A 266834-nucleotide genomic window follows, 5' to 3' on the forward strand; every position below is an offset into this window, starting at 1 on the left:
TTGTTTTGATTTGCATTTCCCTGATAGCTAAGGATGTGGAGCACTTTCTTAAGTGTCTTTCAGCCTTTTTGATTTCCTCTTTTGAGACTTCTTTCTTCAGTTCTGTACCCCATTTTTTAATAGGGTTATTTGGTGTTTATTGACTAGTTTCTTGAATTCTTTGTATATTTTGGAGATCAGCCCTTTGTCGGATGTAGGATTGGTGAAAATCTTTTCCCAGACTGTGGGCTGCCGTTTGGTCTTGTCCACTGTGTACGGAAGCTTCTAAGTTTGAAGACATCCCATTTATTAATTGTTCTCTCAGTGTCTGTGCCCCTGGAGTTTTATTCAGGAAGCGGTCTCCTATACCAATTTGTTCAAGGGTACCTCCTACTTTCTCTTCTAAGAGGTTCAATGTGGCTGGATTGATGTTGAGGTCTTTCAGGCAAGTGGATGGCACTTGAAGAAACCATCCTGAATGAGGTAACCCAGTCACATAAAGAGGACCATAGTATGTACTCACTCATATATGGATTTTAGACCTAGAGCAAAGGATCACCAGCCTATAATTCACACCACCTGAGGAAGTAGGATACAAGGTGTATTCTAAGAGATTCATATAAAGTCCTTCACAGAAATGGGAAGGGACAAGTCCCCCAGAGTACAGGGGAAAGGGGGGCAGTGAATGGAGAGAGAAGTAGGAAAAAGAGAAGGGGAGGAGAGGAAAGCACGTGCAACTAGGAAGATTGAGTCCGGTTAGAAATAGAAGACAGAAGAGAGAGAGTGAGGAAGAGAGAGAGAGAGAGAGAGAGAGAGAGAGAGAGAGAGAGGGAATATAAAAGAGGGAGCCAATATTGGTTTGAAGAGAAAATTGAAACTAAAGAAAGGTCTAGAGAACTACAAGACTGCCGCCAACTAACAATTTGAGCATCCGTGGAAAGGCTACCATAAATGCCCTTCCCGGATAGTAAGATCAACAACTAACTTATCCATGGAGCCCTCATCTAATACCTGTTGCAAACAGGAGCAAACACCCATTCATAAACACTGAGTCGAACTAGAACCCAGATGCAGATGGAGAGGGATCGACATGTAAAATAATAAATTAAAGAAAAAAAAAAAAAGAATTGGAAACACTGAGAAAAAAAGAATGAAATTCATTATTTTTAAGTTGTGGTTAAATATTCATAGCATGCAACTCTTCTTTTTGTTCTATGAATTTGACTCCTCTGGATACCCCATGTAACCCCATGTAAATGATTAATGAAATATTGGTCTTTTCTGGTTTTTTTTTTCTTTTTTGAACAGGCTTATGCCTTTTAGCATAAATGTAAGTTTTCACCCATATTACACGTTCTGCCATTGTTCCCATTCTTTTTAAGGATGAACAACATTTTTTTTTTTTGTAGACCATATGTTTTTTGGTTTGTGTATTCATCAGTGATAACATGAGTCGTAGGAAAGTTTTTAAATTATCTTACTGTTGGTGGACTTGCAAATGAGGTTTTCTGCTATATAGTGAAAATACCTAGAAGCTTTTAAAACTGTGAAGTCCTACAATTAAACTCAGAGCTACTCAGTAGGAAATCATATAGCAGACAGAGTCAACCATCTGCATTTTCAGAAAACCAGTGTGGCATGTCTTTGCATGGTTTCCAGGCAATTGAACCTGTCCAGGATGGTGAAGGAATGAAGAAAGGACAGATCCAGACAAAAATGTGGCACCGGATAATGTGGGATTTCTGCTGGAGAGACCATAGCAGCCTAGAAGCTCAGCATATAATAAGCCCTATATAATAAGAGTTGAACAAGGAAGAGGAGTCATTACATACAACTGAACCATGGGGCAAGGCCATTACATACAGCAAAGGAGACAGTCTAGCTAATCTCAGTAAAATTAGTTTCTGTAGGCAGTGGTCTTCAAGTCATAAACATCCAGGTAAGAAAGCTCTGGTGGACACTTTCTGCACACACTATCAACATCCATATATGGGCCAGAAGAGAAGGCTTTGCCAATTTCTCCATAGGTCTGAGGCTCTGGGTTCCTTGCCATGGGCTTGCCCATGCCAATAGCACACATTTATTCAGGACTTCACTTAGCCTGAGCTTCTTCTGATCCCTTCATCAGTGGTTCAAGTCCATGCCTAACAAGCAACTGTATTGCTGTCATTTTCCTTAACAAGGGTACTATTAGAGAGATGACCTAAGCACTAGTCACTGAAACATCAACATGTGGTTGGCCATGTCTTAGTTAGGGTTTCTATTGCTGTGAAGAGACACTAGACTATGGCACTATGGATACACCCTGGTTCTACTGCCAGAGGCCCCACAGACTGTCCAGGCCTCTTAGCTAATACTCACATTCAGGGGACCTGGTTTGGTCCTATGTTGGTTCTCCAGCTATCAGACTGGTGTCCGTGAGCTCCCACTTGTTCAGGCCGGCAGTTTCTGTGGGTTTCCTCAGCATAGTCTTGACCCCTTTGTTTGTCACTCCTACCTCTCTACAAATGGATTCCAGAAGTCTGGCTCAGTGCTTAGCTGTGGATCGTCTACTACTAGACTAAGGCTCTAGGATGGCATTTAAGGTAGTCATAATTCTCCTTGTAAGGGAAGGGCACTTAGGAATATGACAACCCCTACAAAAAAAATAATAATTGTGATGGCTCGCTTAGAGTTTCAGAGGTTCAATCCATCATCATCATGACATGGAGCATGGTAGCATGCAGGCAGACATGGTGCTGGAAAAGTAGCTGACAGTCCTCTATCTTGCAGGAAACAGGAAGTCAATTGAGACCTTGGGCTGTATCCTGAGCATAGGAAACTTCAAAGCCTGCCCTCACAGTAACACACTTCCTCCAACAAAAAGCCAGACCTCCTACTACATCATGGGAAATTGCATCATAAACAATGAAAAAGGGCACAAAATAGGAGCACGTGTGAAGAAAATACTCACTGGCTGAAGCATTGTAGCTGACATGGTAATAAGGAAAGCCCAGTGGCACAGATGTTAGAACACCAGAGTTTTACAGCACTTTATATGTTTGTTACTAAAGACCCAAGTAATGCCAGAAGGTGAAAATTGCTCCTTAATATCTCTGGTAAAATTTTGGACATAAAATAAGAATAGAATTAGCACAGCCAACCAAAAACAACCACAAAGATCGTGTGTCAGCAATTTCTCTGGTGAATAATGTTGTTTTCTACAAAGATAAATGGAGACAGTTTCCCATAGAATGTCACACAATACAAGGGGAACTGCTGGTCATAGCGAATAATAAAATGGTACTCAGGGAAAATTAGAGAAAACTGACCACCTCAAAAGGATGTCAAAGACATAGATTTTATAATCAGAAGACCGAATGCATAATAAACAGACCATGAGTGTTAATTATAGTACTACTCCATGACAAATTATCCCAACACATTTTAGGGAATCAAGAAAGTGGATTATTTCTCTGGCCTGTGACTGTAAAACAGAAGTTTCTAATTAACAAACATTTCTCCTTCACCAGGTCATTCAGGGAACCATAACTCCCTACTGTCACCTCACAGCTTCAATAGCATGAGAAGCATATTTTATGGCCAGGTCTGGAGATGACTTGGATTGATTCTTTGAATATTCCATTGGCAAATGTTGATTGTATTGAAATACCCAACTTTGAAGAGGATTGTCTCCTTGGTCTAAGAAAAAAGTAAAACAGATTAGAAAACAAGTAGTCAGTGCCTAGGCGACTGAGTTAGAAGACAGAAAAATAAAAATATAATAACTCAGAGACAATGTGTGAGATAAGAAAGGATGGAATGACTAGAAGAGTCACAAAGAGTGAAGATAAAGGAATAGGATGTACTTGGGATACCTCATATTTCCCACAACACTGAAGAAAGGCCAAGGGGCCAGAAAGCAATGAAAAAAAAATGGGGATCGTGAACTGAGGAATGGTAATGCATGGGAATGGAAAGGCAGTATAGGATTTGTGAGCATTTTTGGGTATGAGGTATATATATTGTGGTGTGTGTGTGTGTGTGTGTGTGTGTGTGTGTGTGTGTGTAGGTATCTATGCATGCAATGTACGCTTGTGTGTGTGTGCTATAGGGGTTTGTGAGAGTTTACAGAGATGGTGTGTGGGGGTGTATTTGTGGTATGGGTGTGGGTTAGTGTATGGGTATGATTTGTGTATGGTGTATATATGTGTGCATGGTGTGTGTGTGTGTGTGTGTGTGTGTGTGTAGGTATCTATGCATGCAATGTATGCTTGTGTGTGTGTGCTATAGGGGTTTGTGAGAGTTTACAGAGATGGTGTGTGGGGGTGTATTGGTGGTATGGGTGTGGGTTAGTGTATGGGTATGATTTGTGTATGGTGTATATATGTGTGCATGGTGTGTGTGTGTGTGTGTGTGTGGTATAGTGTGGTAGGAGTATGGTGTGATGTGCTGTGTATGGACAAGTTTATGCAGATGTGGGAGCCCATGTATGCCTGAGGAAGCTGGGAAAGGATGTTGGGTGTCCTGCTCTACAATGCTTCAGCGCTTTAACTTGAAACAGGGTCTCATTGAACCTGAAGCTATGCAGATGGCCAGCAAGTCCAGTGATCTTTGAGAAATGATATTTTTATCTGTTTCTTCAAATTTTTCAAAAGTGGAAATAAAAGCAAATATGGAAAATAACAATGCTTAACTAAATTAAAGCAAAAGATATAAGTAGGCAATCACAACCAAAAGCCAAAATGCAATAAAAAGATACCTGTGCCTAATATGTCATAGAATTATTTTGGAATTTGAAGGAAAATTATAAATAAGGTCTTCAAGATTGAACACAAGCAGGCAAATAAACAATAGAGTTTAAACAAAGCAAAGATATCATTCTAACAAATATTTCTTCCTCTACAGGCAATGTGGAAACATTTTACAAGAAGAATCAACTGTGGGTCTGGAGAGATAGGCTCAGCAGATAAGAAAACTTTCTGCTCTTCCAGAGGGCCCAGAAGAACAGGTCCAGCTCAGTTCCTAGATTCCACATTATGGTTCACAAACACCTGTAACTTCAGTTCCAGGGCATCTGATGCTCCATCTGGTCTCTTTAGGTATCTGCATACATGTGGTATACATATGTACACACAGGCACATATATGTAAGCATAAAAATAAAACTTGAATGATTTAAGACAGAAACAACTTATCACTGAGATGAATCAAAAGAATAAAACCCTCAGATATGCCAGAATTCAGAAACATTTGACTCAAGTAGACTCTCACAAAAGGAAATAAAGATAAAAAATAAAATTTCTCTTTGTATTATATAGCTTAATGATTTGCTATGTCAGAGCTTGCCAAAATGTAATCACAGCTAACTAGCCATGGTATTCATCATCACCATCATCATCCCATAATTATCACCACCATTATCACCATCACCATCATCATAACCACCAGCATCATCATCACCACCATCATCACCATCATCACCAGCACCATTATTATCATCACAACTACTATCATCATCATCATCATCATCATCATCATCATCATCATCATCATAAGGAACCAGAGGAATTTTTAGATGTAATTAATATTGCAGTAATACATTTGGAAATAAGTACTTACATCTAAATTTACCATATTACATACAGGAAAAGTGTACAGATTTTGTGTGCTAGTCATATGTTAATGCCATGATGACTTTGAAAAAAAAAGAAACCTCCAAAATTTCTCACTTCACAGCATATTCTACACAAAAGGAGATAAATCAATATTCTCGAGGGTAGGAGTCTTGTGAATAAAAATGGTGCTTTAAAATAAACATTGACACATGAATCACAAAGAGTTTTAATATGAATGTTTATAATATTGAATGCAAATGTCAAAAATAATAATTAACTTATAGTAGAAGAGAATAATCACAGAGATAAGAAACAAGTTGGGATACAAGTAAGTGTGCTTGGACTTGACATTAGGAAAACATCTGAGAATTACAGGCTGAGAAGTCTTTATTAAATTAGCATTTTTATGATTGAAACATTTGTAACCTTATGAAACACAATGTCTTCTCCTGACTCATCTGTACATTAGGCAATGATCAATCCATCTGACACCTTGGATCTTGTTGTTTTCCTTACAGTAGTTCTGTTCACAATCCTGTCTTCTACAAGATTCTCACTTCATTAGTATTAATTATATTCACCCTATTGTGCTATACACCAGACTTTATTCAGCCTAACTAATGCAACGTAGTATCCATTAACCAACTCCTCCTAGCTCTCCTCTATCCAATTTACTACAGTGTCTGGTTGAAGTTTAAAGTTAACCACAAGAATATTTACTAATGGGACATGAATTTGGGCTCTAAGGGAATCCAGATGGCAATCCCCCATCATCTTAGCTCAGCTTCTCACTAACAGCTGCAGAAGAAAAATGAAAATTCTCAATAAAATAGAAAAGAAGGGACGGCATCAATAATGTAAAAATAATTGGCACTAGCTAAAGGCAGTTTGTAGAGCTGTAGTTTCTGGCATGCTAACTTTGCTCCATGCAAAAGAATTGCTAACAATTAGTAAGGAAAAATAAACAAACAAACAAATTGATACAAGCCAGGAAACACAATTATCTGTCTCTTCAATAGCAATTTCTAAATTTCAGTGTCCCTTGTCTAACTCCAAGTACTGCACACTCCTGAGAAACAACCAGGCACAAATCAAAAGTTAATTGCTGGACACAGCACATCTTTAAGGGCAGATAGAATCCCTATGTGAAGTATTTGGTAGGGAAGAACAAAGGAACCATAAGTCAGTATCTACTACTTTTAAGTTCACATGAACAAGAAATGAATTACTATGACAAAGAGGAAGAAAACCTAGAAGAGAATAAAACACAACTAATATGGAGCAATAGTTTACTGGGGGCTAGCCTCCCCCAAAACAATGACAAGACAGTGGGGTAATTTTGTGACTTAATTGGCTTCACCAAGTTGCACAATGTAAGAGAAAGAATATTCTAAGACAAAACACCTGCTGATGTTTGCCATTTCAGGGAGGTAGGTGCTTTTTGTCTAACATTTTTAACTCATAAAAGTCACTGACAAGGTAGCTACTGCCATCAAATTCAAAGTGTATTACTGAATTGATAGTATAGGAATCAACTTTAATTATGGAATGGCACATGCATACACAAAAGAAGGTTCATTAAGGAACAAAAATATGACATGTATGTTATGAAAACAATAGCATAAAATATGGGAGAATATGATGTAAAATTCTAGAGTTTTTTTTAAATCTGCAAACAAAATTAAATTATCAACTTAAAGTAGGATTTTATAGCTATGAAATGTTTTATGTAAAACTCATGGAAGCCACTGAATGAGACCAAAAAAATAAAGAAAAGGAACTCAAAGCATACCACTACAAAAAAAGGAAGAAACAAAGAATGGGGGGGGGGGAGAAAAATTAAAAACAGGAACTAAAAATTGGCATTTTTATCAGTAACTACTTTAAATATAAGGGGGTCAAGGCCTCAAGGAAACATTATTTTACAATTCAATTTTTAATGTCTTTTAATTGAAATAGAATTATATTCCTTTCCCTCTACTTTTTCCTCTCTCATTTCCCTCTATGACCCTCTTTTAAATTGATAGTCTCTTTTTATTTATAATTGCTATATACATACATATGTATGCATACATCCATGCATATAAATACAACCTGCTGAGTCCAGTTTTTTGTCTGTGTGAGTATGATTTCAAGGCTGACCTCTTTGCACTGAACAACCAGTAATGGAGTTCATCCCAGGGAGAGGCTATTTGTCCTTCTCCCAGAAGTCAAAAGTTGCCTGCAGATCTATGTCTGGCTGGGATCCCATGAAATTTTTCCCATTCCATATTAACACTGCAATTGTTATTTCCACATTCCCATATTCCACACTGATATTGCAATTGTTCCTTTCTAGTTTATGAAGCCATTTCTAGGAGAAATTGTTTCACAGCAGACTTTTTGGTCTTCTGTCTTCTTCAGTCTTTCTCCTATGATGTTCCCTGAGCCAATAAACAATAGAAGTGAACAAACTGAGTTTATCTTTTTAAAAGATAAGTAAAAGTAGAAAGCAAGCCTTCATCTAACTAAACAGAAAAGAATTGACTTATTTGTAAATCGAATGGTTAAGACATTATGACAGATTCCACAAAGACAGAGGCATCGTGAGACTATTGTGAACAACTTTATCACAATAAATTGAATTACCTAGAAGAATGAATTTTTTGAAGCATACATGATATGACTGAAGATATAGAAAAGTGAATGGACCACCAACAAATAACTGATTGAATCACTATGAAAAGAAATCACCCACCAGAGGAAGACCTATGACCTGATGATGTCACTGCTAAATTCCAACAGTATTTGAAGAATTGATGCCAACACTCCCCCACACTCTTCTTAAAATAATTAAGAGGAGCAACCCTCTTTAAATACCTAACAGCAGGCCAGCATTACTGTGATACCACAGTCAGATGATGACTTTATAAGACATGGAAATTAAAGGCCAATACTACGAATGAACACAAATTTAAGTATTCCCAAGAAAACATGAATAAGCCAAATCCAGCGATGTATTTATAAGATCATACACCATAAGAAAGCATGATTTATCCATCAGAATGGCTAAATATAAACATGAATTAATCCTGAGGGATGGGGCATAGTGCAGTAATTGAGTACTTACCTGTCACATACAAGGCTCTAAATCTAACCTCCAGGAGTATTATATACCATAAATCAATAAACACGGCAGACAATATTAACAGGAGGGAAAACAACTACCATACTGTTATCTTGAACAAAGTATACAAGGAATATGAAAAAATCCAATATCCCTTCAGGGCAAAAAATTAAGAACTGACAGAAGAGATTACACTCACAAAATGATTTTAGCCATATGTAAGGCACCCGCAGCTCACATTGTGATGGGAATGGTTGAAAGTCTTCCCTCCAGGACCATGTAGACAGTGATGCCTGCTGTCAACACCATACCAGAGGGTCCAGCCAAAGCACTTGGCCCCCCCAAAAAAATGAAATTAAAAGTTTTGGAAAGGAAAAAATAAAATAAAATGGTCTCTTTGCTGATAGCATCATCTTAAATACAGAAACCTCTAAAGACTACAAAAACAAAACAAAACAAAAAAATCGGTGGCCAGATTGGTGCTTGGCCCAATTGTCGTCAGAGGTACCATGTGGCAAGTGATGGGAGCAGACGCAGATACCCACAGCCAAACATTAGAAGGAGTTTGGGAATCTAAGGAATAAGAGAAGAAGAAAGAAGTGTAGAAGCCTGACAGGTCAAGGACACCATGGGAAGGTTCATACAATCATGTAACCTGTGCAGAGTCTGACCCAACAACCAGGGAGTCTGACCTAGGCATTTTGCATATATGTTACAGTTGTATAGCTTGGTCCTCTTATGAGACTCCTAACAGTGGAAGCAGGGGTTGCTTCCAACTCTTCTGTATTTTGAGATTCTACTAGGTTGCCTTGCCCGGCCTTAATATATGAGGATGTGCTTAGTCTTGCTGCAACTTCTTATGCCATGTTTTACTGATACTCATGGAAATCCTGCCCTTTTCTGGATGGAGACTGAAAAGGAAAGGATTGGAGAGTAGGAGTGGAAGGAGGGAATGGGGGAGGGGGAAAGACTGTGGCCAGGGTATAGAATAAATACATGAATAAAAATAAATAAATAATTTTAAATATCTGGTAGAGCTAAGGATAGAGGTAAATTGCAGGGTATAAAATCAACTGACAAAAAGTTTAATTTCCATACTGTACCACTAACTAATATGACAAAGAAGTTAGGGCTGACAACATGGCACAGTGGGTAAGGTATGTATCATAGGCCTGACTAGCTTTACTTGCCAAACCCAAGCGGAAGGAAAGACCAGTGTGGTCTTCTGACCTTCACATATGCACTATGGCATGTGCACACATGCACACTCCTGCTGCTGCTCTAAGAAAATACCTACAAAAATATGGATTACTTCTTCCTCTCCAGATTCTCCGCTGAATCTCATTTTCATGTGCTTTGCCTCTTAAGACATGACCATTTCTGGGATTGCTCTGCAGACGTATCCCATATGCTACAATTTACCCATTATACATACAGCTTTTGTTAGCTTAGGAAAACAATCCAAAGAATGAAAAACTTACTTCTAGATGTTAAATTGATAACTCATGATTGAAAAAACTAAATATATAAAAGTATTGGTTAAAATTTTGGCAGATAAAATATTTTCTAAATATTTTTTAAAATACATTCTTATTCAACTAAATGCAGAATAATAATTTCTTAGTATAAGATGTTGAAAAAAAAAACAAAACAAAACTATCCTGCACTGACATCAGCTTACAAAGGCTACTTATTGGGTGGGGCATTTAGAATGAGGAGATGAGCTATGTCCCCTGTGAGGTAGCTTTGCCCAGGACTAGCCCCCTTTATGGTATGTGCTAAAAGGCACAGGAGGGGAAATGCCAGAATTTTCCACCTTTTGATTTTTGAAGTGTGCTATGAATATACAAACTGGTCAAAATCATTAGATTATTTTTCAAAAGAAAGACTATAAGAGAAACATTCCGGGGGCGGCTTATATCTGTAGAAAATGTCATAAACAAAAGGTTGAAATGTACTAAATCTATAAGCATAAAAGCTTAAGCTAGGGAACATTAAAGAATGGCTGATGAGCTGATGAGCTTCATTATGCACAATAGCATCTGTACCATAGGCATGTGGAGAATCCTTGAAACATTTATGTAATCACTATTTATGTAATGGCTTCTAGAAAAGCTTCAATTCCAATCCAAAAAAGCAGGAACATCTCCTGATATCACTTAATGTGTCTTACATCTGGACTTTCCATAATGTGAATGCTCCAGTAATTGAAACAGCATGATACTGGCATACAAAGGAAGACAGCAGATCAGTGTAACACATGAGAGAGCTTAGAAATAAGCCACCAATGTCATACAGTCAACTGATTTTCAACAAATATGCAAAGAACACAATGGAAAGAAGGAAGTGACTTCTGAGTAAACAGTGCTGTGAAAGTGGATATCTTCATTCAGAAGAGTGAAACAAGGTCCTTAACTCTCTGCAGATAATCAACTCTAAACAGACTACAATAATCAACTCTAAATAGACTAAAGCTCAAAGGTAAAACTTGAACCTATAAAACTCTTGGAAGAAAGCATATGGAAAATGCTTTAGAACATAGAAATTGACAAGGACAGAAAATTAAGGCAAACAAAAGCAGCAGCATGTGTTAAACCATAAAGGAAACAAGAGTCAAAGCAAAGAGATGACCAAGAGAATGTAAGAAAATATTTGCCAACTATTTACATGACAAACAGTTAAAATCTAGAGCTGACAAGTTGAGAGCAGTAAATAAATAAATAAAATGACCTCTTCTAAAAATGAGCAATGGGGCTCAACTTCCCCCAACAGAAGGCATGCCAATGCTAACAGGTATTTAACAGGTATTTGTGTAATATGCTCAATATCATGCAACATCAGGGAAATAGCAGGTCAAAACCACAGTAAGATATCATTTTCAATCAGTAAGATTTTTTTTTTATATCAAGTACTAGTGAGGTTGTGGATCAAAAGGAACCATAGCACACTGTTGGTGGGTATATAAATTAAGGCAGTCATGTCATTATGTAAAATATCACTCATGGTCCTCATAGCATGTAAAACAGAACTATCATGTAACCTTACAATCCAACTACTGGTATATAACAGAAATGAAATCAACGTATGAATAAGACATCTGTACTACCATGTTTACTGAACCAATATCCACAATTTTCAAGAAACAGGGATAGCTAAAGTGTTCATTAACCTGTAAGTAGATAAAGAAATGTAGTCTACAAAATGGAATACTGTACAGCCACAAAAGAAGTGAAATCCTGGGATTGGCATTATGGCTCAGCCATTAAGAATACTTAATGTTCTTACAGAGGACCCAGGTTCAATTTCCAGCATCTACTTTGAGCAGCTCACAACCACTCGAAACTCCAGTGTAAGCCTCCTCAGGCACCTGCACACACATGGTACATGTAAGTTCCTTATGACATGCAGATGTACACATAAACTGAATAGTAAATCCTTTTACTTTGCTGATTTCTGTGGTAACTCTGCTTTATCTTCTCACATCTGAAGATTTGGAGCTAGGAACTGTAGATGAGAGAGTTACCTCACTTAACATAATCTTTTATAGGTTCACCCATTTACCTTTCCATAATCAAAGCAAAAGAAGCTATTGATTTGAAAGGAGGTGTGGGATGAGTAGAAGAGAGGGGACATGGAAGGGGCTAGAGCATTAAAATAGTGAGATTATAGGGAAAAAATCCCACAGAATGGAAAATATAGTTTAAACATTGTAAAACACTGAGACAAAAGCTAAGTAAGGAACAAAGCAGTGGAAAATTCCCATGTACATGGACCTCTAGACTTAACTTTTTAAAATGTAACACTCCTCAAATTTAGATATAGTCCACATCAACATCACAGCTAATTGCTTGGTGAAAATGACAAGCTTATCCTAAAATCTGATTGTATTGCAAGAAGCTCAAAGTAACTTTGAAATTTTTTACATTTATTTTAGTATGGGAGGAGACACATGCATTATGGTGATGTTGAGGCCAGGGGACAATTTACAGAAGTTGGCTTTCTCCTTCTACCATGGATCTCTTTTTCTACCATATGGTTCCTGGAATTGAACAGTGGTAGCAGCCACCTCTAGAGAAGAACAAAGTGGGAACTTTAAACATTCTAATTTCAGAACTGAATACAAAGCAAAGCAATCAAAACTTATGACATTAACATAGGATTTGATATAGAGCAGGGTACCAGACAGAATCTAGAAGCATGTCCATGCCTCCAGGGACAATAGTATATCACATTCATGCTTCCAGAGTGAGTTGATGTTTGGCAAGTGTGCCCAGGCCAATCAGTGGTAAAAGACACAGTGGTGGTCCCTCAAGAGCTACTCACAGCAGAGGGCAGTCTCATTCCACAGCCTCACATACTGCATAAAACTCAACTCAAAGTGCATTCAAGATAGATGTGCTCTGGGGGACTTGCCCCTTCACCCTTCTGTGAGGGACCTTACATGAGGCTCTTAGAATACACCTTGTATCCTAGTTCCTCTGGCAGTGTGAATTATAGGCTGGTGATCCTTTGCTCTTGGTCTAAGATCTATATATGAGTGAGTAGATACCATGTCTCTCTTTTTGTGACTTGATTACCTCACTCAGGATGGTTTCTTCAAGTTCCATCTACTTGACTGCACATGGGAAGTGGGGGTGGGGGACAGAGGAAACTAGGAGAAAGAGAAGGGAAGGAGAGGAAAGCACATGCAACTAGGACGATTGAGTCAGGGTAGGAATAGAAGACGAGAGAGAGAGAGAGAGAGAGAGAGAGAGAGAGAGAGAGAGAGAGAGAGAGAGAGAGAGAGCATAAAAGAGGGAGCCAATATTGGTTTGAAGAGAAAACTGCACCTAAAGAAAGGTCTAGAGACCTACAAGACTGACTCCAACTAACAATTTGAGCAACCGTGGAAAGACTACCATAAAAGCCCTTCCCTAATAATGAGATAAACAACTAACTTATCCACCATCATGGAGGCCTCATCTAGTACCTGTTGGAAAAGAAGCAAACACCCATAACTAAACACTGAGTCGAACTAGATGCAGAGAGAGAGGACAAGACCAGGTGCAGAAACACATAGACACAGCTTACCTGAACAAGGAGGAGCTAACGGGCCCCAGACTGATAGCTGGGAATCCAGCATGGGACTGACTCAGACCTACTGAACATGGGTCTCAACTAGAAGGACTGAGCAGTCTAAGGGACTTCAAACAGTGGAACCAGGATGTATTCCTGATGCACAAAGGGACCTTGTGGACACATCCCCCATGAAGGGATACTCCCTTAACCTAGAAACAGGAGAGAAGTCCTAGTCCCTACTTCAAATGACTTGACAGATTTACATGACCCCATCTGGATGGCATAGCCCTACATGTGGAGTTGGGGGGGAGGAGATGGGAGGGGAGGGTAGTCAGGGTGCATATGAGGGGGGAGAGAGGATAAGAGGGAGGGAGGAAGAAGGAACTGGGATCAACATGTAAAATAAAAAAAATAAATTAAAAAAGTAGTTAGAATCTCTATTGTTGTGATAAACCACATGACCAAAAAAAAAAAAAAAAAAAAAAAAAAAAAAGATGGAGATGTAAGCGCTTAATTAAAACTTTCAGAAAAAAAAAAAAAAAGAGAGAGAGAGAAATAGTGTATGACTCCATTTTGGCAAAGGATTCTTATGCCATCAAAAACATAAGTAACAAAACAAAAACATAAAAATTAAACTTCTAAAAAAATTTATATTTCAGATAATGCCATAAGATTGGGCCTATCAACAGCCAGACATGGATGGAGAAGGGGCTTAGGTAGCCACACAATAGTTACTTACTACTGATAGATTCAGGAAGAGGGGGTATCATTGCGTTTCAATTTTGTTTCCACTGGTGACTCACCAGCTATGATGGAGATGGCACTGCTTATAGTAAATGGATCATAAAACCAAACCAAAAGTCATGAATCTGGGAAAGGGACTGATGGATACAGCAAAGGAGTTAACAGGATTAGGAGGGAGGACAGAGACCATGTGGAGGGAAGAGTGATCAGGAAACATTGTACATATGCATGGAATTGTCAAAGGATAAGACAAATTAATTAAAATGCTAAAATGTATATTGTTCAATGTTGGAAAACAAATGCACAGTTAAAACACAGAAGGCAAAACATGTTTCTCCTATCCCTTCAGCATCTCATTCCATTTCAGAAGTAATTTCTTAAAGACAAGCTACTCTTCAAAGCTTGTAAGCCCCTCGTAACTAAGTATGCCCCAAGTCTTCATTGCTCTTCATAAGTCTCGTCTTTGCAATTGGCATGTGCTTTCAAAGCTGAAGAAATGTGAAATTATGCACAGAACCATCAATACCTGAAGCTTCTTGCATATTTTATCTTGCAAAGGCCCTCAGAATAAATGTAATCCTCACCACGTTCCCAAAAAGAAAACCAGTTCAAGTCCCTCCTGCCTTTCACTGTCTCCCTGTCGCTGTCCCTGTCCCTCCCCACCCCCCCCCCCTCACACACACACTCACTCTCTTTCCCTACACAGGGCTCTAGTTTTTTCCTTCTCTAATTGCTCTTTGGCAAAGCTACATATTATGCTGTTTCTTCCTTTAATTACTCATATGCATTATTCTCTTGTTACCTCAAAACAATATCTATTGAAGGTAGGAATTGCTCATTTTACTTCTGCTTTAAACTCACAGTGTCAAGGGCATCAAAGAAACCAAAGTAATTTTTGACTGATCAAAATACATGTTGGGCTTTGATGTTGTCCAATGTAATGTCGCTGAAGTGAAGGAGATCACTTTTAAATTACGTTATTACTATCATTATCGCTTTCTTAAAGTGTAGAACGGTCTGGAATCGAGTTTTATTTAAAATAGTACTTTTGTTTCTATGAGAGAGCAATTAAATGGAGAAGTTCATGGTGGATTCTAAGCTGTATTTCATTTCTTGGATATAATGCTTTCTGAGACACTCGGGCAGGGTATGCTATTTTAGTATGTCTTTGGATTTATATTACAAACAGTTCACTGTTTTTGGTGCCTGGACCATCTGAATAAGGAAAATTCTTCTTTGGTGTTGCAGGCAGTTAGTGACTGGATAAGCCTAGCCAGCCAAGAAAGTAGTATTGGTGTTTCCATAATGCCAAGCCTAAAACAAAGATTTGAGAACCTGACCTGGAAGGTGATTCCCCAAAGAATGATCAACTTGAACCTCACTTGAATGTAATCCAAATAGCACCCTGAGGAGTACAATTCCCTAAGCCGCTATATTTCTTTAAAAACTGTTTGTCTTATTTGTATCACTTTTGTTTTTAATACCATTTGGGTTTTCCAAGTTCCTAGTTTAAATTTTAAGTGCCAGAAAAATGCCACAAATACTGCCACCATACTTATGGTTTAGCTAGAAGTAGAAATATCAAGACACCATAATTAAAGTCTGTCAACTTACAATCCCTGCAAGATACAAACAAGGCAGTATCTAGCATGGCCTTGACATGGACTGAGTGTAAGGGTCTTGGTGCAGGTTTCGGGGAAAGTACATATACATATGGACAGAGAAGAGGACGGAAGGAGGGAGGGAAAAAAAGAAGAAATACAACTGCATATTTGAAAGGAATCCATTAGCTACTGATATCAGTGATTTTCCTTTCAAACATTTTGGTTAGTGTTGGGTAGAAGTGGAGTTCAATTTCACTTTCATTCCCTGCCTCTGTCCAGCATCTTAAAGATTATAATTGAACAATAATTTCACGACATATGGTCAAGGCCTGAAGAGATGACTCAATGGAAGCACATGCTCTTCAAGAGGACCCAAGTTTGGTTGCCAGCATACACAACTGCCTATCCAGCTCCAGGGTATCTGGTGCCCTCTACTGCCCTCCCCAGGCACCTGTACTCATGCAGATAACCCTACACTGTTATCTCTCTCTGTCTCTCTCAAAAACAATAACAACAACAAAAAAATCTATTCTTAAAAGTGATGGTCAATGAGATTGGGTATGGGAAATTTACAAGTAAGATGAATTCTGGGTTAATTAAGTGTGAATCCTAGAAATGTGTGACTCCAGGCAGATTTTCAGTATGATCGATAAACAAGTGCTCACCAAGCAATCAACACCCTGTTGTCTCTGACCCCAGTGACAGAGAATTTTGGTTCCAGGAAGAACAGATTTAGGGGGGAAATGGCAATTTCCAATTCCAACCTGGTATGTATTAAAATGTGTTCAACATGCAAAAAGATTGTCTGAGCCTGGGGAAACCCTGGGAGCAAGATGGGTGTTAATTTACTCTATAAAGGTAAGCGAAATCCAGGAGGGAAAGATGTCGATTGAGGTACACATGACAGTTGTTAGGTGGTGAAACTAAGCAGCCACGGTGAGTGAATCCAGAGTCAGCTCCATGAGTGTGTGCACTGCTGTCTTGAAAGGCTCTGTGCAACGACGGTTCTGCTGTTCTGCTATATTTTCAATGTCCCCCAACAGTATGCATGTTAAAGATTTGGTCCCTGTGGTGGTGGCATTGGGAGGTGAGAGTGGAACCAATAAGGGGACCTTAGTACAGTGGGACCACCTTCTTAAATGGTTAAATAGGATTATGGGACACACACATATTTTTTTTTTTCCTTTTTGTTTTCTGGCTGGTAACGGGAGTGTCTTTTTCCCATTTCCATATGTTGCTGATACAGGGGCCAAAAGTCTGAGCTTGACTGCACAGACCGGAAGCTGTGGAATCATGAGCTGAAGTGAGCTTTTCTTTTTGCAAGATTATTATTTGTAAGTATTTTGTTATAGTAATGGTAAACTAACTAATATACAAAGCAGATAGCACATACTGGGATATTGCTCTAACTATGACCCGTGTTGATATAGAGAAGTCTTTAGTTGACATTACGAGGTTGTAAGGAAAAACTAGAAAAAGCCTAAAATGTAGTGAGTTGTGATTAATGGGTGACTCTGTTTGGGCCACAGGAGATTATAATGCTATTAAGGATATGGGTAGGAAAGACTGTATGTACTCACACTGTTTAAAACTAAATGAGGCATCTACTAGAAATTAGACTATAATGTCACCCTGGTTACACCATAGCAATGTTTGGCAACCTCTTGTTAATTTGTTCATGGCTAGTTTATCAGACAGCAAAAAAATTTCAAGGCAGGAAAACATCCTGCTGTTGCATAAATATTACTGAGTGCTTTGACCAAATTTACTTGTGACAACTGGGAACAGTGAACAGAGAAGAAAATTTTGAAATTTTGCAGAATTGCTGGATCTTATAAAGTTGCAGAGTGACAGTGGAACCAGGATGGATCCCTGGTGCACAAAAGTACTTTGGGAGCACATTCCCCATGGAAGGAAACTCCCTTAGCCTAGAGACAGGAAGGAGGGCCTAGTCCCTACTTAAAATGACTCAACAGATTTTGCTGATCCCTCCTGGAAGGCATCACCCTCCCTGTGGAGTGGGAGGGGGAATGGGATGGGAGGGTGGGGGGCATAGGAGGAAAGAAGGAGGGAGGGAGGGGAACTGGGATCCATATGTAAAATAAGAAAAAATAAAATAAAAAAAAAGAAAGATCCTGAAAAAAAAAATCTCAATGCACTGAATACTTACTATAAAATAACATTTCAATGGAGTAAAGTTTCAGAATTAACATTGCCCCCAATAAATAAATAAATAAAATAAAATAAAGTAGCAGTTGTTAGTACCAAGTAACAGAAGCCAAGTGCTTCAGATAAAAAACATTAGGAAAGATACCTGGAGGCCATCTTAGAAGTTTTCGCAGGTTTCCTAGTACAGAAATGCAAACCTGCACCATAGAATTTACAGGGTAGAACTGTTTGGGGGAAAAAATCCCAATGTGCCCCAGATGCCCAAGACTGTCTGTTGCTCTAAGGCCTATGTTTCCCATGTTGAATAGGCAAGGCAATTAGAGCCCATTGAGGCATCATTTGAGAAGGCCCAGCTACAAGTGGCATCTCATGGCACTGTCCAGGTCATGAAGGTTTGCAGTCATGAAAAACACAAGATGAGGGGGTTCTTGGAAGCTTTCAGAGGAACATATGGATGTCAGGGAATGTGCTGTCATATCAGCATCCCTGAAAACTGCTGACGATGCAGCGGAGACCCTGGGAAGGAAAAGGTGCCAGAAACACATCATGCTCACAAAGGAAAGTATACGCAACAGACAAATCGGTCTCAAGCCAGTGACATGTTCTGTGTCTCTAGGTCGGTAAAGCAGAACTCCCCCAAGGTTCTGGGAGCCCCCATCTGCCACAGTGTGCCCAGATGATGGACATAGAGCTGTAGAATCCCAAGCCTCTGGGAGCCCACTTAGGCCACAATATGCCCGGATGCTGGACACGGAGCTGTAGAACCACATGCTCACGTTGGCCACAGTGCATCCAGACGCTGGATGTGGAGCTGTGGAATGCAACCTGCCTTGCTGCTTCGGTCTTGCCCTGAGCTAATTCTATTCTTCCTCTTGGCACTGTGCTGTCACTGACTTTTATATGCATCCAACTTGCTTCTGTATCTTCACAAGGGCCCTCAACTGAATCCCTTCGAATCTCAAACAGAGCAGATGGACTGTTGAGAGACAGTGGAGCAGTCAGTAGTTGGGTAACTCTTGGAGATGGGATGAGTGCACTTTGCATTGTAATGTGGACTTGAACCTCCGGGGCCAGGGGTGGCATACTATGATGAGAGGCCCCCAATTTTTATGTTAAAGGCTTGGTGCTCAAGTGATGCCACTAGGGCAAAGAAGAACATCTGAGAAGTAAGACCTCTCTAGTAGGTCCCTATTCATTGCAGGTGTACTTTCACAGGGCATTGTGGTTCTCTAGAACTTTTTCATGCTGCACTTTGCTTCCTAGTTGATGACGTAAGCAGTGTTTACTTGGCCACCACTCCCTCTAAGAGTTGCTGCCTTGAAACAGGATAAAAGCAGAGCCTCTTGAACCTTCAGATCTATGATTCCAAATAATCTTCTTTTTTATCAATTAAGCATCTTCTGCATTTTGTACGGTATCATGATGGTTCTGAATCTAGAAACTCCGAATAAATTTACCTTTGAGTTCTGTAAGTAAAGTTGCATGATGCAATGGGGTGGGTGTGTGAAAAAAAGAATCACCTGTATGCACATCCACTGTTCTTACCTTCCTATTCAGGTGCTACATACATTCATAATGTTTCAACCTTAAACGTCCAGTGAATTCACTGTATGGAAAGGTAGCAATGATACAATACAATACAAATGCTTTCTATTTTAAACTAAGGGAAGAGAAAGGAAAAGGCTGACAGCCTTGAAAGACTGTATTATTGTTCACTCTGTACATGTTAGTTAGAACAAAATCATTTCTAAGAGAATAACAAGAAAACCAAAGACTCTTTCTTAATTGAGTTACTTTTCTGTATTAGAAAAACACTTAGAAAGAGATGGGGATGGAAGGGAGAGTAGGGAAGCCCCAGATTCTTTTCCTCCTAAGGTTACACAGTTATCAATAAGCTAGCTACAATGTTGGTTGTGTGTGGGTATCAACTCACACATGCGTAATATATACAGATGAACAGCACATCAGGACGTGTGTTTGCAGTGGTTCCAGTGTTCTTGCAGGAATAGAGTATGCAGACTTTGAGAGCTACATAGTAACAGCTTTCTGAGTTAAATACTTTAGCATTTGAATTTGAAGTTGGCATTGTAATATAACAATATAATCCCAACCCCATACTAATAATTTGCAATTTTAATTGTTTTCTTACTTAGATGGATATTAAATAGCAAACAAAAAGTCGTCAAGACAAGTTGAGAAAGCAAGAAGGAAGAGGCCTTATATGTGCATTATTTTTAGTGGTCACTTAACATATTTTGAGCAAAAGTACTTGCGTTTTTAATTTACTCATCTGGGCTCCCAATCACGGAGCCAGTCCAGGGAGGGTTATTAGCACAGATTGTGCAAATACCGTTCTGCTTCTAAGGTGGAGGGCAGGACTTTCCATGTTTGCCCTCTCAACTGGCAGAGGACCAGGACTCCAAGGGTCATCGCTTACTTCCCAAGTCTGGCCTTCTTGATGTCTGTCCGAAGACTGAGGATTGAAGACAGATGTTGAATGTGGAGGTTGAGTGGGCACAGGATATTTTGAAGAAAGTAGTATGTGAAGAGTCTCTAGTGGGAAGCCAGATTTCAGAAGGCCAGGGAATGAGCAAATCTGATGGGAGGATTCATGAGCCCATAGAGGTGGCATGTGTTTTCTACGCTGTCTACAGGATGAAATAGGAAATGGGGAGATTGTTAGAATAGAGAACTCAGGATGAAGGAATATAATTCAGTGGTAGGAGCACTCGCCTAGCATGTACAAGGCCATGGCTTTAAGTTCCATTACCACAAAACAAAAAGACACATGAAAATACAAACAAAATCTTGTGCAAAGCAGTCTGTGAAGAACAAAATATCCCTTTTCAGTTGGATAGTCCAATTGAGCAGAAGCTTTTGCATTGTTTCCTTTTTTTTTTTTTTTTTTTTTTTTTTTTTTTTTTGATTTTTGTTTAGAATATTCTTTGTCATCAAGGAAAAACGCTTCCAAATATGTCAGTGAACACCATAGCAAGCTATTCTTGGCACTATGGCACTTTGGTATTTTTTCCAAGTGTAGTTGAAGGCTGCAATACACTAAACACCCTCAGCCTTTCCTCCAGATCATATTGTATCCCATGATAGATATCGGCCTGTTGCTGCCTAGAAACAGGAATTTCACCTGTGACTTGAGAAATTTTCTCTACAGGAGGCCAAGTGGCCCAGAGGGGACACAGCTCTACAACCATTGCTTCATTAGCAGCTAAAGAGTAAAAGCTCAGGGCCAGAGAAAAGGGAAATTCCTGCCTTTGTGATCCGAGGTTCAAGGTTAAAGCATTAGTCTGCAGAATAAAATTGGCCTGCAGAATACCAAAACACACTTTGCACTAATAAAAACACAAACTGCACATACCATGAGACATCTTTGAGTGATTATACCTACAAACTAATGCCATTTGTATGGAGCTCATTAGATTTTCAAGTGTTTTCCAGAGTGTCATATTATAGCCTCTATTCAGAACTAATTCCTGGATAAGACTTTGCCTTTCAGCAGGTTTACTGATCGGACATGCAAAGCCAGAGCGGGAGCAAATTTGTTTCTGTGAATTGCCAGCACTGGCTGCCACCATCAGGAGGTTGTTTCTACAGTGTGAACAAGTTGGAATTTCATCTCAGACGTAAGCCACAGAATTTGACACTCTTGACAAATAAATCAACTTATTCACTCTGGTATAAGTCTTGGAGCCAAAAGATTTGAAGAAAAAAATAGTGAGGGAAAGATTGTTATTTATCTCCGAGTAAACTGGGAAACTCATTAGACATGCACAATAATACTTGGCTCACAATTACTTGAAAAATCAGAGCATCAGGCAAGGTTGCTCACACCTGTAATACCAGAACTTAGAATGTAGAGGCAGGGGGATCAGAAGTTGAAGGTCATCTTTGGCTACATAGAAAGTTTGAGAGCAGCTTGAACTACTAGACTATGTGTGAACAAGTACATGTAAACTGTTGCTGATGTTTATGTGACCACCTGTGTCTTGCTATTCATGGAATAAAGAATATCAGTAGCCAGGCATAGCAGCACATGCCTTTAATCACAACACTCAGAGGCAGAGGCAAAGGCAGATGAATCTCTGTGAGTTTGAGGCCAGCCTGGTCCACATGGACAATTCCAGGCCAGCCAGGGTCATCTCAGAAGAACAGCAGTGAGATTGTCTTTAGGAGCAGTATCAAACCACAAAATCTCTAGCATGCTTGGGGTTGTGCAAGTGTGCCATTCATGAGCCACTATACAATTTTCTATATTAATATAGAACTTATACTGCTAATCAATTAATACTTTTAGTGAGGACCTCCTCAGATGTAAGAGAATCAAGACCACTTTAGAGAACATGTTAAGATTTCACTATACTTTCATCTCACTGGACTGTGCCTTGGGATGTGTAAACTTGGACCTTGTCTATATCTCTGTAATCTTATTGGTCCCTGACCCAGCACCATGCTTATATTGGTAAATTCCATACAGTGCTCATAGAATGGGCTCAGATTTTCTGACTTCACAGATCTTAGCGTATGAATGGTTTCTACACAGAAAGCTGGAACAATTCAAAATTTTGTATGTATGAGAGAATAGGAACGAGAAGAAACAAAAGACGCATGACTTTAGTGTTTGATATTCTGATATATATATATATATGTATATATATATATACATGCAACATTCTTGAAAACACTGCTGCTTATAGTAGGAAATATTAACTTTCAGGGTGGGGTGCCAAGTGCAGCCTTCCATAGATGCTCTCGTCAAGACTTTCACAATCAAATTCTTGCCAAAGGATAGACAGAATAGAAAGGGCAAAACAGACAGAAAAAGCAGTGACCTTTGCAAAGCCAACACCGTTTGTGCTCAGATTGAGAACATTCCCTGTTTTCTTTGCTAATTTTTTTTCAAGTGCCATCAAACTGAGAACTGGGGGTATCTTGTTTAGTTCGGGATAGAGAGTAATTACCATCTGTACCCCGCAAATGTGAGTTAGCCTGCACAGAAATGAGCCACTGGAGTCCATGACGAACGTCAAAATTGTAGACATAAAGAGCAGAGCAGAAAATTGCAGCGTGACAAAATAGTTACATTTAATTATGTGAAATTATATAGAATTTTCATCTTCTGGAGAGGTATTCTATTTAAACTTTCATCTAAAGGCACGTCTTTTGGGTAATGCAACTTTCATTGGAAGTGAGGAAGTTGATGGGATAGAGCAGGACTCGTTGACTTCTACAACCTACATTACGGTTTGCAATGCTTAGCCCTGTTTGAAAGTCACCTCTGCTCTTTGTGAGGAAATGTTTAAAACTACAAGCCACCTGGTAGCATTCTCTTATATCCAGTGCTGCAGGTTTCCCAGCCTGTAGAGGTCTTTCTGTTCTTTTCTGCAGAATAAATGTTGATCTTGGGTTCCAACATCTACTCAAAACTTTCACTTCTGGGGAACATCCTAAGAGAAGGTGTCCCTCACTATGAGGCAGTGCGAGCTCCTGAAACTTTCCTTGGCAGCCCCGAAAGCTGGGTCATCCCAGACAATGCCAGTACTATTCTTATCAGGACAGCTGTTCTCTGTAGCTGTATGGCTGCAGAATGGAAACATCAATGACATCAACTGCACAGCTCAGTGAGCATCACCATGTTATCAGTTCCCGTGGTCCCTTGCAGAGGAAAGCATCAGTATACTTTCAGTGACAGTCTTCTGCCAATAGGACATTGATTGAACCAGGGACTGGGGTCTTAGGGACACTGAGTGAAAATATGATTTGGTTCTCTTCTCTAGGGTTAAAAGTAAAATAGTAAATAACTAAAGAAACACAAAAAGAAGACCAAGTTAGGCATCAGAGAGAAGAAACTGAGAGTTGCTGCTTTCTCAGTATTGTATCCAAACAAGCTTCCATGGAGGCCATACCTGGTTTTACAATCACCCATCATTTCTCCCTGATTCAGAGTCACATTTCAAAGCAACTCAGAAAAGGCTTAGCCTACATATGATAGCTAAATAAACTGACCATAAGTTAACGAGGAATTGCTTTAATTGTGAACCACCTAAAACCCTGCTATACTCTGTGGGTTTCTTCTTTGAGGCCACTCTAGCCCCAAACAAGCAAGGTGCTTGATATTGTCTACAAGTCGGACCCCCTCTTTTCTTCCCATTTGTATCCATGATGTATCATCTGTGTGCAAGAAGAGAAAAATCACAGAGACATGAAGTCACCTAGTTCGGCCCACCTTCAGTTTCCAAGCTTCAGTGTAACAGGGGCTCCATTGTCCAGGCTGGCCTTGTAATGGCTTTGTTAGCTGGCTGTTTCTTAATGATCATTTAAGAAGTTTACTGAAGCAAAGAATAAGCAGTATCTGGTGGCTATAAATGCCCTGTTTGATGACAGAAAAGGTAGTGCCAAAGGAACAGAAAGGAACTGCTATTGGCAGCACCAACTGTTTTCCTTCTACTTAGAGTCTTCTCTAAGAGCCGCACTTCACCTTGACCTTCATTGCTATGTCTAGATAAAAAGAAACAATTTCCTCTTCCAGAGAAAGTGACTTAACAAGCATACAGTGTGGAGATGCCATCTTTCCCCATCTTCCATATGCAATAAACCTGCACCTATTTCTGGTTCCAGCCGTGATCCAGAACAAGAAGCCTGACCTAAGCCGGGCCCATTCTTCTCCCTCTGGGAAACTTGGAATTAGATAGACAAATACTGAGTTTATTTGTGATGTGAACTGAAGAAAGCCATTCTTCAGAGAGCAGAGTGCAAGGCGATTAGTGATCTGAGAAGCAATCAGCAGAGGGACAGGAATGAAGTTGGCTTGCAATGCAGAGAAGACATGGAGGGCCCAAGAGCTTGGGGGAAGGCCAGAAAGGGAGAGAACAGAAAGCTTACATGATGACTTTCTCCTTTATGGGGCTTAAAGTTCTTCATAAGATTGGATTTTTTTTAGAACAAATTCCATCTTCCTTAAACCAACACGAATGGATTTGTCACAGTGAAAAGTTCATGGACTCACCAATTTCTTCGAATAAAATTGAGATGACTAAACAGCAAGGTGTAAACAGCAGGGAGTTAGCTTTAGTCACAGCTGACCCTCAGCTCTAAGATTGATTTACCAACTTGTTTTATTTAATTCAAATAATAATCACTGTCACAGCAAGTTCCCATATTGCACACTTTGCCTATGGTGATGAGTGTATCAAGATTTCCTGCTGCTGGGAATGGATGACAGATGATGACAGTATCATGTGAGAAATTTGTAGAGGCACAGGCTCTTTAAGAGAGTTTCCAGGAGACAAGGTGTTACTTAATTTTCACTTAATCAAAGAGAATTATAATTCCCATGTAATTTATGTAATTTGGAACTAAAGGCTGAGGGCATAAAGATTGTTCATTTGATACATAATCAGGGCTTAGTAACACTGAGACGCCCTCTCAGAGACCCATTATCTACTACCTCCTTTCCTTCCTCCCTTACCAGTTAAAAACAAGGTTCGTAGAAAGACTGGGCAGTTTATCAATCTGACTGAGAACACAGGAGGGCGAGACCTGCCCTTTGGGGAATACTCTTCCCCTCTGAGGTAAACTTTCCAGTGACAAGAATTTTTTAAGCAATTATATTGTAACTATGGAGCCACACTGGCTCCCTGTCCTGAGAAGACTTGATGACGAAAATGGAGAAAAGGGTTGCTTTTATGATAAATCCCAATGACAAAACAGCAGAACACACAAGTGCATGTATCAGAAGTTAACAAATGAAAACTTTTTTAGGGGGGCAGAGTCCCAATCTGATAGAAAGGGAGGTGGGGGAAACAGGGAGAGGGCCTGGGAGCAGGTGTGATTCGTTCTGTCAAACCTGTGAGGCCCATTGAATCATTGAGGGAATGGATGAGGGGCAAAGCAAGGTGTCTACCAGCCCCGTGGGATTCTGTGCTAGCCCACCAGAGGAGTCGAGCCACTGAGTTAGGAAAGCCAAGTTCAGACAAACAAAGAAGCCCAAACCATGCCAGGCTCCAGAGCTGTGCAGGGCTTAATGACTTAGCCTACTACCCTGCTGAGGAAGACTAGGTAGGATATTTTCTTCTGCAACAGCCTCAGAGGGAGTCCTCTCTTTGCAAACATTGGAGCTATCTTAGAGGACAAGGTTGGCTGCAAGATATTTGTGAGAACAATAAAGAGACTGAGACAAATGAAGGGTGTGATGAGAGAAGAAAAGCCCCAAGAACGCTGAGACAACTAACTAACTAACTAACCAACTAACTAACCAACTAACTAACCAACTAACTAACTAACTAAGCAAATAAAAACTAAGTAAATAAATAAGTGAGTAAATAAATAAACAAACAAACAAAAACACATGGGTCTCTTAGCCAGAGCATTGCCCAAGGACTACAGTCAGGTCTTTCTGACACAAACAATCTCTGGGGACACTGGAAGGAATCTAGTGTGCTCCAGCATAGGCACACATAAGTGAAGGCACAGTGAGCAGCCACATGCTCTAGCCAGAGCTGCTGAGTCCCACAGTGATGGCACAGCCAGGTACATTATTTTTTCATTAAGAATGGGAACTGAGAACCAATGTATAAAGGGCTACAGAAGACACTGCCGGCAACTTCCTCCAGCAGAACAGACCTGCTGGACAAAATCAAGAAGGATGCACAGGCTACTGAAATGATTCTTCTGATAAAGCCTGATAGCCTGAGTTCAATTCCTGAACCCCACTTAATGGAAGGAAAGAAGCAACTGCCATAAGATGTCCATTGTTCACTACAGGTGCACTGTGGCAATGACCCCTTCAATTTAAATACAATTAAAAACTTTAAATGACCCATGGTATCCAGCAGTCTTTGCCTGTGGTTGACCAGGTACTGACATCTGCCACCTTTCCATTCCAGTCCTTTAACCTATTTATTATATGTTTCTCAAAGGCCTTTATTAAGCTCCATTCAGTTAAAAACTATGAGTGTGACCTTTTCTGTGTGCAGTAATCTCAAATAAAGAGTAAACATATGCATCCGAATAAAATTAAACTTACAAAGCCCCTAGTTTAGCATTTGTAGAAGGTGAACTCTTTTCTTGGGTCTTCCTTTCTGAGTCTATCTAGCAGAGCTCTTGTGGGCACACATATGCATATGAGAGAGTAAGGAGACTGCTGTGTTTTATTTAGTTCCTGTTTTTGAAGTAATCACATGGAAAACAAAAAGATTCCCTAGTGCTGATGATCAACTGACAGTTCCTTTGAAGAACAGCAAAGCCATGCAACGGTAACCTTCTGCAATACTGGATAAAGTATACAGTGGGAGGTACTTCACTCTATGAGTAACATACATGCTAACAATTGCATTACGTCTTAGTGTGGAATTGCTCTGATATGTACCCTAGCACAGCTGCTGTGCTCTGCTGATTCCTTTACAAGGAAAATCATAATAATCACTATAATCACAAGAAATAGTACACATACAATAATACACATATAATTTTGAACCCTGATTTTTCCACTTAAAGATACATAATGACCATGGTTTCCATGTTTCCACATAATTTTCATAATCAGTACTTGCAAATTCTGCATTGTATCTAACCATGAGACTACACCATGAATCAGACCACCACCGTTCCATTTTTCTCCTGTGCAGTTTTAACATAATCTCTATGAAATTTTTTACTGTGCACAAAACATGAAATAAACTGAATAGGCCTGAGTTCTTTCCTTATGGGAGTATGCTAAGTTGAGTATTAGTTTGCTGTAGATCCAAGCTGGCCTCTAGGATGATGGAGTCCCATAGAGAAGCCACTTCTCAGAGGAAAGGAAACTGGGACCCATGCTCAGCCTGGTAACAGTACCTGTGCCCCAGAAAGACACAAAAGTTCTGACATAATAATTGACAAGCTACTTTAATGGCCATGATATACAACTCTGGGTGAATACAGGTGAGATTTGAGGGGAATATAGTTCACTATTTGGGATCCATTTGTCTCCATGGGAATAGAACAGATTCATCTGTTCCAGAGAGACCCACAAACCCAGTGAGAACTAGTGTCAATCAAGCTCACCCTGTAAGCAGTTTGGAGGGCTGCTTCGGGGAATAACTACAGTGCTCTTTGTGCAGGAGTGACGTGAGGTGTCTGTCCCTATGGCTGCAGACTGTCTATTTCTGCAGGAAGTCGGAACCCAAGGGAAGCATGAACTCTGTGCGTGTTCTCAGGCGCCAGGCTTTGAAATTCCCCCAAATAACTGTGGAAAAACCCTTGAGGAATTAGCCAGCTTTGGGGCAGATCTCACAGGGACAACCTTGTGAAACTAGCTAGCTGTTAGGACAGATTTTTTTTAACTACTACTTACTACTAACAATGGGGTCTTAACTTCTCTCTGGGTAAAGGAAGGCTGGGACGATAAGTTGGGCAGTATAATTTTTAGACTAGGTGCTCAGGACACAGAAACTTCATTGTTCTCTAACTTTTTTTTTTAAATCTTCATGTAAAAAATAAAGAAACTGGGGTGAGAATAAACATTCCATTCTGAAGGAGGAGGGTGAATTGGAGTTTACACAAAGTTTATTAGAAATATCATACTGAACTGGCAACATCCACATTCCTTGTAAAACAAAATTTCCTAGGCTTGTATTTCAATTCTCTGGTTAAGGTTAGCAACAGTGCTAAGATCTCATGATTGCAATAAGGGACGCTATGGTAACAAGTCACCAATCAACAAGGTCTCCAGAGAACAGCAGCTGTGGAGTTGATCACTGCCCTGGGGGGAGATGACAGTATGCAGTATTCAAGCTCAGTCTGAATTCACTTATTTTATGTCTAAGACTCTCAATATTAACACAGTATCTCAGTATCTGCACCTAATTTGTGTGTCATAGATGCAAAAAGAAAATTTAAGCACAAGACCAAACTAACCCTAACGGTGGAGGATTCCCTCAAATGTACATTATTGAAAACACATGGGCTTCCCTCTTCGGTTTCAATGTGTGCTGAATTACCGGGATGTCTGAATCAGGATGCTCTCCATTGCAAGCTACAGAAGCCCAACTTGAATGAAGGCAATGATGACTTATTACAAAGACCTTGAAGTGGCCACTCAGAGAATGTAAGTGTGGAACTCTGGAGGGTGAGCCTGGCAGAAAGAAGCTACCCCTTCGCCTTGTCATTGGAGTGACAGTCGCCCCCTTGACCTGACCCTCTTTCTCACTACAGCACAGGTTTCACCCCAAGGCAACTCACAGAAGAAGGCATTTATTTGGCTTATAGTTCAAGGGTCAGGAAGTGAAGACATGGTGGCAGAAGTGGGAAGCTGAGGGTTCTTATATCGAACCACAAGCAGGAAACAGAGAGTGCAAACTAGAAATGGTTTCATCTTTAAACTCTCAAATCTGCGACTTTCTCCAAAAAGCCACACCTTCTAAGCCTCCACAAACAGAATTACCAACTGAAAACCAAGTGCTCAAATGCCTAAGGCAGTGGGGGACACATTATTCAAACCCCCAGAACAGTTTCTAAGGAGCACTATGTTCTTATTTTCTCCACATACATATGCACTTTTAACACACAGTGTTGTCTCAGAGCCCTTTAACGAATACAGTTCTAAATCTATCTGACAAAACAGACCTGAAACATAAACAGTGCCCACCTCCTGGGGATTTCCAATGCAGCATCTCTGTGGGACTGAAGGAGGCTGTGGTTTAGCAGCTGATGGAGTCTGGAGCCTCACTGATGAGTTAGCCTAAACACGTGCTGTTCACCGTGTTAGTGGCACATCGTATCTCTATCATTTCTGTTCCAATAACAAGTTATGGTTCAATAATTCATGAATTTAGAGTCAGCAAGGACGAAGCCATGTGGGCATGGGCTGTCTGGGTGACTAGGGTCCAAGTGCTTTTTCCTTTTTGAGAGCTCAGTGGACACATTTTTTATTCACTAGACCACTAAAAATACTGTGTAAATTAGGCTTCGGGTATGAGGTGCACACAAAATGTAAATGTACATTGTGTTTCAACTTGTATTCCCTGACTGAAGATATCTCCTATTTGTGTAAATTTTCAAATCTCCAAAACTTTTGAAATATAAACACTTGCTTAGAGTCTCAGCCTTCCAAATGAGGAACTAAGAGCCTCGTTATTCTGATGGAACTAGCAGCAGGTGCTATGGCAAAAGACATCATGTTAAAATATCATCGTGAACTCGCACATTAGGCACAGTGAGGGAAGTGCTACTTGGGAGTAGGCTTGTATTTCCACACCCACTCTGCCAGGAACATACTGACAAACCTGGCATGGTTCTAGGCTATTCTAGGCTCTGTGGAACCACCAGCAGCAAGGTCAAACTGCAGGCCCTGCCCTTCGAGAACCCTAGCTTGGGAGATAGCTCATAAAAGCTAGAAACTTGGCACACACAATGCACCTGCAGGCGTCTTAACAAATTAGACTGACTTTTTTTCTTAGAAATTCCGTTGGCTTGAGCTTCTTTCCAGGATTGAATTTCTTCTAGGCAGCTCTAATAGTCTGAGAGTATTTCTCAATAGTCCTTACTATTTATATATGCTTGGGCAGGGAGGCGCCAAATGAATACAGCCAGTTTCAGGTACTCCTGAAGCCTTTGGGTTATGTATGTCTTGACCTTAATAGACCTCCCTACAGGGTGGAATATCCTTTGCCTTGACAAGCTTCCCTCCAACATGAACAGTTCAATTCCAAGGAAACTGCTGCCCAACACTGACCAGTTCACATATCCATTATGAATTTATGGAAAAATTAATAAAGGAGAAAGTACACAATGATGTGGAAAACACATATACTAGTTTCAATTCTATTTGTGATTATTTTAATTTTATTGAAAATGGATTTTTTTTCACACAGTATATTCTAATTATGGTGTCCCCTCCTGCAGCTCCTCCTAGTTCCTCCCTACCTCCCCAGATCCACTCCCTTTAGGCCTCTCATTAGAAAACAAGTAGGCATCTCAGTGACAATAATAAAATATAAAACAAAATCCAGTTGGAATAGGACAAAACAGAAGGAAAGGGGCCAAAGAATAAGCATAAGAAACACAAGAGACACACACATGTACATATATATAGGAACACCATAAAAACACAAAACCAGAAGCCATAATACATATGTAAAGGGCCTGTAATGTTTAAAAAAGAAAAAAGTTCTGGCACAACAATGTAAGGCAAAGAACCTCCAAAGGTGTTGAGTTAGTTTTCAGTTGGCATCTACTGCTAGGCAAGGGGCCTACCCTTAAGAGTAGCTTGTTTCCCTACTGGGACTCCCATATAGAATACTAATTGTTTCATTTACAAGTGGCTGTCAATTGGAAATAGCTTCTGGGTTAGGGTTGGGGGCTCATGTCCAGTTCTTTTGGCTCAAGGACACCATCTGTCACAGACGCATGTTGACCCTGTGCATGCTGCCACAGTCTCTGTGAGTTCATATGTGCACTGATCCTGTTGTATATAGAAGGCCTTGTTTTCCTTGTACCCTCCATCCATGCTGGATCTTACATTCTTTCAGCCACCTCTTCCACAGGGTTCCCTGAGCCCCGAGGAGAGGGATTTGATAGAAACATCCTGTTTAGGACCAAGAATTCCAAGGTCTCTCACTGTCTGCCTAATATCTGCTGTCAGTCTCTGTATTCATTCCTATCTGCTGCAGGAGGAAGCATCTCTGATGAAGACTGGGCAAAGCAATGATTTATGAATATAGCAGAATGTCATTAGGAGTGATTCTATTGGTATGGTCCTTTAGTAGAACAGTAGTATTTGGTTTTCCCCTAGGTCTCTGGCCTATTGTACACAGGTTATCTATCCATTTTGTAAAGCATTTATAACATATACATCCAACTTTTAGAGATTATAATATAATTACACCACTTGCCCCACTTTTCTCCCTCTAACCCCTCTTATATACTCCTCCTTAATCTCTTTCAAATTCATGGCCTCTCTTTTCCTTAATTGTTGTTACACGTGTGTATGTGCATGCAAGCACATGTTTGTAAGTTGGAACTGGGCTCCCTATCCACAACTCTACATTTTTATTGTAAGTAATGTTATATTAATCTTAATCTGATGAGGGGTAATGATAACACTTATCTCTGGGTAATTGAACAAATATTCAGAATCTTTAGAATGTAGTAAGAGTATGTTTGTTTAGTAAAGTGGCAGCTGTAGGCTCTCCAAGATCCATGACCTCACTAGCCCTGGATAGCTGGCTAGGTTTCCAGTACCCAGCATGATTTCCCTCTTGTTGAGCAGATCTTACATCCAATTGGTGAGCTGTTGGTTACTGTCAAGGTATGTGGACCACTATTGCATTCTTGGCGTTATTGTTTCATGATGGTTGTTGTGGATCATAGGATAAGACTCTTGGTTGCTTTTCTTCTTTAGAAGCTTACATGGTACCTTCTAGTTCCATACAAACTAGTCCTCAGGCAAGAGGCTTTCATGTCAGTTCTAGCTGAGAGGCCTCTGGGCCCATTGTGTGAAATGAATGATGTCTTCAGCAATAGGGTATTATATTTTAAAGAGACTAGAGCAATTAGAAACTATTGGGAGTTAAATTAGCATATATATCCATGCTGTCACAGGGAGAAGACTTATGCAAAGATCAGTCTACCACAGTAGGAGATTAGATTGGCATTTATTTGACACTAGATGTGCATTATGATACCATTTTCCATATTTGTACAACATACAACATTTGTTTTATGAAAAAAAGAATTTGCAGTTACATAAACATGTTTGTTTTGAGCTTCATATTGAATATTATCCATAGACTGTCTTGGGAAGGGGTTATTTATTGCTAGGGCCTTCAGGGCCAATTAGAACAGAGAAGGTGTTCTCAGATGCCATACTCAGTGCACAAATTGTCCCCAAACTCATCCTGTACTTTCCGTTTATAAAAGAAAGTTAAAGAAATTAAGTCTTAAGTAGCTAAAGGAAAATTCTCAAGCTATCAATGAGTAGAAAAATTAGTATTAATAGACACAGTAGCACAGTGACTAATAAAGAGGTTCACATAATCCTAAATAATATCAACTGAAGAGACAAGTTCAACTAGAGACATCATGTTCTCGTAGGATGTCCTTGGGCAACATGTGGCTGGCTGTGGCACGGATCTTGTTCTGCTGGATCAGGCCAGTAAATGAGGCCTTCTCTTGAGCCTGCAGGAGAATAATGAGCAAAGCCAAGGTCTAACATAGTTTTGGCATCTTAAACCCAGAATGTCCTGTTCAGCAAGCCAACTAGACTTGTTCTTTTCCAAACTGTGGCCAACAACCTGCATCTTTTCCCATCTTATCTACACAGGGCTTTCTATTATTTGACCCAAAGACTGGGCTCTATTTTTACCCTTAACAAACCACCAGCCCATTGCACAGGACCTGTGGTACAGCACCTTCACTCTGCTTCCAAGTTAGTGACACTCTACCAGTTACTTTCTATAGTCTTCTCCAATTACTGGTAAAAAATAATTAGGATGCAGCCTTTACAATTACAGTTCTAAAGAAAAATACATATGTGTGATTATAGGAAAATGTCTAGTGTTCTAAGTGTTTATGGGCAAAGGGAAACAGAAGAATACAGTTTCACTGCTTTTGCAAGGACCTTTCAGCCAGAACCTGAATGGAGAAGTCATTCAGGGACCACGGGAGGGGAGGAGAATCAAACTGCTCAATTTCCAAGAGCAGGCCTGGGCGTTGGCTCTGTGGGAAATTCCTAAGGCTGTTTTTAAATCTTCTAGAACTATGATGAGGGGCAGAGAAGGCAAAATATGGCCTTCCAGTAACCCCAGGAAAGGCTCTACTTAGCAGAAGCCATTGCTGCTTGCTAATATTTTATCTTATCTACACAGGAATAATTATAGAAATATAATCTGTTTTGCAAAGTCTTAGGGGAAAAACACCTACAATTGCAGCTAGAACTTCACAATTTTATAGTAAACAGGATCATACTGCCCACCTCCCCGAGGAAGAAAGGACAGTAACAGGAATGATTCAAATCCCACTAGGCTAGAGGAACCAGGTCCACTAGCAATGAGGGAGGAATGGAGAAGAAAGATTCTAAGAGTTTGCCAACCCAAAAACCATCTTGACCATAAAGAATTAAACCAAATACAGTAAAGTGGAAAAGTCAGCATTTCTAGAATAAATATTTTGCTATAACTCAAATTCAGTTAGCAAGTTAACAACCCATTATTCTACAGTAAAACTCTTTTTTACCAACTGAAGAAGACACACACAATGTGAAGGTCATGTGATTTTGCTTTATTGAATACATTACCACCCAATATTTATAGTTATGAAGCAATTATAAGGCCACCACCCACGGTGCACTTTAAACTCAGCCCCCAATCCACTTATATTAATGCAATAAGTAATTCGCAGCTCATCAGCCAATATCCATGATACTTCATTTCATAAAATTATGTTAGAAGAAAGAAGTGTAAGGAAATATAAAAAAAATTCAGAAAAAATATTTCCATATCTACTCATAATCTTCCAGGTTTTCTGTAAAAGAAACCAGTAACAATGATAAGCATTCTTAGTTCTGTGCACTTACTTTCCTTAATAACCTATTTAACTTTCTACACAGAAAAGCTATTTTTTTTTATCACATAGCATAGGCTAACATACTTTGCTTACATTTAAAATCAAATGCACAAGCAAATTTAAAGCCAACAAAAATTACTTTAAAGTTTTTTAAAACTAGCAGTAAGCCATGCTGCCACATGTGACCCTCCCGCACAGAGCCTATGGAGAGACCCCTTCAGAAAGTGGGAAGATCTCCAAACAGCCTAAGGGCCACTGGCCACAGGAAGCCACTACCTTCCACAGGCATTAAGGGGCTTCGGAAATACAGTCTTTGTACCTTAAGGGCAATACCCCCAACTGACACCTGTAACAATAGTTTCAAAACACTGGAAACTGTGGAGATTGTGGGATTATAGTGTCAAAAGGGGACATTATTTACATAAACACTTTCTCTGATCTTCTACAAGCTAGCTCTGCAACCTACTTACAGAATTTAAGAAGTGCATCATTCTGTATTTATAACAGGAAAAGGCTGTTGCCACTACGCCAATTTTATTTTCCTTTTATCTTATGAAAAATCCTGGTTCCTCAAAAGTATTATTACTTTTTGGACAGCTAAGATATTAAAATATAAAGCCTCTAATCTCATCTCTTCATTTTGGAACACACTAAAAGCAGGGTGTCAGTGCTGGCAACTTCTACATTAAAAGCTTGAAAACCAAATAATTTAACAATATCCTTCTTTTTTCCCCCTAGAACAGCACTGCTGACAGGCTTGATAAGTCCAACTTAGAAAACACTATGAATAAATATAATCTCTCATCCAATATTTCTAAGACATTCACAAGCTGGGTGTGGTGGCACACGCCTGTGAATCCGGCACTTGGGAGGGAGAGGCAGGTTGACAGTAGACTTAAGGCCAGCCTGAGCTAGAATGAGAGCGAGTTTCAAAACCAAACCAAACAAAACATTCACTTGTCAAAAAAGGTCCTGGAAATTGCAGCAATGCTGGGGTTTTGGTCTTTTGCTTTGTTTACTCCTTAGTAAAAATGTGTCTATATTAAATAGGTTTTCCCTTAAAAGAATGTTTCCTGGATAACATGAAGATAAATGTCTGAATGCTGTTTAGCATATTCTAAACAACTAGAGCCTGATTCAGGGACCTTGAGAGGTCCCTTTCAATGAGCAACAGAAATTGTGCTTCTACATGGCAATTTTAAAAAGCGGAAACAATACTATCTGTATGAAAGGAAAAGCTGGGACAAGAGTAAGAGAGAGTGTATTTGATTATTTAATACCAGCACACTGGGTACCATCTATAAATCTCAACACATTTCTATTGGGTGTAAATATGCTAGCATTTTGGGCATTTTTATGAAGTAAAAACTTAGTTCTGAATGTTACTGTTTACCAGAGTACAAGACGCAGGTGGTAGCTGACCCTGGGTAACAGGATACAAATGCCATTTGCACACATCAACAGGTGGGTACCACCTACCTCTGTGGTCAATAGTTGATCATCTTCCGAAGGGCATCATAGCACTTCCATTTGTCAGGGATATAAAATGGTTCAAAAATGTGAGGAAATGGGGTGTCATATCCACATACTCTAGATATCGGAGCCTCTAAGTTCAAAAAACATTCTTCCTACAGAGAAAGATTAAAAAATGGATGACTTTAACATGTTTCCATTCACAGAAATAAAACATTTCCATCAAAATAAATCAACTGTGTAAAACACAACTACAGGTATGGATATCAAAGTGTCTAGCTATATTGTTATTTGAAAGCAGATATGAGTAGCATGTTAGCGTGATCCAACTTTTCTTGAAATGCTTTTGCATATGCATGTGCCACCACAGCCATAAATCTATCACCGGCACCAAGGCAGGGTCCTATCCATCATACCCCAGTGGATATAAGTGTAAGCAAGACAGTACAGCAAATTCCCATGGCACTTAACTCCATTACTTGCAATTAGTGCTGATGTATGCTTTCTCATGTTTCCTTTATTTTTGTTTAAATTTACAAAATGACTGTATATTGCTTTCATGAGTTCATGTCTGGGATTCTGCTGTGTACCACCTGTCTACCAAGGTACTTGACTGTCCTCATGACTCTTATAACCAGGCCTCTGAAGGTGCTGCTGGCCCATGACTACTCATAGCCCAAGTTCACTGAAGGACTGGTATGTGCTGACCTCTCAGGTGTTACCTTTGAGATTCCTCATAGGGCACCCTTCTTCGACTATATTTTCTCAACTGTGCACACATGTGACAGAGGGACTTCTGTCCTGAACTCCCAAGGTGATGACCTAAGCATGGCCCACGGCAGTAGCCAGCTTCTTTGTCTTGGATAGACCATAAGCTCCATAAGGGCAGACATCTAGTTCAAAAACATAAAATCTAAATTTCAGTAGAACAAACAACATCTGTTGTTTCTTAGGGGAAACTATTATAAAAGTTTTTTAAATCAAATTTAAATAAATCTATAAAGGTAAATGGTAGAAGATGTAACAAAACTACTCTGAAGAAAATATCATTAATTTTACTAATAGCCATTATCTGATATAAACTCCTTGATTTAAATTAAAAGTATTCACACAGTCTTGCTTCCCATAGGATCAATTGAAGTCTAAATATTCTTACATGTGATAGTGTTTCTAAATTATTATTTGAACAAATTATTTTATATGAAGATACCACAATACGCATTTAATCTGTATCCTTCCCATTGTGGAAAGAAACTATTATCATCAGTACAAGTATAATGGAGACAGAAAAGACATGACATGCAAATCAGAGAGAGCCAGATGGACAAGTACAGATCTCCCCTTGGTCCCATTAGCCACAACGACTTCCAGTATCAAATGCCAAACCAGAGCTACATTTCCCAGCAACAGGAATCTCCATGAGCAACTGAAAAATTTCACCACATAAGCTTACAGAGCCATTTAAGAGGTCCCCTGATAACAACAAACCAGAACAAACAGCGGTGGATGGTCCTCCACTGTCTTCAATATAGCAAGGAATTCTTTAAGAGGTTTAGAGAGTCAATTTGGGATGAACTCAGTTTTATTTAGAGGATTCTGGCTGTTTTCCCATCTTCCTTGAATACTGCCTTCTTTGTAAACAACTTAGCTTCAGACACAGCATGGTACAGGAAATGGAAGACAAACCATGTCACTAAGTGCCTTTGATTTTGTCCCTATTGTAACCAGTGACTTGGAAAGTCAACCTCCCTCAAAGTCACCTTTCAGTGAAATTATCATCACTCCCTCCCACATGCTGGTGTATGGACAATAGCAAACTTTACTGGTGTCAAACAGCACTGCTCCTGACTCAAGAATGTGAGCTTGGCTTTTTCAAGGAAGTTATCTACATGTTTGCACTAGCACAGAAAAAAAAAAAAAAAAAAAAATCCACCACCTAGTCATGCTTGAACTATAAACAGTGTTACCCTCTAAGGCTGGGAACACCAAGGAGGGAAAAGATTCCATTTTGTATTTTATAAGATCTATTTCAGGCTTTATGAGACAATGCTGAGTCTGTCATCAAGCAACAATGAAAAAAAAAAAAAGAGTAAAGAATTGATTTCTGTCTGAATAAAAGTCTCCATTTCAGATTTCAGAAATGTGTGATTTTATGCATAGCTTTTCCTCACCTCAGAAGCTATGACTGTAAATTAAATAAGATGGAATTAGATGATTATACACATAAAAGTGTCAGTCTACGAATCATGGATGAGAGTCCAAGGATGTTGAACTGAAGACTTTCCGTGTAATTAGCATGTGCCCTAGAGAGGTGATCCAGTTTGAAATTCTAATATTTTGCTAAATGAAAGACATTAACCAAGAGCCTTTAGTTATTTCTTCCACAGACTTCAACTGGAACGTATTGTAAAGCAATTGCAAATAAGTTGTCTGGATCAGTCAAGCATCTGTACTGGTACCAAATCAACTGGTTAATATGCAAATTACTTATACCACTACCCTCCTTTAAAGTTCATCCAAACATGCTTGCTTGTTACCAGGCTTTTCATAAAGCTATAAACACATACCAACAGAGACACACACACACACACACACACATGCACATGTGCATACACACACAGATACTCTCTCTCTCTCTCTCTCTCTCTCTCTCTCAGGAAAAGAAATGCCTGAATCTCATTATCAGATGTACAGGCTAACATATGCAACCGTTCAAAACATCTCCCTCCACTGTAAACACACAGATACCACCGTGTGTGCTAAACTTTCAAGACAATCTAAGTTAATTACATTTATCTATCCATTGGCTACTTAAGTACAATAGTTTGTTTTTGTTTTATTTTATTCTATTTTGGTTTTTGTTTTTATGAGTCAGGGTCTTGCTGGGAAGCCCAGGCTGACCTTGAACTCACTATATGGGCTAGGCTAACCTTGAACTCTTGACAATTGTACTGTGTCAGTCCCAAAGGCTGAGATTACAGGTATGAGATGCATGTCCAGTTCAAGTACATACATATTTAAAAATTGTATTTGCTCACATTTAATTCAGAAAAAGTAAGTGCACAGCATGAGGAATTAAGTAATGGTCTAGCCCCCAGAGCTGTAAAGAAGGTTATTTGCAATGTCTACGGCAAGACAAGAGCTGTCCTTGGTCAGTATTTTGTCTTTCTCCCCAGAGAGAGCAGCATGCATGGATATTGTTCCAACATGGTGACCATGTAACCAGGGTCAATAAAGAATCCACACAGGAGCCACAAGAGGCTTCCCACAGACCATCTGGGGTCTGGTGAGAAAGATGAGTATCAACCCTAATGTCACAGAAGGACAGCTGCTACTCTTTGCTCATGGTGAGTCCTTCCAGAAGACCTGTATGAAACTCAGAAATGGCATGTGAATTTGCTTCTGAATGTGCTTTTGCAACTGTGAGGGTTTTTCCTCCACTACAATGTGTTAATAGTAACAGTGACAGTGTTCACAATATGCCGAGCTCTTGCTCAATGAGTTTTGTGTTTTATCTCTTTTTTATTCCATTTCCTCAAGGAAGAGACTGAAGGAACTGTCCAAGGCTAAATACTAACTCACACAGGCATGGAAAATCAAAGCGAACTGCAAAGCCTGAGGTCTCAGTATCTCCTCTTCAAACTCACATTTATTACTTTTCATTTTTTATTAAAAGGTTATGTTGGGGGTTCTCATGCCATGGAGTGCATGTGCAGTTCTGAGAACAACTTTTGGGAACCATTTTTCTCCTCCCACTGTGGGTTCTGGAAACTGACCTCTGGTCATCTGGATGACACAGCAAGTGCCTTTATCCACTGAGCCATCTCACCAGCTCTAGATGTATTAATTTTGAGAAAAGCAACGAGAGAAAAAGGGAATTAGGAATGCTTTTGAAAAAATTAAAATGGAAGGTAGGTTGGGTTAACTGCAGTTTTATAAAAGAGTACTAAATGGTACAGGGTGTTAAGGACAGCTGTGGGAATCTCTAACCCATCACAAGACAGGTGAAGACCATGTACCACGTGAAGAAAATGAAAGCACAAGTGTGCATAAAGATAAAGCACAAGGCAAGAAACATATGTCCTGGGACTGGGAACCACAGAGCTATACTAAGACATATGAATTTCCAGTTGTTTACACAGTAGACATCTGGATTGCTCTGCACACCACAGCCAGGAAAGCATGCAAGCATGATAGAATAATTTCAAATCACTAAAATCATGAACACAGGCAAAATACATCTTCATTTGCCCAGTTCCTATAGTGTAAATGACACATTTATTTTATTTTGCTTTTGAAAAACAAACAACATGAGATCAGAAGTGACAGGGATTTTTCAAATTTTTAAGCAGGTAAAAGAAAATATAAGTTCATAGAATTTGGTCTACTATATTTTAAGATAAAGAAAATATTACTGAGGTTTCAGCTATCATGCAGTTATGTCTGTTTTGCTAGATGTGACTGCAATTACTTGTCTGTGTCCCCTAAAAGGTCACATGTTGGAATCTTCCTTAGGTCCTATGTAAATGATATTTGAACATGGAGGCTGGAAGCAGAATAGTGTTAGACAAGAATATAAAGATAACACCATCATGGCCCCTATGAGAGCAGCAGTAATTTTAGGAAAAGAAGAGATTGAACTGAATGTAGGACTCTTGCTTGGTCTAGCCAAGTTATCTTCTAAGATGCTGCATCACAGTACGACCTTCAGCAGATGCCAAAATAATGCAATCAGACTTCCAGCCTCCAGAAACAAGAGCCACTTCATCTATTCCTATAAATTCATCAGTCTCAGGTATTTTGTTACAGCAACAGAAAACAGATTGAAGCAGTAAAAAATATTGAGATACACACACACACACACACACACACACACACACACACACACACACACACACTTGCATAAATGTGTGTTACTGCTTTCGTGGAATCCCTGGAAACCTCACAATATATAACATCATTTTCCCCATTAATAAGTTCATCAGCCACTAATTTTCCTGTCTCACTGAAAAGACTATGTGGGCATTTCAGAACACTGTGGCTACTTCAGTAGCCCTCAGCAAATCTGTATGTTGTTTTTATGGTAGAGTTGCATAATATAATTGGCACAGCATGGAATCTAGAATTGTATCTGAGGAGAATCTTTCTTCTATTGTGATGTAATCTTTCCAAGTCTCCACAAGCAACAGCAAATTAAAATATTTTAATTTTGCATTATTGTAGTTTTATACTATTCCATAACTCTTGTCTCTTTACCTCTTTAGATGTGTAGTGACATATCAAAAGTTACTTGTTTTCATGCCTGACACATGAGAATGTTCAATAATCACTGGGTTTGTGTTTTCCTCTTAAGATTTTCCATGTTAAAGAAGTCTCTTATCTGTAGTAAAGCAGGGATTTGAAACAGCATTAAAGAAAGAGTCTGCTGCGCAAAAAGTCAAACCTGAATTACGGCATCCATATTAGCACATGGCCCAGCAGCTCCTTGTAAGGCTTTAAAACGTATAAGAAACCACCAAATGCATTGAGTGCTCCATGAAGGAAGGTGGAGCTGGCTATGCAGGGCCACTAAAGAGGCTGCACTCAGCCCACAAGGCAAGTCAGAGTCTACTGTTGCCACCTGGTGGGGAGCACAGATCCTGGTCACTAACTGCTAGGCCATGGAGCTAGTGACAAATGAAAATGTAGTGACATTGGTAAATCAAGTCCTTGAGAAGTGGTTAAAATATCCTACATACCAAAAGAACTTCGTTTCCACATAGTGAGACAATGGAAACGTGATGTGTCACCACACAGAATATTATGAGTGGAGTCCAATATGTTAGAGAATGTCATGTAAGCTGCACACACGGAAAACTAGTCAAGAAGACCATGCAATACTATTCCGTGCATCTTTAACATACCCATTTGGGTTTTTGTTTTTTTTTTTTTTTATATTTTCATTTCAAGAGGAATTCTGAAATAATGTATACTCAGGCCTTCTAGTGACAGAAAGTTGGATGCAGCCCATTGTGCAAGATGCCCAAGAGCTAGAAAGCTGTAAGGTCAAGTTCAAAGAGAGTAGAAACTACAGGTCTTTTCTTTGTGCTCTGCTTTCTCATAGCTGGTATGCTGGTACAGCCTGGATTCTGTGGCATGTGGTGTGTGTGTGTGTGTGTGTGTGTGTGTGTGTGTGTGTGTGTGTGTGTGTGTGTATTACTGGAATTTGAGGAGAACAGAAACAGTAGAGAGAAACACCTGGTTAAGTCAAACGGACAAGTGTCACTTACAGGGTCTAATAAATCAGGCTTCTCTGTTCTAACACATTACTCTACAACCTAATTCCAAGGGAAAAGACAGAAGGTTTCATTTTAATTGGCTTTGTTAACAAGCAAGTCCAGGATTGATGGCCCTTTGATGGTACCCACATCATTGTAACAATTTGAACTGTAGACTTTATCTCATTTGAGGGTGGGAGGACTTAGGTTGCTGCTGTCGGGAGCACCGTATAAGGCAGACAGATTAAAGGACTATGATCCATTTCTAGGAAAGAGTATTTTGAAACATCTTGAACTGATTTGTGTGTGTAGTGGCATTCACACTTACATCCTAATCTTATTTAGTCCGTGTTAATTTACTAGTAAGTAAAACAACAGATTTCCTTCTAAATACAGCTATTTGTCCAGAGCTCATGACTAGAAGCACAAGTGTTAAATACTAAAAATACAAGAAAGGCTACACTAGTTTTCCAAAATTACATGCAGTGGATAGATAGACTGAAAGTCTATGAACCTTATATTGATCCCACTTATGTAAGGTTAGACATCACCCAGCTTCCAAATATTATCACAGAATATTTGTTTTAAATCTGCCATGAAGATTTGCCCACAGTCAAAACATGAGTCAAATGAGAAAGAAAGGCTAATGTCCTAAATCACATTTCCTCAGCACATGAGTCACAGAGACCTGCAAGGGGCCATGTGCCAGCAACTCCAAATTACTGAATAAATAAATAAATACAACTTTACCAATGAATGGTGTTATGTTCAGTTAAGCTAATGCTTTAAACACTATGCATAATGATTTAAAAACAGAGTTTAAACAACATATATATTATTATGTGACTAGAATCATAAGTCATTCTTCAGTAGTCAGGGGTCCCACCCTTACCCAGGTCTATAGGATACCCTCGAGAGCTAGAGGTATATTTCATTGTCCCAGTATTATGCATAGGCGATGCAGCCCATTAGCACCAACACGAGACAGTATATGAATGATATCCTTTTACCGAGATTTATAAAATGCCGAAAAATATTCCCATTAAGCCAAACTATTTGGGCAAGGCTTCTAAGTGTAAAGTCATAGTCTTAACTAAATTCCAACCTGAGGTCTCTGTTACATAACTAACTTCACCGGCACATTTTTAATATCTGCCATTAAGATGCCCTTTCTTCATCTTTAATGCAAATCACTAGCAATTTGATATGAAAATTTACATTTCCTTCAGCTACTTAAAGAATGAATTGAATCCCAAATTAGTGTTTTTAATTTATATTTTATATATATATATGTATATATATATTAAATTCCAATTTTATTTTTGAAATGGGAGCGTGTTTTTTTTTTTTTTTTCCTGAAACTGGAAACAAATACTATTTCAGACACCACTGTGGTTCCCTGCACACAGCCACGCCTCCTAATGCCCAGGTGGAAATGACATTAAATAAGCAAAGAAATGCTTCATGATACAGAGTCACAAGATGCCACAATATTATCATCTTAATATGAAAATCTCAGCGACTCTGGAAAGTAGCACAAATTTTACAACCACAATTTATATCAAATCAATACCTCATATACTAACCTAAAAAGTGTTGTGTTAATAGATATTAGAGTCCCATTCTTCTACGTGAGTTTTTAAATTTTGCTATTTTAAAAGGAGAGCTGAGTGAAAACAAGGCCATGATAATCCAGTCTTTCACTTATACTATATCTAAAAGTACTTTTTTAAAAACACAACACCATACTCTTATGCTCTAGGGATCCAGACATTATTTTAAAGCATTAGCTCGTTTTAATTTTCATGAATTCTAAACTAGGCAAAACAGACATACAACCTAGCACCTCATCCAAACCACTTTGGTTTCCTAGGTAAAACCTGCAAAGGTTTCGTCCGACTTCGGAGTTCTCCCTGTAGTCCTGAACTATGACCGGGGATACTCACAATTTTCAGTAAATGGCAGAGTAAAAAACAATGATTTAAAATTAATTTCCTCGTCAAATCTTCCTGCAACACATTTTCAGCATCTGAGGGTGAATTAGGGTTTCACAATTTCGCAGCCCGAGATTGAGACTCCTTTGAGATAAACTGTGTGCAGTTTGACATGTAGCACATTCTGGGACGCAATGCTCTTTGCTAAAATACGGTATGTGCAGGAAAGGGGGTGGGGGAAAGCGAAGCTCTCAAATTTCCACAGACGCCGAAGCTTCTCAAATTTTATAGTTCCTATAGAAAAGCACATGGAGCAGGCAGCAGCCGGCATGAGAAGGCAGAATTTTCTTAGGATGCGGACACACATTGATAAGCATAAACAAGCAGCCTTGCATCTCGGGGGAGCAAACAGCTCTGTTCTCCACAAGGTAGGATTTCTGGTGTGCTTGGCACCTGGAAATTAAAATCCCCCTGAAAAGTGACTTTGGGCGATCTCAAAAAGTCATGCTTCTGCATGTGTTTTCCATAAACTCCTTGGTGTCGCAGTTTACCAACACCAGATGTTCAAAGGCAGGCATCACCCAAGCATCAGACATCATCCCAGCCAAAGTGACCTTTGTCTGATGGGGAGATGCATTATTCAGGGTTTGAGCTGCTGAGGAATTTAGGAGTTGCCACTCTTGCACTTCTGCAACCTGTTCTGAAGTTTCAAGTCTAACCATAAAGTGAAACTAAAAAGAAAGAAAGATTCCTCGCCAGCTGTCCCCGTCCTGAAAAGCAAACCCGAGAAACTGTTTTTGTTTTTTTGGGGTTGTTTTGTTTTGTTTTTGTTTTTGTTTGTTTGTTTTTTAAAGGTGGCTAAAATGTTTGTTACTTCAGAATTTAGTCTTGATAAAACAAAGTTTTCAAAAACTATTTTCCTACTCTTTAAATATGTTTAATTTCTACATTGTTTGAGTTTAAATGTGTGAAAATAACTTGCTAAACACACACACATACACACACAAAGGAACCAGCTAGGGGCAGAGTAACCACGTAGCATACATATATAGAGGATGCCAATAAGACAATGTCAATGCTTTATGAAACACTTCTCTTAGAGATTAATTATGGGCACCATAGCAACATAGCCTTTCAAGTTTGATTTTGCTCAAAATATTAGGCCAGGTTATTCCTTCAGCACTTTGACTCTGGCCACTGGATAGATTATTTCAGTTTTAACAATAAAGCATAGCAGAAATAAATGTTACATGTTGTCATCAATCATTTGGAAGATATTTGCTTAGAAATGTAATGCCCTTCTTGTCTGCTGATACTCGTAAAGTTACCTTTGTCCTCATGACATTTAGCCCTTGAACAACTAACAAATTAAACTGGTGAAAGAGACATGTGACAAAAGCAAAAAACAAAACAAAACAAAAAAAGGCATGTGGAAACCCTCATTATTAAGATGCATGTGACTTCGGTATTAAGGTTAGTTTAGCCTGTTCATGAAAACAAATCAAGTCATTACAATGATTGCTAACCTCTAATTCAAATAAAATGCAGAATCCAAAGTTAATTTTTCTCTCCACTGATGTTTCTGCATTTACATTTGGTTATTTCTTACAAAACTACTTTTCAGGTTGAATGTCTATGAATTTCAAAAGCATTTGCCATCAAAAGATGGCTTACACACCCATGGCTCAGTCTGTACTCCCCTAATTTGGAAAATTGGGCACTGATAAGATGATTTTGGCTCTGCACACAGCCTTACAGAGGCTGTACTTACTGCATGCTTCATGCAGATAAACTTCCAACGAAGAGGGGGAAAAAAAAATCACAGATTTAACAGAGGGGTGGGCCTGGCAACTGACATCTGACTCGTTTAACACTTTTATACTGAAGTGTTGAAACATCTGATAAGAGGCATTGTTAGCAAGGGGGTTGAGGTGAACTAAGTCAGCAGCTATGTAAAAGGTAACAGCCACATGTTTTATTTAGATGGGTCAGAACATTTACTTACTGCCATTTTATTCTTTTAAATCTACTTGTTTACTTGGAACTGAGTTCCAAAAATTAAACCAGGTCTTCTTATAAAGAATCTGTGGCTAAGGTAGAAAGTATTGACCTGACCCGACCCCAAAGGCCATAGGGGTTCTCATGTAGGTCATATGTCATAGCTAATGACATATCTAAGACTAAAAAAAAAATCTGGCCTATAAATGACATATGCAAGGCGCAGCCAGAAAACCAACATGGAAAAATACAGAGCGAAGGAGTGGAAAATGATAAAGGAAATTGCCTATGAGTTCAAGGAAGGAACATGCATGTATACAGAGAAGCTGGGCTGGTACGAACTAACCCAAACTAAACAGTGACTAAACGGATACTCCTATCTGATAACAAGCTAGCAATAACTAGTATTAGCAGTCTGACTTAATCCTTTTAGCATCTGTGTGCTGACAAGTAAGGAAGCAAGTCTGGGTGAGGAGGGATGAAGGGCAACCTCACACAGGTACACACACACTGCTGGCAACCTTAAACAGTGGTGCTCACCCGTCACAAGTGCATCAAGAAAACCTCTAGAATGTCAAGTATTTAGAAACTCTTGCATTGGCCCAAAGTAATTCTATAGTTACTGCCTCTCCTGCACTTGTGACCAGGATGCATTGTTTCTTTCAAGTCGATTGAGACTTTTTTCTTTTCTTTCCTTTTCTTTTTTTAACATTTGTAAGAAGCAGAACAGCTGGAGACGGTCGTGTGGAAGAGGGCTCAGATGGTGGGAACCAGACGGCACTCTAAATCAGAATTACATGAACCCAAGTGAAGCTTGGGTTTGCAGGTTAGGAAACTTTAAGAGGCTGTCTGAGAAGATGTGCACGGGAGGAATGAGTTTGTAGTTAATCCTGAGCAGCTCGCGTTAGAACAAAGTATGTGAACGTGAGATCTCACCTTGATTTCAGTTTGTGTCCATCCACAAAAGTGGTGTCTATAGTGAGCTTCAAATCAATAAAGTACCTCATAGGCAAATGAAACCTTATCCTGTTCATTTATTTCCTCATTTACAGGGTAGTCTAGATGAGTTCATGTGACCAAGGACCTTCATTAAACTATGACAACCTTTGGATAGGCTGGTGAACTACTTTAAATGATCACAGTTTGCAAGTCTTATCTTGGCTTTACCTTAAATTGGGGAATAAAAATTAATTTCCTCACAGTAAATATTTTACACTTTTATTCCATGATTAAACTTGCTTTTTTAGGACTGTACCACTAGAGAATCAAATGCCTAAAGTATTTAAATAAATGTCTTTTAAGAATAAAATTAAATTAAATACTACACTTTTTTTTTTTCTCTATCAAAACACCCGGTGACAGAGCAAACCCTGAAATGACAATAGTCCTAAACTCAATGTAAACATGGCTGCTGCACAGTGTCCCTGTCTCAGAATGCATATGCCAGCCACAGTCCGTGCTTATTGGTACAGCCTCCACCACTGAACTGGGTGCTTACTGGGGAGCCATGGGCTCCCATTGACAGTGGAAAGTTAGCTGATTGCATATGTAAGTTCCATCGAGTGAACACTGCCGTGTGCAGATGAAGCCATCCTTAGCACAAAAGCTGTGTGTGTGTGTGTGTGTGTGTGTGTGTGTGTGTATGTGTGTGTGTGTGTATCAGAGTTTCCGATGCATTCAAGTCACATCACTTTAATTCCCAGTCCCCAAAATGAGCATGCTTACATTTGATAAAACAAATCACCACCCCACGAGGATTTTCCCTAGGTTTCCTCCAAGACTAATTACGTAGCAAATCTAATTAAGTTCATATGATTCATCTCAGCAGCAGGTACTTTAATTACTTCGGACTGCCAAAAGGGGTCTGAAGTGTGTGTTCTCCCTCCAAAATAATCACACTGCCCGCCAAACTGATAACCGTTAAACACAGCTGCAGAGCAAATGTGCGGTCTCGGTCCTGTAAATACAGTGTTCACACATCAATCTGCACTTTGAGCAACTGCTGGTTCAGAACTACTGACTGTAGCTGATTCCATACTACAGCACTGCTACAGAGTGCTCTGTGCATAAGTATCTGTACTTTGTTTCACAGGTGGCTTTGTATAGACAGAAGGGTTCCCTGCTCTTATGAGCACACTGAAAGTCTGAAGACCTCAAACACTGCAATGCGTTGGATCAACACCATGTTGGACTGCTTTGCTTAAGTTTGACAGATTGAATGAATAAGAACATAGAGTTTAATGCATGTTTGATAATCCATCCATGGACGTGTAAGCATGGAATATAGTTAACTTTTTCTTGAAAAAAAATAGTGAAAATTCATTAACACAAATTAATTGTTTCTTTGTTAACGTTCTTAAAAGTACAAACCAAAGCTATGACAAATTCTCGCTGCAAAAATGAAACTTAGCATTTCAGTAACACGAATAATTTCCATGGAAGGAAATCCACTGCAGGGGGGTGCTCCAAACTCAGTGGGTTGCGGGTTGTTTAAGGCCATGATCACATTCCCTCCAGAGACTGTAAGATCACCATGGCAACTACCCTTCCCCAAGATAGGCAAGAACCAGTGTTCTGAAAACATGCTTGCCCTTTGGCGGTGATAACAATATGACCTAGTTTTAAGAACAAACTCTACCTACTTTTGTGCGGAGCAAACCATGTTTGCTAACTGGATCAGCTTTATTAATGAATGTAAAAATAGTGAAATCAGCCATCATGTGCCAGTTTCTAAACAAAGCAGAATGTGTGACTTAAGTAACTTGGGATGTTACAGCTGGAGTAGCTGCTACGTATGTAGGCCCACGCAGAAGAATGGCCTTTGGAGAGCAAAGGGCTTATCAGGAGCAAAGCCAGAAGAAGAAACACCATATGCTTCACCACAGCTCTTGGAGTTTCTCAAAGAAGGCACACATTTCAATAGTTGTATTAACTATCTGTGTTGTTTCTAGCAATCTTCATTCTTGATGTGCAGGGTAATACAGAGTTTAAGTATTTCTATTTTTGTTTGTTTGTTTGTTTGTCTTTAATGGCTCAGGTATCAGTTGCTAATTGTCTGAGTGTGCAAAATGAACAGGCCAGAGTCATACTCTGCCTCACAAGCCTTTGTATTAGTGGTGGCAGCTTAAAGAGCTTAGTTACAGCTCATGCACAGACAGGCAGACAATTTAAAAAGGAACCTGGGGAAATGTTCATTCCTTAGCAATGCTTAAACACCCTCTCCTTTGTCAATAGATGCTACACTGTTGTCCCCGTGATCACACCCCCTGAATGAGCTTCCTAGATCCAGAAGATTATTCTTGCCACATTGCTCCCCAAGCCCAGAACACATAGATATAAATGTGTCAAGAAAAGGAAAGGGGAAAGGGGAAAGGGGAGAGGACGGGGGGGGGGGGGGGGGGATGGGAAGGGAAGAGGAGAGGAGAGGAGGAAAGGAGAAAGGAACAAATCATTGCCTTCAATAAAGCTTCTTTTATCTAAAATCGTCTCTTACTTTCCTGTTTCCTGCTATGGTCACATAGTCCAACTTCCCAATTTAGCTTAAACACCCTTCTCGAAGAAGCCATTGGGAACTGGATATTGAATTCTTTTATGAATGTGTTCATTTTTTCTCAGTTACTATTCATTAAACGTGAGACCATACTGAATTCCTCCCTGCATGCACAGGAAACACATTTGAGGGGTGCTGAAAAGGAAGGGGGGCAAAAGGGGGTGCAGGAGGAAGAAGGGGACAGCCAGATGGCCACCAGACCAGCCATGACAGGAAGACAGCTACAGGTGTTTTTGATTTCTCACATCAACATTTCACAGAATATATACATATAGCTATGGGGCTGCACATTGTCCCTTCTTCACAGGGAATCGAAAGGATCATCAGAGATGAATCATGGCACTGCTGATAATTCAAACTGCAACAGTGATGACAGAAGCAAGTGAAGGGACACGGTGGAAATGAGCAGATCATATGCCTTTGTAATTGGAGGGCAAATACCTCATTCTGTTAAAAATATAAGGATGAAAACGAAAATGTCCACTTGAGAAAGTTGAGAAAACAAAATTGAGGATCTTAGAATTAAAAAAAAAATATTTCCCTATGGTTTGTGGCTAAGTGGCTGTCTTGGCTAACATCCAAATATCTTTTCTCTGACAGTAATCTAATATATTTATTGTTGTATCCAGTGTCCTAACGCTAATATTACTCCCCCATTTACTCAAACAACTGCTTTCCTCTCTCTAGTTTTTCTTCCTCAGTGCTGAGTTTTTAATGATTATCTATTGTAAAGGAAAAGACTCAAACCAAGTAACCTAGCAACGCACACAGAGACTGTACATTTAATGCCGCCCGCTGTTCTTCTGGCAGAAATGTATTTCTGTCATGCATTCGCTGATAGTCATGTGCTTTGCTGAGTGGCACCAGAGAAAACCCATTCTCTCTCACACCCTCCCTCCATGCTTTCAGCTGCCAAGGCTGATTACGATGGAGCAGACTGTGAGCGGAGCCCATCAGAATTTTGTTACCTAAAAAAGCTTAAGGGAATCATGAAGTAATCCAACAAATGAAGGCCGGAGAGAAGCAGAGAGTTTTCTATGGGCCCAATTACACAAAGTCTACAAGGACATGCTTGTTTTCCCTAAGCATTTAAAAATCCTGATTTATAAAAAGTCTGGCTATTTGAAAATTCTATTATTTGGTCTCTGGGTATGCACCTATTTCTTAGACCATTTAAGTAAGTTACAACTAGCTTGCAATTTGTGCTCTGAAAACACACGCCTCTGGGCCAAACAACAGCAGGCATCTCATCATCTTTGACTGTAGGGCTAACACAGTACCCAGAAGCAAAAACCTGAGCCCTTGTTCTCACTCTGCTGTCAACTAGGTGAGTGGCAGCATGGCTCTCTCTCCCTTTCCCACTCAGTTGGGCATACTGTGGATTCACTAAGAGAAACAGGATGGCAAAGAAAGCCACATTTCAGGGATGGGAAAAGTGAATGCCCTAGCAGTACCACACACATACTAGTGTGGGGTCCCATTAGCCAAAGGCACACTAGCCCCAAAGACTGGCAGCCAGGGGGCATGCAGCAATAAATAAGGCTCCCTGAAAACTGAATTTTCACTTATCTTTTCATCTCCTGGGCTGAGAGAACAACAGAGGCTTAAGAGCCTTTAGCCCATTAATAAGGGTAACAATAGCCAGCAAGATTGGAACAAAAAGAATCCTGGCCGGCCTTGAATTCCTGGCAAGATTCTGGAGAGTCTCAACATTTTAACACTAAAATGGCAGGGGTAAGAGGGTGAGGAGGGGAGGGAAAATATGATGGCTACAGAATTTAGTCTGCAGTGTACCCAGATCACAATGCAAATAAAAATTGGGAAAATGATCTTAGCATCATAACTAAATGGGAGGGGAAGGGTACACCCACAGGAAAACTATGGAGAAACGGCAGAGATGGTAGAGAAGGCACTGTCTCTTTTTATGAAAAAAAAAAAAACACACACACACACACACACATAAAGTTTAGCAAAAAAAAAAAAAAAAATGAAAGGGAGGAAAAAATATAATGTCTGGAGGCTAAAGCTGGGTTCACTTTTTGTGGGTAGATGAGAATCTCTGGGAAATTTTAAGATGTCACATATTTAGTAAAAAGAAAGCACAGAACACACTAGAAGCAAGCATTTATAAGCCACAAATCTGACAAGATTCTTACATTATAAAATGTATAAATAGTACTCAGGACTTAACCGTAAAACAAACAAACAAACACAAAAACAAAATACAGAAAAAATAATTAGAGAGTGGAGGAAAAAATTAAAGGAACAGACATTTATCCAAAGAGGAAAATATAGATGGCCATCAGTTGTCCCACACAGTAAGACATTAGTTTGTATGAGTGTGTGAGTGCGTGCGTGCGTGCGGGCGTGCGGGCGGGCGGAAAATGAAATGGAAATGTGCTCTAGCAAACATTTTGGCAGTTTCGGCAATTTCTTATACAACTAAATATGAATTTCTCATGACTCTGCAGTCAAACTCTTGGGCAATTATCCCAGAGAAATGAAAAGTTATGTCCACACAAAAACATGCACACATATTGAGGACAGCCTTTTCATAACAGCGAAAAAAGAAAAAAAAAAATAACTGGAAGTGACCCAAATGTCCTTCAAAGGGGTGAATGGCGAAAGGACTATGGTGCAGTCACACCATTAAAAACTAATCAGCAACAAAGAAATCTATTACGACCTGGGTGAGACCACAGCCATAGCTTACTGGGAAACGTCTCAATAATGGGCCTTATGGTTCCATCTATATACACAACTTAAACCAGCAACACTGTAGACATGGAGAAAAGACGTGTAGCTACTAATAGACTGGGGGACTGGGTACAAATACAAATATTTAGAGTAAGGCAGTTTCATGTACTGAAATAGTTCCAGATCTCGTGGCAGGAAAGGCTACTTAAACCTCCATGTGGGATAAAACTTTCACACAGGACATACAGAACATACAGTTAGACACAGAACATAGTTACAGACATGTACATTCAACAAATGGTGAAAACTGAGTAAGGCCTAGGGTCTAGTTCATACTTTTATATCCATGTCAAATTTCAGTTCCAACATTTTGATAAGGTTCTAGCATTACATAAAATAAAACGACTGAGAAAAGTTAGAGGGTAGGTACTGAGGTCTATATGTACCATACTTTTGTAACTTCCTGAGTGCCTATAATTATCTCAAAAACTTTTTACAGATTTAATATATATATATATATTTATATTTATATTTATATTTATATTTATATAATCCCTGTTGATTTGTGACTTCTAGAGCAAAGAAAGCAGGTGCATCCTTGGGTCTCTCATGCAGTTTTTCAATAGCATCTAAAGAAACATACACAATACTTACTCTTCCAATCTCTTTTGTAGTAACAGTAAGCCTATCCCACAGGCTTCTAAAACTTGGGTGTATTGATTTCAATGCAGCCCAGTACACAACTGGTATAAGGTTGATGCTGAAAATACATGTTTTATTATTTAAGTACCCTACCCTGTAGTGAAGCAGATGGACAGACAAATGAACAGCAGATCACAAACCCACAGTTAAGGTATAAAATGCCAAATCTAAAGAATGATCTGTTCTCCCTTTCCAAAGGAAATCCCAAAAAATTCAGAACTTCTTGCCTTAATAACATTAGGATTCTGCTACAATAGCTTTCCAGAAAAATAACCATTTGTCTTAAGATGGTTTAAAATATACAGCATAATTATAACAGCCCACAGAATGCCTAGAAACAACAGGTTTTACTATCAGTGTCTAACAGTGCCATATCTCTGTTACAATGGATGGGCCAAAACTGATATTTCACCATTGACTAAAGCCCAACCTGTATCCATCTTGTTCTAGTGCCTTCTTCCATTCCAAGGGGAATCCAAGAAGTACATGTGTCCCTTGTTCACTTCTTTAGGATGCCCTGGGCTATAATCATGCCTCAGACTTCCCTTGTTTGGATGATTTTGACAGACAGTTTTGAGGTACATTAGCCACTCTGTATAATGTCACTCAGTGGGATTTTTTTTTTTTTTTAATGTTTCTTTCATAGTAGGACTGGGGTTATAAGTTACCACTGAAATAGTTAATCCGAAAGAAGTTTAACAATGTAAACTTCCAGAAATCAGGCTCACAGTGCCCTTAAGAAACCACATCAAACTACTGCTTCCAGCACAGTCCTTTATCATTAAACAGAGGAATTCTTAAAGTGTATCAATCACTATGTAGTCACAAGCGGAGAAACATGGGTTTTGTCTCAAGCAGCTGTCACTAACTACCTTGTTTTATTTCAACTGCTAATGCCACTTGACAGGCAGCCTTGGAGTCCTTTCAAACTCATTATGGCCTTTGTTTCTCTATTGAAAGATTGTGCTTGGGGACTCCATCTAGGGGCTGGAGAAATAGCTCAGTGGTTAAAACCATTGGTTGCTCTACCAGAGATGTTGGTTCAATTCCCAGTATCTACATGTTGACTCACAACTGTCTCTAACACCAAGTCTAGGGGATCTGATATCCAGTTCTGGCCTACATGGGGCACCAGGCATGCAAGTGCTACACAAACATACATTCAGGAAAAACATCCACACACAATAAGATAACAAAAAAAAAAAAAAACTTTCCTATCTTGGAAACACATCTTCCACCTATAAGCTGGCAGCAGAAAATAGACAGCTACATATGTGTCTGCCAGCTAAAGTGCCAGATACTGTAGCAATGGCACCTTCTTTGGGCAATGAGTTTCCCAATATAGATTGTTAAGACCTGGTACCCAATGCTATCTCTAACACAGTAAATTCAAATTTGGCATGCATGTTAGATTCGGAAACCCCACAGAAAGATGGTTCTTCCTCAAATGTTTGGCATCTCTGAGTAACAGGAACCATACATTCTTTCCTGTATGTTCTATAATCCTTCCCAATTTGTTTTAAAAAAAAAAGTGCCAATACCTCATTATATTGAATGTTCATGATCTGTAAGCATGAGCTGGCTACTCATAGAAAAATTGGAACCATCACCCATGAATTCTAAAGCTAACTGAAACCTCCCCCCCCAGCACAGAGATGGGCCTCTGGTGACTTAGTAAAGTAGCATTTTCACCTCTTTACACTGGCTGACAAAATATGGCCTTCATGATCTAACCAAGATGAATCTAGAACTCTAGTTTAGAACTGCTGAAGGCATGTGGCCAGGTCTCTGTACATCACTCCAGCCTACAGGATGGGAAAACATCTGACATACAAAGACCTGTCCCTTCCCCCAACCAACTGAACATTAAAAAAAAAAAAAATACAATTAAAAAAAATGAGGTATAGAACTAAACAGAGTTCTCAAAATGATGACATTCAAATGGCTGAGAAACAGTTAAAGAAGTACTCAACATCCTTAGCCACCAGCGAAATGGAAATTACAAGAGACACTTGCCCATACATGTTCATTACTATTCTATTCATAGTAGTCAGAAAATGGAAATAGCTCGATATCCATCAACTGATAAATGGATAATGAAAATGCAGTATGTTTACATAATGGAATATTATTCAGCTAAGAAAAAATGAGATTTTGAAATTTTCAAGTAAATGGGTGGAAACAATCATCCTGAGTGAAGAAACCAAGACCCAGTAAGACAAACATTGCATGTTTTCTATGTGACTGTTAGCTTTTAAGCTTTAGATATATGTTTCATTTAGAATAACCATAAAAGTTAGGAGTTACCAAAGGAGCAGGGTGCATGTGTATGAGTGTCTGTGTGTGTGTGTGTGTGTGTGTGTGTGTGTGTGTGTGCATGCATGTGTGCACACATGTCTGTCTGTCTGTCTTCCAATTAAGGGGAAATATAAAGGAAAGGAGGATTAGAATATGATGACCACAGTGGGGGATGAGACAGCAGAGTAGAGGACAGAATATGGGGAAGTACTATAATTTAAGAAAAACTGTGCATGAGAGAATGATGCCATGTGACAGGATTCAAGCAGAGGGGAAAGGGATCATTAAAAGGAGAGAAGGAGCAGAGGACTGGCCTCCTGAGACAGGAGCAGAGGGAGAGGGGGGAAAGGAGAGAGAGAGAGGGAGAGAGATGGAGATAGACAGAGAGAGGAAGAAAAAGAAGTAGATGGGAGGTGGGCAGAGCCCTTTTAAAGGGAACTTAGTGAATATGCACAGGTGGTGCCCTTAGTGGCTGCACCTAAGAACTGCCTGAATACTAACAGGTATAACAAACCCTAACAACCACTTAAAATCTAACTGAATTAAAGAAGGAAAAAATAAATATGACCTGAGGTGTGAGGGTTTGAGGAAAATATGAAAACTGAAAGACAGGCAAAGAAAAAGTACCAAATTTACCCAGGAGCTTCTGCTCACTTCCAACATTTTTGCAAACCTAAATTCGGACTCACAGCCTTGAGTATGTGTGTGTGTGTGTGTGTGTGTGTGTGTGTGTGTGTGTGTGTGAGAGAGAGAGAGAGAGAGAGAGATGCGTCTGTGTGCGAGCATGCGCTCTTTCACTAGTATATTCCTATTGCATGAACATGTTACATTTCCTACTATATTCCATGAGCAACAGTCCCATCTCTCATTCATTTCAGCACTCAAACATGTAGAATGGTAGTCTGTACTTCCTGGTGCTCCCCAGCCTGCCCACCTCACTACAAGTGTACCTGCAACAGTTCTTACACTTGGATGTACATCTTAGCTTCCTCAGAGCGCCGAAGACACAATCTGTGGTCTTCTGCACAAGCATTGATATAATACTTATTCAGGTACAGTCAGGGCACAGGACTTTAAAGGTTGTTTGAAAAGTCCAAGATCAGTAATGAATGACCTCTGAACCTTTGTAGTCTAATGTTTTCAGCTGTGTGAGCCTCAAGCAGGAATGGGGAGTGAGAGAAAGGGGGACTGTTTCCTGGTAAAGTTTTGCATTGCTGGAAGAAGATGAGAGACAGAAAATCGGTATGCAGAAAGAAGTCCTGGAAATGAGGTGATTATGACTGACACGAGGATGTTAAGGAAAAAGGAATTCTTGGATAAGAAGGCAGATGCCAGGGAAAGACTGAGGGAGGAGAGTTAGGAGAAGCTGCAAAAACAAAACTTACCAAGACACAGACTTCTCTCCACTATAGAACCATCTGGACGGCGTCCACACACTAGAGTAAACTTACTCATTGAACTATGATAAAGAAATGTTCCATAAGGGATTTTAATGTCTCAAGACTCCTGTATATGGAGAGTTAGTGCATATGTAGTTAAAACTCAGGACTAAACATTTTATCACTTTTCTGTGGCACTTAAGGAAAGTGATAATGCTAAAGCAGTAAACGTCAATTCATATTGTGTTTATAAGCAGCACAGTGATCCAAAAACCATTTCTGACGGAAAAAAAAAAGATCAAGAAACTGAGTTTGTTTAACTAAAGTAACACTAAAAATATCATTCCAAATAAGAGACAGTCCCTCACACACCCACTGATCTCATACAAGGGCTATGGAGGAGGGGAATTCATTTACTACCTGAATCTTATTTTTGGAGGGGAAAATAAGGGGGTTTCCCCGAGACAAGGCTTCTCTGTGTAACAGTCCTGGCTGTCCTAGAACTTGCTTTGTAAACCAGGCTGGCCTTGAACTCACAAATATACAACTGCCTCTGCCTCCCAAGTGCTGGATTGAAAGCGTGTGCCACCACTGCCAGGCTTCACTACCTAAATCCTGAATCTTAAATGAGGACCCTTAAGTTTAAAGGGGTAGGTGACTAGTCTAAGTCACACAGTTCATATGTAACTAGAAGGGCAGGGCAGGGCTTAAAAGCATTTCTAGGGGCTGGGAGGATAGTTTAGTCAGCAAGTACTTGACTTTTGAGTATGGGGTTCTGACTTTGATTCCCTAGAACTGACCCTTTAAAAGCTTGGAATGGTTGAGCGGTTGTTACCCTAACACTGGGGAGGCAGATATAGGCAGGTCCCCAGGGCACAACCTTAGCTGCTTGATGAAGTTGCAGGCCACTGAGAGACCCTGGTCCCTCACCATAGACTGATGGCACCTAAAGAATGACACTTCAGATAGTCACTGCCTTCCCACAATAAGTGTGCACACAGGTGAACACACATGCACATTTCTGCCCAATTCCAGAGCCTAAGTTCATAACTGCTACAATCCTTTCCATAATCTATATTCAGCCTAGCATGTCCAAAGCCAGTCACTGGAGGGAGAAATTAGAATTTTATATTCTTCTTGACACAAGCTTTTCTGCAATTTTTCAAGTCCTGTCTTGGTAAAAACCATATGCCCTGACAACTGCTGTTCATTTACATACCATTGAAAGTGATTACACAGAAGTACCCTCTAACTGAAGATGGAGGAGCAGGTACCACTTTTGAATGAACACAGGCAAACTTCCATGAAAGGTAATCTAGAGTAAATAAAGCAGAAGTGAAGACAGTTTTCTGCACTGGGGCAGCCCCCTCATCTGCTGAATCACACACATACAGCATATATACACTCCATGTCATGAACATCCAGAGAGGAGGATCACCACTCATCAGCACACACTTTGAAGGCAGGTACTGAGCATCACACATCACCCTTCCCTTCTGCTCAACCTGGACCCTCTTCTATCCATCACATGTGAGAATGAGCTCCATGAGAATATCCACTGGCCTTAGTTAGCAGGTGACATTAATCCAAATCCTTACAATGCACATGAAATAAGAAGGCACACCTGAATTGACCATGGCATTTTCCCTATTAGAACATCAGGTGTCATGGTTCACAGTTCTTGAGATATAACTGTGATTAGAAAACAACAGGAAATCAGCAAATGAGCATTCGTGTTGTGGTTATTATTTACATCTGAGAAGGCCATTAGACATTGCTCTTCTGTTTCCTATAATGTGTATGTGTGTTGAGGTGAAATCTTTCCCTGATTCAGCAGGGGAACAGGGTGCTCATCAGGTTGGGCTGAAGAAACAGCTGTGACAGATAAGAATACAGCAACAGGGAGGCAAAACCTCATTGTGCTTTATTGTGACAATAAGAAAGAGTCTTCTCAAAGTTGGCCTACAGAAACCAAGTCAGTTGTGGTCCAAGGAGGTCAGGCTATTGCACAAACTTACAGCAGAACTTGGTGATGCAATAGTCAACTATGTGGTACTGGTTTCGAGGGCATGAAGGGGTCATGGAGACCAGCTAAGACCAGGCACCATGTAGAAACAGTCAGGGTCCCTGAGAAAGGGCACCAAGAAGCCACTGGTAAAGGTGAGGCTTCAGTTGCGATGGAGACCCCAAGATATTACAGATGCCAAGACCATGAGTGCTACAACAAAGAATGCTGTTGATGTGGAGAGCTGGAGAGGTGGGGGCTGCCCAGGCCCTCTGACAGGCAGGAGATTACACTATCTGTGAGTGAGTTGCAGATAAATGGACATAGAGTTACAGGACTTGGGCTTAGAATCCTGGATTTGGGTTTTTCTTTGGAGTGATTAGTTTTTGCACAGTTCTTCTCTTTTGAAATAAGAATATTTAAGTACATAACTTTTTTTTTATTTTACAGAAGGCTGTACTTTTAAAAAAGACTGAACTTTTGAAGTGTTGGAATTTAAGACTGTATTTTATATTATGATATGAACACAGGTGGGAAATTATGGCTTAAGTGATGTGCTTATGCATCCCTTTGACAAGGATAGGTGTGCTGCCTAATTTTAATTGTCAATATGACAAAACTAAAACCACAGGGATAGAAAGTCACACTGAGGAATTATCTAGATCAGGTGACCTGGGTGCAAGTCAGATCTATGGAGGACTGTCTTGATGGTTAACTGATGAAAGAAGATCAAGACCATTCCAGGCACTGCCATTTACTAGGCAAGGAGTCCTGAGCAGTATCAGAAAGGACAAAGGAAGGTGAGAGAAAGTAAGGAAGCAATGACATGTTGATTGTATTTGTTCTTGACTGTGGACATGGTGTGACTTGCTGCTTGAATTCCTGTCTTGATTTACTCAAAATGCTGTACTGTAAACTCAAATTGTTAGCCAAATAAAATAAATCCTTCCCTTTCCTAACTTGCTTTTTTGGTCAAGGTGTTTATCACAGCCAAAGAAATAAAACTGGACAGTGATATACATGACAGAGACAATGTTAAAATAGAAATCTATTTATATCTGTTTCTTTACAGTATAGTCAAGTCTGGGTTCTCTGAAAGTTCTATGAATTCACAAAAAATAAAATAAATGTAGTCATAGTAATGCAATATATTTATTTACTTAGGTATGTTTAAAAAAGCTACTGAGAATTGACTACAGAACCACCTGCAAGCTTTCAAAAGAATCTAACATCATCCTCACAACAAGTCAGCAACCTGTCAGTGTTCAAATACTTAAATTACCCTTTCCATAGGAGCCCAACTTTGAATGCCCTCCATCAGAAGGAATATGGTTACACAAACACTGAGACTTGTGGGGAAAATACAAGACACAGTTCAGTAAGGTATATTGGTATCTGTGTCCCTTTTCATCCTGGGTGCTCCTGGTCCACAGCTAGCATTGTGTACCCATGGTAACCACCTCTCACCCATCACAGCACTCTTCCCAAATCAAGGACTTCCCACATGAAGTCTAGGCAGCTCCTCACAAGAGGAACCAGGGCTGCCCATGAAGCAGATCTGTCGGCCTTCAATACACTACACCGTCTTAATGATTTATTAGAGCATCACCTTTCCAACCCATGAGCTTGTCTAAGTGGAAGTAAGATTAGCCCAGAGTACCACCTTGCTTTAATTGGATTGTTGCTCACTTCATACTTTAGTTGTGCTGCATCCAGGGTATAAGAAAATATTCCACTTTTGTGATACTGATCATCAACCTCGGTCAAAACAAGAATCTTTTGTAGAAGCTCCTCTTGCCGTTTGATTTATAGTTCATAAACATGGTCACTATTGCATATGTATGAACATGAGAAGATAGTCATTAATTTTATAAAGCAGGAATACAATAGGAACACATTCCCTATCATTCACTGTAGTCAACAAAACTAAAATCTAAATAGAAAATAACTTATCAACTTGGTAGGAAGGGGGATGACTTCTTACTTTTGATAATTCCATAGAAGTTTAATTCAATATTGTTCTATGAAAATATTTAATCTGATAAAATACTGTTGTCTGTTTGAAACTAACATGAAAATGCTTATATTTACAGTTTAATTTTAGTAGTATTTAGGCATAATAATGCTCATAAAAATGTTTGCTTTCATTGAGGATTTAGAAGTGATACAAACATGTGGCTAATAAGTCAATCCTGAAAATGACAGATGGTTTATTTCATTCAAAAAATTTTAAAAGAATTACTTTCAATCATTTTAACTAGATAAAATGTATTATCTCATCAGATTTACCAACAATATACATAAACACATTAAAGAAAAGGACAATGTGAGATCTTTATTATGTAAATTAAATATTAAAACTTATCTTAATAGAAAACTAATGTTGATGAAAGTTTTCTGGCCCAGCAGGGTCCTGCAACTACTTCAGTCCCAAATAAACACAAGGATGCTATATTAATTATAAAATTGTTTGCCAGTGGCTTGGGCTTCTTATAGCTAGCTCCGTCTTAATTATTAACCCATTTCTATTAATCTATGTATTTCCATGTTGTCTTGGCTTACCAGAGAATGCCCGGACCTGCAACTCCTTTGCTGGCCACATGGCAATCCCATCTGCCTAATTTCCCAAAATTCTTATCTCCTAGCTCTGCATATCTTCCTGCCTGGCCAATCAGTATTTTATTTATCAACCAATAAGAGAAACATATATACAGAAGGACAACCCCCATCAAACTAAATTCTTATACCCTCACATTGAGAAGCTATAGTCACCTGATTTCCCCCATGCAGCCACTTCTGCAATACAGTCAGTATGCAACTCTTCAGTCATAAGAGAGAAAAAGCTGCCTTGAACCAAGAAAATCTGTTTTACATAATTGCTGCAGTGGAAATATGTTGAACAAACGGAGAACGCTTGTGGTGTTCAATGGTGGTGATATAGTCTAATGATCTAGTGGAGTGTCTTCTATATGGGGACTCTGACTCTTCAAAGCTTGTAACAATTCAAGCAGTTATAAACTGCCAATGCAAGAACTGAGGATTATACTTAGGGGTGTTACATAAAGTCACACACCTAGTAAGAATCAGCCCAACTTCTAATTCCTCTTAGTTTCTTCCAGAAATATTAAGTGGAAAGAAACATACAAATTGTGTTATATTTCTTTAAATATCAAAAACTTCACCAGTAGAATTACCAGTAGAGCAAATTCCACCAAGATTCTCTGACATTAAAGGCTTACCTGCCTAACAAGACTATTGCTTTTCAGCTGAATAATGCTGAGTCCCTACAGAGAAACCTGGGGAATTAAACTTTGGTATCCTTCCACTAAAACACACACACACACACACACACACACACACACACACACACACACACACACACACACACACACACCCCTGAAGGCAAGGGCTTTTACCTTTTAAACTGCTGATTGTTGTATCTTGCAAACCGAAATGAGTAACTGAAATTAACTTAGTCTGGTTTTAAGAACTCAACATTGATTGCTGGGGTTCTATGACCCCATGCCTACAAAGCATGAACAATACACACGAGATTTGAGGAATGCTAGAGAAAAAAACACTGGCAGATGAAGGACCACGGAAGGAAACACCTCAAAATAAAACCTGGGGTTCCTAGGAAAGCAGGTGTAGACGGCAGCAAATCCATTCTAAAGTTAGCAGGGAAACCCAATTCTAGACATAGTTGCACTGGCCTTTATGCCTTGAAAGTAACTCTGTCCTGGGCACACTGTCATGAGGAAGAATGGCTCATCTTCAAGTCTCTAGACTTGCACAGTTTGAGGGGATAAGGTGAAATGAACACTGTAGGCAGAGTACCTACCTGAAAACATCCATGTATTTTTTTTCCCCCCATGAGCACATTTCCTTACATAACAAAAGTGACTGTGAAAATTTAACTAACATTACAGGCATGGAAACAGCAGCTTGAATCATGCAGGTAGGCCCAATGTAATGCTAAGTATTTAAAGTTAAAAAATTTTCAAATATTTCTCCAGGTGTAATCAGGGACAGGAGACCCGACTACAGCAGAAGGTTCAAGAACACAACCTCAGTGGCTTTTAAAATGAACAAAATCATGTGGTCAGCCTCCAGCAGCTATAAGGAAAGCCTTCTAGGTAGGAATACTGTTCTGTCAATATCTTGCCCTTAGCCTACAGAATCATAAACTAGGCTCTATTCTTACAGAATTATAGGAAAGTAAATTTGTGTTGGATAGAACTACTAAATTTGTGGCAGTGTGTCAGGCAGTGGTAGGACTCTTGCATGGATATCTGTATTCTAGGGCAAGGCTACCCCTTAAGGGTGAGGAGTGAAACTACACAGGCAATTGAGAGTCAGCACAGTCAGGAAGGGAGACCACGTCTGACCCCAATGAGCAAATCCAAAGAAAACAGCGATGGATGAGGCTGATAGGGCCAGCCCTTCTGTCTCTGGAGAAACAACATTCTAGTTATAAACCCCACCCCAAGATTCTGTCCTGAGATGCCTAGTAAGAGCCAACTCAGAGCATCTAAGGACAGCCAGAGTAAGAGTGACACCGCTGAGTGCTTCTTGATGGCATGTCCTCTCAGTTGCTATCCAAGGTCCACAGGACCTGTGCACTAAACCAGGTCATCCACAAAGTCCTTAGCAAAGACCCCCACTCACATACAGACCTCAAGCTACTGAGAGAGGGCAACAAAAGTGATTCACTTTCTCTCTCCCAGATTGGCACATGGAAAGTGAAACTCAAGGCAACTATGGAACACACCTTGCATTAATGATTCTTTTCTATTAATTGAAGTCATTAATGAATGGTATTAATAAAGGTACTGTAGTCCATCAAATACTTATTTGCTATAACCTTTCTGGTTATTAGGAAACAACATTCTGATAGAAAAGAGTGTATCTTTAATCTTGTGAAGACTGATGTAAAATGAAAATGAAAAAGAAAAAAGAAAGAAAGAAAGAAAAGAAAACCAGCAGATCACACAGAAGTTCTGCTGGGTGTGTTGTCACATGATACAGAAAAGTGGTCGATTCTCACACACACCCTAAATCATTACAGTGTAAGGAAAATCTAAGATAAGAATATAAGTATAGCTTAAATACTGAAGGTGATCAGGCTGCCAATTAAAAAGCAACTCACTGGGCTTTGCAAATGTTTTAACATCTGTTTTATGATTTAACTGTCAAACTAAATTATGCTAAACTTGAAATTACACTACCTATGGAAACCCACCAGCTATCTCCACTCTTCCAGAATCTGGACCTCACAGCACATCAAGGAAATCTTAGAAGCTACCCGAGTCTGACAGCACACTTGACGGCAGAGATGGCCCATACGGATACTTTCACTTTTTAAAACCTTCAGATGTGACTTTGCTTCATAGACCAGTTTGTGCTCTAACTTCTGATGTCATCTGGAAGGGAAATAATGTTCCATTCATTCTATGCCTTCTATAAGGCAAGACATGGTAGGTGCTCCATATTTATTTAGACAATTTATTCTTTCCATTGTCCCGGTGAAGAACTATGTCAAATGAACAGTAAGCCACTGTTTACATTTCAACTGAAACTACCAAAATTCATTGTTACACAATATTTCAGAGACAATATTTCAATAAAATCAAAGATGAAGCATGAAAGTATAAGACAAAACCAGTAGATAAAATGCACTTCTGAATACCGCCAATACTCAAATTGATTTTCAATAACCCATGTTATTAATAGTAGATAAAAGTATTTCCATTAAGAAATGTGGGTGCTATAAAATATTGGCAGTTATAAAGTATGTTATTTCACTTGGGTTAAATTATGTATTTATGTTTATAACAAAAAAATCACTGAATAAGAAACTCTACCCACAGGCATTTCTCCCCAATTTAATCTGAGGAATAATATTTAATAATCCTGTGTACAAGACTAAGCAGTGTGACACGAGAGAAAAGCACACTCAACAGTGAATGTTTAGTAAAAATTTATTTCATCATTCTACTGAGGCTTAAAGTCCTGAGAAAGTTAACTAAATAGTCAATCGCCGTGTCAAAGCTTGAAAACAATAGAATATCACACCCACTAAAGATTTTTAAAAACATTAGGATATGCAATGATGTGTATAATATGTAGGAAACAAAACACACAGCACAACTCAAAATTATAAAAATGAAGTAATACAAATAAACACAGACATCTGAGGGCAAGTGGAAAGAATTAAACGAATGCTTATTTGAGCATATATGGTTCACAGCAGTCACTTCTGGCTTTCTAGAAATAGGATCTCTCCTATCTCATAAGTAACTAATGTATTTTTTTTAACTATTATTAAAAATAGTTCCTGAGGTCAGTGTCCCTTCTTCAGCCAAGAGCCCTAAGTCCTTTGCAGTATTTTGGATTTGAAAAATCTTAGCTCTGTTAAATTGACTACATTATAAAGTAGTTTGTAAGTTTACTTCGGGAATGATTTTTATATGTATCCACTTTTATTTTAGTTCATCACATGAAGTCTTCAAAACTCATCTAGACATAGCTTCCACGAGTGAATTTCCTAAAACTTTAATAACTTTTTCTTTAAAGTGTTTTATATATAAATAAAAATTTTCCTCTATTATGAAATGTGTGCTTCGTATTCTGTTAAAAATGATGAGATAATCATATTTAACATATCAATTCAGCATTTACAGCACATTTTATAAAAGAACAAGTATGCCTTAAGTAAATAATAAGTTTTCTATAACAATAGATAATAGATACATTCTATAATTCTGTTGCCTTTCAATGATGGTCTTGTTATTTTCCACAAGACTGGAATGAACACACATTAAAAACTATTAAGTTTCAATTCACTGAACTGAAAATTTATATATATATGAAATATAGGTAACAGAGAACCTTTAGCCCTACAAGTAAAAACACTGGCAGAGAGTCTGGATGAGTCCAGCTTTGAGGAAGGAATAAAGGAGATACAAGATCATTACATCACTATTATTTTGCAGTGTGATGGGGACTCTGCACACATTATCACACAGATCCCTGTCTATTAGGCATGAACATCTCTGTTTTACAGATAAAGTAATCATGATGTAATATGAAATACCTCAGAAGAAGACACAGTGTTAAGTAATAACTTCTAACCCTATTCCAAGTGAATAAAACTGATTTCCCAGATGCCATTACATTTCTGGGAGAGGAAAGCTGAATGTGAAAAGTACTTCTAAGATTGAGAGCACATCTCCGACTGCACTGAAGTTATGTAATTTAACTGTCAGGGGAGGCTGGAGCGGCCAGGCCTCAGAAAAGCCGTTTCAGCACTGGTCTGGGATGGGCTGGAGCCTGGCTGCATGAATCTCTGGAAACTATCCTTCTCCTCCCAGGAACAGGCTGTGGTTTACTCACACCAGTTGCTCATCAATTCTCATTAGCCTCAACAGTGTCCCACAGGACTGGGCATTAAACCAACCCACAGGAAGAGGTGAGGGTCAGGAAGGAGGTAAGGGAACGCCGATGACTGACTTCAATCTACAGCATGTGACTCATGGGAAAATTAAAGCTAAACCCCCACTACCTGGTTTATCTCTTTCTAGAAATTTCCAGTCACTTAACATAAAAAAAAAGAAAAAAAAAACTTTTGTGTTCTTTATGATGATTTTCCATCAACACACACATTGTCACAACCTTGTAACATATATTAAGTTCTTGTCTTTTCCATAATGGCTGGTTTGTCTAGGCACCTATTGGTTTATCTGATTACATGTTCAGGACATTTCTAGTCATTCCTCAAATTGTAGAGATAATTCTATATTCTCTACAAAGTCTTCAGGCACCCCATCTCTGTTTAGCCTGTAGAGTGTAGAGTCAACAAACTTTGTACTAGTAAAACATGTTTAGGTTAAGTGTGTTTAAGATACCTCTCAACTAAATAGATAGTTTTCTTTAAAGAGAAACACAGCATTTTAAACCCCAGCTACTCCTGAGGTTCCTTCTACACTGATTAATTAAATCTGCTATATTTTTTACACTTGAGGTACAATTAAAACAAATGAAAAGTATTATCAGAAAGTAATACAAGACTAAAAGTATTTTTGAGCAGCAAAACAATGCAGAGAAATAACAACAACAACAACAGCTAATATTTACTGTGCAATGAATGCCAGGCAATGTTCTGCCAGTGTTACCACGCTGGTTCATTTTATCTTAACAACGACTTCACCCAAGAGGCACTATGGTTATTCTGGTTTTTCCATGTAGAAACTGAAACAGGAACTAAATAGCCACCTACAGTCACCAGCAGATCAACCTAATCAGTGGCCATATGGTGCTGCCAGGGCTCAGCAAAGGCATAGCCTTCAAGGTGACTTCTAAGCCCAGAGCAGTGCAAATGGGTTCTGAGATAGTGACATGTTAAAGACATGTAAGAAAACAATTCTAGATGTCCATATGCAAGGATGTGTGTGTATTGGGGGGGGTCTTTCTTTAATTTGGAGGAATGAGAGGAATGAACGGGTTCTGATGGAGTCTCAAAGGCATTCACATGTGCAGGTGCTAGGCTGTATCTCATTTTCTTGAGCTGTTAAGAGGCCATGTACAATTTTCCCTGTGACAACTGAGAAGTTCATGCCATCTCCTTAATAACAGTTTAGGGTGAAAAGAGAATGAACTGATTTCCCTGAAATACCAGCCCAGGCATGCAGCGTCATCTGAAAGCAGTTATGTCTATGCTCTGCTCCAATTAATGCAAGCATGACTATATATGTTACACACACACACAAAAAAAAATCAAAGCTGGCAGAACAGGGGGAACAGGAAGTAGAATACAAACCTAATAAAGGGCATCATAGGTGAGGAGTTTCCCCCTTCTTCCAGATGGATCCACAGGCTCTGCCAACACACCTAGATAGCACTTTCACCTACAAATTGACAACCCCCCAACTCTATTCACAATAATGCAAATAAAACTGCCTCTAGTGAAACTGCAAACCAAGCACATGGAAGTGCGATACCATCACAGTCAAAGGACCCAGCTGGCACAGAAGTCGAGTTGCACTCTCAGTTTTGCTACTGCAAAGTCACACAACTAAGAAACAAGTTTTAAAACACAGCCTTCGGAAACATCATCACAGGGAATAGTATTTCTGCAAGGCCTCTGTCTCTGTTTCTTTATAAATGAGAAAAAAAAAATCAAGAGAGAACATGACATTATCTTGTTGTATATATTCCTATTTTATATTTAATGTTTATTTTGTATATTCCTCCAGAATGTAATAAATAAACACTTTGAAGGACAATAAGATATTGTTATGATCCCCTGTGTTATAACTCCAGTTATTCAGCATCTGAACACTGGGAAACACCAGCTGAATAGCAAAGTCAAGATCAAACTCTCCACAGGCAGCTCACAGCCTCAGGTCAGATGTCTACATCTTTGAAGAACTGAGCGCTATGGAGGTGGGCTCTCCAAGTTCCTCCTGCCAGCAGTATGGATGTTTATGGCAATTTGAAAACTTGGGTTATTATCCATAAGCCCGTAAAATACACAATATAAAAATTTAGCTCTTGTAAACACAGTGAAATGACACTAAAAGCCCTTCCTACTTATGCTTGTTAAAATGGATCAAGTATGACAAAGTAACCTTTATGCTGTTGGATCATTTTATAATCCTTGTAAAGTTACCTTGCTGTTTAGCCAAAACAAAAACAAAGATTATTAAGCTGAAGATCATATAAAATGTTGGCTTTTCCATCAATAAAGCTTATATTGGATATACTTAAGTGACTGAAAAGCTATCACAAGATTAATCCAAGTGTTCAAAACATAATAAACATGCTGACAAATATTTAATTGAAATATCTTTCAACTTTAAAGAAAGCTATTGCATCTTTTTTCTATAAAAGACAGATTTTGAGCCATTCAACTATGTAGAATTACTTGGCCACCATTGAAATCAGCTACCTGCTTGCAATGTGATTTTTCATCAAGTTGTACAGCCTTTCTGTACTCAATCATTTCACCTGTGGAGATGACAGTAGTTCTAATTTCATAGTAATGTTTTGGGTTGTAGCTTTAACAATACTACTAATAAAATAATCCTGGTAAAGAGTCTGATGGGTGATAGCTCAATAAATATTGGCTACATTCCTTTATCATATTTTAACTCAGATGGTCTCCATCTTCTCTAAACAGAATACTGGCAAGTCAGTGCCTTGTGGGTTAAGAGAGAAATAAACAAAGCTCTTTAAGAAAAAACAAAAAGGTACCACTTTGCCTTGGGGTTTTTAAGCAAGATCAAGTAGTTGAACATTCTCAGACTCTCTTCTCGGAGCATGGTGTTCCTTTGCTGGGAGATTTACCTAAGTGGGTTTTCTTGTTCAGTATTAAAGAGAGGCAGCCTTAAGGACCTGAGCTCACTGTGCGGCAATGAAAACACTATATGGTGCCATCTTATGAACAAGTCCTTAACACAAAGAAACCGGCAATGGGTATTGGGATGTGCAAAGACAAGGGTATGACCAGAAATAGCAGAGGAAGCAATGCTGATAAAAGTTTAAGAGGGACAAAAATCAAACTAGATGAGCTTCTAGTTTGATGAGGGAAGCCATTTGCTTATTGTCTATTTCAGAGGAATACTTGTTTGATGGGTACTGTCTCTATAAGTAAGTTCTGATGTAAATGATGAAAATCCAGCTGCTGCAACCATGGGACGAGACAGAATCAGAGCTCAAAGATATCATCAAGGGAACACATTTCTCCCCCATGACTGCATCAACTTCCTAGAAGTCCCTCTCCCGTGCCCACCAGCATGCCCACTTCTTTTTAAAGCATCACTGTGTCACACATGCCTGTGAATCCAGTGTAGCTGCTAATCCTACAGATAAAGGTTTCCAATACATGCCATGACTCTCCACACGGCCACACTATACATTTGCTCCCAGCACAGGTCAGCAAAATTCATGCCATATATTTCCTTTAACAACATCACCAGATAAGCTCAAATTGGAATTTCAAGTTAAACAACCACAAAAAGACACAATTATGGAAAGAGCCAGCTGCTTGCTTCAAGTCTCACCAACCAGAGAGCCAGGGCTGCTTCTCGGGCAGCAAAACCTAACAAGCACTGTTTTCCTTTTCTTAGAAAACAATTTTGTCTTCTCTTTGACAACATTGCTTTTGCCAGAAAGTCAGCATTTCAAATGCCCAGCCCACCAACATGTCTCAAGGTAACCATGTTAATATAAAGAAAGAGGATATTGAACTTCTGGCATTCTGAAGAGATTATTTACAAAAATTCTAAAACATCTATGATTCACTTTAAAAATAAAGAAATATGATAGCTTAACCATACCATGAATGTGAAAGACAGTTAAATCCATGCAAAACACTATGCTGAAGGTTTTCATTGTGACATTCCCACATAGGTCTGAAACGCACCACTGAAGCACAACAACCACACATTTTGCTTGTGTCTTTTTGTTTTGAGACAAGAGCTTGCTATGTAGCACAGGCTACCCTTAACACTACTCCTAGCCTCTCAAGGGATTAAAGGTACATGCTATCATACCCAGTTCAGTATCTAATATTACGTTAAATAATATAGGATGAATTTATACTGTAAAAAAATACAAAAATATGTTGTTTTACATTTCTTTTTTTACTTTAAGACAAGGTCTCTTTGTGCTGCCAGGCACAGAACTCTTGCTGAGGTTATGAGATTACAAGCATATACCACTACATCAAGCTGAGATTTTCCCCTCTTTTGAGACAGGGTCTAATGGCACCCAGGATGGTTTCCAACTCACTATCCAGATGAAGATGACCTTAAACTACTTCCCCTCCCATGTCATTCTACCCAGATGAGAAGAATCTTTTCTGGATATTGTCTACTTTTGGATACAAAGAGATATTGCCCATTTGAGGGGGGAAAAATCTTTTACCTATTAGAGGAAAAAAATATGCATATCTGAGGGGCATTTAAGATTTAGAAAAACTGGTGCTGCAGAAAAACATGAAGCAAAATCTTTTCCAGATACTATTATACCCTTCCCATATAAAAGGACCATTGGATTCTCACAACACTGCATGTGTCAAAGCACAAGGGACTCTGTGCCTGTCCTAGCAAGACAGAATATATTCCAAAGAGACACATATGTACCTCTCCTCCCTTCTTGGGTTGGCTGTCAAAACTACTGACATAATGGTCCCCAAGTATTACCCCAGGAAATCATGTGCTGGGAGAAGAAAAAGGCTAATGCCTGTCACCAGCCAGAGGAGGAACCTGTGCTCCAGGAAGAGTCTTTACAGTTTGGAGAACTTAGAACTAATTTGCAGGAGAGACTAGAGACAACGTGGGGTCAGTGATGGACTGGACTACACCTTGACCAGGCAGGACAGCATAGCTATGCCTACCTGTGCCCTCTATTTAAACCCTAACCTCATGTCAAAACATAAAGATGAACTTGGAGGTTCCCTAACCCTCTTTACCTCTACCTCCAGACGTGGCCACAATGAATAAATCTCTTTCTCAGCGTTTCACTATTTCCTGTTTCTTTAATAAATAAGGATAGTGGCTTAGACTAGCATTTGCAGGCTTCCAGAGTCCAGACTTTGACTCTTAAACTCAAACAACATACTTTCAGATTTCATAATTTATGTAGGCTTGAGAATACTAGAAATGAAAATACAGTTTCTTTTCAGATTAAATGTGTAAAGAAAGGAACAACCTCACTGACAGTCAAGGTCACTCCATACGTGCCCATGTTAAATACAGACTGTGTACCACTTGTACAATTTTATTATTTCTTCTGGTTTTTTTTTAGGAGAGTTCAACAAATATAGATATAGGACAGGGTATTAATTTTTCTTCTTTTCTTTTGACGATACCACTGCCTTCTGGCCTCCATTGTTCCTGAACAGAAGGTAGGCCTCATTTGTCTGCTGTCCCCTATATGTACCATTACTTCTTGCTGCAAGCTAAAGGTGAATTAATTTCAATAGTTAACTTTGAGAAGTACTTAATTCAGTATGAACAATATTCATATTATAAAGTCTTATTCAAAATATGGTATCCTAAAATAGAAAACAATAACAGAACACTTTAAGAAATGCAGTCACATGCCTAGGACATATTTGTCTTCTCTGGGACCTGTGTGTATGTGTGTGTGAGTTTATATTCATTTGTTCATAAGCCACTATTTTTCAGACAGTTTTGATCTTTCCAACTGTTTGCTTTCTCTGAGGCTATGTGTTACTAAACAAGTTTCTATAGAATTTCAGACCCTCGGTAACAGGATTAAAAGCAATTGAAAGTTTGCTGAAAGAATAAACACACAAATGGTTAATGATTTTCCACATAGCTCTGATTTGCCATGAGAGAATAATGTGATCTGCCCTTTATTTTAATAACCCAGCCTCATAAAAAGAGAAAATAACTGCTAATAGGTTCCTTTTTTTTCTGCAAGTCCTGACATGTAACATTATTAAAAAGTTAAAGGCATATTAAGTCACTGGAATATATTTTTATCTTCACTCTGTGCATAATACTAGCTACTATATACCCAGTTTGGGAGGAAAAGTACATTTTAATTTAAACACATAGAAAATATTGATGTTCTGAAATTATTAAGATCACTTATGATAATCAGGCTATTCGATGACTCCCAAGGAGTTTCTGCAGACATTCGTTTCTAGAGTAAAAAAATCACTGTGAATTTTATCTATATCACATTTAAAAGACATGACCACTGACACCAAATCTAGCATTTAAGTTATTGGTCATGTGTTTCGGGTTGTTGGGCATTAAGAGACCCAAATGTGATTTACAGAAAATGCTACATACCCTTACCTTCATCATCCTGGACCCTTTACTTCACACACACACACACACACACACACACACACACACACACACACACACAGATTCAGCTCTTAATACATCATAATATGATATGAAATTTGGATCACTTATTGCCTAAGAACTCAAGACAAATGGCCAACAGCATAAAGAATCTTGGTGAAAATAAGAATGGTGTGTACAAGCACCTGGCAGTGGCAGTGACCACATCTCCAAACAGGCAGTGTGCGGCTTAACAGCAGCATAGACCAAGGCAGTGAGCATGCTCTCAGTACTGGCAATAAACGTACCCCTGCCATCTTGGACAGACAGCAGCTAAAACAGCTGTAGCTTTAATTTTAGTAATGTTGTTAAGCAAATGAAAGACTCATGGCTAGAAAAAGGTTGACATTTACAGTAAAGGCAGATTCAGATGAAGTATAACCTCTAAAGGTTTACAGGGAGTTTAAAAATATACGTAGGCTTGTGAGAGAAAAAGAAAGAGAATAAGGTGTTACCCCCCCCCAAAAAAAGGAAGAAATAGAGTAGCTAGTGGTGGCACACGGCTTTAATCCCAGCACTCAGGAGGCTGGGGCAAGCAAATCTCTGTGATTTCAAGGCCAGCCTGGTTTACAGAGTGAATTCAAGGGCAGCCAAAGTTACACAAAGAAAGCCTGTCTAAAAAAAGGAAAAGTAAAGATATCGAGTTATAATGATAATTTAAAAAGCCACATGATGGGAGATGCCATTATGTATATATGTTTCTCATACTGGTTAATGAATAAAGCACTGTTGGCCAATAGGAAAGGAAGATAGGAGGGACTAGGAGACAAGGAGGAAAGAGGAAGTAGTAAGGAGGAGTCAAGATGGAGAGTGGAGAGAACAGAACCATCAGCCGCTTCTCGCTGGTAAGACCACGTGGAAATACATAGAAATGGGTTAATAATTAAGACAGAGTTAGACGATAAGAAACTAGTACCTGGCCAACAGCATTATGATGGGAGATGCCATTATGTATATATGTTTCTCATACTGGTTAATGAATAAAGCACTGTTGGCCAATAGGAAAGGAAGGTAGGAGGGACTAGGAGACAAGGAGGAAAGAGGAAGTAGTAAGGAGGAGTCAAGATGGAGAGACTGGGGAGACGAAATGCCTACCGTCTTCCCGGGTAAGATAAGACCACATGGAAATAAATAGAAATGGTTTAATACTTAAGACAGAGCTAGTTGATAAGATACTAGTACCTGGCCAACAGCATTATATCAAATATAGAGTCTCAGTGTGTTATTTGGGGTTGGTGCGGCGGCGGGACCAGACCAGCAGAGGGTGGAAAAACCCTACTCCTTACAGCCACATGAAGATGGGAAGTATACAGAGAGTCTGGATACCGTATGCTATTGTCTTGTCTTTAAATTGTTTGACTGCTAAGAAAATATCAACAACTGCTAAAAGAAATGCTGCTGAATTAATCAAACTGATATATTTTGAAAGTACTTTGAATTCAAATTTTAAATATAAGGATTTATATTTAAATATGTTACTTTTAAAGCTGTGGATTCCTTCCAGACTAATATGGATTCATGAAGCCAAACCCCCTGAAGCAGTGGCCCAGGTGATTCAACACTGAAAACACCAGGGACATGATGCAGCTTCAGACTACTAGAACCAAGATTTGGGCAGGTTTCTGTTTTCTCATGATTCACAGTGCCCACAAACAGCAGGAAGCAGTTTGGAAAGAATGACACATACATTCCCAAATGTTTATTTTCATTTAATTGGAGTTGGGGATCATTAAATGGTTAATGATCACAGTCAATCTCCTAAAGAAAAAAAAAAGAATAGGATATAGAAATAAATACTTTGTATTGGAATGGATTTTCATTTATTGATACTAATTTTGTGATATATATATTTCTCCTCTTGTTTAGGTATTGTGCTTATACTGCTCTTTTAAAAAATGTAATGTATAATTAAATACAGATTATACATAGTTACCTAATAGTCAATAGTTAGGTTAGTTAAGTTTTCTAGATATACAGAGATGTATTTGAGATTGATAGTCTTCAAACCTTTCAAAGACCTCCAGAATATGGTATTTAAGATGGTTTAGGGTTTTTCTTGACAGTGAGACACAACTGCTCCTGGAAATAACAATTACACCTGAGAGGAAGATGGGCATCGAAGAAACTCGTTATGGAGTTTGCCTTCAACATGACAAGACTAGCAAGAAACTGCTCTTGTATGGACTGTTTGGCTGTATGCTGTATAAACTGGACATCCAGGACCCACAGGAAAGTGACTGCTGGACTTGCACAACAAGATGGGCATTGCTAAAGGGTTCCTGCTTTGTGGAGGAGTCTGCCAGACATTCTGCAGAACACAGAAAAATGACTGACAAACTGCCAACATAGGTGGACAGTTTAAAGTTTCCTGCTTTACTGAGAAGTCTTCCAGAAACAATGTAGCCTATTTGCTGAGGATGGATGTCCCAACATTGCAGAAGAACTTCAGGTGACTGTCCAGGTAGTGTATGTCTCTGTAATTTCTAGAGTTTATATATTATCCTTCTGTGGTCTTTGATGGAGTTGAAGACAGATAGTTATGGTTATAGTTTCCCTTAGTTATGATAAAAGATAAGTTACATATAAGACTACAGACTTGAAAAGACAGTTAATGGACTAAATATCATAATTATAGTTCTTGCTTAATAACTGTTTTGCTGTATATAATTTTACTATGTTAATGTTAAAACCCTTATTTTATTTAGACAGGAAAGAGGAGATGATGGAGAATGCCCTTCTGTGTATATGTTTGTCTTATTGGTTGATGAATAAAACACTGTTGGCCAATAGAGCAGCAAAATAGGTGAGACCTGGATATGAGGAGGATTCTAGGAAATATGGGCAGAGAGGAGTTGTCATGAGATCCCAGGAAGTGATGTAGCCGGGCAAAAACTGCTACTAGCTGTCTGGAGGTCTGTACAGACAGACAGAAAGTGACATAGCTGGGTAGTAACAGTATATAAGCAGGGACAAAGAGAAAATCACTGTCTTCTCTGCAGAGATGTAGCACGCAAAGTAGCTGTAGATCCAGCATTCCGGGTAAGCCAAGACCATGTGTAAATACTTAGATTGATAGAAATGAGTAAATATTTAAGACAGAGTTAACCAATAAAAATCACTAGTCACTGGCCAACAGTACTATAATTAAAAAAAATAATAAGGATGGTGGTGAAAGATAGGAGGTGGGGGTCTTAAAAAAGAATGTAGGCTGCAGGAGGTGTGTCCTTGAGGGGTACATGGATTTCTCCTTGTGTTCCCTTCTGTTCTACAATACCCTCCCACTATGGACTGAACTCTCTGAAAACACAAGGCAGAAGAAGACCTCCCTCCTCTTAAGATATTTATGTCAGGCTTTCTGTCTCAGAAACAAGAAAACAAGCTAATATATTTGGGATGATTGTACATCACTTCACACACACACACACCACAGTAACAGAAACTTTCACTAATATAGACAAGCTATCATCTACAAAATTTTGAAATGCTATAGATGGTAGAGAAGCTGATAGTTCCACAGTCCTAAGCAATAGACTTTCAAATACAAACTGTCCTTCACCGTATATGCTGATCTACACTTCCTCTAAGCCCATGAGCATAATGGACTCCTGTTCTAGCCCATCCTCACAGACAACATGAAAAGCCAAGAGCTGGTGAGTCAAGTGCTAGTTTTCAGGGCAAGGTTTTCAATAAGGTAACACAATGATGATGGATGATAGATCATGAACACAATGCTCCCTTGACAATGAAAAAATAACATTTTCCTTAGTCTTGAGTAACAACACAAAGGATAAGAAAAGTCACACCAAATCTTAGGAGATTTCTTCAAATAATGCCACCAGCATTTTCAAATTGTGGGCTTTTCTGAAAGGACACTGAACTAAGTGGAAAGTTTCAATTTAGTTCAATCTTATGAGAACTTATTTTTAAATGTTTTTATGGGTCCCTATCCGTCTGGTATTTTTTTTTTTCTTCATTTCATATGTTGGGAATAATGTTTCTCTTAGCCAGCCATGTGTTGTGCTGATGCTGTTAGTTTTATAAGAAATCACCCTCTAAGAGCATCAGTTAATCTATTAGCTATGATATCCTCAGGGAAATAAGTCATGTGTCCACCCTCTCAATACCACTTGTTTGAGAAAATCACCAGCAAAGTGTTAACTCACATGTTCTTTATGACAAAAGGTAATGTAGAAAGAATCACCCTGCCTTAACAAGTACATCACTCTTACTGACAGAAGCTCAACTTTTAAAGGTGCTTTCCAAATGATAAAGGATTACATATTGTTTTAAGTAAGATGCATCTTTGACCAACCACACAGAGGAGGGATTGCCTGTATACAATCTTATTCCTTGACTTCTATCCAGGACCACAAGGGACTTCTGTTTCTTGCCTACTTGGGTAGAGAAAGTTCTCATAAGTACAAACTACGTCGTCAATATTGCTTAGTCTGCCTAAGATGAGAAATGATCTATGAATTCTCTACAAAGATTTGCATGTTTGCTAAGGCTGGCATGGAGAAACTGTCAAGAAACGTGGAAGGAAAAGATGGGTATGGAGAGACAAGAAGGCAGGAAAAAGCAAGAGAAAAGGTGGGGTTCTCCAAAGAGCCTAAGACATGTCCATGTGGCATTTTTCTATGGAAGAATGAAGCTAACACCTGTGCTGCTGTAGATCCCAAGACTCAATTTAACCACTGGTCAATCTGGGTCCTATTTTTTTAAACTATGTAAGTCTTGCTAAAGCAAATACTGCATTTAATTTATTAAGTTATTAGCTGCCCACATAATTAAACGTTCCATCATATTCGATTTTCTATAATACTTTATCAACATATGTGCAGTGCTTATTTTAATGTACTTGAACTGTTTTTGGATCTGCTGCATGAAAGGTGGTTTTAATAAAATATATAGGATTATGTGATGTTAGAATATTAGTCACAAAATACTTTCAAGATGGTCTGCTATGCACATTGGGGTAGAAACCCATGCCCAGAAAAATGCATGGTTAAAGAAATAAAGGGTATAAATTTAGAGGCTGAGTGCAGAGGCAGAAGACTGTTAAGAAATGAGATAAAAGACAAAGCTGCATGTCAGTTTCTTTAACTGCTGCTTAGAAGTATTCCTATCAAAAGTAAAGCATATCAGAACACAGGAGAAAAAATGCTTTTAAGGACAATTGGAAAGTTGAAGCCAGCTCAGCAAAGACCAAGACGTCATGGGTCTGTTTTAAAATATGCATTTTATACTATCAAAATCATCAGCTGGGAATTTAAAGTTGATTCAGGAAAGAAATGGAGGGGTGAAAGAAATCTAAACCTATCAAAACATAGGGGTAGCCATGACTTGTGACCTCATCACAACTCTGCTAAGCAGTCTTGTCCAGTGGGTTGGGGCCCTGGATGAAGTAAAATGGGCAGGGGGAGGATGGAGGCAACAGAGCAGCAACATTTTTCCTGACATGTCAGCTTCCTGGCCTGTATTAAAATGGAGACTCTTCTCATTCCTTTCTTCTGCCGTGACCTCCAGCCCAAATATGTGCCAGCCAAGTCAACCATGAACCACACCCTCTCAAACAGTGGTTCTCAACCTGTGGGTCGGTCTTGACACCATTTGGGGTCACATATCAGATCTCCTGCATACCCAATATTTACATTATGATTCATAACAGTACAAAATTACAGTTATGAAGTAGCAATGAAATAATTTCATGGTGTGGGGGGGGTCACCACAAATGTAAGGAACTAACTGGATTAAAAGGGTCACGGCATTAGGAAGGTTGAGAACCACTGCTCTAGAACCATGAGCCAGAATAAACATCTTTCATTATTTCTATTGGGCATTTTGTTCAAATGGACAAGGAAACTGACCTATATTTTAAATCACTGGTAATTTTCTTTAAGGATACAACAAGATTTTTTTGAGGACTATAACACTAGGTGAAAATAAAACTCTTTGAGTATTAAAGGAACTATTTAAAGGTACCAATTTATAAAAGCCACTGTAACTGATGACATAAAGGAATGGCTTCCTTCAGATAAATGACTCTATGAGCCTATGAAACTTCAATGAGAAACACATGAATACAAATATCTCCCTTAGACTTGGAGAGAAAGGGAAGGAAAAAAAGCTCCTGCTGTTTATTCAAAAGAAACTGTTGAAGGTCACAATGCAGAAAGGTGAGGCACAGGAGCACATAATGGCAGTGTCCACTCCACAGTTTACAGGCACAAGCCACAATGGATTCTTATTCAATGGAGTGGTGATGTAAAAATAAGCAGTTCATCTACCAGTTTTTCTAACAGGAATGTTTATGTGCAGCAAAAAAACAGCAAGATTATCACTCACATTCAAATAAATTTCCAAGAGTGATAGTAGAGCACAAACAATTCATTTAAATCACTTACTGAGTCTTTGCTTTATACCCTATGTGCCTCTAAGCACCAGGTTTGCAGAAGGGAGCAGAGGAACCCTCCCTTTTAAACTCAGGAAGCTTGACTCCCATAAACTCAATGACATATTACAAAGATCATAAATTAGGATCAAAATGGCTTCATTCCAAGGATGTACAGATGGTTCAACATATCTGAATAGATCAAAATAATATACACAGAACTAAGCATATGTATCGCAATACTGTCCCAACTGATGTAGAAAAAGCCTTTGGCAAAATCCAACATGCGTTTAACATAAACGCTCTAAAGATACTAGAAATAAAAGGAGTATGCCTCAATATAATAAAGGCCTACAGTCAACACTATAGCTCTACTTGGTATGCCACTGTTGATTCCCCAAAGAAAGCCTTACCCCCTGTGAGGTGTGGCTGGGGGTGAGGGGAGAGGAGGCGACTAGAGGGGAAGGACGGGTAACTGGGGTTAATATGCGAAATGAAAAACAATTTTAAGAAAAAATAAAAAAATCAGTCAGTGCGACCAGCACATGGGGATCACACAAAGATGCAAGAAACCTAACTGGACCCACTGTTGTAGGCAATCAAAGTCTCAATGAGCAAGTTAATACTGCAACAGAAGAGCATCCTTGGAGGTTTTCAAGCAGAGGGTGGGCAAATTGATGCTTTGAAAGAATACAGAGCACAATGTGATGAAGGATGAGAGGTTGGAGACAAACAAGGAAAAAGCCCACCAAAAGCTTCAGCAAGCAAAGCATTTGCACTGACAGAAGCTGGCTTCCATGAGCTGACAAAACCCCTCCATGGCTTTCTGTTCTCACTCACTCTTTCCTTTTTAAATCCTTCCATATAAAACCATTTTATTATATTTTGTATCACTTCAAAAAATTAGCAAAGAAAAGGAATTTTACGTCTAAAGCTCAACAGTGGGTCAGAGCCAAAGAATCCAAGATCAGCCATGCAAACTACTAAAGACTGCCTCCCTCCCCCCCCCCCCCGGAAATGGGCCAGAGTACAATGGGGGCTTTACTCCAGAAACCCCTGAGCAGACCCGCCCACACAGCAACCCGGGGAGATTCAGGTGTGACTGCTATAAGTGGCCACAGAAGCCACTCACTCCCAAAAAGTACTCAACAGACCTCTGTGCAAAACTGCTCTTTACCAAATCCAGCTCAAGCTCCTGTTTCTGCTTCTCTGAGAACTAACTACCTTCTGGTTGTAACCCCATTTGATGGACAAATTGGCCAGCCTCTGAGGGTCACCAATCCCAGTTCTGAGCCACTACCCTCATGACCTAATCACATTCTAAATGTCTGGCCTGCTAATCCAGTCACTTTGTGCCTGTGACATCTACATAAGAATAGTGTGGGAACACAAACATCCAGGGGAAGCTGGGCTCCCTGTCTGGAAGAAGGCAGACAATGCCTGAGGCCTAGGGTCGATCAGCTGTTTCAGCACAGGTTTTCTGTCTGGAATTTTGAAGGTTGTATAATATATATATATATATATATATATATATATATATATATATATAAAATATATATTATATGAAATTAATATAATGAAATATATAATATAATATATATATATATTATATGAAATTTCTATTTTTATTTTTATTTTTCTGCTTCCCAGCACACTTTTCATTTATAATTTAGAATTACATACATAGGGGATGTGAAATGAATACATGTCATACATGTAATTTTAAACAACAAACAAAAACAAAATCCAGCTCACAGTCAAACACTATATGCTAACAAGCTCCATCTTTTAAAATGGGGTACAATTCCCCTAACTGCTTTGTCTGTTGCTAACGTCACTAATAAACACTTTTTTAAAAATTGAGATGACAAAGTTAATAACCATTCACCAAATTAGTATCTTGATGATTCTTAATTGATCAACATAATAGATATATTTACCACAGTGGCAAAAAATGCAAAATCATTTAGGATCTGCCCTCTCTTTCATACCTACATGCTTAAATGCAGTATTTATATATTTGGTAGTAATGATTTTATAAAGGGAAAAAATTGCCAAACCACGCTTTCTAACATGAAACAGTAAGAAAGGCAAAATTCCTCTGTTAGGAGCACAAAACTTTCCTTTCACTCAATGATTTGTGTGAACTCTATAAAAATTCTCCAAACTATTGGAACCTGATCACCTTACAAAAGTGTGGTGTGTGTGTGTGTGTGTGTGTGTGTGTGTGAGAGAGACAGTTCTTATTCTCAGCAAGAAGACCGCACAGAAAGGATAAAACAATGGTATGGAAAGTTACCATCCTCTCCAGTTGGACTCTCTATTGCGAAGTTATTGCTTCCATGTGTTTAAAGGGGGGGGGGGGGGACTTTAAGCAACCACAATAACCTAAAACTTTTGGCACGCGTATTAAGTATTAAATCGGGGGCCAAGGGGGACCAGAGAAGCCTATATTTTTATTATCACATAATTATATCAAAGTCAAAGATTTGTTGTTATGGTAATGTGAGGGAAGCTAATAACAAAGGTTGGTTTTCAGAATGTTTACAGGAATCACACTATGTATCTAAAGTTGTGAAAATGCCTCAAGCTATTTGGCCTGAACATTTAAATGTGTAATTACTGTGCTGGACACCAGGTTCAAAAATATATAATACAACTTAATTTGGGGGAAATTAAAAGGAGTGAAGTTAATGCTCTTTTTTTAGTACAGTAAAGATACTGTTTTTGAAAATCTATGGTTATACAAAGCTGAGGAACACAAACATGACATAAAACTCATTTTTCTGCAAACACTGAAATTGTGGCTCAATGCCACAATGAAGAGGTCAATGAATTATCTAAAATCTATTATCTGTCTACTTTTTCACAAGCCAAGGTTCAAATGTATTATCTTCAGGACTTCAAGTTTCAGCTTGTGTCAAATGAAAGGGGAGAGCAAAAAAGTTCCCGCACCCCAAAGTGGGAACAGATGGGAATGTAGAATTAGATGCAAGGAGACAGTGTGCCTTTGAAGGAAGGACCACAGAATCTCTCCCAGAGCGGGACAAATGTTCCAGACCTCAGCTTCTTCTGCCTCCCACTTAATATCCAAATTAAATTTAATGTTCTTGATTAAATATTTTCCTTTAATTCTTATCAGCATTTTTTGATACAGAGGAATTTTAGAAGAGGCTATTAATAAATGTGTAAGTAATTTCTACAGACTTAGCATAAGGTAGTCATTCTTCTGATGAGTTTAGCATTATTTCACAACTAAACTATTTATAATAATGTTAGTAATAATATAAGGGGTAGTATGAGGGAGAAGAAACAGCTCTGAAGAGACTGAAGATATGGACTCTAAAAGTCTTTCCTGATCCAAGAGCCATCTGCTATAAATTAAAGTTTTCTGAATAAATTAGGACTACATTTTATATTCATTCTTCTCATATTTTATTTTTGTAACTAAAAATAATCTTTCTATAGTAATGCCAATAATACCATGATATTGTCAAGGTGTTCTTCTGTCAGATATTTAATTTTTGTAGCATACTCTGAAGCTTCTAATAATATCAATTACAAAACATAAAACGCTATTTTTATGCAATGTTAAAATATCGGCATATTTTTTAATTATAGGTAATAATTTAAAATATAAATGAAACATTTTCAGATTTCTATGAATTTTCACATTTTTATGTATTTAAAGACAGTAATTTTACTATTTTATAATTATTCTCAAGATATTATTTTATAACCAATTTTAAAGAATAAGCCATGAGTTTATAATAACATGTAGGGTGCAATGCTGTCACTTAAACATTTCATATAAAAGATTCTTTGATGCAATGAGAGCTGGATACGTTAGCAAGGAGTAAGCCATTCTAGAGTCCACTCGCATCCGTAGTTTCAAGCTGCTTCCCCCCAACAACAATGAAAACATTTTCCTCGGACATGTCCTTTCTCTTCTGCCAAGAAAGTTGACTTTCAGTGCCATAACCCTACTTTATGTTTTCTGACCTTACAAGGTTCAAACATCAAAAAGAAATACAGAAGAATGAATCACTCCACATGGTGAAAGCAACTACAACTCACTTCGGTGACTTCATCTGAAACAACCCGCAGCACCAGCAACCTGATCCAGGCTTCACTGGTGGGAGATTCAGGAGCTCCCACCTCATTTAGCTGGACAAGAGCATAACACAATTGCTAAAACCACTTTTACTTATTTTTAAACATGACTCCTAAAAAAGAAAAGCCCACATCTCTAGCTTCCTTTTTTTAATATTCCTCACCAATAGGTAACAGCAATAAAAGGCAAACACACTCATTAAGGTTTAGATTCATTGTCAATATTCTGTGCTTATGCAAATAAAGTTGATTTAAGACAAAACAAAATTCTAATTACCCAAAACATTCAATGCAAATCCCTTACAAATTCTACAATATTACCTAATTCACCTTGAAGTTTAGTAGTTAAATTTCTGTATAGAAACACACAATTTTGTAATTAATTCAAAGTTTCTATGTCCCTTTTGAGACTGATGGCCTCTCGAAAAGATTGTGTATTTATTCTCTCAACATTGACTCAAAATTCCTGGGCTGGTTTAAGACCTATTCCATCATTATAAGCCTGTCAGTCACAGCATTTTAGTAGTAAACACGTATCTAGTGAAAAGGGAACCAGCTGAGGCTAATGAAGTCTCAGGTGCCTGTGAATGACTAAGGAGCTGTGGTCAGTCTGTGAGCATCGGGGTGGGGTCCAAGATGCCTTGCTTTGCTGTATTCATGCCATGGTACAAATACAATTACACGGTGGGTAATCTCTCCGCCAGTTTTTACCACCACAAATCATCTCACAATTTCAGGACCTGACTGTGACACACACTTTGTGATTTTTGGTGCTGGCAAGCTGCAACAGGCAGTGTTTAAACTCCTAACCCTGAGTTTCTGAAATGAGGATTTGCTAATGTATTCTTGGGGATGGAGAGTTATTTTTCCATAAACACAAATTCAAAATCAAGAGACACCAGATTAAATCATCTTCCTAAGTCTGTTACCATCTAAAAACTAGTACTAGACTCTATGGCAGTCTACCAGAGACTACATTTCAAAAGCAATCCCGGAGGAAAAAAATCTTTACAAAGGGACACAAGTTCCAAGTCCAAATACCTTCTACTTGTTTTCCTTGTACAATTATATGTAAATGACATTTGGTATAAACTATGAGCTTATTGTCCAACCAGTTGGATTGTTAGGGTCCCTATCGGCAGCAATCTTTCTGTTCCTGCAGGCGTCAATACATACGCTACAGAGTTATCAGGACTCAGAAAATTCAGTTTCTTTTGCCATTTCTGCCTCTGCCTTGAAACAACATCTTGGTATTACAGTGATTATTCCTGCAGCCTCATTTTAAAAAGATTCAGTACATTATATTACTCAATAATTAGTGTATAACGCAAACCAAGTATTTATGACACTTAAATGCTATTAAGTAAACAGAAAATCAAAACTCAAATATTCACCTTTCTCAACCTTTCAGTAACTATAGACAGTATACATCTTATTTTCATTGAATATAATTATTTAAATTTAGTTTTAGTTTTTAAAATATTTTGTTAAAATCAGTTTTACAGTATTTTTTTTTAATTTATGTAATTTACCTAACTAGCACGTAAACTATTTTATTGGAATAAGTCATTTGCTGCTTAGAAATTTTAAATTGATTTACAGCATTATTTTCACTGTAACTTCTATGAAACTATTAATACCATGCATGGTATTAATACATAGACATATTTTAATAATTAAAAAATCGTGATTCCAGAAAGAACAAAAGCATTTACAAAAATATAAATTCTGAGTTTAAAATGCATGTAGTTTACTTTTATTTACTTAATTTTTAAATTTAAAAATAAGGAAAACTATAATTCCTTCACATGGTACATATTTATAACACATATATGAATAAAAATGTGAAGTAAAATCCCCTTCAAAGGGATTTTCCTATTACACAGTATCTTAAGTGAACATTTTAAAAATGAAAGTGTTTCATTCATTTCAAGTACTTCTAATAATACCCCCGCAATGATTATTAATTAAACTGATTAGTATTTTTTAATCAGCTATTTTTGACAGACTTAAGGGTGAGTACTGTAACTTTTAAGATGAATTTCATAACCTGCCTATTTCATAACAACATTAAATTTTTTTATGAGGGGATGATTAGGTTAACATGGAAAAAAGTTCCCTTTTCCTGGTAAGGTGGAAAGCACAACTTATTTTATTTTTCTTCTCCTACAAAAGGTTGTCTTCCACCTTGACTGATTTAAATTTCCTTTTTTGGAGCTGTAATTACACCATTAGGTGAAGACGCTATACCATCTCAATGGGAAATGCACATATTCCAAAAGTTTATACTTCAGAATTTGGCGATAAGCAATCTTTCCTTCTGGAACAGACGCCCACAACTGCACAAATGTTGAAGTGAGCACCGCATTACTCTACCTGGACCGTGGAACTGATCTCAGAGGCAAAGCCGCCTGTCAAGGGAGCCTCATGGCTGATGAGCAGTCGTCCCGTTTTGACCACAGACTGAAAGAGAAAAGGGCAACGTGATGTTGAAGAGGATACATACTTGAAGCATATGATGGCCTTTTAACTCACCAATAAAAACAAACTGCTTCCGTAAATAAAAAGCAGTAAGCTGATTTTGTTTTGTTCTTACACATGACTTTCAATCAGATGGATTTTTGTACTCTCAAGAAATTTTCATGTAGCTTATAATCTTAGCATGAAAGAAAAATGAGATTTATAACTCCATGTAGTATATAATTTAAAACGCATGCCTATTTTATAGGACTTTTTTTTTTTTTTTTTTTTTTTTGTTATAAGTGGATAACTGTTTCTTATGTCCGTATCTTGGTCCGATATTTTCCATCCTTTTACTTTTAAGACTTGAAGTGCTCTTTCTGTTTGGGGGCATATGACAACAATAGTATTAAGAAATATTGATTGTCGAAAAGGGAAACCAGCATGAAAACACCATTGTGAAGGAAAAAGCCACACCCTTGAGGGACTTGCCAATAACAAGGAACTCTGAAAATGGGGGTTATTGGAGTGGAGCAGGAGGATGGGAGCAGGGGGAACTGTGGTTGGTATGTAAAGTGAATAAATTTTTTTAAAAAAATAAATTTAAAAAAGGAAAATGAGGGGTTATAACCATCTTCATAATGGGCACTAAAATCTGGTTAAGGAAGTGCCACACTTCAACATGAAAAGTGATGTAATCACAATGATGTGATCTCAGTGCCTTGCTATGGCATGATAGACAAAGTATAAACAAAAATCAAAAGGTATGGCTACAATATCATAGCAGGATGCCAGCTATGTTGGGAGGAAAAACTGCTAAAATTGACAAGTTATTGCTTAAAATACATTAAACCATATCGGCAGAGACGAGATAAATTCTTCTCTAAATTGCTGTCAAAGTTATTACTCCTCTTTAAAGACTTTTCTATTTAATGAACTTTACATGAAATCTTCAAGAAAAAGATATATGTCTAAAAGAAAAGATTTTACTCAATCTGGAAAATTCTAGTTCTGAATTCAAAGACAATGGCTGCAGCTTCAGCCAGCAGATGTTATGCCTCAAGATCTGGGCAGGATCTGCAACCAAAATAGTTATTAAGTAGTAGATGGTAAGAACAGCATTTAAAAAACACCTACCACCTCCGATGATTTGACAACCTGAAGAACTCGCATTTGACTTTCCATGCTGTAGTAATTTGACAGTTTTAAAAATCACAATTAAACTTCAATGTGCTAGGCTAGAAATGATGGCACACAAAACATTCTATAATAATGAAACAAACAAACATGTTTTAAAAATATCCTCTAAGAGATTTTTCTGCCTTGCTGAATCAGCTTGAACAATCCACAATCCATTTGCTACACAGATCTCTCTGAAAGCTCTGCCTCACAGAGTCCTGTCAGGATAACATAACCAATGGAGCAGCTAACACCACCCAAGCTGGATGATATAGGTTAATGTCTAACAGGGCAGAATGAGAGACTTCTCCAAACATGCTGCTTTTATACTAAAACTCCAAATACTGTACTATAATGTACTTTATAAATAAGGTTTCGACCTATCCAAGATCGAATGACAACATTTAGAACATTAAAATACAACAAGATACAACAAGCAATCAGAGCAGACAGTCTATGTTTCCAGCAACATACAGAGCCAAAACTCTATATGAGGGAAGGGGGGAAACACACACACACACGAGAGAGAGAGAGAGAGAGAGAGAGAGAGAGAGAGAGAGAGAGAGAGAGAGATGATAGATAGGTAGACAGAACAGATGATAAGTATGATGTAGGAGAAATGCAGGTGATAAATACGTACATATATATACATATATAATGATGTAGGAGAAATGTTTCCAACTCTGACATTTCAAGCAGCATGATATGCAAGTATACAGAATCAAGGCTTCCTGAGCATCCCTCAGGAAGAAAATGGCTATACAGATGCACCCAACACCAGAGTACTGTGGGGTCATGGGAAAGACTGACAACATGGAAAGATGTCCAAAGTTAATTAGAAAAATAACCAACTTGAAGGATAATAGCTCGTTTTTGTGAAAAGTGATAAGATACATACACTTTTAAACATGTCTGTTATTAGAAATACTCCTTCTACATGATCAGAAATTGTTTCTCCTGAGAAATGGAAGTTAAGGAGGCACATGCACACCATCTTACACATTACCTTATATCATTTAGGTTCTGAAAGTATTCTCAGTAAGTTTCAATAAATAAAAGTATAGGAAAAGTCCATGAATTAATGCTAAATTGGCAAATCACTATGGCCATAATATCCTCAAGAAATAGAATTGTTTAAAATAATATCACAGGATTCCTTTCAAAAACAGAGGCACCCTTGGGTCACACACAGACTGCCAGAGCAAATGATTACATTAAAAGCACAGGAAGCCAGCCTCCACCTGCCATCCATACGAAGTTCCTCTCTGAGACTTCAAGAAAATGGACCTCAGAAGGAGTGACAAATAGCCCATTGGTGTGAAGGGGTCAAGTCCAATATCCCTGTCTGTGCTTAACATAAAGTGTGCTGCCATTCTCAGATAGAGGATGTTGCTATCAGAACTGTAGAACCAAGTCCAGAAATTCCTGAATCACCAAGAACTAGAGGGCACATGAAACAGAACATCACCTTACTTTGGATGTGTGGAGATGCCAGTTTGCACTCTTACAAGTAAAAGAGAGCATGCAAAGAAGAGGCACACAGAAGCAATGATCAGAATCACAAGCATCACAGACACAAGCAGGGCCCCTGCTCTGAACCACGGATTTTGTGCACACTAATTCACTTAATTTAGGAAGTACTTAAGTTTCTTTCTTTCTTTCTTTTTTTTTTTTTTTTTAATGCCTAAAAAAAAAATCTCTGACCCCCTGGAAATCATTTACATGTATAAAATAAAGAAGAAACACTGTCATTTTTCAGCCATACTCCCTAGGAATTAACATCTATTTGATTGTCTGAATATAGTTCAATCACTTCATGAAGCAGAACAGAAACCTAATGTGGTATATGCTTTTCACCATTCACAGTCTTAATTTGCTAAGACTCCTAACTGTTTTCCCTATTCCCTTTTATTATTTTCATTTTATTAATATTGTAATCAATATTGAGATTACTGCAAATTTATAAAACAGAATTCTATCATTTGTGGTTCAATTAAATATCCATTAAAATCAAAAATCATTAGTTTTTAATGATCATACATACACGTAAGTAAACTTTAAAACACACAACTGCCTAGAAATTTCTTTACAAAGTTGGCACTTTCCTGAACTCCCTTAAAATTAGTATGGTGTTTTCCAAAGGTGGTTGCTAGTAACTGTTTTTAAAATACAAAACAATAGACATAAATAATAATACTTTTCTTCTAAAGAAAGAAAAGCTTAAAGTTGTCAAGTTCCCATCTGCTAGAAGTACTTCTCCATCTAAAAGAAACTCGAGTGTTTAAACAACTTTTCAATATGAAAGCTAAGCCAATCAAAGCCAGGAAAAATCACACAGGCTGGATTTTCCACTTACTGATTCCCCAACTTTTTACCACTAAAAACTGCCCCTAGATTATGGTCTGTGGTGCATGGGGCACCATTGAGTCAGAGGCGAAAAATGGCACCAGCAAAGGCTAAGCCAATTAAAGATTAGGTCTGTGAAACACTTCTCCGTGTTTTTCTCAGTATTCCAAAAATAGGAAACTGTTCCTCACCTGTTAAAACCTTAAAGGCTGCCGCCCCCCCCCCAAAGGTTACTCACCACTTCAAGACCTTTCACCAGACACCAGCAGCCTCCTGTCACAGGAGAGGAGAGGCAAGCAAAATGGAGGCATAGAAGGTCCCAGATATATATGATGCCCTGTTAAGAGGGAACCCTGGTTTGGGTCTATGACTTTTCCCCACATGCTATGCTCAGCCTAAGCACTATAGAAATGGTGAGAAACTAATCTTATCTATACATGACAGCTAACGCAATGGTCTGAATATGGGAGACACTCTAAGCAAGTCAGACCAAACTATGAAAACAAATGTTTAAAGATATTGCACATGTCATCTTTAAACATTTATACTATTACAAAAATCCATTAGAAGATAACCTAAAAATATACTTCAGCATACCCTGCAATGGTTTAAAGTAAAACTCCAAATGAGTGGAATTTTAACTAGCTTTTATCTGTTGATTTAAAGCAATTTTTGGCTGTTAGAGTAAAGCATAAATTTCCAACTATATACAGGTCCCCTGAGATGTGTTATACATGAAGGCTAATGTCACTTTAGCAACAAGACATCAGATGCTGCAGAGGTAAGCTGTACTCAAAAATGGTCACACCGACACTGGCTGCCCAAATGCTAGACATATGTTTTAGTGAGTGTAGCCTTTAAAGATTTAACACAATCCAACCGGGAAAACTATTAAGCTGTCATTCCAGGAGAAAATGATACAGACAGGCAGACCATTAAGCTTGCATATGCTTGGAAGTACAAGACCAGCATTCAGAATGCAGTGTGTGTGTTATTTCTTACTCAAAATCTATAGCAAAACTTCTCCCTAGAGACAATTCAATCCTTACCAGCACCAAGGTGAGCGAGATATTCAAGTTGGCAAGATGCTATAAGAATGCATATCCTGGGTAAGCAATTTATCAGTTCCTATCAGAGTATAAAAGTGAAGACAGTAAATGAAACACGGAAGCCAGCCTTCAACGGTAACCATAATGATTGGTAAATTCACAACACATTTCACTTATGGAACACGTCACTCAGTAATTAACACAATCTACAATCTGTTAAGGACACATATCAATGAGCTTCAAATATCAATGGCAATGAATTAGGTATTTTTGAAACATTTTCACGTGTAATAGCCAAACATGTCTCACAGAAAGAAAAAAAGAAAAACGGGGAAAAAGAAAAAACACAATTAGTCACAGGCTGACAAATGTATCACTAGATGCCTGGAAACCAGTATTTATCAGCATGCCTGCTACACATGACTGGACCACTGGCCAGCGTTCCACTAGAGAAATACCAACACTAAAGAGAGCCGTCGAGAGCTCCAGGGAGAGTTCTGAAAAGTCCATTTTGGCCAAGATAGTGCTGGCGAGGTTACAAATATTTAATATTGTAGGAGAGTAGTGTAAACTGAGAAAAACTGAATCCCTGTGGCTTTGTCGCCCCTGTGGGAAAGAAGGTAATGGCACAAGCAGAAAGCAATGGCAGCTGAAGGACATCCAGAGGGGGGGGGAGACACAAGAGTATGCCCCTTCCACGCACTGTTGCAAAATTTTCAGACTCTCCATGGTTCATTTTCTCCCATTATTTTGAAAATCATAGTGGAAATCCTGAAGAACTTTAGAGAATCGATTCTGACAAAATTATGAGTGTCCATGATTCTAACAGCTACTTCACAATACTTTGGGTAAGCCTGCTGGTGCCAGCCAGCCTTTACCTCTGCAGTTAGCTTTTACGGGGCCCTCTAAGCCAAAAGCATGTGAGCCTGGGCTACTCTGAGAACATGAGCTGTGCTCGTCTACCTCTGCCTTTCCCTAAACCAGCAGACATTCTACCCTCTCCAGAGACCCAGCTCTCCAACCCTGCCTGGTCCCCACAGCAAGCTGGGATTCCTCAAACCCCATGGCACTATGTATTTTTTCCTCCGTTTGTCAGATTTTTCCATCTGACAATACTAGGACCTTTCATAAAACCTAAAACCAGAACACAGAGGCAAGCCTCTAAGAACAGGATCCAAGTGGCACACATTGCTACATCTCTCCTAAAAATCATTATTGATTTACTTCAAAACCCCCTGCAGCATCCTACCTAGCACACCAGGCTCTCAACACAAGTCAGAACATAATGCATGACACGTTATGTATTCAAATGGGTTGATGCGTTCATGTAATGTTGTTTGGGGAGTCATACACACATTATTAATGTATAGCAGTTTAAAAAATTATTTAAGTGGGTTTTTTTTGTTTTGTTTTTATTTTGTCTTTTACTTTTGAGAAATGTTCCTTGTTATTGAGAAAGGAGCTCTATTCTACCTCCTCCAACAAATACTAACAAGAATTCAACATCATGAAATTAACTAAGTAATATTCTGTCTCTAACCAATATATGTAACACACAGCTGCAGCTGAGTTCTAGGTGTTCAGCACATTGTATTGTGTTGATTTTAAATATATGAACAGAGTGGCTTCCACGCTGAAGCCTCCAATAATATAGTCTCTAAGGTACACTGTATAGCAGTGTACCCTGCTGTTACAAAGGTAGTGAAAGGCAATTCAGAAAACAAACCTCCAATGGCCCTAATCCTAGAAGACTAATGGCCAGCCCATTCCACCTTTTTCCTACTCCAAGCAAAACACATTTATATTTTAGGCACCCTTTTTATAAGTGTACAATTACCGCAAATATACAAACACAGGGTTGGTACTAAACACAAGTTTCGTTTCTTCAGGTGACAAACAATCAGGATGAGGAAAAGGCACTGGACTGGACTTGTACTTTTAGACATGCAGTGAAGTGTGGGAAAGTATGTGAGTACCATGGCTTTAAAATGTTTTATTGTGTACATTTGTCCTGTTTACTTAAACATCCCACAAATCTTAACCAAATCTAAGGAACAATGGTTTCTTTTTCGTGCCAAAGTAACTTCCAAAACTAAAGCAGCAACTGTTTAGGTTCTCTTGTACCTTCGTTATTATTGTGTGCCTATCATTTTCTCAGTAGGGTTTGAAAACGGGCTGAACTTGAACTCAATAGATCTGACTGCCTCTGCCCTCTGCCTCCCCCCCCCCCCCGGCCTCTGCTTCCCCAGAAGTAGAATGGCTGGATTATACCATAATCCCATACTTAACTATGCTGCACCATTTCACATATCCACTGAGTGACTTGAGTTCTAAACCCAATGCCAGCTGTCTTCTGTATTTTTTATTGCAGTTATACTTAGGAATATAAGATCATAGCGATTTTTGGTTTAATTGGCATCTCCCTAAAAATTAGAGGTGTTGACTATCTTTTCATATGCTTACTAAACATTTGGAAAAATATTTATTCAAGTCATTTGCCTCTTTTTTATTAATCACCAGCTTCACCCTCCACCTCCAACTCACCCCCCCCCCCAATCGATACTGAAAATCTCTATAAGTGAGACTTTTTAAACTGGTCCCTTTGAGGACTGTAAGCAAACTGCTTCAGATGAGGCCGTCCTGATTGGAAAGCCTCTACTGCTCACCATGCTCTCTATCCTTAAACATCCATCATCCACTCAGGCTTCTTCGAAACTTTGGAACAAAACAAATAAACATTTCCCCTAATGTCTCCAATATTAATCTCTTCCAGGATTGACTCTCCATGACAGTCCTTCCCTCCTGAAAATAATCACTGGAGAACCAGCTACTCAAAATCTCAGTCATAACAAATAATTGGTGGGTGTCCACTCTCCATAAAAGCAGAGCAAATTTGTTCCACAACACAGAACCCACTGTCACACAGTGCCAGTAACTAGAGACACTGAATGCCAATCAAGAAAGTTTAGGACATTAGTGTAAACCAGACAATAACTTTCCTCACCATTTTATTTAAGTGTGTATGCAATTTCTCCATAAACTTTTAATGTTGTATAAATTCCAAAGGACACTAGCTCATATCAAAAACAACATCATGAGTCATGAGCTAGTACTAGGGAAAGCAAGCAAGTTAACTAAGGTCCCCAAAGGGTTATAACTTCAATCACCACAACCTCCTAGGGGAAAGCATTCCCTCAAAACAAAGAATTATAAAGACTGTTTTAAGAAGCAGGAGATTAAAAGGAAAGAAGAATGCTGCTATTAAAATGAAGTTCATTTGTTCAGAAAGTCTTTGAAGAATTTTGAATTTCAACACATTTGTCCTTTTATAAAATAACAGCAGAAAGAAAGAAAGGAAGAAAGAAAGGAAAAAAAGACTATTTCTCAAGTGTTGAAAATGGGGAAATATTACATCTGGCCATGGTAAGAATGATAACTGGTAGAAACTGACATCATCTATCGGGATCCCAGCTTAACGTGAAAACTAAGAAAGTGACCCAAACCCAAACCAATGCATCAGCCAGTTACATTTTACATGGCTGTTCTAAGCATGTATCAAGGGTACAATTTTCGCAGAAGCCAGCTGGTTGCCTAGCAAGGTAATACTTCTCCACAAAATGATCAAAAGTATAAACATGGTTACACTTCTGCATCACCATGGATAAACGGTTTCATTTCCTAAAACTTGGTCCAACTCTATTAGAATAAATGGATTTTTAGTATATTACAAAATGAAAATCATGTGTAGTTCATAATCCATGGTTAAGGCTAAAATATCTTTTGGGTCTTTGTTGGATGCAGACAGTATTACAGGAAAACCAAGAATGTTTCAGCAAAATTACAGACTGAGCATATATAACAAAGACAGTATAGGAGTAAACTACAAAACCTTCATTTTTTCCTTAAAACCAGGACCATAGAAGTAAACTGTTACTATGAAAGGTGGGCTCAGGGAAAGAAGCCCTTTAGCAAACAGAGTATCATGTGCCCACAGAACACTTGCCTACCACTTGGTTAGAAGGAAGGAAGGAAGGAAGGAAGGAAGGAAGGAAGGAAGGAAGGAAGGAAGGAAGGGAAGCAAAGGAAGGAAGGAAGGAAAGAAAGCAAAGGAAGGAAGGAAGGAAAGAAGGAAGGAAGGAAGTTAGAAACACAGAGGCATGAAAACTTGGAGGTCAAGGATTATTGTCTCAAAACTCAATGTTAATGAATTATTAGTACTATGTGATAATGATGTTAATTAAGATGATTCAGTATTTTTAATCAGTTTATAAAGTGCAATTTTTTTCAGGAAATTTTACTTCCTGCAATGTCAATATTTTCCTGTTTGATTTCTAATTTTCTAGGTATAATGTTTTTATGGGCATGAACTGGCAGAAATGTTCAAAGAAGACTATCTCCCTTCCTCACTTTCCATAAGAACTGATCAGAACGAAGGAAGTCCTTCCTGTTACTGGAAACCCATCCCATTACTGGAAACCTAGTCAACAACCCAGGGCTAGTGAAATCATGGATTTCAGAGAACCTACAACTGCCCTTTTACTAAACCAGCATAAACCTTAACAACATTCTAAGGATCTGTCCTTATACCCACAGATAAGTGTAGTTCCTACCACTCATCAAGAAAATTTCTCTTTGCTACAGATGGAAACTATTACAAAAACCCACACCCAATCAAATTGCAGAGTTGTGGACAGAGCCCAGTCCCAACTGATACATCTGCAACCCAACTCCTGCACCTAAGGCCAGGGAACAGTGCAGAAGAGCGGGATAGCCTGTAAGACTGTAAGAGCCAGAAGGAGTTTTCTATGAGAATATCTCCGGAAATGTCAGAAGCTACACCATGAAGTCTCATCAACATGGCGACCTAAAGATGCCTCAACAAGAATGCAAACATAGACATGTAATATGAACAAGGGAAAGCTCACAAGGCCTCAGCCCCAGAAAAAGAACTACAGGCAACTAACAAATACTGGAGAAAAATAGTCTTCTTCAGGGAAAAACACACCAATTGGTTACCCAATAATGAATGGTCAGCCCTGAAAACAAACATACAAGCAGCATTACATGAGGAGAACAAGTTTTATTTATATATTTAGAAATACAGACACATACACAAACACTCCACACGTATATGTAACAATGATTCAAGAAAAAGAGACCCCAAATTTGAAAGAAAGCAAGTGGAGGTGGGTACATGGGAAGAGCTAGAGGAGGAAAGGGAAAGGGGATATTATGTAATCATAATCTAAGAAAAAAATTAATATCAGATGAATTTCTGAATCCAAGAGAAAAAAGACAGTGATATGTCTAACAACCTAACCAGGTACTTTGAATGCTTAGGAAGAGAAGAGAGCACCGTCCAAAGCAGTAGATAGCAGAATATGACATAGATCAGGCCAGCAGGAAATCACCTGGAAACTGAGAGAACAAAACAAAGGGTCAGAGAAGCTAAGAGTCTCGTATTGGGAAAGATGAGCATCATCCTCTAACCTCCAGCTCAACACTCAGCAAGAGAGAAGGTCTAATAAAATCAGATGTAAATGCAGTTGATAATGGACACCCCAAACCCAGAGTGTCCAGACTAGGGAGATGGCTCAGGAGTTCAGAAGATTCCCTACTTTTGCAGTAGACCTGCATACTTCTCAGGACCCAGGTCACGTGGCTCACAACTACCCTCACTCCAGCTCTAGGAGATCCAATACCTCTGGCCTCTGAGGACACCCATACACATGCACGCACACCCACAAACACATCAACACACACACAAGTACACTCACAGGTACTACACATAACTTAGAAGAGTAATAAAAGTACTTTTATATAATTTTAGGTAAGGTAAGAAGAGGACATCAGATCCCCCAGAAGTGGAGCTACAACAGTTAAGATCCATCATGGAAGTCCTAGAAGTCAAACCTAGGTCCTCTGCAAGAATAGCACATGCTCCTAACTGCTGGGACCTCTCTCCAGACCACCCCACCCCCAAATAAATCTATTCTTTTTTTTTTTTTAATGTTATTGTTCTAAATGTCTTCAGTAGATGAGATACATTTTCAATGGTATTCTATTAATAGTTTCTCCTGAGACTGAAGCATTCCATCCTTCAGGGAAACTCCTTAAGAAGTGAAACAACTCAAAGTAGCTTTAGGAAGTCCCTGAAATTGAACAGAGTATCTAGGCCAATCCTTGACAGAGTAAATAGTCAAATCTGAGCTGCAAAGAAAACTCTCAAAGTAGAAAAGTTGCAAAAAAGGCTTTGAGACCAGACCAGCTGCCTGAAGAAGCAGAAACCAGCTGAACTTCCTGGAAGAGGTTTAGAGCAACTGAGTCATGTGGAAAGGACACACTCCATCCTATTGAGCTGCCTGTAGGCTGTGCAGTGTGCTCCAGGATCCCAGATTTGTGAGCTGTCATTCATGCTGGCATAGGCCTCAAAGACAGATGCTGTCTGAGTCTGCTCCTGTAAGTAACCTCTCACCCATATTTCTTTAAGTAACTCTAATAAAATTCATTGGGTCACCAATTTGGACTTTGATGGTATCCATACTTTGGTCTGCTATGGGTTCGCTGTTTGGAGTGGGTAGACATTTGTGCTGCATTTCCCCGGGAAAAGTTTCGTCACATAGCAACTGGAAAAAAGCCCAAATGCCTTTGATAGACAAAATTATCAAAACAACTTTATAAACTTAAATTACATTTGTAATACTTAAGTGTGCCCAAGCTAAATACATAAACCCTATGCATGTGACTCAGCAAGATGTTTACCTTTACATGTCAACTTGCCATAATCTTCACACCTGGCTGGAGTCTTAATGAAGTCTAGATTACATTGGCATATGGGTGTATTGAGAATACACTGGATGATTTGAGAAAATGAAGAGTATAAGTAGGTAGCATTATTCCCTGGGTTTGGGTCCTTAACTATATAAAAAGAGAAAATGAGAACACAAGCTGTAGGGCCCTGCATGAACCCGCGAGGCACCTTGAGCAAGCCCGAAGCTGTTGGCTAGAACATCATGCCCCAGAGTTGTTACTGGTACTCTGTCTGATTTGCTAACACACATCTGCTGGGGAGGAACTAAGCCCGGGAACTTGACACTTGACTCTTGATTGTTTCCCACTGTGCTGTAAGTCAGTATATAAGCCCACTCCATCCCCTCAATAAATGGTATTCAGCATTCAGCATTCCAGCTGCACGAATGACCGCCGTCTTGTCTTTTATTTTAATCTCTAGGCCTTCACCTGATTAGTGGAACAGATTAGTGGAATGGGTGCTACACAAGCAAAATGCACTCATTCTCTCTGATCTTGGCTATGGATGTAATTAGCTGCTTCAAATTCCTGCTGCCTTGACCTGCCTACAATGATGAACTGTAACCTAGACGAAGTAGCTAGAAGGCATCCTTTCTCCCCTAAGTTGCTTTCATCACGACCTTTTATCACAGCAATAGAAATGAAATTAGGATACATTCTGGTACAACCAGAAAACAAAGAAATAAAGATATCTATAAAGGACATAAGAAAAAATGCTATTCATGTCTTTCCCTTAGTCTTGGATTTTAAAGAAGTGGCAAAAAAGAAAAACGAAAAAGAAAACCAGTGGACTGTCTTTACTCGCTTAACTACCAGGTTTTAATATAGTCCAGAGTAAACATATCCCCTGTGCTCAGAAGGCTAAAACAGAAAGGTTGTCAAGACAATAGACAGGTAAAGATCTTGGTGGTACCTGGCATTCTCTATTCCTAGTCTCCCTAACAACACAATGCTGCCCTAGAACCTCTTACAACAATGATGTTATATTGAAAGAATGCATGCAAACAAAGAGTCATTACAACCTGGGAGAAGGAATGAAGGACTTTGGGAAGGAATCAGAACCCAAAGAGTTCCAGAACACAGGTGGAAACTGATGCTTCTGTCAGTCTGCCCATCAGTGACAGGAATGTGTAAGGGCCGCTAAACTTGCTAAACTTCCTTTTTTTAAGTGACTCTTGTCAAATAGCACTTAAAGTGTAAATATCCACACTAGCCTGTCTGCTCTCCTCACTGGGACACTGTCACTGCTTAAGCAACAGCCAACCAACCCAGCAAGGAAGAAAGCTTCCTTGCTGCCTCAGCTCATCAGGTAAGACACCAAGGTAGCTCAACAGTGCTGCTCCGCAGGCCCTGATGGCTAGCTCAGAAGCTTCTAAGCCATCCTCTGCTGCTTCCGAATGCTTTATTCAACAGAACAACAGGCAGTCTAATGACACATAGATGTCTACAAGCTGACTTTTCATTTGTTTTTTGTTTTTTTAAGAAAAAGTAAGATTTTTAATTTTTCCCCCCAAAAGGTGCATTTTAGCAAAGAAAGAAATGTCTTAAACCCTGTCAGGCCCTCTACTTGAAATCAGAGTTAAATTTCTACTGATTCTCTGTGAGCAAGCCTGAAAGAACAATAAAGTCCCTTCAAATTCCTCAACAAGTGAGGCCTCAGTTCAGCTAGCTAGCCTTTCATCCCCAGATGACTACCTACCAGAGGCGACCAGGAGCTGTAAAAACTGTTCTGTTCTTTGACACTTCTTGACTTCCAGGTACTACTCATTCATCACCGTGCTATGTTTTGTTTCAAACATGAAAGGGGAGTTGAGTCCACAAGGGGGAAACAAGCTAAAGTGGAAAATGGGGCTTGGTGAAGAATTTTTTATTAAAAGTTAATATGGAAGACACACATATAAAGCCAAAAATTTAAATGAAAAGCTTACAATAATGGGGTATGTATGTATGTATAGCAGCATTGCAATTTTAAAGTGTGCACTATTGCTATGCATAATGAATTAATTCCTTGACTTATAAGATATAGTATAAAAACAAGTGGATGTGTGTGTCGCTCTACATAATATACTTAACACAATATATAGTATTATGTATATAATTTGTGTGTATAGATATTTTCTCTTTGCATATTTTTGTGGATGGGAGCACACAGTAAGACAAAAGAAACTAAGGTTTTGAACCCAAAGCAATGAACCACCTCAGTGTCAGCCTAGAAGAGCAACTGTCCTCGGGCCCTCAAGACAGAGCAGACAATTAGCTGTCTCATCAAAAGAGTAAACACTATCTACTTTTCCTCTTCTTAAACTGTCTCACAGACATACCTCTAAAGAACTTATAACTCCAGTAGGGAAATGTATTCCTAATGCTCTGAGCATCAACATTTGTAAGCAGTTACAGGAACTCATTGACTGGCAAACTATAAGTCTTCAGAGCAAAACCATCTACCACTGAGTCCACAAATCTGAAAATATTCTTTCCTATTACCCAACAGTTATTTAATCAGAGGCCTCTGTTGTGAAGTATGGTGCTGTTTTTAACAATTACTAAGAAAACTACATTTATTATGAGCAAATTATTAGCAACTATACCTCCCATCTGAAGATCTATGCAGATGTCAGACACAGCATCTTGTTTAGAAAGTAGGACTGAAGCAACAATGAAGAAGCAGGTTTCAATAGCACTGAGACCAATGCTACTCAAGTGAGCTGAGGAAGAAATGCCTGAGACTGTTCTTTCCAAAGCGTGACTCTGGATTTAAATCAATATCTTTACATTTACTGTGTGTGTGTGTGTGTGTGTGTGTGTGTGAGAGAGAGAGAGAGAGACAGAGACAGAGACAGAGAGAGAGAGAAAAAGGGAGGGAGAGATTTAAAGACTAAATTCAATACCATGAGACACTTTTATTAACACTGAATTTTTACATAAACTTATTATTTGCTGCCAGTCATAAATCCACAGGGAAATGAACAACTTCTCAAAGACAAGCACAGAAGAGACTTCCAGCCTTGACGGTGAAATAACACAGGCAGGATGCACCAGGGTGAGCATTGTTTTTTTCCTTACAGGAGTCATGCTACCACATACCTGTACTCAAAACCCTTCCACTGGCTCACTGTTCTATCAATTGGCCATAAACAACCACAGCATTGGACATGTGCATGCACTAAGATGAAGAAATATTAAAGTCAGCACACTGGTCATAGTGTTCCCTGAGGAGTTAAGATCCATTCCACAAGAAATCACACACAACATCTCAGGTGGAATAGACCCACAATGTGCGCTGAGCACATAGAGCCCAGCCCACATACTGAAACACGCCTCTGCCCCACCTCCCTCCATGAGACGGAGGAAAAATACTTCTCTTTTTGTGATGCTATGACATACGATGTCACTTGCATTTTCAGTGTCTGTCCACCACACACTGCGCAATGATGTGGGGACTGCTAGTTCTAACAGGTTGGTGGCAACTCAAATTTTTGTCTTTTATTTTCTTATAAATAAGAATACTTGAGGACTTAATCTCAAAATAGTTCATTTGTTTGTTTTGTATTTTAATAAAAAAAGAAAAGAAAAGAAAAAACTGGAAGCCAGTATCAACAGAAACACAGGAATGAAATATCTTCCACAGAAGATTAATTATGCCTTCCTTCAATAGTATGCTAGAAAAATCACATGAATTCATATGCTCTGTTTTTCCAGATAATTACAGCCCTTGTTTCCTTTCCATGTTGTAGTTTGTGAAACTGCAATGTACTGTTGGCAAAAAAACAGTAAGGCACATGGTCAATAAAAACAAGGCTTGCCAGCGCCTTTAACGGGTATACAATCTAGATTACTGAATCTATTTCATAAAGTGTACACAAATTAATGTATACTGAAAATGTAATATGACAATTTTTAAACAATCACCCTTCAAACAAGTTAGACATTCATCCTACAACAAAACACTGGCTTTACACATCCTTAGTTTGCATTTATTTCCTATGCATGAGAAAGGACAATGGATACATTAAAAGAGTTGGTGTTCAAATAAGTGCCTATAAAACATAATAGGAACAGACATAAAAACATAAACCATATAAGCCCTGGGATGATCTTCAATGTCTGTATGTACTCAAAATTAAAACCCACAGATATTCTTCCAAAGAGACTGGTCTAATGCTTAGCCATAGTCTGCTTGCTTCTGTTGCTTGCTACTAGATTTCTAATGTTGATGTCATAAGGAAAAGGATGGAGATGGTGGTCATGGTGATGGCTGCTATCATGATGATGATGCTGGTATGAGGAAAGAATGAAGAGGAGAAGCAAATACAGTAGGCTATGAGGGATGTCACACATGCTTAACTGATGTTGGTTTAAATGTGAGAATATGATTTTAAAAGTCTTTTTAATTTTTTAAAATAGTTTTATCTCTTACTCCAGTTTTATTTAGTGAATAATTCACAAATTTTCTATGTTAAGAAATTATATATGAACCAGGCATTGGTGGAGCATAGCCTTAATCCCAGCACTTGGGAGGCAAAGGCAGGCCGATCTCTGTGAGTTCAAGGCCAACCTGGTCTACAGAGCTAGTTCCAGGACAGCTTCCAAAGCAATGCAGAGAACCCCTGTCTCGGAAAAAAAAAAGAAAAATAAAAGAAATTATATGTGGATTATTTAAAATATTGACCAGAGAGACACTTGGAGGATAAAGGTATGTGCCACCAAGCCTATCAGCTTTAGTTTGATCCCCAGGACCCACACGGAAGAAGGAGAGAACTGACTCCCTTAATTAGCCCTCTCATGTACACACGCATGCACACATACTAACACACAAATTTAATAAGAAACAAAAACAATACTAGGATACTTAAAGATTCTTGTTAAGAATAAGTAACTACCTTGGGCACCAGCATCCATTGCCCTTGTTTGATGCAAGGGTACAGCTGACCTCCCACTTTAGTTCATCTGATGCTTTTAAACACAGTTTTACATTCTATAGCTTTCTGTTACTCCCAAGCCTTAAGTTCAGAAAATGTGTTAAAGTAGCTACAATGCCCATATCAAATACAGTATTGCAAGAGACTCTCCACTGAGTGGAGAATTAAGGTACATTTCATGAAACTCCCTTCATCTTATTCAGGTCATAGCACAGGTCTGATCATAAAATGAATGATGATAAGAACAATCTAAATGGTCTCAGTAGTGACTCTTTGAATCTAAATTTCCCAGTAACAGTTGAATTTGCTACAACACTTGATAGAGACAAAATTGAATGCCAGGGCTATAATATAGAAATTCAGGCTACTAAAACTGCAACTTCAGCATGGAATTGGGCGGTTTGAGTTCAACCCTAACTTCTGTGCTCAACCCATCAGTTATGTGAGCTGGACTTTTCATCAACAGACTGGTGGAGTCACCTACTAGTTCTGACGGGCGTTTGAATCTGAGATATTGCACGTAGCTCCAAACATGGTGCCTACAGTGACTAGTCTATGATGGACGTTAGCTTTTATTTTGGTATAAAACTGAATTTTCTGTCCTGTGTTAATATGTGTTCTCTGTTTGCTTTCAGGTTTTAATTATTTATAAAATGAAGTACCCACTGCCATTTTCAACAATAGTCAAACAAGTTAATAACCAAAGAATTGAACACAGCTGGTTAAAAGTACATTTTTTTTTTTTTTTGTTTGCTAGATTTGAAGTGTAATAATGCTATATCACAATTGCCTTTAAAAAAAAAAAATTCTGGGGCTGAAGTGATGGTTCAGTGGTTAGAAGCAAACACTCTCTTGAAGAGAACCTGAGTTCAAGTCCCAGAACCAAACTCAGGTGGTCACAACTGCCTGAAACTCCAGCTTCAGGGTATCCAATGATCTCTTCTGCCCTCTATGGGCACCTGCATTCTACCCACACAATTAAATACGTTAAAAATATAACGTTATCTGGGAGGTGGTGGTGCACACCTTTAATACCAGCACTCGGGATGCAGAGGCAGGGGGATCTCTGTGAGTTCGAGACCAGCCTGGTCTACAAGAGCTAGTTCCAGGACAGCCTCCAAAGCCACAGAGATCCCCTGTCTCAAAAAATATATAAAAAACAAACAAACAAACAAAAAAAAAAAACCTTTAAAAACTATGCTCCCACACAACCAAAATTAAGGAATGAAATGTAATAAAAAAATTTGTTTATATATGGAGCTAGAAAGATGTCTCTATAGGTAAAAGCACTCACACCAAGCCTGATGACCTAAGTTCAATCCTTAGGAACCATATGGTGAAGAATGAACAGACTCTGCTATTTGTCCTCTGACCTATACAAGTTTGCTGTACTATGTACATATGTACTATGTACAGACACACACACACACACACACACACACACACACACACACACGGGTACATGCACGAATATATGAACTAAATGTAAAATAACAAATGTTGCATACAAACAAAAATATAATTAAGAATAAAATGGTCTTTCAGAGAATAAGGTCAGTTTTCCATGAGAACAGAGAATGCAAATAGCAAGTAAAAATATATGCCTGGAGTAAGGCTTGTTCTTTCTTAATTATATATAATATCCTTGCTTAACACAGTGAACAAAAGAAAAGTCTAAGCACAGAAAGAACACAAGATCCTTTTTTGTGAAGAGTGAGTGGCAAAAGAAAAGGAAAGAAAAGAAGGAAGGAAGGAAGACAAAAAAAAAGAAAAAAAAGAGCACTGGTTAAAAATAATCTTAATAGAGCTTTAACTTTTTCACACATCCCTGCTACAGACTGTACACTGGAGCGGTCCTATGTCCTACATAAGTTGCTAAGATAGAATTAAATTGTAAAACATCAATTAAGTTCTCACTGACAAATTGTAAGACTTGTGAAAAGATTTGGACTCCCATGGCTGTTCAGCAGATGAGTCAGTATGCTACCTAGTTAATGTACTTGTTTTTGACAAAGAGATATAAAGGTTTCAAACAGCAAAGTAAAACACAGTATCTGTGCTTTGGAAATAAAAGATGTTACAGCTGAAACCTGAAATGTCCCAGAGGCTACATCCCAAAAGCTTCTTTCTCAACCAGTGGAACTGTTTTGTAAGGCTGTAGTAACTTTCAGGGGCAGGACCTATTAACAGTAGATCACTAGGGAGGGAAGGGCCTTTAAAGGTTAAACACAGGCTGGTTCCAGCTCCTCTGCTTTGTGGTCTATGGTGATGGGAGGGGCCTCAGCTCACATTCCTGATGTCTCAAAGGCTGAGCCCCCCTGAAAGTGTGAGCCAACATAATTCCTCCCTCAGTTTAGTTAGGAATACCAGATACTTTGATCACAGAGAAGTATAAATAACTAATATAAAAGATATTCCATTTCAAAAATTTTTAATATACAAATTCCAGGGTCTCTAACTAAGGACACTAGCTACTTAGTAATGAAAACTAAAAAGGAATCCTAATCCCCCAGAACAGCCCGAGGAATAATTCTAAAATACTTCTCACATAATTCTAGGGCAAATAAGAATTCTATAATATAGATTTGGCTTCCTGTGGTTACCATATCAAATTATCTTTATTACTAAGGGAGCTTTACAGTGGACATTGGGACCAGAGAGGGTAAGGGACCACCACACTTAATTCTGCATCGAGTGAGTGAATAAAATGGGAATTCTGATTCCAATGGGATCTTTTAGTCATTCCAAACAAGGCACAGCAGAGAAAGTCCACAGAGGCCTCCATCCTCCCTGGTTTCCAGTCATACTCCTTCCTGTCTACAAGATAAAAAAAAAAAAAAAAAAAAAAAAAAAATGAAAATAAAACTCCATTACTCTTTCCTTTCTTCTTTTTCCCTCCCATGCCTGTCAATCAAGGTTATCAAGATCCATATTTGAGAACATAAGCATTGCTATCCATCTCAGTGGGGACTGAGTACATACAGCAAAAGGCTAGACTTCACCTCACTTGTTCCCTCCATTTGATTCAGATTGAAACTGGACCAAGACTGCAGCGCCATTAGCAGGCTTATAAAATGTCAACATCACCACTTTATGGCCTTTGGGGATAACTGCTGGATTTAAAGATCATTCCATGAAAAATGGTACCACCACCACCTCAATTCCTTGGCTACAGCTTGCTTCCCAAATGGAGCATCCAGAGACTACTAGCAAAGGAGAGAGAGAGAGAGTGATGGAAGTGATGGAGGAAGTAATGGAGCCAAGCTGAAACAAGACCCCAACCAGTTCCTTCCCAAGGCTGCTAGAGCTCTCCCTGCATCACACCAGTACCACCATGTTATTGAGCAGGTGTGGGCCATGAAACAAAACCACCACAACTGCCTCCCGAAACATCTGAAGAAGCAGGGCGGCCTGCAGCACTTCATTCAGAACAATGAGCACACGGGGCGGCACAGCTTATAAATAATCCTTGAGAATGGAAGGACGATTTAGAGCTCTAAGTCAATTTAGCTGCAACAGCAGGGGACTAATTAAGCTACCTTCTTATATTCCTTCTCTTCGTGAACTGTAACTGAGACAGCGAGTTCATAGATATTACACACTGGCTCTCAGGGTTCAAACTTCGTACATCCACATTAGTACTACAAGGTTCATGTGGGTGTCACTTGAAACTCTCCCTCCTACTTCTACCCCAAGAGTCCTATCAGGTAACCTCTGCATGGCCTCCCTTAGTGCACTTGACATGTAAAGAACTGACAGCAGTTCCTTTGAACTGGCTGAGTCCTAACCACAGGCTATTTCGCACTTGGAACACACCATCTCCAGTCTCCCTGTTCCATTTGCATACGATGTGCACATAGAGAAAAGCAGGAGCCGATACCAGACCATCCATCAGTGCTATTGTGACACAGTAGGTAACGGAAATGAAATATTATCAAACTATTCAACTGACCCTCCAGAGTGTTAAAGGTGCAAATAGTGCCGTGATCCTCATTAATTTTGAAAAGTGCAACTCCTACACAGTTCACTGAACACAAGAATGGCACACATCACCAGAGCTCTTTTCAGACACAAACCCCCACCTCAAAGCAGGCTAGCCTAAAGAAGCCGGTGATTATTCCAGGGAGAATTCCTCTTTGCTCTCCTTCACTCTTTCAGCAGTCCTCCACATCCCCCACATGCTCTCTCCTCCTATTCCCCCACTTCCTGTTGGCCTAACCATGAGGCCTAGCGACCTGGGCAGGTCCACTCAGTGCAGAAAGATCCCAGGAACACCACCTGTTGCTCATAATTGACATGTGACTGAAACATTAAATGTTGAGAAAATTTAATCTTCTTCAAGCCAATTTATAAAGAAGAACAAACTTTAATCCAAAAAGGACTAGAGGAAATAAAAGCCATGCAGCTTAGAAAAACTCAGTAAAAAGGAAAAAAAAAAATAGCATATTTGCAAATGTACCCACAGTTAAAACACACAGTCTCAGACTCAAAAAGAACCAATGCAAGCCAGCTGTGGACTCAAGGGTGGACATGGCACTCGGATAACTAACCCTGATGACGAACTGTGGTGTGCCGATGTTGAGAGATTTTCACTACAAAAAGAAAATGGGCTTTACGAACATGGGTCTCACAAAATATGGAGTGGGAAAACACAGGAAGCTAATGAGGGGCAACTCAGAGTTTGTACAAACTGTTCACAATGATGAACGAAGGGTTGCAGTGAGCTACGGGTCACGTTACCATGTATACAGTCATCATTGCAAAACAGCTCCAGGTCACCATGTGTGCAAGCATCACTCCTGAAAAGCCACGGGGAAGAAAGTCTTCTCATTACTGCGGTGCTCACTCACAAGAGATCAAGTGATTTTTCATAGCATGAGCTATGAATCATGATAAATATTAAGTAGCAGAGCGCACGGGAAGACCCTACCCCACAGACTCCCAACAATACAGCCATCATGGGGCAGGGCATGCGGTGATGACCCATGGAGAGGCTATTTCAGGACTGAGTGTGGACCACTTCATGAGCCACTTCATTATATGCCCCTGATAACAGAATGTGGCTGGCTGGTGATAGTGCTTCTCTGAGTTTTGGAAAGTACAGACAATACACTGTATCTTCATGAGTCTTTAAGACACCTGTCTTAAAGACAAGATCCTAGAATTTAAATTAGTGTAAAGATGTCCAAATGACTCAGAGGAACCAGAACTTAGAAATTTCCTCACTGAATTCATCTTTTGTTCACCTGTAATACATCTTTGAAAGAAAGTGCTAATTCTATTCCTAAATATGAGTGGAAATCAGCCCGACTCATCACCATAGTGTTCAGGGGTAATACAAGTACAGAAAATAGGACTGAACAAGCTCTAGTTTGCAACACAGCATGTGACTGAGTTCATTCTCACTAGCCTAACCATTCTCCCCTTCAAAGCCTTAACTTCAGAAGGAGGCAAACCCTGCTAGTATTCAGTTCTCATTTTTCAAACAGGACTTGAAACGTGAGGGCAGCAGAAGCGGTTAACTGTCTTGAACCCAACACTCCATTGCAAAAGAAGAGAGAGATGATTTGCTTCAATAGCCCAAAGGCTTTTGGCTTAGAACACACAGAGTTTAAATGGCCAATAATCATTAAATAGAGGACAATAGCACAATACGCAAGAGTCATTTCCCTGGCTCAAAGACATAAAAGCTTGGTTGGCTGGTGATAAAAAAGTTAACCAAAGAATTAAAATATTCTTGGCCTGTAGCTTGTTCTCTCTCTCTCTCTCTCTCTCTCTCTCTCTCTCTCTCTCTCTCTCTCTCTCTCTCTCTCTCTCTCACACACACACACACACACACACACACACACACACACACACACACCACACCCCTCACCATGGGGTTAGGGTGGACAACAGGTAAGGTGGTAAAACTATGAGAAGTTGTCCTCATGTTGGAGGCTTGTGCACTGCTCTAAAAACAACTGGGAGCCTGTCTGAGTGGACAGAACAGAACAGCACTGGAGGAACCAGATGCCAGGGCTGTACTGCAAGGAGAATTCTTCCTTGTCTTCCAGGAGCCATGGGTATCAGTGAAACCCAAAAGCAGCTGCCAACCCCCTCAAGGGAGGCCTGTGGGGCTTATGCAATAGAGGTGAGAGGGTGGAGCTGCAGCTATATGGAAAACACTGGGCGGCCATTGCAACAGCAAGGCCCTGTTCTGGTTTTGCCTCACTGTGAGACTCCTCAGCTATTGGCAGAGCAAAAAGAATGACAGAGGAGGGAGGCCAAGGCTCAAGTAGGATAAACTACAAGAAACCACAGGACCAGTGGATTACAGGCTGGGTGGACCACATCCTCCTCCCAGTGTGTCCACTACTCTGACAAGGTCACATTTGCCCACATCTGGAACTACATACACTCTAGAGTTCACAACTCTCCCTGGTTAGCGTCTAAAAGCTAGCCGGATACAGTGTCACAACCAGTGTGAAGGGAGTTCAGCGAGGCCCAGGTGAATATGCCCTATCTCCTCCTTTGCTCACTTCTAAGTTTCTGGAGTTTGAGAGAATTCCCTTTAACATCCTTAAAGAAAAGCCTGGGGTCTGATTCCAGAAAACTAAGGTGTTTATTTATTCAACCTTCACATTTCCTCAGTCTCCTCTGAGGAATAAGTATTTTCTTGGTATCACCAAAAAAATGCTGAAGTTACTGTTTGCTTACCCACTGGGTTCTCGTGAGGAGTTTTCATCCCCATTTCTAACCCAGTGGATCTTCTGTGTCAACGTGACGGTGCCCTAAATACTCGATATCCATTAAAACAATAAACTAGCAGAGCTAAGAATAAAATGGGCTACCCAGCATAAGAACAAATGCTCAATAGAAGTTTTCTAAATCAAATGGAACCCACACTGCAAAACATATGACCCAGAAATCCAAAATTCTTTTCTCCTAGATACTGTGTTTGCTCAGCACATATTCAACCAGTATGTCATGGGAATCCAATTAAAGAAACACTGCATCTTTTGTTTAAATAATGTATCTGCTGTGTTAGGGGTATCTTTCTTCTGCTGTCCTATTTCTTTGCTTTTTCCAAGATATCATTATTTTTCTTAGGCCAAAAATCATTATTACATAATGACTTTTGTCAGCTTCCATGGGCTGGCTTTTGGTAGAGAAGAAACTAATTATTTCCATAAGCTGTTAAAAGGCACTATCTGCTACGATTACAGTGCATGTGTGCATACATAGTACAGACCATACAAACAAAGGCTTGTTACCCAGTCACCCTTGGAACAAAGACAGTTCTGTTCCCTGTTTAAGTAATAATAAAACAACCAAAAAACAGTCATATGCCGAATTCCTTTAACCGTCATTGTAGTAGAGCTATTTTCTTCCTTATAATTACATTGGAGCCTTTCAAGGTTTGATTTATGAGCAAACCCTTGTAGAATCACTATGGGACATTACCTCAAAGGGAAATTTAATTTTATAATGAATGTTTTTGAAACCATTCATTGCCTAGTTATTACTTCTACTACACATACTTCTAGCCATGCCGTTTTATGACTCAGGGGACACACACACATAACCTTGCCTGTGCCCACTCATCTCCATTCCCCTCCACTTCCTTCTGTCATCAGACCCCTCAGGCTTTCCCACACATTAATATATAACATATGCTTCCCCGTCAGAGTTTCCCAAATCTAACAAGCCAGTAGCTTCTACTATCAAACTTTTATAGACTTGGGTTTATAGAGCATGCATCAGGAAATAATAGGGCATTTTCTTATACTTTGTTCATAATTAGGCTTACAGCATCTTACTGTCAAGAATGCCCCTCCCCCAAAAGTAAACTATTCATTTATCGTCATATTAAGTCTTTCTCAAAAGAAGCAAATATACACATAATTCTTATACCAAAAGCACATTTAAAGTGAGGCTCTTAAAATACATAGGTACTTGAGAATCTTTCCCATTAGTTCTAAGCTACTGTCAAGCAACACTTATTTTAACCGTTTTACCCAAACATTCACGTGACATGTTTTAGCTACCCTGAGCCTACTGTATCAGACTTAGGCTAATCTGGGTCATACTCTAGTTTGCTCTTGCCTCATCAAGTAGTGAAGACTAAAGAAGCATAGAGCTCCCCGCTTCTGACCTGTTCCCCTGACTGAAATAGCCCCCCCTTAGATTCATATCCACTGACACCACAGCCTTCCTGTCCATGTGGAAATATAACCTGCAAAGCTTTACTTGGAAGTGCACAGGCTCAGTACCAGCCCTGCCTTGTCCTTGTATCTCCAGCTGGGTCTCAGTGCACAAGACCTAATGCTTTGCACATTCACACCCAATGTTATCCCAACTGTCCAAAGTTTTAGAAGTTTGATTCTGACCACACTGTAGCTAAGAGGTGACTCTCAGTTCCCAGTGTTCTGGGCCTGGGTTTTCAATTAACCCCTGATTCAGATGTAGAATCTTTTGTCTAATGGAAAGGCACTAGCTGTATTAATTACTTTTTATCATTGTGACCACCTGAGAGTTTGTTTTGACTAAAGGTTTTAGAGACTATCCCTCTGAGCTGAAAGTACTGTAACATTAAAAAGAAATACCCTGAGACCGATAAACAGATACTGGAGTTCGAGCTTCTAGCTGAAGATCAGAAAGCAGCTGGTCACTAGCTCTTACTCTACCTTAGAATGAAAGGCAATCCTGGCTGCACCCAACCTCAGACTGTGACCTCTCCTCATCATGGCTAGAGAACCCTGAGACTTCAATGTCTTCCTGTCCTGTGGCTGGAGAATGAATGCCTGACACTGACTCCTGAAGACCCCACTCTCATCTTTTATAACCCCTCTAGTGCTGGGATTAAAGGTGCCTGATCCCAGGTGCTGAGATCAGCTTTGTGTGAGATGTTTCTCTTTAGGTTTGGCTCAGTCTTGAATAGATCTGGGTGGCCTTGGATCCACAGAGATTCGTCTACTTCTCAATCCCAAGTCCTAGGATTAAAAATGTGTATCACCACCTCCTAAATTCTGGCTGCTAGGATTAAAGGTGTATATCACCCCTGCCTGAACTCTATAGCTACGGCAAGCTATAATAAATTATAAATAATACATCACCACAGGATAAGGCCAAGAGCTGCAGATAACGTGAGGCCACATCAAGAAGCAGAGGAGAGGTGAGTATGGTACACTCTAGTTTTCTCTATTTTCTTTCTATTTCATCTGCCCCTTGTGGAATGGAGCTTCCTACCTTAAGGGTAGATTTTTCTCCCTCAGTTAATCCTATAATGAGGCTCAAACACACATACCCACAGGTGTGCTGCATCATTGCCAAACCTTCCCTAACTGAATATTCAGCAAGGGAACAGCCATTACCCCTGACTGACTGATCCCTGAAAAGTCAATCTAACTACCACACTGTCTGTTCTCTTACATTTACCCTAATAGCTAATTACCAGTATAACTATGTGTGAACACAGCAGAGGTTTAACATTACCATATCAGGGTAGTTCGGGCTTGTAGGATACAGAGTCATGATGTAGAGACCCTGTCATCTCTCAGTAATATAAGCAAATAATGTACTATCCAAACTAAAACACTTTTCAGAGAAAAGGTGTATTAATAATTTTCCTCAGATAATAATGATGCTGAGCCAACTGGGATTGTATGCTACAAATGACTGAGTTAATGGTGAACACCTACCCAAAATCAAAACAAAACAAATAAAAGTTGGAGGGTCAGCAACCTCAGACTTGTGAAAGGGATGAAAATGATGACTGGGCCAACTACATTTGCGATTTAGAACTTAGATTCAAGGAAAACTCATTGGTGATACAGTGTATGGATTAGGGCCTAAGACATGGCGATCAATTATGATGCTGGTCAATAGCAGGTAGAGAATGGAGCAAAGTCATCAATCATCAAAGCCATCCTGATGAGGAGCTTGATTGAGTGATTGAGACCGGGCTGCCCTACATTGAGGTGGTGTGCCTCCTCCAGTTCTACCCATTATATCCAGCCATGGTCTGAAGACTTTTCCTGAGCTAGCTCCAAGAATTGCAGTTCTTAAAAACAATTAACTAGAAACCAGTCCCCAGATGAACTTCAATCACCTACTTCAACCCTTTCTCTTATGCACCAACTCACAATAGTAAGATTTTCATCCACTTGTTGCCTTCTCCCTAAATCGTCCTCAGTCCACTTGGTCACCAAGTCAGAGGGGCTGCTGAAGTCAGTGACGAAGCAACCAGGGTTTCACTCTGACTGAGGCACACTGCAGACCTCACTGTGGTCTCCCATCTTGGGAACTTTGGTCGGGCAAGCTGCCCTTTCCATTACTAATCCATCCAGCTTCAGATAGCTCAGAATTTAATGATAAATAATGTTCCTCTGGACCAGGAATAGGAAAAGAAAGAATAATTGAGGGGAAAAAATTACATTCATCAAGAGCAATTAAATCTCTAAGGTATCTGGGAATAAATCTTGCCAACCATGAGCAAAAGGTTTGCAGTGGAATTTTATAGAGAAAAGGAGAATACAAGGTTTGACAAACTGAAAACATACAGAATTCATAGCAATAAAGAAGTGACATTGCCAAGATTTCATATTCCCTGGATTATCTATAAAATACCAAGATTATTCATGTATTCTCTCTCTCCTCATGTGTATATGTGAGTAAGAGGATAGCTTGTCAAATTAATATTCAAATTCATACAGAAAATAAAATAAAATGATAAAAGTGATTAAAGATTTGACTTGAATAGTAAAACTTCAAAACTGCCTTCAAAAAAATACAAAAGTCTATCTCTATAATCTTGTGATAAGATTTCAGGGTAAAAGAAATATAAAATGTAAGTGAAAAAAATGAACAGATCTAGTCATAGCAAGATTTAAAATTACTATGCATCTAAAGATATCATTAAAAAAACAAAACCATGGGCCTCAAGCTGAGACTATCACTACACATAACTCATAGTTATCATGCAGATAAAATGAAACTCAACAAATCGGTAAGAAAAAAAAATAAAACAAATCGCTAAGAGGTTTTTTTGTTTGTTTTATTTTTATTTTCCCCCATTTAGTAAAAGGGAAGGAATTCCCCGAAGCAGCACAGGAATGATCTATATGTTTAGAAAAGGTGTTCAGCCTCATTAACAATCTGAACCCAATAGGATACTGTGTCATCTCACACAGATCCAGAGAGGCACACCCACAGAGAGAACAACCCAATACTATCTGTCACAGTTGAAAACACAGACAATGTGGGACCCAGAAGCTGTTTTTCCAGGCACTTAGCCTGGAATACATGTTAATAGGGAAAGCATAAATTTTGAAACACTCATAATTTTATACTAGCAGGATGAATTAGGAGGCATGTGTATGTGCAAATTAATCACACTCATGCCCTCACTCCATTCTGATCACTCTGCAATATGCATTACTTATTTTATAGGAAGCCAACACTACTATTCTCTGGACCCTACTTCCAGACCCTGTAACATCCTCCCTTACTTCTCTTTACTACAAAACTGGTAATTTTCCATTAGTGGTCTCAATTATTTCTCTCCTCTCATTTTCTCTTAAACATCCTGGTTTGGAGCTTTAGATTTCCATTTAAATTTGCCCATGACTGTGGTGTTGTTAATCAGTTGTTCAGTGCTCCACACTCTGCTTGGAGACCCAGCCCCCTTTCAGATGGTCCTGCCTTCATTGTGCTCTTAGATGTTCACACTCCCTTGTATGCTTTACTCAACAGACACTCCTCAGTGTCCTCCGTGAATCTGTGATCATAGTGTTTCTCAGGGGTCTTTTCAGACTTATCTCCTATACCGCATACTCTAATTAAATTATTGCTCCATATACTCCCACCAAGAGATACCACACCAAAACAGGCACAGTGAACTCTGAAATCATGGGCAAAAATAAATATTCTCTCCTGTAAGTTGTTGTCTCAGGTATAATGTAACAGCAGAGGAATGTTGAGACATGCATATACAAACATACATAAATATACTACAAAGATAGAAAATGGGTTTATGTGATAGAAAAGGGAAGTTCTACTGTTGAAAAGAAACTTACAGTAAACTCCTTGATACAAGAATAGACCTCTGGAAGGTTACTCATAATCAACTATTCAGGATCAATATGTAGGTAGGTCTATTATGGAATCACAATGTGTTTATTATCTATAAGGAATGCCTGTTTTTCTCCTAGTTGATGGCTCAGTAGAATTGTGAAACCACCATGGCCGGCGTGAGGAAGCCAAGTTATCTTTGTGTGTTCGTAGGATGGTTACCATTGCTGCTTTTCCAACTAGAAGCAGAAATAAAAAGAAAGTAGGAGAAAAGAGATGTGGTGTTAGATATGACAACACAAGGGAGTGATGCACATGAAAATGCAAGAGAAAACAGAACACCAGTTACAGCCACAGTGTCTGCAGCAAATCTCTCTGTAGCTCCCACAAAGCATTTTGATACTTTAACCCAGGCCAAAATGTGACGGTGAGACCAAGCTCAAAGAACAGATGAACACAGATGACACAGACACAGGCAAGCAGGCAGCACACACAGACAGAGATGGAGACAGAGAGATGCTGATTTGCTACATGTATATACCAAAGATGTTTGGTAGAAGGAAGTGAACTAGTCTTTGTATTGTTCTATCAAGACAGTGATTCTGAGTGCTAGGATCAAGTATACTGGCAGTAAGTGCTAACGTTTCTAAGAACTTCTGACATTTTATAAAACTGAAAACAATACCCTAATTTTCATAAATATTTGTTTGTCTTCTAATCAACTATCAGTGACTACTTTCTCAACCTCTGGATATAACTCACTGGGTTGAAGGATATGACTCGGTGGTATGTCACCTGACTGTCTGGTATGAGGCACTGAGGCCTCTCCCCAGCATCACATATGCACGTAACAACTTAAACTTGTTATTTTCATAATTTTGCATGACATTCCCCTAATAATAGCATACCATCTCCCCACTGACAGGTCATTCCATTTGTTTCCAGTTATTCACAACTACATTCCATGTCAATATTTGTATACTCGCACTTTTATAAATAAAGCTTTATAAATAAAGCACCATTCTATTGAGCACTCCCTTATTCTTCATTTGCCCCCACCGTAAATACCTCATGAGGTGGGAACTATTACCCTATCTCCCCTGAAGGATGCAGGTTCCAGCAATATTGAGTGTAATCTAACTAACACAACTAGCTGCCCACTTTCTGTTTCAGAAATTCTATTCTTTGCTCTGTTTTCACGGAGTCAGGCGGAGATACACTTTGAATGCTGTGGATTTTATCCTTTTTCTCTGGCATATGTGCTGTAAAGTTTTTTGTTTTGTTTTTGTTTTTGTTTTTTTTAAATGCCTGCCATTTTATTTCTTTGTTTACACTTAACTTGTCCTAAGAAAAATTTCACTTTTTACATAGTCAAATGCCTCTATTTTTCTTTATCACTTGTATGATTTCAGACTTGTTTTTAAAAATCCTTTGAGCTCTGGGTTACAAAAATTGTATTTTAATTCTCTCTATGACTTTGTTGTTCAGTAGTGTTTATATGAACTGGGAACACAGTCATGTGGAGTGAGGGGGGAAATGAGAGTGTTTTGTCTTCATACTAATGTATGTTTCTCCAGCACCATTTATTAAATAAATTATCTTGCCCAGTGATTTAGAATATCACCCTTGACATACATAGCACTGCCCCTTCCTCAGTCTTAGCATCTACATCATCAACTGTCAAAAACAGTTGTGGATCTTCTATTCACAAATTTCTATCTGTTGAACTAGAAGGGCAGAGTTAAATAGGCAGACAAAGAGCATGTGTCCACAAGGCTGGAATGTCTATATCAAGCCCTTACAGAAAAAACTTGCTACTCCCCATTCTGCAATTAGTTTCTAGCTATAGACTATTTGCAAGACATTACACTAAATTTTAATTTCACTGAATGCAGAATCTTCCAGTTTTGGCTATTTTTGAGGATTTATACTTTTATGCAAAGTTTCAAATGCTTTAGGCAGTTCAAAAAAATGTTAAAGGGTCCTTGAGGATTACATTTGGATTTGTGTGAAATGGTGTTCATGGGACACTGCTTCATCAACCCAAAACACAGTATATTTGAGCTTAATTTGATGACCTTCCATGGGACTTTATTCTTTTCTTCATATAACTATTATCATTCACATAAAATTTAATCAGAAATATTTTTGATTCTATTATGAATTAGACCTTTTTTATCATTATCCATTTCTGGCCATTTATCAATAGTATAGAAAAGGCTATTGGTTTTATAAATAGTCATGATACATCAAACTTCCTTTTAAAACTTTTTCATGTATGTGTTTTTCAGAAGTTTTTGCCATGTTCACCAGGCTGGTCTCCAACTCCTGCATCAGCTCCCTCAATAACTAGGCACAAGTCCTACCATCCCACAGCCAAATTGTAGTGAAAACCTCCTGGGTACATCACTACATAATCTTTTCCTTTAATACACAAATAATTTTTTGCCATATTTGTTCCAACTCTTCAATCATTATTTCACCTCTACACAATAGCACTGCTAAATGTATATATGATATATACTATATATTGTATAATATGGAGGAGAGAGAGAGAGAGAGAGAGAGAGATGACATACATCTTTTGATTCTCATCTGGCAACTGATTACTTCCATGACCATGAGGTGCAACAATCCTTGTTCACACTTGTATAACTATGCCAACTTCGTGCATTCCTCCAGCATGCAAGGAACAACCCTGTGCACATACTACTCATACTGCTCAAATTTATTTATTTAAACATCTTCCCTCCTTAAGTCAAGAGCTCACTCCTAAGGCACCATCTGAGGTCCATGTTCACTGGTCAGTTACTAGGTACTTTTCTCTGTTCTCCTTTTAAGCCATTCCTTTTACTTCAAAGTATTTACCATGACCTGACTAGAAACACTAGTATATATGTTTATTGTCTCCCCAAGTATAATCTAAGCAACAAGAGTACAAAATATTCCCTGTTCTGTTCCCTACTGTGCCCTTTATCTCTGAAGTACCTGTCCTAAGAAGTTCTCAATGAATATCTATTATAGAAATATGCATAATGAATACACAGTTTTAACAAGAATGCCTTCAGGGAATCCTGTGATGGTCATATGTTATCTACAAATTTTGTACCCAGCCCTTGCTATAGAATCCCTTGGCAGATGCTAGGCTTCCCTGGAGACAGACTTCTAGGCTAGTTCCCTTTAGCAACTTGGAGGTATAGGATCCTCATACTCTGTCACCAGTATTAGTGGAGTTTTGTTTTGTTGTTTGTTTTCCTAACTCCCACCTAGGAGAAAGAGAAACAACATTCTGGAGCCTTTGGAGAGCACAAGGCCAGAGCTGACTTTGTGTCTCTGGACACACACCTGTACACACAGCTCAGTCTGTTGGAAAGCAGTGGAAGTCTGCCTGCAACGAGCTGAGACACATACAAACCCAGACATCTTGAGCCCTGGGTAAACATACAGCCAAACTCACAGCACTGTGTGAAACAAAACTAAAGAAAAGTCCTCCCACGGTCCCCACGCCTGCCCCCAAGGCCCTCCTTCTGGAAATTCTGAACTTGGTTTGAGTGCCTGGGAAGGCACTCAGGGACACGGTTAGACTGTCATTTTCAAGAATCCTGCCAGAACTAGATTTCTTTCTACACCATGTAAATGATAATCTAATATACCATATACCAAAATTAGATCAGTTAAAGGAAGAAAAAAAAACATTCAGGGAAATGAACCACACCTACTTACATACTCTGCTTCTTGAATATTGGAAATGAAAATTCAAATTCAGTACCAGTTCAAACCGAGTTCACTGAAGTTCTGAGGCTTCATTTCACCCGTGTATTCTCTAAGAAATCCCAGAGATTGTACAAACAGAATTTCAATGAGGTATATCCTCACCTGGAAACGGAAAAAGAAGCCTGCAGTTCTAACAGCATGACTGCCTTCTTGGTCCAGCTAGCATTTCCAAAGTTTCCTGTGGGAGGGCACTGTAAATTTATTTCTCTACTATTGAACATTACATCTGGCTGGGGAAATGTCTTGCATACTTTATTTATTATATGTTATTTGGAAGGCTTTTGCTGTTTGCTCAGAGTACCCCAATGTCATTCCAAGGAATCTAGTCACCACATATGGTGGTTGGAAAAAGCCACTGTTCTCTCATCCCACATCATAGGGATGCTTCTGACTCCCTCAGTGGGTTTCATTTGCACATGAATAAAAGGAAACTGAAGTGAGCTGCAGGACTCTCCTAGAAAGGTTTCTGGGTTCTACTGTCAGTAGACTCCAAGCAATTTCCAAAATTTCTCCCATTAGGCTCCAGCTCTGCTGTTACCATGAGCACACCACTTGCAGATACACAAATGCAGGACTCCCTGTAAGGTGTTTTATGGTTCCACAACTAAGAACCAATTATAAACTTCAGATCACAGCACAAGTTACTAAAGTCTACATGTCTGTGAGACTCAAATAGGAGTGTGGGAATGTCAAGCTAACCGGAGTTAAGGGACAATGTGGACTTCTAAAATACAAAACTGAAGTTGGATTTACATAAACTGGAACCCAAATACTTTTCTAGGGTAACCAAAATTTATCCACCACTTTCTTTGATTAAAAAAACAAACAGCAAAGTAAAAAGGAGATGAAATAATCCTGATGCAATTTTATAATGTGGTTAATTAGATCATTTTGGATAGTCCACATGAATTAACTAGACCTCCCAAAGGGAGTTTAAGGGTTCAAGTGACTAAACAATCATTCGGTGTCCTCTGAAGCTCTCGAAGACTACAATACAACTTACATGGACAACATAATAACTGCTTTCCCCCAAAAGAGATTGAAGTGATTTATACAAATCCAACACGACTTACATCTTTTATTTAACATATACCATCTGGAATACATATTGAATACATTTGGCGTATTTTCTTTAATTTACTTTAGTAATCCAAAAACTCATTCTATCTATACAGCAATCCACCCCACCCCCCAAACATGTTTCTCCTTGCTAAAGTTTCATTTATCCATGGTCAAGTGACAAGTTAGAAGGTCAAAAGTAGCCTAATACCATGGCATAATAGATCTGCCATTCTCCTCACTTGATCTTAACACAGAGACATTGTATCTTAAGGGACAGTACCTAGCAGTAAGGTATTTGAGAGAAAACACATTCACATAGCTTTCATCATAACATATTGTTGCAATTATTCTATTTATTAGTTATTGTTGCTAATTTTTTATTATTCCAGATTGGTACAATTGCTGTTCACAGATATGTATGTGTAGGAAAAAGCCCAGTATCATATGACCCCTGAGGCATCTAAAAGGCATCCACTGGAGGAATGGAACACATTGACATTGACAAGTGAGAGGATTATGTATCCAAAAGGTGCTACCTCACTGAAAGAACTGGTTTATCTTTTCCTAATGGTCATGAGTTTTCATGTTTCAGTACTAGAGAGAGAAAATAAAGCCTCCATTAGACCGTGGAGAAGAAATGGAGAAGAGGCTGACTCACTAGCTCAAGGTCACCCAGCAACCAGTGGAAATGGCAGGGCCAGCAATCCGATTCCTCTCTCTGCCCCAAAGCTCCATGTGCTCACCAGAGCCCAGAGCCTGTCTTACATTCTGGGGACCTACAAAGGCCAGGGGAGTGCACTTAATGGTAGCAAAGGAGGCAGGCACATATCGTGTTATCCTCAGGTTTGGCAGGAGCCTGCTGCAGAGGGAAAAACATGACAGCTCCAGCTGGAAACCTTTCTCACCCCTTCTCCAAACAAGTTTTGTGATCCAAGCAAATTCAAGGTCTTGCTGTGTATTTCTGGTGAGGGACTTTGGGAAGACAAATGGTAAAATTAAAAAAAAAAAAAAGAAGAAGAAGAAATGGAGAATAATCATGACGCATATTTGACTTGTCAAAAGACCCAATCCACTATCCAGCCAATCCTCCATCTTTACTCTGGTTAGTGGAGCCAAAAGAATGCAGATTGACCCACTTACATAGCCCATAAGATGACCAGAGGCCTCCAAGGACACCACGTATGCTCTCCATCAAGATTAATAGCCACAGAAGTTCAGATGAGCCTCCCATCCCCAAGGGTGGAGCTGTTACAGACCACAATTTACTTGAGCGATTCTGATTTTTTAACATCCTTGCCTCATAACCAAAGAAACTTCTCATCAAATTATCTTTCCATGCAATATACTATTGGACTACATATCTTAGTAGAGTCACATACTTAAAAAGTGCCTCATGGGGAAAACAAAAGAAATACTCTATGTACTACATAGATTGTTATAAAATACCTACTGCAGAGTCATGCATCCTAAAACAGACAACACAAAAATTCTTATTGCCATAATTTAACAAAATTCCTCTACCTGGCACCAAAGCTTGATTTTAAGATTACGCATAAAGAATGGTTAATTGTGATGGGTACATATCCAAGAAAATCTAACAGAGTGCACCTAATTACTCAGTAAAGATAAGGAATAAGAAGGGGGTAACAACAGTTAAGGCAAAAACACACTATAGGTGTACTGCCCCAAATGCTGACCATATATAGATTATATGAATAAATGTGGACCAGTGTGGAAGGAATAAAAACTGCCATGTGGGGACAAGAACAGGCTACAGAAAACCCAGAGACAGCTGACCTGAACAAGGAGGAGCTAATGAGCTCCCAGACTGATAGCTGGGAAACCAGCATTGGACTGACTCAGACCCCCCTGGAACATGGGTCTCAGTTAGAAGGCCTTGGCAGTCTAAGGGACCTCTGACAGTGGAACCAGAATGTATCCCTGGTGCATAAAAGGACTTGGGGAGCACATTCCCCATGGAGGGATACTCCATTAGCCTAGAGGCAGGAGGGAAGGCCTAGTCCCTACTCCAAATGACTTGCTCCAAATGACTTGACAGATTTTGTTGATCCCTCCTGGAAGGCATCACCCTCCCTGTGGAGTGGGTGGAGGGGAGGGGGGAATGAGAGGGAGGGAGAGAGGAAGAAGGAATTGGGATTGATATGAAAAATAAGAAAAAATAATAATAATAAAAAAGTAAAAAGAAATCATAAGACAGGGTTCAAACTATTTCCAAATTATTTCATCCTCTTTATATTCTGAAAGGATCCTCTTCACCTTTAAAAACATGGAAACACAAAGAATGATTTATAGTAACAGATATTAATGAAGTTACTCAACTTTATTACCCTCAGGTCATAATTTGCGGTCAGCCATCCTTCCAAACAGCTACCCACACCTTCACCAAGAAAAAAAAAAAAAAAAAAAAGCCCAGCCTGGGAACAAAAAAATCCCTGATATACTGACATACAGCGGGTAGGGGGAATGATGGACTTTTCATGAAATACACTTGTTTCTAAAAGACAAGAGTTCCACAGATGCAAAATATGTTTTATTTACTGATTGACCAGAAACCAAAGCACTCAAATGCCCTTCTTAAAGGAGGTTTACTGAGGTGTATCCCTAGAAATGGACACTGTCACTTACCCTATGTTTTATGATTGGTACTACATAAACAGCTAAAATAAAACAAAAAATCAGCCAGCAGGATGGCTAGGGGAAAGGTGCCTGTTGAGCAAGCCTGGCAATCCAAATTTGATCTTGGAGCACAAATGGAAGGAGAACAACTCTATGAAGTAGTCCTTCAACCTCTGCATGTACACCAAAGTGGGCACACACACAGACTAAAAACCAACCACAAAAACCACTCTGAAAATAAATTTTAAAACTAATAACATTTGAGGTGTTTGTCAAGATCACTACCCTCCCAACACATTTTATACCACTTCATGTCAATAATATCTAATATTCAGATACTTCTTTGTAAGGGTTTAATGTAGCCAACAGCAAGGAACTCACTTCCTTTTCAGGTTATTCCAAAATAGAAGTGTAAAAAGCACCAGCTGCCTGGGTCATAACAGACCTGAGGTCACCGGGGAAACTGTCCTGAAAGGCCTTCACATATCTATAGAGTCTCTCTCTCTCTCTCTCTCTCTCTCTCTCTCTCTCTCTCTCTCTCTCTCTCTCTCTCTCTCCCTCCCTCCCTCCTCTTTCTTCTTTCTTTTCTTTTCTTTCTCTCTTCTTTCTCTTTCTCTCTTTCTTTCTCTTTGTTTCTCTCTCCCTCTCTGTTTCTCTTTCTTTCTTTCTTCTTTTCCTTTTTTTCCTGGTGTGTTTCAAAACAGGGTTTCTCTGTGGCTGTCCTGGAACTCACTCTGTAGACCAAGCTGGCCTCAAACTCACAGAGATCCACCTGTCTATGCCTTCTGGGTGCTAGGATTAAGGGCATATCTAGAGTAGTTTTCTAAGCCATTTTAGCTGAAGAGAGTCACTGCATCTGAGAATGGTAGTGAGCCCCAGAAGGAACCTGGAAATCAGGGCCCTTAGCTAGCAGACGAAGCGATGAGGGACACCAGTGGTCTCTCCCACCCAGAGGGGGCATCTCACCTTCAGGGGACATAGAATATCAGAAGCCTCAGAAAGACTGCCATTTTCCAACATGCCTCACAACACATAATTACACAGCACTGAGTTAATCCACTCTCCATGTTCTAGGCCTTGGTACCTCACCCAACCAATCATCTGAAGAGTTGGGAAGTGACAAAAAGGTGGGGATAGCACCTATAGCATAAGGAGCTGGCCAGGGTATGATTCATATGCTGGGTGAAACAGAAAAGGACAGTGTGTAATTCCATCGTGCTATTGAGAATGGTGCACAATTTAAACATATTATTTCTGGAATCTTCCAATTAATAATTTCAGACTGAGTAACTAAAGGCACAGAAAGGGAAAGTAAAACATGCAGATAAACAGGGGAAAGGGTGAGATGCGGGTGGGGGGACAGGAGGGGTGAGAGGGATGGGGGTCTATAGGGCTGACCTAAAGAAGACAGTAACTAGGAGGTCTGCAAGCTGTGTAAATATTTGTATAGCAGCTGTGTAGAAGCAAAGCCTTCTGAGAGGGAAGAATTGAAACAGGTGTGAAAAGGTCCTGTCAACTCACAAAGGCAAACCCTCTCACAGAAAGAACCACACAACAAAGGAAAGGGTTGACTCATTTTATGGGGAGAGGCAAGAAGCAACTCAATGGCCATTTGTTGGGGTGTCATACTGGGGCACTATGGCTAACCTTCCTTATTTTCCAACTAGATCCTGATCAAAACTCTGCCTGACTACCTATAGTAACACAGTAGCATTGTAATTTTATAGCAGTGTACAGCCTGGAAAACAGTATTTCTTATACAGATAGTAAGGTGTCACACAGCCCTTTGTCTGCAGCCTGAGTAAAATGCACAGACAGAGGGAGAATTGGAGACAGCACTTTGGTACATGCAATAAGAAAACAAACCCCATGAGATCCCATTGAACTATTCAAGAGGATGAAGCATATGACCTCTATGGATGCCAGGCACTCTACAGAGGACCCAGACCACTGGACTGGGAGCAGAAGCACAGGCCACCCATGCTTCTTAGTCCCCATGATCAGCAAAGCCATGGGAAAGACTGGCTTGAAATCACAGTTGTGAAACCTTTCTCAGCTGCCAAAGGTTTTCAGTCACATGGAAAGAAGGGTTGTCAGGCTTCCTTAAAATTCCTTTCTTCAAAATAACCCTCTCATCATCCCTAGAGAGATTAATTAAAAACACAAACCTGCATTCCCAACCAGCCATCCTTCTGCTCAGAAATACTAATGAGAAACTAGACTTGAAGATAAAAGGCTATTTAACAGATTAGTCAATCCCCCTCCGCCCTTTGGTTCTCCAAGCCAAGCTCCTCTTGGAAGAACTTAACCACATGGAGACACAGAAGCGTGTCCAGTGACTCATACCACCGTGCATCACACCAAGGCCCAGCACGGGGACTTGTAAGAAGCACGGGGACTTGTAAGAACTGAGGCTGAGCCATCCCATCTGTCACACCTCAACATCTCAATTGATACAAAGTGGAGGACCAGCCTCCCCTCTCATCCCTCCCCAGAAGTGTAACTACAGAATACTTTGGATCCTGCTAAGAGGAATTAATATAAAGTTGTAGCAGAATTAGCAGCACACAGAGGTTTGATCCAGCTGAGCTCTTCGGCAGTTAATGACTAAGAGAAAAAGAAAATAAATATGTAGCTCCAAGGAACTATTGTTAATTGATGGCTATGGGGGGGGGGAGGTAAATAATGTTGTAACCCCTAAGAGGGTACCCATGTTCCAGCAGATGGCCCTACACTCATTCCATTCACATATTGGTGTCACTGAGAGGACTTGGTGGCTTTTAAAAACAGAGCACATTTAGTTGGAGGAGAAGGGTGAAGTTGATAAGGGGGGACACAAAAGAGAAGGAATGGGGTTAGATTTGATCAACACATTACAGCAAGTATGAAATTCTCAAACAATCAAAAGGTGTGGGGGAAACTAAGAACCAAGGGACAGAGTTGTCTCATTATTTTCTAAATCTGATGTAATAAATTAGAAACTAATAGAAAACACCCTAAAAGAAGATCAGTTAATGAGATCATTAAGACTGGTGTAACCAAAAGGAAATGAACAATTAGAAGCAAAACACTGGTACCAGCAAGAACCAGCAAAATCTGTTTATCTAATAACACTGGGGATGCGGGGGCTGAATTATGCAACATACTTGACACTTCACCCCACACATACTGTTTGCTAAGCACTGCCATACACACCTCAGGAGAGAACTGAACCTCTTCGTGGTAAGGATGTGTTTAGAACATCCGGTATAATGCCACAGTAGCAAAATAGGTGTTTGCTCTGTTTCTGCATTAAGTGAAGACAAATGGCTGTGGTTTAAAGATAATTAAAAATGCTGACATCTTATAAACCTTTCTCCCACAGAATCTCACCCCATCACCTCCTAACATCATCAGCTGTCATTGCATGGGCTCTGGGTCTTCCTAAAACCTGCTGTTGCCAGCAGAATGTTCCCCCATCTTCTTATATGCTGCTTCCCATCTACTGTGGGCACCAAGTACATGAGTCTGCTATGATGATTCTGTTGAGAAACACTGATGGAGGAAGACCAGGGAATGCCTTCCTCCCCAACAGAGTGAGTGTGTGCTCTTAAGCAAGGCCTTTCGCACCACTACTTCAAAGTGCTTAGATGGCTTATTTTCCCTACCATCTCTATAATTCTTTGCCAACTGCTAGAAAACTGAGAATCTAAGAAAAATCACTTCTGGATAAATGTTTTACTATTATGGAACAAGAAATCAATTTTCAAGCTGAATGTGGTAACATACTCTTTATAATCAATCCCAGGATTCAGGAAGCAGAGGCAGAAAGATCACCCTGAGTTCAAAGTGAGCCTCATCATTGTAGTGGGTTCCAAGGCAGGCAGAGCTACACATAGTCTGTCTCAAAGTCCCAACAAGCAAATGTAATTCATGTCATGTATGACAACACAGCAATCAGAAAAACAACACACAAAGAGACGTCTGATCCTGGGAAACTAGATGTGAGGAGCCTGACAATATGGTATGTCAAGCTGAACACGGGCTGGAAGAGAATGAGAACCCCAGTCAGGAAAAGGCCCCTCAAGGAGAAAACCTGCGAGCTGTGGTTACCAAGACTCATCAGCTCCTTTCAGGGAGAATGTGGACTTTCTTGTTCTCATTTATATATTTATTTATATATTTATTTTAAATGTGGATATGCTCTACCTTCAAAACTGGAAAAAAAACAGCATGATGTTCATTATGATTGATGAATGATACAGGTAGTAAAGAAAGGGCTAAGGACACAAGGATGTAACTTCAAAGTGAGATAATTCCTATATAAAATAAGAGGTAAAAGAGGAACTCCATTATCTGCAGTCTTTGATTTGACCACTACATGTGACCAACATTTTGAAAAGAAAGAAAGAGAAAGAAAGCAATCTGCCTGAAGCAAAAAAAAAAAAAAAAAAAAAAAAAAAAGCAACCTGATTCAGCTGACCTCTTCGTTGTACACGAGAAAAATCAGACAATGACAGAGCAGACAACATCTGACAATCAAAGACCAAGCACATCACAGGTTTTACATTCAGTCAGTCTTGAGAGCTACCCCAAACCATGAACAGACTGGAACTATAGGGAAAATGCAAGCAATTGTTCAATTAAGAAAAATCACGCTGCCGCGCATGCACAACCAGAGTACCGAGCTGGTGGAGGGTGTCAGGATTGAAGCACTTAACAGACCACCACGAAAAGTGAAAAGAAGCTGCTGCCCTTTATTACACAGAGAAATGGGCTTTATTACAGAGAGTAATAGCCAGGGAATGTGCTAAGCATAGGAAGAAATCATGCACCACCCATAACCTGGGGTCAAGGCACAGGCACTGCACACCACAAAGTTATGAGAACAACCTTGTTTGATCAATCCTGAGAGTGCTAGAGTTCTGCAACTGGGGTGGGGGGAGGATGAGGGGGAGGAAGTGGAGGGAAGAAAGCAGCTGTAAGGGACAAGTACTTAAATTTCCCAACATTACCCTTGGAAATGGTGGCATACTTTGCTAGCCTCAACACTCAGGAAGCAAAGGCAGGCAGATATCTGTGAATTCCAGGCCGAGACTACATAATAAGACCAAATCTATTAAGTAACAATAAAAATTTAAAAACGCAAATAGTTTGGAGAACTGCTATGATTGAGGCATGGGGAGTGCCTGATGGGGCATGTCCTCTTGTATATGTTTCTCTTATTGGTTGATGAACAAAACACTGTCGGCCCAATGGCCAATGAGGCAGGAAGATAGGCAGGACTAACTAAGAGAAGAGGAGATATCTGGGAAAGGTAGGCAAGAGAGCTTGCCAGAACAGTCACAATGTAGCAGGCAAGGGAATTGCAGGTCTAACATTCTCTGGTTGGGCAAGACCACATGGAAATACATAGATTAGTAGTTATGGGTTAATAATTAAGACAGAGCTAGCCAATAGAAGCCCTAGTCATCAGCCAACAGTATTATTTTATAAGTCTCTGAGTGTTCATTTGGGACTGATGTGGCTGCGGGACCAGGCTGGTGGGAAATGTGCTCCTAACAAAATGGCGCCCAACATGAGAAGGCAAGGAAGGGACACGAGGGTCAGAAATGGGGCTTTAAGGGGGAGGAGGATAGTGGGACACATATGATATGAAGTAGAAGGGAGGGGGAAGGTTAATGTCACAGTGGGAGAGCAAGGAAATTGTGGGAGAAAGTAAACACAAACTAGAAATAAGTAAACAAAAACTATTCTTTTTAAAGAAAAAGTAAACTATTTTTAAATACCAGCAATGCAATCTTTAAGAGCCTTTTAAAAGATCAAAATGAATCAAGCAGTCAACTTCTACATGGTAACCAATTACCAGACTTTCTGCTGCAGTAACAGCCTGTGTCAACCAGGTAGGTAGAATAATGTCATACGCTCTCCCAAGAAGACTAGCTCTCTCTCCATCAGTGATGGTCTCCCTGAGTCTTCAAGGGCTTTGGAGTGGAAGTCCTAGGACAGCAGTATTGTGTGTGACATTATTATTTGGTACAGTATTATGAATGACTTAATACTAAGCTCGCTGCTCACTGGTGATCTACGACCACTGCTACCTAAACTTTATAAATTCTCTATAAAGGAGTCACTTTACCTTGTAAAGTATCAGTATAGGTAACTCCAAGTTGTAGCTACTTATAAAAGAACACAATATACTATTTTTACTCTAAGCACCAAATCTTTTGCTTTAAAACAGTAACTGTGAAGGGAATTTCTGATTTTTTTTTATAAGCTAGGAACTTATGTAAAAAGTTAATATTTTCCATTTCCTCTAAGAATGCAAAAAATGCAAACTTGGGCTTTCCAGTTCCAGATAAGTAAAATGGCATAAGCTCATACATTAATAGCTACAAAATCTGATTTACTTGAAGAATATAATAGCAAGCTAGAATATCTGAGGGGAACAAAATCACAAAAAATACTAGGATAAATAAGATGCTTGTAATAAAACACTACATAGACCAAAATATACAAATCCGGAAATGAGAAAACATCCGAGAGACCCTCCAGCTCAAGGTGACAGAGTGCAGGCCTTTGACAGGAAATGACTGTGAAGGGCAGGTGGAACCCTGCTGGTGAAAACATCAAAAACACTTGGGAGAAGGAGTGACCAGCAGACACAAGAGACTGAAGCAATAATGAAAATGTAAACAAAAGCAGAGGAAACTCAATTCCTGAGACAGGAGAAACCAAAGAGGAAGCTGATGTCTCCAGGGGCAAGCTCAGCTACAGATGTAGAAATAGGTGCAAAAACAGAATATTGCCTTGTTAATCTCTACACGCTTTTATGTTTTGTAGCTCAGTTGAAGTTAAATTTTATTTTAAAAATGATTGAAACCAAGTGTGGTGTCACAGTGCTGAATCCCAAAACTTGGGAACCTAAGATTGGAAGACAGCTCAAAAGCAGCTGGGACCACATAGCAAGAACCTGTTCTCCCACAAAGGAAAAAAAGATGTTTAATTGAGAATGAAAATAGCATAATTAAAGAGAGCAGCTATATTGCCCCATTCTTCCCTACTCCAGAGACAGTCCAAAGAAGCCAGTCTCTGATAAACTTATTCAACTTGTTGACAAAGATGAAGTTATCCTGCAAGAATGAAGACCACCCCATCTGAACATCAACCAGACCCTCTGGAGTAAGGAATGATTTCTCTCTCACCCATTATCCCAAAACATAGGCAAACCAAGGGCATTTTCCCTGGGGAGGGGGGGGGAACATGCCAGTCAGCTGCACAGAATAATCAATGACTACAACACAAAAAACAAAAATGTTAGAGACAGTATAATTTACAGAACATGGCTTAAAGAAAATTTAAATGGCAAAAGAATGTCCTAAGAAGATTCAACATCTTCTTACAAAATAAAGTGGATGGAAAGATTTGAAGGCAGAAACTAAAATATTCAAAGAATGAACTGAAAGAATAAAGGAAACACAAAATGTTGTAAAAAAGAAAAAAGAAAGAAAGATGGAACCTAGGACAAAAAAGATAGATACAGAAAATCCAAGATAGGTTTTTCATGAAGCCAAAAAGAGTAGTTTTTTGTTTGTTTCTTTGTTGTTTAAGAAAATATACAATCCCGTCTGCCTGACCTCTGACACCCACCGCCAGTCCTCTGCCAGAGCCCCAGGCCCAGGCCAGAGATCACCAATCCCTGCTGGATCATTCTGAGTCCCTGACGGCTGGATTTTGGATCCCCATCACGGAACCATTGCTGGAGCCTGATCTTGGACCCCCATCGCCGGGACCCTGCTGGAGAAGAGACCTCCTAGAGAGCTTGGACCACCCAGGAGCTACAGACATTGAACTTCTGACTCACCTAAACCCACGGGGAAGTAGAGTAGAGAGAGAGAGAGAGAGAGAGAGAGGAAACCCCTCTGCACCCACTGGAAGAAGCAATGGGAAGACTGCAATACAAGAAAACACCTAACAATAGAAAGACAAGCATGACATCACCAGAATCTAGGGACTATACACCAACTAGACCTGAACACACCAAAACAGATGAAGCAGAGGAGAACGACTTAAAAATTATCTTCATAAAAATGACAGAGGCCTTCAAAGATGATGTGAGAAAATCACTTACGGAAATGGAAGAAAAAACAAATAAAAAATTGGAAGAAATGAACAAATCTCTTAAAGAAAGTAAGGGAAACCAAGAAAAAAAACAAACAGATGAAAGGAACAGTTTAAGACTTGAAAACTGAAAAAGAGACAATAAAGAAAACACAAACTGAAGGAATGCTGGGCAACACTGGGCAAACAATCAGGAAACAGGCACAAGCATAACCAACAGAATACAAGAGATGGAAGAGACAATCTCAGGCGCAGAAGATAAAACAAGAGGAAACAGATTTATCGACCAAAGAAAATCTTAAATCCAACAAATCCTTAACAGAAAACATCCAGGAAATGTGGGAAACCATGAAAAGGCCAAACCTAAGAATAATAGGCATATAAGAAGGCAAAGAAGCCCAGCTCAAAGGTGCAGAAAACATATTCAACAAAATCATCGAGGAAAACTTTCCCAATCTGAGGAAGGACATGCCCATGAAAGTACAAGAAGCATACTGAACACCAAATAGACTGGACCAAAGAAACAAGACCCCTCGGCAAATAATAATCAAAACACCTTACATATAGAATAAAGAAAGAATATTAATATCAGTGAAGGAAAAAGGCCAGGTAACATATAAAGGCAAACCTATCAAAATCATACCTAATTTCTCCATGAAAACTCTCAAGGCAAGAAGGTCCTGGATGATCTACAAGTACTAAGAGTCCACGGATGCCAGCCCAAGCTACGATACCCAGCAAAACTCACAATCACTATAGACTGAGAAAACTAGATATTTAATGACAAAGCCAGATTTTTACAATATGCACCTACAAATCCAGCCCAGTTGTGGAAGGAAAACTCTAACCCAAGGAAGTTAACTACGCTCACAAAGACATAGGCAATAGATAATCCCACTTCACCAGAACCCAAGTGTAAAGCAGGGAAAATATATTCACAATACCACCAACAACAAATTTAAAACAAACAAGCATTAACAATCAATGGTCCTTACTTTCCCTCAACATCAATGGTCTTAACTCTCCTATAAAAAAAAAGACACAGGCTAACAGAATGGATACGAAGACAGAATCCATCCTTCTGTTGCATAAAAGAAACACATCTAAGCTTCAAAGACAGACATTATATTAGGGTAAAGGGTTGGGAAAAGATCTTCCAATTAAATGGACCCAAGAAGCAAGCAGGTGTGGCTATCCTAATATCTAACAAGTTATACTTTAAAACAAAATCAATAAAAGAAGATGAAGACAAGAAATCCATCAGCACAAAGTCTCAATTCTGAACATCTATGCCCCAAACACAAAGGCACCCACATTCGTAAAAGAACCACTACTGAAATTCAAAACCTCATAACTCAGAGTGGGAAGCTTCAACACCCCACTCTCACTACTAGAGAGAACCATCAGATGGAAACTTAACAAACAAACAAAAGAAGTAACAGCAGTTATGTCTCAATGGGTTTAACAGCCATCTGAATATTCCATCCAAACACAAAAGAATATACCTTCTTCTCTGCTCCACATTGAACCTTCTCTAAAATCGACCCACTTACTAGGCCACATAACAAATCTCAAAAGATACAATAAAAATTGGAATAGTCCCCTGTATCTTATCAGACCACCATGCTCTAAAGTTGGAATTCAACAACACAAATCGCAGAAACCCTATAAACTCATGCAAACTGAATGATGAGCAATTGCACCATACCTGAGTGAAAGAAGAAATTAAGGACTTCCTAAAATTCAACGAGAATGAGAACACAACATACCCAAATTTATGGAACAACTTGAAAGCAGAGCTACAAGGAAATTTCTTTGCACTAAGTGCCCATATAAAGAAAACAGAGGATAGTCACATTAGAGAATTAACAGCACAACTGAAAGCCTTAGAACAAAAAGAGGCGAAATCACCCTGGAGGAGTAGATGCCAGGAAATAATCAATTTGAGGGCTGAAATCAATAAAGAAGAAACCGGGAAAAAAATACAAAAACAAAAATCAATGCAACAAAGAGTTGGTTTTTTGAGAAAAATCAACAAAATAGACAACCTTTATCCAAACTAACCAAAAAGCAGAGAGAACATGAAAATTAACAAAATCAGAAACGAAAAGGGGGACATAACAATGGACACAGAGGAAATCCAGACAATTTTATAGTTATACTTTGAAAACCTGTACTCAACAAAATTTGAAAATTCAAAAAAAAATGGACAAATTTCTGGATAACTATCACTTACCAAGATTAAATCAAGAACATAAAACAACTTAAATAGACCTATAACCCCTAACCAAATAGAAACAGTCATCAAAAGCTGCCCAACCAAAAAAAAAGCCCAGGGCCAGATGGCTTCAGTGCAGAAATCTACCAGAAATTCAAAGAATAGGTAATACTAATACTCCTCAAATTGTTCCACACAATAGAAGCAGAAAGTTCATTACCAAACTCTTTTTACGAGGCCACAATCTCCTTTGGACCCCAAGCCACATAAAGATACAACTAAGAATGAAAACTACAGACCAAAATCCCTCATGAACATTGATGCAAAATTACTCAATAAAATACTGGGAAACAGAATCCAAGAACACATCACAGAAATCATCCACCATGACCAAGTAGGCTTCATCCCTGGGTTGCAAGGATGGTTTAACATACGAAAATCTGGATCACGTTGATCCACCATATAAACAAACTGAAAAAGAAAAACCACATGATGCTGAAAAAGCCTTCGACAAAATTCAACACCCTTTCATGATAAAGGTCTTGGAGAGATCAAGGATAACAGGAACATACCTAAACAAAAGCAATATACAGTAAACCAACAGCCAACATCAAACTGAATGGAGAGAAGCTTAAGGCGATTCCTTTAAAATCAGGAACAAGACAAGGCTGCACTTTCTACCTATCTCTTCAATATTGTACTTGAAATTCTAGATAAAGCAATTAGACAACAAAAGGAGATCAAGGGGATCCAAATTGGAAAGGAAGAAGTCAAACTTTCACTCTTTGCAGATGATACGATAGTTTAAATAAGTGAGCCAAAAAAAAAAAAAAAAAAAAAAAAACTCTACCAGGGAACTCCTACACCTGATAAACACCTTCAGCAAACTAGCAACAACAAAGGGGCTGAGAAGGAAATCAGAGAAACATCACCCTTTACAATAGCCACAAACACATAAAGTACCTTGGGGTAAAGCTTACCAAACAAGTGAAAGACCTATATAGCAAGAACTTTGTGTCTTTAAAGAAAGAAATTAAAGAAGATACCAGAATATGGAAAGATCTCCCACGCTCTTGGATAGGTAGGATAAACATAGTAAAAAATGGCAATCTTGCCAAAAACAATCTACAGATTCAATGCAATCCCCATTAAAATCCCACCACAATTCTTCACTGACCTTGAAAGAATAATCAACTTATATGGAAAAACAAAAGACCCAGGATAGCCAAAACAACCCTGTACAATAAAGGAACTTCACCGTTCCCGACTTTAAACTCTACTACATAGCTATAATCCTGAAAATAGCCTGGTAATGGCACAAAAATAGACAGATAGAACAATGGAATCGAACTGAAAATCCTGATATTAACCCACACACCTTCGAACATCTGATTTTTGACAAAACAGCTAAAAGTATACAATGAAAGGAGGAAAGCATCTTCAACAAATGGTGCTAGCACAACTAGATGATGGTGTGTAGAAGACTGCAAATAGACCCTTGGTATCATCATGCACAAAACTCAAGTCCAAATGGATCAAAGACATCAACATCAATCCAGCCACACTGAACCTCTTAGAAGACAAAGTGGGAGGTACCCTTGAACAAATTGGAACAGGAGACCACTTCCTGAGCATAACTCCAGTAGCACAGACACTGAGGTGGACAATTAATAAATGGGACCTCCTCAAACTGTGAAGCTTCTGTAGGGCAAAGGACACAGTTGACAAGAACAAATAACACCCAACAGACTGGGAAAAGATCTTCACCCATCCTACATTTGACAAAGGGCTGATCTCCAAAATATACAAAGAACTCAAGAAACTAGTCACCAAAACACAAATTACCATATTAAAAATGGGGTACAGAACTGAAGAGAGAATTCTCAGTAGAGGAAATAAAAAAGGCTGAAAGACACTTAAGAAAGTGCTCAACATCCTTAGCCATCAGGGAAATCCAAATCAAAACAACTCTGAGGTACCATCTTACTCCTGCCAGAATGGCTAAAATTAGAAACACCAATGACAACTTATGTTGGAGAGGATGTACAGAAAGGGGAACACTCCTCCATTGCTGGTGGGAGTGCAAACTTGTACAGTCGTTTTGGAGATCAGTATGGTGGTTCCTCAGGAAAATGGGAATCAATCTACCACAGGACCCAGCAATCCCCCTCTTAGGCATATACCCAAATGATCCACATCCGCGCAACAAAGATATGTGTTCAACTATGTTCATAGCAGCATTATTTGTAATAGCTAGAACCTGGAAGCAACCTAGATGCCCCTCAACTGAAGAATGGATAAAGAAGATGTGGCACATTTGCACAATGGAATATTACTCTGTGGAAAGAAACAACAGCATCTTGCAATTCACAGGCAAGTGGATGGAACTTGAAGAAACCATCCTGAATGAGGTAACCCAGTCACAAAAAGAGGAAAATGGTATGTACTCGCTCATATATGGATTTTAGACATAGAGCAAAGGATTGCCAATCTATAATTCATACCAATTGCCAATCTATAATTCATACTGGCAGAGAAACTAGGATACAAGGAGGATTCTAAGAGATTCATATAAGGTCCCTCACAGAAGGGGAAAGGGACAAGATCTCTTGAGCATATGAGGAGTTGGGGGGCAGTGAGTGTAGAGGGAACTAGGAGAAAGAGAAGGGGAGGAGAGGAAAGCACGTGGGACTGGAAGATTGAGTAAGGGGAGGAATAGATGAGAGGGGGGGGAGAGAGAGAGAGAGAGAGAGAGAGAGAGAGAGAGAGAGAGAGAGAGAGGCCATAAAAGAGGGAGCCATTATAGGTTTCAAGAGAAAACTGACTCTAGAGACATGTCTAGAGACCTACAAGACTGACCCCAACTAACAATTTGAGCAACCGTGGAAAGGCTACCATAAATGTTCTACCCTGATAATGAGACTGATGACTAACTTATCCACCATCACAGAGTCCTCATACCTAAACACTGAGTCGAACTGGAATCTAGATGCAGAGAGGGAGGACAAGATCAGGCTGCAGAAACACATAGAGACAGCTGACCTAAACAAGAAGGACCTAACGGAGCCCCCCAGACTGATAGCTGGGAAACCAGCTTTGGACCGACTCAGACCCCCTGCACATGGGTCTCAGTTAGAAGGCCTGGGCAGTCTAAGGGACCTCAGACAGTGGAACCAGGATATATCCCTGGTGCGCTAAAGGACTTTGGGAACACATCCCCATGGAGAGATACTCCCTTAACCTAGAGACAGGAGAGAGGGCCTAGTTCCTTCTCCTAATGACTTTACAGATTAAGATGACCCCTCCTGGAAGGCATCACCTTACATGTGGAGTGCTGGGGGGATGGGAGGGTGGGAGAGAGGGAAAGAGAGAGGGAGGAAGGGGAGAAGGAGGGATTTAGAACTGGTGGGATTAATATGTAAAATAAAAATAATAATAACAAAAAATAATAGGAAAATATTTACTTATTTTTAATTAAGTGAGTAGGTCCCAAAGGAAAATGAACAAAAAGAAGGAGAAGGAGGAGGAAGAAGAGGAGGAGGAGAAGAAGGAGAAGAAACAGACTGTCATTTATATTCACACCTGCAGGCTCAGTATTAAATGGGGGGGAAGAAAAACTATAAAACATTCAGGAAAACAGAGACACTGAGAACCATTTACAAAAGAATAAGAAGCTTGCAAATGCCAAAGTTTTCTTCTCCAATATGACACAAGTGCAGAGCAAAATCAAACTTGCTATGAACCTAGCCAGAGCTGGTGCAAGCGGGCAGTGTGTCAGGAAACACCCTGATACCCCATGCTCTCTGCTTAAAGAGGTCAGCCCTCTGGACAGTCCAGCAACTTGAGGGAGAAGCCAGGGCAGGGCAAATCAGAAGGGGAAACTGGGAAGTGTCAACAGCACTTCAAAATCAGGGTGATGAGGGCTAGGGATGCAACTCACAAGTCTCTGGGTGATCAGGAATCAGGGTAGACCTTCAAGAAGGATCTCCTATACCCGTGAAAGGTTCATCAGGTTGTTAAAGGCAAAATAAGAAAAGTCATCAAAAACTCCCTTAAAACCCAAAAGGAGCAAAAAGAATGCAATGGCCCATATCTCAAGTGTCAGATGAATAACAAAAATGGACAATTAACACGCGCTGTGAAAAGCTAGCCATGTGATTGGTAAGGCAAGAATATCTCCTTTTAGGGGCCCAATAGCAGAGACATTGGTGGTACCATCTTAATGTTGACAAGTACTTAACATCATAGTATCTAGAGCAGCTACTGCTTCTCCAGCTTTTAGAATCATTCTGTGCACAAATGGTAGAAGATGCAATTACGTGGCACTAAGGAACAGGATGCAATGTCACCAGTCTCACAATGCCAAAAATGAATAGCAGGCAGAAAATGGGAAGCAGGAGTGACCACAAAGAGGTAGCCTTAGAACAGAGCATTGCTACCATCTTCTGATGTAATGAGAGATCAAGAGATTCTGAGAATCAGGCATAGTGGCTCACACCTGCAACCCTTGCACTTGGCAACAGACTGTAGGAGGGCTGCCCTGAGGTCCAGGCTACCTGAGCCTCAGAGTAAGACTCTGTCCAAAGAGCAAAGGGGAAGAAGGAACTATTGAAATGTAGTGACACAAGATAAAGCATTTGAAACAAATAATTTAAAACCAAAAGGTTTTAATCAGCAGAATACACTAAGGAAAGAGTGGTGACATCAGCAGGGACAGCACCATGCTAAATTGTCACTGTGGACCATTTCAGCTTGGTGGGACTGAGAAACATGTAGGACATCACATAGGACATCTTATGATCCTGTGCATCATAAGAGTTTTTCTCGAGAGGAATATGTGTGCAGGGAAGACCTACTCAGAACATCAGAGGCCATCCTATAGCCATGGCCCAGACTGAATTAAGGGGAAGAAGCAAAATGAACCCTTGCATCCCCTTCCACTGCTCTCTGCTCCACTGACATGTGAGTAAGCAGCCTTGGGCTTTCACTACCAAGGAACAGCCCCCTGCCATGCTTTCCTTGCCATGATGGCTGTATCCCTTCAAACCCTGATCCAAAATGAATGAGTTGTATTCATCAGATATTGGCTCACAGCAACAGCAACAACACAGGCAACTATATAGGCCAATCAGAAGATGACACAGACATTGAAAACTATACATGAATGCCTGTGTAATGAATCTCTTAACCTTGTGAAACCTTTTAACATATTCTCCAAATTTTGCTCGCTCCTTGGTTATCAAACACCTTCAAAGGTAAAAAGGAAATTTAGCATCATTGTGCTAGTGCTCTGGAATAAATAATGGCAGATACTCACTTGGGGAGCACTCATACAATGATGGTAAATAACCAACACAGTCTTCTGCCCCTGGAGACACAGGGTCTGAAATCCAGGATGCTGAGACCACACCCAAGAGAGCCCCTCCTCTTCCTTATAAGAGGTCAAGTCCTCACAGGGAAGCCACACCCTAAGGCCATTACTTCAAGTCTACTGGAGGAGAAAAGATGCCATTACATTTGCCCATCTCCATCACAGTCAAGATAAAACCATAAACCAGACTCAGGCCATTGACTCTTATCCAGCATGAGCCACAGGAAAGAAAGGACTCCTCAAGAGGGGTCCATTTTTCTAGCACTCATCTGAAAGGCACTTTTCAGAAGCTCAGAGGGGGCGGCAACAAACAAACCCATGCTGGCACCATGCAGTTTGCCCCAACACAGCAATGTTATGCCACTATGAAGCAAAGTGAAAAAGCAAAGCACAGCCCGAGGCAACGGTGCCATCCACTCTGCTGCTTGGCTCCAGTGGGCCCATTTTAAAACACTCAGTGCTGTTTTAGAAGTTTATTACAAGGCGCCATCAGCTCAAATGCATTTCAGTGAGCTACATCCTGGCCTGGCCAGCCTTGTTTATTTGTTTGTTGTTTTAAGTTTCCCCACACACAAACCCTGTTATTTCTAGTGAAAATCCAAGACCAGCGGCGGCGGGAGGAAAAACCTTACTCCTTACAGTAGGGCAGAAACCCAGCAACAGAAACTGAAGGAGAGGGCATGGAGGAATACTACTTACTGGCTTGTGGCTCCTGGCTTGCTCAGCCTGCTTTCTTACACAATTAGGCACCACCTGCCGAGGGGTAACACCTCCCACCGCCCTGGGCTGGGTTCTTCCATGTCAGTCATTAATCACAGGTTCCCCTACAAGCTAGTCTGATGGAGGCACTTTCTCACCTGTGGTTACTCTTCCCAGATAACTCTAGCTTGTGTGAAATTGACAGGGGGGAAAAAAAAAATCCAACCGAAATACAAGGCATCATCCAAAATACATAAAATGTTGAAAAGCAATGAAAGAATAATAAACCAAGAGAAAGGCCAAATTTCAGAAAGAAGCAGCTATGAAAGAATGTGCAGAGCAGTGTGTGTACATGGGTGGACTGGCTATCCATGACTGATGAGGGTGGCCTGGTAGCAGGAGAAATGTGAGGAATAATTAAGCAAAACTTGCAGAACACAGTTTCGTAACTATCCATTCTAAATCATCACAGTTACACACTAAGAAACAAGGTCTTATTTTAATAGGAAAAGGTGAAACAACCCTTCCCTGTGACAGCTTAATTGCTACTTTTTAGCTCCTGTAAGTGCAGGGTTAGTGGAAGACAGTGAGCTAAAAGGCCATTAGAGAGAAGAACAAAGGTCAACCAACAGATATCTTGGGCCTGCAAGATGGCTCAAAGGCGCTTGCCATGCAAACCTGGCTACCTAAGTTCAATACCCAGAATTTGCACAAAGGTACAAGGAGAGAACCAACTCCCCAAGACTGACCTCTGACCTGGAGTGTGCTGTTTTATGTGTGCCCCCACATACACAAATAATAATCATCTTAATTTAGATTTCTTGCATTACACCTAAAATGTTAAATAAAGAATACAGAGAGGTGACGAGTTATTGCTATCATATCAAGTGGTAGATTCCTTTCTGGAACACAGTGCAATGACCTCCAATCACTATCACGTGAAGTGGACGTTTTCTTCCTAAGAACACAGGGGATAAGGTAGTGAATCTCTTTCTTTCCATTGCTATTCAAAACAGCAGCCACCAATAGTTTACACAAAATGAAATTCTTGAGTCAAACTCAATTTAAATATGTAAACAAGCACTTCCAACTTCCAAAATACACTAAAGAAGATTAGAAACAAAAAAAAGTTATATAATTTTCTCTCTCCATGTAAAAAGAAAAAATATATATAGCACCAAATACAAGGAATATGTTAGTTTGAGTTAACAGAGTAGAAGCAGTATTTCTATTGTATGTTTTAGAAGCATTACAAAAGTAAATAAATATGGGGGAAACTCTTAGGCATCTAATAAAATATGTTTTAAGTTGAAATTCAGCTTCTATCAATAAAACTCTCAATTTTCAAAGCATAAAATAATTGCATTGTTACGAATATTCTACACGAAGTGCTAGGGGTGAATTACAGTTGAAGATACTTTCCAGCTCAGTGACTCAGAAGTTTCTAATTTTTCTGAGACTCAATTTCCTTCTCCCTGAAACAGGAATGACAATTCTTATCACACACAGGGTTAAATCAGAGAAAGGGAAGTCCAGCATGAAACAGCCACAAACGAAAAGCTTTACATTCTCCCCTGGTCTATGTCCATTGGCAAGCGCCTTTATACTTTCCAGGTGCACACAAATCAGTCATTTCATCATTTATCAAAGCTCTGCAAAACATCTGCTCCGTCTCTGCTTGGGAAGTGGTATGCAGTCAGTGTGAGAAAAGTGAAGGGCTAGCATCAAAGTCCAGCTCTCAGAGAAGCAGCGGCCCTTCCCGAGCTGTCAGCCAACCTATCCACACCCCATTTCCCCCAAACCCAACTTTCTCACCTATTAAGTGGGCACCGGTGTCTAGTTAGGGCTGTGGAGAATAATAAACAGGATTCCCATCAGATGTACTGTTAGCCATTTCCAGCCACCTCTCACCAGGAATTATGCTGCTACATCCTTTAATGTGGAACGTATTACACAAGACTACACTGAAGTCTAGAATTATCTTAAACACTTATGAACCCAGACCAAAAGTCAAACCAAAAACAGAACAAGTAGCAGGAGTGACCTTCTCGGTGCTTTTATTCCCTACACAAAGAATCAGATTCTTCTGCACTTTCTATCACTGAAAGATCAAATGCCAGTTGTTTTTAAGACTCAGTAACAGCATTAGTAAAAATATAAGGAGTATATGTACTCATCCATGAGGAGCCTGAGCAAGATGGCTCAGTATAAAGTGGCTTGTAAACAAGCCTGATGGCATGAGTTCAACTCCTGGTAGCCACCACAAATTGTCCTCGGATAACCACATGTGTGCCGGGTATGCACTCACACAAACATGCTCTTTGTGCACATGCACACACTAAGTAAATAGACAAATAAAATAGTTTTAGACACTTCTCATGGCTAGTGTAATCTAGCAGCATGCAATACATAAAGTCCTGTGCAGTTGGATGTTTTTTCTCTCCTACCTACTGGGTCCCGAAGCCACTTTTGAAATAATCACTCAGAGGCTAATACTAAGATTGCCATTGTTTAGCCAATGGCCCTGGCTTCTTACTGGCTAGCTCTACCTATAAATAACCCATTTTTAATAATCTGCATTTTACCACGAAGCTCTCGGCTTGTTACCTCACATCTTGCTTACCCGGCGGCTACATGGTGTCTCCTTGACCTCGCATTCCTTCTCTCAGCATTTTTGTTTGGATCTCCCACCTAGCTATATTTTTCCTGGCCATTGGCCGAAACAGCTTTATTCATCAACCAATAAAGCAACGCATAGCATATTGGAATCATACAGAAGAACACCCCACATCAATCCTGCCTTGAGGAACCCTGGTCACAAGGCCACAGGTAGGGCACTGAGTAAAGCAGCCAGACTACAAGACAGCATATTAAGAGCACGAACCCTGCTCCCATCAGTACCTCAACCATCTGGACACACTATGACAAAAACAAGCAAACAAACACAGGAAGAAGAACCTGACAAACAGGACCGAGTCCCAACTGACCATCACTTTCATGTTCTGAACCTGAACAGCAAACTGCTCTGTCAGACCAGAAAGACAACCCTGATCAACCTCTCTGCAAGTGAAACTACATCCATCGCAAACAACTCCAAACAAACACCAGACCATCTCCCTACACCTAAAGAAAAGCATCAAATTCTACATCATATAGGTAAGTCTAAACAACTTTCAAACCATTTGTTAAATAAGTTTATGATGTTCACTTTTCCATAGTAACTTTCCTATAAGGAAACAGAAAAGAAACTATTTTCAATAGTCTAAAATGCCTTTGAGGATGACAATCAGAAGAATAAACCATTCACCAGTTAAACAGAACACTTTAAATCCATAACTTTAAGCCTGAATACCTTTGTATTGCTGAAGACACATCATTTCAGTAACTCTGACTACAACTTTTACACTAGAGATGAGATTCCTAACTAGTTGACTTCAATCTAATTGAGCATTCATCCCCTAATATACATATTAATAAAACATGTAAGTTGCATGTAACTGGCAGAATGTTTAGTCGGAACCGTAACATAAAATAAGTGTAACTTGCAATGAAAAGTCAGACCCCACTATGGAAACCTGGTAATACCCACCCTAAAACCCTGCCTAAGAGAGGCCTCTAGTGGCTCTGGACAGTTACTAACCACCAGAATCTGCAAACATGGTAATGTTCACTGCTATCATCTTCCCTCCTTTTCTCTCTTTATTCACGCTCTACCTCTGACTTTCTCTCTCCCCACTCTCGGTCTATCTTATTCACACAGATAGCCTCAAGCAAAATACGTATCATTCAGGCACTGAGTTACTCAAGGAAGTCCAAACAGCCGATTTTTTTAAGTGCATATAAAGCAATGAACAGTGCTGGGCCACCAGGGTTTCTTGGGAGGAAAGCCCTCAGTTTCCATGAATACGGTAGTGTACCCACGCAGTACATATCACCAATACCAACTACTATTCTGCTCACAGCAGTAACCTTAATCTTTAGAGTGGCATCTAAGGGGATCTAGAGCAATCAATGGGGGGGGGGGGATGTAAGTGTTAACCTAACTGATGAGTTTTCACTAGGGTAGTTTGCCTCTACTAAAATGGACTTGTCAGCCCAGCTACCAATGGAAAGGCTGTTGTCATTTTTAAAAAGCAGTGTGACAGAGAAAGATGTCATGTGATGGAGATGAAGAGGAGGGGTTTGATTTGTTGTTTGGTTTTATTTAGGGGAAAGGGATTGTAAAAAGGGGGAAGGGGAGAAGGGAGACTGGACTCTGGGGACAGGGGGAGCAGGTGGGGAGATAGAGGAAGAGGGAGGGAGAGAGAGAGAAAGAGAGATGGGAGGTGGGCAGGGCCCTTTTAAAGGGCAACAGAGTGAATGTGCACAGGTGGTGCTTTTAGCAGCTGTAGCTGAGGTCATATCCTATCAGAACCCCAGTCTTGTCCTTTTTAGTGTGTGCATAGGCAGTTATCAAGGATGCAGTCCTGTAGCCTCCTTTTTACTTACTGAGATCTCTCTGTTCCCAGAACATTCCCTCCTCAACCTGCCCTGCCAACTATTAACCATCTGGCCTCTATGTGGTGTCCCATTATAAACACAGTAGAGAATTTTACAGAAAGAAAGGAAATGTAGGCAACAGATAATCCAACTACACCAGAAACCAAGGGTGAAGCAGAACTAATATATTCACTATGCCACTGCCAACAAAAAACCTAAATCAAACAAGCATCAACAATCAATGGTCCTTACTCACCCTCAACATTAATGGTCTTAACTCACCTATTAAAAAAAAAACACAGGATAACAGAATGGATACAAAGACAGAATCCATCCTTCTGCTGCATACAAGAAACACATCTAAGCTTCAAAGATAGACATTACCTCAGGGTAAAGGGTTGGGAAAAGATTTTCCAATCAAATGGAAATGAGAAGCAAGCAGACATAGCTATCCTAATATCTAACAAGTTAGACTTCAAACCAAAATTAGTCAAAAGAGATGAAGACGGTCATTTCATATTCATCACAGGAGAAATCCATCAACACAAAGTCTCAGTTCTGAACATCTATGCCCCTAATACAAAGTCACCCACATTCGTAAAAGAAACACTACTAAAACTCAAAGCTCACATAAAACCTCACACACTTATAGTGGGAGATTTCAATACACCACTCTCAACACTAGACAGGACCACAAATCAGAAACTCAACAAAGAAACAAAAGAATTAACAGAAGTTATGTCTCAATTGGGGTTAACAGACATCTGTAGAACATTCCATCCAAAGACAAAAGAATATACCTTCTTCTCTGCTCCACATGGAACCTTCTCTAAAATCGACCACATACTAGGTGACATAACAAACCTCAACAGATACAAGAGAATAGGAATAGTCCCCTGTATCTTATCGGACCACCATGCTTTAAAATAGGAATTCAACAACAACACAAATAGCAGAAAACCTGCAAACTCATGGAAACTGAACAATGTGCAATTGCACCACTCCTGGGTCAAAGAAGAAATAAAGAAAGAAATTAAGGACTTTCTAATATTCAACAAGAATGAGGATACAACATACCCGAACTTATGGGACACCTTGAAAGCAGTGCTACGAGGGAAGTTCATTGCACTAAGTGCCCATATGAAGAAAACAGAGGATAGCCACATAAGAGAATTAACAGCGCAACTGAAAACCTTAGAACAGAGAGAAGCGAATTCACCCCGCAAGAGTAGACGCCAGGAAATAATCAACTTGAGGGCTGAAATCAACAAAATAGAAAGCAGGAAAACAATACAAAAAAAAAAAAAAAATCAATGCAATGAAGAGTTGGTTTTTTGAGAAAATCAACAAGATAGACAAACCTTTATCGAAATTAACGAAAAAGCAGAGACAGAATATGCAAATTAACAAAATCACAAATGAAACGGGGAACATAACAACAGACACAGAGGAAATCCAGACAATTTTCAGGTCATACTTTGAAAATCTATATTCCACAAAAATTGAAAATTCAAAGGAAATGGACAAGTTTGTGGATAACTATCACTTACCAAAATTAAATCAAGAACAGACAAACAACTTAAATAGACCTATAACCCACAATGAAATAGAAGCAGTCATCAAAAGCCTTCCAACCAAAAAAAGTCCAGGGCCAGATGGATTCAATGCACAATTCTACCAGACATTCAAGGAAGAACTAATACCAATACTCCTCAAACTGTTCCACAAGATAGAAACAGAAGGTTCATTGCCAAACTCTTTTTATGAGGCCACAATAACTTTGGTACCCAAACCTCACAAAGACACAAATAAGAAAGAAAACTACAGACCAATATCCCTGATGAACATCGATGCAAAAATACTCAATAAAATACTGGCAAACCGAATTCAAGAATACATCAGAGAAATCATCCACCATGACCAAGTAGGCGTCATACCTGGAATGCAGGGATGGTTTAACATACGAAAATCTATCAACGTGATCCACCATATAAACCAACAGAAAAAGAAAAACCATATGATTATCTCCCTAGATGCGGAAAAAGCCTTCGACAAAATTCAACACCCTTTCATGATAAAGGTCTTGGAGAGGTCAGGGATAACAGGAACATACCTAAACATAATAAGAGCAATATACAGCAAACCAACTGCCAACATCAAACTGAATGGAGAGAAACTTAAGCCAATTCCTCTAAAATCAGGAACAAGACAAGGCTGTCCTCTCTCTCCATATCTCTTCAATATCGTACTAGAAGTTCTAGCTAATGCTACAAGACAACAAAAGGAGATCAAAGGGATCCAAATTGGAAAGGAAGAAGTGAAACTGTCTCTATTTGCAGATGATATGATAGTTTACATAAGCGACCCAATAAACTCTACCAGGGAACTCCTACAGCTGATAAACACCTTCAGCAAACTAGCAGGATACAAGATAAACTCAAAAAAAATCAGTAGCCCTACTTTTTTCAGACGACAAAGAGACAGAGAAAGAAATCAGAGAAATATTACCCTTTACAATAGCCACAAGCAACATAAAGTATCTTGGTATAAAGCTTACCAAACAAGTAAAAGACCTATATAATAAGAACTTTGTGGCTCTAAAGAAAGAAATTAAAGAAGATACCAGAAAATGGAAAGATCTCCCATGCTCTTGGATAGGTAGGATAAACAGTAAAAATGGCAATCTTGCCAAAAGCAATCTACAGATTCAATGCAATCCCCATTAAAATCCCACCACAATTCTTCACTGACCTTGAAAGGATAATAATCAACTTTATATGGAAAAACAAAAGACCCAGGATAGCCAAAACAACCCTATACAATAAAAGAACTTCAGGAGGCATCACCATTCCTGACTTTAAGCTCTGCTACAGAGCTATAATTCTGAAAACAGCCTGGTATTGGCATAAAAATAGACAGGTAGACCAATGGAATCGAATTGAAAATCCTGATATTAATCCACGCACCTATGAACACCTAATTTTCGACAAAACAGCTAAAATTATACAATGGGGCGAGGACAGCATATTCAACAAATGGTGCTGGCACAATTGGATGAGGGTGTGTAGAAGAATGCAGATAGACCCATGTCTGTCGCCATGCACAAAACTCAAGTCCAAATGGATCAAAGACCTCAACATCAATCCAGCCACATTGAGCCTCTTAGAAGAGAAAGTAGGAGGTACCCTTGAACAAATTGGTATAGGAGACCGCTTCTTGAACATAACTCCGGGGGCACAGACACTGAAAGAAACAATTAATAAATGGGACTTCTTCAAACTTAGAAGCTTCTGTAAGGCAAAGGACACAGTAGACAAGACCAAACGGCAGCCCACAGACTGGGAAAAGATTTTCACCAATCCTATATCCGACAAAGGGCTGATCTCCAAAATATACAAAGAACTCAAGAAACTAGTCAACAAAACACCAAATAACCCTATTAAAAAATGGAGTACAGAACTGAAGAAATAATTCTCAATAGAGGAAATCAAAAAGGCTGAAAGACACTTAAGAAAATGCTCCACATCCTTAGCTATTAGGGAAATGCAAATCAAAACAACTTTGAGATACCATCTTACCCCTGCCAGAATGGCTAAAATTAGAAACACCAGTGATGACTTATGTTGGAGAGGATGTGGAGAAAGGGGAACACTCCTCCACAACTAACTTCTCCATGGAGCCCTCAACTAATGCCTGTTGAAAACAGGATCAAACACCCATACATAAACACTGAGTCGAACTAGAACCCAGATGCAGATGGAGAGGACAAGACCATGCGGCAGAAACACATACAGACAGCTTACCTGAACAAGGAGGAGCTAATCGGCCCCCAGACTGATAGCTGGGAAGCCAGCATGGCCCTGAATATGGGTCTCAGCCAGAAGGACTGAGCAGTCTAAGAGACCTTAGACAGTGGAGCCAGGATGTATCCCTGGTGCACAAAAGGACTTTGTGAACATATCCCCCATGGAGGGATAACTGCCTTAATCTAGAGACAGGAGAGAAGCCCTAGTCCCTACTTCACAGGACCTGTCAGATCTACATGACCCCAACTGGATGGCATACCCCTACATATGGAATTGGGGTGGGGGGATGGGAGGGGAGGGTGGTTAGAGTGCATGTGAGAGGGCAGAGAGGGTAAAAGGGAGGGAAGGAGGGAGGGAGGGAGAGGGAACTGGGATCAACATGTAAAATAATAAATTAAATTAAAAAAAAAAATGCTTTGACTCCAAAATTTAAGTTCAAGGACAAGTTACTGGGGAAAAGGATTTCTATTTTTGTTTCCACAGAAAATGAAAAGATGTGGATTCCTTCCAGACTAATGTGGTTTGATCAAGCCAGACCTCCTGAAACAGAGTACCAGGTGATCCTACATTCAAAACAGCTGGACAAAGCAGCCTTACAGACTACAGCTAGGATTTCTGAATCTTCTTCAAATCCCCCATGACAGCACCCCTTACCAGCAGGAAGTAGTTTGGAAAGAACGACGCCCAAATTCCCAAATATCGTGTATAAATGTTTGTTTTCATTTAATTGGACTTTGTTATATAAAATAAAGTAAAATAAATTAATAAAAAAGACACACATCAAAGTAGGATGAGATTTATTGTGAAGGGTTTCAGGGTTTCAGTGGTAGAGAAAGGGGGACGAAAGTGAATAATTGGAGTACATATGTGTATTAAACCTTTAAATAGTAAGTAAATGCTTCTAAAATAAAAAAAGAAAGAAAGGAAGGAAGGAAGGAAGGAAGGAAGGAAGGAAGGAAGGAAGGAAATGGCTGTAGAGAAAGGAAGGAACAATGCAAAATCAGGGACAACCATGATCACCCTCCAGGCCACAACTCAGTAACTTCACACTCTTCCTCTAAACTCTGAGGCTTTGCTGGACTCATATGATCGATCACCTAGCTCCAAAACACACCTAGCTACAGGTTCCCGTGATATGCAACCATGAAACAACCACGTGACCCTGAACACCCAGGCAACAATCAGCTTGGCGTGGGAAGGTGGGCCTGCTAAAGGGAACCCAACACTTGGGTCCTGCTAAGAATCCCAACAGTGACACACCTGCAGTGAGGACTAGGAAATGAGAGGAAAAAGGACAGCCAAAGCACAGCCTGACAGAAAAAGGTCTGAACAGTACAACATGGGCTTCTGTTCTGTGAGAAAACACCATAGAGCAGTCCTGCTCTATGGTACAAAGCACGATCATAGGGTTCTCAAGACGAGCTAGGCAAAAATGCAGTGGAAACAACTTACAAATTAAGTCTAAAAAGCAAAATCCATGAAAAGACTAGCTAGGCAAAAATGCACTGAAGACAACTTAAAAATTAAGTCTAAAGAGCAAAATCCATAAAAACTAAGCACAGAAACTGTTTTAAACCCATCAAGCCCAGTTTGTGCTGCCCAAATATTCTTGGAGATGTGGCCTCCCACTGGAGCATGGTCAACTTAGCAAGAACTACTTACCAGAACACTCGTAGGGAAAATTAGCTCTCCCTTACTCTCTCTCCCAGCAGCTAACAAGCTGCCAGGGGTGGGATTCATGTTCAACCTCCCTCTCCATTTTGGACTTGTACTCGCTTGAGCCTGTCCATGCTGTCACAACTGTTGTAGATGCATGTGTACATCTGCCCTGCTGTGTCCAGACACTCCATTCTTGTAGTCCTCCATCCTCTGACTCTCATACTCTCTACTCCCTTTTCTGCAGTGGCCCCAGAGCCTTGGAGGTGGGGGAGGGGGGTACATATATATCTTCCATTTAGTGCTGAGAATTTTTTTGTCCTCTGAACCATGGCCAATGGTGGCTCTCTGTGTGAATCTCTTTCTGCTGTGAATAGAAACTTCTCTGATGAGGATTGGGAGACGCATTAATCTAAGGATATAACAATGAGTCAGTACGAGTCAGCCTAATAATACATCCACTAGCAGAATAATCGTAGTAGGTTCCCCCAATGCTGCTGTTCTCCTAATTTAGAGAACACTTCTTAGGAAATTTACATGAAAAAAAAAATCTGCAGACATGCCACCATACAAGTGGAGAGCAAGGTGCTCTTGCATGAAGGTTGTGTCATGATTGATTAGATTTGAGATTAGAAAGGGTTTTGTGAACCCACTTCAGTCATACACTTGACTTGGTTACAAGTAATTCTAGCAATATGTTAAACCCATGTATTTGTATTTGACATAATTAAGGACCCTGTTTCAGACAATTATTTACCATTGAATGAAAATAACTGAAGTTTTTTCCAACCTGAGTAAGACACTGGGTTCTCTCTCTTCAACGGAAGGGTCAGAACCTAGCTAACGGAAGGGTCAGAACCTAGCTAAACCACAGTTAACCTCTTATTTGCAACATTATCTTCCCCACTTGCACTTGTATTGTTAGTGTGAGTGATCCTTCTGTATGGAGATACAAGGTTTGCTCCTGGTATGAGGGGAGGTCTGAGTTCTGACATGGAATCAGGTAAGCTGTTCTGGGAATTTTATACAGCTGTATTTACATCTTCTATGTTCAAAATGGATTTATAGACCCTTGAGAGCAAAACACAATTATAACATACCAAATTGGCATCATGACATCAAAGAGAGGCAGGCAGAGGAAGAAAGGAAAATTATTGATACTTCTAACAATTTGGTTTTGCCTTCCTTTACTAGATGTACTGGTTGCATCTGTATGTGATCCTAGATTGTAGAGTCACGATCTATAAGGTCCCATTCACCTCAGAAGATGAAAGACAAGACCAGAGTTCTCTGCTAAGTAAGGCGTCTGGCTTGTTAGTGTCATTACCCTGGTTTTGTGTTGGGCTACTTTGATCATGCTCATTTTCTAGTTGATGGCCCTCCAATTTGACAGTGGAAGCCAGCATGGCAATTCCCGATGGCTCTGACTCTGTGACTCTTTCTACTGCTCATCTTAGTACAATGCCTATCTTCCTTTCATAACATCAAAAGAGGAAATTTTTGATACTTAGCCTTTTCTCCTAGGAGTCAGAGATGATTTACTTATATTTTACTTTGTGAGTGTTCTGCGAGTATATATGTGTGCTACATGTGTGCCTATACCAACAGAGACCAGAAGACATGGTCCAATGCCCTGTAATTGGAGTTAGAGGCAGTTTTGAGCTACCACATGGTAAGAACAGCAAGAGTCCCTGAGGCAATCACTGCATCCCCTAGAGATGATTTGAAAGAGGAGAACCCTATAACCAAGCATACTAAAAATAATAGCTTTTAGTTTTTTGGTTTGGGGGTTTGTTTGGGGGGGGTTTGGGTTTGTTTGTTTGTTTTGATTTTTGTTTTTTTGTTTTTGCCTAATTCAAGTTACTCTTTTCCTCGTCTTTATAAATTATATAATTATAAAAACGTAGTCTTTTTTTTTTTTTTTTTTTTTTTTTTTAGTAGCTGTCAGAAAACAAAACTAGATTCCTCAGCTTTATTCATTATGTGTTAACATAAGTATGTATCTTTGGAGCACTCAATCAGGAAATGCCATTAAAAGTAAAAGTGGTACATTCAGCACATGGCTCAGCACTGTGCATAGGAAAAGTGGCTCTGGGAGAGTGGAGGATTTCTATGTCATTCTTAGTGTTGCCCTATCATTTATAAGGTGTATGAGAGTGTGTGTCTGTACAAGAGTGCTATGTGATAAGAAAATGTGTGCATATAGGTATATGTCTGAATATAGATGTATGATTTTCTGTGTATGTGAGTAAATGCATGTTGTATTTGTATAATTGAATGTGCTTATGGCTATTTATATATATATATATATATATATGAATGTATGTATATATGAGATGTATATATACTTAGGGCTGCATGTATATGTGTACATTTGTGAATATGTATATGTGTGTGACTATATTTGTGTGTATGCATGTGGAAGTCTGAATGTAATTGCCCCCCCCCCCATAAGCTCATAAGAAGTGGCACTATCAGGAGGTGTGGCCTAGTTAGAGGAAGTTTGTCACTGTGGGGGCAGGCTTTAAGGTCTCCTTTGCTCAAGCTTCCCTCAGTGTGACACTCAGACCATTTCCTGTTGCCTGTGGGACAAGATGAGGTACTCTCAATTCCTTATCCAGTACCATGTCTGCCATGCCACCACATCCTACCATGATGATAATGGACTAAACCTCTGAATATGTAAGCTATCCCCATTAAATGTTTTCCATTATAAGAGTTGCTGTGCTCATGGTGTCTCTTCACAGCAATAGAAACCATAACTAAAACAGTGTGACTATATCTATTAGTATATACATGTATGTGTATGACTGAATGTGTATTTCTCTGAGTGTGTGTGTGTATGTGTGTGTGCATGTGAGTTAATATGTTTGAGTATGTGTGTGTGTGAAAGAATGCATACAGTGAGTTAGTGTGTATGTGTATGAGTGTATATGGATATATATATGTATATAGGGGTGTATGTCTTCTGGACACACAGGAAGTTTTGGATATTGCCAGGGAAATCAGAGTACTAGAGTATATCAAATAAACTCAGGATTAAAGAAAAGTTTTAATTTATGGCAAAAACTCAATGGTCCAGTTTTGATATTCTAAGTGAAATATAACATGTTTTTGATGATGATTAGGGGTATGTTATAGTCTTTAGTGTAATGAGTCATCTATCAAATCTGTAAAATTGTAAATTACAAATAGCTGGTTAATCCAAAATAATAGATGAAAATATGTACAAAAACAGCTGGGGTGAGTAAAAGACAAACAGTAAATGATAGATGTAAACTCACATAGAAGCAATAAAATAAATATAAACAGATTAAATAATCCTAACAGTTTTATGAATAAATCCTGGATAAAATTCCTATAAAGATACAAAGCTGTTTAAAATTCATAAATGAGTTAGAAAACCTTCATTGTCATTATCTGTGTGAGGAATTGAGTTCATTCTCCAGTAACCATAGAGAAAGAAAACCCTAGGCCCATGTGACTTTACTGTGACCGCTTTCCTATGGAGCCAGAAAAAGTCATAGGAAATTAACAACCTAAAAACAGTAATTTCAAAAAAAAAAAGTACAAACCTATAATACATATAACTGTATAGAAATATATATAGTTTAAATGAAATTTTCTCATCTGTACTGTCAATATTCCAAGAGCCAAAAATCACTTAACAAAAAAAAAGTCTAGCACAAGACATGAGAATCCCTTATTGGAATCATTGGTCAGGATTGTCCAAGAAAGACTTCCAAAGCATGGCTGTTGCTCTTGCTTGCCCCACAGTGGGAAAAGGCAAGTCCCTATTGCTAAAGACACCATGCACATCAGAAACAGGGTCCAGAGGCCCCTGGGCTGGAACAGACCCAAATGTCTCCTCCCTGAAGACTAGCTTTCATGGCACCAGAAGACACCATCCAATCTCCCAAAGGAAGGAAACAACCAACATTCAACACAGCCATGATGCCTAAGAACCAGAACAACAACCAGTGTACAGTGATATCCCTGGGTGTGGTGTACAGGCTCACATACTTTGGCAGTAACCAACAGTTCTTCTAATTGGACTAAATACCAACCCAACAAGAAGGAAACCATGCCTGGTACTGGAAACCTAGGCAACTACCCAGGGCTAATGAAGTCATGGATCTTGAAGAACCTACAATCACATCTATAAAATCAGCATAATCCCTAACTACATTCTAAATATTGGTCCTTACACATATAGAAAAGTGTAGCCCTTACCCTCATAAAGGAAATTTCTCTTCGCAATAGATGGAGACTGTTACAAAGCAGATGCTCTCTCAGGCTTCCCTCAGGGACTCAACCACTCAGCAGTGATGTCATCACTAGGTGCTAACTCTCAAAAAGGACCCTGCCACCCCAGATCATCCTCTTATTTGTTTTCTCTGTCTTCTAGTCTCCCTGACTAGCCTCTCTCTCTCTCTCTCTCTCTCTCTCTCTCTCTCTCTCTCTCTCTCTCTCTCTCTCATATCCCCACTCCAAGACAACCTTTCACTCTCCCCTTCCCCAATAAATCTACATGACATCTGTTGCCTGGTGTGATCTCTCTGCAGCACACCTTGGCTCTACCTTGCCAAGGTACTCTGCCACTAAATCCTATCAGAGACCATTACAGAAAAACTACAACCAAACAAAATGCAGAGTTGTGGGGCTGAGTCCCCATCAGATGCAGCTCTAAACCAACTCCCACACTCAGGGAACACTGTTGAGGGGGCCACAGAAACATTGTAAGAGCCAGAGGAACAGAGAGTTTTCTAGAAGCAATGTCAGCAGCTATACCGAAAATCTCACCAACATGACAGACTAAATGTGAGCTGAACAAGGGCAATAGACATGCTAATGGAGATATAGAAAAGCCCAAGAGGGTTCAACCCAAGAGAAAGAACTATAGGCAATTAAGGAATACAAAGAGCAGGAGAAACAGTCTCCCCCACAGAAGAGCAATCCAATGGAAAAATATATATACAGACTGAGGAGGTTGCATTTTTATATTTAGGACTACATATTGATATATATATATGCATATTTGTATGCAACAATAATTAATGAAAAAATGGCAATGAATTTGAAAGAGAGCAAGGAGGGGGTTGTGTGGGAAAATTTGGAGGGAAAGTAAGAAAGGAGAAATACTGTAATTATGTGATAATCTCAAAAACTGAAAACGGCAATTAAGAAGGGACACAATGTTGGTGGATACAGAGAGGGGAGAATGTGGGAAGAATTGAGGGGGTGAGTAAGATCAAAACATATGAAATTCTTAAAGAACTAATAACAATATATTTAGATTTTAAAATTAGTAAATATAAAATATTCTAAGTCTTAGGATTTATTTGTTGTAGCAGCAAATACAGAAAAAAAGAGAAATGCTGAAAATTGTTAATTAGCCTTCACTAGATGAGATCATCACAAAATAGAAGATCTGAACTCCCTTGCGCATTCTTGTAAGAACTGACATGCCATAAGCCACACAAAAGTCAATGTGTAGGATACCAGTTATAAACCAGTACCTGCAAACACAGCTCTACTCTTCAAAGACAACTACGTGAATTGTAATAAGGGCATCAGCAATCCAATCTAAACTATCAGGCCAGAAAATATAATGCAGAGTAGCCTTAGTCACACAATATTATATTCAATCTGTGGTCCACAGGATCAAGGGGATATAACTAGAGCTATTTCCTAAATAATAATGTGATTGATTATGGAGAAAAGACTTTGAAAATGGAGCCAAACTATTTACCTTACTAAAGCAATCCCAGCTTGCTGAACCTAGCCAAATGAGAAGTTGGAGTCACACAGGTGACTCCAATGGTCCTGACACCCACCTCTCTGCACCATTCTGTTTCCCACAAATTCAATCTGAGCTGCCTACAAGAACAATGCTGGGTTATTTTAAACTATGGGAGGATAAAGATAGTCTAACGGTATCTGGTTGTCTGAACATCAAGCTCATTACACAGTACCTATTCCACTCACATCACAAGTTCAAAAGTTTGAAACTGGTTGCACTCATCCAACTCACAATTCCAAAATGGTTCTATGTAAATATTCGAAAGGTTTGACATAAGGCCTTAAGGAAGTGAAAGCGCATCAATTATAGACATACCTTGCAAACTGTATCCACATCCCAAGGCACAATTGTCCGCAGATCAATGATTTCACAAGACACTCCAAGCTTTTCTTGAGCCATGGAAGCCACCTCTCGGATGACATGAACCTGAAAATGAGGGAAAATACACAGAGAATTATTAAAACAGTTCAGACCTGAAAGTCTAGGTGGGTATCAGGATCATTCATAATGCAGTTGGAGAAATGATGTGCCGGGAGAATTCAGAAATGTGTTTTAGGCATGTTGATCCCCATGTCACAAAAACAAGCAAGGAAAAATACCTAGATTATTAGTGAGAAAGAAATACTAGTAATAGGGGGTAAAAAAAAAAAAAATACTCATTCCAAAAGCTCAGGAGGCAAATAAAGACAGAGGCAGATGGCTAGGGAGCATACAGAGAGAGAACACCCACAGACCACCAACATTTATTAAAAAAAAAAAAAAAATGGCAGAAGAATTCTAAAAATAAACAAACAGCTAAAGAAACTGAAAAGGAGGTGGGGGGTGGGGGTGGGAGTCATATATCCCAAAAATTAAAGGCAAAAGGTTTTATAGACAAAGTATCCAGAGGCAAGTGCTGGGTTCAATAACTAGAACAGGAACTGGAGAGAAGGCTCAGTGGTTAAGAGCACTTGCTGCTCTTGCAGAAGATCTGGGATCAATCCTCAGCATCTTACATGATGGGTGACAACCAACTGGGGGGGAGGGGAGATGGGAGAGGAAAGAGGAAAAAAAAGGAAGGAAGGAAGGAAGGAAGGAAGGAAGGAAGGAAGGAAGGAAGGAAGGAAAGAAGGAGATAGGTTTGGAAGTAAAGAATAAGAACATTGTTACAGCTAAGGCAAATCAGATAAAACTATCACTAGGAAATATACATAATTCGGTCACTGGGTTCACATGGCAGCAGTGCACTCATGAGAGGGAGCAAAAGATAGGGTGAGAGTGATATCAATGCAGCAAGAAACAGAGATATGCAATATGGGCTGCAAAGGTGGCCTGAATAAACACAGCTGTGTATGCCCATCTAATATCTCAGTATGACTGAACAGGCACCTCACCTACACCCAAAAAGCATTACTGGAAACTTCCAGTCACAAAATGAGTAAAGTCCAAGGAATGAATGTGCAATACAGTGACTAAGCTATTATGATTGTGCTGTTTATGAACTGGGCACGGTGGTAAGAGCCTGTAATCCCAGCACTCAGGAAGTACAGGCAGGAGGATCAGAAGTTCAATATCATCATTAGCTGCATAGCAAGGTCAAGGCTTTATGTGAACAACACTAAGATTCTGTTTAAAGACAGTCATGGCTTCTCAAAGTGCACGGGATACGTGATGGATGAGTACTCAGGCCTCAGTAAGACATTGTGCCCTCTCTAAGGCTCAGGGGCAATGTAGAAGAGGGGGCATAAAAAGCTAGAAGATGGAGAAAAGGGCTGTTAAAAATGCCACCTTCTAGGCAAGACACGTCCACTGAAACCAAGAACTTAGAATAGCTGTGGATTACTGTCCTTAGTCTCTACAAGAATGGCCCTATCAAGAGGAAGAGTTTAGGGGACCCCCACATCTCACAGTGGGACTATTTTCTATTGATAGATTTGTGGAGAGGAGGAATCTATGGATTTGTGGGGAGAAATCTCTGCCTTCAGACAGGTGACCCCACCATGCTCCAATGGATAGGTCTGATCCACTGCTCACAAGGATGTCCCTGTGGTTAAACTAAATGGGTCACAAAACAAAACCAAAAGTCTTAATTCTAGGAATGAGACTGAGGGGCATAAAGTGTGGGGAGGGAGACAATCAATAAGGATGAAAAAGAGACGAGAGAGGGTTAGGGAATGAGAGTAATCAGAAAGCATTATATACATGTATGAAATTGTCAATACAGAAAATTAATCAAAAATAAAAATAAAACCCTCCTTTAAAAATAAGTTGGATCATTTCTTTTAAATTTGCTCAAGTAGATCATATGTCTTAGTTGGCATGCCCGCGCTAGCGCGCGCGCACACACACACACACACACACACACACACACACACACAGCAGCAGCAGCAGCAGCAGCAGCAGCAGCAAGGAACTATTAATTAACTTGATTGGCTCATAATTTGACAGTATACACACATGTGAAACCATCATGCTGTCCACCTTGAATCACTGTCATCTGTCAGTGACACCTTAATAAAGGTGGAGGTGAGGGTGGGCATCATCACCACAGAGACTCCATCTGACAGACATACAGGACACACCAGAATTATATACAATAGCTCCCCAGCACAGTATGGCCTCAGCAGGTGGTCAGCAGTACTGACCTGAGTGCCCCAGGCAACCAGAGTCACATCACTGCCCTCCTGGATGACTTCAGCCTGAGACAGGGGGATCTTGTAAGGTTCTACTGGGACCTGTTCCACTAAATACACAATGAGAGAGAAAAATGAAAGTTAACTGATGTTCCTCGAATGACAGGTTTGTCTAAAAGATTGTAAGAATCACCCCACGACAGAATCTCATTATTGAAAACTTCGTGTAAAACATGAATTTTATTATACAGCTCCGTGACATCACTACCGATAAACACATGCAAGATATGAAATATATTATCTATCCTGAAAGACTGCAGTTGGAATCGGAATGTATCTTAATGACAGAAAATGAATAAATATATTATTATTATTATTATTATTATTATTATTATTATTATTATTATTATTAGGTTCCTTTCAAGACAAGGTTTCTCTGTGTAAGAACTCACTCTGTAGACCAAGCTGGCCTCAAACTCACAGAGATCCTCCTGCCTCTGCCTCCTGGATGCTGGCTGGGATTAAAGGTGTGAGTCACCACCCCCCAGCTGAAACTGAATAAATCTTAGTGATACATGTTTTAGTCCAACTTAACTCACAGTATTGGCTAAGTATAAGAATTTAGCCCACATTGGTAAGATGATGGCAAAGGGAAATGGACTGTGGTGGATGGGATTCCCTGTATTTTGTAATTTTTGCAATGAATTTAAAACTGATAGTCTTAAAATGCTTACAAATGTGGGTTCAGTGTAATGGTACAGCATGTGAAAGTTCTTACAGCACAAGTTCAGTGACCTGAGTTCAATTCCCATAACCCACATAAAAAAATGGAGGAAAAAAAGCACCTGGATAATGTTGTCCTCTGACCTCTGCTCACATACTGTGTTATGCACACAGAGAATAATTTAAAAGTTGATTTTAAAAGAAGCTTAAAAATTATTAACAAATCTGCCAAAACCCTTTTTGAGAGCTGTAAGTTCTCAGACCAGTTTTCTTTCAAGCAGGAAATTTATGAGCATTTGAAACATGGGGAGAAAGCACATAGTAGGATTAAACTTTCTCTGTTTCATTTCTGTACCATGCATTGATGAACAATATTACCCATAAGCGACCAACACCCTACAGACCTCACAAGGATTAACCAAATCAGTTTCACCAGGCCAAAGAGAAAAGACTAATCCACTGATATCCCAAGGGAAACAATTCTATGATTTTCCGATGCAATCAAGCACAGGAAATTGTCAAATTCAAATGAAATCAAGTAGGTATTTGACAAATCCGCCCAGCTTAGCTCTGAGGTTCTTCTGTGAGATCAGGAGTGTGGTAGGAGTGCTAGGGAAAACTGCTGCTCTTTTTTCTCACCCCTCGCCATGTGTTACATTAAACTGATCTGTGTACTTCTGCTCTGCATTCAAAGAGCAAAAAGGAGAAAATGAAATATAACCTTGCATCTGTTCTCCGGTCTCAGAAACTGCACTGCCCAGAAGTCATCAATGCTAACAATACGCTGGGTGTCTCCAATACACAGCACCCATTTTTCCCCCTAGATGCTCTTTCTGCATTTGATTCTCTTCCCCTTTTTTAGGAGGCAGACTCTTAAGTTACACAAGCTTTCATCCCAGCTTCCCGTGCAGCTATATCATAAAAAGCTCTGCTGATCTGCAGATTCTAATTTGGAAGCTGAAGAAACGAAGGAAAAGCAAGTGTTCAGAGTAATTCTGAAGTCTTTCCTGCAGGCTCAGTTGAGACCAATGCAGAGCAGCAGCACATAAGGAGGATGGCAAATGCACCTGTGCAAAAAACACTGTTAAGAATGCCTACTGGACACACAGCCTTTATCATGGCTACCAACCATTTCAAAGAACAAGGTGCCACTCAAAAGTCCTTCAATAGATGTTTTCTACTTGTATTATGCAAATTGACATCATCTGTTCAAAAACTCAATACTCTTGACTTAGGATAGTTACTATCTGTTCCTTTACTAAAGATACCAGCTACAACTGTACACAACCCATTCAGAGATTAATTCTAGTTTACTCACTGATAGTCTAAACCCATATTGGATGGATGAATAAATAGATAGATGGACAGATAGATGGGTGGACAGACAGTTGGATGGATGAATGGACAGACAGATGGGCAGACACAGGGGCATACTTCACTAAGGTACTACATTCTACTTACTGGGCAGTTAACCTACATAACCATGAAGGTCAAGACCACACTGAGGACACCTGGCCAAAGATAGCACCCTGGTCCTCTGCCATTGCTCCATGCTCTAGCAGCAAGATCACAGGCCGGCAGAAAAGGCATGGAGCCAGCACACATTCCATTCTGCTTGTGAGTCAGTGACCAATATGCAAGAACCCTGTCTTCCAGCCTTGTAAATCAATTGTCAGCTGGTGAATAGCAAATCCCTGGAATAAGGACTCTGAGGCTGGCACACTTACATGAATGGGTTGGAATCTTGGCACATCTTTCATTGAAAAATTGCCAGCAGTGACTGCCTTGTTTTAAATACATTACCCAGAATAACAAGGCCTCATTATTTTAGCAATTAAGGAACAGCATGGCAAACAATGCTTTATATTCTCTCTCTCTCTGTCTCTCTCTGTCTCTCTCTCTCTTTCTCTCTCTCTCTTTTCCTCTGCTCTCCTCTCCATTCCATCATACAGAGAATTTGATTCAGAGAAAGGCATATTTACACCAAATTGGTACAGTGGACCCTCTGTAGAAAGCAAGTGAAGTCCTGAGTGAATATCAAGGACCAATACCTCAGCCACCTGAGGAAGGTTTTATTTGGGGTATTGTGCTTATGCAACTCACTTCAAAATAGTATGTACAATTAAGAAATACAGATTAATAGTTTGTCATCTATAATAGTCAAACTTTAGTGATATTAGATATGTTTTCAAGGTCATACACAGATATATTTAGATACATAGAAAGATAGATAGATAGATGATAGTCTTCAAACACTTCAAAGACCTACAAAATCTGGTATTTAAAATGTTTTAATAACATAATGTTTTTCATGACTGTGAGTCATGATACTACCTCCTATAGTACCAATTTACTTCAAAAGAAGATAATGGGCATCAAAGAACCTCCATTTGGAGTTTGTTTTCTTTATGGCACACTAGCCATTAGAGAAAAAAAAAATGCCCTTGTCTAAATTGCTGACAATGTACTAATCAAAGTGAACCAGCAGGTTGCAAAGAAAGTGACTGCCAATTCTTGCCAAGACACAATAGGATAGTCCTTTAAAATTCCCTGCTTCACAAAAACATCTGTCAAATATACTGGGCCTGTAGGCCAAAGATGGATGCCCCAACAATACAGAAGAACTTAAGAGTGACTGTCCAGGCAACCAGATACCCCTGTCGTTAGGTAACATTTAAGGTCTTTGATGGAGTTGAAGACTATATAGTCATAGTTAAAGTTTTCCTCAGTCATGATAGAAGATAAGTTAGGTATAAAACTTTAGAGTCACAAGGATAAAATAGGAGAATATTTCCCTAATTTTGCCAAACACAAATGAACTAGATATTGTAACCCTAATTCTTACTTGATAACTGTTTTTGTTATATATAATTTTACTATGTTAAAGGGAGAAGTGTGGAATATTCTTATACACTGTGTGATGTATGTCACTGTGATTGCTTTAATAAAGAGCCTCACTGGCCAATAGCTGAATAAAATAAGGTTAGGCAAGAAATCCAAACTGAGACTGCTAGAAATAAGAACAGCAGAGTCTGGAGTCACCAAAAGATGCAGAGAGAAACAAGTTGGGCATGAGAAAGTACCAAGCCATGTGGCAAAGCATATAGAAATATGGATTAATTTAAATGTAAGAGCTCTTTGTCGAGCATTTATAATTAATATTAAGCCTCTGAGTGGTTACTTGGGAGTGACTTGTGGGACAGACTTCCCCAGGTAAGGCTTAGAGGGAAGGTCCGAGTGTAAATTCTGATGTATATACATAAAATGGCTACTGGCTTTATACTTTCTACAACCTCCCCTTCTCCAGTGTTTTACAGCCTGAAAATTACTCCCTTATGCAGACTAATCCTATTGAGATTAGCCAAACTTGACTCCTTATTCAGCTATACATAAGAACCCAATCTCTCTGTTCATCTGTATTTAATAACCCCATTTCCCTGTTCCATTGTATATAATAAATACACTGAGTTTCAAGGTGCTGCAGTTTCTCTAAGAACTCAAACCTTCCGATCCCAGATTTTCTGTATATTGTGTCTGTGTGTAAGATCTTTCTTCATGACCTGACCACCCCAGTCATGTCAGTCCCTGGAGACATAATGAAAGCAGCAGAGCTCTTCAAAGTTCTTTTCAGATGGGCATCAGTTAGTTTAATCTTAAGCACGTGAAAGTAAGGATGCAACTTGGTTCATTTATCAACAAACCAAGCCAAAAGACTCAGTGAAAATTACAGGTACTTTGTAGTTACAGTAATTTAAATGATAACACATTCCAGGAGAAGGTCATTTCAAATAAGCAAGTGTACATGCTACCCTGTAGCTATGTGCTTTCTGAAAAGGGGCAAGCAAAGGGAGTTGTAACACTGGCATCAGGAAATAAGATTATCATGTATGCACAGATCATGGAAAGCAACTAAATCTACTCCCCTCTCCTTCATGATGACTACATTCCCACCCAAACGAGCACTGCATAGAGAGATTAGCACTGGATACACAATGAGAAGGTAAGAAGTCATTATAAAGTCAAGCAGGGAACATAAAAATCATTAGGTAGGACAGGTTTTACAAAAGTATATTGTAAACTTTACATCTCCACACTTGCTTGCACATGAGAAAACATTTGCATGCACAACACATGCCCACTTATAGATTCATGACATGAATAAGTTTATTTTATTTCCAAATAGCTCCATTTCATTTCCCATACTAATTATCCCCCAATTTTCTTTCTAATAAGCCACCTTTGATGGGAGATGTCATTCTGTATATGTTTCTCATACTGGTTAATGAATAAAGCACCATTGGCCAATAGGAAAGCTAGATAGGCGGGACTAGGAGACAAGGAGGAAAGAGGAAGTAGTGGGAGGGGAAATATGGAGAGTCTAGAGAAATCAGGATCACCAGCCGCCTCTCTCTGGTAAGACCACATAGAAATGGGTTAATACTTAACACAGAGCTAGCCGATAAGAAACTAGTACCTGGCCAACAGAATTATATCTAATACAGAGTCTCAGTGTGTTATTTGGGGCTGGCGCGGCAGCGGGACAAGACCAGCAGCGGGCAGAAAAACCATACTCTTTACACACCTTAAACAGAGTTTTACAAGAAATAAAATGTATAAATAATATATACTCTATGCACAATATAGTCAGTTAACAATGACCAAGCATCCAATATATCCAGGCCTCAAGTAAAATGTTTGATTAAATAAATAAATAAATAAATAAATAAATAAATAAATAAATAAATAAATAAGCAAGCCACTCACGCTATTGAAAAATACAACCTCACATAAAGATGAAAGTTACTATTAGCCAAGAAATGAGAACATGATATTGACAGCATTTCACCAAGCACTCTGGAACTTAAGAAGGAAACAACAGCCTGCTTACAGAAATCAAGGAGGTCTCACCAAGTATGGCACAATGGAGGGAAGTCTTGGAGACAGAGACACTTGACATGAGAGACAATAAAGAAGGGTTCTGTGAGGAAACAAAACACATGGAAGTGTGAAGCCAAGTATGCACTTAAACAGACATCTAAGAAAATAGACTTCCAGTACTTTAGATGAGGGGTGCTTTAGATGAGGCCCATAGGAAGTAGTACTATTAGGAGGTGTGGCTTTGTTAGAGGATGGGTGATTTGAAATGTGGGGCCTGACTCAAGAGGCTTCAGAGGAGAAGAATATTTGTATGTGATCTACTTTTTCATTTTGATTTTCTTATCATTGAAATGTCACTGAAGAACCTGTTGTTTCTAACTCAATGGTAATATTACTTTGGAATAAAAAGTCTACACCTTTTTCAACTTAAATTCGCCTGTTTAATGTTTTCCGTGATTCTTGAAGTTTTTCCATGCAATCACCAGTATGATACATTATTAAGTTAGCAAAAGTGATAGCAAGTCAATTGTACTGACAATTGTTCCCTCTTCTGTAAAACACTTGAATTTCTTTGGGTATTCAAATGAAACATGTATCTTAAGAGTCAAAGCTACTATCCACAAATGAGAGAAAACATGTGAGGTGAGGTCTGTAGTTCTGAGCCAGGGTTTCTCACATAGAAAGGCTGTTCCCAGTTCCATCCATTTACCTGCAAATTTCATTTTTCTTAACATTGAATAATATTCCATTGTGTAACTGTACCACATGGAGGTCAAACAATTAGCAAGGCTTCATGGGAGGGGGCTTTCAAGGGAGGGAAGAACATAACAATATATAGGGGAGGGTGAATAGTGGAACAGAAAGGGTTAAATGGGGTAGGATTTGGAAGAGAAAATGAAAAACAACGGAGAGATTATAAACACTAAAGACTTTCTAAAAGACATGGAAAACTACTACAGAGGCTTCCTAAAAACATAAACATTTTCCTATATAAAAACAGTTTAGCAGGGCATTTGTGGCACATGCCTTTAACCCCAGCACTCAGGAGGCAGAGGCAGACTGATCTTTGTGACTTCAAGGACAGCCTGGACTACAAAGCTAGTTCCAGGACAAGCTCCAAAGCAAGACAGAGAAACCCTACCTTGAAAAACAACAACAAACAAACAAACAAAAAACAGCTTAAATGTAGCTACACTTTACTGGGACAACTATCTTCCTACTAGATACCACAAATTAACTGTGCAGGCTGGTTTTTTTGTGTGTCAACTTGACACAACGTAGAATCATCAGAGAGGAAGGAGCTTCAGTTGAGAAAATGCCTCCATGAGACCCAGCTGTAGGCATTTTCTCAATTAGTGATCAATGGGGAGAGCCCAGTCTATGGTGGGTGGTGTAATCCCTAGGCTCTAGGTCCTTGGTTATATAAGAAAGCTGACTGAGAAAGCTAGGGGAAGCAAGCCAGTAAGCAGAACCTCTTCATGGCCTCTGCATCAGCTCCTGCCTCCAGGTTCCAGCTCTGCTTGAGACCCTGTCCTGACTTCTTTCAGTAATGAGCAGCAATGTGGAAATATGGGTCAAAAAAATGCTTTCGTCCCCAACTTGCTTTTGGATCATGGTGTTTTGTTGCAGCAATAGAAACCCTTAGACACTAACCGATAAAAACCCAATGTCAGGAATGAGTTACTTCTATCAGACCTAACTGGCTGACAAATCTGATCGAAGGACAAATTATTGCCACTGCTCTTATTGTACTGGCTGGTTCTGTGTGTCAACTTGACACAAGCTAGAGTCATCAGAGGAAGGAGACTCAGTTGAGGAAATATCTCAATGAGATCCAGCTATAGGCATTTTCTCAATTAGTGATCAATGGGAGAGGATCCAGCCCGTGGTAGGTAGTGCCATCCCTGGGCTGCTGGCCGCGGGTTCTAAAGAAGGTGGGCTGAGCAAGCCATGGGAAGCCAGGCAGTAAGCAGCTCCCCTCCATGGCCTCTGCATCAATTCCTGCTTCCTGGATCTGCCCTGTGTGAGTTCCTGTCCTGACTGCCTTCAGTGATGGAACAGCGATGAAGTGTAAGCCTAATAAACCCTATCTACCCCTACTTGCTATTTCAGCACAGCAATAGAAACCCTAAGACAGTCACCCTCCAGAACTGATGGCAAGACTCTATTGTTGAAGACATCACATTTTAGTCAAAGATCAGAGAGAGATCAAGCAGGTACTGACCTGGAAGCTTAATCCTTCTGGCTAGCATTCACAGGGAAAGTGCTATGCAAGCCACTAGAGGAATGGTGTAAAACTCAGCCTTATTCAGTTGTAAACCCCGTGATCTAAACAACAAGCCTCGCAAGACACGCTGTCTGGTACAATGGCAGCACACACAGCATGGGAGAAAACAACCGTATTAAATTTAATTAGCTGTAAAGCCTGTTCACAAGATGGAACCCATACGTGGCAGTTATCAGGGCTAGATAAGTCACTGACCGTGGAGGAGAATCTACTATTACTCTGCTAACTCGGCACAGTACTGAGCCATCTCCTAATGAAGTCTCATTTAAGCCATGGATTAGTGCATCTCTCAAACCTCATCAAAGAAGCTTCTTTTTGCAATCAATGGTGATTAAAGCAGAGATTCGCAACCAATCAAGGTTCAGAAAAAAAGAGAATTCAAAGTACTCAGGCCTAAATATACATCTATATCACACTACCCTCCTCAAAAAGGCTCAGGGGTTGAAAGACTAAGAGCCAGAGGTGACAGATATGGAAACAGTGTTTCCTAGACACAAGGGGCAGACACAAGCAATGGTTGTGACAGCATGCACAAGACCTGTGCAAGCTCAAATCAGACAAAATTCCAACACGTTGGGGAGAGATGGGCATGCAGTCCCATCCAAGCTACAGATGTATTGATAATTTGTAGATGCTGAAGAAGAGACAGCTTTCTTTAAGGGCATGGCCCCAGCAGGACTCACATGCTCCAGTGGGTGGCCACACACCTAACAATGTAAAGGCTAGATGGTTTATTTAAAAAAAAAAAAAAAAAAAAAAAAAAAAAGGACAGGACAGGACACAGGTTGAGTGAGTAAAGTTGGAGGTGGATGGGGACAAGGTTGGAGGAGGGGATAAATATAATCAAAATACAGTGTATGAAATTCTCAAAGAGATAATGAATATTTAAATCTCAATTTTATTTTCAAATGGATTTTCTATAACAAGGAACAATAAATATGTGAACTTTGACAATGGAAATTGGCAAAGAAAATAATTAAACACAAAATTACAATCACTACACAGCAATAGAGAGCTAGGGAAAGGAGAAAAAAAATCTCTTAACATAAGAATTGAGGTACAAAAGAATTTATGTTAACTGTCAATTTAAAATGGATCACTGGTTTGTAAACTGGTAAGAAAAAAGCACCAGTAAATTGATGCATCCTTTTAGAATTTTTATTTTAAGTAATTTTCTTATTATTGAAAATAATTAGGGCTAGAGAGATGGCTCAATGACTAAGAGCTCTTAATGCTCTTGCAAAGGGTCTGGTTTTGGATCCCAGGCAGCTACTAACTGCCAGTTCCAAAAGATCCTCACCTGGCTTCTGCAGGTACTTGGTACACATAAACTCATACAGGCTCACCCACATAAAAAGGCAGGCAGGCAGAGAGGGAAGGAAATAAGAAGGAAAATTAGACAGTTTTATTGTCTACCACCTTGATACATACATAAAAACAAAACACAAGCATAAGAAGTTGTTATCCCTAAAACTCTTCCACACTTACAACACAGCTCTTGTCAATTACTCATGTAGTTACAGTCATGGGTATCCATGTTTCTCCAGAAAATACTAGTTTCTGCATTAGCGATTCATCACTTTTAAAAAGAGAGCCATAAAAAAAGAATTAAATGGTTGCCCCTAGAGACTCAGGTTACCTCAGTCATGAGGTACAACTGGGTAGACTCTTGCTTCTGAAGGTTGGTAAATCATTCATTTCTGGCACCTTTCCACATGCCCCGAACCATTTTGACCTCATTGTAAAGTGGAGGTTTTTGCTGTTTCTAGAATTTTTATTTGTCCTGTTGATTAGGTCTTTAGAAAGTCTTACTGTGTATCCCTGCCTGCCCTTGAACTCACAGCAATCCTCATTCCTCAGTTCCCCAAATGTCAGGAGTACAGGTATGTGCCACCACATCCAGCTTTCTGGAACTTTCTCAACCGTGAGTATCTATTCAGTAGGAAACCGGTATTGGTTTTTATATTTGTCCATGAGAGGCAACAGCAACTACTGGCCGCTGGGGGGCGGGGGGGGGAAATGACAGCAAGATGCTATTCACTTCAAGCTCCATGCACTACCATGGTACAACCAATAAATACATAGGATTAAAGAAGTGAGATTCTACTTTAAAAACACTTTTTATTATTTCTATTAGTGAATTAATTCTCTCAATGAACTAACAGAAGTATAGTTTAAAGAAAAACTATTTGTAAAATATTTATAGCTTGCCCTTTAATACTTGCATCTACAGACTATAAATTTATAGATTTTTTTTTGTACAGAGACTTTTAATAGATAAATTCCTTCTCCCACATATAAACATGTTTCTTACAACACTGTTCATAACAGCCAGAATTCAGAAGCAATTCAATGTTTCATTAGCAGGAGACAGGTAAGGGTATGGTATATATTTTATGAAGTAAAAATCACTGACACCTATGTTAACTGACAGAAATATATTCAAATATGTGGCAAGTAGGAAAAGTTATTTGATGGATGTGTGGCTCCAGAGGCCCCACCCATAAATGAGGAGTTATTGACAGTTGATGGGTTCTGGGCAAAGTTTTCCTTAAGGGTGTGGCCCCAGCTACGTCCACCAAACTACAGTGCACAGCCCCACACCCAGGAATATATAAGCATCACAAATTGGACCTGATAGGCTTTTTTGTTTTCCTTTTTTTTTTTTTAATTAATGTGTTTTTTACATTCCAATCCCAGTTGTCCCTCCTTCCTTTCCTCCCACTCACTCCACTTCCCCCTTCTCCCTCTCCACCCCACACCCCTTTGTCTAGGCTGGGTATAGTACCTCTCCATATAGAATGTCGATTTGTACTTCAGTGTTAGGCCTTAGACCCACTGCCATTCACACCATTGTCACTGATAGGCTTTTAAGAGGGTGGGGGAATCACAATTGGGAGGGTGGGTAGGAGTGGGTTAGAATATGATCAAAATACAATGAATGACATTTTCAAAGAATTAATAGAAATCTATTTTAAAGAAAAGCTATTTGTAAAATATTACTCAATAGTATCAAGATTATATATATATATATATATATATATATATATATATATATATATATATAAATTTTGGTAAATTTATAGAAGAGATTTTGCAGAGCAAGTTAGAGGAAAATACTTACACGTTTTTATGTTTTATACGTAAGCAAGTATGCTCCTCCTAGTCACCTATGAAGATAAATATAAATACACAGAACCAGAACCAGAGCTAGGGAATGCAGTTGGGAGTGGAGGAAGAGAAAGGGGAACTTCTGCTATTTTTAGTCTGTGCATAAACTATATATGTCTATGGAGCTGAAATGGATGAACTTGTTACAAAAGGCCATGACTCATGATCCTAAATTTCATACAGAAACAAAAATGCATCACTCCATCACATGGCTTAAGCTTAGTCACTAAGACTATAACTAACTTAAGGTTTGAAAGATACATGTGTTCAATGTTCAAATAAATCTGGAAAGTAAGCAGGAAAATTCTACTGGGTCCAAGGCCATGAATGATAAAGTTTATCAATCACAGAAAACATGTCAACAAATTCAAAGATAGCTTTGCACTTGTTTGACTCTCCTTCCTACTCAATGTGTAATTAAGGCATGTTCTGCAGTAATTAAATTACAATCTTTTAATGGCAGTCTCACTTGTTTTAGATGTTCAACACAAGTTCTCCTACATGCCTAAGGCAGAAACAGAAATCTATATGAATAATTCATAAGAGAACAGAGACTTATAAAGATCATTAACTTGGGATCAAATAAATGAGTACTTCACTGTCGAGAAACATATGCTTCCTAAGTAATACAGAGACATAAACTGAAATGATGTAGTATAGACAATACATATATAGAATAAAATTATATCTACCAAGTTCTTTTTAGAGATAACAGGTAACTTTTTTAGATGACTGAAATTTTAGCTTCCCAAAGGAAACCTATGCCTAGAATTCTTAAAATGCATTATTTCAGGGATTATATAAATAATATTTCATATTTAGAGAAATCTCTCTTTCTTAACAATGCCATACAAGTCAGTTTCCAAAACCAAAACTGATAAAGTGAAATAAGCCCAGGGCATGAGCCTTCAAAGAATGACAGTGGATTCATACAGTGAATATTCACTTAAGGTAATACTTATGCAACAAAACTGTATATGGCCCAGATTTTCAGGTGCTTTTTTTCTTCATAACCAACATACATTTCCTAATTAACTCATTAACAGTCAGGTTAATAGCCAAAATTAGAGGGGCAATGTATTAATAATATTTAAAAGTCATTAACTTGCTGAAGACAGAGGAAGTAGCATTCTTTCCTACATAGAAACAATTATTACAATAATAACAAATGTACTCAGTAATGATAATGATGAACAATAACTATTCATACAACTTAAGGGCAACGTTCATTCTCTAAATAATGCCCTAATATTCTCCACAAATGTGCAGCATTATCACAATTGTTATAATAATAAACAGTGAATGACTATTCACACAATAGATGTTACCCAGCAATACAGAAGAACTAGACACAGGCAATAACATGGATGAATCTCTGTAACACTAGGTTGTTCAAAAGGAGACAAACTCGGAGAATATATGTGAAACTCCACTTCCACTTCCACGAAGCCCAGAAACATGAACAACTAATCTAATCACAATCAAAAGCAACTAGGCTTAGAGCTGAAGGAATGGACAGGGAGAAAGCAAACCGGAAAAGGCATGCAGGCGTGATGAAAATGTCCTACATTTTGTTTTGTATAGTGGCTATATGAATATAAGAGGCTGTCAAAAAAAAAAAAATCAAGCTGAACACAATAGCTGTGTAGTTTATTGTACACAAGTTACATCACAACAAAAACATGTGGTTTTAAGGTTAACTGTTCAAGAGTGATTTGCCAAAGAAATGTTCTTGAGTTCGGTGGTGGAGGGAAATACACTTTAGACAGACTAAATCATTTGATATTTAAATTTTCCATTACAGCTGAGAAATAAGCAGCCACAGATGTGTGCTTATAGAATGATGATTGTGATCTAACGGGAAGGTAACCAAGAATCTGGGTCTACTGGGACAGACCCCAGGAAAGCCTGATATCATAGCACATTGTTAACAGTACCTACTTCACCAGAGTTCTGACTTAGAGGACCTTAGGGTCCTAAAGCAAACTTTCAATTTCATGAAGTAAAGTGTCTTCCCTTTCCCATTCCACCCACAATGACTAAACAAAACTCAATATGAGCTTGTTAACATTTTACATTCCACAATCAAAGTCTAACTAGATGGGTTTCTCTGAAGTTTACATCTGAGAACAAAATTAAATGTCACAGAACTTGATCTGGGAAAAAGTAGAAACCAAGCCGAGGGGAAAATATCTTAAAAAAAAAAAAAAAAAACCATGTAAAAGGATAGTCACAAATACAAACTATAAGAAATCTTTACCTGCTGCCCTGTAAAGTATTTTCGGTTCAAAAAATATACATGGATTTTTATCTTCTATGCATGACAACAGAAGTCCCTTGGCCTGGAAAGGGCTTCTGGGTATAACCACCTGTGAAAACAAACAATTTTAGTAAAATACATCTCCAGTAAACTCACTTCAAGTATAACTAATTCATCTAGAGTCCCAGGTATCTGTACTTATTATAAAATGTAAGTGTTGCTCCTCAGAAATCTCTTTGTCCACAGGTATTTCTAAAAAGCTTTCCACTAAGATACCAAGGGCCTCCCCTTACCTACAGCAGAAGGAGAACCTGCAAAGCCCATAAAAAGAAGAAAGCAAAGACAGGTGTTCACCTTTAAGTGCCACCTCCTACTAACACTCTGCTACCACTTGCAAATGAAAGTGCCATGATCCCCTTCATTCTGACAGGCAAATGCAACCTGCACTTCATAAGGGGGGGAAAAAAAACCACTGAATTTTGTGAACCAGATATTATAGCATCCAGTTACATAGAAAAGAGAAAAACATGGCTATCCCACATCTCCAGTGGACAGGCAAGGGCTCGAGGCCTTCAGGAAGGGGCTGGTGAAGAGGATTGACAGCGGGAAGTGTATGAAGTAACTTGGCCATTTCATCTATCCTTCACAGTGACCTGAGGAAATAGCTACAACTCTTTTTCCCACTTAGAAATAAAGACTGCAGCATACAGAGTGGTAAGGACACTCCCTGAGGTCACAGAGCTTGCTACAACACATTCTTACTCTGTCCTGATGCACACAGAAGATCCCACTCTTGACTATAGCTCCTCAAATCACAAATTTGTACCTAAGTTTGCATGATTGTAAAATAACTGTGTAAGAACAAACTTTACTTCACAAGGGTTACTACAATAAGCCTGGACCTCCTACAAAGACCAAACAAGACTCCAAGCAAACCACCTTTGGGTTTCAAACTTGGTTTTGTTTTGTTTTGTGTAGCTGGGAATCAAATTCTTAGCTTACACATACCAGGCAAGTGGTCCACCCTGAGCTATATCCTCAGCCCTTAATCTGTTGAGAGAAAGTCATGCTAGTCACACCAGGCTGGCCTCCAACTCTTAATCTTACTGCCTTGAGGGAATTGTGTCATTTTTATCAAAAGAATTTTGCTTAAAAATAAAACACCATAAATCTCTTTATTAACCATATCACACAATGCCTTTATGTCTCTATTCTTTAGTTTCTCTTTGCTTTCAAATAGCTGTTTGATTTAGCCTTTTAGTGATTTCAAGTTTAAAAATAAGAAATAGGAAACTGACTACTGATTTAAAGCTCTGTTGTTTAAAACCTCTAGGGTATGGTGTAAACATTAAATATGACCAACATCCAGCTCAAACTCAAAAGTAAGTGTTGCCTCAAAGTGGCTCTTATCCAAAACTACCACTTCTGGCTTGTGTCACAAAAGCATATAGTCTCCCTTCTACTGGGACAAACCCCATCATTATGATCCAGCAGAGGAAAAAAAAAAAAATAAGGGAAAAATGTAAACGTTTTTACAATTGATTTACATTATCAGAAAAAGCATGCTTCTCTGGCTAACACACTTGTGAGTTTCCATGATTCCCTGGAAAGCTGTTTGATGAATATCAAGAGACAAAACACTCAAAATATTTTTTTAACCTTTTCTTTTTCAAAATATTTTTAATATCAAAAAGACTTAAGCTATTACAGGAGATAGCTACAAATGGAAGACTCATCCAAGCAGATAGAGCAGTTACCTTACTCTAGATTAGAAAAGATTCCCATCTATAAGAGATTTCTCTCTCTCTACTAAAAACTGAAAACTGAGCTAAAAGCAAATATAACTTTGAGGTAAATATTGATAAACAGTAAGTTTTGTTAAAAGTACTCCAAAATCAGTTCAATGAGAAAAACCCATTAGAAAGAAGAAACTAGTTTAGGAGACTGTCAAACCCTTTGGAATCTATGGAGTTAATGAATGCCAATATCATGCCAGTGCTGCTTCAGGAAGAACATTCCAGAAAACTGGGCATCAGCAAGTTAATCTAAAAAGAAATGCTAACCTCCCTTTCTCAAATATAGTTAAGTTCCTATCAATTGCAACGCCCTGTTCATCTTCCTTCAGGAAAGGATAAGACAACATAAGCAAAGGAGGAAACATCAAGTGATGATCAAATAAGGGAAGTAAACAAGAATACCTTGATTCCTGGGCAATGGGCAAAAAAGGCTTCAGGACTCTGAGAATGGTAGAGGGCCCCGTGGCCCACACAGCCCCATGGGGCCCGGATGGTGAGGCTCCCACAGTTGAAAAGATCGCCAGAGCGGTAGCGGTACTTGGCAGCTTCATTGACAATCTGTAGAAGGAGGGGACATGCCAGTGACTCTTTCCTACCCAGTGCATGTCCTAAAAGCATGCCACTGGATCTTCCGATGCATTCCCATTACAACGGCAAAGCACCGACACAATGCAGCAGGTGCCGAAGGGCAAGAGCCTGTGTTTGAACACTCAGGGACTGACCTGAAGAGATGCCCTTCCAGGCAACGCACATGGCACCTACCTGATCAAAGGCAGGGAAAATGTAGTCGGCAAACTGGATTTCTGCAATGGCTGTAGCACCAGTGACTGCGATTCCAATCCCAAATCCAACAATTCCTTGTTCACACAATGGGGTGTTAAACACTCTATCTTTTCCTTTAAAAGTAAAACAATAATAATAATAACAATAATGGGAAGAGAAATAGAAGGCAAATCTAATGCAGAAATTAAAGCACTGCAATATACAATACATCTGATAACTGGGTGGGATGAAGAACAGTCAGAAGAAACAGTAAATAGCATTATGACTGACTTAGTACATAATTGCATTAGACATAAGAATCCTAAGTATGGTCTGGAGAGATGGCTCTGTGGTTAAGAACACTAGCTAGTCTCCCAGAAGGCCTGAGTTCAATTCCCAGCAACCACATGATGGCTCCCAACCAACCATCTGTAATGAGATCTGGTGCCCTCTTCTGGCCTGCAAGGATACATGCAGATACATAAAAATAAATAATTCTTTAAAAAAAGAAACCTAAATATGCCAATTAAAGAAACAGTACCAAACTGAGATTTTATTTATTTATTTATTTATTTATTTATTTATTTATTTATTTTTGAACAGGAAAATCCTACCAGTGGGGGGGGGGGGGGCGGATCAGAGAGAAAATGGTAAAAGGAGTCAGGATGCACTCTGCACATGTATGAAATTGTCAAATAGCAAATTCAGTAAGAATTCTTCATAAGAGTATGTGCTCTGGCCATGGTGGGATTATACTAGAAATCAGTAACACACACACACACAAAAAAAAAAAAGTTAAATAATCTGTATGTGGGGCTGTAGCTCTTCCTAAAATATAGGAGGCCTTGGGTTCAAGTCCCAATATTCAAGAAAAAAACAACAAAAATTAAAAAAAATTTTTTTTTTGAAGAACGGGAGGTGAGGGAAGCAAGAAAGCTAACTAATTACTTTGCTGTGGTTTGACTATAAAATGTCCCCTACAGGCTCATGAGTGAACACCATCATCCCACCCTGCTGCCATCAAGCCCAAGCTAGCAGCCCTGTTGGGGAAGGATGGGAATGCTTTAGGAGGTGAAGGCTTTCTGAAGGAAATAGGTTCTTGATGACAAGTGCTGAGACCACCCCCACTTCCTCTTCCCTCTCTGCTTGAGTTATGATTAATGTGACCAGCTAGCCACCAGGCCTTTCCTCCCTGCTGCCAAGTCTTCCCCACCATGAGGGACAGAACCACTGAGCTTCAGCCAAAAGAAAGCTCTCCCCTACAAAAGTGCTTTTATCAGGCTATGTTATCACAGCAAGGGAGGGAGGGAGGGAGGGAGGGAGGGAGGGAGGGAGGGAGGGAGGGAGGGAGGGAGGGAATGGAAGGAAAGAAGAAAGGAAGGAAGAAGGAAGGAAATGAAAGGACGGAAGGAAAGAAGGGAGGGAAGGAGGGAGGGAAGAAAATGGAAGGAAGGAAGGAAATGGAAGGAAGGAAATGGAAGGTAAGGAGGAAGGAGAAGGGAGATAAATAAAGTCTGTGCTAGGTCTACAGCCACACCACGCTGACCATGCCCGATCTCATCTGCTCTTAGAAGTTTGTGTTAGAACCCTGATTAAATGCATATCTATAATATATAGTTCAAAAACAGAAATTAGAAAAAGTGTTTGAATAACTAAACTCTATATCTCAATTTAATGAACTCCTGAAGATAACTGCAGAGTTGCTTCTTTCAAACCAACCCTCTACTATTTATTAAAGACTTTGATGATCCCCCATGGAAGGCCTCACCCTCCCTGAGGAGTGGATGGGGGGTAGGATGGGGGGGTGATGGTGGGAATAGGAGGGCGGGAGGAAGAGGGAACTGGGATTGGTATGTAAAATAAGATTGTTTTTTAACTTAAAAAAATTAATTTTAAAAAATTCTGGGCAAAAAGCAATCAATTTTTTGAGCACTTGTACCCTGATAAAGGAACACAGAGTAAATGATGATAGCTGTTAAGGTTTACCCAAAGGGACTCTCCACGTAGTTTTAAAGACTGCTAGAATCCTAAGAGTATATTGATGGGTATCAAATAACAATTGAGGAGGCCAGTAACTGAAAACCAAGGAAGTATATCCCATTTATCCACAAAATGGTCCAGAACTCACTGACACCTGTATCTGCATAACCGTCTAAAAAGAACTCAGTAAAAAATAACCTCTGAACATTAAAAGAGCTCATAAGAAATGCCTCCTGTGCCCACCAAAGAGAACACAGGAGTATGGAGTCCTAGTCTTGTTAAGTCAGTGGAGCTTTATGGAATTTAAGGAAAACACTATTGGATGAGGAATCGGTCACCAAAGGAACTAAGAGGGAAATCCAAACATTCATAGACCTAAACAAAAGAAAAAATACAACATATCAAAACTTATGGGATACAATTAAATCACAAAATCAACCCTGAGGGGGACAGTTTCTAGCTATATGCATCTACTTAAAATAAAAAATTTAAAAAAAAAAAAAGAAAAGAGAAAAATTAAAGAAATCTCAAATAACTAAATAATGCACCTAAGAGTATTGGACAAGCAAAAACAAACCAACCCCAGAAATGGTAGATGGGAAAACAGAAATTAATAAAATGAAAGAGAGAAAGAATCAAAGAAACCAAGGGTTGGTTCTTCGAAAAGACAAAATAAGGTTTTCATATCCTTAGATAAACTAACCAAAAAAAAAGGGGGGGGGGAGAAATTACAACAGATGCCAAGAAAATTCAGAAAATTATTATGACAAACCTTAACATATCCCATTAGGTGGACATGGTCAGAGAGACCTTTTACACCAGCACACAGAAGGCAGAAGCAGGTGGATCTCTATGAGCTCAAGGCCAATGTGGTCTACACAGCTGGTTCTAGGCCTGCTCTAGCTATAAATTGAGGCCCTGTTTATAAACAAAACATAAATTAAAAATCTAAAAAACAAATGAATCTCTGAATGCATATGACCTACCAAAAATAATCCAAGATGATATCATTTAACTACAATTATAAGCAGTGAGATTGAAACCATAAAAAAAACTTCTAAACTAAGACCAAGGAGACAGTTAACAAGTCAAACATGAACCTGCATCCCCTTGGGACTCTGCCACTTGGTATGGACCCAGGGTTCCTTATTCCAGCCATCTCCTCTAGCCTACCACAGAACAGCTTTCTACCAGGATCCCACAGCTGCCACACTAAGCTGGGGCCAGGTATACTATGTGTGTCCTCCTTCCCCTCAAGCTAGCACAACTCCATCCCTGAGACTTGGCATCTTGCTGCAGAATTGAGGTTATCCTAGCTTTTGGCTGCCATCCTTCTCAATCATTCCTTCCAGGCCATCTCCAATACTCTGTAAACCCCCAGCAATCCACAGACCAAGGTCCCAACAGGGACCAACAGCTGCATATTGGCTAAGACTCAGAACTTCTCTCTATCAGGGACGACACAGCCACCACACTTGGCTGGGACATAGCCACGTCCATTTTTTGTGACCCAATACCAGCTCACAAAACTGTTCTCTACCAAGGACCATGACTGCCACATTTGGCTAGGACCCATACTGTGTCAATAGCAAATGTCTTAGCTAGGGTTTCTTCTATTGCCGCGAAGAGACCATGGTAACTCTTAAAAGGAACACCAAATAAGCAGGACCAGAAAAAGAAACTCCCCACAACAGTTTAGAATTATAACACTAAACATACAGGGGGAAAGAGGGCATTACATGTTGTGTGTGTGGAGGGGGCTGGGAATCAAGTTACATATAAAGGCAAGCCCATTAGACTAACACTTGACTTTTCACTTGAAACTGTGAAAACCAGAAAGGCCTGGACAGATGTCCCACAAGCATGGAAAACCACAGATCCAGCCTGGCTACTATACCTAGCAAAACTATAATCACAGTTGATGGAGAAAGAAAAACAGTTCACAACAAAACAAATTTAAGTAATTTATGTCCACCAATCTAGCTCTAAAGAAAACACTAGAAGGAAAAATTCAGTCTCAAGAGCTAACTATACCCAAGGACATAAAGAATAAATAAGCTAAGTACAGTTCATCAAAGGGGAACACATCAAAACAACAAAACAAATAAATTAGTAAGCACTGATCTCAATTCCCCAATAAAAAGACACTGATTAAAAGACTGAATTCAAAAACAGGACTCATCTTTCTGCTGCATCCAAGAAACACACTTCACCATCCAGAACAGATACGACCTTAGGGTAAAAGGATGGGAAATGACGGATGCATCACTCAGCCCTCACCAGAAAAATTTCTTCTTGCTATAGATGCCAATTAACACAGAGACAATGTGCAGTGAACCATAGACTTTAGAGCACTCGGCCCTAAGTGAGATCCTTACCAAACCCCCATCCCTGCCCTAATGCCCAGGAATCTATTGCTGAAGAGGAGACAGAAAGACCATAAAAACCAGAGGTGGTAGATGGTTCCATGGAAACTGTGTCTTCCAGATTGATCACATATTAACTCACAGAGACTGGAAGAACATACGCAAGCCCTGCACAAGTTCAATCCAGACAAAATCCCAGCATGGAGAAAGATATCCCACCCCTAACCAAGAAGTTACTTGTTACTGACACTGCTAAGAAGGGAAAATTGATTTTCTCCAACTGAATGTCACAGAAAATATCAACCATACTCCAAAGCAGGCCCCATGCCAACTCACAATGGACTCATAATTATTGTGTGCTTTTTGTTTGCGCCCCCCCCATCACCATCTTATTGGGTTCATTTGTTTGTTTTGATTTGGGGGGGTTGTTTTATATATTTTAAAAGAGAAAGAACATGAAGTAGGGAGGCAGGGAGGAGCTGGTGGAGGGAAAAGAATATAATCAAAATAAATATCATGGAAAAATTTAAGTAATTCTTTTGATATATTGATATAATTCACAACATCAGCATGCCCAAGGTAAGACGATGCCCAAAACTTACTTATTTGGCAAGCTCCAGGCCAATAGGAGACCTTGTCTCAAAAACCAAGGTGATCAATGCCTAAGAACTGTCCAGACACATAACACCCACAAACACATGTGCGCATACATACAAACTTCCAACTAAATATGGTCCAAGGCCAAATGGATTCACTGCACAGCTCTACCACAGCTTTAAAGAAGAATTAACAGCAATCTTTCCAATGACTACATAAAATAGAAAAGAAAGGAATGAGAGCAAACGCTTCATAAAATCAGTATTACCCTGATGTTACTGCCAGATAAAGATACAAAAGAGAAAGGATAAAATTATAATCCAGTCTCACTGATGAATAAACTTAGATGCAAAAACGATCAATATAGTATTTATAAACCAAACAGACTGACAGTTACAAATTTTGGTAAATATGTAGACAAAATGGGAGGCCCAGATATGGGAGTGTCAGGTGGGAGGAGCTTGACAAACCTCTCACTCAGGCTTTGCCTTCAAACCACAATGTACAACTAATACACTACCCAAATCTCAGTTAAAATTTCAGTCATCTCAGCGACTATCGGCATTTTATGACAAATTCTAAAGTCAGGAATCTGGTCAGGAACCAGGAACCCAAACACTCAGGGACAGACCTGGTTGGTATTCATACTCCATTTCTATAACCCAGGATATCAGTTCATCTTGGTATGCAGAATTCACTTTCAGCTCAATCATCCCCTTTGAACATGCGCCACAAATAGGGCAGGTGCTGGGAAATGCGACTAGACACATCCTGCACTCTGCAATTCTAAAAACAGCTGCAGAAACTTAAAAGTGACTCATGCTCATAATGCTCAGAGGCCGTCTTCTGAGCATATGACATCTATACCCCATCAGTGCCCTACTCCACTGGAAGTACCTGAATAATTTGAAGGGGAACATGACCCTGTTGCTTGAGTGGTAGGTAACAAAGAACACAAATCCAGCTGCCCAAGGTAGGAGCCAGACCCAGCAAGTCTGAGCCACCTTAACCTAACAGGCAGCACTCACTCATTTGCTCCTGGCAGCTTCAAGTTCACAGGCACTTTTCATCCTGGTAAGGAAAGTGCAGCCTGTTTGCCACTACAAAGCGGACCAGGTGATTTCTCAGAATTCTCACATTAAAGGATACAGTTAAACCGATGACAGTTTTAAATGATCCAAGAGGAAGTGCTTCAGCACAGACTCGTGGTTAGAAACCTGTTTCTGGCTTCTGCCTAATGACGACTGGTGGTCAAAGCACTAATAAGACACACACTATTGATGACTTCCTCTCTCCCACAGGGCAGTTAGGCACTGTAAAGGTCATGTACGTAATGCCCTGATAGATGAAGCCAGCAAACAGCAAGAGCGCTCCACAAATTGCTAAATTACCTGAGGCTCTGTTCTTATCTGTAACAGATGCCGAGTGATGCAAAGCAAAGTTCATAAAGCACTCAACATTATATTGACACTTTTCTGTACGTCAGAGTTGCCCTATCTTGCTTTCTACTGCTGCAACTGAAGGGGCTCTAGCCAGCCTGAGCATAGCAAACATAACTAGCTGGCCTTGCCCTTCTCCATTCCCTCTGCCTTGCTAAATAAAAAAGAAAGAAACTGTTAGATTACATTCCTAACACTAGACACCAAGGTCTACTCCCTTATTTGGCCACTTCCTCCCTCTGAGGCTGACTACCAAGGTCCAGCTATCAAAGCATTGAAATCCAGCAATCAAAAGCTCCCTTCAGCTGCCCTAATAAACAGGCCCAATTAAAAATAAATACATCATCACCCCCTTTTACTTTCCTTTATAAACTGTCATTTCCCTATAGGCCACATCTGTCTCCTCTCTATCCAGAGGCAGTCCTTTGTCACTCCGAGACAAATATTCTTGCCCCTCCCCCCTTGTTCCCTTCCCCTTTTCCCTCGCCCTCTATCTCCTGTCTGTCTCTTATTCCCTGCCCTCTATGCCTCTGGGGCAAATAAATCTCCTTAGGGCTGAGAACTTTGTTTTCAGGATACTGAGCTGATACCAATCCTTTCAATGACCAAAGGCATCTTGGGGCAGAAAGGGTTTATTTGGTTTACATGTCCAGATCACAACCCATCTTGAAGAGGAGCCAGCACAAGAGCTCAAGGCAGGAACTGAAGCAAAAGCCAACTGGATGGCATTCCCCTACATATGGAATTGTGGTGGGGGGAAGGGAGGGAGGGTGTTTAGAGTGCATGTGAGAGGGCAGAGAGGGTAAAAGGGAGGGACGGAGGGAGGGAGGGATGGAGGGGAGGGAGGGAGGGAGGGAGAAGGAACTGGGATGGACATGTAAAATAATAAATTAAAAAAAAATGCTTTGACTCCAAAATTTAACTTGAAGAACAAGTTACTGGGGAAAAGGATTTCTATTTTTGTTTCCACCGAAAATGAAAAGATGTGGATTTCTTCCAGACTAATGTGGTTTGATCACGCCAGACCGCCTGAAACAGAGTACAAGCTGATCCTACATTCAAAACAGCTGGACAAAACAGCCCTACAGACTACAGCTAGGATATCTGAATCTTCTTCGAATCCCCCAAGACAGCGCCCCTTACCAGCAGGAAGTAGTTTGGAAAGAATGACACCCAAATTCCCAAATATTGTGTATAAATGTTTGTTTTCATTTAATTGGACTTTGTTATATAAAATTAAATAAAAAAATTATCAATTAAAAAAAAAAAAAGCCAATGAGGGACACTGCTTACTGGGATGCTCTCTGTGGCTTGCTCCGCCTACTTTTTAAAGCAACTTAGGACCTCTGCCCAGGCTATCCCACATCACTAATCAAGAACACGCATGCTCATGCACGTGTGTGTGCACACACACACATGCACGAACACACACACATACACACACACACGCACACGCATGCACACACACACACAAAGCCTTCAGGCCAATTTCGTGGAGGCGTTTTTCTCAAATGAGGTCTCATCTTCCCAGGTTTGTCTATGTTTAGAATAAATTGACCAAACCTAACTAGCACTAGGTAAACAAAAATCTCATCACCTCATGGGCAAAGTTTATATTCCAGACAGTGAAAACTACAATGAAAACAAATGAGTAAGATATGTGATGTGTTTATGGCAATCAGTGCTGTGCATGATGGCAAGAAAGGAATGGGTGACACAAAGCCGGAACTAATGCAGCTTCAAACAGGAAAGCAAGCCCTGAGAAGTGACATTTAAGAAAAGGTTGTGTGCCACACATGCATCCACAGAGACGTCTGGGCAGAGGGATGGCAATAGTTAATCGTCACTGTCAACCTGGCTGCGTTACCATCACCTACAAGGCTGAGACACACCCCTATGTATATCTGTGAAGACAGTTCTGACCCACACTAAACAGGATGGGACTATGGGCTGGGGTCTCAGATGGGATGGAAAAAGAAAGCCAGCTTAATAATGGCATGACATTTCTCTCTCCTTCCACCTGCTGAGATGTGAAGAGCCATGCTCCTCCACCAGCTCCTGCCACCATGATCTTCTGCCAAAGCACCCGAGTCCGTGCAATCATGAGCTGAGCCCTCTAAAACCATGAGCCACAGCACCTGTCTGTCCAAGTGTTCTGTCAGGTGGTTTGGTCACAGCAATGCGGGATGAACTAATATAGGGACCAAGAGCGAAGCAACCATCACAGCAATGTGGGATGAACTAATCAGGGACCAAGAATGGAGTGACCTTGGAGAAAGAAAGGCTTTAGGATAGTGGAGAAGGCACAGAGGAGAAGCATGAATCTGAACATGAAAATATAGTGGCAAAAGGTAAGCCAAAGCATAAGGAAGAGGCGATAGAGAGGCAATGTGGGCCAGGCTTTTGTCTTGGTTTCCTTCCCTATTGCTATAATCAAATTAACAAAAGCAAGTTAAGAGAAATAAGGTTTTCTGGAGCTCACAGTTCCAGGTCATTGTCCATCATAGCAGGGAAGTCACAGCAGAAGGAACTTGGGAGAGCAGGTCACATCCTACTACAAAAGCAAGTTAAGAGAAATAAGGTTTTCTGGAGCTCACAGTTCCAGGTCATTGTCCATCATAGCAGGGAAGTCACAGCAGAAGGAACTTGGGAGAGCAGGTCACATCCTACTCAAAGCCAAGAAGTAGAAAGTGAGACAAGCATGCCAGTGCTCAACTCACTCTCTACTCACATAGACCAGGGTGCTGAAAACGCAGAATAATCGCACCCAAAATTGACATACCCTGCCCACAAGCATGCCCAGAGGCCCACCTCCAAGGCTGAGTCCATATTCTGTCAAGTTCATAGCACTAACCATCAAGCGCATCCTTGTAAATACTAACTTTTACTGAGGATGAGTCAGAAGGCAGGTGGGTGGGAGAAAGAGGAAGTCCCAGAACAAAGGCAGGCCACACGGAGCCTCTTTTCATCAATATCTTTCTGGCTGGTATTCTATGAATAGTCTCTAACAGCAAAGGGGGGCACAGGAAGATTGATCTCAGGATACTGTAATACTTCAGTAAAAGACAGAGATGCGTAACAGAGAAGGTGGGAAGACCAGGCAAGACTAGATGTATTTCTAAAACTGGAGTTGAAGGATTCACTGATGAAAAGAGCCTGCAATGAGTCAGAGACATGCAAAGAACACTCAAAGCCTTTGGGCCTGAGTAACTTTAAAGGTGCTATAGACAATAATTGAAAGGAAAAAAAAAATAGATTCAATGCCATGAATAAGCTTTTTGGCATGAGATTCCAAAGTTTTGTTTTGAAAATGTGTACCATGCCTCAGATATTTAGGTAGTATATCACAGGACCGTTGAATATGGGAAGTATTCCATGTAAGTAGCCTTATGTATTAATGGCCTGGGATAGAATTCAATTACTTAGTGGATTTAGGGTGGCAAGAGGAGAAAAGGGAAAGGAATAGTCACTGGAATGTCTTAATTAGGGTTTGCTGTGATAAAACAACCCAACCAAAAGCAACACTGTGACAAAACCCTTGGAGAGAAAAGAGCTTATTTTATCTGACAGACTCTAGGTATCAGTCCCTCACTGAGGGAAGGCAGGGCAGGGGTCTGAAAACAGGAACTTACTGATGCAGAGGCCATGGGGGAACACTACTTAGAGGCTCACTCCTTATGGCTGGCTCAGCCCGCTTTCTTACTGCACCTAGCCTACTCTACATAGGGAGTCCCAGGCCAGCCAGAGCTGGATCATGAGATCCTGTCAAAAAAAATTATAAGATGGAAGAAAGAACAAATTTGCAGGCCAACAGAAATGACCAGTAGAGAAAGGAAAGCTGATCTAAGAAAAATTAATGAATACATAGAGATAACAACTAGGATCGTGTCTTTGAGCAGGTGACTGGGGAGGCTGAACAGCACCCTGGCATCCCTCAAGATCCGGAAGGAGACAAATAGCACACAAACACTGAGGTCCACACAGGGATTCAAGCAGCAAGGAAAGGTGAACCTGCCCAAGTTCTCAGTGCATCTACTTCTCTCTTTATTAAAATCCTAAACTAGAAAGAGCCTGCTTTCTTTTTTGCAGTGCTAAGGTTCAAAGTTGGGACCTCGTGAGTACTAAGCAAATACTCTCACACCCAAAAACAGGTTAGCAGAGTGAAGATGAGGAAGGTGGGGTTGAAGAGAGAAGAATGAAAGAGTCAGGAGCATGCCTGGAAGTCAGGAGCATGCCTGGAAGTCAGGCAGCAAGAGTGGTCCTCCGAGGCCACCGCAGCCTTGATGCCCAAACTGAGACCACTGAATATAGTGGCACATTTTGTACCAGCAGCTCACAGTTCAGTGAGCCTAGGATTTAGACATCCATGCAGACTTAACTAGAGCTGGATTCCAACAAACAAATATTATGTAGGACTCAAGATGGGGATAAAAGCAAGCAAGAGCATCAGAAAGAGAGAAACAAGAGAGGAAAAAATTGTGGTTTTAAGAACCAATAATGCCAGGTTTGGTAGAAGGCTCCATGGTTAAGTACTATCCCGGACGACCCAAGTTCAATTCCCAGCACCCAAAATGGTGCCGCACAACTGTCTATAACACCAATTTCAGGTAATCTGATTCCCTCCTCTGGCTCCCACTGGCACCAAAGCTGAGTCAAGCAGTGAGTCCTGTCCTCCCCCAGAGGACCACAGCACAAACAAGGGAGAGTCCTATCCTCACCTCAACAGCCACAGTGCAGAGCACAAACAAGCCAAAGGAGAAATGGCTGGAGAGAGGAAGTAACCATGGGATGACAGCTGGCCAGTCACCTCCATGGATAAGGAAGTCAAGGAGCAGATCACTGTCCTCTGTCCCTAGACGGGTTTCAGAACCATCCTCAAAGCTAGAGTTTACTCTGAAACCAAGTGTGCCTATGAGTTCTTGGAGTCACCTGGGATAAAATTAAAATCCATCTCTAAGCAGCTTCTATAACCTCAGTACCCAGATTTCAGTGGACCAGAGCATCCTTTCAAAAATGGCCAGCTTACTCCCCATCTCTTCTGGTGTACTTGAGCAGAAAACAGGAAAGACATGAATATTTGTGACTAAGGCACAAGACAAATCAGAGAACGAGATGTCATTACAGGCACAATATTTAAGATGTCTGATTTATTTTGAATTATGTGTATGCATGGTGGAGGTGTTTGTAAGGGAGCATGTGCATGTGAATGTAGTTACTTTCAAAATCCAGGAGAGGGTGATGGATGCTCTGGAGCTGGAGTTACTGATGATTGTGACCCACCTGACATGTTTACTGTGAACTGAACTCAGGTCCTCTTCAAGAGCAGTATACACTCAGCCATCTCTCCAGCTCCTACAGGTATAACTTTAACAGTAGGGAAACACTGTATCTTCATAATCTTTGTCATAGGCCTTCTGGAATATGTTGTGACTGTTCAACATTTTTTACATTTGTCCAAAGCTTTGATAAAGATGAAAAGCATTTTTTAGGGTTGACTGAGGCCAATGCAAAGCTAATCTAGATCATTCTCCTTCCAATTTTTTTTTCTATATTAAAAACAGAAAATGGGATACTCTTAAATATTTTTTTCTGTTTTCCTTTTGTTTTGTTTTCATCTTAAAATGAGATGACTATACAATTTGTTTTCCAAACCAGAACACTTCTCAGGATGTTAGACATTATTTAAAAACAATAGATGCTAATTATCTTCCAAAGCAGTTCTAGACAAAAGGACAGCCCCGGGTAACAAAGACTTCCTGTCCCCTTATTATGAAATGTCAGTGATAGCAACACCTATGAAAACTAATTAAGGAAAATAGGGTGTTAACTTCCTCTGTGAGATGTTCATTATCCAGTCCTAGAAATGAAGAAGAGTAGTGGAATAAGCAGCCAGCCATGGGGGGTCCGGGTCACCTTTGGAAACAAAACAGAATAGAATACGAATGCCTTAAGCTTAGCAGTTATTTGATATTACCTAAATGAACAGGCTTACTACATGCACCAGGGACTGGAAACTAAAGACAATTATGTCTATGGAATTCATAAAATAGTCATGTCCCATATCCCACCAAGTACTAAGACATACAGATACAGCAGCAATGCAGACGGGAGTTGAACTGGTGCCTAAATGGGAAATTGAGGGAGTAATATATACATGAACTATTTCACCTAAATAATGGAGATGTAACAACAAAAAGGCCATACAGCCACCCAGGTATATAGTTAAGAATGTATCCAAACTTTCTCTGGTACATAGAATAGTATCTAGGACACACAGAACTGTTAAGATGTTTGTTTAATGGATGAATGAACAACACAAAAACAAGTATCAGGAATGGACATTGTTTATCTGATAAGAGGATGCTTTACTTGCCCACAATGGCAACTTTAATCAGCTTTAGTATGTTATTTGAATGCATACAAAATTACACTTGGCAACAGGGTAGCTCCAGGTCTGATTCTCCAGTTTACCTCTCTGGTTTGTTGCATTTTGTCTATTTACTTTAATCACTGTAAGGGGTGGGGGAGAATAAAAGCATGACTACCCTTAAAAGGATTCTGGAAGATTCAAATGTGTTCTTTAAGTTAATCACAGGAAAGAAGGCAGGCAGAGGACCAGAGAAATGACATAATGAGCTGTAAACATTACAACTGAGCATGAGAAGATAGCAAACAAAAAACAAATGACAAAACCCTCGTGCTAAGGAAGATGTTCCTACCAGACGCAGGTCCTTCAGGTACAGAACGAATGTCATAGCAACAGCACTCACCCAGAGCCCACAGGCAGTATAGTATGGACCCCTCAACTGACAGATATGCTTTCCATAAGGTTCCTATTGCAAACTACTCAACTCATAACTGCTAAAATGTATCAAATTAGACCTTCAATGTCTGGCCACAGATACAAAATAACTTTAAACACTGACTCCAAATGTCATAGCACTCTGTGAGCAACATTCTAAAACCCCTCAGATGTTTCTCTAAAAAGTTAAAACAAATAGACAGCTCATTTAAACTTTCACAGTATGTGACCTAGTTCCCAACAAGAAAATAAAATAAAAAAGGCTCTTTAAATACAAAGCAGTGTTTAAAATGGTCAAGAAAACTCTTCACTGAGAACATGTATTAAACAACCTTTTCCAAAAAGGCTTGCATTATTATTGACTGCATAATAAATTGCATAGGACTGAAGTACTGATATTCTATAGAAATGTTAGCAGCTATGTTATAGAGATGAACATATATCAAGAAGAAGTATAAACACTCCAAACTTTGGACAGAATTAAGATGTCATAGGTCATAAATTATCAGGATGTTTGTATACAACCTAATATCATATAGGAAAAAGAAAGAAAGAAAGATAGGCTGGATATGATAGAACATACCTAATACTGAGGCAGGTGGATAGAGTACAGAACCCACCTAAACTACTGAGCAAATTCAAGGCCAATCTGGGCAACTTAGTGGGTCCATAACTCAAAATACAAAATGGGCTGGGGAAACAGCATAGCAGTACAGTGTTTGACTATCACTCAGAAGGCCTTAGTGTCCATTCTCAAAATTGGAAAACAGGTGGAGGAGGAGGCAAATGGATACAAAAGAAACTTCAGGTAAGTTCTCATATAAATTCAAAGACTCTGAAATCTCTACCCATCCTAACACTTGTGTACAATTATAATATGGTGGTTAACACCAAACATTGAGCATTTCCAACTTGAAACCAGACTTAGTTCAGCAGTTCAAAGTAGACCCTGAGAGGCAGAATGAGTGTGTTTAAGAGTGCCTTTACCAAAAACTTCTCAGTTAGATGATCTTCGGGCATTCTTCAATTTTCCCTATTCATAAATTAGGATTAAAAAGAACTAACCTGCTGACTAACCATGGACAATCTAAGGAAAAAGCATGCCATGGAATGCAAACACAAGTGCAGCATTATCATCTGGACAGTAGCAAGAAAAGGAGAAAATGTGAGAACTGGGGGGATTTAGGCACATGGAGCTGAGATTTCTGACACTGTACAGGAGCACAGACAGGAAGGCCCCCAGACCATCAGCTGGAACATAATGCCTGTCCTAGCTTCACTAAAGTCCAACCTGATGTCCGTGGCACCTGAACCATCAATGCCAAGCATTGTCTTTCCATTTGGAGTGAAGGAAACTCACAAGCGATGCAGAGCCCCAACAGGCAACTCTAAGCCAGGTGCCGCAGTTTCTGATTGTCCTAAGAGCCCACATGTAAGAAGGCTTAGACACTAGCATGAGTTCCTATTTGGAGATGCTAGAATCTTTAGGAGGTAGGGTCTGTTAGAAGGAAATCCGGTCACTGGGGATGTACCGTGCAAGGGCAGCATTAAATTCCAGGCTTTTCCCCTCACTCTTTGCCTCCCAGACGATTCCTCCTCAGCTACATCCCTTTTTTATTATATACCATACCACCATAGGCCCAAAGGCACCATAAATAAAGCCAAAACTAGCCTTGCCTCTTTTCAAGTTAATTTCCCCAACACTGAGTCACAGCAGCAGAAATCTAACATTGTTCCAATGCTAAGACAATGGATAGGCACGAGGAAGCTCCCAGTCACCTTTACTCAGATATCACGTGGATAAGCACTGGACAGAGTGGGGCCACAAGCAAGAGGCTCAGGCATGGACGAACATGTACAAAAGAGGTACTGAGCGGCAAGAGTGAAAAGCCAAAGGCAACTCCAGATTTAAGCATACGAATAGCAGAGCTGCTGCTTGCTACTGTGTGTCTGCAAAAGCCTGGGCAGCACACAGGCCAAGAGCTGAAAGAGGGACAGACAGAGACCCAGAGCACAGGAGAAAGAGCAGTGACCCCAGTAGACGGCCAGCCCCACTTAGGCTACTGGTCCCTTGGAAACCTGCATTCCTTTCCCTCACTCCTTACCTGAGCAAAACAGTGTCCAATGGCTAAGCTACATGCTGCTTGCCACACACTTGAGTAAAAGCCCTATGCCAATGTGGTCTACATGGTAAGAGCATGAAGGTGAGGCTGGCATGCCCAGGGCCTCAGGCAACTTCAGGAATTTTCCAGCAATGGTTTTGATATGTGCTGTCAGCCCACAGAGGGTACGGTATTAGCTACTCGTCCATCAACTGCTAGTGTTCTGAGCCTATGGTATAGGCTGGAATTTTGCTTCTATATATGATCTGACCAATGTGATTGAGGGAGATGAAATACTCATTTGTGACGAAATCAGAGCATTATGAATGACTCAAAGTAAAAAACACAGTTTAAAGGCTTAGGGTTTAAGAATTCATACTATGACAACAGAAACTTGACAAGAAAAATACAGAATTTCATTTCAGTCAAGCTAATGGAGAGAGAGAGAAGTTAGTGACATCTTTTGTCTTTGTTTTCACTACAGGTGGAGACAGGCCTAATTCCTGCTAAGCACATACGCTAACACAAAGACACCTCAAGTCCTGGTTCTTTTACTTTTTCCTAAAACCAAAAGGACACATTTATTGATGGGATAATGTAAACTTCCCTTGTGCACTCAAATAAAATGTATTAAGAAGGCCTAGAAATGTAGCTCAGTGGTACAGTGCTCACCTCCCTTCCTTTAGACAAGGCCCTGGGTTCTATCCCTAGCACAAAAGAGGGAGGAGGTGGACAGATTAACATTGGAAATTAAAGAAATCCACACTGAAAATCTCATTTTTTTGGATAAATATGCACATAGCTGATGATGCTGGTAAACAGATTCCAGAAAATGATCAGAGGGCATTTCTGAATGAATCTGTGGCTGTTACTTAGTAGCTGACTATAACCAACGCCCCTCTTTCCATAAACACAAAAGACAGATTTGCATCATCCTTGTGATACCAGCTGGAATTTAAGGGCAAGCCAACTCCATTTTTCTTTTTACTCTCCCTTCATCTATATGGAAATGAGATGTTTCCGAAAATGTATCTGTACACAGTACCTACGTCAACAGCAGAGCTCCAAGCGCACAAATTCCTCCAGCTGACTCCTGACTGTAAGTGAAACCAGCCAGGCAGCATCATCTGCAACCCGTGTGCGTCATTCACCAAGAGGACATTACCAGGCTGTCAATTTCCATTAACCTGCCTCGCTTTATAAATAGCCCAAACTTCCCTATCTAAATAGGATGCTGCCCTTTTCTCCGAAGCAAAAGGAACAGGACATGAAAGTATAAAAAAATAAATGAGCTTTCCCCCTTTGTAAACAGGAGAAGGTTGACAGCAAACCAATTCTATATCCAAACTGAAGAGCTATTAATAAAAGAAAGCACAAGAAAATGAAGAATCCATTTTAAGCAGAAAATAAACAGTGTTCTCCAAATGTCATCAGCCATTTTTAAAAGATCTGTCAGTTTCCCAGCTAGGAACAAACTCAAGGCCCATATGTGAGCAAAACCAAACACAACCTATTCCATAATTATGATCTTTAATATAGCCCCAAAGCACCACAGTGTAAAATGCCTCCAAAGAACTGATGTTTGGCCAAAGAGGGAGGGGAAAAAAAAAGAACAGTTTTGAACAATGTAAATTATCCTACTCCAAATCTGAAGTGTTTTCTAATTTTTATAGTTTATCACATCATCATTTACTAAACTAGTTCCAGATATATTTTTCCTCTAAAATCAATTATTGCCAACAAATCCTACAGCCCATTTCTACAGTCTAATGGCTAGTGGATATCACTTCTCTGTTTGCATGCCAATGAGCAGATAAATGTAGAATCTGGAAAGCATCAGCAAGAGTTGGAGAGATGGCTCATTGTTTAAAAGCACTGGCTGCTCTTTCAGAGAACACAGGTTCAATTCCTAGCACCACATGGAAGCTCATAGCTCTCAGTAACTCCAATCTCAAGGGATATGATCTCCCCTTCTGACCTCCATGGTCATATACATGGTACACAGACACATATGCAGACAAAACACACATATACATAAAATTAAAATAATAACAAAAAGAAAAGCATCAACAGAACTATCAAAAAAAATGTAATGGAGTAACTACTCTGCGGTAAAAACTATGAAATTCTGAAATTTGCAGGCAAATGGATGGAACTAGAAGAAACTATCCGGAGTGAGGTAACCCAGACACAGAAAAACAAACACTGTATATACTCACTCATAAGTGGATATTAGGCATAGAGCAAAGGGTAACCAGCCTACAATCCACACCCTCAGAGAAGCTAGGAAACAAGGAGGACCCTAAGAGAGACACACATGGATCCCCAAGAAGAAGAAAGGGACAAGAGCTCCTGAGTACATTGGAAGCATGGAGGGAGGAGGGGGAAGGTAGGAGAAAGAGGAGGGCAGTGGAGAGAACATGAGCGATCAAGAAGGTCAAGTTGAGGGAAGAATAGAGAAGGAGAGCAAGGAAAGAGATACTTTAATAGAAGGAGCCACTATGGGTTTAACGAGAAACTGAGCACAAAGATGACCTCAACTAAGAATCTAAGCAATAGTGGAGAGGCTACCTTAAATGCCCTTCCCCTATAATGAGATTGATGACTAGCTTAAATGCCATCATAGAGCCTTCATCCAGTAGCTGATGGAAACAGAAGCAGAGATTCATAACTAAACTGAGCCAAACTCCTGGAATCCAGTTGTAGCGAGGGAGGAGTGACAAGCAAAAGGGTCAAGACCTTGCTGAGGAAACCCACAGACACTGCTGACCTGAGCAAGTGGGAGCTCATGACTCCAGACAGACAGCTGGGGAACCTGCGTGAGACCAAACCAGGCGCCCTGAACAGGGATGTCAGTTGGGCTTGTGCAGGCTATGGCAGTCTATGGCAGAGGGACTAGCATTTTTCCCTAGTGCATGAATGGGTTTTGGGAGGGATACTCTCTGAACCTAGATAAATAGGGGAGGGTCTAGGTCCTTCCCCAAATGATGTAACACACTTTGATGATTCCCCCATGGGAGGCCTCACCTTCCCTGAGGAGTGGATGTGGGGTAGGATGGGGAGATGGGGGAATAGGAGGACAAGGAGAGAGAGGGAACTAGGATTGGTATGTAAAATAAGATTGTTTTTCATTTAAATAAAAATTAATTAAAAAAAACAAAGTAGACAAGAGAAATCATTAATCAGGCTAACAAATACATTATGCCACTGGGTGCGAAACTCATTTTCCTCCATTTAATTTTGGGTAAGATGTATGTTTCTATGAACACATATTCATATAGGATCCAGGCAATGCTTAAATTTGTCAAAAACAGAATTAACACAGTGAGACCTCATATGTGAATGATAGGCATCAGCACAACCAATCCAGGGTACACTCAAAACCTAGGAACTGGGCTTGAAAATCACTCTGAGCAATCAAAAGAGATGACAGGGTTGATTGGCTGCATGTACTTAGAGGCCCTTTAAACCCTCGGTCACAGTAACATAAGAAAAGTTCATCAGAAGTCACGCCCAACACAGAACACACTATCAGTTAAATGTTATTTCATTTATTTGCACTAAATCATGACAACTGGGTTCCCATTCTCCCACTCATTCAATCGGTGTTCATTGACACTGCTGTGGACATGAAGACAAACTGTATAGGTAAGAAATAAGCAGACTAACTTATAGGACACATTTGGGAGGATTATTTAGAGGTGTCAAAGTCACAGGAAGGATGGGCAGAGTCTTGAAACAGGCTGGATCTGAAGCAGAGGGTGGGCTTTCTAAGAAGAAAGACAAGCAGGCTGGACACAATTAGGACATGGTGGCCAGAAAAATAAAAGCTTGAAGCCTGAGGCTGGAGCCAGATTGCTAGAGGTTGTAAATGCTAAGTTAAGACCACAGATATTCACTGATACACTCAGGGGAGATTTTAAAGGAAGTGCTGGCCAGAGCTGCATTGGGGGAAAATTAATCTTACTGATATACTAAATTAGGAAGGTGAAAACAAAGATTCTCATGGGCCATGGATATTCAGACAGGCAGTAGTGAGAACATGAACTATGATAGTGACCCCAGAGACAACAGGAGGAGAATCCCAAAGTGAAACCACAGGACTGAAGTCATTCGGAGTTCAACAAGCTCCAAGAGGCAGGTCAATCTGAGAAGTCACTATCTATAATTGAACACAGCAGAAAGGTTTCCAAGTTGGTCCCTAGCCAGCCAGCATGAGTGGGAGAGGTGTCACTTGAAATAAAGGGGATACAGATGCTTCTGTTCAGTGCCAGAGACACTGGGGGTATAGGCTTTTTTTTCTTTTTGAGATAATATATAATTACATCATTTCCCCCTTCCCTTTCCTCCCTCTGAGCCCTCCCATATATCCTTCCTTGAGCTCTTTCTAATTCATGGCATCCTTCTTTTTTAATTGGTGTGTGTGTGTGTGTGTGTGTGTGTGTGTGTGTGTGTGTGTGTGTACACATGTGTATATTTTTTTGTCCCAAACACATACACACAACCTGATGTTACTTCTAAAGGCTGACCATTTGGTATTGAATAACCAATTGGAGTGTTCTTTCCTGAGGAAGACTGTTGTAAGCATGGGCCCAGTCTTTTCCAAATGGAACAGTCAGCTAAAGACTCTAACCCAGTCTTCCAAGATTAAAGAAACCTCCATTCATCCTCCATGACATGAATGAGGATTTAGTCATAACGTCTTGAAACCTTAGTCATCTCACATATTTCTGACCTTGCTTTTCCATAAAAATTGCCTTCATTTGGGTCATCAAGTCATCAATGACCTCTAGTGGGTCCATGAAAACGCCTCAGCCTACCCTTCATTCATGATTTCACCCCTCACTTTCCCCAGCCTCACCCTTGCCCATTATTCTGAATTTCCAAAGTCTCGCAATCCCTATCAATTCACCCTGTTGGACTCCATTACCCTTCCCCGACATCTCCCCACCACCACCATAGACTAACTCCCTTCCTGGACTCCATCATCATCCTCCCCTACCGTCTCCCCAACACCGCCACAGACTAACTCTCACACTTCTCTGACAGTGGCTCTCAAACAGGGGTCACAATTTCTGCACTTTCCAGAAGTAAAAATCCCCAGATCTCACCCTAGATCTATATAGTTAGAACTCCTGTGGGATAGATTCCACATTCTGTATCCTCACAAACCTTCCAAATGTTAATCCCTGGTCTCCTGCCTTTCTTCTACCCCCATGCTGTAGCAAAGTCAGATACTATCTAACAAATTTCAATGTTTACTTGCTCCTTCCATGACAGTATCTCTTTTAAACAGAAAAGAATAGATCTCAATTGCATATAGCCTACTGTTACTTGGATTTGTGCAAATGAACAAAAAAAAAAAAAAAAGCTTAATAAAGCCAATAACAATGTTTTATGTGTATTAAACATGTGTATCAACAAATTATTTTCTATGGAGAAAACCTCTGTGAAATACTTGAGTTCACTATACCTTAGTTTCTACATCTATAAAGTGGGATGTTAAAAGCTCACTGGGTAGAGTGGATGGTGCTGAGCATGTAAAAAACAACATGAGGACAGATCTGCTGACATAATCATCATCATGATCACAGTCTTTGGGCTATATAAAGGTGGCAGTGTTCACTTCCCTGAACCTCTACATGCCAGACCTTTGAACCCTGGCTGCCCACCTAACCACAAAACATAGTACATCTTCCAGCCACCCCTATTTCTCTGTGCATATTATCTTTTCCGTATAGAATCAACCTTAGGATTCTGCCAGCTGTCCCAGAGAAGCTGAAGAACTGAAACCTTCCTCAAAAGACTTTCCACTCATTGTCCTCCTAATAGTACCACTCACTATGGGCCAAACATTCAAACACATGAGTCTATGGGGGACATATTTATTCATACTATAACACCTGGTCCCAACATTCATGTCCATGATGATACCTTTGCAAAGAATACTCTTAAGATTTCAGTGGAGCTTAGGGAGGAAGATAACTAGATCCCTACATTAAATACTGTCTTTCTACAGAGGTCTAAACTGTCATTTGCTATCAAAACTCTTGGTGCACAGTTTAACCTCACACAATTTAACCCACACTCTTTTATTTAAATTCTGTCCTAGAGAAAAGAAGAAAATTTCTTGGCATTTCTTAAGTGGTTATATTGCTATTTCATACCTAACTAGTTTACCTCCTATGTAATGTTGTGTTGGTCTATCCAGTATGCTGTGATTTCCTTAAATGCTGAAATAACATCTTAAAATTTTAGTTCCTTGTAGGGCATCAACTCTCAGCCTTGGCTACATATGTGAATTATCTAAGGACCTCTTAAAACTCCACTACCACATCCTACTCCTTCGAGAAACTCAGCATCTCTGAGGTAAAGCTGGGCATCAAAGACATTGAACATGAGCAAAAACAGGAAGTGGTACTCAACATCCTGTTCTGGATATTCACCCTACGAATGTACACATACAACCATAAGGTATCTACTTTCCCCAGACGGCATGGCCAACAAACTCTGATCCTGATAAATTGATCCTTAAACTAGAAAAATAACTCCACTGAAATACATCAGCCTAGACCAAGTTTGTCCTGCTTGGTAGAAAATTCTATCCCATGAACTGTCTACTTCCCATGACCACCAGTCAAGGTACTGATGGGACCAGTCCATGCCAGTCTTTCTCTACTCTGTGTACTGCCCATCACTTGTTATTTCTTTGTTCCCTGTGTTCAACAGCCCAACAATCATATCACATGCATGAAGAGACCCAGAGATATTTTGAGTGGCAACCTTCCAGTTCTTCAGATACTATAAATCAGACACAAATAAACAAAACAGACAAGAGTTGCCAGGCAGCAAGGGTTCCAAAACAGCTATACAGCATAAGCTCAGGAAATTCACTCCTGCCAGAAACTAAAACCAGAGAGCTAGTGTTGAACTTACATTTCCTTAGCAGGCCTGTTGTGTTCACTGAGATCTGATGTATGCATGAGGTAATATAAGAGAATTACTGAAGACACAAGTCCCCCTCAAGCGTTCCTGAAAATTCAATTTTAGCAGTGGCAGGAACCTTAGATGTCTGTGTCACTGCCCTATCAAAAGGCACCACCTCGTCTCCCTTTTTTCCTAGAAAATGGACGGTAGCCCACTGAAAGGCAAGAAGAGTGAAGCAAGTCAAGACCCTAAGCAATTGCTAAAGTCTTTGTAAGAGTGGCTCAACAAGAGAAAGATAAGAATTCATGCGGTCTAGATAGAAGCAAATACTTCAAAGAGTTTCTATTAGCCTCATCCCTTTGGTGTTTAGCAGAAATGAACCACCAAAATGGACACCAGGAACCATAAGAGGCGATCTGGGGAAGGAGAAAAAAAAAAAAAAAAAAAAAAAAACCTGAGTAGGAAAATCCTACTGCATCAAATAGTGTCCCCTATGGAGTCCCACGTGAAACAGCCCTAAGTAACAATATTGTGCCCTGTGATCCATGCCTCCCTGGGCCCTTACAGGTACAATGGGAGGTGGATGTCATGACAGCAGTGACACTATCTGTTGATGTCGATTTCAAGCAGTGAGAGATGCAGCCTGACTTGCCTGTCGCTTCGGTGTAAATGACAATTGGGGAGCAAGCATCCTGAGGCTGGAAGAAACGGGAACAAATTTTACTTGGCTAAAATCTTTAACTGTAATGGCAGGTAACACTGAGAAATGAGCTGGTTCTACTCCATGCCCTAAGAAAAGCCATGTGCTCCCCATGCAGCCAATAAAGGTAACTGGCAAAAATGGAAGCGCAATCATCCACTGATGTTATTCCCTTTGCTTAGGAGTACCAGAGAGCAACCAGGGAAAGATATATAGGTCAGAGCCTGCCAACAAATGGGACTCCTCCCAATTTACCTTCAGTATCCTGTATGGTCAAGGAAGCCATTAAAGAGAACACAGCTAAGACAGAAATCACAAGTGTGTCTCTTTTTACACAGCCATACCCTATAAATATACGCCATAGCCAAGGGAACACAGGGCTATGGGAGTCATTAGTATGTATGGACAGAATAATTAAAAGCATTCCTTGGATAAAACTCCACTGAACCATTTTTTAAGATTGTGTGTGTGTGTGTGTGTGTGTGTGTGTGTGTGTGTGTGTGTGTGTTTTCTGCCTGCATGTATTTCTGCAGACCAGAAGAGGACACCAGATCTTATTATAGATGGTGAGAGCCACCACATGGTAGCTGGGAATTGAATTCAGGACCTCTGGAAGAGCAGTCAGTGCTCTTAACCTCTGAGCCATTCTCTAGCCCCCTGAGTCATTATTTAACAAAGGGGAAAGTATCATATGATATGAACACTTTTAATCTCAGTGCTATGGAGAATCACAAGATTAAGGCCACCTAGGATCCCGTGAAAGAAGGGAACAAAGAGAGGATGAAATGAGTGATGGAGGAAGAAAAGGAAGGAGGAAGAGACAAAGGAACGTAGAGGGGAGAAGTGGACATACCGTCCTATTGTTTAACTTTAATTTATAAACACAATGAACTTAGGGCATTTAGTGTGTTCCGTTTCTTGTTTCAATCAGAGAACGAATGAAGATGTTCCTGTAGAGATGTAAAGTTCCCTCCTGATGCCAAGAGAGACACATGGTCCCCGGGGGGGGGGGGGGACAAGATCTCCCATGCAAATTGGGAGCAGGGTTGGAGAGGAGAGGGAGTTAGGGGAAGACAAGGGGAGAGGTGGGTATTAGGGAGCAGGAAGTTTGGGTCAGGGAAATAGAGGAGAGCAAGAAAAGAGATCCATAATAGAGAAAGCCACTATAGGTTTTAAGAGAAATCTGGCACTAGGGAAATGTCCAGAGATCTACAAGGATGAACCCAACTAACAATCTAAGCAACACTGGAGAGGCTACCTTAAATACCCTTCCCCAATAATGAAATTGATGACTACCTTATATGCCATCCTAGAGCCTTCATCCAGTAGCTGATGGAAGCAGAAGCAGACACCCACAGCTAAACACTGAGCCTAACTCTTGGAATCCAGCTGCAGAGTGGGAAGAGTGATGAGCAAAGGGGTCAAGACCAGGCTGGAGAAACCCACAGAAACCGCTGACCTGAAAAGGGGGAGCTCATGGACTCTAGTCTGATAGCTGAAAAACCAGCATGGGACCGACCCAGAATCCCTGAATGTGGGTGCTAGTTAGAAGGACTGGGCAGTCTATGGGGCCTCTGGTAGTGGGTCAGTATTTATCCCTAGTATACAAACGGACTTTGGGAGTCCATTCCACTTGGAGGAATACTCTCTCAGCCTAGACACATGAGGGAGGGCCTAGGCCATGCTCCAAATGATATGACAGATTTTGAAGATCCCCTATGGAAAGCCTCACCTCCCTGAGGAGCAGAAAGGGGATGGGATTGGGGTTAGGAGGGGGACAGGGGAAGAGGGGAGGATGAGGGAACTGGGATTGACATGTAAAACAAGCTGTTGCAAATTTCAGTTAAAAAAATATTATCAATAAATAAATAAAGTTTCCTCCTGAACTTGATGAATTCCCACTTTTTCTAAAACAAATGCTAAAACTCAATAAAGGAGAGCCCTGTCTACTTCATAGTGTGGCACTGGGTTTGTGTGTGTTCCCTCTTGGCTCAGGAAAAAGTTTGTTTGTTTCTACCAGACTCCCTACTAGCAAGGACAAGGAAAGAAGAAGATGGGTTAAGAGAGCAACCTGCCCAGAAAATGAGCAGAAATTTCTTACTAAAGACACTTGTGCTTCCAGGAGCCAAAAAGAGAATATGAATCCTTTAGCTAATTTATGGCTGGCCAGATGCCACTACTTCTGGCTGGGGGCCAGAGGACAGGGTGGCAGGGTGCCACGGAGGAGGTCACACAGTGCATGGCTAATGCTGCCTGTGGGTGTAGCTGCTCACCAGGAAACTGCAAACTTTCGATCCAGCAAGCTTCCCAAGTGACTTCTTAGCTCATGACATTTGCCAACCTTCACCTAACTGGTCTGCATCAACCCTGCCAATCAAAGCAAGTGAGAAGCCCCATCTATTTAAATGGGAACAGAAAACAAAGCCATGTTATCCAACCTTCTGTGGCTCTCGCAGAGGAGTCTCACTCAGCAAATACCTGGCAACTGACACTTGTGCTGTCCCCTCCATGCAAGGCTTGTTTTTACTGGCTACGCCTAGTCTGAGTAGAAAATGACTTTTTCCTAGTGAATTTAATAATTATTACTATGTGATCTTAGAGCTACATTACACACACTAAGCAATGAAATTCCAAGCTAGGACTGGAGGCACAGAATGTGCCTCAGTGTATAATTCCTGGAGGGACCGAGTAAGTGACAACATCAGCTGCGTGTCAAGCAGCCCTGAAGTTGCTATGGCTGCCATGCATACAGCTTTGGCAGGGAAAAACATTTTCAAAAGAACTCAGCAGACTATGTGATCTGGAGAATCCAGGCATTCATAGACACTACAGGGCAATCAGAACCACTCAACAAAAAGGGATGTACCCAGCCTCTTAGCCTCTTAATCCAGAAGTCTAAACGAGCTATTGCTAATGATAGTCTTTTACTAGCTGATGGTTTTCGATTTTAAGGAATTAAATCCCCAAGGACTCCTGAGCAAGGAAACCAAGGAATCCATAATGCTATTTGGGGGTGTACTTTGTAACTAGCCTGACCCCACCTAAACTGATCTTTGAATCGCCAAGTCAGCAGTGACCACAGGTCTGTATTTAATTCTTCAACACCCATGGGTTTTCTTTGGGGGGGACAGGGGGGAAGAAAATGATGGAGATGGTGACAGGATACATAAACAACCCTGAAAAGTTAAAACAAGGAAGTACAGAAAGCAAGTGTTGGCCTCTTCCAAGCACAGCCGGTATCATGGTATGAAAATCCAAAGGGATTAAACCAATTCAGACTCCTTTAATGGTGTGTGTGTGTGTGTGTGTGTGTGTGTGTGTGTGTGTGTGTCTGTGTGCTATATGTGTGTGTGAGTATTCTCAGAGGCCAGAAGAGGGCACCAGATTCCCTGATTGCTGGAGTTACAGGAAGTTGAGAGTCATCCGACACTTGTGCTGGGAACCAAACTTGGGTCCTCTGGAAGAGCAGCAAGTTCTCTTACCCGCTGACCCATCTATCTTACCCTTCACAGTATTTTTTAAATGTGTTAAATTCACAAAGTGTCTTAAAATGGTTGCCTTTCCATTTCTAAATGGGCGTCCCTTCTAGAGGAGCTCTCATAGCCCTAGATATCTAATTACTACAACTAAAGTAAAGTATGACATACAGAAGAGTGATTAAAACTCTGGGTACCACATTCTAGTCTTCACATCCAGGTCAGCCATACCCAGAAAGGACAGGCAGTCATGAAGCATTCAACAAGATGGTTTTAACTCTTAAGATTAACAGAAGTCATCTTTTTTGGTGGGTATTATTTTGTATTAAATCTCTCTTTAAAATACTGCCAGCTATGATGGGGCATATCTTTAATCCCTACTTGGGAGACAGATGCAGGTAGATCTCTGTGAGTCTGAGGCCAGCCTGGTCTACACAGGGCACTCAGGCCAGCCAGGGTACATATCAATGTATTGTGCTGCTTTTATTCATTTGTTCTTATTTGTCTTAGGTGATGACTCAGCACAGGGCCTCATTCTTACTAGGAAGAATCCACGACTAAGCTCTATCCCCAGATTTATCTGTCACTAAAGCCTTCATATTTACTCACTACACAGTTAAAAGGCTTTATAGCAAATACTATTATGAGTCAAACAATTCTGAATACATAAAAGACAAAGAAAATGGAATAATTAAAACTATTTAGCACATACTAATACTAACTACAAAGTAACAAACAATACTTCCATCTGTTAAAAAGTATCCACATTGAAGGAACTCATTCAAAAGCTCTCTATTCCAGATCCAGGGGGATACTGTAGCAAATCCATCCTGAAAGGGACAGTGAAATACCTCACAGCCAAGGACACATAGCATGTGAAACCCGAAAATGTAAAAGATCTCATCTCATTTAACATATGGCTTTTAATAAAACACAGTCTTGTGTTTCTTCTCCTCAACTGCCAAGTTTAAAAGGATCTGTCGACATTGTGCTATCAAAAATCATCAGCTGGTCACCCTCATCTTAGTCTACCCCTTTGAGCTCACATTTGAAAATTCTAAAACTGTGCCACTGTCAAATAGGCTGAGAAAAGCCGGCTTAAGGGCATCACATTCTGCCTGCTGCTTAAAATGTCAAAGAACACCTGGCGGCAGCTCTAACATTTAGTGTTTAATCAATTAAGGGACGAAAAAGCGGTGAGAGCCCCAGCTGCCAGCAAATGACTTAATACACTCAGAAAAAATCTGTTTGGAAGACAAGCATGGAGTTCTCAAATTTTTAACATGAGCTTCTAGTAGCTGCTCCTTACTCCATAGATAAATCAAAAATCTTCAACTCTGCTGAACTGGAATTCCTTTCTTCTGCAACTCCTCCTCCCCACCGCCCCCCCCCCACCGCCCCCATGAGACAGGAGCTCATGTAGCCCAGGCTGGCCTCAAGCTCATCAAGTAGCTAAGGATGACTAAGAACTCTTGATCCTTCTGCCTCTGCCCACTATGCTGAGATGAGCTTATGAAGAGCTAGAGAGGGAATTCAGAACCTCCTGCATGCTAGGCAAGCACTCTGTCAACTGAGCTGACATATACATAAATATATATGACAAATAGAAAGAGTTCTCTACCTCCAGAAATGTTGATATTTTTCTCTCCCCCCACCCCCCATCATGGGGAGAGGTCTGACTGTATAGGCCCTAGCTGGCCTGGAACTTATTATATACAGACCAGGCTGGTCTCTAACTCACAAAGATCTGCCTGCCTTGCTGATGGGAGATGTCATTCTGTATATGTTTCTCATACTGGTTAATAATAAAGCACTGTTGGCCAATAGGAAAGGAAGATAGGAGGGACTAGGAGACAAGGAGGAAATAGGAAGTAGTTGGGAGGAGTCAAGATGGAGAGTCTGGAGAAAGCAGGATGCCGCCGACTCCCCGGTAAGAGAAATACATAGATCAGCAGAAATGGGTTAATAATTAAGGCAGAGCTAGCCGATAAGAAACAAGTAACAGGGCCAACAGCATTGTATCAAATACAGAGTCTCAGTGTATTATTTGGAGCTGGTGCGGCGGCAGGACAATACCAGGCGGCGGGCGGAAAACCCATACTCCTTACAAATGGCGCCCAACTGCCTCTACCTCTTGAGTGCTGGAATTAAAGATGTCTGACACTACGTGGGGCTACAACTCTTTCTATTTCTAATTCTTTTTATGGAAAGGAACTGCTGCCCACTCATGACTGAGCACTTGGAATGGCTAGCCTTGAAGAACTCCCACTTCTGTGGCTTTTTGTGAGAGATGCACAGATGGGGGCTTCTCAGCCTCAAAGCTGCTGAGCCAAGCATCTCTGGCACACACTGCCTCCCTTCCTTCCTCTCCAGCTCCGGTACCCTATGAAGCATCAAGCTTATGCTCTTATATGTTTGTTGTACTACTGTTCAGAAGCACATTCTGGAAAGCACTCTAAAAACACAGTGGCTGTAAGGAGTAAGGTTTTTCCTCCCGCCGCTGGTCTTATCCCGCCACCGCGCCAGCCCCAAATAACACACTGAGACTCTGTATTAGATATAATGCTGTTGGCTCATTACTTGTTTCTTATCAGCTAGCTCTGTCTTAATTATTAACCCATTTCTATTAATCTCCACGTGGTCTTGTCTTACCGGAGAGCGGGGGCCCACAGTTCTGTTCTCTCCAGTCTCTCCATGTTGACTCCTCCTTACTACTTCCTCTTTCCTCCTTGTCTCCTAGTCCCACCTATCTTGCTTTCCTATTGGCCAACAGTGCTTTATTCATTAACCAGTATGAGAAACATATTGACAGAATGACATCTCCCATCAAGCGGCCACTTCTGACGATTGGAATTTCACTTCTGACAATGGGAATTTCAGTGGATTCTAAAGCCATCATTTGTAATTAAAAAAAAAATAAATAAGTAAATAAATTTTAAAAAACTGGTAAAAAGTCAACAAGGTAAATAAATGGGGGTGTCAATATAAATGAAGTATGGATTAAGAATATTTCATCTCATTTCTGAGGGCAATTCGTCAAATGGACAAAAACATAAAAAATTCATAAAAGACACGCACACACACCTCAAAAGGACAAACAAATCACAGTCCATTTCTCTGAAGAATTCATGTTTTATAAAGTGTTTTTTTTTTTCAGCGAAATGAACTTCAGTTTTCTAGACACTGACCCCTCACCTCACTGGATCACCCCCCTTCAGTGGAGGCTTGACACTAACTCCAAAGGCATGGCAACCAGTCAGACAGCCTTTCCACAGGAGGAATGAATAGCAAAAGACCATTTAGTCTGTTGAAGATATTAACATCATAAGTCAGATAAAAATATGACACCTGTCTAAAAGCCATGTATACACCCCTCAGGTTTAAAACTTACTACTCTAAGGAAAACACTTCTAAAAATAATTTTAACAGTGCCTAAGGTTGCTCAGGAAGCTACACATTAGGGGGAACAGAAGAAAGCATAATAGATTACCTGATAGTATTTAGAAGAATCCATGGGGTTCCCCAGACCTTCCCTCTTCACTGAACCAGTGAGGACTGATACTCAAAGTCAACTCCCAAACACAGGTATGTTACAGATGAATGTTTTCCCTCTCCTTACAAATGCCCTACTTTTCCCTCCTGACTTCAACAGCCCAACATATCTGGTTATCCCATTTCAGTGGTGTTTACAGAAGAAAACAACTAAGTGGTTATACTAGCTCTCCCAAGTTGCCATGGCCACTGCACCTGTATAAAGGAACAGATACAGTGATGGAAAATCCTTCAGGATGGAGAAAAGGCAGATATTCAGGCAGTAGACTCCTTCAAGGTCTCTTTCTCACCTACGTTTCTTACAGTAAGTGGGCCAAAGGCAATCTAAGAACCACAGCCCAGCAATACATACAGCAGTGCAGAATGGCATTGTGCAGATCCTAGCTTTAGTAGTTATGTGTTTATAGGGGAGTGGGGGGGAAGTAGAGACCAGAAAACTGGGAAGTGGCCCATGAGGGATGGAGGCAGGGGGTTCAAGACCAGGGTGGGGAGAGTTATGGAATCCACGTGGCATAAAAGTGGAAGTGAAGATTCTGGTGACAGAAGGGAACAAGCAGGGACAGAGAAAGGGGGAGACCTAAAAACGGTGAAGAGGATTAATAGAATCAACCAAAACTGTGTATGAAAATGCCATTAGCTTAACAAACGCATTTTAAAGAAAAAATAAATTAACTAAAAAATGCATACACCAGTCTCATTTACACACATGCACCTCATACAGTGCCAACACTACATACGCATGCGACCTTTAAGAGAAAAGTCACACCTTTCCCACAGAACTAGTAACATAAACAACTCTCCCACTCCTTGCTTTGCCAGAAGTCCACTAGATCCATCTGATCCCTCTCAACAACAGATCTCAGTGCTTACAGAAGTCAAAACTGCCATTTAGTACAGAGTGAGTTGCTAGGGACATATCATTCTATTGCTTTTAACTCCCAAGGCACTCTATCAAAGAACAGAGAAGGGAAGGAAAAACTGATGCTTTCGAGTTCCCATTCATCCTGGCCATGTGTACAAAATAGCCCTGTAGCTTTTGATATAGCCTGGGCTCTGGTCATGCCTCCCTTCCACTGTAATACGAAGCAGTCCCCAGCTTTCCAATACTACATCAGTAAACCTGCAAAACTTCAACCTTTACTTTCTGGTAGAGTACAAAATGCTTGGAGGCAGTTCCAATCCAGTACAATACCCAGGGGACCCGCTCTCATTGCAAAGCAAGGCTGCCACCTACCGGCCATGAGCCTTCCAGCACCACACACAAGGCTTCCCAGAGTAGATAGAAAGAGGGATCCTGGGGATCTTGGTGGCCTTTCTATAACAAAAGTAACTTGGAGGGGAAAGTATTTATTTCACCTTACAGCTAAGTCCCTCAGGAAGGAAAGTCAGGGCAAGAACTCAAGGCAGGAGTCTGGATGTGTGAACTGAAGCAGAGACCACGGATGAAAGCCGGTGAGTGGCTTGCTTTCCCTGACTTGCTCAGCCGGCTTTCTCACACCCAGGACCACTTGCCCAGGGATGGCATGGCCCACCCACATTAATCAAGAAAATGCCCCAGGCCAATCTGAAGAGGGCATTTTCTCAATTAAGGTTGCCTCAGATAACTCTAGTTTGTGTCAAGATAACTAGAAAACAACCAACTGTATTATAAGTTTTTTGGTTCTTATGAATTATTTTTTACTTTATAAATTAGTTTCTGTGGATTCTTTTCTTTTTTCTTTTTGGTTCCATGAATCAAGTATGAATATTTCTATAGGAAAAGCTATTTTCATTATATATTTCTCTCCAGCATCCCCATTACTCCTCAGTTCTGAAAAGAGAAGCTTGATTGGGGCAGTAACTGCCTAGCTTTATCAAGTGAGGATCTTTTAGAGATTTGAACTCATACTCCCAAGTGAAAATCCACAGCAGCTTTTGGCACAGGAGCTATGATGTAATCCGTCACCATGCTGGAGCTAAACACGGGTGGGTGAAAGGCCATTCATTTGCGAAGAGCTGGGTGGGAAACACCAAGAAGACACAATAGGATGTAACTTACAGGAATAAAAGATGCAGTGGGAATGAGTGAGTCTTCTTAGGGAGTTGGGAAAATTTCACAAACAAACCTGAAAACCAGACGCTGGCTAGATAATCAGATGAGGGTAAAGAGATCCAGATACCGTGCACAAAAAGACAATTGGGGGGGGGGTGCTCTTGTAACTGAAAATTTATAAGGAATAGAGTAGATGTGGTCAGGTAGCTACATCATAAAGACTTCAGCCCTTTCTGCTGAAAAACACGCATTTTAGAGTGATGACACTTGAAATGGTCAGGGGACGGGCAGACAGAAGTCAGGTGAAAGAATGGAAAGAAGTGAAATTGCCCAAGAGGAGAAAAATCTAAGACCCAGAAATTTGATGGTAGTATGGGAAGGAGGAACCAAGTTAGAGCCAACCAGGAAGACAAAATTGTAGGGTGCATGGGACAGAAAGGATGAAAAGGGAAGACGCTAGAGCCTCCTAGGTTTCTGACTTGAGCAACTAACTGGATATGATATATAGTCACCAAAATAGGAAAATCCCATGAGATGTGGACTTGGTGAAGGTGTGTGTTGAGTTATCTTTAAAAATGCTGCACTGGAAATGACTGTTTAGCTTCCTTTCTGTTGGGAAATGTTATTTTAACGCCGTGACTTTTGTGTATGCTGCATTTGTTTAACTCTGTGAAGCTGTGATTCTTTGCGTGTCTAAAACACCTGGTGGTCCTAATAAAGAGCTGAACAGCCAATATCAAGGCAGTAGCAAGGATAGCTGGGGCTGGAGAGCAGAGAATATAAACAGAAGGAGAAACGAGGAAGAGAGCAATGAAAGAACAAGGAGAGGAGGGGGTAGGGCAGCCACCCAGCCAGACGGAGAATAAGGGAAGGAAGACAGATAAAAGCCCAGAGGGGAAGGAGACAGGATAAATTAAGATAAGCTTGGTAGAAACAAGCTAAACTAAGGCTGGATACTCATAACTAATAATAAGACTCTGTGTGTGATTAATCTTGGAGCTGGGTGGTGGGCCCCTCAAAAGACCCCAAAGGAGCCAATGAGTAAAAAACAACCAACACCTTTCTCCTTGCCATGACAAAACACCTGACAAACGCCACTTAAAGAAGAACCCCCCTTTTTTGGACTCAGTCCATTTGGTAAGGGTGCCATGGAGGCAGGAGCATAAGGCATCTTGTCAGGAAGCAGAATGATGAATCCTGGTACTCAGTTCTCTTTCTTCCCCTTTATTTAGTCTAAGAGTCCAGCCCATGGAATGGTACCATCCGCATGCAAGGTGGGTCTTCCCACCTCAGTTAAATGAAAAGGGAAACAGCCACACAGGTGTGCCCAGAAGTGTGTCTCCTAGGTGAGCCTAACTCCACTCAAGTTGACATTCGAGATAAATTCCACACTGTGGGACTTTGGGTTAGAACAGTGATTCTGTGTCTCCCAAGCTCAGAGAAGAGGCGTAGAGTAGAGGCAGAAATTCAGAAGTTGCTAGTTTGTCAACAGAGTGGATTCAGTAAAGAATCACACATGTGACCTCATAGGAAAAACCAGAAAACTCTCTCCAGCTTAAATATATCACACTGAGTCAAGACAGGAAGGGACTGCCCTCAGGAGCATGCTACTGCATCACACAGAGAAAACATCAAGTTATAAAAAGTAAAATTCTGTATTTTAAATATTAATATATCAGGCCATTGGTGGTAACATGCCTTTAATCCCATCACTCGGAAGGCAGAGGCAGGCAGATCTCTGTGAGTTGGAGGCCAGCCTGGTCTACAGAGCGAGTTCCAGGAAGGCTCCAAAGCAATACAGAGAAACCCTGTCTTGAAAAACAAGTAAATAAATATTAATATATTAAGAGCTATGCAATTATGCTCCAGAAGTACATGTACTAAGATGCAGCCCGGTGATCGTCTCTGCAGACACCTGTGCACTTCTTTATGTTTGCCTAACTCCCTGAAATAGTCCACAATGTACAGGCCTTTCTCTGGAATCAAATGTACATAAGTTTTCTTTCACTCATTTGTCAAGTCTACAGTATGGAAGACAGCCTTATGACCAATCTTTCCTATCCCTCAACAGCTCACAGAATGCACAGCCAGGAGGAAGACAAGGACTAGAACCTTGTCATCACAAGAACACTCTCAATGTTCTCAATACATCACATGGACCATGACACCACATACCTCAGGAACAAAAGCGAAATGCAATTATAGTTGTTTTTCGTTTGTTTTTCATTTGTTTGTAGATACAATAGACTCATTGTCACTTACGAATGCCCAGCCTTAGTTTGGCTCGTTTCTAGCCAGCTTTTCTAACTTAAATTATCCTATTTCTCTTCACGTTTTGTGTCTTTCTTTATTCTTTATATCTTTCTTTCCTTCTCACCCCATAGCTGGCTATGTGGCTGGGTGTCTGTCTGGGTAGCTGGGTGGCCCCTGGTGTCCTCCTCCCCTTTTCCTTTTCTGGTTCCTCCCTTCTCTTGAGCCTGGATTTCTCCTATTTATTCTCTCTGCCGGACAGCCCTCCCTGTCCCTCTCCTGCCTCGCTATTGGCTGTTCAGCTCTTCATCAGACCAATGAGGTGTTTTAGGCAGGCAAAGTAACACAACTTCATAGAGTTAAACAAATGCATCATAAAAGAATGCAACACATCTTTGCATCACTAAATAAATATTCCACAGCATAAACTACTGTAACACATCTTAAATTACTATTAACAAAATAACTGTGTTAAAACTCTTAAAGGCCCTTACTGCCTATCCTGAACAGACCTGAGCACTCCAGGGCAGAGGAGTATAAGACTAAAAGCAGTAACAACTCCCCCTAAGCCCAAATGTACCACCAGCCTTGCTCTCTCTGAGATTAGGTAAGAGTGAAAGAAGAAATAAAACACAAGGCACCACAAAGGAGCTATTAATGGTAAGGGTAGATACAGAGGTAAGGTCCTACCTCTGAGTGAAAAGACAAGGAAAGCATCATGTCAAAGGAATCATGTGCCACACAAGACACTAAGCAGCTGTGAGCCCAGAGGAAGGAACCTAAGTGGTGGTGACTTTTACCGCCAACCTGGCCAGGCTACAATGCTGTAAGTTTAGTCAAAACCAGGTCTAGACAGTGTTGCAGAGTTATCAATTCAATATGAATAACTTTTAGGTCACTGGCTCTAAGTGACAACACTTTACAACATGGAATGGGCTTTCGCTGGTCATCCCAAGGTTTTAAGTCAGTTTCCCAAACAGAACTGAATTTGGCTTCAAGGCTGAACCACAGAAATCCTGCTTGAGTTTGCCTATAGATTACCAGGCCCCCACAACCATTTAATACTATAATAAAAGGGAAATTTCCACTACCAACAACAACAGCAACAAAAACATACATTCTTACTAACACAGACAAATGGGCAGAATCTTGAATTAGAGACAACAGGACTTAGCTTAGCTACAGTGGGTGGCAAGAGGAAGCCCAAGGTTCTTAGATAGATGAATGATGTGACAATTCATGTCATGAAACGTGTTTGTATTTTGCAATCTATGATACGTGTGATATAAACTACATTAGAAGAGTCTAGTTAGAACAGATCTGGGGAAATCCAAGCCCTAGAACTCTGCAGCATGTTGCCAAAAATAAGACAATTATATAGCAATGTTACAATCATGTTCTATATATTCAAGACTTTTGAGTAACTACTCCACTGAGTACTCTTTATATAGCTCATAACTTACCATATTTGTCTCGTAAACCAACAGTGCATCGGAAGACTCCACCAAAGGCAACGTCTTCACCAAATATTACTGAAAAATGTTGTTCAAAGAATATATTAAGTAATAAATCCCTAAATTTTAAGTCATGAAAAATAAGAAACTTAAATATTTAGATTTGAAATTATACATATACATACTCATATCATGTAGAATACAAATGTGGCATATACATATATATATATATATATATAGCTTTTGTTTGCATAATTCACACATTCGTGTATAAATGTGTACATATAATCCTGTGTATATGTAATGCACACATGTGTACACACATATATGTAACTGTATATATAAAGTCATGCATGCATATATAAAGTCAACCAAACTTTAAAAACACAGAAAGATCCAGACTAAGTTGCTGGGATACAGAAATGGCTGAGCAGTTAAGAGTATACACTGAATTTGCATGGGAACCAAGTTTGATTCTCAGCACCTACACAAGGTAGCTAATAACCACCTGTAACTCCGCCTCCAGGGAGATCTGACGCCTCTAGCACCTCTAGCCTCATGACCACGTGCACCCAAATGCACACACCCATACACAGACACTTAGACATAACTAAAAATAATCAAACTTAAAAATAAATAAGCACAAATTACTTATAAAATTGTTTAGAAAATGTGATATATATATATATATATATATATATATATATATATATATATATATATATATACAAACAAATTTTACTCAGCCACAAGGAAAAATGAAATTCTGACATTGGCAGGAAAATAGGTAGAATCATAAATCATTACCAGACTCAGAAAGAGAGGGGAAAGTGGGTGTGGAGAAGGAGACAAATTAGAACAAACTTATACACCCATGGATGAAATAGTTGTAGTAAATCCCACTTCTTTGTATGGTAACTTAAAAACTCATTTTAAAACCAATAGTACTAAAATTATCATTTCTAAAACTATTAACATGTTCACTGTAAAAACAACCATAAATATATACAAATCAAGTCTTTATGCTATTATATAAATATCTAAACAAAGAGGCATTTACTGTTTTTTTTCCTACACACAGGAGTAGCCAACAGGTGTCAGTCAAAAGCCAACATATAATAAGGGGAACACATATGCTGTGAAGAGCAAGTTAACAAAGATATACATGAGAACTGTATCAGAAACAAGTGAGGTAGATATGTGTTAATACTCCAAGTGGACCCTTACGCTTTAATGATTTGCTCAGGTATCTGATGCTGGAAGGAACAAAAGCTATACACACACATTAAGTTTACCTGCAGTAGGGTCTTTGGCCAATGAGTTATCCAAGGCACTTGTTATTGACTGAAAGAGGTTCATTTTCTGTGTTTGCCCTGTGAACAGTAAAGTTACATTGTATCAAAATTTGTAAAAAAATGTTTAAAAAAATAAAAACACCCAGTTTCTTAACAGATAATTACAACATGGCAAGAAAGCAGGATATAAAGAAAGGAACAGAATCTATCAAGGAATTTACCAAATTAGTTGCAGAGATGACAGATTTATAAAAGATACAAATGAAGTAAGCACCCAGAGGCAGTGGATGAGGTAAACCCTATGTAAACTAAACAATGTCTAAAAGAGCAAGCAAATGGAGAGAAACAACAAATGGTGCCTGTAGATAAATACTACTACTTTCCATAGAGAAGGGTTGCGTGAGAGCCAAAGAGTGCTGGCCACCCTAGACAAGTATTAGGAACAAAAGGCATAAAGAATGTTAAAGCTGCTGACAGCATAGCTGTGGAGACATAAGGAAGGCCGAAGATAAACTGCTCTGCCGAACTGTTGGTGCTTGGAGAACACTAAAATCTCTTCCCTGAACATATCAGACTCACTCCTACCTATTGTCTTATTGCTTAATTAAAATTCCTGCAGGCTAATGCCTGTCTCCAGAAAGACTTTGAGAGGAACCACATGACGCAATCCAGCAAAGGATCGTAAACTGAAAGTGCATCGGAAGGCTCCACCAAAGGCAATGCTGAAACATAATGTTCAAACAATATATTTGGTGCTCCCTAGATGCAGAGTGATGCTAGCTAGAGATGGTTAGATCCAGCGTACGTAGTTCATGGCCCTCTCAACTTCATTAGTCTGAGTGACACAGCAAAGCTTTATCTGATAGAATTCCTAATGTTGCAAATTAAGAATAAGCATGACTTTGGCAACTTGAGCAAACCAAATGCTGGCCAAGACCCAGTTACTGGGGCTTTAGGACAACTCCTCTCCAACAGCATCAGTGCACAGGCAAACTTCCCATGAATCTCCTGATAAGCAGACCTGCCCCAACCTTAACACTATCTACCTCCAACAGCTGCCCCAACCTGTCCCTCTAACCTCCATGATTCTTTAGTCACCTAGATTGAGGCAGTCAGGGTCTAATTACCACAGTGGGTCATAACAGCTCCTACTGTTGGCTTCAAACCTCTGACAGTGAAATGCTAGTCACTAGCCCCACCTTCTTCCTAGCCCAGCCAGACTCCTCAGTGAGCTCTGGCCTCTGCCATCTTTAAGCCTCCCGTGGCTCTGGCATGCTCCTGCTTAACCTCAGGTGTCTCTCTGATCACTTCAATAGTGCTGCATGCCCAAACCGCAGGCCTTGGCAGTCCCCTATCAGAATATCTCGCTTCCCTCTTCATCCAGAATAATGGCCTATTTATACTCTTGTTTCTGAAGGCAATAAGTAAGAATTCATTCAGAAAGTGTCATTACATCACCCATGTCAAAGAACACACAATCACGCCAAACATCCAGAATTACTTCATAAAGTATTTTTCCACAGGCTACAGTTGTATAATTTAATAGCCCCCTTCCTTACATCTTCCTCTACCCTGCTGTTCTGGTTTGCTTTCCCGATGATGGAATAAACACCATGACCCAAAGCAACTTAGGGAGGAAATTGTTTATTTTTTCTTACAGGTTATAGTCCAGGGCAGGGCAGGGACTCAGGCTGAGGCAGGAAACCATATTGATTAGTCTTATCACGTTGCTACTCAGCAAGTTTTTACTAGAAAAAGAGTAAAAACTTCAATAAAAATCACACAACATTGAGGCAGAAGGAAATGTGAGTTCAAAGCCACCCTAGGAGCTCCTAATCTCAAAATAACCGAAAACAACAACAATCACACAAACTAAACCTTAAATGTAGTCTCAACACTAAAAATACTGCCTTGCCTAATGGGATAAAACTTACAAGTTATTTATGCTTCAACATCAGCATACAAATTATATTTTCACTAGTAGATATTTTTGCCAAAGATTGTAAAGTTTATGTCTGAAATACTCTCCAGTGCTATTTCAAGTTACAAATGACAAATCTGATACAGCAACATCTACCTTCAATTCTTTTTAAAGCTGAAGCATAGGTGGTATAAGAGAAACCATATTATTCACAGGTACAACTTTATTTTATAATCCCACCATGCAGTTGGCCTCGAACTTAGAATCACCCTGCTTCAGCCTCCAGACTCCCTGTTCTTGCAGCATTCCCTCTACTTGCCAGCTATATACCTTTATCCTTTTTTTTAACTCCCATTAAGACACGTCCCAAATATCTCCCCACAAGTTTAAGATTTGAGGGAACCCAAAACTAGATACATACAGACAGAGACACACACACACAGAGTTTTACTAAACTATAACTGAATGGGCTTGAATACAGCTCACGATGGAAAGCCTCCACCAGCATGCATGCTTCACTAACAAGAACAAAAAAGTAAGACTCTGTAAATCCAATTGTGTGTCTCTGTGCCTGTATGATGTCCATGAAGCCAGAGGTCAACATCTGGTATCTTCCTTTATTGTTCTCTCTCTCTCTCTCTCTCTCTCTCTCTCTCTCTCTCTCTCTCTCTGTCTCTCTCTCTCTCTCTCTTTGTTCTTTGTTTTAATTTGTTTTCTTGATACTATGTAGCCTGGTTGACCAAGAATTCCATACATAGGCCAGCTGGCCTCAAATTCACAGAGACCCACTTTACTCCACCTCTAAATGCTAGGATTAAAGGCAGACACACCCAGCTCTACCTTGTCTAGAATCCCTCATTGAACTGAGAATTTACCAATTAACTAGACTGCCTGGCTAGACAGCCAGCCCTAGGATCCTCCTGCCTCAACCTCTGGGACTGGGATTCCAGGCAACCCCCTGCCACACCCAGCACTGAAGAGACAGAAGCCGGCAAATCTCTTGGTTCAAAGCCAAGCTAGTCAAGAATCAGTTCCAGAGCAGCCAGAATCCTACAAAGCAAACCATAGAAAGTCCTACAAAAACCTCTGACCACATTGGAATAAGACCATTCCATGCACATCCACAGGGCCCTGCTAAACTATTCCTGCCTACCTGAACTGACTCATTTTATATCACTGGTCCCATGTGTCTCAGGTAGGCTCAGCAGTACAGAGGCAAAGCTCTTTAAGAGGCCCTGCTGTGTGGCAGAGCTCTTAAGCAGCCAGCACTGGGTACAGACACCTGCTGCAGGTAGACACAACAAATTCCCAGAGCTGGGCCAGGTAAATGCGGCTCAGGAGCTGGTACCAGCAGGTATGAAGCTAGGCTCTCACAGAACTGAAGATGGAGGCAGGCAGCCACCAGTGTGCCATGTGCTAAGTGGAACTGTAGCCTAGCAGTTTAAGATTTGGTTCATGTGGTCAGACGTGGCTGCAGACATGCAGAAAGTGAGGTCCAGACCAAGAAAATATCTAAGTAGATATAATATGTTTAAAAATCTACTTAGACGCTGAAGAAAGAAAAGAAAATGTGTATAGACAGCCATAGAAAACAATAGATAGTTTAATAGTTTTTAAAGAAAGAGTAAAGTAATATTTAAAAAGTCACATAAACATGGGAACTATACAGAGTGTCTGGATCCTGCATGGTGCTTTGTTGACTTTGAATTTTTTAAATGCTAATGAACAAGAACAAAAAAAAAAAAAAAAAAAAAAAAAAAAACAGCAGCTGAGAGACACTAGATTATGGAAACTGGAAACTGCTAACTGCTAAATTAAACCAAACTATACATTGCAACAATGTCTTAACTCTAGAATGGAAGTCAGAAAATATGTTGCACTGAGGGAGAGGTTTTGCTCAGGAAACAAAAAGATATGCACTTGTTAACAAAAATACCAGAATTGATTGGGGAATACTTTGTGAAAATCTTGGCTAAAGACATGAAGGTAAAAACCAAGAAGTTTTTACTTCTACAAGACAGGAGACAATATAAGCTGATCCCTCCACATGGGAACAGCTTTGACGCTGGATGACACATGATAAATCTACATGGCTACAGAGTCCTTATGTCTTACTATTGCTTGCCATCCTTTTATATGGCATGGATAGATAAATGTAACTTTACATTTTTAAATGAGCTGTATAGGTATAATACCTTAAGAGTAGAAACATACATACAGTATAACAAAAATAACCTTAAATTTGCATCAATACACAAAAACCTATACCAATGTAAAATATTTGAGGTTAGTAGTTACTTTTATCATTCATATACCCCCCTTTTCTTTCCAGAAAGAGATCCCTGAATCTAACCTACTTGTTTAGTTTTTATCCCTAGCCATGATCCATAACAACTTTCAACCAACACCCCCTAAACGATGACAAACATTCATAACTCACCAAATAACCAAAAACCATCCACCCCACCTCTTGGGAATGTGAGCATCATGCTTTCTAGACTGATTCCTGTTGTCTGTGGGCAACAACATCTTTAGAGGTCCCTGGAAAATTGGGATAATGGTCAATTCCTGTGAGAGCTAGCTGTATCATTTGTTGTTTATAGTCTCTGTGGGATGGGAAAAGGAAAAGTGCAGGGCTTATCTGAAGTCCTGGTGTAAGTAGTCTGTGAGGCTGGACCTTCTCAGCTAACAGTTTTGAAGATGCTTTGGAAGTAGCTTTTTGTGGACACAGCAACAGAGGCATTCTGAGAGTCTGGATCACATGGGCTACTTGTCTTCATTGGTGTCTGGTCTTTTTGTTCTGAAAACACAGAGACTTTTAAAAGTAACTAACCTATCTGTATTAACACAAGTTTGTAAAGTGTGATTTGCACAAGTCAGCTAAAGATGATTTTTGTTCTATGTTTGAGCAGGTAAAAAGCATCTGTGAACCCTATTAGTCTGTTTGAACTGTATTACCTGTTTACTCAGGCACTATTTTATCCTTCTTGGATCTTTGATTGGGTCGAAGACTAAATAGTCATAGTTACAGCTTTCCTTGTTACCAAATTCAGAAAGAAAAAAAAAACTTACATAAGAAATATAAAGCTTATAAGGCTAAGAAACATAAAAGCTCTCAAGTTGTTTAACATCCAAAATAAAATTGTTTAGGGTGACAATATAAGTTGTGATAAAAAATGGCATATGCCAAATACAAATGGGCTGTACATTGTAAATGCAATTCTTACCTGATATACCTGATAATTATTCTTATTGCATATAGTTTATCATGTTGTAGTTAAAACTTTCCTTTAAAAAAAATAATAAAATTTTTAAATTAAAAAAAAATTTCCTTTGTATTTACACAAAATGGGAAATGTTGTGGGATATTTGTGTGAAGATATGTTGCTGTAATTGGTGTAATAAAAAGCTGAACGGCTATTAGCTAGGCAGGAGAGTATAGGTAGGACTTCTGGGCAGAGAGAGAATTCTGGAAAGAAGAAAGACAGGGCCTCCAGTCAGATGGTGGAGTAAACAGGAGAGTCAGTGCAGAGATGAGATAATGAGACACAGAGAGAACATGGATTTAAAAACATCAGTTAATTTAAATTATAAAAACTAGTTAGGACTGGGCAATGGTGGTACACACCTTAAAGTTTAGGGTCAGCCTACTCTACAGAGTGAGTTCCAGGACAGCCAAAGCTACACAGATAAACCCTGTTTTGAAAAACCAACCAAACAAACAAACAAAAAAAAAAAAAACTAGTTAGGAACAAGCCTATGCTAAAGCAGAGATTTCATAATTAATAATAAGTCTCTGTGAGCTGGTGGCCCAAACTACAGTCTTCTCTGTTGATACAACCAGGGTGACCTTACTCAGGGCCTTAAGCCTACTCCGTCTTGTTTCTACCTGAAAAACAATGTTCCAATGATTTTGTAAATGCAAGCCCTTGTCCCAGTTCACTGTGTAGCTTTAAAGCCACCTATTTGAAGCTGATCCTGGCCACCAACTGAAGCATTCCCTTGTCCAAGTGAAATCAAACCAAGTAGATGAGTGAAAAGCATTTGCAGCACATGAAAAGGGCAGACAGTCAGGATCTTCACTAACAGCCAGTATGTGATGCTTTAGCACTATCTGTGAGTCTTTCAAGTCAGCCGCAATGGGGCCACAAACTTGAGAAGAACCACTCATCTCTGGGCCTCGATGTACAATGAACATAATATCATCTAGATCAAGTAATTATGTGACAGTAACAAACAGATGCCCACCACAACATCTGGATAAAAGCAATTAGTCAACAATGGAGAATAGTGTCCACACTGATGGGAGAAAGGACATAGGGCACAGCTTTCAAAATGTGGGAAAAGAAATACTCAAGCCACGGAAGAACATACACTAGTGAGCAAACATATGGGAAAAGAGTCCTCAGCAGAAGCAAAGCAAACGCAAACACAGGGGAGCATTCCTGGGATTTCCAGCATTAATCCTAGCACATTCTTATAACCTCCCCTCTTACACTTAATACACCAAACATCTTACACAGATTAGGTGTAAACCTGGCATTTTAAAACTCCCTTAAGTCACTCATATTTTTAAGTGAGAACTCTAATCAATCTCTGGGGCTCTATCATGGGGAGGGACACATGGAATGTATCTATCTGCATATTTTATAACACTATGAAACTAACAAATGTATGATGGTGCCTATTAAAATTTGCCCTTTACTGAGTTAGTGCTTCCAGGTGGCCACATACTGTGTTAAATATATTAGTGACATCCCATCCCTTAGCTCCTTTTGAAGTAGCTGTTATCATTAATCCCTTAATTATAGAGAAACTGAGGCTTATAGACATGATGACTTAAAAGTCTCAGATGATGACAAGACCAAACTCAAAACATACTCTCACTACTGAATTCTACAGGTTATCAAAATGCTACAGCATTACAGGAAAGTCTTTCTAATTAATGCAAATTGAACTTGTATTAAAACTACAACTATGGAAAATACTGTGAGTTGGAAGAATGAAATTCAAGGGGCTTAGCAGCATTTCCCGTGAGTGGTAAATCACTTTTTTTTTTTTTACTCTTTTCTAAATTATGACTTTTATCTATAATACACTTGTACAGCTTTTATAGTAACAACATAGAGACGTGACATCACTCGGATTTTAGTAATTTCACAATTGTGAAAGGGAGAATTGGAAGGCCTATGCTCTATTTCTCTATTACTGGGCCAAAGTTTCTTTGCTGTGAAGACAGTATTAAAGGCTAGGAGGGGGGAAAATCAACTGCAATTCATCTTCCTAATCTACTATTTCACAAAACTGGGAAGACTGATCAGTAAATTATTTTTAAATGCTTTTATTGCCTTATGTAGAGTGGCAGTTCTGAAATCTAGATCACTAGATTCCAAACTTTGGAGCTACCTGTCAACTTATATCTTGTATACTCCTGAATAATATGCTTCAAGGCTTCATTCTATCTAACTGCAAAGCAAAAAAAATAAATAAATAAAATAAAATAAAACATGGCCTGTCACATGTAATTGAAGCTTGTCCTATGAACCAATTAAGATGAGGAATGCAAATTTCACCAATAGCAGCAAGCTCTCAACAATTTCAACAATTATTGTTCACAAGTAAAGACTGGCTTCCAAAACTACTAGCCCTAGTGTGGGAAAAGTCATTAGACAAGAAAACAGGACAGGTGTCCTTACTGCCTCCAGGTACTCTGCAGAGAAACCTTAGGCGATTACACAAAACTTAAGGAGAAAGTGTAAAAAGGCGGCACAGTGGGAGCCTGACCCATGCCTTCCACTTGCTCTTTCCTGTCACCTATATGGATTGCCTCTGCTTGGCCAAATCGCAGCAGAGGCCAGCTCAGTATTGGGCTCAAATAGAAGTCTGGATTCTTTCCTGTCTCCAGGCAGAACCTGTTTCATGACCTTGAGAAAATTAAATTTCACTATTTACTCCCTAGGTTTACTCTTCCCTTCCAAATGAAAAAGGAGAAGGAAGAGAAAGGAAGGAAGGAAAGAAGGAAGGAAGGAAGGAAGGAAGGAAAAAAAGGAAAGGAAAGGAAAGGAAAGGAAAGGAAAGGAAAGGAAAGGAAAGGAAAAAGGAAAGGAAAGGAAAGGAAAAAGGAAAGGAAAGGCTTTTTACGGGACTGCTGCCTCAAGTTAGTGACCCAGTCCTGGCAAGGTAACACCTATGGGGCCTAATTCGGAAAAGCAGAGATGGTGCTAAGAGAAAAGAGGTACCCTCTTTGAACACTTCTGTACCCTTGGGCCCTAGTAGAAGGCAGGGTGCCTCTCACCTATCTTGAAGGTGCCCGGAGGCTCCATCTGAAGGGAAGAGTCACCAAGAAAGAGAAACAAGGTCGCAAGCCGACCCGAGGCGGGGATGGACCCGAGATGCAGGGAGGTCGCCCGGTCTCACCATACTGCAGTGACTCCGGGTCCGGCTGGAAAGTGAAGTGGGCCACCCGCCGCTTCTGGCCCGCATCCTCGCCTCCGGGTTGCAGGAAGCCTTGCACCAGCCCAGCACAGCGCAGTCCGCACCACCACCGCTCCGCTCCCGCAGCTTGGAGCCGCAGAATTCCGGCCGCGCGCGAAGCCACAGCCGCCATCCCCGGGTCTCAGACACCGCAGCCCACGCTGCCGGCAGGGAGGGCGGAGCTGCAAGGAGAGCCTCTTCATTGGGCAGTTTTAGGGGGCGGGTCCGTGAAAGAAACCAATCAGAGATGGAATTTCGGGGGCGGGGATGGAGACGCAGTGACCTGGAAGCCGGTTCAGACGGAAGCTGGACCTAGGGCCCAGTAGCCTGAGAAGCGGTCCTTGGGTGTGGGGTCACCCCAAATCCAACAGTGTGGCGTGCAGAGTTACGCACCGCGACCGTCTGTGTTGATATCCAGTATCATTTTTACAGTGTCATTTCCTGTAGCTTTTTTACTTTTATAATTACACTTCCTCCTGTGTTTTTAATAATGAGTGCGGGATGGTAAAGGTTAGTGATTGCTGGGACAGGCATTAGATTCGAGTTTTAGAAAATTGTAGAACCCCTGGGAAAGCCTTCATGCATTTTGAAATAATAGAGAGATTTTTTTTATTATTTTTATTTTTTCCTGATTTGGATAATAGCAAAAAAAAGAGAGAGAGAGAGAGAGAGATTTCTGACTTCAAATCCAGTAGGAATTCTTGCCCAGGTACAGCCGAAATTACCTGGTGGTTTTATTCTATGTAAGTTAGAAACGTGTAAAAGTTAAACAGGAAAATTAGACAAAATAAACTTTATTTTAAAAATATTCAAGCATTTTAAAGTGTATATTCTCCTTGGTTGTTAGTTGGCAGATAGCCATAAAAAAATAAAAACTAAAAAATAAAAGTCAAACACAACAGAGACAAACAAGAAAGTGTGTGTGAGCCACAGGCAGATTCCAGAGTGGAAGAAGGATTCTGGTGACAGACTGAGAGAGAATGAAAAGGAAGGATCCAGGAAGGATCATTCCTCTCATAGTATTCATGACTTCTGAACAGATCTTTGGTTTAGCTAAGAAGCAAGGTAACAGAGTAGAAAGGAGATTGTAAATGTTCAAAATGGCACACAAAGGAGACAGCTCAGACAATAACACAGCATGAAAAGAAACATGCTTTCCAAGGTCGAGAATGCTTCCAGAGGTAAAGCTGACTAGACCCAGAGGGTTAGAGGTTACCAGGCAGGTACAGAGAAGAATGAGCATCCAAAACAGGTGAGATGGATACAAAGACTCATAGACATGAAAGAAAGACATGCCTTCCAGGGAGAGAAAAGAAATGCCTGATGATATGCTGAGCCCCTCCCACCACCCCCCGCCCAGGTCACATTGCATTGACCTTAGTTTGGGAAATGAAGGCTCTTTTCAGGGAATTTAGGAAGTGAAAGTTAGAAAGGCAGGGCTAGAAAGTAGGAAGTTTCCAAGAATTGTATAATCCTGAAAGAGATGAAGAAAGTGACTACATGTGAATTTGTAGTGTCTCTATTCTGGGTTCTGCCTTAATGTCCTTCAAATGGCCCATCCTCTCCGATTGAGCCATTTCCACTTGGGTTCCTGGCTAACTCCTGGGGACATGGAGAAGCCATGAAGGTGGACCCAGCAGACAGGTCTAAGTTACTGTTCCTTCCTCAGAATGAATTTTGGATCATTTTCTTCTCACAGATCTATTCAGGCTATTCTTGCTTTTGAACCACCAAGCATATATAAAAGAGTAACACATCCTTTGCAGATGGAGCCAGGGTGTCACCCACCACCCTCGAGCTAACACGCCAAACAAAACAGTAAAATGCTTCTCCCATGTGACCAGAAAGCCTGAATATGTGACATCCTGGAATGGGGAGATTTGGAAGTTTAAATAATAATGGATTTGTGTCAGGAATTATTGATACACACACACACACACACACTTTAAACTCAACATTTTAAAAAGACAATTTAGTCAATGAAAACAGAAGGGGCTAGGGTATGGCTGAGAGGGTAACCTCAATTCAATCCCTGGAACTCGCCTAGTAAAAGTAGAGAAATGACTCCTAAAAATTACCCTCTGACCTTCAGAGAATGCTCCGGCACGCATACACTCACAGTGTCCATGAATGAACACACACACACACACACACACACACACACACACACACACACAAATAAATAAAGTTAAAAAAAAAACTTTAATGCCAGAGAAATCTCATCTACTTGTCCTAATCAGACTTTTTTCTTTTTTGTGAATTTGACACAAGCCAACAGGGTCATCTGGGAAGAGGAACCTCAGTTGAGAAAATGTTTTCATTAGATTAGCCTGCACACAAGTCTATGGGGCATTTTCTTGACACTGTGGGCTGTGGTACGCTTGAGCAAGTGGCCCTGCTGTGTAAGCAGGGAAACCCCACAGAAGAGGGGGAGGAAGGATTGTAGAAGCAGCAGGGGTTGAAGACACAGTCCATAGAATCAACTAAGCAGGGCTCATGGGAGATCTCAGAGACGAAGGCAACAAGCATGGAGCCTGTATCAGTCTGGTCTGGTCCTCTGCATATACATTATGGTTGTGTGGCTTGGTATTTATGTGGGACTCCTAACAGTGGGCATTGGGAGTGTCTCTGCTTCTTTCACCTGTTATTGGAACCACTTTCCTCCTACAGGGTTGCCAAATTAACATGTCAATCCCGGTTCCCTCTCCCTCCTGCCCTCCCTCTTACCCTCTCTCCCCCCTCACATGCACCCTGACCACCCTCCCCTCCCATGCCCTCACCCCCATTCAACATGTAGGGGAATGCCATCTGGGTCAGGTCATGTAAATCTATCAAGTCATTTGAAGTCGGACTTCTCTCCTGTCTCTAGGTTAAGGCAGTATCACTCCATGGGGAATGTGTCCGCAAGGTCCTTTTGTGCACCAGGAATACATCTTGGTTCCACTCTCCAAGGTCCCTTAGACTGCTCAATCCTTCTGGCTGAGACCTATATGGGGGGGGGGGAGATTAGACAGTCCCATGCTAGATTCCCAGCTATCAGTCTTGGGGCCTGTTAGCTCCTCCTTGTTCAGGTCAGCTGTCTCTATGTATTTCTGCAACCTAGTCTTGTCCTCTCTCTCTGCATCTGGATTCTAGTTCGAGACAGTGTTTAGGTATGGGTGTTTCCAACAGGTACTAGATCCATGATGGTGGATAAGTTAGTTGTTGATCTCACTATCAGGGAAGGGCATTTATGGTAGCCTTTCCACAGTTGCTCAAATTGTTAGTTGAAGTCGGTCTTGTAGGTCTCTAGACATTTCTCTAGGTTCAGTTTTCTGTTCAAACCAATAATGGCTCCCTCTTTTATGCTCTCTCTCTCTCTCTCTCTCTCTCTCTCTCTCTCTCTCTCTCTCTCTCTCTCTCTGTCTTCTATACCTACCCTAATTCAATCTTCCTAGACACATGTGCTTTCCTCTCCTCCCCTTCTCTTTCTCCTAGTTCTCTCTCCATTCACTGCTCCCCAACTTTCCATGTGCTCTGGGGAATTTGTCCCTTCCCCCTTCTGTGAGGGACCTTATATGAATCTCTTTGAATACACCTTGTATCCTATTTCCTCTGGTGGTGTGAATTATAGGCTGGTGATCCTTTGTTCTAGGTCTAAAATCCATATATGAGCGAGTACATGCCATATTCCCCTTTTTGTGCCTGGGTTACATCATTCAGGAAGGTTTGTTCAAGTTCCATCCTCTTGCCTGCGAATTTCAAGATTCCATTATTTTTTTCTGCAGAGTAGTATTCCATTGTGCCACATTTTCTTTATCCATTCTTCAGTTGTAGGGCATCTAGTTTGCTTCCAGGTTCTTTCTATTACAAATAATGCTGCTATGAACATAGTTGAACACATGTCTTTGTTCCATGAATGTGGATCATTTGGGTATATGCTTAAGATGGGGACTGTCGGGTCCTATGATAAACTAATTCCCATTTTCCTGAGGAATCACCATACTGATCTCCAAAATGGCTGTATGAGTTTGCACTCCCACCAGCAGTGGAGGAGTGTTCCCCTTTCTCCTCATCCTCTCCAGCATAAGTGGTCCTTGGTGTTTCTAATTTTAGCCATTCTGGCAGGAGTAAAATGGTATCTCAAAGCTATTTTGATTTGCATTTCCCTGATAGCTAAGGATGTTGAACAATTTCTTAGGTGTCTTTCAGTCTTATTTATTTTGTCTATCCAGAATTCTTTCTTCAATTCTGTACCCCATTTTTATTAGGGTTATTTGGTGTTTTGTTGACTAATTGCTTGAGTTCTTTGTATACTTTGGAGATCAGCCCTTTGTCAGATGTAGGATTGGTAAAAATCTTTTCCCAGTTTGTGGGCTGTTGTTTGGTCTTGTCCACTGTGTACTTTGCCTTACAGAAGCTTCTAAGTTTGAGGAGGTCCCATTTATTAATTGTCCATCTCAGTGTCTGTGCTATTGAATTTATGTTCAGAAAGCAGTCTGCTATTCCAATTTGTTCAAGGGTACCCCCTAATTTCCCTTCTAAGATGTTCAGTGTGGCTGGATTTATGAGGTCTTTGATCCATTTGGACTTGAATTTTGTGCATGGCAATAGACATGGGTCTATCTGTAGTCTTCTACACACCATCATCCAATTGTGCCAGCACCATTTGTTGAAGATGCTGTGTCCCCCCCCCATTGTATTATTTTAGCTGTTTTATCGAAAATCAGGTGTTCATAGGTGTGTGGGTTAATATCAGGATTTTCTATTCGATTTCATTGGCCTACCTGTCTATTTTTGTGCCAATACCAGCTGTTTTCAGAACTATAGCTCTGTAGTAGAGCTTAAAGTCAGGGATGGTGATGCCTCCTAAAGTTCTTTTATTGTATAGGGTTGTTTTGGCTATCCTGGGTCATTTGTTTTTCCATGAAAGTTGATTATTATCCTTTCAAGGTCGGTGAAGAATTGTGCTGGGATTTTAATGGAGATTTCCATTTTTATTATATTTATCCTACCTATCCAAGAGCATGGGAGATCTTTCCATGTTCTGGTATCTTCTTTAATGTCTTTCTTTAAAGCCACAAAGTTCTATTATATAGGCCTTTCACCTGTTTGGTAAGCATTACCCTAAGATACTTTATGTTCTTTGTGGCTATTGTAAAGGGTGATATTTCTCTGATTTCTTTCCTCACCTCTTTGTTGTCTGAATAAAGTAGGGCTACTGATATTTTTGAGTTTGTCTTGTATCCTACCAGTTTTCTGAAGGTGTTCATCAGCTGTAGGAGTTCCCTGGTAGAGTTTAATGGGTCGCTTTTGTAAACTATCATATCATCTGCAAATAGAGACAGTTTGAATTCTTCCTTTCCAATTTGGATCCCCTTGATCTCCTTTTGTTGTCTTATAGCTTTAGATAGAACTTCAAGTACAATACTGAAGAGATATGCAGAGACAGGACAGCCTTGTCTTGTTCCTGATTTTAGAGGAATCACCTTAAGCTTCTCTCCATTCAGTTTGATGTTGGCTGTTGGTTTACTGTATATTGCTCTTACTATGTTTAGGTATATTCCTGTTATCTCTGATCTCTCCAAGACCTTTATCAAGAAAGGGTGTTGAATTTTGTCGAGGGCTTTTTCAACATCTAGGGAGATTCTTTTTCAGTTTGTTTATATGGTGGATCATGTTGATAGATTTTCATATGTTAAACCATCCCTGCAACCCAGGGATGAAGCCTACTTGGTAATGGTGGATGATTTCTCTGATGTATTCTTGGATTCGGTTTGCCAGTATTTTATTGAGTACTTTGCATCAATGTTCATCAGGGATGTTGATCTGTAGTTTTCTTAGTTGTGTCTTTGTGAGGCTTGGGTCCCAAGGAGATTGTGAACTCGTAAAAAGAGTTTGGTAATGAACCTTCTGTTTCTATCTTGTGGAACAGTTTGAGGAGTATTGGTATTAGCTCTTCCTTGAATTTCTGGTAGAATTCTGCCCTGAAGCCCTGGGCTTGTTTTGGTTGGAAGGCTTTCTATGACTGCTTCTATTTCATTGGGGGTTATATTTAAGTTGTTTGTCTGTTCTTGATTTAATTTTGGTAAATCCAGAAATTTGTCCATTTCCTTTGAATTTTCAAATTTTGTGGAATACAGGTTTTCAAAGTATGACCTGTAAGTTGCCTGGATTTCCTCTGTGTCTGTTGTTATGTCCCCCTTTTCATTTCTGATTTTGTTAATTTTCATGTTCCCTCTCCGCTTTTTTGTTAGTTTGGATAAAGGTTAGTTTACCTTCTTGAAAGGTTTGTTTAACTTCTCGAAAAACCAACTCTTTGTTGCATTGATTTTTTTGTATTGTTTTCCTGGTTTCTACTTTATTGATTTCAGCTCTGAAATTGATTATTTCCTGGCGTCTACTCCTCTGGGGTGATTTCGTTTCTTTTTGTTCTAAGGTTTTCAGTTGTGCTGTTAATTCTCTTATGTGACTATCCTCTGTTTTCTTCATATGGGCACTTAGTGCAATGAACTTCCCTCGTAGCACTGCTTTCAAGGTGTCCCATAAGTTCAGGTATGTTGTGTCCTCATTCTCATTGAATTTTAGGAAGTCCCTGATTTCTTTCTTTATTACTTCTTTGACCCAGGTGTGGTGCAATTACACATTATTCAGATCCCATGAGTTTGTAGGGTTTCTGCTATTTGTGTTGTTGAATTCCAATTTTAAAGCATGGTGGTCTGATAAGATACAGGGGATTGAGTTTTAGTAGCGTTTCTTTTATGAATGTGGGTGCCTTTGTATTTGGGGCATAGATGTTCAGAATTGAGATTTTGTCTTAGTGGATTTCTCCTGTGATGAATATGAAATGACCATCTTCATCTCTTGTGATTAATTTTGGTTTGAAGTCTAACTTGTTAGATATTAGGATAGCCACACCTGCTTGCTTCTTGGGTCCATTTGATTGGAAAATATTTTCCCAGCCCTTTACCCTGAGGTAATGTCTATCTTTGAAGCTTAGATGTGTTTCTTGTATGCAGCAGAAGGATGGATTCTGTCTTCGTATCCATTCTGTTAGCCTGTGTCTTTTTATAGGTGAGTTAAGACCATTAATGTTGAGGGAGAGTAAGAACCATTGATTGTTGATGTTTATTTGTTTTAGATTTGTTGTGGGCAGCGGTATTGTGAATATATTTGTCCTGCCTTGTCTTTGGTTTCTGGTGAAGTGGGATTATCTGTTGCCTATGTCTCTGTGAGCGTAGTTACCTTCCTTAGGTTGGAGTTTTCCTTCCAAAACTTTCTGTAGGGCTGGATTTGTAGATTCGTATTGGGAAAATCTGGCTTTGTCATTAAATATCTTGTTTTTCCATCTATAGTAATTGAGAGTTTAGCTGGGTATAGTAGCCTGGGCTGGCATCTGTGGACTCTTAGTACTTGAAGAACATCTATCCAGGACCTTCTGGCCTTGAGGGTTTCCAAGGAGAAGTCAGGTGTAATTTTGATAGGTCTGCCTTTATATGTTACCTGTCCTTTTTCCTTCACTGCTCTTAATAGTCTTTCTTTATTCTGTATATTAGGTGTTTTGATTAGTATGTGTTGAGGGGTCTTTTTCGTTGGTCCAGTCTATTTGGTGTTCAGTATGCTTCTTGTACTTTCATGGGCATGTCCTTCTTCAGATTGGGAAAGGTTTCCTGGATGATTTTGTTGAATATGTTTTCAGCACCTTTGAGCTGGGCTTCCTTACCTTCCTCTATGTCTATTATTCTTAGGTTTGGCCTTTTCACGGTGTCCCACATTTCCTGGATGTTTTGTGTTAAGGATTTGTTGGATTAAGATTTTCTTTGGTCGATGAATCTATTTCCTCTTAGTTTATCTTCCCACCTGAGATTCTCTCTTCCATCTCTTGAATTCTGTTGGTTATGTTTGCATCTGTGGTTCCCAATTATTTGCCCAGTTTTTCTATTTCCAACATTCCTTCAGTTTGTGTTTTCTTTATTGTCTCTATTTCAGTTTTCAAGTCTTAAACTGTTTAATTGTTTTTTCTTGGCTTCTGTACTTTGTTTACTTTCTTTAAGAATTTTGTTCATTTCTTCCCATTTTTTTGTGTGTGTTTTTTCTTCCTTTTCTTTAAGGGATTTTCTCATATGACGATAATTTTTAAGTCGTTCCCTTCTGCTTCATCTGCTTTGTTGTGTTATGGTCTAGTTGGCATAGATTCCCTAGATTCTGGTGGGTTATGCTTGTCTTTTGTTGTTAGGTGTTTTCTTGTATTGCCGTCTTCCCATAGCTTCTTCCAGTAGGTGTTGGTGGGGGTCTCTCCCTCTCTCTGTGGTACTTCCCTGGTGGGCTTAGGTGGGTCAGTGCTCTGGGTGGTCCAAGCTCTCTAGGAGGTCCACAGGCAGGGGCCGGGCAATGGGGGTCAAAGATCAGGCTCCTGCAGAGGACTGGCAATGGGAGTCAAAGATCTCTAAGGCTGGGACTCAGGATGTTCCTTAAGCTGATAGGCAGATCTAGCCTGGGCCTGGTACTCTCCAGCTGAGGCATCTTTGGCAGAGGCCCTGTGATGGGGGTCAAGGATCCAGCCATCAGGAACTCAGAGAGGCCCCAAGGAGATAGGCAGATCTCTGGGAGGACCCCTGAACTACAGTAGAGGACAGTCAGTGGGGGTCAGAGACCAGGCAGGTGGAAATTACAGGTGGTCCCATGTGGATAGGCAAGCAGCTCCAGGAAGTTCCCCAAAGGTGGCTGGATTGTTGGCTCCACCTCTGTCCCAGTGCTCAACCAGAGCAGTAGGACAGTGGGCAAGGTAGGGGACAGGGTAGTGGGAGGGCAGGCTCTTGTTGGGGGTGTGTGGGGTGTATCAGAGCTCCAAGAGCGCTCTCGATGGGGACAGGACACAGGGACAGTAAGATCCGAGGCCAACCCAGGGAGTTCCCGGGGAAGGGTGTAGGGGAGAATCCACCCTAATTGGCGCCAGACTCACCTCTAGCCAAGGCCTGGCGATGGGGGACAAAGACTGTGCTGATACTCGTGCCTAGTCTTATTGCAACTTGCTATGCCATGTTAGCTGATATCCCTGGGAGTCCTGCTCTCCTTTTGAAGGGAAATGGAGGAGGAATGCAGAAGAAGAAAGATTGTGGGAGAGACTGGGAAGAGTGACAGGAGTGGAAATTGTGGTTGGGATGTAATGTATGGGAGAATAATAATTTTTTAAAGACCCTTTAAGTCACATTAGTAAAAAAGAAACAGGTGGTGTTAAAAGAAAAAGAAAGAGGGGAGGAACAGGAAGTGGAGGCCAGATGAGGAATCCAGAAAAAGGCCAGTAAGCAGCAGCAGTCCTCCATAGCTTCTAGATTCCTGCTTCTAGGTTCCAGCCTTGAGTTTCTGTCCTCACGTCCCTGGATGATGGAATACAAGCTATAAGCTACAATTAATTCTTTCCTCCCCAAGTTGTTTTTGGTCATGGTATTTTGTTACAGCAATAGTGCAGCAATAATAACCAAACTAAGACAAAGATAATGCTCATGAGAGAGCAAAATAGTATAGCCACCTTGGGAGACAGTCCTTATAAAATTGCACATGCTCTTACCATATAATCTATTAGTCGCATCTCTAGATATTTTCTCAAGTGACTTAGACACTGAAGTCAACATGATTCTTGTTTTGTTTTGTTTTGTAGACAGGGACTCTTGCAGGATAGCCTGACCTGGAACTCACCAGGTAGCCAAAGAGGACAATGAACTCAAGGTCTTTCAGCCCCTGCCTGCAAAGTTGCTGGGATTATAGCCATGGCCACCAAGTATGGCTTTGTACCAAACATTATACCGTTTTTGTTCATGCTTGCCAAACTTGGAAGGAAACAAAGTGAACTTGAATCATTGCGTCCATGGGTAAACTGTGATGCTTTCATGCAATAGAAAACTATCCAGCACCAAAAGAAAGGTAAATGCCAATGAAAGAGTGAGACAAACTGTGATGGCTATTTTAGTTGTCAATTTGTGACTATATCTGGAATTAACTAAAAACCAAAAATGGCTAGACACACGTGTGAGGAATTTTTGCTTGATTAAATCATTTGAAGTGGAAAGATCCACTCCTAGTCCAGATCATTGAGGTAGAAAGACACCTACAATTTGGAACTTTTTTGTTTGTTTGTTTGTTTGTTTGTTTGAGATAGGGTTTCTCTGTAGCTTTAGTCTGTCCTGGAACTCACTCTGTAGACCAGGTTGGTCTTGAAATCACAGAGATTCACCTGTCTCTGCCTCCTTAGTGTTGTGACTAAAGGCATGAGCCACCACCACCTGGCTTCAATCCAGATCTTTTGAAGTGGGAAGATTCACCTCTAATCTGGGCCACACCTTCTTCTGGAAACCCATGGAAAGGACATGGAAGAAGAAAGCCTTGGTCTTTGTCTGCTTTTTTGTACCCTTGCTGGCATGTCCATTCCTTCACTTGCATTAGAACCTACTTTTTCAGGATTCCAGTATATAATGAAGATTTGCTGAGACATCCCAGTCTTGTGAACTGAACAACTATTGGATACTTGGAACTTCCATTCATAGCCAGCCATTGTTGGGTTAGCTGGACCTCGAGCTGTAAACAATTCTAATAAATCATATATGTGTGTGTATATATATGTGCATACACACACACGGAGAGAGATTCTATAAGTTTTCTTATTCTAGAGAACACTAACTAATATACAATACAACCTGAAAAAAAAAAAGCTACATAACTATGCAATTCCAACTATATTACATCCTAGGAAAAGAAAAACAATAGGACAGAGGGAAAAAATCAGTAGTTACCTGGAGAAGGGATAGATGAAAAGTTAGAGTACAGAGAACTTTTGGGGCAGGTAAAATATTCTCTGTAATATAATGGTAAATAAGTGTCAAATCCATTCAGCCTATCACCCCAAACTAGACCCTAAAGTAAATTACAGACTTTGGACAAGAATGCTGGATCAAAGTAGTTCTTTGGTAGTGATATTATGCCACTAAGGTTCAGTATTGACTGTTGGGAAGGCTGTATATGTAGAAGGAAACAAATAAGAATTCTCTGTACCATATCCTCAATTTTTCTATGATTATGAAGCCATTTTAAAAGATGGAAGATTATACCAAGAAATAAATGGATACTTCTTCATAAGATATATCAATTGTCATTAAACATTTTAAAAGTATTCAATACCATTAATCATCATAGAAAGTCAAAACAAAGCCAAAATGAGATATCATTTATAGTGTCTAAATTTAAAATGAATCTAAGCCCATTGTTGGTGAAGCTCTGTTTACTCCTGGTAGGAAAGCAAAATGGTGAGGTAGCTGAAGAAAATAGTCTATCTCCCAACCAGAAATAGTAAAATAGTTATATAACCCATCAGTTCCACCCCTAAATATTATGTGACCAAGAGAAAAGAAAATTATATGCACAATCTGCTAACAGACTTTCATAGTGGTATTATTATTATTCATAATGGTATATAATCAAGATTCTTCATAATGACAAAGACTGTAAGCAGTTCAGTTCAACTGTCAATCAAATCAAGAATGGGTAAATGAAATGTGATATATCCAAAAATAGAATGTTAACTACCTGGCAATAGAAAGAATTGATGTACTAATACATGGATGGATCTTGAAAACATGCCAAGAAAAAGAAGAAAGAAATTTTACACAGTAGGCAAGTAGACAGAGGTAGTATGCAGATATATGGTTTGTTTACAAGAGGTGGGAGAGGGATAATGGGAAGTGACTGAAAATGACTTTGGAGATTCTTTGGGGTGATAGAAGTTGTCTTGGTAACTTTGCTATTGCTATGAAAAGACACCATGATCAAAGCAATTTATAGAAGAAAGAGTTTACTGGGGCGTGCTTACAGTTTCACAGGGTTAGTCCATAACCCCCATGGCCAGCAGCATGGCAGTAGGCAGGGAGGCGTGGCAATGGAGCAGTAGCTAAAAGCTCACATCTTTATCTGACAGCACAAGATAAAGAGGGAGAAAGAGAGGGAGACAGGGAGAGACCTTTGAAACCTCAAAGCCAACCCCCAGAGACACACCTCCTCCAACAAGGCCACACCTCCTAATCCTTCCCAAACTGTCCCACCAACTGGCCACCAGGCATTCAAATGTATGAGCCTATGAGGTTCATTCTTATTCAAATCACTACAGAAGTGTTCTAAAATTAAGTGATGGTGATGGTTGTACAACCTTGGGACTATACCAAAAGTCATGGAAATGCACCATTTATGTGGATTAAATTCAGTTTCTCCCTCAACTAAGCTCATGTGGAAATCTAATGCATTAATACTAATAGCAAGGCCTTTGAGAGGTGACCAGGGTATGGCAGAGTCCTCAGGGAAAGATCAATGTCACTATAATGAGAAAATTCTTACTCCGAGGAATGGATTAGTTACCAGAAGAGTGGAATGTTATACAGGGAGTCAGTGTTCTTAGTTTTCTCTTGCCTCTCTCTTACCAGGAAAATCCTTTACATAGTCACGCTGTTATTCTCCACTATGACAGAAGTAATATGAACCCTTTACAAGAAGCTAAGTCGATGCTAGTGCAGTGCTCTTGAACCTACAGAATGGACGTAAGTGTATTTATCATATGATCCTGGTACACAAAGAAGGAAGGTTCTAGAGAGAAGAGCACTCTTTTTTTTAAGTTGAGAACTTATTTTATTTATTTTAAAATAAACATTGAAGCTTTCCCATTATCCTCCACCCTACAAAATTTTTGAATGTGGAATATTCAACAACCTAACAATTTCTTTTCTTATTTTTTCTTATTTTACATCTCAATCCCAGTTCCCTCTCCCTCCCATCCTCCCATGTCCTCAGACCCCCACCTCCCATCCCATTCCCCACCCACTCCATAGGGAAGGTGATGCCTTCCAGGAGGGATCATCAAAATCTGTTAAGTCATTTGGAGTAGGGCCTAGGCCCTCCCTTACGTTTCTAGATTAAGGGAGTATCCCTCCATGGGGAATGTGCTCCTAAAGGGATACATCCTGGTTCCACTGTCAGAGGTCCCATAGACTGCCCAGGCCTTCTAACTGAGATCCATGTTCAGGGGGGTCTGATCGGTATAATGCTGGTTTCCCAGCTATCAGTCTGGGGGTCCATGAGCTCCCCTTTGTTCAGGTCAGCTGTCTCTGTGGGTTTCTATAGCCTGGTCTTGACCCCTTTGCTCATCACTCCTCCCTCTCTGCAACTGGATTCCAGGAGTTCGGCTCAGTGTTTAGCTGTGGGTGTCTGCTTCTGTTTCCATCAGCTACTAGATGAGGGCTCATGTTCCTCTTTTTGTGATTAGGTTACCTCACTCAGTTCCATCCATTTGCCCGCAAATTTCAACATTTCACAATTGGGTGCCCCCCCCATCTTCTTTATCCATTCTTCAGTTGAGGGGCATCTAGGTTGTTTCTAGGTTCTAGCTATTTCAAATAATGCTGCTATGAACATAGTTGAACAGATGTCTTTGTTGCATGGATGTGAATCCTTTGGGTATATGCCTAAGAGTGGAATTGCTGGGTCCTATGGTAGACTGATTCCCATTTTTTCTGAGGAACTGCCATACTGATCTCCAAAATGGCTGTACAAGTTTGCACTCCCACCAGCAGTGGAGGAGTGTTCCCCTTTCTCTACATCCTCTCTAGCATAAACTGTCTTTGGTGTTTCTAATTTTAGCTATTCTGACAGGAGTAAGATGGTATCTCAGATATGTTTTGATTTGCATATCTCTGATGGCTAAGGATAATGAGCAATTTCTTAAATGTCTTTCAGCCATTTTAGATTCCTCTACTGAGAATTAATTCTCTATTTAGTTCTGTACCCCACTTTTTAATTGTATTATTTGGTGTTTTGGTGACTAGCTTCTTCTTTGTATGTTTTGAAGATCATGGGGTTGCCAGATGTGGGGTTGGTGAAGATCTTTTCCCACTCTGTGGGCTGCCATTTTGTCTTGTTGATTGTGTCCTTTGCCTTACAGAAGCTTCTCAGTGTCAGGAGATCCCATTTATTAACTGTCTTCTCAGAGTCTGTGCTATTGGTGTTATGATCAGGAATCCGTCTCCTGTACCAATTCGTTCAAGGGTACCTCCCACTGAGAGAAGAGCACTGTTGTGGACATCTGACACCTGACTACACCTGGCAGGCTCCAATCTTAATCACTCAGAAAGAGACCTCTCCAACATCCCTTTTGTTTTTGTTTTACATTTTCCCCATCCATCCCTTTGTCTCTCCAGTGCACTATTAGTCATTCTTTGATAGCATTTTATTTTAAAATTTTTTATGTTTTTACTTTTTATTACCCTTCTTGGATTTATCTAATTTTGTTTATACTTTTGTTTCTTAATCTGGAAATGAGATTTTTTTTTTTTTATGTCTGCTGTGCTTTTCCTTTCTTCACAACACCCTTCTCTACTTCTCTTTACTTTTAGTTCCTTCCATTCTCCATTCTTCCCCCATCCTTGTGTCCTTCTCATTTTTCATTCATTTACTAGCTTACTTTTATCTTAAATAATTTTTATCATGATAGCACACTTACACTACTTTTGCCATTTTCTGTTCTAGTGATCATCGGTTGTGTGTAAGCTGGCTTGAATCAACTTTAAGCATATTTCTACATTGTGTTGGCTGTGATGTTTGGTACCACAGCAGGTTGTTTCCTCCTCTCTGCGTGTGTTGTAGTTTGAATGTAATTGGTCCCCATAGCTTATAGGGAGTGTTTGGTGTGGGTTTGTTGGAGTAGGTATGGTATTGTTGGAGGTGTGTCACTGTGGAGCTGGGTTTTGAGGTCTCCTATATGCTCATGCCCGCCCAGTGTCTCAGTTCACTTCCTGTTGCCTGTGGGTCAAGATGTGGTACTCTCAGTTCCTTCTCCAGCACCATGTCAGCCTGCTTGCCACCATGTTGCATCTTGATGATAATGAACTAAGCCTCTGAAAATATAAACCCCCAATTATATTTTCCTTTTATAAGAGTTGTCATAGTCATAGTGTCTCTTCACAGCAACAGAAACTCTAAGATAGAGTGTTACCAGGAATTGGGCTCTTCAGAGTAGACTAGTTACCAAGAAGATCCTAAATCAACCCATAAGACTAATACAACTCAATATATACCCACACTGAATACAAAAACACAAGAAGATGAAAAAATAAGAAAGGCAGCACACACAAGGTCATGACTTCTCCATTCATGAACCCAAAGATACTGAAATTATTGAATCTTCAGAATTCAACCTGCTTCCAAAATAATCACTGACACCAAAGGTAAAACAAATAGATGAGTGATGTGAACGAAAGTCAGCAATAACTCAGAGAAATAAATAACCTGGGAAAGAAATTCAGCAAGAAAATGGAGATGGAGGGACAGAAATTTAGGAAATGAAAAGCTTGGTCAACTAATAAAAGGAGTGGAAAGCACCACCAGTAGACTATAGAAAGAAGACTGAATACCATGGATGAAAGACAAACTTCAAGATACATGGCATTCAAACATCAATACAGAAAAATATTGGACCAGTATGACCCCAGGATCGATCTAATGTTTGACCAAACAACCAAACCTAAGAATCCACAGGATAAAAGAAGGATCAGGGATAAGCACTAAATACATAGAAAATATATTCAATGAAATTATAACAGAAAATCTCCAAAATCTAGGGGGAAAAAACAGATATCCAAACACAAGATGCATTTGTTACCCCAAAGAGACATGACCAGAGGAGAATGTCTCCATGACACATCATAGCCAAGATGCCAAAACCACAAAACCACTAGGTCAGAATAAACAGAAATGTGTGATATTTTGATTCTCTTCTGACAATAAAGTTTGCTTTGAGTCAGAGGGAGGATCTAGTCACAATTTGACCAAAATGAACACTAGAGGTCTTGAATTGAGAGCAGATAGGAGACAGGAAGTAGTAAGGTAAGGCTGAGAGAGGAGCTAAGCCTTTTGGATTAAGGAACAGAAGAGATAAGAGGTGACAAGTGGCTTCTCCACTTCTCTGATCATCCATGTTCTTACCCTGATTATCTAACTCCTGATATTTTATTGATCAAGAATAACACCTGGTGTTCCAACATGGAGCTGGAATTTCCATATAAGACCTGACAAAGCTTTAAAAACAGGATTCTAAACACACAAAAATGGAGTCAAGCTCAGTTTCTTGGTAACTGCCTTTTCTCAGGTGGGCTCTTTAAAGAGATGGCTTCCTGGCTCAGGGCTAGCAGCAAAAACAGGTGCAGCTCTAAGGCCCTGCTCCAGAACACTTAATGAGGTTTATGAGGAGCAGGTGACAGCACAGAGCAAACAACTTCCCAAAGTTAGGGCAGTAAACATGGCTTCTGCTGATTCCTCTCAGTGAACCAACTAAGCAGAGGCCGAGGCCCTAGCCACACACCACTTAGCAGTTTAAAGGCTCGTGCAGACAAAAAAGGTTCCAGATGCTCAGAAAAGACAGATCCAGACGGGGGAAAAAAAAAACCTCTAAGCAGGTTACTGTAGTTTAAAAACGTACAAAGGCTTGGATGAGAAAAGAAAAAGGATATTGCCGTGTGTGTGTGTGTGTGTGTGTGTGTGTGTGTGTGTGTGTGTGTGTGTGTGTTTAAAATAATAAAAAGAAAAGAAAAAAGCCACATAAAGTTGGTAAATACACAGAGTCTAGATCCTGTGTGTTACTGTGTTGTCTTTTAAATTTTTGACTGCTAGTAAAAGAGCAATAACTGCAAAGAAAAACCACTGGATCATGGAAACTGCTAGAATATACCAACCTATATATTTTAAAAATATCTTGACTTCAAAATTTAGGTCAAAGGGTGTGTTGCTTTTAGGGAAGAGGTTATGCTTTTATTTTTTTATTTTTATTTCACAGTGAATGAGAAACTATGGACTCATTCCAGGTTTAAAAAAATCAGGTTTGATGGAGGATGGGATAGGGGGGAACCCCCTGATATTCTGGCTACAGACATAAAAAAAAAAAAGCTAATCCTAGGAGAACCACAAAACACATAACATATATTTCACCTGCTCAAACATAAATAAAAATCCATGTTTAACTGACTTGTGCACACCACATATTCCATATGTGTAATGTGTGTTAATTTAAGAGTTACTGTATTTTCAGAACAAGGGGACTAAACACCAATGATAACAGTTGGCCCAGGTTATTCAACATCTCAGATTGACTCTCAACAGTCTTCTCGGAATTCTGCATTCAAGGCTGCTGGCTGAGATGGTCCAGCCTCACAAACCACTCCAGCCAATTATCCTGATTTCCTCAATGTGCCCCCAAAGATACCAGTGCTCTCAGACAACAGGAAGTAGTTTAGATAACGGTTCCCACATTCCCAAAATATTGGTTATTGATGCTTGTTATCATTTAAGAGGGGGAGGAGAGTTTGGTTACAAGTTGTTATTGGTAACGGTCAGAGAAAAAAACTGAACAAAAAAAGATTAGATTCAGGGATTTTGTTCTGAGGAGAAAAATGAGGGATATGATATAGAAATGATAGGTAGATTATTGAACCTATTTACAGAAAATGATGAGCATCAAATAAATTCCATATGGAGTTTACTTTCTTTATAGCAGAAGCTAGCCATTTGCTGACAGTAATTGACCAAACTGGACCAGCATGATGAAAAAGAAAGTAACTGCCAAACTTTGCCAAGAAAAGACAGTCCTTCAAAATTCTCTGCTTCTCATAAATGTCTGTCAGATATGCTAGGCTTGTAGGCCAAATATGGATACCCCAATATTACAGAAGAACCTAGGGTGACTGTCCAGGCTGCTAGATTTCCCTGTCATTAGGTAATCCTTCTGGGGTATTTGACAAATAATAAATAATTAGACTTAAAATTTTCCATAGTTATGAATAAAAGGTAATTTAGGTATAAAACTTGAGACTCAGGCCGGGCATTGGTGGCACACACCTTTAATCCCAGCACTCGGGGGAGGCAGAGGCAGGCGAATCTCTGTGAGTTCCAGACCAACCTGGTCTACCCAGCTAGTTCCAGGACAGCCTCCAAAGCCACAGAGAAACCCTGTCTCAAAAAACAAAAACAAAAACAAAAGAAGCATGTTATACTCACAAAGATACGATGAACAATAGAGTATTTTCTCTAATTCTCTAATAACTCTAATTATAATTTTGCAAAATATAAATGGGCTGGATATTATAACTATAATTCTGTCTTTGTTGTATATAATTTTACTACATTAAAGTTAAAGCTTTCCTTTTTAATTAGACAAAAAGGGAAAATTCTGTGAAACAACCTTTGTATACTGTAATATATATTACTATTGTTGGTTAATAAAGAGCTGACTGGTATATAGATGGGCAGGTAGAGATTGGGCTAGAGAGCAGACTAGGAAGATTCTGGAAGAAGGGCAAAGTCTGAGGAGTCGCTAGCCAGACACAGAGGAAGTAGGACATGGTTAGAACTTAGATAAGAAGTATGGGTTAATTTAAGGTGTAAGAATTAGCTAGTAACCAGCGTGAGCTATTAGCCAACCATTTGCAATTAATATTAATTCTCAAAGTTGGTTATTTGGGAATGACAGCCAGAACAGGAAAAGTCTGGCTACACAAAGAGATATAACAACTCACTTCCAAAGACAGAATCACATCAGACCTCTTTCCAGCAAACCTAAAAGCCATGAAAGCATAGAATGGCATGTTTCAAACCTTGAAAATTAATAACTGCCAACCAAGATCCAGAAAGGTCAGCTTTGAAACTGACAGAATAAACAGGAAAAGGCAAGCTGTCACTCACTGTAAATAATGTCTAATAGGCTGTTCTGTCTCGAGAAGTAATAAGTTACCCACCCATAACAACAGCCAACAAAGCTTGTGTCATGCACCTCACTGTGGCACACACTTCACTGTGGCATGTGCCTCACCTACAACTCCAGCTATCTGAGAGGCCATGATGGGAGGAACACAAGTTTAAAGCCAGCCTGGGCTACACAGTGAGACCCTAGAGATTAAATAAATAAAGAGAGCATAGATGAGCAATATCAGGGAGGCCTCTCAGGAGAATTTATTAAGTTCTGCCAAGTTTTCATTGCTTTCATTGGTGCTGTTTGCTTTCTTATTTTGGGCTTTATCATTTTAGTAATTTGTGTCTGCTGTTCAGTATGTGCATTGAGAGCAGTGCCAGGCACTGTGTTTTTGCCAACATAATTATAAACCAACTCATGCATCTGAGCCAACTATCCCACCTGATATATAGGAGCCCCCACTACCACCACCCTTCCCATGCATCTCAGAAACCTGCCTGAATTCTTATGTCCTACAGGGATTCAGGGCGGAAGGTGGTCAGCCTCACAGGCACCTGACCCATCCTGCTCACATAAAAACCATACATGGCATTTTATGCAGTTGGTGCTTAGCCTACCAGGAAGACTTGAGCCGGGAGGTGGGGCGCCTCCTATCCAAATAGTTTCTGCCTAGATATATAATCATTGTTTCAAAGAAACATGTTAATTTGTATTTTTAAAAAGAGACATGACAGTGAACACTCGTGATTGTTTTAATTCCAATAATAATTTGTGAGTACTGCCAAATTTATAAAATCTTAATTAAAATTAATGTTTACACACTCGTTAATACAGACATCAAGTGGCATTTTTGAGAATGACTGCCAACCAAGATTAATACGTCCAGCAATGTCAACTTTAAAATCAACATCTTACTTCTTACCTCCTACCCATTGATTTGTTTGAACTAAAGTGCTTGTGAGGTGAGGAAGACCTGGCAGGGACCATTGTGGAAGAGGAGGGAAGAGCATGGGGCCAAGAAAGCCATGGTCTCCACTAGTGACTCCTGACAACTTCCCCACAGAATGTAAAGCCACCCCAAAGCCAAGGTGAATAATGGTCCCCAACCTTTGTTTCACATTACATGCCATTCAATACCCATGCCCCTGTGATGTAAGTATTAGCAATACAGTTATATTCCCTCCATTTTTTTCTTTGCACCTCTGGGAATTGAACCAAGGCCCTTGCACATGCTAGTCAAGTGTATTACCACTTAGCTTTACGGCCAACCTTATTCCCCTTGCATTTAAGAACTCAAGCAGATTGTATTTTCTCAACCAACTGACATCAGCCATGGCAGTAAGATTTGCTTTGCCAATGGATATGGACATAAGTGTATATGGCTACTCCTGGATAAGAAATGTAAGAGCTAGGGGCCAATTCTCTTCCTATGCCTCATCAAATAATATCTCAAAGACTATGGCATCCACCACATGCCCTGTGCCATCTCCCTTGTCTGGCATGGACCAGGAGTGAAAAGATCTTCGGGTGTGTCTCTGGATTGTGCTTTTTTCTTTAGAGTTTGGTTTGCATCGAGCATCTTTTCTCAGTGCAAGCCAAGTCCTTTACCTGTTGTTTAGCTGACCTATTCTATTCTGATCTTTGGAGAAAAGTTATCAGTAATATACTTAATAACAGTAAAATCTCTGTAACATGGTACATACATAGGACCACAAATAACTGCAGGTTTAGATTATTAGGACTCTATTTTGGTTTCACGCAGTCTTTACTTTGAATATCCATTTTAGAAACCCAACACTGATGCCACTCTCCTGTTCTGCCAAGAGGAAAATATTTTTGGTTGGCATACATCCTCAGAATGAAAGGCTCTTTCTGCACTCATGATACTGGTGAGAAAATAGGATCAAAGAAACTCATTGATTGACCTTAGCTTAGGCAGGATAAATCTTTCCAGTAGGTGTGTTTTAGCTTCCAAAAGCTGTGCTGATTTCCAATTTAATTTTGTAAGGTAATCCTTAAGTATATTGTTCAAACATTAGATGATCTAGTCCTCCCACTGAGAAATTCTTACTTATTGGGCCCAAAGTAGAGAAGCATATTTTTTTTGGTCTGCTTGTCAAGACAAATCTGTAAATCCCTTAAGCCTCTTCACACACTAGAATGCACTCTCCCTACAGAAAAGAATAGCCATGGCCTTCTTGACTCAGGCTCTTAACATTTGGAATTATTGGGTAACAACTATGGAAATAATCTCTCACTAAGTGAATGGCTTCTGAAACTATAGGACAAACAGCATAAATTAAAGAAACAAGCAGCTTCATAAAGAACAGAAGTAAGTACACCTCCAGAAACACAGGAGACAATGCAGGGGATGGTGTTAGAGAATAGTAGAAACTGTGCCATGAGTTACTCTCTACTCTCTAATCTATCTTTGACTGATTCCATTGAAAATTCAGTCTCTGGGAGAAAACTGGACTGCCCTTGATTGTTATGGCCTCATTGGGCAAAAGGGTATCTTATTGGCAGACTATATGCAAGGTGAAAACACTGTCAAATAATAAGACAGGGAAGTGCTTCCCACCTAAAGGGGAACTAGCAATTAGAAGCTCAGACACAAAACCGCCATGAAACCACTTTGATCCAAGGTACCTATTCAACCCACAGTGAAAGTCCTTACTCTGACATTTTAACATGGACTGCAATTGTGTCACTAGTGGGCTACTCTACACCCTTTTATATAGAGGTGGGGGCCTTACAATTTGAATCACTAACATCTTCTATTTAAAGCTATTTAAGTGTTTAAGTGTGTGTTTATATGTATGCCTGTGTTTAGGTGTAGTTACACAGACTAACAGGACAGATGGTCAAGGAGTCGAGACAGGAAATCAGATCCTCTGAAGTTAACGTTATAAGCAACTGGGAGTCACCTGACGCAGATGGTGGGAAGTGAACTGGGGTCCTGTGCAGGAACAGTAGTCACAGTTAACAGCTAAGCTATTCTTTGATGGGAGATGTCATTCTATAAATATGTTTCTCTTATTGGTTAATGAATAAAGCACTGTTGGCCAATAGCAAAGCAAAATAGGCGAGACTAGGAGGAAAAAGAAAGAGTAAGGAGGAGTCAACATAGACTGGAGAGAGAAGAACACCAGCCACGCTCTCCGGTAAGATGAGACCACATGGAAATACTTAGATTAATAGAAGTGGGTTAATACTTGAGACAGAACTTTACACCTTCACTTAAAAGGGGGGGGGGAATCAAAACTGAGCACCTAAACATATATAGTTTATATATACTCCATAGTTATGGTTGACTGTGATATACAAGCTATAAATTTGTGTATGCAGAAAAGATTAAAAAAAAAAAAACCTAGTAGTAGACATCAAACAAAGAGCATTGTAAGGAATTTTGTTTAGAGGAAGAAGGTGAAATGAATAGTCTTGTATCTATTGAATGAACTAAACCCATGCTTTAAATGTCACGATGATTTTTTAAAAACCCTCAAAAGGTTTCATGAGTAAATCCTGACAAAAATTTAGAGAGGAAACAGTGCTATTTTCACACACCTGTGATCTCGGTACTCAGGATGTGGAAGCAGGATGATCGTGCATTCAAAGATGTTTTGGACTATTTGATGAGTTCAAGGCTAGCCAAGACTACCTAGAAAAACACTCTAAGAGGCTAAAGAAAGAGGCCTCAGCTGGAGAGTTCCAGTTTCCAGTGAGATCCGACTATCCTGCAAAACCTTCCCAAGTTCCAGCTCAGCCCTTGTCCTCTTCTGCCAGCTATTGGCCAGAGGTGAGTCTGGGCCCAATCGGGGCTGCCTGTCCCCTAAACCTCCTCCCCCCCCCTGCCCGAACTCCCTGGGTTGGCCCCTGATCCTGCTGCTCCAGTCTCCTGTCCCCATCAAGAGCACCCTTGGAGCTCTGATACACCCCCACCCATCCCCACCGTGAGCCTGCCCCCCCCTACCCTGTGCCTTACCCTACCCACGGTCCTGCCACTCTGGTTGAGCACTGGGACAGAGGGTGGAGCCACCCTACTTCTGAGACTTCTCGGAGCAACTCTGAACAAAGGAGACCTGACTATCCACAAAGGACCATCCGTAATTTCCACCTGCTTGGTCTCTGACCCCACCTCCAATCCTCTGCTGGAGTCCCGGGCCCCTCCCAGAGATCCGCCTATCTCTGCGGGACCACTGTGAGTACCTGCTGGCACCTTCTACTGGATCCTCATCCTTGACCCCATCCCTGGGTCCCTGTCTGCAGAGAAACCTCCTAGAGAGCTTGGATCACACAGAGCTACAGATACTGAATCTCAGACCCACATAAACCCACCGGGGAAGTACCATAGAGAGAGGGGGAGACCCCAACAACATCTACTGGAAGAAGCTATGGGAAGAAGGCAATACAAGAGAATACCTACCAAAAGAAAAACAAGCATGACACCACCAGAATCTAGGGAATCTACACCAACTAGAATGGAACACAACAACAAAGCAGAGGAAGCAGAAGAAAACGAATTAAAAATTACCATCATAAAAATGATAGAGGCCCTCAAAGAAGATATGAGAAAATCCCTTAAAGAAATGGAGGAAAAAAACAAACAAAAAAGTGAAAGAAATGAACAAATTCCTTAAGGAAAGTACAGAAAGCCAAGAAAAAACAATTAAGCAGGTAAAGGAAACAGTTCAAGACTTGAAAACTGAAATAGAGAAAATAAAGGCAACACAAACTGAAGGAATGCTGGAAATAGAAAAATTGGGCAAAAAATCGGCAACTACGGACACAAGCATATCCAACAGAATTCAAGAGATGGAAGAGAGAATCTCAGGCGCAGAAGATAAACTAGAAAAAATAGATTCATCGACCAAAGAAAATCATAAATCCAATAAATCCTTAACACAAAACATCCAGGAAATGTGGGACACCATGAAAAGGCCAAACCTAAGAATAATAGGCATACAGGAAGGTGAGGAAGCCCTGCTCAAAGGTGCCGAAAACATATTCAACAAAATCATCAAGGAAAACTTTCCCAATCTGAAGAAGGACATGCCCATGAAAGTACAAGAAGCATACCGAACCCCAAATAAGCTGGACCAAAGAAAAAAGACCCCTCGACATATAATAATCAAAACACCTAGCATACAGAATAAAGAAAGACTATTAAGAGCAGCAAAGGAAAAAGGACAGGTAACATCTAAAAGCAGACCTATCAAAATTACACCTGACTTCTCCATGGAAACCCTCAAGGCCAGAAGGTCCTGGATAGATGTTCTAAAAGTATTAAGAGAATACGGATGCCAACCTAGGCTACTATATCCAGCAAAATTCTCAATCACTATAGATGGAGAAAACAAGATATTTAATGACAAAACCGGATTTTCCCAATACGTATCTACAAATCCAGCCCTACAGAAAGTATTGGAAGGAAAACTCCAACCCAAGGAAGGTAACTATGCCCACAAAAATGTAGGCAACAGATAATCCAACTACACCAGAAACAAAGGGTAAAGCAGAACTAATATATTCACAATACCACTGCCAACAATAAACCTAAATCAAACAAGCATCAACAATCAATGGTCCTTACTCACCCTCAACATTAATGGTCTTAACTCACCTATAAAAAGACACAGGCTAACAGAATGGAAACAAAGACAGAATCCATCCTTCTGCTGCATACAAGAAACATCTAAGCTTCAAAGATAGACATTACCTCAAGGTAAAGGGTTGGGAAAAGATTTTCCAATCAAATGGAAATAAGAAGCAAGCAGACATAGCTATCCTAATATCTAACAAGTTAGACTTCAAACCAAAATTAGTCAAAAGAGATGAAAACGGTCATTTCATATTCATCACAGGAGAAATTCATCAACACAAAGTCTCAGTTCTGAACATCTATGCCCCTAATACAAAGTCACCCACATTGTAAAAGAAACACTACTAAAACTCAAAGCTCATATAAAACCTCACACACTTATAGTGGGAGACTTCAATACACCACTCTCAACACTAGACAGGACCACAAATCAGAAACTCAACAAAGAAACAAAAGAATTAACAGAAGTTATGTCTCAACTGGGGTTAACAGACATCTATAGAACAATCCATCCAAACACAAAAGAATATACCTTCTTCTCTGCTCCACATGGAACCATCTCTAAAATTGACCACATACTAGGTGACAAAACAAACCTCAACAGATACAAGAGAATAGGAATAGTCCCCTGTATCTTATCAGACCACCATGCTTTAAAATTGGAATTCAACAACAACACAAATAGCAGAAAACCTGCAAACTCATGGAAACTGAACAATGTGCAATTGCACCACTCCTGGGTCAGAGAAGAAATAAAGAAAGAAATTAAGGACTTTCTAATATTCAATGAGAATGAGGACACAACATACCCGAACTTATGGGACACCTTGAAAGCAGTGCTACAAGGGAAGTTCATTGCACTAAGTGCCCATATGAAGAAAACAGAGGATAGCCACATAAGAGAATTAACAGTGCAACTGAAAGCCTTAGAACAGAGAGAAGCGAATTCACCCCGTAGGAGTAGACGCCAGGAAATAATCAACTTGAGGGCTGAAATCAACAAAATAGAAAGCAGGAAAACAATACAAAAAAATCAATGCAATGAAGAGTTGGTTTTTTGAGAAAATCAACAAGATAGACAAACCTTTATCCAAATTAATGAAAAAGCACAGAGAAAACATGCAAATTAACAAAATCAGAAACGAAATGGGGAACATAACAACAGACACAGAGGAAATCCAGACAATTTTCAGGTCATACTTTGACAATCTGTATTCCACAAAAATTGAAAATTCAAAGGAAATGGACAAATTTCTGGATAACTATCACTTACCAAAATTAAATCAAGAACAGACAAACAACTTAAATAGACCTATAACCCACAATGAAATAGAAGCAGTCATCGAAAGCCTTCCAACCAAAAAAAGTCCAGGGCCAGATGGATTCAATGCAGAATTCTACCAGACATTCAAGGAAGAACTAATACCAATACTCCTCAAACTGTTCCACAAGATAGAAACAGAAGGTTCATTGCCAAACTCTTTTTATGAGGCCACAATAACTTTGGTACCCAAGCCTCACAAAGACACAAATAAGAAAGAAAACTACAGACCAATATCCCTGATGAACATCGATGCAAAAATACTCAATAAAATACTGGCAAACCGAATTCAAGAATACATCAGAGAAATCATCCACCATGATGAAGTAGGCTTCATACCTGGAATGCAAGGATGGTTTAACATACGAAAATCTGTCAATGTGATCCACCATATAAACAAACAGAAAAAGAAAAACCATATGATTATCTCCCTAGATGCGGAAAAAGCCTTCGACAAAATTCAACACCCTTTCATGATAAAGGTCTTGGAGAGGTCAGGGATAACAGGAACATACCTAAACATAATAAGAGCAATATACAGCAAACCAACTGCCAACATCAAACTGAATGGAGAGAAACTTAAGTCAATTCCTCTAAAATCAGGAACAAGACAAGGCTACCCTCTCTCTCCATATCTCTTCAATATTCTACTAGAATTTCTAGCTAATGCTAAAAAACAACAAAAGGAGATCAAGGGGATCCAAATTGGAAAGGAAGAAGTGAAACTGTCTCTATTTGCAGATGATATGATAGTTTACATAAGCGACCCAATAAACTCTACCAGGGAACTCCTACAGCTGATAAACACCTTCAGCAAACCAGCAGGATACAAGATAAACTCAAAAAAATCAGTAGCCCTACTCTTTTCAGACGACAAAGAGACAGAGAAAGAAATCAGAGAAACATCACCCTTTACAATAGCCACAAGCAAGATAAATATCTTGGTGTAACACTTACCAAACAAGTAAAAGACCTATATAATAAGATTTTTGTGGCTCTAAAGAAAGAAATTAAAGAAGATACCAGAACATGGAAAGATCTCCCATGCTCTTGGTTAGGTAGGATAAACATAGTAAAAATGGCAATCTTGCTAAAAGCAATCTACAGATTCAATGCAATCACCATTAAAATCCCAGCACAATTCTTCACCGACCTTGAAAGGATAATAATCAACTTTATATGGAAAAACAAAAGACCCAGGATAGCCAAAACAACCCTATACAATAAAAGAACTTCAGGAGGCATCACCATTCCTGACTTTAAGCTCTACTACAGAGCTATAGTTCTGAAAACAGCCTGGTATTGGCATAAAAATAGACAGGTAGACCAATGGAATCGAATTGAAAATCTGAATCTTCTTCGAATCCCCCATGATAGCACCCCTTACCAGCAGGAAGTAGTTTGGAAAGAACGACGCCCAAATTCCCAAATATTGTCTATAAATGTTTGTTTTCATTTAAATGGACTTGGTTATATAAAAGAAAGAAAGAAATAAGAAAGAGAGAAAGAAAGAAAGAGAAAGAAAGAAATAAAGAAAGGAAGAAAGAAAAAGAAAGAAAGAAAGAAAGAAAGAAAAGAAAAACAAAAGACCCAGGATAGCCAAAACAACCGTGTACAATAAATGAACTTCCTGACGCATCAGCATCCCTGACTTCAAGCTCTATTATAGAGCTATAATCCTGAAAACAGCTTGGTATTGGTGCAAAGATAGACAGGAAGACCAATGGAATCAAATTGAAAACCCTGATATTGACCCACACACCTACAAACACCTGATTTTTTACAAAGAAGCTAAATCTGAACAATGGAAAAAAGAAAGCATCTTCAATATATAATGCTGGCATAACTGGATGCTGACTTGTAGAAGACTGCAGATAGATCCATATCTACTGCCATGCACATGACTTAAGTCCAAATGAATCAAAGACCTCAACATAAATCCAGCCACACTGAACCTCTTAGAAGAGAAAGTGGGAGATACCCTTGCATGAATTGGTACATTCAGGTATGTTCAGGAATGTTTCCTGAACATAACATCAATAGCACAGACACTGAGATCTACAATTAATAAATGGGACCTCCTGACACTGAGAAGCTTCTGTAAGGCAAAGGACACAGTCAACAAGACAAAATGGCTGCCCACAGAATGGGAAAAGATATTCACCAACTCCACATCTGACAGAGGACTTATTTCCAAAATATACAAAGAACTCTAGAAGCTAGTTACCAAAACACCAAATAATCCAATTAAAAAAGTGGAGTACATAACTAAATAGAGAATTTTCAAATGAGGACTCTGAAATGGCTGAAAGACACTTAAGAAAGTACTCAACAACCTTAGCCATCAAGGAAATGCAAATCAAAACAGCTCTGAGAAAATATCTTACTCCTGTCAGAATGGCTAAAATAAAAGACACCAAAAACAGTTTATGCTGGAGAGGGAGGATATGGAGAATGAGGTACACTCTTCCACTGTTGGTGGGAATGCAAACTTATACAGCCACTTTGGAAATCAGTATGGTGTTTCCTCAGGAAAATGGTAATCAGTCTACTTCAAGATCCAGTAATTCCACTCTTAGGCATATACTCAAAAGATGCACATTCATAAACAAGGACATCTGTTCAACTATGTTCATAGCAGCATTATGAACCTGGAAGCAACCTAAATGCCCCTCAACCAAGAATGGATGAAGAAAATGTGGTACATTTACACAATGGAGTTCTACTCAGTGGGAAAAAAACAAAACAAAAACAAAAACAAAAACAAAGGAACCTTGAAATCATGGGCAAATGGATGGAACTAGAAGAAACCATTCTGAGTGAGGTAACCCAGTCACAATAAGACAAACACAGTATGTATTCATTCATATATGGCTTTTAGACCTAGAACAAAATATTACCAGCCTACAATGCACACTGCCAGAAAAGCTAGGAAACAAGGAGGACCCTAAGAGAGACATAGATGGTCCCCTGGAGAAGGGGAAAGGGACAAAATCTCCCAAGCAAATTGGGAGCAGGATTGGAGGGGAGAGGGAGTTAGGGGGAAGATGAGGAGAGGGGTGGGCATGAGGGAGCAGGAAGTTTGACTCAGGGAGAGCAAGAAAAGAGATACCATAATAGATGGAGCCATTATAGGTTTGGAGAGAAATCTGGGACTAGAGAAATGTCCAGAGACCTACAAGGATGAACCCAACTAACAATCTAAGCAATAGTGGAAAGGCTACCTTAAATACCCTTCCCCAATAATGAAATTGATGACTACCTTATATGCCATCCTAGAGCCTTCATCCAGTAGCTGATGGAAGCAGAAGCAGACACCCACAGCTAAACACTAAGCCAGACTCTTGGAATCTAGTTGCAGAGAGGGAGGATTGATGAGCAAAAGGGTTATGACCAAGTTATAGAAACTGTTGACCTGAACAAGGGGGAGCTCATGTACTCCAGTCTGAAAGCTGGGAAACCAGTGTAGGACCAACCCAGATTCCCTGAATGTGGTGTTAGTTGGGAAGACTGAGCAGTCTATGGGGCCTCTTGTAGTGGACCAGTATTTATCCCTGGTATATGAATGAATTTTGGGAGCCCATTCCAAATAGAGGGATACTCCCTCTGCCTAGACACATGGGGGAGGGCCTAGGCATGCTCTAAATGATGTGACAGACTTTGAAGACTCCCCTTGGAAGTGATTAGGTATGGGTGTTTCCTTCTGTTTCCAACAGGTATTAGATGAGGGCTCCATGGATAAGTTAGTTGTTGTCAACTGTGTCCTTTGCCTTACAGAAGCTTCTCGGTTTCAGGAGGTCCCATTTATTGTCGATCTCAGTATCTGTGCTACTGGAGTTATGTTCAGGAAGCAGTCTCCTGTACCAATTTGTTTAAGGGTACTTTCTAAGAGGTTCAGTATGGCTGGATTTATGATGTCTTTGATCCATTTAGACTTGAGTTTTGTGCATGACGATAGACATGGGTCTATCTTCAGTCTTCTACACACCATCATCCAGTTGTACCAGCACCATTTGTTGAAGATGCTTTCCTCCCCCCATTGTATACTTTTAGCTGTTTGTGAAAAATCAGTTGTTCAATGGGTTAATATCAGGATTTTCCATTTGATTCCATTGGTCTACATGTCTATTTTTGTGCCAATACCAGGCTATTTTCAGGACTATAGCTCTGTAGTAGAGCTTAAAGTCAGGAATGGTGATGCCTCCTGAAGTTCTTTTATTGTATAGGGTTGTTTTGGCTATCCTGGGTCTTTTGTTTTTCCATATAAAATTGATTATTATCCTTTCAAGGTCGGTGAAGAATTGTGCTGGGATTTTAATGGGGATTGCATTGAATCTGTAGATTGCTTTTGGCAAGATTGCCATTTTTACTATGTTTATCCTACCTATCCAAGAGCATGGGAGATTTTTCCATGTTCTGGTATCTTCTTTAATTTCTTTCTTTAAAGACACAAAAGGTGATTGTGGCTGTTTTAAGTGAAATTTATTATAACATTATGCTGTGGGGGTTCTAAATGTAGCTGTAAAATATGTGATAATGTTACAAATTCATACAGTTTAACGCTCTTATTGTTCTTCTGTGAAGTGGTGAGATACGCAATCTGAGTCAGTGATAGTATGTTAAGAATGATGAATGTCATCCAGACAGCAACCTCCAACGTCCTTTTAGGAGGCACATATAGAAAGACCATAGAGAAATGAAAATAGAATATTCTGTTAACCCCAAAGAAAGCAACTGCATTAAAAGATTATTAATAACATTGCCACAAGAGAAGCTGGAGAGATGGCTCAGCCACTGAAGGCTAGGCTCACAACCAAAAATATAAGATTGCTACATGAAATAGACTATAAAAATTGCTACACAAGTGATCTAGAGTAAATTATTACTGTATAGAGGCAATGAGAGGTAACTGTCTCATGTGTCATTATTATGGTCTCTGACTTTGTGACCTCGAACATTAAAACCCATCAAGACAGATGCCATGAGAGGTAAAGTCATATGCTGCCTAACTTACTGGAACACAGATATTTCTCAATAAGTATTTATTGAATTAGTTCATTAGCATGCAAACAAGTACAACAGGTTCTTACATGTGCCTGGTCCAGAAAAAAAAGCCTACAAAATGTTAGTCAAGTTTTTCATTTTTACTAAAAATCCACAAGTATAAATCCGTCATAATGGCACATGCCTGTGACTTTAGCTGAAGCAGGAGAATCCTTCTCCAGTGGCATGACCCATCTCAAAAGCAAAAAAAAAAAAAAAAAAAAAAAAAAAAACCCTCATGAATGTATACTGTAGTAACTTGCAAAAGTCACCAGGTGGCGTCAGATAATAAAAATTATTAGCACTTTATAACCTTCTCCAGAAGGCAAATGTATTATTAATTGTAAACTACATGAAATGTTAAGATTGAGATTTGTTAAATCGATGAGAAAATTTCAATTTTTTTCATTAATTCCCAGTTTAGGGCCATCTCCATATGGTGTATCTTCCTTTGCCCCATCAAGCAAACAGTCCAAGGCCCACGCAGAACAGCCTCTTTTATTTTAGGGTCATCTCTCCCAGAAAGTGGGCATTAACTCTGGGTAATAGACGATAAAACTGAAGCTTAGAGTCAAAATTAGGACTCTTGGTTTATTTGTTTGTTTGTTTGTTTACAATGACAAGTACCCTGTATTCCCATATATCACACCTTACCACTCAGAGCTCTCTCAATGGTAGTACTTTCCTACCTTTGTGTACCTGAGTGGCCAATGACATGTGTTTTCTCTGACCCAAGGTAACTGTGAGGTGGAGAGAGTCCTTATTATTTTCCAGAAGAGTAAAGCAAAGTTCGCAGAGGCTTGATCACTTCCTTGAGGGCATCTATTTACAAGATGCATCCTGGTTTTAAACCCAGGTAGTTAGAATTCAGTGCCTGACTTTTTGTCCATGTTGACAAAGTCAAATCCTATCTACAACGAAGTGGAATGGGCTAATATGTATTCAGACAGGACAGAAAGGAAAATTCAGATACAGCTCTTAGCATACATAAGTGGTGATGGGCACACAGGTGGTATTTCAAGTCAGTGGTCCATTACAACATATTTACTTCACATTACATGCCAAGCTCCAATTGGTCCAAAACTTTTATTTTAAGTAATAAAATATACTTACCAATATTTCTATATGTGTTGTATATCTTTACTCACATTTTCTTGCACTTTCTTAGATGTATATGTCTTAAACAAATCTCCTCTAATTCCTCCTTTAATCTCCACCTGGCCCAGTATATGTCTCCTCCCACTTAAAGTCCCCCTTACCTGGGTTCTAACAGTCCACTGAGTACAAGTACTGTAGGGTTAGCTACTGGCACGTGGACAACCTGCTACAGACCACACCTCCAAGAAGAGTGGCCTTCCCTCCTGTGGCAACCACTAGCCCAATAGCTCCTCAGCCCTTCCCACTGCCGTGCTGAAAATTGTATCTAGCTTAGCTTTGTCCCAGTCTAGACCAATGTCCAAAGTACAGCACATCAGAGCAGCCCACCCAGTCTTTGCCTCTTACATTCTTTCTCCCGGCTCTTCCAAGAATTCCCTGAACCCTGAGGTGGGAGAGTCAATACAGATGTCCCGCCTATGGCTGAAAACTCACAGTCACTTATTTTCAGTGCTCAGAACAGTTCTGAACTGCACATTATCCATCATCCACTAATTTGAGAAACTTCTCTGACCAACGTTTAGAGTCACATTCATCTTTGGATAAAAACATGGATATTTAAATGGCATTTGACAATATGACATCAAAAGCTTTCCCTCTTGGACCCATCATTTCCCCAGCCCATGTTTTTTACCATGTTTACACCACCAGGCATGAGTTCTCTCCTGTGGCACAGGCCTCAAATTCAATCAAGGGAACAGTTGGTTCACACCATAAAAAATCTTGCCACTATTGTACTATCTTGACTGGCAGGTTAGTATTATAGCATGCAAGGTCTAATGCTTGTTAAGACCCTTGATGTCTTTGTTCTCCCATCAGCCTACACAGTACCTTCCAACACTAAGAAAGCTAATCAATAGGGAGAGTTTTCTGGTCAATCAGGATTGCTTTGATATGTAATAGTAGCCAAATAGTAGCCAAAGCCATGTGGGCTTCTATTCTGTTTCTTACTGGTGTGAAAACTGATGATATGACTGTATGGATGATCATAGGAGCATGGAAACATTTTCCTCCCCAAGACAGACATGAATGCTCCCGCACAGTCAAAGACTATCTCAGAGGAGAAGAGCCAGCAACCACATCACATTAGCTGAAGAGCTTGCCTTGAACATGGGAGTCGGGCCATACAGTTCTCCATTCCTATCAGTAAGTGGCCTTGTTCAAAGGCTTTCTCCTTTCATTTAGAAAAAAAATCAGTGTAAAATTATCTAAACCATCACCATGTCTATTCTGTGTGCCATTTCCAAATGAATCCTCCAATTGCATGCTCTCATAGGGACTGCTGCACTTAATCTTGATCTGCGACTCAGGAATCCTGAAGTTCTGGTTCCTTTACCCACATGAATGGGGATGGGGGGGGGGTGGTATCTTCTGCCACTGTGTAAGAAGACTTTGTCCACAGAATGGCATTGTTAGATGATCCTTCCCTACTTTAACTGTAGTTGAAACTCTCTTAGTGTGCAACTGTTCCTAAATGACTGGTGAAGATGTCATCCTTCATGGCTTCCTCTTCTGCTAGCAAAACAAACTTCTAAGCTGTCTAGTACTCTCTTCATTACATTATCTATAAGGTATCACCATCCTCAACCAGGCTTTTCTAGCTGCTGTTTCCTCTAGGAGATCCATCATAAATAGCACATCTCTCTGAAACATTCTGGAACTTTCCTGAGAGAAGTTATAGCATATTCAGGTGTAGATAGTGAACCTATTTGTTATATTCTCATCTGAGCCAGAGCTGTGCATTGCCCTGTGTCTATTCTCACTCTCCTAGGAAGCACCAAAAATAAATAAATAAATAAATAAATAAATAAATAAATAAATAGTTCGAATGGTGGGCAAATGTGTAAAAGAGATGTATGGTTATTTCCAGGCCAAATTTCCTTCTGTTTCTTCCCTACTCTGTTGTATCAACTTGGCAGCTTTGTACCTAGATGTCTATTTCACAACATCAGAGATGTGAAAGACATAGAGGGCTACTGCTTAATTGAGCAAGTGGATTTGTTACCATAGCACAGCCTAGCCCCATCTGACTTACCTGCAGGAAGAAGGCTGGGAGTCACATGGCCAATTGCTGTTTTCTCAACTGTGTACAGAGATACTGATAGAAGCAAGCCCAGTATCTATCTCAAATACATATAGGTTCATAAGAGTTATAGTAATGAAAACAGCTTGATATTGGCACAAGAACATACAGATAGACCAATGGAATCAAATTGAAGACCCTGAAGTTAACCCACACATCTATGAAGACCTGCTTTTTGACAAAGAAGCTAAAACCACACAATGGAAAAAAGAAAGCACCTTCAACAAATAGTGCTGTCATACTGGCATATAGAAGACTGAAAATAGATCCATATCTATTGCCATGTACAAAACTTAAGTCCAAATGGATCAAAGACCTCAACATAAATCCAGCCACACTGACCCTCTTAGAAGAGAAAGTGGGAGGTACCCTTGAATGAATTGGCACAAGAGACCATTTTCTGAACATAACAACAGTAGCACAGATACAGAGATCAACAATGGGACCTCCTGAAACTGAGAAGCTTCTGTAAGGCAAAGGACACAGTCAACAAGACAAAATGGCAGCCCACAGAATGGGAAAAGATATTCACCAACCCCACATATGACAGAGGAATGATTTCCAAAACATATAAAGAACTTAAGAAGCTAGTTACCAAAACACAAAATAATCCAATTAAAACAGAGAATTCTCAAATGAGGGATCAAAAATGACTAAAAGACACTTAAGAAAGTGCTCAACATCATTATCCATCAGGGAAATGCAAACAAATCTGAGATATCATCTTACACCCATCAGAATGGCTAAAATGAAAAACACCAACAACAGTTTATGCCAGAGAGGATGTGGAGAAAGGGGAATGCTCCTCCAATGCTGGTGGGAGTGCAAACTTGCACAGCCACTTTGGAAATCAGTATGCTGGTTCCTCAGGAAAATGGGAACTAGTCTTCCTCAAGATCCAGCAATTCTACTCTTAGGCAGATACCCAAAGGATGCACATTCATACAAGGATATGTGTTCAACTATGTTCATAGCAGCATTATTTGTAATAGCCAGATCCTGGACGCAACCTAGATGCCTCTCGACTGAAGAATGGATACAGAAAACGTGGCACATTTACACAATAGAGTACTACTAAGTGGGAGGAAAAAAAAACCAATGGAATCTTGACATTCACAGGCAAATGGATGGAATTACAAGAAAGCATCCTAAGTGAGGTAACACAGTTACAGAAAGACAAACATGGTATGTACTCATTCATATATGGATATTAGACATAGATCAAAGGTTTATCAGACTAAAATCCACCCCTCCAGAGAAGCTAGGAAACAAAAAGGACCATAAGAGAGACTTACACTGTCCCCCAGTGAAGGGGAAAGGGATAAGAGCACCTGAACAAATTGGGAGCATGGAGGGAGGGAGGAGGGAGGTAGGAAAAATAGGAGGGGAGAAGAGGAGAGGGAGGAGAACAAGGGGGATCAGGAAGATTGAGTTGGGAGATGAATAGAGGAGAGCAAGAGACACATCAATAGAGGGAGCCATTATAGGTTTAAAGAGAAATCTAGCACTAGAGAATTGTACAGAGATCTACAAGGATGACCCCAACTAGGACTCTAAGCAACAGTAAAGAGGCTACCTTAAATGCCCTTCCCTTATAAGGAGAATGATGACTACCTTACATGTCATCCTAGAACCTTCATCTAGTAGCTGAGGGAAGCAGAAGCAGAGATCACAACTAACCACTGAGCCAAACTCCTGGAATCCAGTTTCAGAGAGGGAAGGGTGATGAACAAAGGGGTCAAGGCCACCTTGGGAAACCCACAGAAACAGCTGACCTAAGCAAGTGGGAGCTCATGGACCCCCAATCTGACAGCTGGAGAAACAGCATAAGGCCTAACCAGGCCCCTGAACGTGGGTGTCAGCTAGGAGGACTGAGCAGTCTATGGGGCCTCTGGAGGTAGAACGAGGATGCATCCCTGGTGCACTAAAGGACTTTGGGAGCGCATTCCTCATGGAGGGATACTCCCTTAGCCTAGAGGCAAGAGGGAGGGCCTAGGCCCTACCCTATTTGACTTGACAAATTTTGACAATCCCTCATGGAAGGCATCACCCTCCCTTGGGAGTGGATGGGACATGGAATAGGGGAGTGGGTGGGGGGTATGGAATGATGGGAGGGAGGGGGAACTGGGATTGATATGTAAAATAAGATTGTTTCTAATTTAAATAAAGTTTATTAATAAAAAAAGAGTTATAATATATAAATGGTTAAGGGATATAATAGCTTAATTTATTGCTACATGTTGCATTTTTTTATAGATCACATCATATGTCATTATTTATTATATTGTTTTTAGTAAATACCATACCATTGTATTTTTTCTGCCTGTTTTATATGCTTTTTTTTAAGAAAAAGAAGAAGAAGAAAAAAAAACCACAGATATTTTAGCAGATTTTCCTGTGGGTCATGACCCTATTGGGGGGTCACATATCAGATATTTATATTATGATTCATAACATAGCAAAATTATAGTTATGAAGTAGCAACAAAAAATTTTTTTTTGTTTTTTCTGAGACAAGATTTCTCTGTGTAACAGTCCTGGCTGTCCTGGAACTTGCTCTGTAGATCAGGCCGGCCTTGAACTCACAGAGATCTGTCTGCCTCTGCCTCCCAAATGCAGGGATTAATTGAAGGCATGTGCCACCACCAACTAGTACAAAATAATTTTATGGTTGGGGGTCACCACAACATAAGGAAGTATAAGGAGGGTTGTAGCATTAGGAAGATTGAGAAGCACTGATTTAGACTGTGCAGAGAAGGCCTGCTGAGTTCAGGACCCACAATAGACTATTATTGCAAGTTGCCTTCCTCCTCATTATTCTAGCAACGTGAAGAACTTAAAAACTAGAGTTCTGAGAGTTTAGGTAATCTCCTTGAAGTTATGTGATTGATATACCTTGCAGTTATAACTTTGTTTTATAAAGATTAAGACAAATTAAAAGTCAGCTTGGGAATGTTAATACTTTGGCCTTCTCTGTACATTTTCTGAAACTTTTGGTTTCTTTTAAAATTTTATGAAGGAAAATGTCAGCAATATACAAAATGCATATTAATTCCCACTTATCTATCACCCAAATTCTGCGATTTACAAGGTTTTGTCCAATTGCTTAATATACTTTTGTGGTTGTTACTATTGCTCAAATATTCATTTGTAATGATTTCTTTGTTTCCTATGTTAAAGCAAATATGCTCACTTTAGTATGGATTTCTTTAAAATATTGTGTTTTCATGTAATTACATTATCATTTCATCAAAAATGACCAGTTTCTAATGTGATCTTCTAAAATTAAAATAGAAAAAGAATAATTCTGCTGGGTAAATTACTTGGTTATGCCATTCAGTATCTTCTTAGCAAGCACAGAGATGCTCCTAATTCATCACAGGTGTCTGACTTTCCTGTCAGCGTCTGAAAGGGGTCAAAGATCATGTCTGTTCCTCCCCACCGAAGCCTCATCTCCTGAACTCCTCCCTCCTGAAGGCAAAGCCATTTCTGTGGCTAAAATAGCCTGCTTTTTCTTCCTCCTGTGGCCTTGAGATGAGGGGCACTAAGTGGGGGAAGGTGTGAATTGTGGGAGGGGCTGCCCAGACCTGGGAAAGCTAGGATTTCCTCGGATCTGAAGGTATCTTTGGCTTCAGTTCTTGTCATACATGTGTTGTGATTATGTTTTCGTACATGTGGAAAATGGAGTTAGGAAACAGCAGGGTTTTGAAGCTGTGATGTCAGAAGTGTGCATGGCTCCAAACATCGCCCCTGTGACTTGACAAGTTGCAGGTACTTCATCAAAATGCTTGGAGTTCAGATTTTTGTAACATTTGTGCATGTGTTTAGAGTAAAGCCAAACACTAAACTCCAGTGCTCTGAACACAAAATTCATCTGTGTTTCTTACATGTCCTAGACACAAAATCTAAAATGTTTCACACAATATTTTTTTAACACATTTGTGCATGAAATAAAGTTTTGGCATGTGGATCTTTTTTCACTTGCAGCAATCATCATGTTGACACTCAAAAAGTTTCAGACTTTGGACCACTTCTGACTCTGAAGATCAGAGGAAAGATGCTCAGCCTGTACTTAAAGCCTTTGACAGAAAATTAAGCAAAAAGAAACCTGAGAATAACAAGGGGGGCCTTATGAGCAGGTGTCCTTGGGCAAATCATGAATGCCCAGTTTTCATTTGCTAATCTAGAAGATGGTGGTGTGCCTTCCTTGACCACATTAGCATTGCAGGGACTACGAGGATAAGCAAAGGGGGCCTGGACTCCCCAGGGAGAAGTTATGGGGAATGGCACTGCTTTGAAAGACTTACCAGGCTTCCTCAGTTACCACTGTCATCTGACGTAGGTGTGAATTCTGAATATGTTTCTTATCACAATTCATAAAATTCCAGAGCACAGGCGTAGCCCCAGGCCACCTGCAAGCCTGGTCAGTAGGTGGAAGCATTCTCCATTTACACTGCAGAGTTCAGATGGTAAACTTGTTCACAGGAGCAGGAAAAGTATACTGAATCTTGAGTCTTAATTCACCAAAAAAACTGAATTTTAACCTGGCCCTCGGGCATGGCAGCACAAACTTGTAATCCCAACATTCAGGAGATTGAGGAAGGAGGATCACACGTTGGAGCTGTGGCTACAGCATAGGCTGTTTAATGAGTTCAAAGCTAGCCTGGGCTGCAATGGTGACCCTGGGAAGAAAGCTCAGTGGCTAAGAGCCCTTGCTGCTCTTCTGGAAGACCTGAGTCCAGTTTCTAACATCCATGTCAGGTAGATCACAACTGCCTGTAATCTCAGCTCCGAGAAATCCAGTCCCGTATTCTGGACTCATTAGGCATCTGCATGTACCATTCTCAGGGGACATAGGCAGAACAAGGCCAGAAACTGCATCAACCACTCCTCCAGGGTCCATGTTTCTCTCAACATTCTACATTCCACCCAAAGTTATAAAAAATTGTGGGAAGAAATTTTCATATACTGTCCACCCAGATTCTTGAGCTGTTATCATTTTATCATCAAAATATAATGACCAAAACCATATAATTAATATTGGTAAATTTTATTATTTAGTCTATAGGCATCCAAATTTTATTGATTGTTCTATTATTGCCCCTTTTGTTATCTGGATTCCAGTTCATGGCAGTATCAATTACATTTCTTTGTTGTGCTGCACAGTTAATCTAGATTCTAGATGAGATCTGGCAAACTTGCTATGTCAAGGTCTAGGTAATAAATATTTACATTGCATGGGTCAGGAGTATCTCTAAGTGAACCATGCAACTAGGCCAAACGCAGCCACAGGTATGTAAACAGTGTGGCTATGCGTGTGGCTATGTTCCAGTCAGTTCTACATGAACACCCCCTTGTCCTCTGGTCGATTTTTGTGTTTTTTGGTTGCCATGGCCAGGTGTTGTCCAAAATCTCAAATGGAAAATTCCAGAAATGAAGAGGTCACTGGTTGTAAACTGTGGCCCATCGTGGGTAGCGTGAGGAAATCTCGCAGTGTCCCACTCCATGTGAATCATTCCAGTCAAAGCATCGACTGACTCTGTGCACTACCTCCCTTTAGTCACACGGGAGCCAGCCAGACTAGCACACCACCTGGTACAGTACAACAACGCTTTCGTTCAACTAACTCGAATTTTACTTAACAAAAGCCTAGAAGAACAAGAGTAGCACGACACCACCAACTTGGAAAGGCCAAAGAAGCCACACAGCACTTCTTGTTAAGTGATGTCTTCCATCACCATAGGAAGAAGGGTAAGTAGGCTGGAATCATCTGTTATGGGGCGAAGAGCTGGTGCAACTTTTATTGCGGTATACTGTTACAATTATTCACTTTATTAATAACTATTGTTCATCTCTTACTGTGCATGCTTTATAAATTTGTCACTGGTGTGTAAGCATAAAGTTAGGTACTAGTCATGATTCCAAGCATCCACTAGGGATCTTGAACATACCTCCAATAATGGGGGAAGAGGAAAGGGAAGGATAGTCTATTAGGAAAACAAGCTGCCAGCTGAATTTGACTGATGGACCTCAGCTTGCCTATTTTGGACCATTAGTTACTGACATGTGGTCCCAGACCCCAACATGTATCTAGGGGTCTGCATCGGATTCCAAGTTTCAAGGCTCAACCCAAAAACTGAAAGAGTGAATAGTCTGTGTTTATGCCAAGCTGCCAGGTGTATCCAAAGCACAGCTCTAGACACTTGCCCTTTGTTTTCTAATACCTTTGCATTTGGAGTCGTGCAGGGGTGTTGCCTTGTAACATAGCCCTCAGTTCTGGTTTGATGTATACTCATGATTAAATTCATATCACATGTTTTTGGCAAGAATGTCCCAGAAATAAGTTGTGTCCACTTTGTGGGGCTTACAAGAAAGCACACTGTGTCAATTTGTTCCTCAATGATGAGGGTAACTGTACACTTGAGGGTCTTGTTTCTCTACTATAAAATTACTGTCTATCTCTTAATGAGTGAATATGGTGTAGGAAGATACTGCAAGACTGGAAATACTTCCGTCTTTACAAGATTGGGCTGGTCAAGGTTTCATCATGGATGGGCGACAAGTTCATAAGCCTCCATTGCTCCCCAAGAGACTAGTTAGTGTCAGTTAATGGGTGCTGGGGAAGGCTTCATTCTCTTCAGTAGTGTAGCCCATGCTGTAATACATAGCTTCCCACCCATGCTTGTGCAAACAAACCTAATTATTTTCAATGGGTCACACAGTAAAAATGACATGGAAATGGGGGTGGTACTTCCTAGGAAGAAGAATAATTTTGGCAAATGAGGGAGCAGGGCTTAAGAGAGTACACATAATTGGGTTGAAGATGATTAAAGTTCACTATATACAAGTATACAACTGTCAAATGCTAAATTAAAAGTACATTCATGAGTCATTTCAGCATCCACCAATAATTCTTAATTTTGAAACAATGATTAGTGTTTACAAATAATGTTTTTCTATTTCAATTACTCTAATACATTTCATTGAAATTCTACTGTGTGTACTTTCTTAACCCTCAAATGCTTACTCATTCAATCACTTAGTTATGATTATGAACCTATGCCTTCTCATTATCACCAATCTTTCAGCCTTCCCAGATTAGCCGAAGGAAGCCCTCTCAAGCAGGCCCCTTGTCTTTTTGACATGATATGCTCATACTTTTAGGCTGAGGAATTTTCATCTCTGCTGCCCACTTTCTGCATTCCACTCTTCTTATGATGCTGGGAGGTCAAAAAGTATGTTTACTTGTAGTTGGACTTTCTTTAGATTGCCAGCTCCAAAATAACAACACCAAGACTTCTTGTTAAGCATAAAAGCTTGGCCTTAGCTTAGGCTTATTCCTAACTAACTTGTAAGACTTAAATTAACCCATTTATATTAATTTAATCTACATTTTGCAACATGGCTCATTACCTCTCCTCCATACTTTATGTCTGACTCCCTCCTCATGGGCAAATCCTAGTGCCCAATTCCTTCCCCAGAGTTCCTCTCTCTCCCCAGAAGTCCTACCTATCCTTTCCTGCCTAACTATTGGCCATTCAGCTCTTCATTAAACCAATCATAAGGTGCTTTAGCAGAGACATAACAGTGTCCAAAATGATAATCCCATAGCATATACTATTTTTAGCTCCACAAAAATTTAACATTTTTAATTTTGTGTGTGTGTGTGTGTGTGTGTGTGTGTGTGTGTGTGTGCTTGTCTGCAAGTTTAGGTGTCTCATGAGAGTAGAAGAGTGCATCACATCTCCTGAAACTGGAGTTATAGGCAATTTTGAGCCACCTGGCATAGGTGCTTGGAATGAACCTGGTTCTTCTTCAAGAGCAGCAAGTGCTCTTAACCACTGAGGCATCTCTCCAGACCCATGCACAGAAAAAAGAGACAGAAATATAATTAAGAAAGGGTGGAAATAAAACAATGCATGGTAAAGTAGGGTTTATACCCAGAGAAAATGACCTTCTCAGGTCTTTGAATTTATCTTTCCAGACTTATTTTTACTCTTATTATATGTGGTGGTGGCCGGTGCATGCGAGTACAAGTGCCTACATGGGCTGACAATGCCACATCTCCTGAAGCAAGAGCTATAATGGTTATGAGCCACACAACAAGGGTGTTGAGACTCAACTGCAGGTCCTCTGCAACAATAACACATGCTTTCAACCACTGAGCTCATATTTTGAATTCCTAATGTACCTGTGAGTAACTACAAAAATTTACTTTGTGTTTTCCCAAATTATGAGATGATGATATCATCAATAATGGCAATATTAGACCGTTAAACCCCATGTAACAAGAAACGAGAATTTCAAACTGGAGTTTCCAATTTTCCATCATAGAGGAATTTCACATGATATACTACATGTCCTTTCAGTAGACCCAGTTCCTTTCTGTCTTTGGAATTAAGCAATGAGTACTCTGTCCAAGACAAACAGCACTATCACTAGACAGGTCATGAAAACACGGATCCAGAAAAAAGATACCGTGTTTTGACATTCCTGAGGAAGGGATTATAGCAAAGCCGCTGGAGCTGAGTGGGGTGTGTGTCATAGGCCCACAGTGATGAAAGGTGCAGGCCAACTGCTGTGGATTGCTACAGAAAGCCTAGGCTGGTCCCAACACCCACTCTGTATGGCTTATGACATGGGTTAAAGTTCAAAAAGTGTGACAGATGAAAGGTAGCACTGGGAGGCCAGGAGCCCACAGCCCGATATTTATCATTCACATAGTACTGATGGCAGCAACTCATTAACTTAGTTTGTATTTACTTATGTATTTATTTGCTAAGCACTTACCAGGTGGCATAAGACACTTGAGAAAGTACTATCCCCCCCCCTTTTTTGAGTGCTAAGAAGGTTAAATAAACACTGAAAGAAATAAAACACACACAAAGAAATGATATGTGCAGGCCACTGGCATGGCTCAACAAGGAAAGGCATCAAAAGCCCGAGGACCTGCAATTCATCCCCAGGGCCCACAAAGGAAGGAAGGAAGGAAAGGGCTCCTGCAAGTTGTCTGACCTCCACATATGTGCTATGTCATGTGCCAGCAGCCCCAAGCACACACACAATAATAACAAACACTCTAACCAGGACAGAGTTAGTGGGAGTAGCGTGGCATCTACAGCTGCCTAGTAAATTCCACACATACAATTTACACCACAAACATCTGTTACCAAATGCCCTCTGTGGGTCAGAAGTTGGGGAATAGCAAGCCTAATGGTTACAGATTAGGGTCCATAGTGACCTCCAAGTCTGATGTCTTGGAAGTGACTGTCAATTCACTTCCTAAATCTTCTACTCACATAATTGTTGATGAAAATGTCTAGGACCCTGTTGACTGTTCCTTGTCACTCAGATATGAGCTTTTTTGATGTCCTTACAACGTTGTAGCCAGCTCTTCAAATGAGTGACCTTGCCCGAGCAGATGAAAGCTGCAAAACACTTCTAAAACTAACCACAGGCAGGCATAGTCACACACACACTCTGGGAGGTTGAGGCAGGATGATCTTGAGCTACAGGCCAGCCTGAGCTAAAAAGAGAGACCCTATTTCAAAAATCAAACAGAAAGTAGACAGAAGGTAGAGAATCATTTCTACAGTGTTTTGTACATTTGCTATTCTGGTCAACCTTATTCAGTATGAGAAAAGAATTCGCAGAACATAAAAGCAACAGCTAGAGATAATCATAGGCCACCTTAGAAGCTGTTCCGCTCTCTGGTGGAACAGAAATATCTGTTATGATAATTATATGGGTTACATAGTTAAATGAATGTGTTAGAACTATATAACTAAGACCTGTACATTCCAATCCATGGATTCTTCAAAAACTTTGAGTAATTGTGATGACCAAGAAAGACATGAGAATAATTATAAGTATTACTTCATAATGGCATTTCACTTGATGATAGCCTGCATGCATAAAGGTAGTCCCAGGAGATATGTCACTGTTATCCAAGTTGTCTTAAATTGTGTCTTTGTCACCAATCAGTGTATCACCAAATCCCCGGATTGACAAATACTGAGTAAACTAATTGTAATTTAAACATGCTGTTCTTTTGCAGGGGGGTGGGGGGGGAGAGAATGGGAAAGCTATTATTACAATAACATCTCTGAAGCTATAAAAATAGATGATGCAATTTTGTATGAATAAACAAATTCTGTCACTCAATGTTAATTTCTTGACAAATTCTTTGATTTTAATAATAAAATGAGGAGCCAGGCTGGGGCTGGGGCTCAGTCACCAAGTATTAGACCTATTTGGGCTTTTACTGGGACATGGTGTGTTGTTTTGATTAGCTGGGACTAGAACTGCAGGTACATAGCTCACCACCATGCTACACGTCCATCCCAGCCTTTTGATTTTTATCTTAAACATGGGAATGCCCCAGCCTTTTCCTTTACACCAGGGTTACATCTGTGTCTAGTTCACCACGAAACAGTTTTGAACTTTAGGAGTTTAGAACCCCTCAGTGGAGACAAGTGAGCCACCAGCAATAGCAGCACTTTAAAATGTCATACAGCCAAGGGGACTTGGCTTTAAACAAAGGACTGATCAGTTCAAGGAACATTTCTGCAGGGCCGTGACACGAGGCAGGCCAATGAGGGGAAATAGAGAAAGTCCCCTAATGAAAGGGATTATTCTGTGGGCTTCAATTGTTTGCTAAATCAAGCCTATCTCTCCTCCATCCCCAACCCACTGCCCTGGGCCAAGCCCTCACCACCATCACGCTCCTGGACTTCAGGGATCTCCTTGCTTATGTCTCCCCTGTTTTCTATTAAAGAGGTGGAAGTTTTTAAAGTGAAAGGATGAGACACGTTCCTCAGAGCCTTTTATACTTGCTGGTGGTTGGCAGAAGAACGCATTCCTCTCTTAGCATGACATTCCTAGTCTGTAAACCTACTTTTGTGCCTGCTTAAGCCCCTGCTGGGCTCCCATTTGCTTCAGGAGTGTAGATACACACCTCACCATTTATCCCACACTGGGATTCCATAAAGGCTCCCATTCCTAAGGGAGGCAGGTGTATCTACCTGTGTGAGAGCAAAAATAAACTTGGGAAACCAACGTGAATGGTCTGGTGCAGCTCAGGGCCAAAGATTCTCTGAGCATGGGCAAGCTCTGGCTTCAACAAACAAACCACAACTAGCATTTTTTTTTAATACTTTTTTTTTTATAGTTTTTTTTATACTTCAGACTTCTGTCATTTGAGGATATTTCAGTTTGTGTAACAGAAGCAAAGAATACAGCTGTTTCTAATTCCTAAAATCATACTGTCCTTAGCATGATCATCGCCTTCAATCTGTAATTTATGGCCAGGCAAGACATGATTTTTAAATTAAATTGTGCCAACTAAGGACTGGCTTCAAGACCTACCGGGTCTATGAGAAAGCAGGAGGGGGCCTTGGTGGATCCCTTGGCAGGCTTGGGGGAGGGGGGCGCAAACATGCCAGGGAGACAGAGCTTAGTGAGTTTTATTAGAAAGGGGAAGGAAAAAGAGGTAATGAGGCACGGTGACACAGAGGACAGAAGAGAAGAGGGAGAGAGGAAAAGACCTGTCTGACCCAGAGGAAGAGAAGAAAGCGAGAGGAAAAGAGAGTGTAAGTGGGCGGGGGACGGAGGGGGCTTTCTTTTAAAGGGGTTCTTTGCCCTGTGTGCAGACAAAGCAAACATGGACCCTGGGCTGACCGGGTTACTGCCTGAATGCATTCTGTCATGTGACAGTGGCAGGCCAGCATAATGCCTGAATCCTTACAGCTCCCCTCAAGGCTAAGGGGTCACCTTGGAAGAGGTGGAAAGACTTCAGGAGGTCGGGCATGATCACAGAGGAACAAGGTCTTCTGGAAATGACAGGATTGCTCTACTCCTGGACCCACAGTTACTGTGGTTCCTTTCTGCAGAAGACCAAGCAAGCCATTCAACACTCCAGCATTGGGAGGAGAGAGGCTTTTGGACATCCTATGGACAGTTGCAGGCTTCTGGGGAGGGGGCTCAGTTTTCTTTAAGGGTGTGTCCCTTGGTAGTTTGACCATGTACCAGCAGATGGCTCCATACCCATGAGTATATATAGTAGCGCAAATTGGAATTCCGATAGATTTTTGTTGCTGTTTTGTTGTTTCGGTTGGTTGGTTTTGGTTTTTCAAGACAGGATTTCTCTTTGTAATTTTGGAACCTGTCCTGGAACTCACTCTGTAGACCTGGCTAGCCTCGAACTCACAAAGTGCTGCCTCCTGAGTGCATGCACCGGGGTGGGTTTTTTGTTTTTGTTTGGTTTTGTTTTTAGTAAGGGCATAAAATTGGTAATGGAATGGGTTGTGGCCTTCAGACATGGGAGGAGTTAAGGGGAGAAGTGTAGCAGGGGATGAATAGGATCAAAACAAACTATATGCATGTATGAAATTCTCAGAAACTAATAAAAAGCATAAAATACAGGCTGGGAGTACAGTTCAGTAATTGAGCACATGCTTAGCATGTGTGAAGCCCTAGATGAAATGCCCAGCACCCACATAGTCAAAGCACTAGTAATTAAAAGACCTAAAGCAGGAATCTCGGCTTTTAGACAAAATAAGCTTCATCACTAGAAATAGAGAATAACCCATCTAGGAGATAGTAGTAACAAAGAGATAGCAGGGCACAGAGAAGGTAGGTAGGAAGGAGCTGCTATTATTGGGGAGCCTAGGAATAGACCAGTGGAAAGAAAGTGTAAGGCTGATTTTTCTGTCTCATCTGCTAGCTCCCAAATAACCACATGGGGACTTCTTAATTTTGAAAGCTTAGCTGGTAGCTTTCGATTCTTCTTAACTAGCTCTTATAACTTAAACTAACCCATATTTTTACTAATCTTCATTCTATCATGTGGCTTTTGCCTCTATTCCATTTTGTGTGTCTGACGCATTCTGCATCTGCCTGGCTTCTCTGCCCTTTTTCTTCCCAGCATTCTCTCTGCTTCAAAAATTCTGCCTAGCTATTGGCCAGTTAGCTTTTTATTAAACCACTCACAGTATAAAAGGATATTCCACAACAAGACAGTGAAGAGTCCACTATCAAGCTACTCTCAGAAGTCCCTGAGAGTTAAGTGCTGGCCTGGATTATATCTGTGTCTAGATCACCATGAAACAGCTCTGAACTTAAGGGTTTTAGAACCCCTCAGTGGAGACAAGCAAGCCACCAATGATAGCTGCTATTAAAATGGTCATAGAGCCACAGACAAAGGCTTCTCCTTAAACAAAGGACCAATCAGAGCCTCAGCTCAAAACATATTTCTGCAGGGCTGTGACATGAGCCAGGCCCATAAGGAAAAATAGAGAAGGGATCTGTCAGAGAACCAGCATGGGCATCAAGAAAGTTAGGAGCCTGTGGGATGGAAGGTGTCAGAGGGAAGTTGGAGAGATGAGGTTACATTGGAGGTTAAGAAAAGATGAGCCAGGACTGGAGAGATGAATCAGGGGTTAAGAGCACTGGCTGCTCTTCCAGAAGTCCTGAGTTCAATTCCCAACAAATGCACTGTGGCTCATAACCATCTATATGAGATCTGGTGCCCTCTTCTGGCATGTAGGCATACATGCAGGCAGAACACTGTACATAATAAATCTAAAAAAAAAAAAAAAAAAAAAAAAAAAGGCAGATGAACTAGTGTGAAGAAGTCCAATAGCGACTGCAGGACATAGGTCATAGGCACAGTGTCCAGAATCAGACCACCCAAGAGTGATGCCAATGGATGGTTATTTTATTCTATACCCATAAAGCAATAGAAGACTCTGAGCTAGGGTCCTGTGCTTTAAGTTTGAAAATGTAAAACCAGCCTTTTGTTCCGTGTTGCAGAGGTTTTTCTAGCCATAGTTTTCAATTCTAATGATGTTATGAGTAATCCAACAGAGGTTCTAACTGTGGTCAGTCTCACAGAAGCTAACTACTGAATCTTCCCAGGAAAATATGCTGTTTGTGTCATGGGCTTTTAAAATCCTTATTAAATTCATGCATTTATCATGGACCCACGTAATCTGCCTATGATTAAATGGAGCCTGTGGGGCCTTTAGAATAAAATGAAGGGAGAAGGGTAAAATAAGGAATTATGATCAGCACCATAGTGAAAAAAATTATCCAGGATCATCAGGAATAAAAAAACTAGATCCCACCGGAAGGTGGTGGTAGACACCTTTAATCCCAGTTCTCAGGAGTCAGAGGCAGGTGGATCTCTGTGAGTTCAAGGCCTGGTTTACAGATCAAGGTCCAGGAGAACCAGGGCTGTTACATAGAGAAACCCCCCCACGCCCCCCCAAAAAAAACAAACAAGAAAACCCAAGAAACTGAACCCAGGTGTCAAAACCATAAAAAGACATTACGTCTTTCATAAGTGCTCCAAATCTGAACTTGAACTTCCTGGAAATTAAAGCAGAAAGAGACACAACTCAGTCAGCTGTTTATTCTCACAGGAGGACACAGGAGTGAGCCAGCTCTTCCAGAGGCACTGTCTAGACCACAGCTAGGGCTGCTTATTCCTGTGACCTTGGCCCTCTCAGAGCTCTGAGCCGCAGACTCCTATCTTCAGACTCCTAAAATGGTGATTTAGCCCCCTCTAGGAGAAGCAAATGCCTCTTCGGGAGAGCTTTGAATACTATACGATGGCACAGATTTGAAATTACTCCTCACAGAATTCTGGAAAATTGCCTTTGGAATATTTAATGTCTTTCTGGATGATGCCCAATCCACAGCTTTCAGCAGTCAGACCTCCAGCGTAACAAGCATGGCTACATTCACAGTCCTTTACCAGGAAGGCTGTCACTTCAATAGCGAGGGTGCACTGACCTACATCAAATGTTCCAGTTAGGGGGTCGCAGAGAGCCTGTGTTTGTATAGAAACAGCATTTCACTCCTACTAGCTCAGGAACAAGCATCTGAACTCTCCACAAGCCCCCACTTTTGCTAACCCTGTGCCTGATTTCCAAGACCTCACACATCACAGAAAGCTGATGTTAGGCTTGTTTCTATTTGTTCTTTTCCCCTTCCCCTACTACATTTAATTTCCCCTAAAATGCACACCCATTTTAATACTTGCAATGCAATATTTTATTTGCTTCCATCCTTGCAAACCACACACTTTTCCTTGTGTGTTTAATTTACT

The 266834-nt window shown here is 40.0% G+C and overlaps 1 protein-coding gene across 2 annotated transcripts; it reads right to left on the reverse strand.

The window, feature by feature from the left end:
• Window positions 1-34511: 34511 nt before the first annotated feature.
• Window positions 34512-217910, reverse strand: Bckdhb (branched chain keto acid dehydrogenase E1 subunit beta). Of its 2 annotated transcripts, none has more exons than XM_051207850.1 (11): window positions 217715-217910; window positions 209377-209454; window positions 208091-208159; window positions 172405-172538; window positions 172045-172200; window positions 169847-169955; window positions 156540-156637; window positions 154231-154341; window positions 85870-85956; window positions 36290-36438; window positions 34512-34768 (listed from the first exon to the last, which is right to left on the reverse strand). In XM_051207850.1, the coding sequence occupies exons 1-10, from the start codon at window positions 217902-217904 to the stop codon at window positions 36298-36300; spliced, it is 1173 nt and encodes a 390-aa protein (XP_051063807.1). In that variant the 5' UTR covers window positions 217905-217910; the 3' UTR covers window positions 34512-34768; window positions 36290-36297. The 2 variants fall into 2 exon arrangements, with proteins under 2 accessions (XP_051063807.1, XP_051063810.1); XM_051207853.1 differs by lacking the exon at window positions 217715-217910 and adding an exon at window positions 217593-217635.
• Between the last annotated feature and the right edge of the window lie 48924 nt (window positions 217911-266834).

This window comes from Phodopus roborovskii, unplaced genomic scaffold (assembly GCF_943737965.1).
Source record: "Phodopus roborovskii unplaced genomic scaffold, PHOROB, whole genome shotgun sequence".
Taxonomy (NCBI): domain Eukaryota; kingdom Metazoa; phylum Chordata; class Mammalia; order Rodentia; family Cricetidae; genus Phodopus; species Phodopus roborovskii.

Bases quoted from the DNA above. Each gene is read 5' to 3' on its own strand.
- Bckdhb (XM_051207850.1), bottom strand. From the start codon at position 217,904: ATGGCGGCTGTGGCTTCGCGCGCGGCCGGAATTCTGCGGCTCCAAGCT. The intron at 156,638-169,846 runs GTAAAGATTTCT...TTGTGTATTTAG, and splicing joins AATACTTTACAGGGCAGCAG to TGGAACAGGTCCCAGTAGAA. The intron at 154,342-156,539 runs GTCAGTACTGCT...CCTCATTTTCAG, and splicing joins TGGTTGCCTGGGGCACTCAG to GTTCATGTCATCCGAGAGGT.